Below are 288,358 nucleotides of genomic sequence, written 5' to 3'. Positions count from 1 at the left end.
GCAACCAATCAGAGTCTACTTCTCATTTGTCTAGCACCTTCTAGAAGATAATATATGGAATCTGATTGGTTGCTATGGGCAACATCTCATCTTAAATAGAACTCCCATGTTAGTAAATTTACCCCCAGGTCTCTATAAGCGACGTACAGCTGATTGGTACACTGTTTTATTTTAAACTTTATAAACATTGTAATTACTAATAGTATGTAGTTACTAATAGTATGCTCTGATACATGTTCCTATAATACTATATAGACAATTAAATACCTGAGCATGTGCTCTATACTCTGGGACAGCGTTAGTGACCCTAGTGCCCAGAGCTACAGCGCTGCCGGGCTAGAGAGGAGGAGGCCATAGACGGATGGCAATGTGCCACTCCAGAAAGGCACATTGTGTCCGACAGCATCGCATTTGATTCGCACCCCATAGAGATACAAGAGAATAATTGCAATGTTGACACAACCATAAATGGGTCATATGTGTGCAGCAGTGGTAGTACTATATATCGCACAGAATTGAATTTCCCTCATTGTTTGGCTTTTTAAGAGGTGTTTATCAATTTGATATGTGATACTTGTATATCTGTTTGTAACTGAGTATGTACACGAAGCACAACGGAACTTGGCATGATAAAAAGTTGCTTTCACTTAGGGCTGGATCTAGACTTTGTGGCGCCCGGGTCAAAAATAGGGGCATGGCTTCACGGAGAAGGGGCGTGGTCAGTTATGCCCCCTGTAGAGTTGTGCCCCCAGTAGAGTTGTGCCCACTAGTTGCGCCGCTTAAAAAATAAAATAAAAATAAATTAATACTTACAATCCCCGTTCCTGCTTCCCGACCGCTGCTGCCCTCCGTCTCCGGCCGCCGGCGCCGCTCCTCTGATCTATGGGAGAAACGTCATGACGTCTCTCCCATAGCACCACATAGACACTAGAGGTCAATTATGACCCCTAGTGTCTATGTGCCGCTCCCACAATGCAGTGCGGTGCGCGATGACTTCATCGCGCACAGCACAGCATCTACCGAGCACCGGGGGGCACCTGTAGCGGATCTTGCCATGGCGGCGGCGCTCTCCAGAAGGCGGCGCCCCGGGCAAAAATCCTGCGTGCTCGTAGCAAGATCCGCTGCATCATAGCTCTTCAAATGAATCAGTCTCATGAAGTTATTTTGTCACATCTCATTGCATTTAAAACACACATTCATGCAGAAAAGACACTCAGCGCAAGCCGAGTCACACAGGACCTTGCGCTATGAGAAGGGATGTTTAGTACAACTGCAGCAATAGAATATGAGAACACGTGTGTTTCCATGTTGGCATGATTATCAATTTGGACTCACAAAGCTGTCCAACTAGTGGCCCCCAGGCCATCAGGCAATCTCCAAGAATTATGTTTTGTTACCCCTTAATCTCGCTGTGAATGTCTACAGATCCTATTCAGGGCATACTTGCCTACTCTCCCGGAATGGCCGGGAGGCTCCCGAAAATCGGGTGACGCTCCCGGACCCCCGGAAGAGCAGGCAAGTCTCCCGGAATCAGGGGTCCCCCTGCCCGTCCGCCCACTTAGTGTGTAAAGTGGGCGGTCCGGGCAGTTGATGACGCGATTCTTGCTGAATCGCGTCATCATAGCCACGCCCCCTGCAGTGTAATGCCGGGGATCGCGGCATTACAGAGCGGGGGCGTGGCTTAAAGGATGTGCCACCGAAACCCCGCCCCCATCCCGCCCCTGCTCCACCCCCGTCCCGCCTCCGGTCCACCTCCTCCCCACCTCCCCTGCCCCCTTGCTGAGCCGACCTGGCTGCTCTCTCCCGCAGAGAGCAGCCAGAATGTCGGCAAGTATGATTCAGGGGCAAACACAGGATTTGTAAAGGGGTGGGGGTTGGGAAATGGGGCTTAATTCAGACCTAATCGCTGCTGTGCGTTTTCGCACAGCAGCCGATCAAGTCTGAACTGCGCATGCACTAACGACTGTCACAGCCCTGCGATCGCCTCTGCCTGACTGACAGGGGGCGGGTCGGCGGCGTTTGGCCGCCATTTAGGGGGTGTGGTCCGGGCAACGCAGGCATGCCCAGGCTGTTGGGGGGGCGGGCCGCAGCGTCTTTGTGACGTCACACTCAGCTGCTGCGACGCTCACAACGACGAGTAGCTCCTGCCAGCGCACAGGAGCTGCGCTGGCATGGACCTACTCCTAAAGCACAAAAGGCGGCAATGCTTTTGTACTTGTGCGACAGGGTAGGGCCAGACATGCGGGGCAGACTAGCCCTGTGCTGGGCTTTCCCCTGCATGTCAGGGAAGCTGATCGTAGATGTGCAAAATTTAGCACATCTACGATCAGGTCTGAATTAGGCCAATGGTTCTTTCAATGCGTGTGTGTATGTGAGTATATATATATATACACTGCTCACAAAAATAAAGGGAACACTTAAACAACACAATGTAACTCCAAGTCAATCACACTTCTGTGAAATCAAACTGTCCACTTTGGAAGCAACACTGATTGACAATCAATTTCACATGCTGTTGTGCAAATGGAATAGACAACAGGTGGAAATTATAGGCAATTAGCAAGACACCCCCAATAAAGGAGTTGTTCTGCAAGTGGTGACCACAGACCACTTCTCAGCTCCTATGCTTTCTGGCTGATGTCTTGGTCACTTTTGAAAGCTGGTGGTGCTTTCACTCTAGTGGTAGCATGAGAATGAGTCTACAACCCACACAAGTGGCTCAGGTAGTGCAGCTCATCCAGGATGGCACATCAATGCGAGCTGTGGCAAGAAGGTTTGCTGTGTCTGTCAGCGTAGTGTCCAGAGCATGGAGGCGCTACCAGGAGACAGGCCAGTACATCAGGAGACCTGGAGGAGGCCGTAGGAGGGCAACAACCCAGCAGCAGGACCGCTACCTCCGCCTTTGTGCAAGGAGGAACAGGGGGAGCACTGCCAGAGCCCTGCAAAATGACCTCCAGCAAGCCACAAATGTGCATGTGTCTACTCAAACGATCAGAAACAGACTCCATGAGGGTGGTATGAGGGCCCGACGTCCACAGGTGGGGGTTGTGCTTACAGCCCAACACCGTGCAGGACGTTTGGCATTTGCCAGAGAACACCAAGATTGGCAAATTCGCCACTGGCGCCCTGTGCTCTTCACAGATGAAAGCAGGTTTTCACTGAGCACTTGTGACAGACGTGACAGAGTCTAGAGACGCCAAGGAGAACGTTCTGCTGCCTGCAACATCCTCCAGCATGACCGGTTTGGCAGTAGGTCAGTAATGGTGTGGGGTGGCATTTCTTTGGGGGGCCACACAGCCCTCCATGTGCTCGCCAGAGGTAGTCTGACTGCCATTAAGTACCGAGATGAGATCCTCAGACCCCTTGTGAGACCATATGCTGGAGCGGTTGGCCCTGGGTTCCTCCTAATGCAAGACAATGCTAGACCTCATGTGGCTGGAGTATGTCAGCAGTTCCTGCAAGACGAAGGCATTGATGCTATGGACTGGCCCGCCCGTTCCCCAGACCTGAATCCAATTGAGCACATCTGGGACATCATGTCTCGCTCCATCCACCAACGCCACGTTGCACCACAGACTGTCCAGGAGTTGGCGGATGCTTTAGTCCAGGTCTGGGAGGAGATCCCTCAGGAGACCATCCGCCACCTCATCAGGAGCATGCCCAGGCATTGTAGGGAGGTCATACAGGCACGTGGAGGCCACACACATTACTGAGCCTCATTTTGACTTGTTTTAAGGACATTACATCAAAGTTGGATCAGCCTGTAGTGTGTTTTTCCACTTTTGAGTGTGACTCCAAATCCAGACCTCCATGGGTTAATAAATTTGATTTCCATTGATAATTTTTGCGTGATTTTGTTGTCAGCACATTCAACTATGTAAAGAACAAAGTATTTAATAAGAATATTTCATTCATTTAGATCTAGGATGTGTTATTTTAGTGTTCCCTTTATTTTTTTGAGATATATATATATATATATATATATAGCTGCAGATGACCGGCACTCTACCAAACACAGTAACAGTCCCTGGTGCCTTAACTGGAAATAAAGTATGCTCCAAAGCGTGTCCGGCACTCAGGTAAATAGAAAAAACGACAAAGTCAAGTGGCTATGAATCGACGTTTCGGGGAAAACCCCTTTATCAAGACCAAGGTCTTGATAAAGGGGTTTTCCCCGAAACGTCGATTCATAGCCACTTGACTTTGTTGTTTTTTCTATTTACCTGAGTGCCGGACACGCTTTGGAGCATATATATATATTATAAGGGCACGGTCGTGCCCTTATATTAAGGCTGAATCGAACAAACGGAATTCTCCCATAGGGAACTTCTGAGATGGGGGCATGGTGTTTGAGGGGCTACACCTCAAAACTGATTGGACGTACCGAGCTGAAATTTGGCATGGACGTGTAGAATCGTCACCCGCTGGTGCATGCCAAATTTCAGGGCAAAATAATAAAAAATGAGGAATTGAGAGTAAGCTAAAGTTCCAACTGTCAGTTTTTTTCTGCCACTCCCTCTGTGGCTTTTTGACATGGTTTTCCTATAGAGTGAATGAGGATTTTTTTGGGAAGGCATAACTCAGGATAGAGGACAAATTAAGACTTGGGGTTTGTTTTATTAGATAGAGTATGTCCCAGTGTAGTGCCTTTTGGGGTTGTGGTTTTTCAAAAAGTTATAGTTTTTTTTTAATTAAGTAAAATATGCCCCATTATAAAGATAGGGCTTTTCAATTTGTTGCGCCTGCGCAGTGGCCGCCAGCAGGGGGTGAACATAGATGAGCTTGTCAAGTTGTGCACGAGGAGAGCGCGGGAAGCAGTGTCTCGTGCATGACGAGGACAGCTGCAGGCGGCGGGAGGACGAGAAGGAGGGAGCCTCTACAAGACCCGGAGGAGATCGCGGGACGTGAGCGATGGAGGGAGCCTTACTGGGGGAGGAGAACGACGGAGCAGAAGCCGGGTCCCCTTCAGGAGTGTCAGCGGGAGGAGATAGCCGCAGCTCGGAGGAAGCCGGGCCCACTTAACTCAGCGGGAGCGTCGGCAGGATGTATGCCATCCTTTCTTATTTTTCTTATACTTCTCCCGCCCTGTTGTGTCCGCCCGCCCTGCTGTGTCCGCCCGCCCGGCCGCCCTGCTGTGTCCGTCCCCCGCCTGCCCGCCCGGCCGTGTCCGCCCGGCCTGCTGTGCCCGCCCTGCTGTGCCCGGCCGCCCGCCCGCCCTGCTGTGTCCGCCCGGCCTGCCGTGTCCGTCCTGCCGTGTCCGTCCTCCGCCCTCCCTGCTGTCTACGCCCATCCCCCCCTCCCTCCCTGCTGTCTACGCCCATCCCCCCCCGCCCTCCCTGCTGTCTACGCCCATCCCCCCCGCCCTCCCTGCTGTCTACGCCCATCCCCCCCGCCCTCCCTGCTGTCTACGCCCATCCCCCCCCGCCCTCCCTGCTGTCTACGCCCATCCCCCCCCGCCCTCCCTGCTGTCTACGCCCATCCCCCCCCGCCCTCCCTGCTGTCTACGCCCATCCCCCCCCGCCCTCCCTGCTGTCTACGCCCATCCCCCCCCGCCCTCCCTGCTGTCTACGCCCATCCCCCCCGCCCTCCCTGCTGTCTACGCCCATCCCCCCCGCCCTCCCTGCTGTCTACGCCCATCCCTCCCTGCTGTCTACGCCCATCCCCCCCGCCCTCCCTGCTGTCTACGCCCATCCCCCCCGCCCTCCCTGCTGTCTACGCCCATCCCCCCCCGCCCTCCCTGCTGTCTACGCCCACCCCCCCCGCCCTCCCAGCTGTCTACGCCCTCCCTGCTGTCTACGCCCTCCCTGCTGTCTACGCCCACCCCCCCTGCCCTCCCAGCTGTCTACGCCCACCCCCCCCGCCCTCCCAGCTGTCTACGCCCATCCCCCCCGCCCTCCCTGCTGTCTACGCCCATCCCCCCCGCCCTCCCTGCTGTCTACGCCCATCCCCCCTGCCCTCCCTGCTGTGTACGCCCACCCCCCCGCCCTCCCTGCTGTGTACGCCCACCCCCCCGCCCTCCCTGCTGTGTCCGCCCATCCCCCCCGCCCTCCCTGCTGTGTACGCCCATCCCCCCGCCCTCCCTGCTGTGTACTCCCACCCCCCCCGCCCTCCCTGCTGTGTACGCCCACCCCCCCGCCCACCCTGCTGTGTCCGCCCATCCCCCCCCCGCCCTCCCTGCTGTGTCCGCCCATCCCCCCCGCCCTCCCTGCTGTGTCCGCCCACCCCCCCCGCCCTCCCTGCTGTGTCCGCCCACCCCCCCGCCCTCCCTGCTGTGTCCGCCCACCCCCCCGCCCTCCCTGCTGTGTCCGCCCACCCCCCCGCCCTCCCTGCTGTGTACGCCCATCCCCCCCGCCCTCCCTGCTGTGTACGCCCATCCCCCCGCCCTCCCTGCTGTGTACGTCCACCCCCCCTGCCCTCCCTGCTGTGTACGTCCAGCCCCCCCCGCCCTCCCTGCTGTGTCCGTCCATCCCCCCCCCCGCCCTCCCTGCTGTGTCCGTCCATCCCCCCCGCCCTCCCTGCTGTGTCCGTCCATCCCCCCCCCGCCCTCCCTGCTGTGTCCGTCCATCCCCCCCCGCCCTCCCTGCTGTGTCCGTCCACCCCCCCCGCCCTCCCTGCTGTGTCCGTCCACCCCCCCCCCGCCCTCCATGCTGTGTCCGTCCATCCCCCCCGCCCTCCCTGCTGTGTCCGTCCATCCCCCCCGCCCTCCCTGCTGTGTCCGTCCATATCCCTGCTGTGTCTGTCCACCCCCCCCCCCGCCCTCCCTGCTGTGTCCGTCCATCCCCGCCCTCCCTGCTGTGTCCGTCCACCCCCCCCCCCGCCCTCCCTGCTGTGTCCGTCCATCCCCCCCGCCCTCCCTGCTGTGTCCGTCCATATCCCTGCCGTGTCCGTCCACCCCCCCGCCCTCCCTGCTGTATCTGTCCACCCCCCCCCTGCCTTCCCTGCTGTGTCCGTCCATCCCCCCCGCCCTCCCTGCTGTGTCCGTCCATCCCCCCCCCGCCCTCCCTGCTGTGTCCGTCCATCCCCCCCGCCCTCCCTGCTGTGTCCGTCCATCCCCCCCCGCCCTCCCTGCTGTTTCCGTCCACCCCCCCCGCCCTCCCTGCTGTGTCCGTCCATCCCCCCCGCCCTCCCTGCTGTGTCCGTCCATCCCCCCCGCCCTCCGTGCTGTGTCCGTCCATCCCCCCCGCCCTCCCTGCTGTGTCCGTCCATCCCCCCCCGCCCTCCCTGCTGTGTCCGTCCATCCCCCCGCCCTCCCTGCTGTGTCCGTCCATCCCCCCCCCGCTCTCCCTGCTGTGTCCGTCCATCCCCCCGCCCTCCCTGCTGTGTCCGTCCATCCTCCCCCGCCCTCCCTGCTGTGTCCGTCCATCCCCCCCGCCCTCCCTGCTGTGTCCGTCCATCCCCCCCGCCCTCCCTGCTGTGTTCGTCCACCCCCCCCGCCCTCCCTGCTGTGTCCGCCCATCCCCCCCGCCCTCCCTGCTGTGTCCGCCCATCCCCCCCGCCCTCCCTGCTGTGTCCGCCCATCCCCCCCGCCCTCCCTGCTGTGTCCGTCCATCCCCCCCCGCCCTCCCTGCTGTGTCCGTCCATCCCCCCCCTGCCCTCCCTGCTGTGTCCGTCCATCCCCCCCGCCCTCCCTGCTGTGTCAGTCCATCCCCCCCTGCCCTCCCATCCCCCCCGCCCTCCCTGCTGTGTCCGTCCATCCCCCCCCGCCCTCCCTGCTGTGTCCGTCCATCCCCCCCGCCGCCCTCCCTGCTGTGTCCGTCCATCCCCCCCGCCGCCCTCCCTGCTGTGTCCGTCCATCCCCCCCGCCCTCCCTGCTGTGTCCGTCCATCCCTCCCCGCCGTCCCCAGACGCATCACCTGACACTCACACGGACCTGACACACACGCACACATTCACACGCAGCGCCTGACACACACAGTCGCGCAGCGCCTGACACACACAGACGCGCAGCGCCTGACACACACAGACGCGCAGCGCCTGACACACACAGACGCGCAGCGCCTGACACACACAGACGCGCAGCGCCTGACACACACAGACGCGCAGCGCCTGACACACACAGACGCGCAGCGCCTGACACACACAGACGCGCAGCGCCTGACACACACAGACGCGCAGCGCCTGACACACACAGACGCGCAGCGCCTGACACACACAGACTCGCAGCGCCTGACACACACAGATGCGCAGCGCCTGACACACACAGACGCAGCACCTGACACACACACACGCAGCACCTGACACACACACGCAGCACCTGACACACACACGCAGCACCTGACACACACACGCAGCACCTGACACACACACTCACGCACCTGACACATGCACTCACACGCAGCACCTGACATACTCACACGCAGCACCTTACACACACACACACACATGCAGCACCTGACACACACACGCAGCACCTGACACGCAGACATGCAGCACCTGGCACACGCAGACACGCAGCACCTGACACACGCAGACACGCAGCACTTGACATGCAGCACCTGACACACACACACACACACACACACACACACACACACACACACACAGCACCTGACATTCAGACATGCAGCGCCTGACACATACACACACGCAGACATGCAGCGCCTGACATGCAGCACCTGACAGACACACACACACACAGACATGCAGCACCTGACACACACACACACACAAATATGCAGCACTTGACACACCCACACACATACAGACATGCAGCACCTGACACACACACACACAGGCAGCACCTGACACACACACACAGACGCAGCACATGACACTCACACGGACCTGACACACGCACACACTCACACGCAGCACCTGACACACACACACACAGACGTGCAGCGCCTGACACACACAGACGCGCAGCGCTTGACACACACAGGCACGCAGCACCTGACACACACACACAGACGCGCAGCACCTGACACACACACACAGACGCGCAGCGCCTGACACACACACACAGACGCGCAGCGCCTGACACACACACACAGACGCGCAGCGCCTGACACACACACCGACGCGCAGCGCCTGACACACACAGACGCGCAGCGCCTGACAGACACAGACACGCAGCGCCTGACACACGCAGCGCCTGACAGACACGCGCACTCACACGCAGCACCTGACAGACACGCGCACACGCACTCACACGCAGCACCTGACAGACATGCGCACACGCACTCACACGCAGCGCCTGACAGACACGCGCACTCACACGCAGCGCCTGACACACACGCGCACTCACAGGCAGCGCCTGACACGCACACACACTCACACGCAGCGCCTAACACACTCACACGCAGCGCCTGACACGCACATACTAGTGATGAGTGGGTTCGGTTCGTCGGAATCCGGACCCCCCGAACTTCACCCCTTTTACACGAGGCAGGTTCGAACCTTCCCGCCTTGCTCGGCTAACCCAAGCGCGCCCGAACGTCATCATCCCGCTGTCGGATTCTCACGAGATTCGGATGTCTGCATTCGTGGAAAGGGGTCCTATGTGTAAACATGGGACCCCTTTCAGTCCGTCTGGTCCGGGTGTTCGGTTTGTTGTTTTGCCAAGTACGTGGATTTAATCTGGAACCTGGATCAGGTGAGTATAATTTATCTTTTATTTACAGTTACCCGTGGATTCTACTTGGAGAAGAGGACCGACTGCTTCGTGTCAACATAGGTAAGTATGTGTGTGTCGGCAGGTGTGAAATAAAGTTATACTTTCACGGTGTCTGTGTCCTGTTTTTATTTGGGTATTTTTTTTCCAGTAGAACTACAGGTACCAGCGGGCCCGTTTTTCTCCCGCATGCTGGTACTTGTGGTTCTCAAAGTACCAGCTTGCGGGGGAGGCTTGCTGGGACTTGTAGTACTACTGGAAAAAACAATATTCTTTCAATTTTCTCAAGGCTATCAGCCTCCCATCCGCAGCCCTTGGATGGGGGGGACAGCCTCGGGCTTCACCCTTGGCCCTTGGGTGGCTGGGGGGGGGGGGCCTTGATTGAAGGGGTCCCCACTCCCCCAGGGTACCCCGGCCAGGGGTGACTAGTTGGATATTTAATGCCACGGCCGCAGGGCACTGTATAAGAGTGACCCCCGGCTGTGGCATTATCTGTCCAGCTAGCGGAGCCCGATGCTGGTGTAAAAAATACGGGGGTCCCCTACTCTTTTTGTCCCCCGTATTTTTTGCACCAGCACCAGGCGCAGAGCCCGGTGCTGGTTTTAAAAATACGGGGGATCCCCTGTCCGTTTTTCCCCCGGATTTTTAGAACCAGGACCGGCTCGAAGAGCCCGAGGCTGGTTATGCTTTGGAGGGGGGACCCCACGCAATTTTTTTTTCCGGGTTTTTTACATTCCATTTAAAAAAATAATAATCTTTTAAAAAATATATAAATAATACTTGTGCCTCCAAAAAAGACAAACCAAGTACCTAATCCCTTCTAATATAGATATGCTATTACCAAAAAAACAACAACTTTTATTTATTAGATTCCGCCTGCAAAGTGTGACGGATTGAAAATGACGAATTTACTGTTTAAAAGCACTGTTGTCGAATTTACAAACTTCAATTGAATATACTTTTGTCGAATTGCTGCATTTGTACCATTGCAGAAAAGTCGAATTTGTCAAATGACGAATTTTAAAAAGTCGAATTTTGAAAGCCTGTAAGAATAGGCCCCGCCCCCTTCTTCACATCAGCCGTCCCCTTCTACCCCTGTACCTTGCTCTCTCCTGTCTGTGTTCTCTCCCGTCTGTAGGACTAGGCCCCGCCACCTTCTTACCCTCCAGTGACTGCTCTCTCCTGACAAGTGGACCAGGCCTGCCCCCTACACGCTGCTGGTGTCTTCATTGTTACTTGGTCTGGAGCTCCGTTTGGGAGAGAACTCACGTGAGCTCATTAAGAATGAGGAACTGGGATGTGCACCTGACACACACGCACACACGCAGCACCTGACACACACACACGCACACACGCAGCACCTGACACACACGCAGACACGCAGCACCTGACACACACACACACACACGCAGCACCTGACACACACACACAGCACCTGACACACACACACGCAGCACCTGACACACACACACACGCAGCACCTGACACACAGACACGCAGCACCTGACACACACACACGCAGACATGCAGCGCCTGACACACACATGCAGCACCTGACAGACACGCACACACAAAGACACGCAGCACCTGACACACACGCAGCATTTGACACACACACGCAGACACGCAGCACCTGACACACAGACATGCAGCGCCTGACACACGCAGACATGCAGCACCTGGCACACACATGCAGCACCTGAAAGACACACACACACACACACACACACACACACACACACACACACACACACACACACAGACATGCAGCACCTGACACACCCACACACACAGACATGCAGCACCTGACACACCCACACACATACAGACATGCAGCACCTGACACACACACAGGCAGCACCTGACACATATATACATGTGGCATTTAACGCACGCACGCACAGCACCTGACGCACAATCATATACACACGCAGCACCTGCTACTCACACATATATACACATGCAGCACCTGCCACTCCCACATACATGAACAGCACCTAACACACACATATATACATGCAGCACCTGACACACACATACACGCGCAGCACCTGACAGTCGCACACATGCAGATGCGACACCTGACACAAACACATACACTCTCAACACCTGACACCCACGTGGCAGCTGACGCATACAAATGAAGCCCCTGAGATACACACATATACACGTGCAGCACCTGAGACACACACACACACATGTATGTACACGCGCGGCTCCAGGCACACACATACGTACGTACACGCGCGGCACCTGACACACACACACACACACAACACACGTACATACACGTGTGGCACCTGACACACACACACGTATGCACACGCGTGGCTCCTGACACACATACACACATGTACGTACACGCGCGGCTCCTGACACACACACATACACATATATGTACGTACACGCGCGGTTCCTGACACCCACACACATGGACATGCGCGGCTCCTGGCACACACACACGTACACGTGCGGCACCTGACACATACACGCGTGTACGTACACACATGCACAGCACCTGACATACACATGTAGGTACGCGCCACCTGACACACACACACGTACACGCACGACACCTGACACACGTACGTACACGCGCGGCACCTGACACACACGTACGTGCACGCACGGCACCTGACGCACACGTACATACTAGTGATGAGTGGGTTCGGTTCGTCGGAATCCGAACCCCCCGAACTTCACCCATTTTACACGGGTCCGAGGCAGGTTCGAACCTTCCCGCCTCGCTCGGCTAACCCGAGCGCGCCCGAACGTTGTCATCCCGCTGTCGGATTCTCGCGAGATTCGGATGTCTGCATTCGTGGACATGGGACCCCTTTCAGTCCGTCTGGTCCGTGTGTTCGGTTTGTTGTTTTGCCAAGTACGTGGATTTAATCTGGAACCTGGATCAGGTGAGTATAATTTATCTTTTATTTACAGTTACCCGTGGATTCTACTTGGAGAAGAGGACCGACTGCTTCGTGTCAACATAGGTAAGTATGTGTGTGTCGGCAGGTGTGAAATAAAGTTATACTTTCACGGTGTCTGTGTCCTGTTTTTATTTGGGTATTTTTTTCCCAGTAGAACTACAGGTACCAGCGGGCCCGTTTTTCTCCAGCATGCTGGTACTTGTGGTTCTCAAAGTACCCGCTTGCGGGGGAGGCTTGCTGGGACTTGTAGTACTACTGGAAAAAACAATATTCTTTCAATTTTCTCAAGGCTATCAGCCTCCCATCCGCAGCCCTTTTATGGGGGGGACAGCCTCGGGCTTCACCCCTGGCCCTTGGGTGGCTGGGGGGGGGGACCCCTTGATTGAAGGGGTCCCCACTCCCCCAGGGTACCCGGGCCAGGGGTGACTAGTTGGATATTTAATGCCACGGCCGCAGGGCACTGTATAAAAGTGACCCCCGGCTGTGGCATTATCTGTCCAGCTAGTGGAGCCCGATGCTGGTGTAAAAAATAAGGAGGACCCCTACTCTTTTTGTCCCCCGTATTTTTTGCACCAGGCGCAGAGCCTGGTGCTGGTTTTAAAAATACGTGGGATCCCCTGTCCGTTTTTCCCCCGGATTTTTAGAACCAGGACCGGCTCGAAGAGCCCGAGGCTGGTTATGCTTTAAGGGGGGACTCCACGCAATTTTTTTTACGGGTTTTTCACATTCCATTTAAAAAATAATAATAATCTTTTAAAAAATATATAAATAATACTTGTGCCTCCAAAAAAGACAAACTAAGTACCTAATCCCTTCTAATATAAATAGATATGATATTACCAAAAAAGAAAACTACAAAAAAAACATGTTTTTACATTTTTTTATTAGATTCCGCCAGCAAAGTGTGGCGGATTGAAAATGACGAATTTACTGTTTAAAAGCACTGTTGTCGAATTTACAAACTTCAATTGAATATACTTTTGTCGAATTGCCGCATTTGTGCCATTGCAGAAAAGTCGAATTTGTCAAATGTCGAATTTTTAAAAAAATCGAATTTTGAAAGCCTGTAAGAATAGGCCCCGCCCCCTTCTTCACATCAGCCGTCCCCTTGTACCCCTGTACCTTGCTCTCTCCTGTCTGTGCTCTCTCCCGTCTGTAGGACTATGCCCCGCCCCCTTCTTACCCTCCAGTGACTGCTGTCTCCTGACAAGTGGACCAGGCATGCCCCTACACGCTGCTGGTGTCTTCATTGTTACTTGGTCTGGAGCTCCGTTGGGAAGAGAACTCACGTGAGCTCATTAAGAATGAGGAACTGGGATGCTTTAATTTTATTGTGAGTAGTGTAGTGTGGTGATGTAGTATGTTGTATGGGGGGTATAGTGTAATTATGAAGTGCAGCATATGGGAGGGCTATAGCATAGTGATGTAGTGTGGCATATGGGGGGTGGTAGCGCATAGGCGTGCGTACAGGGGGTGCCTGGTGCGCACAGGCACTCCCTAATGTCCAGCATCGCTGCACGCCACGCTTGCTGTAGCACAGTGATCACTGAGTGTGTGATCGGTGGAGCCTAGCCTGCAGCTCATTTCCGTACCTCCCACCACCGATGCGCCCGCCCCCCCTCTGCCTGCTGCTAATACTATGCTGAGTGCATTAGTTGGCGGCCTCACTGGGGGGACTGGCGTCACCTTGCAATGTGACTTGGTGATGTCCGCCCATGCTCTCCTCCCACCCACCTGTGCTTTCCTCCCGCTGCGGTCTCTCAGTCCTAGTGTGCCGCGGCCGCCACACCACTGGGGACTGGGAGCCGCCGGCAGACACATTCTGCTGAGACTTACTTGTCAGTGCGGGTTCCGGACGGCAGGCGGCGGGTGGGAGGGCAGACGGGGAGCAGGTGTCACAAGGAGTGTGTGGGTAACTAATTCACAATACTTCCGCTCAACGTGGCACTGCTGGTCCTTCATCTCCCATGTCTCTTCACCAGGTGGCGGGCGGCCCGGAAATTAAGTGATGTGTTGTGCAGCAGTCAGTGTGAAGTGACTGTGAGTAACACTGGTGGTGCTGATGATGCTGCTGCAGAATCGGGAAGCAATTAATTCATAAATATAATGTACTCTATCAATGTATTATACATACATAAACATGGACATACGTGTATTTGTGTATACATGTATATACATGAGTGTGTGTGTGTGTGTGTATATATATATATATATATATATATATATGACTTGGGGTTTGTTTTATTAGATAGAGCATGTCCCAGTGAAGTGCCTTTTGGGGTTGTGGTTTTTCAGAAAGTTACAGGTTTTTTTAATTAAGAGAAATATGCCCCATTAGAGATCGGGCATTTCAATTTGTTGCGCCTGCACAGTGGCCGCCAGCAGGGGGTGTATTAGAGTGCCTTCACTTGAGAGCCGCAATATGGCCGCCTTCTCCCCGGTTATTCTGTAAATAGGAAAATAACCTCACAGGTTCACATAGGGCAGAGTTGCCACCACTAGTGCAGGGCTGTAACGTACAGTACTAAGGAAAAGCCATATACTAAAGCGGCACGGTGACCTCACCCCTCTCAGAGACACCAGGGCGCAGCACACTGTACGGGGTACACTTGGTACACACACCTGTTAGCTCAGGGCAGCACTATAGGACCCTCCTGTAATGCTGTGCTGGAGGCGTGTAGTGATCATGGCACTGGGAGACTGGCTGGCTGGTCTCCGTCTCTGCTGCCTATAGAACTTCCACCTCTGTTATATATCAGGGCTGCTCTCCTGTGTGTTCTCTTCCTCTCCTACTTCACACTGGAACTAGCCGCCCAGAGAACGAGAGGGCAGCGGCTGACATCAGAGAGGGTGCAGCAATCTGTGTGGGCAGAGCCCCTCACAGCAAGGTGTCCTTTTGCTGTGCCCCATGTAATCACTGTGATCCATACAGACTCTCACCCTGGTAAGCTCTCTATTTATTATTTATTTTTGTACACTGCAGCATGCTCGAGGGAAGGGAGCAGGCACCCCCCCACCCCACCGCCACTACTCCTCCGCCAGCATCACTGCCGAGCCGGTCAGTGTTCCGGTGGCAATGAGCAGTAGGCAGCCACCAGCAACAACAGCCAGGAAGCTGTTACTCCCGGCAGCAGTAGCGTCAAGCTGCAATTCAGCCAGCGGCACGATGATCCGGGAGACAGTGGCAGCACAGGGAAGCAGTACCCCCTCCAATCGCAGCACCAACCTGGAGACTGAGGCAGCAACCCACCCCCAGCAGCAGCACCACCCTTATGATAGGTAAGATGCATTTTGGTGTCACAAGAAGGTGGCCGGAGTAGTGGCTGGCTGTGGTCACACCCCGGGCAAAAGTGATAGTGATTTCAGTGTTCCCTTGCGCGGGGATTGGATGTGTAGATGTATGAAGGCTATGTTTGTATAGATGTGAGCGGCAGTGTGCGGATGTATGAGAGCGGCAATGTACAGCTGTATGAGTGCGATGGTGTGCGGCTGTAAGAGTGCGATGGTGTGCGGCTGTAAGAGTGCGATGGTGTGCGGCTGTAAGAGTGCAATGGTGTGCGGCTGTAAGAGTGCAATGGTGTGCGGCTGTAAGAGTGCGGCAGTGTGCGGCTGTAAGAGTGCGGCAGTGTGCGGATGTATGAGAGCGGGGTTGTACGGATGTATGAGAGCGGCAGTGTATGGATGTATGAGAGCAGCAGTGTACAGTTGTGTGAGAGCGGCAGTGTATGGATGGCAGCATCATGGGGAGGGATGTCAGAATGCTGTTATAGGGTTCCTAATACAAAATGGAATCCGTATAGTGGGCGGGGCTGCACCATGGCACCACGTTGGGCTTGATGGGCAGGTAGTGCGGCAAGCACACCCAAATTGGCGTCTGACGTCGCCCGCAGTCCACACTGTTGTGAGGAGTCAGAGTTAATTTTGACTGTGTAGTGTACTCACAGAGGACCTACCGCCCGTCCCCTCCTCGCATCTGAGCAGCAGGTCAGTCTCTTATTTTCTTTTTAATCAGGAGAGGCCGAGTGAACTCTGAGCAGGGGGGCAGAGCTACATGGGACCCAGAGGGGCTGCTGTGCTGTCAGAGAGGAAGAGAGAGATGAAGCTACTGCAGATCCCCAGCTGATTGTGAGGTGCCGGGTTGAAGGGTGATGTGATCACCCTTCTCCCTCGCTGCAGCTGGGGACCGCATCTAGGCTTCCTCCATCGAGTGCATGCGGCGCAGCAGTGGGCGGCGTGTAATGAGTTTGTCTGACTCATTATACTGCTGCCTGTTGTGGACACCTCCGTCCGTACGGACTGGTGTACATGCCCAGCACAGAGGTGACAGTGTTGGTAGAAGTGCTGCCCAGCTCTGACCCTGCAGGCCTCCCTGATCTGGCTGCGGCCGCTGCTGCTGTGGCCTGAAACCCCTGCCGGTCCCCTCCATAGACTTCCGCCTGGCCAGCGCTGAGGTACTAGGGGTAGCCCAGCTGCGGGAAGGGTATGTCTCTGGCTTTCTCTCCGGCAGGGGAAGGTGACAGCGGCGGAGGAAGTGCTGCCCACCTCAGACACTACAGGCCTCCCCGATCCAGCTGCGGCCACAGCTGATGCTGCCAGAACCCCCTGCTGGTCTCCTTTGTTGACTGCCGCATGGCCAGTGCTGAAGTACTGGGGGTAAGCCAGCTACGGGAAGATTGTCTCTGCCTCTGGCTCTCTCTCTCTGGCAGGGGAAGGAAGGGCTGATTCTCTGGCACAACAGGGAGGGCTGGGCTGCAGGAACACAGCACTGGAAGAAACAGGAGGCCGAACTCATGACCAAAAAGTGAGCAGTGCAGTGATCAGCCCCCTAGTCTTTCCCTCTCTCTGGGTGCAGAGCTGTATTCTACAGAGAGAGCTGGGATGGGAAGAAGGGGAACGGCACTTGACATACACATACACGCGCAACCTGACACACACATACACGTGCGGCACCTGACACACACACGTAGCATCAGACACAATAAAATAAACATGCAGCACCTGACCCACACATACACGCGCAACACCTGACACACACACATATACACAGGCGGCACCTGACACACACACGTAGCATCAGACACAATTAAATAAACATGCAGCACCTGACACATGCATATACACGCAGCACCTGACACATACATATACACGCACACCATCAGACACACACATACACATGCAGCACCTTACTCACACACACATAGACACGTGTAGTACCTGACGCACACACATGTACACGCGCAGCACCTGACGCACACTCATGTACACACGCAGCACCTGACGCACACTCATGTACACGCGCAGCACCTAATGCACACTCATGTACACACGCAGCACCCGACGCACACTCATGTACACGCGCAGCACCTAATGCACACTCATGTACACGCGCAGCACCTGATGCACACATGTACACGCGCAGCACCTGACACAGACATACGTATTCATGCACAGCACCAGACCTACCCATGTACACACGCGGAGCACCTGATACTCACACACATATACACCCGCAACACCTGACACACATACACGTGTGGCAGCTGACGCATACACACGCACCATCAGACACACTCGTATATACACGCAGCACCTGACACACATACACACACACACAGGAGCTGATACACAGGCAGCACCTGACACACACACACACACACATATACACGCGCAGCACCTGACACCACGCACTCACACGTACAAGCAATGCATTTCACGCCTACCTCCAGCCTCAGTCACAGGCTGCTGCCGCCTACCCCCCTCCCTGCATCAGCTGCAAAGGCAGCAAAATATTTTGACCAAAGTCTAAAGGCCCATACACATTAAACGATGTCGCTCTGTGAGCGACATCATCTAATGTTTCCCCCGGCCGGCCGGCGGCCAACTGTACACGCTGAGCGATATGACCGCTCATATCGCTCAGTGACGTCACGCCCCCGCCAGCCCTGCATGAAGGTCGTGGACGACAGTCCACATCCTTCATGCATGACCTACCGACAGCGACGATTGTTGCCGACCCGCGGGGCCGCGCATCGTTCGTCGCTGGCGGCATACACACTTAACGATAAAACGAGCGACATCGCTCAAAGAGGGGGAAAATGAGCGACGTTGCTCATTAAATCGTTAAGTGTGTATGGACCTTAAACAATTCGGTTTGGTTAATAAAATAATTTTGCACAGAACAGTGATGTTATACGAACATTTTCATTAAACATTTAAAAAATCAAATGTTTATTCTTACAGTGAAATTTTACATTTCTGAATAAAAAGAATAAATTTAAAAAAAGCGATGAAATTCCATAGACAAAAAACCTTACGGTTTCACATGTCCCATTAAGGCTTCTTAGACATGATCGAAATTTCAGAAACCTGTTGTAACTCTTCCACTCAAACTCCAAAAAGCAATGAAATTCCGATCATTAAGGCTGACGCCTTAATGGACGTGTTCCTTGCGCAATACAGATATGGTATGCCATCACAGCCTGTGGGTAAGTGCAGATTCAGCACTCTCACAGAGTGAGATTGCTGTCACTCACACAATGGTGGAGCTGCTAATTCACAGATTTGTGTGCTCATTGGAATACACACATGCAGTCTATGCAACTGAAGGTCTGAGCGGAAGACAAAGCTGCTCAGATGAGGTAAGAGTGTTGTTGATTGGAGGGAGGAGAGCGGTGTGGATGGGGGAACAGAAGTGTGTGGATAGAGTTGAACACTAAGCAGCACTGATGGGGGGGACAAAGAAACACAGGGGGTAATTCAGACCGCAGCAGCAGCAATCGCAGTCTGAATTAGTTTGTGAGGTGCGCACGTGCAATGGCCGCACTGTGCGTGCGTACCCCAGGAGCCCAGTGAGATGCTATCAGCATCTCACTGGCTGCGATCACCCTGCCTGATTGATAGGCAGAGGTGGTTGCGGGGATGGAGGGGGGCGTGCAAACAGCGTTAGCATGCCATTGGCAGGGCATGGTCTGCACAACGGAGGCGTTTCCAGACCACTGGGGGGTGGGCTGTAGCGGTTATCCCCCTGCCAAGAGCACATGATCCACGAAATTTACCTTCAGGATGTCAGCTACATGAATGGGGTAAGAGTGGTGTGGATAGGGGGTAGATTAAGCAGCAAGTATGGGAAGGGAGACAGAGCGGTGCAGATGGGTTGAAAACACTGGCATGGATGGGTAGAAAACTGGTGCAGATGGGAGAGAAAATAGTGTGCCATGTACTGAAGGAGGCAGAGTGACGTTGAAGAAGGAAACACTGAGCAGCACAGAGAAGGAAACGGTGGTACAGACAAGGCACAGGTGGGGAAAGACAGATGGTGCAGATAAGTTAGTACAGACTAGCACAGATGGGAGAACACAGCAGTAGGGATTGGGGAAGACAGGGCAGCATGGGGGTGTATAGGGGAAGTAAGTGTAGATGCATAGACCGTAGATAGGGTATTATAGTTTTAGCAATTAACCAAGATGTTTGAGGGAGCTAAATGTGTATACTATGTGAGATGGATGTATGGAGTCAGAAGGATGTTGTAACAAGGTGGGATGGTTGTGGTGACCGAATGGGATGGTTGCGGGCACTGTGTGGGATGGGAGCACCACAAAACTGCTCAGACCTTCAGTTGCATAGACTGCATGTGTGTATTCCAATGAGCACACAAATCTGTGAATTAGCAGCTCCACCATTGTGTGAGTGACAGCAATCTCACTCTGTGAGAGTGCTGAATCTGCACTTACCCACAGGCTGTGATGGCATACCATATCTGTATTGCGCAAGGAACACGTCCATTAAGGCGTCAGCCTTAATGATCGGAATTTCATTGCTTTTTGGAGTTTGAGTGGAAGAGTTACAACAGGTTTCTGAAATTTCGATCATGTCTAAGAAGCCTTAATGGGACATGTGAAACCGTAAGGTTTTTTGTCTATGGATATATATATATATATATATATATATCTTATACAGGAAAATTCTGGCAGCACTCCCACTAACAATATGACACTCCCGATGCCTTCCTAGACCCGTAGAGCCACGGTTCAAATGTACACCCCAATGCAGGCGGCACTCCAGAGAAAATGTAGACAACAGCAGGTTGCTTCAACCTGCTGTTGTCTAAATTTTTCTCCGGAGTGCCGCCTGCATTGGGGTGTATATGTATAGATAGATAGATGGATAGATAGATGGATAGATAGATAGATACACACACACACACAATTAGAACACCAGAGGCAGAACTCTGGGAGGCAACGGAATCATCTGCCGCCGGGCTCCTGCTCTGAGGGGAGGCACCTCTCCTCCCATTCTGTGACACCATTGAATTAAGTTAATTGATAGCTGCCACTGTCTTTTCAGTGGCCGTCTTCCTCACTGGTCCCTGCAACTTACAAATCACACCCTTTTTATTATACTGAACATACACATTTTACAGGTATCACACCCAGGATTAGAAACCACAACCTATTACGCTGGAAGCAGACACCTTACTGATGAAGCTAACTGCTCCTGTATAGGAAATATGAGAATTTTAACTATATGAAGATACTTCTCTGACAATTACACGTAACTTCATATAGTCAGAATTCTCATGCTTCCTGTACAGGAGCAAATAACTCCATCAGTAAAGTGTCTGCTGTCAGTGTAACAGGTCATGGATTCTAATCCTGGGTATGACTGCTAAGAAATGTGTGATTTAAAATAAAAGACAATTAAATGTATAAATACAGTATATAATTTTTTTCATAACACTCCATACACACACACACACACACACACACACACACACACACACACACACACACACACACACACACACACACACACATACATATATTTATCTTAATATAGGAAATAGGGGGGCACCAATATTTATCTTGCCTCCGGGCAACTGTGATGAACTTACGCCACTGTAGAACACATAGATAAATATATATACACGCACGCACACACACACACAATTAGAACACATACACATAAACACATTCACATATACAGAACACATACACACATATAGAACACATCAGGGCCGTAACTAGCGGTGTGCTATCAGTGCATGACACACAGCGCATATGCACTGTGGGTGCAGTACCGCCACCAGCACCCGCACGGCCGCGCTGCCGCCGCCACTGTCATACATTACACCAGGTAGAGCCCCCTTTTACAAATTGCACCAGTAAGGGCAGAACCCCTATTATATAATATGCCACGTAGTGTCCCCTATACACATTGCACCAGTTAGAGCCCCCTTTTACACATTATGCCATGTGTAAAAGGGGCTACCTGGCGCAGTGTTTATAAGAGGCTCTACCTGGTGCAGTGTATATAAGGGGCTACCTGACGTAATGTGTATAAGAGGCTTTACCTGGCACAATGTGTATAAGAGGTTCTACCTGGTGCAATGTGTATAAAGTGCTACCTGACGCAATTTGTATAAGAGGCTCTATCTGTGCGGCGTAATATGAATTGGTATTATCTTGTGACCACGCCCCTTTCCTCATGAAGCCACACCCCTATATCGCACACTGTCCCTGTTTTAATTATGGGGGCACCAATTCTATTTCTGGCACAGGGCACTTTGGTGGCCAATCTTGGGATTGGCGGGATCCCGGGATTTAGGCCAAAAATTGCCCGGAATTCAATCCCGGGATTGGAACTTCCAATCACGGGGATTTGGGGATTAGCCAGTACACTGTTTTTTTCAGTGGCGGGCAGCGTTGAACCTCTTCAGCAGGCTCAGGCGCTGCCCGACTCCACCTGCCCCTGGCTGTGCATACTGTGCAGCATGACATGATGTCAGAGGTCACGCTGTATAGCTTGATGTCAGACACTCAGACCGCACATCACCGTCTGCTCTAAATTCGACTGTTTTTAGTGGACATGGTATGAGGTTTGTCCCTTGTTGGGTATAAGGACCCTTCCATGATCCCCCTCTCTATACCCTTATTTGCCATCAGATCCCTCCTCCTGCCCTTTAGGCCATCAGTTCACTCCACGTACCCCTTTAGGCCATGTGCCCCTTTATAAGCATCTTCCCATGGATAATATCTCCTGGCTTATAACATTGCCCTAGGGCAGGGGTGGGGAACGTTTGCTCCGGCCCACCCGCTTCTCCCAGTGAGACACGCCGCCGCTCAGTCCGGCGGCAGCGTGTCTCAGCTGTCAGTGTCAGGACAGGGAGGAGAGCGCGGCGGCGGCGTGTAGAACTTGAAACCAGCCGCGGGTTCGTGAGCCAATCAGAGCTCGCGGACCGGCAGCCAATCAGGAGCCGCGGCTGCCGGTCCGCGAGCTCTGATTGGCTCTCGAACCGGTGGCTGGTTTCAAGTCCTACACGCCGCCGCCCAACATAGCCGCGCTCTCCTCCGTGTCCCACCGAAAGGAGCGGTAAGTAGCACGGAAGGGGGAGGGGGCACTGTGGGGGCATCTGTATACCTGGCACTGTGGGGGGCATTTGTATACCTGGCACTGTGGGGGGCATCTGTATACCTGGCACTGTGGGGGCATTTGTATACCTGGCACTGTGGGGGCATCTGTATACCTGGCACTGTGGGGGGCATTTGTATACCTGGCACTGTGGGGGACATCTGTATACCTGGCACTGTGGGGGCATCTGTATAACTGGCACTGTACGGGCATCTGTATACCTGGCACTGTGAGGGGCATTTGTATACCTGGCACTGTGAGGGCATCTGTATACCTGGCACTGTGGGGTCATCTGTATACATGGCACTGTGGGGGCATTTGTATACCTGGCACTGTGGGGGCATCTGTATACCTGGCACTGTGGGGACATCTGTATACCTGGCACTGTGAGGGGCATTTGTATACCTGGCACTGTGAGGAGCATCTGTATACCTGGCACTGTGGGGGCATTTGTATACCTGGCACTGTGGGGGCATCTGTATACCTGGCACTGTGGGGACATCTGTATACCTGGCACTGTGAGGGGCATTTGTATACCTGGCACTGTGAGAGGCATTTGTATACCTGGCACTGTGTGGGGCATCTGTATACCTGGCACTGTGGGGGGACATCTGTATACCTGGCACTGTGGGGGCATCTGTATACCTGGCACTGTGGGGACATCTGTATACCTGGCACTGTGAGGGGCATTTGTACACCTGGCACTGTGAGGGGCATTTGTATACTTGGCACTGTGGGGGCATCTGTATACCTGGCACTGTGAGGGGCATCTGTATACCTGGCACTGTGAGGGGCATCTGTATACCTGGCACTGTGGGGGCATCTGTATACCTGGCACTGTGGGGACATCTGTATACCTGGCACTGTGAGGACATCTGTATACCTGACACTGTGAGGGGCATTTGTATACCTGGCATTGTTAGGGGCATCTGTATACCTGGCACTGTGAGGGGCATTTGTATACCTGGCACTGTGGGGACATCTGTATACCTAGCACTGTGAGGGGCATTTGTATACCTGGCACTGTGGGGGGCATCTGTATACCTGGCACTGTGGGGGGGCATCTGTATACCTGGCACTGTGGGGGCATTTGTATACCTGGCACTGTGGGGACATCTGTATACCTGGCACTGTGAGGGGCATTTGTGCACCTGGCACTGTGAGGGGCATTTGTATACTTGGCACTGTGGGGGCATTTGTATACCTGGCACTGTGAGGGGCATCTGTATACCTGGCACTGTGGAGGCATCTGTATACCTGGCACTGTGGGGACATCTGCATACCTGGCACTGTGAGGGGCATTTGTACACCTGGCACTGTGAGGGGCATTTGTATACTTGGCACTGTGGGGGCATTTGTATACCTGGCACTGTGAGGGGCATTTGTATACCTGGCACTGTGGGGGCAATTGTGGATCTGGCACTGCACTATTGGGGGCATATGTGTATCACGTCCCATTTTAACTGGCCACACCCATTTTTTTGGCGCGCACACACAGTACCTCTATGGGGCAGACCTGCTGGGGGGCAGGGTCATTTTTTAAGTTGAGAATTTTTGTATGGCCCCCGGTAGAAAAAAGGTTCCCCACCCCTGCCCTAGGGGGTCATTCCGAGTTGATAGCTCGCTAGCTAGTTTTAGTAGCCGTGCAAACGCTGTGCCGCCGCCCACTGGGAGTGTATTTTAGCTTAGCAGAAGTGCGAACGGTTCTATTGCAGAGCGGCTACAAATTTTTTTTGGGTAGTTTCAGAGTAAATGAATGCCTACTCAGCGCTTGCGATCACTTCAGACTATTCAGTTCCGGATTTGACGTCACAAACCCGCCCAGCGTTCGCCCAGCCACCCCTGCATTTTTCCTGGCACGCCTGCGTTTTTCCACACACTCCCTGAAAACGGTCAGTTGCCACCCACGAACGCCCACTTCATGTCAATCACTCTGCGGCAAGCAGTGCGACTGAAATGCATCGCTAGACCCTGTGCAAAACTACATCGTTCGTTGTGCCCGTACGTCGCGCATGCGCATTGCGCCGCATACGTATGCTCAGAACTGCCGATTTTTAGCCTGATCGCTGCGCTGCGAACAAATTCAGCTACCGATCAACTCGGAATGATCCCCCTAGTGTGGTTGAGCATTAGCACAGATTATAAGATTTTGTTTTCTCCCCATATAGAGAGCATTTAACCTTCTATCACCCCCATATTGAAGTTTTCTTTAAATAAACACAAAACCCCATCTGTCAGCAAACAGCGGACAACCACTAGCAGTGCTCTCTTTCACAGAGGGTGCTGCCTATAATGTCTAGTTATGGCCCTGATTGCACAGCACTGCTTCACCTTGCAACTCATTCCATCGCCTGCTTCACCTTGCAACTCATTACATCGCCAGAATCAGAATACACAAAGTGGTAAGAGATAGTGAAGAAAGTGGAGGAAGAAAATAACAGCAGAAAAAAATGGAATTGAGAGAGCAGATAAGATTGAACTGAAGGAAAGAGTGGAGGAAATTGACAAGAGGAGGATTTAAGAAAATGTGAGAGAGACAGAGAGAAATAGCAAAGATAACCGAGGACGGCCAGACAGTAAGCAAAGCAGGCACAGTAGACAGAGATATACAATATCAAAGGGGAGAGGAATACGTGCAAAGGTTCTTAGGCCATAAGTGTAAATAGAGTTATTGACAGTCCATAGTTGCCTACCCTCCCTCATTCTGCAGGAGACTCCCTGAAATAGTAGTAATCTCCCTCACTCCCTGAATGGTCCCTCAATCTCCCTGAAAAAAAAAGAAATCAGAGATACATACATTTAAGTGGCATCATCAGCGCCATTTCCCTGCATTGGTTATAAGACACAATGATCCCTATGGCTACATGCATTGTAAATAAGGTTTCTTGTGGCCACTTACAGTATATGGAACCTCTTGTAAAACACAATACACAAACACATCCTGCAAAATATAAGAGTCTTCTCTTCAACGGGTTCACTACGGCTGGCCGGCGGTCGGGCTCCCGGCGACCAGCATCCCGGCGCCGGGAGCCCGACCGCCGGCTTACCGACAGCTTGGCGAGTGCAAATGAGCCCCTTGCGGGCTCGCTGCGCTCGCCACGCTACGGGCACGGTGGCGCGCTATGCGCGCCACACTATTTTATTCTCCCTCTATGGGGGTCGTGGACCCCCACGAGGGAAAATAATTGTCGGTATTCCGGCTGTCGGGCTCCCGGCGCCGGTATACTGAGCGCCGGGAGCCCGACCGCCGGCAAACAGAAGACCACCCCTCTTCAACAAGTAGATCTTAATAACTTTGGGGCTCATTTCCATTTGGATGTAAGTTATTTTCATGACACGCCTCTCCGATGTAGCAGTACGCGCCCGCGCTGATAGGTGTTACCCTCACATCTCCTTGAAATGCTTTTTCAAAAGTAGGCAAGTATGCAGTGTGCCTGGTATGCACATGGAAAAACACTTCTTACATATATCTGCCAATATTATATCTCATTTTATCACAATGCTTATATACTGTATATGTTAGGTAATTAAGGGGCAGATTTATTAAGCTCGGTGAAGTGATAAAGTGGAAGGTGATAAAGGACCAGCCAATCAGATCCTAGCTATCATGTTACAGGCTGGGTTTGAAAAATGACAGTTAGGAGCTGACTGGCTGGTCCTTTATCACCTTCCAATTTATCACTTCACCGAGCTTAATAAATCTGCCCCTAAGTGCTTTAGCGAAATACGTTGCTTTTCTCTTAGAGATTTGGACAGGTGCTACAAAGATCTAGGTGTGAAAATGTTCTGTTCATTAATTTTATGTATTTCTTCCTCATTCATTGTGTTGTCAGCTCAGGTTCATCTAGTATGTTGATTCAATTATCAAAAGCTGAATAATGACAACACAGAAGACGATCTGTTTGTTTAACATGTGTTATCTCTTTTCAGCTGTAGTGCAGCAGCTGTTACATGACAACTGCAGCACACCACGGCACTTATTATAATCCATACTGAGGGTTCTGTTGGAGACATTGCTATACTGTTACTTATACAGACATGAATGACTTAGAACAGCAAAAGTTCCATTTGCGTAGTTTTCCAGATATGACTACATATTTTATTCAGTAAATCTAAGCTATATGTGGAATTTGAACATAAAAATCTAGAATTTCTTAGCCTTATAAAAGAATATAGAATTTTAAAGTTAATCTGGTAATGAAGAATAACACAGAACAACCTATTCTGAAGAGTTGCTTCATCTCGGTATGCGTATATTTATGTATATCATTTTGTATGTCATTATCACCCTGACTCTCCACTACATTGTACAAGTCATCTCATGAAGTCTTTCCTGCCCAGTTTTGTCATGGAGCCCCTGCCTCATTTTCAGTAACATTTCTCTGAATTGTTTTCTATTTTTATTAATTCATTGCCCAAGCATCTTTTTGTGTTTATCCCTGTAGGATAAAAATAAAAAAATAGAATTTGAATTACCTACCGGTAAATCCTTTTCTCGTAGTACGTAGAGGATGCTGGGGTCCACATTAGTACCATGGGGTATAGACGGGTCCACTAGGAGCCACTGGCACTTTAAGAGTTTGAGAGTGTGTGCTGGCTCCTCCCTCTATGTCCCTCCTACCAGACTCAGTCTAGAAACTGTGCCCGAGGAGATGGACAACTTCGAGAGAAGGATTTTACACAGATAGTGGTGAGATTCACACCAGCTACACACAAGGCAAACCAAGCTAACCAGCTTGAAACATGAGCAACAGCTGAAAAATATTACTTAAACAAGTAACAAAACAGTACTTAACCAAGAACTAAGCAGTACTGAACTAAGTAACCACTGCAGGATCACGAAGCGCTGGGCGGGCGTCCAGCATCCTCTACAGACTACGAGAAAAGGATTTACCGGTAGGTAATTAAAATACTATTTTCTCTTACGTCCTAGAGGATGCTGGGGTCCACATTAGTACCATGGGGATGTACCAAAGCTCCCAGAACGAGAGGGAGAGCGCGGGGGCTCCTGCAGAACTGATTGACCAAACTTCAGGTCCTCAGCGGCCAAGGTATCGAACTTATAGAACTTTGTAAACGTGTTCGACCCCGACCAAGTAGCCGCTCGGCAAAGCTGTAAAGCCGAGACACCCAGGGCAGCCGACCAGGAAGAACCCACCTTACGAGTAAAGTGGGCCTTAACAGACGTAGGAAACGGCAGTCCTACCGTAGAATACGCATGCTGGATAGTGAACCTGATCCAGCGAGAGATCGTCTGCTTAGAAGCAGGACACCCAAGTTTCTTGGGATCATACAGGACAAACAGAGAGTCCGATTTTCTGTGACGAGCAGTCCTCTTCACATAGATTCTCAGAGACCTTACAACATCCAAGGACTTTGAGGAAATTGAGGAGTCAGTAGCAACTGGCACCACAATAGGTTGGTTGATGTGAAACGCCGACACAACCTTCGGAAGGAACTGCTGACGTGTCCGGAGCTCAGCTCTATCTTTATGGAAGATCAAGAAGGGGCTCTTACAAGACAAAGCCCCCAACTCCGACACACGTCTAGCAGAAGCTAAGGCTAACAAAGTGACATCCTTTCACGTGAGAAATTTGACCTCAACCTCCGGAAGAGGTTCGAACCAATCCAATTGGAGGAACTGTAACACCACGTTAAGATCCCAGGGCACTGTAGGCGGCAGAAAGGGAGGCTGGATGTGCAGAACCCCTTTCAGAAAAGTCTGAACTTCAGGGAAAGAAGCCAATTGTTTCTGGAAGAAAATGGAAAGGGACGAAATCTGGACTTTTACGGATCCCAGTCTCAGGCCCATATCCACACCTGCTTGCATGAAGAGGAGAAACCGCACCAGTTGAAGCTCCACCGTAGGAAACTTCTTGGACTCACATCAAGATACATATTTTTTCCAAATACGATGATAATGTTTAGACGTTACTCCTTTCCTAGCCTGTATCAGAGTAGAAATAACCTTGTTCGGAATGCCCTTCTGAGCTAATATCTGGCGTTCAACCTCCATGCCGTCAAACGTAGCCATGGTAAGTCTTGATAAGCAAACTGCCCCTGCTACAGCAGGTCCTCCCGAAGAGGAAGAGGCCTCGGCTCTTCCAGTAGTAGATCCAGAAGATCCGCGTACCAAGCCCTTCTTGGCCAGTCCGGAGCAATGAGAATTGCCTGAACTCTTGTTTTCCATGTGAGTTTTAGAACTCTTGGAATGAGTGGAAGTGGAGGAACACGTACACCGACTGGAACACCCACGGAGTCACTAGGGTGTCCACCGCCACGGCTTGTGGGTCCCTCAACCTGGAACAATACCGCTGAAGCTTCTTGTTGAGACGAGAGGCCATCCTGTCTATTTGAGGTACACCCCAACGATCTGTTACCTCCGTGAACACCTCCAGATGGAGTCCCCACTCTCCTGGATGAAGATCGTATCTGCTGAGGAAGTTCGCTTCCCAGTTCTCTACTCCCGGAATGAAGATTGCTGACAGCGCCAACGTGTGTTTTTCTGCCCAGAGGATGATTCTTTTTACCTCTGACATTGCAGCTCTGCTCTTCATTCCGCCCTGTCGTTTTATGTAACCCACTGTTGTTGCATTGTCTGACTGTACTTGAATGGCTCGATCTTGCAGAAGATGGGCCGCTTTGAGAAGACCGTTGTAACCGGCTCTTAGTTCCAGAATGTTTATTGGCAGGCCGGATTCCAGACTTGACCACCGGCCTTGGATGGTTTCCCCTTGAGAGACTGCGCCCCAGCCCCTGAGACTTGCATCCGTGGTTAGAAGGACCCAGTCCTGAATCTCGAACCTGCGGCCCTCCAGAAGGTAGGTAGTTGTAGCCACCAGAGGAGTGAAATCCTGGCTTTCGGCGACAGATGTATTCTCTGGTGCATGTGTAGATGAGATCCCGACCACTTGTCCAGGGGAGCAAGTTGGAAGGGCCAAGCATGAAACCTCCCATACTGCAGAGCCTCGTAAGAGGCCCCCATCTTCCACAGAAGGTGAATGCACTGATGAACCGAAACCCGGGCTGGCTTCAGGACATCCCGGACCATTGTTTGTATCACGAATGCTTTCTCCTCCGGAAGAAACACCCTCTGCACTTCTGTGTCGAGGATCATTCCCAGAAAGACAATCTCCTGGTTGGCTCCAAATGTGACTTTGGAAGATTCAGGATCCAACCGTGTTCTCTAAGCAGATGAGTCGTGAGAACAATGGGCTGCAACAGCTTCTCCTTAGATGATGCCTTTATTAGCAGATCGTCCAGATATGGGATTATATTCACCTCCTGTCTGCGGAGGAGAACCATCATCTCCGCCATCACCTTGGTGAACACCCTTGGTGCCGTGGAGAGGCAGCCAAATCAGAATGTGGAGGTACGCATCCTTGATATCTAGGGATACCAGGAATTACCCCTCCTCCAGACCTGATATCACCGCCTTCAGGGACTCCATTTTGAACTTGAACTCCCTTAGAAAGGGGTTTAGCAATGTTAAGTTCAGAATGGGCCTGGCCGGACCATCCGGTTTTGGTACCACAAAAAGGTTCGAATAGTAACCTTTGTTTTGCAGATGAGGTGGAACTGGTACAATGACCTGTGACTTCCAATTTTTGAATGGCTTCCTGTAGGATAGCCCTGTCTGCCAGCAAAACTGGAAAGCCTGATTTGAAGAATCGGTGAGGTGGGAGATCTTGAAACTCCAGTCTGTACCCCTGGGACACAATATCCTGCACCCAGCGGTCCAGGCCGGATGACACCCAGACATGGTTGAATCGTCTGAGCCTCGCCCCCACCGGCCCTACTTCCAGGCCGCGCAGTCCACCATCATGCTGAGGACCTTGACGTCCCTGAAGCAGGCTTCTGTTCCTGGGAACCTGCAGAAGCAGGTTTCTTGGATTTTTCCCTACCTCCTCTACAGAAGGTGTTAGACGGCTTGGTCTTTTGTGATTTGACAGCCCGAAAGGACTGTGATGTAGCTACAGAAAAAGTTTTCTTCGTAGCAGGCGCAGCTGAGGGAAGAAAAGGTGACTTACCCGCAGTTGCTGTGGAAATCCACGCATCCAACGCTTCCCCAAAGAGAGCCTGACCTATGTAGGGTAGGGTCTCCACACTTCTCCTGGATTCCGCGTCGGCAGACCACTGGCACAGCCAAAGTCCTCTGCAAGCCGAGACAGACATGGAAGATATCCCTGCAGCCATCGAAACCAGGTCCTTCATGGATTCCACCATAAATCCTGCAGAATCCTGAATGCTACGTAAAAACAATTCAACGTCACTTTTTATCCAATGTATTTGAATCTTCAAGTAACGTGCCTGACCACTTTACTATAGCTTTAGAAATTCACGCACAGGCAATAGTAGGACGTAATCTCGCCCCTGAAGCCGTGTATATGGATTTGAGCGTAGTGTAAATTTTGCGATCAGCCGGTTCTTTTAATGCGGTAGATCCTGGAATGGGTAAAACCACCTTTTTAGACAGTCTGGAGACAGATGCGTCTACTATGGGCGGGTTTTCCCATTTTATCCTATCCTACTCAGGAAAGGGAAAAGTAACCATAACCTTCCTAGGGATCTGAAATTTTTTCTCTGGGTTTTCCCAGGATTTCTCAAATATAGCGTTTAATTCCTTAGACGTGTAACAGGGGTGATCAATAAGCAGTGCCTGCTGCCGTGCAGGTGTAGTCACACTGCTTACCTGTGGCCGCCCCTGGCCCTTGCAGTGCGTGGAAGTGTCTATGAAGCAAAACCTCCGGACAAACCAGGGCACGGACACCTTCTTCCAACAACGGTCGACGGACAGTCTAAAAAAGGAAACGTACAGATTAAGACGTGTCAACCCTCTCTCTCTCCAAAGAGCGGGGCACGTCAGGGGTAGTGGCGACCTTCACCGGCTGGGTGGTAGGTCATCACTGGCCGGAGGCCTCAGCTACACCGCTTTCACACACTCGCGCGAAGCGTGATGAAGGGGTTCTCTTGTCCGTGAGCAAACCCCTAACCGGTGTACGGGGGACGGTAACAAACAGACACAGAGCAATACTCACTTCTGACTCACTGGTCACCTTGACTGACGCGGTTCTCAGTTTCTGTAAGGGCAAGAAGAGCAGCCTCCCTAACTGCAGGCTTCTCTAACGGCTAACAACTAACTACAGCCTAACTACGCCTGTCGAACAAATTAACAGTAGCAACTGGGACTGCTGGTTCTAATCCAAACTACCAGAGATCAGACTATCAAGATACAACTGCAATACAGCAAGTCAGTTAGAATAACACCCCGGCACAGTAGGTTAACCCCTAATGACCAACTCCACTAACCGGTTGCTGGGCTTTGGGTACTTCTCACCCCCCTCCCCCCCTACTGTGGCCGCGAGCATCGTTCTGTTATGGACAGCTGTCCACTCCAGATTAACGGGAAGTTGAGGCGCGTGGGACGAGACTGTTACGCCACACCCTCTCCAATCCCTTACACTGTGCACCGCGTGGAACCAGCCGGTTCCTCGCACCCGACCAGATGTGGGCTCTCCGGGAGCTGCCGCACAGCTCACTTTTAGCAGAACCCGTCCGGGCCGGTTTTGTACACTGCAACCCCTGGTCCTATAGAATACCGGGTGAGGCGCAGGCCGGGGGCCTGGGTAAGGCGCAGGTCGGGGACCTGGGTGAGGCGCAGGCCAGGGGCCTGGTGATGGGGCATAGGCCAGGTGATGGGGCACAGGCCGGATGCCTGGTGATGGGGCACAGGCCGTAGGCAGTGTGATGAGGCACAGGCCGGAGGCCTGGGGTTAGGGTACAGGCCGGAGGAGCCTGACTAATGGTGGCACAGGCCGAAAGGGCCTGGATGTCCCCGCAGGCCTAGTGACTGTCCCTGGTGCTCTAGGGAGGAATCAAATATAAGTGGAGGTGGCCCAACGCCTCCTACCCGTCACAGTGGGAGAGGCTGCAGCAGGGAGCTTCGTCAGCTCAATTGGTTCCCACACGCTGCAGCACTCTCCGCCAGACTTCCGCTGCTGGGCGCCTTCCCTCGACGCTTCTCCTTCTGTCTTCTTCCTCCTCTTCTTCTTCTTCCTCTCTGCCGTCGCCGCTTCCGCAGTCTCCGCCATTGTCGCCGCCTCCGTTTCTTCTTTCTTCTCCTGAAGGTCTTCTTTCTTCCACGTCCGGTGCCTGATTACTCTTTCCCGCTCCGCAGCATCTCTTATATGACGCTGGGAGTGTGCGGAGCGATGACGCGGCGAGCCAGGATTGGCTCGCCGCGGCCTTGTCTCATTGGCTGCCAAGGCACGAGCCACGATTGGCTCGCGCTTAGCTCGCCATTCAAAATACCGCAATGCCATTGGAGGGACTGGAATCCTAACGGATGCAAGTCCCTCCTGACCCGATATCTGTCGCCGCAACGAAGCCCGCTGCCATGCCGGAACCTGCCGCCGTGCCGAGGAGGGATGGGGACCAGCATCCACTGCCAGGTGCCCACTCTCCACAGATGCAGGGAAGGTTAGCGAGGTCTTCTTATTGTCAGTGAAGAAAGCCTCCTCAACCTGCTCAGGTGTTGTATCTGTAATATTCAACACATCTCTAATAGCCTCAATCAGTTGCAGTTTCATTTTGTGCAAGCCTAGTAGAATTCTGAGAAATCATACTTTTAATAGAGGCCAACCACTCAGACTCCCTTGCTGGGACCTGCGCTAAAACAGTACAATCCTGATTACATGGAATGGGCTCATCCTGAGAGGAATTATCCTCTGCAGTATATGACACAGAGTCCCTGGACATAGTTTATGGGAGGTCATTCCGAGTTGATCATAGCTGTGCTAAATTTAGCACAGCAACGATCATCTTCCCTGACAATCATCCGCCCGCATGTCAGTGACACCCCCCCCCCCCCCGCACAGCGGCGATGCTTTTATATTTCAGGAGTAACTCCCGGCCAGCGCTGCTTCTGCGGCTGGCCAGAAGTTGTTTGTCGCTGCCGCTGGCTGCAGCGGCTGCGTGAGACGTCACGCAGCCGCCGCGGCCCGCCCCCCCGACAGTCCGGCCACGCCTGCATTGGCTGGGCCGTGCCTCCTAAATGGCTGCTTAACGCCGCCGTCCAGCCCCCTCCCGCCCAGCAACCGCCTCTGTCTCAGAGTCGATCGCTAGGCAGCGACGACTGCCATGCGCCGGCGCACTGGGGCGCCAGCGCATGCGTGGTTCCAACCCGATCGCTGCGACAAACTGCAGCGAGCGATCAGGTTGGAATGACCCCCATGGAGACAACAAACACTCCAGAACCACACAGGTTAAGGGCACACAGAGTTTCCCCCCTAAGAATGCCAAGAGAGACACAGAGATTGGAGCCAACCCACATACAGCGCTTCACGATATAGGTAAACGCCTATCCAGTGCTTACTGTGCACCTTAATAGGATACACAGTATAGCTATACAGTCTCCCCCCCCCCCCACACCCCTTCTACAACCCCCTGGTACCGTACAAGGCAGCTGGAGTTGATCTGGAGGGACAGCTCTCCCTGTCAGCGCTGCTGCAGGCAGGAAAATGGCGCTGAACGCTGCTGGGTCCGCTCTGAGGAGAAACTCTGCCCCCTGTAATGGCGCTGGTTCCCGCTCTTCTAATGATTATACTGGCCTGAGGAATTGTGCTGGCAGCGATCCTGGGACCCTGACATGCTTTCTGGACAGTGTAGGCGCTGGCTCAGGGCGCCCCTCACAGCACCGCACTATGTACCGCTGAGACCCGGAGCGCAGTTAGTGCTGCACTCCCTACCCTGTTGCCGCCATCTTCACACCGGCTCCCCGCTTGTCAGGGGGGGCGGTGACTAACTCGCCACTGATCTTCTGGCTCTGTAAGGGGTGGCGGCATGCTGCTGGGGTGAGCGATCCCCTGTGGTGGCGAACGTTAGATCCCCTCAGGAGCTCAGTGTCCTGTCAGTGGAGTTAGTGGCTCAGACCCCTTAGTCCCTCGAAGCAGGGAGGCTGTTGCTAGCAGCCTCCCTGTACCTAAACGCTAATAAAAATAATAAAACTAAAAGAACTCCTATGGAGCTCCCCTAGCTGTGACCGGCTCCTCCAGGCACATTTTCTAAACTGAGTCTGGTAGGAGGGACATAGAGGGAGGAGCCAGCCCACACTCTAAAACTCTTAAAGTGCCAGTGGCTCCTGGTGAACCCGTCTATACCCCATGGTACAAATGTGGACCCCAGCATCCTCTAGGACGTAAGAATAATATTATTTACAAAGAAATTTTGTGATCAATGTGTACAATATAAAATATACATCACAATATTAGATGGCACTGCTGTCTTTGTAAAATCAGTTCTGCTGAGCATTATCACACATTAATGCGAGCGAAGCAGCAGGCAAATGCTAGTTCATTAATAAAGTTTTAAAATTCAATCACCTCTTACAGTGTCATTTTGGCTACTAGCTATGTTATTTATCAATTCTGTGGGGTTCAGGATGATTTCCTTGGTATCCGTTCAGATGGTCGACCATGTTATGGTCGACAGTCATTAGGTCGACCACTATTGGTCGACATTGACATGGTCGACATGGACACATGGTCGACACATGAAAATGGTCGACACGTGAAAGGTCGACACATGAAAAGGTCGACATGAGTTTTTTTAACTTTTTTTTCTTTTGGGGAACTTTTCCATACTTTACGATCCACGTGGACTACGATTGGAACGGTAATCTGTGCCGAGCGAAGCGGTAGCGGAGCGAAGGCACCATGTTCGCTCGCCATGCGAGGGGACGCGGTGCACTAATTGGGGTTCCCAGTCACTTTACGCAAAAAACAACACCAAAAAAAAGTAAAAAAATCATGTCAACCTTTTCATGTGTCGACCTTTCATGTGTCGACCATTTTCATGTGTCGACCATGTGTCCATGTCGACCATGTCAATGTCGACCAATAGTGGTCGACCTAATGACTGTCGATCATAACATGGTCGACCATTCATACCGGAACCGATTTCCTTACCTCTCATGCATTTCACACAGGGCCTGATTCAGAGATCTACAAATGCCTTTGCAGCTGCGAATATGTACGCAGCGGCAGTGAGCAAATATGCTAATATTGCAGCCACTAGGATTTGTATTGAGACACCCACTGGGAGTGATTCCTTATTGCCCTGCTTGCTTACTTTGATCTACAAATACTTCCTTAACTCATTTGGCTGTCAAGCATTTAGCATTGTGGCTCTAAGCCTATGGAACTCAGCAGTGGCGTAAGTTTGTCCCAGTTGCCCGGAGGCAAGAAAAATATTGGTGCCCCCCTCCCCTATATTTCATCCGTGAGCCAATAAGATGCCGTTATGAGATCCGAGTAAAACCGAACCCGCTCATCTCTAATTCTAACTACAGTATATGAAGGGGTGTGGTATTGAAAGTCGACAGTAACTAGGTCGACAATGTCTAGGTCGACCACTATTGGTCGACAGTAACTAGGTCGACAGGGTGTCTAGGTCGACAGGGTGTCTAGGTCAACAGGGTCTTTAGGTCGACATGTTCTAGGTCGACAGGTCAAAAGGTCGACATGAGTTTTTAATGTTATTTTAGTGTCGTTTTCTTCGTAGAGTGACCGGGAACCCCAATTAGTGCACCGCGTCCCCTTGCATGGCTCGCTTCGCTCGCCATGCTTCGGGCATGGTGCCTTCGCTCCGCTACCGCTTCGCTCGGCACAGATTACCGTTCCAATCGTAGTCCACGTGGATCATTAAGTATGTAAAGGTTAAAAAAAGAAAAAAATTGTGAAAAACTCATGTCGACCTTTTGACCTGTCGACCTAAATACCCTGTCGACCTAGACACCCTGTCGACCTAGTTACTGTCGACCAATAGTGGTCGACCTAGTTACTGTCGACTTTTAATCCGGATCCCATATGAAGCTACTACAAAACCGTTGCAACTAGGCAGATCTATGTAGGGGTCCAACCACACACTACATAGATCTGCTCAGTCACTCACAATGCTGATTATTTCTCTGACAATTAATTTGCAAGTGTCATATCCAGGATTAGAACCCACAACCTTGGGGTGACTCCGTTGCCTCCCAGAGTTCTGCCTCTGGAACTCAGCACACAGTTCGAGAGACCTCTACCCTAGAATTATTCAAAAATAGACTCCAGACTCAACTTTTCTCACGCATTTCACCAATGCCCCTTACGAGTGTATTCAATAGCTGTTGGAAGCTGCCGTCCTGTCGGAAAGACGACAGCTTCCGACAGATTTCGGTCGGAAGGGGTTCTGACCTACTCAATATGGGCTGTTTTTTTCCCCGACAACTCGGGAATTCCAGACTTGTTAGAAAACACGTGCTTCTGTCGGAAACTGTGTCAGGTTTTGGCCCCGTTTCCGACAATCTCAATTCGACTTTAAAAAATGTCGTATTGAGGTGAGGAGATGGGGGAGCGGTGCGGCAGGCTATGGGGAGCGATGCGTGGGTTATGGGGAGCAGTGCGGTGGGCTATGGGGAGCGAGGCGGTAGGTTAGGGGCAGCAGGGCATGCAGGTACCTGATGGGCGTCCCCCCTGCAGCGCTCCCCGGCCGGCACTGGGATACACGGCTGAGTGCAGTGATGTGCGGCTCCCTCCAGCAGTTCCTTGTGATCTCACACACAAGGAGCTGCTGACAGCAGCTGCACGGACATCGGCCAAATCCGACAGTCGGATTTGTCCACTCTACTGAATAGGGCCTGTCGGATCCATTCCGATAAGTGCATGTCGGAATGGATCCGACTCTTATTGAATATACCCCTTAGTGTCCAAAAAATACCCAGCCCTCTTTTCTGCTAAGATAATTTTGTATCTCTCTTTTTTTAAAAAGCAAATGTAAAGCGCTATGAGTCCTATTGGTGGAAAAGAGCTGTAGAAATAACATTATTATTATTATTATTATTATTATTATGTGGACATTACAGATATCCAATTGTGCGTAAGCGATGCTGACATTAATGAGAGAAAAACTGCCTGGGAGGCAATGGAGTCGGCTTTTGCCAGGCTCCTACCCTGGAGGGGTCACCACTCCTCAGGGATACCATTACAATCAGTGTGGAACTAGAGTCCTGGCAGGCAGCTGCAGCCATGGAGAGATAGAGCATACCTGAGCGGTGCAGGTTCTCACTCTTCTGTGTAACTCCGCCCCCTCCCACAACTAGTACTGCAGTCTCCTGATCCTTGTCGGCGGCCTCTGCTGTGCAGGGGGATAGGGGTCTCTTACGGTGGCTTCTGGGCCCTAAATCTCCTGCATGTGTTCTGCTACCACCAGTCCCTCCTCAGAGCCTGCATTCTGAAGTGCCCATCACAGACACCCAGACCCCGAGGTGCAGGCTGGGTGTTACTGTGTGTGTGTGTGTGTGTGTGCGCGCGCGCGTGTGTGTATGGGGGGGAACACAAGTTGGGTGTCGCTCTATGTGTGTATGTGTCTCTGAGGCACAGACTGAGTGTTACTGTGTGTGTGTGTCTGTCTGTCTGTCTATCTATCTATCTATATTTCTAGGGGGGCACCAACATTTATCTTGCCTCCGGGTGACTGGGACGAACTTACAGTACGCCACTGTATAGAGGCAGAGGCGTAACAAGGGTAGGGTGAGTGGGGCACGTGCCCTGGGTGCCTTGGCAGGCCCAGGAGAGGGAGGCGCCGGCGGTGGCCATGGCATCATGCCCCACTCGCCCCCATCACGCCAAAATGTGAGGGGAGGAGAGTGCAGCGTCTCTCCCTCCCCTCACTGCCGCCAGAGCACTAGTAGCGCTGCGTGTGTCCGGTCTCCGGCGTTAGCCAATCAGAGCTTGCGGACCGGCTCCTGATTGGCTGCCGGTCCGCGAGCTCTGATTGGCTGGCGAACCGGCGCCACCCAGCCGCCGGAGACCGGGAGCAGTGAGGGGAAGGAGAGGCGCTGCGCTCTCCTCCCCTCACAGACACAACAGGCGGTGAGTGACGGGGGGGGGGGGGAAAGCACAGTGGGGCATGTATCTGGCACAGTGGGGCATGTATCTGGCACAGTGGGGCATGTATCTGGCACAGTGGGGCATGTATCTGGCACAGTGGGGCATGTATCTGGCACAGTGGGGCAATGTATCTGGCACAGTGGGGCAATGTATCTGGCACTGTGGGGCAATGTATCTGGCACAGTGGGGCAATGTATCTGGCACAGTGGGGCAATGTATCTGGCACAGTGGAGCATGTATCTGGCACAGTGGGGCATGTATCTGGCACAGTGGGGCATGTATCTGGCACAGTGGGGCATGTATCTGGCACAGTGGGGCAATGTATCTGGCACAGTGGGGCAATGTATCTGGCACAGTGGGGCAATGTATCTGGCACTGTGGGGCAATGTATCTGGCACTGTGGGGCAATGTATCTGGCACTGTGGGGCAATGTATCTGGCACTGTGGGGCAATGTATCTGGCACTGTGGGGCAATGTATCTGGCACTGTGGGGCAATGTATCTGGCACAGTGGGGCATGTATCTGGCACAGTGGAGCATGTATCTGGCACAGTTGGGAATGTATCTGGCACAGTGGGGCATGTATCTGGCACAGTGGGGCATGTATCTGGCACAGTGGGGCAATGTATCTGGCACTGTGGGGCAATGTATCTGGCACTGTGGGGCATGTATACTATCTGGCACTGTGTGATGTATCTGGCACTGTGGGGCAATGTATCTGGCACTTTGGGGCAATGTATCTGACACTGTGGGCAATGTATCTGGCACTGTGGGGCAATGTAACTGGCACTGTGGGGCAATGTAACTGGCACTGTGGGGCAATGTAGCTGGCAATGTAACTGGCACTGTGGGGGCAGTGTATCTGGCACTGTGGGGCATGTATCTGGCACTGTGGGGCATGTATCTGGCACTGTGGGGCATTGTATCTGGCACTGTGGGGCATTGTATCTGGCACTGTGGGGCAATGTAACTGGCACTGTGGGCCATTTTCAGTGGCCACACCCCTTCTGGTGTGTGGTCACACCCATTTTTTGGCCCGCGCGCGCCTTCGGCGCACGCACATGGTTCTTTTGCTGTTTTTTTTTGGGGGGGGGGGGGGGGGCGCCATTTTCCATCTTGCCCTGGGCTCCAAAAACCCTAGCTGCGCCTCTGTATATAGGTGTTAGGTAGTATACAGGATTTAAAAAGTTCAAAGCAGTTTTCTCACAGCGTGACTTCTTGCAGTTTTCTGTGAGGTCTCTAATGTCAGAGGGTTTAACACTAAAAACATTGGGGAAGCAGAGTGTGACAGCTGAAGGAAAAGTTCATACAGATAAATGGAGAGGATGATAAAGGGGTCAGCACCTGCCCTTGGCTGGAGACAGGAGTGCAATGACATCTGGGTTCTACAATTACCAAGCTCCTACAGCTGTTGACTGTGACTTGTGTGAATTAAGTAAACAATGACATACATATACTTGCCTGTCACCTGCGGCAGAGAGCAATGTCCCTTATTTACTGACGCATAAGACGACTTCCAGGAGTAAGTTAATGCTAAATATTTTACACCCATATTCCAAATGGTTAAGAATATGGTTACTGTACATTTAAAATATCATTATCTCACACCCAATTTGTGTCCAAATACCTATAACCTGACCACAAACACAAAAATCCAAGTTATATTGATTAGATTATAAAAAAAATCCTATTAAGAATAAGCAATAACTTCACACGTTGTAACTTTGTTATTTTATTAGAATATTACTTATTTAATCATTTGTAATATAGCCGCCTCAAAAGAACTTCAATTATACCACTTCTGATTGCACTTCCCACATTTCCTGATCTTATTAGTAAATACTTCAGACATTTATATTAAGTTGTACTTAATCTATTGTCTCACACACATATTTGAATTATCTTACAAGTTCCATAAATGGATCTTAAATACTGGATGGCTGGCCAATGTTTATCCTGTGTAATTGACAATCATGGAAAACATTATTTACACTGTAAGTCGATAAAGAATAGATGGTTAATAAATTAGTGGCCCTCAGTATAGTGGACATGGGAACGTGCTCACGGCATTGGGGGCAGTTGGGGAGTGAGGCTACACCTTCCCTGCACTCTTGGGCCCTTTCACAGACCAGGGGGGGTCATTCCGAGTTGATCGTAGCTGTGCTAAATTTAGCACTGCTACGATCATCTTCCCTGACACGCGGGGGGATGCCCAGCACAGGGCTAGTCCACCCCGCATGTCAGTCCGGCCCGCCCCCGCACAAATACAAAAGCATCGTACTGCGGTGTGCTTTTGTATTTGTGGAGTAACTCCCGGCCAGCGCAGCTCCTGAGGCTGGACGGGAGTTGATCGTCGCTGCCACTGGCCGCGGCGGCTGAGTGAGACGTCACGCAGCCACCGCGGCCTGCCCCCCCAACGGTCCGGCCACACCTGCGTTGGCAGGACCGCGCCGCCGTCCAGCCCCCTCCCACCCACAGCCTCTGCCTCAGAGGCATTCGCTAGGCAATGATGGCTGCCATGCGCCGGCGCACTGCGGTGCATGCGCAGTTCCGACCCGATTGCTGCGCTGCGATAAACTGCAGCGAGCGATCGGGTCGGAATGACTCCCCTGGGACCAAGTAATCCATACCCATTTCCCCCTATCTCTCGGCTTCCTGTGTAGGTCACACGCAGTATTCCTGTTCTAAGATCTCATAGTAATTCAGCTTCTGGCCTTTAGTGAGGATTGGGAGGCTAGGGTAGTGTTGCTATGATTTTTTAATCCGTGACAGATTTGAACTCCACAGGTTCTCTGACTGGATAACTTTAAGTCTGCAATTTGGTTTTAATCAGCCACAGAACCTGTGTAATTCTTATGTGTCCCTGATTAAAGGTAGTATATATATATATATATATATAAAGCATCCAGGGCCGGCTCCAGGCCTACTAGCACCCTGAGCAGGAAATTTTGAAACACCCCCCCCCCTCTCAATGCGTGCGCATTCGGCACACGCACTTCTGGGAAAGTGGGTGTGGCCACGCAACTTTATATTATGTTATCAAACTATAAATATGTATATTTTCACCACACCCTTAACACAATTAGCATCCTTACACATAACGCCCACAGTAGTGCTCCTTACACATAATGTTCCCAGTATACTGTTAGATACACATAACGTTCCAGTATAGTGCCAGATACACATAATGACCCCAGTAGAGTGCCAGATAGGGATAATGACCCCAGTAGGGCAGTGCTAGAGACCCATAATGACCCCAGTAGTGCAGTGCCAGATACACATATGCCCCCAATGGTGACAGATACACATAATGACCCCATTAGTGCAATGCCAGATTCACAAAATGACCCCAGTAGTGGCAGATACACATATTTGAAAATACCAGAGCAAAAAGGAATCCACAGCACTGTTCCTAATTAATTCCCTTCAAACTCCAATATATTGCTTAATATCATATAGCAGATCCTTGCAAAAATTTTCTTATATGCAATCCCAGTTCTCGGACATACTCAGTGGGGACCGTTTTTCAAATCCGCACAGCAGACGATAACTGAAGTATGGTTCTATTGGTCTCCACACAGTAATGCCCCTTGCACCGTATCATGCCCCACACAGTAATGCTCCTTGCACATTAATATGCCCACACAGTAATGCCCTTTACACCTTAGTATGCCCCACAAAGTAATGCCCCTTATACACGTTACACCACAGTAGAGCAACTTATACTGTACATGTTACGCCACATCATAACCCTTAGACACTTTACACCAGAGCCACTTACACACATTATGCCATAGTAGAGCTCCTTATACACATTACACCACAGTAGAGGCACTATGAAAGTAGCTTTGAATTGTGGACAAGAGAGAAAGAGAGAGGACAAGAGAAAGAGAAGTGAAGCAAGAGAGAGGGGGAGTGAGGACAAAAGAGAGAGAGAGGGAGTAAGGACACAAAAAGAGAGAGGGGGAGTGAGGAGGAGAGGGGGAGTGAGGACAAAAGAGAGAGAGAGAGAGAGAGAGAGAGGAGTGAGGACAAAAGAGAGAGGGGGAGTGAGGACAAAAGAGAGAGAGGGGGAGTGAGGACAAAAGAGAGAGAGGGGGAGTGAGGACAAAAGAGAGAGAGGGGGGTGAGGTCAAAAGAGAGAGGGGGTGGTGAGGTCAAAAGAGAGAGGGGGTAAGGTCAAAAGAGAGAGGGGGATAAGGACAAAAGAGAGAGGGGGGGTGAGGACAAAAGAGAAAGGGGGGGTGAGGACAAAAGAGAGGGGGGGTGAGGACAAAAGAGAGAGGGGGGTGAGGACAAGAGAGAGGGGGAGTGAGGACAAAGAGGGGGAGTGAGGACAAAAGAGAGAGGGGGAGTGAGGACAAAAGAGAGAGGGGGGGTGAGGACAAAAGAGAGAGGGGGGGTGAGGACAAAAGAGAGAGGGGGGGTGAGGACAAAAGAGAGAGAGGGGGTGAGGACAAGAGAGAGAGGGGGGTGAGGACAAGAGAGAGAGGGGGGTGAGGACAAGAGAGAGAGGGGGGTGAGGACAAAAGAGAGAGAGGGGGGTGAGGACAAAAGAGAGAGAGGGGGGTGAGGACAAAAGAGAGAGGGAGGGTGAGGACAAAGAGGGGGAGTGAGGACAAAAGAGAGAGAGAGGGAGGGAGGGGGGTGAGTACAAAAGAGAGAGGTTAGGAAAAGAGGGAGAAGAGAAGGGGTGAGGACAATAAAAAGAGAGACGAGGACAACAGAGAGAAGGGTGAACACAAGAGAGAGGTGAGGACAAGAGGGAGAAGAGAGGGGGTGAAGACAAAAAAAAAAGAGAGGGGGGGTGAGAACAGAGGGACAGAGAGAGTGGGTGAGGACAGAGAGAATCAGCCAGGGCATGTATACATCCGCACTCACCCTGGACAGGGGGGCAGCACTCTCCCTGCAGTGCTGATGCTGGCTGTGTGCTGTGCTGCTGCTAGGATCCCGGGCTGCATGGGTGGCTGTACTCCTCCTCAGTACCAGGGGCTCAGGTAGGCAGGCAGGCTGCAGACCGGGTGCTTGTGGGCGGCCAGCCGCATACAATATCACTCGACATCGCTCAACGCCGTGCTGCTGCTCCTAGGACTCCTCCCTGCTGTGCGCTATGATGAGAGAGATAGAAAGAGAGGGGTAAGGAGAAGAGAGAGAGGGATGTAAGGGCAATATTGGGGGGGTGAATACAAGAGAGAGGAGAGGTGAGGACAAGAGAGAGAGAGAGGGTGAGGACAAAAAAGAGATAGGATGAGGACAAAAGAGAGGGAGTGAGGATGAGAGAGAGGGCGAGAGATCAAGAGAGGGGGGTAAAGACAAAAGAAGAGAGGTGAGGAAAAGAGACAGAAGAGAGGGGGGTAAAGACAAAAGAAGAGAGGTGAGGAAAAGAGACAGAAGAGAGGGGGGTGAGGACAAAAGAAGAGATGTGAGGAAAAGAGACAGAAGAGAGGGGGGTGAGGACAAAACAAGACAGAGAGGTGAGGACAAGAGAGAAAGAGAGGTGAGGACAAGAGAGAGGTACTGTAAGGACAAGAGAGAGAGGGGGGGTAAGGACAAAAGAGAGAGGGTGGGATAAGGACAAAAGAGAGAGGGTGGGATAAGGACAAAAGAGAGAGGGTGGGATAAGGACAAAAGAGAGAGGGTGGGATAAGGACAAAAGAGAGAGGGTGGGATAAGGACAAAAGAGACAGAGGGGGTGACGACAAAAGAGAGGGGTAAGGACAAAAGAGTGAGAGGGGTAACAAAGAGAGAGGGGGTAACGACAAAGAGAGGGGGCGGTAACGACAAAAGAGAGGGGCGGGTAACGTCAAAGAGAGGGGCGGGTAACGACAAAGAGAGGGGCGGTAACGACAAAGAGAGGGGTTAATACGAGAGAGAGAGAGGGTCTGAGTACAAAAGAGTGAAAGGCGAGAACAAAAGAGAGAGAGGGGGAGTGAATACAAAAGAAAGAGGTTAGGAAAAGAGAGAGAAGAGAGGGGGTGAGCACAATAAAAAGAGAGGTGAGGACAACAGAGAGAAGGGTGAAGACAAGAGAGAGAGATGAGGACAAGAGAGAAGAAGGAGGGGGGTGAGGACAAGAGTCAGAGGTGAGGACAAGAGGGAGGGGGGTGAGGACAAAAGAGAGAGAGCGGGTGAGGACAAAAAAAAGAGAGGGGGGTGAAAACAGAGGGACAGAGAGAGTGGGTGAGGACAGAGAATCAGCCAGGGCATGTATACATCCGCACTCACCCTGGCCAGGGGGGCGGCACTCTCCCTGCAGTGCTGATGCTGGCTGTGTGCTGTGCTGTGCTGCTGCTGGGATCCCGGGCTGCATGGGTGGCTGGACTCCTCCTTAGTACCAGGGGCTCAGGCAGGCAGGCTGCAGACCGGGTGCTTGTGGGCGGCCAGCCGCTTATAGTACCAAGCGACATCGCTCAACGCCGTGCTGCTGCTCCTAGGACTCCTCCCTGCTGTGCGCTATGATGAGAGATAGAGAGAGAAGGGTAAGGACAAGAGAGAGAGAGAGAGGCAAGGGCAAAATGTGGGGCGGGGGGAGTTGAGGACAAGAGAGAGATGAATACAAGAGAGAGGAGAGGTGAGGACAAAGGGGGGGGGGTGAGGACAAGAGAGAGAAAGGGTGAAGACAAAAAAAGAGATAGGATGAGGACAAAAGTGAGGGAGCGAGGATGAGAGAGAGGTAGAGAGATCAAGAGAGGGGGTAAGGACAAAAGAAGAGAGGTGAGGAAAAGAGACAGAAGAGAGGGGGTGAGGACGAGAAAGATAGAGATGAGGTGAGGACAAGACAAGAGAGAGAGGTGAGGACAAGAGAGAGAGGTGAGGACGAGAGAGAGAGAGAGAGGTGAGGACGAAGAGAGGGGTACTGTAAGGACAAAGAGAGGGGTACTGTAAGGACAAAGAGAGGGGTACTGTAAGGACAAAGAGAGAGGTACTGTAAGGACAAAAGAGAGAGGGGGTAAGGACAAAAGAGAGAGAGGGGGGTAAGGACAAAAGAGAGAGGGTGGGATAAGGACAAAAGAGAGAGGGTGGGATAAGGACAAAAGAGAGAGGGTGGGATAAGGACAAAAGAGAGAGGGTGGGATAAGGACAAAAGAGAGAGGGTGGGATAAGGACAAAAGAGAGAGGGTGGGATAAGGACAAAAGAGAGAAGGTGGGATAAGGACAAAAGAGAGAAGGTGGGATAAGGACAAAAGAGACAGAGAGGGGTAACGACAAAAGAGAGAGAGGGAGGTAAAGACAAAATAGAGAGAGGGGGTAAGGACAAAAGAGTGAGAGGGGGGTAACGACAAAGAGGAGGGTAACAACAAAGAGGGGGGTTAGTACAAGAGTGAGAGAGGGTCTGAGTACAAAAGAGAGAGATGCAAGGACAAAAGAGCGAGGGGGCATGAATACAAAAGAGAGAGAGAGAGGGGGGGACAAGAAAAGAGAGAGAGAGGGGGGGACAAGAAAAGAGAGAGAGAGGGGGGTGAGGACTGAGAGAGCTGACAAAGAGTGAGAGATGTACTCTATACATGTATACATCCGGACTCAACCTGGCTGGGGGGCAGCACTCTCCCTGAAGTGCTCATGCTGGCCATGTGCTGTGCTGCTGCCGGGATCCTGGACTGACAGGTTGCCTCCTCGGGGCCAGGGGCTCAGGCAGGCAGACTGCAGACCTGCTGGTGCTTGTTGGTGGATGGGTGGGCACATGCTGTACAGGACGCACCGTCGCTGGGGCTGCCGCTGCTCCTCGATCTTCCCGCTCCTCGGTCCTCTCTTCTCCCACCAACGCAGCGCTTCCTCTCCCAGACTGCCGAGCGCAATGACGTCGTGCGCACACCGGCTTTCTGGGGAGGAGAGGGGGATGAGGAGAGCACAGTGGCTGGAAACAGGCGGTGGGTGTGTCGAGAGGGAGGCGGGGCTGCTCGGGCTGGCCACGCGCCGCACACAAATTTACTGAGCCAGGCCTTGGCCCACCCACAACACTCCCCCATCATTGCGGGCTTGCGGCCACTGCTGAGAGCCAGGGCGGACATCTGTGATCAGGGCAGTGCCGGCTCCAGGTATGTGGACACAATATGACGGCCACAAATAGCGGCGCCCTTTGAGGGGTGGCGCCCTGCGCGGCCGCTCGAGTGGAACATGCCTGGAGCCGGCCCTGAAAGCATCCCTAAGCTAGGGGCCAGTTTATACTGTACTAAAGCCTGCCATTGTCTTGTTCTGCAACTGAATGTTATTGACTGGTTGCTAAGGGTTACAGTATGGTTAAAAAATATTTGTATAAGGTTTTTATTTTTGTTAGGCTATGCAATAGCACTTCTAAAATAATGATGAGTCACATGTAAGTTCTGTTTGAGAACAGTGTAAGCTAATCAACCTACTCTTTAGAAGAGTATATTATTACAAAACACCAAAACAAATACGCTTTTCTATGTATAAATTTCAAGTGGTATTTTAATTACTGTACAATACTTCACTTAGTAAAACACTTTGTTATATTTGATGGATTTAGAGACACTTGATGATTTGATTGTTGGTTTGAAAAAACAATAAAAAAACAATAATAACAACGTATAATCCATACCTCTACATATCTGTGACCAACTTCAGTGGCAGACAGGCTTATCTAATACCCCTTTTACACCTACGAGCACGGGTCGCAGCCGGGAGCCTGACACGGGAGCTGCCCCCTGCTGCGACCCGTGCTCGGTCCCTTTCCCATTAGCAGTCACAACCCGGCATATGCCGGGTTGGTGACGCTTCTAGCTACACGGCAGGGGCGGCGCAGGGAGATCACATGATCTCCCAGCGCCGCCCATCCATACAGTGTAAACGGGAGCCGTGTTGCATCGACACGGCTCCCGTTTACACTACACCCTACCCGGATCATTCCCGTGTCCTACCCAGGTAAATAGCCGGGTAGGATTCACGGGTCACTTGATCCGGGTTTACCCTTTTCCACTTGCCAAAAACACGGGTAAATGCGCGCCCCCGTGCACTAGACCAGCATAGGTTAGTACTGCTGGCCATCCCATGGCAAAAACACTAACCCCTAACGCCCCAGGATTGTAGGTACTCAGGTAAGGAACAGAGGGGGGTCATTCCGAGTTGATCGCTCGCTAGCTACTTTTAGCAGCCATGCATAGTTGCTGCCCACGGGGGAGTGTATTTTCGCTTTGCAAGTGTGTGAACGCGTGTGCAGCCGAGCGCAGCAAAAACATTTTGTGCAGTTTCAGAGTAGCTCTGGACTTACTCAGCCCTTGCGATCACTTCAGTCTTTTTGGTGCCGGAATTGACGTCAGACACCCGCCCTCCAGACGCCTGGACATGCCTGCGTTTTCCCAAACACTCAAAGAAAACGGTCAGTTAACACCCATAAATGCCCTCTTTCTGTCAATCACCTTGCGTTCGGCTGTGCGAATGGAATCTTCTCTAAATCCATCGCCCAGCACTGATCCTCTTTGCACCCGTACGATGCGGTGCATACGCATGCATTGTTCTGCTGTTTTTTAACTGATGGCTGCGCTGCGAAAATCGTCAGCGAGCGATCGACTCGGAATGATCCCAAAGTGTTCCACCTCTGCTGTTCAGTAAATGGTCCTGGGTCCTTAAGACTCTGGTCCTGATTATGATTTGTAAGTAAAGCAAAAAAGCAAGTACACTAACTTTGCATTTGAAAAAAAAACATGTTACAATGAAAGGGGAGCAAATACATTTATATTTTTTCTGTGCAGTGTAAATACTGTATGCTTTGGATGTAGCCCACAAATGTTAGACAGCTTTATGTTTACACTGCAATTTAGATTTCAGTTTTGGCATCCATATGTGTCCTCATTCATCTTTGCTGCCGTCACGCCAAACAGAGGCGGATTTAGAACTCAAGGGGCCCTAAGCAAGACACTGATTTGGGGCCCCCGTCCATAAACGGATTGTACCATGCACATCGACGACCTCGACGTCCATTACTCACATTACAACGCACAGCGATGTCCGTTACTCACATTACAATGCCCAGCAACATCTGTTACTCACAGTTCAGCGCACAGCAACATCCGTTACTCACATTATACTGCCCAGCAGCGTCTGTTACTCACATTATACTGCCCAGCAGCATCTGTTACTCACATTATACTGCCCAGCAGCGTCCGTTACACACATTACAGTGCACAGCGACATCCGTTACTCCAGCAGTGTTCGTTACTCACATTTAATTGCCCAGCGGTGTCTGTTACTCACATTACAGCGCCCATCTGCGTCACATTACAGCGCCCATCGGCATCACATTACAGCACCCATCGGCGTCCGTTACTCACATTACAGGCACAGCGGCATCCAGTGCTGCCTGTCAGGTTGACAGACGCAGCAGTAGAAGGGACAGGGCGGCGCAGCAGCGGGGACACAAAGCAGGGAGAGCGCCTCTCCAGCCTGGCACCTCCCTGTTTTGCATCCCTTTGCTGAGCAGGTTGCACCACGCCTGGGTCTAGGGCCAAGTTTAGAGTTAGAATTAGGGTTTAGTGTTAGTGTTTAGGATTAGGGTTTACAGTTTAAGGTTAGGGTTTGGTGGTTAATGTTTAGAGTTATGGTTTAGGGTTACAGTTGGGTATAGGATGAATGGTTAGCAGTGCCGGATCAAGGGCGGGGCCCAGGGGGTAAGTACACCAGGCCCCTCTTTCTAAGGGGGCCCGACGGCCGGAGCTGCTGTCCAGAGATGATTCTGCCTCTCTCCAGGCTCCACAGCCAGCAACAGCATTCACAGCAGCAGCGGGAGTGCTGCTGCCCGCAGTGATGCCTGGAGAGAAGTAGAATCATCCCTGACGCCTGCAATGGAATCTGCCCGCATGCTCTCCCCTCCGTCTGCTGCGCTAGTGTGAGTAGCGGTGCTGCGCAACTTACACTCGGGAATGAGACATCATTACGTCTCGTCCCCCAAGAAGGCAATGAGGAGCGGGACATTGGGAGGCTGCTGAATGGACTCTGAAGGTGCCTGTCAGCGCTGCAGACATAAGTGCGTATGTAACTGAGGAGGAGAAGGGGTGGGGGCTGTGATGTTAGTGTATTAGAATGCTTAATATTTGTACACACTTCCTTACTAATGTTTGTAAGCCTGTATCTTCAGTGATGGTCCCTGGGACCAGGGGAATGCTGGGAAGTGGGTGGTCCAGTGTGGAGTGTGCCTGGAGTTGGAGGGAATAAACAGCACAGCAGTGAACTCACATGTCTTTGTGTCCTGATGACTGGATTTACAAACGTATGAACAAAACATGGTGTCAGAAGAAGTTTAACTTCGACTGCTAGTGCTCTCAGAGTGTGACAGAATCCTGCAGCAGTCTGTAAGGCTGTGATACTCGGTGTCTGCAAAACCTGCCGTGTGCTCCTATCTTCAAACAGTGAGTAACCATGGATAAACTAGCTCCTCCAACCGGCATGCTGATGTCGGGTAACTTGTCTGAAAACTGGAAAAAATTTAAGTAAAGGTTTAATATATATCTTACTGCATGTGGAGCTGATTCAGAGGCTGACAAAATTAAGGTATCCATTTTCCTCCATGTGATAGGAGAGGATGTGCAGGAAATTTATAATAGTTTTCAGTTTGATGAGGGGCAGAATATGGTTCTATCTTCTATAATGCAAAAGTTTGAAGATTACTTTGTGCCAAGGAAAAATGTGACATATGAGAGATATAAGTTTTTCACATGTGATCAGAAGTCTGTAGATGGATTTGACCAGTATGTTACAGAGCTGCAATCACTCAGTAAAACCTGTGAGTTTGGTGATTTAAAGGATTCACTGATTAGAGATCGTATTGTCTGTGGAATACCTGATAATGGACTCAGAGAGAGATTGCTGAGAGAGCAAGACCTAACACTATAAAAGGCAGTGACTATGTGTAGATCTGCAGAAATAACTAGATTTCAAGCCAGAAAGTTACACAAGGAAGCTGATGTGCATGTAGTGCAGAAAACAGAGCCATGCAAACCTCCATTCTCAAGAATGAAGCAGTCTAAACCACAGTCTAATAAGGAAATGTGCAGTAGATGTGGAAATGCTCACAATCCTAAAATGTGCCCTGCTTATGGTAAAACCTGCATGAAATGTGGTAGACTTAATCACTTTGCCAAATGCTGTAAAATTAAAAGTAAAACAACCAAAGAGCATGCTGTTAAACAAACAGATGAATTCTTTGTGGATTGCATTGAACTTTGCAGTGCAGATAAGAAAGAATGTATTGTCCCTTTACTGTGAACTGTGAACTGTGAACGAGATTGTCATTCCCTTTAAGCTTGATACTGGTGCGCAGGTGAATTTAATATCATTTCAAGACTATAAGACTTTTACAGTAAAACCTAAAATTCACCCAGCCAAAGTGAAAGTTACAGGGTACACTGGGGAGGAAATTCCTATGAAAGGCACATGCTTAGTGACACTGAAATACAAGGGACAACAGTTTAAAACATCTCTACTGATTGTGGATAAAAATGTGCAACCGATTCTAAGATTAAGTTCCTGTGAGAAACTAAGCTTGCTAAAGAAAGTTTTTATGGTGACATCACAAGTAGAAGATGACTGCAAATCGATGTTTACAGAATACAGAGACTTGTTTGAAGGTCAAGGTTGTTTGCCTGGGGAGCATAAAATAAATATAGACACGCAAGTTTCTTCAGTGATACACCCCTGTAGAAAAGTGCCGTTTGCGCTGAGAGAAAAACTGAAACAAGAGTTAAATCGCATGGAAGCCTTGGGTGTGATACAGAAAGTTGATGCGCCTACTGAATGGGTAAGCTCCTTAGTAATTGTTGAAAAGAAAAATGGACAACTCCAAATATGTCTAGACCCCAGAGATTTAAACAAAGCTATTAAACGAGAACATTTCAAACTACAAACCAGAGATGAAATCATGTCGCAATTTGCGGGAGCAAAATGGTTCAGTAAATTGGACGCGTCTTCAGGATTCTGGCAAATGAAGCTAGATGAGGCCAGCTCAAAGCTTTGTACATTTAATACACCAGAAGGTCGATACAGATTTCTTCGACTACCATATGGAATATTGTCTGCTCCAGAAGTATATCACAAAAAGATACACATGATTTTTGAACATATTCCAGGTGTTGAAATAATGATGGATGGCATTATTGTCTGGGTATCTACAAAGGAAGAACATGATTCGAGACAGAGACAAGTAATGGAACTTGTCAAGAAAGTGAATCTAAAGTTAAACAAGGATAAATGTGAATTTGGCGTGAATACACTTACCTTTATGGGCGACGTGGTCTCGGATCAAGGTGTAAAACCAGACCTAAGGAAAATTTCAGCCATAGTGAACATGGAACGTCCTAACAACAAAGACGACGTCAGAAGATTCCTAGGAATGATTACTTACTTAGGAAAGTTTATTTCTCAACTCTCTGAACGAACAGCCTTAGATGGTTGTTGGACAAAGATAACGAGTGGATGTGGTCACATGAACAAGAAGAAAGTTGGCAAAACTTGAAACAGATCATTACAGAGCAACCAGTGCTAAAATTCTTTGATCCTGCGAAAAGAATAAGAATTTCAGCAGATGCTTCGCAATTTGGCCTAGGCTCAGTGTTGTTACTAGAACATGAGGATACATGGCAACCAGTAATCTATGCATCAAGAGCACTGACAAGTGCTGAAACAAGGTATGCTCAGATAGAAAAAGAACTTCTAGCGATCACATATGCATGTGAGCGATTTCATCAGTTTGTGTATGGTCAAACATTTACAGTGGAAACTGACCACAAGCCATTGATAGCTATCATGACTAAATCATTACATGACTGTTCCATGAGAATTCAATGAATGCTTATCAGACTACAGAAATATGATGTACACTTGCTGTACTGTCCCGGCAAATACATGTACATTGCTGATACACTTTCTCGTGCTGTGTTCCAAAAGTCTGATGGATGAAGAGATAGAAGCCTATGTTAATTTGATCGTAGCTTCTCTACCAGTGTCTATTGCAAGACAAGAACAGATTAGGAAAGAAACTGAGACAGATGACACAATGAAAGTGTTGAAAGATATCATTATGAAAGGTTGGCCAGCAGAAAAACATGCGTACCCGCTGTCTATCCATGATTATTGGATGTACCGCAGTGACCTTACAGTTGTCGATGGTATTATTTACAAAGGCAATAGGTTTGTCATACCTGCACGACTAAGAAAAACTAAGCTGAGCAAGATACATGAAGGCCACTTAGGAGAAGAAAAATGTAAGCGGAGAGCGCGTGAAGTCATGTATTGGCCAAGAATGAACCAAGACATAGCACAGACTACAGCTACATGTGAATTATGTCTTACGTATAGACCGAAACAACAAGTCGAGCCACTGAGTCCTCACGCAGTGCCAGAGAGACCGTACCAGAAAGTTGGCGCAGATTTGTTTGATTGTAATGGGAAAACGTACATTGTCGTAACTGATTATTATTCTAACTACCCTGAGGTGAAGACACTACATACAACTACTAGTAAAACCGTAATCAATTGCATGAAGTCAATCTTTGCAAGGCATGGTGTTCCTATGGAAGTGTTCACTGACAATGGTCCTCAGTTTTCCAGTGCTGAATTTAGACAATTTGCTGCTGAGTGGGAATTTGTCCATACTATGTCAAGTCCCCACTATCCACGCTCAAATGGGTTGGTGGAAAGTTCAGTAAAAACTGTAGAGAGTCTCATGAAAAAAGCTCAAGAAGGTAAAGAAGATTTCTACAAAAGTCTTTTAATCTACCGCAGTACACCTTTACAGAATGGACTTTCTCCTGCACAAATGCTGATGGGAAGGAGGATTAGAGCAAATATCCCGATACATGATGAACTGCTTAATACACATAACTCAGCGTTGGTCAGACTGAGTAAGGAACGTCAACAGGCAAAACAGAAACTGTTCCATGACAGACGAGCAAAACGCTTATCTGATCTAAAATCGGTTGACCAAGTCCGTCTCAGAGATCACGAGAAAGGTATTTGGGTGCAGAAAGGTATTGTGCAAGCACAAGTAGCACCAAGATCTTATACTATACGTACAGAGCATGGAACGGAAGTAAGAAGAAATCGGGTGGATTTATGATCTCAACCTAACCATAATGAAGACAACATGACTGAAGAATACCCTTCATCTGACATGTATGATGATCCTGATAATGGTGAACAAACCACGATTCTAGAAAGGTCCAACATGGTCGATGAAACACAGACTGTGTATGAAAGACCCAAAAGGGAAATACGCAGACCTGAGAGACTCCTTGAAACGTGTTAGATGATGTTCTTAATATGACGTTGTTAATTGTTGCATTGAAGCATACAGGGCTTATCTTTAAAGAAAAGAGGATGTGATGTTAGTGTATTAGAATGCTTAATATTTGTACACACTTCCTTACTAATGTTTGTAAGCCTGTATCTTCAGTGATGGTCCCTGGGACCAGGGGAATGCTGGGAAGTGGGTGGTCCAGTGTGGAGTGTGCCTGGAGTTGGAGGGAATAAACAGCACAGCAGTGAACTCACATGTCTCTGTGTCCTGATGACTGGATTTACAAACGTATGAACAAAACAGGGGTGGCTTTGGAGGAGAGAATCATTAAATATATTTTATAAGGTGTTAAATATATTATTAAACATGTGATGGGGGTTTATGAGCATTTTAAGGAAAGGGGGAATCATTAAATATTTATGAGGTGGGATAACATTAAATAAGGGGTGAGTCCCTCCCTTTTTTAAAATATTTAAAATATTTTTTTATTAAATATTTCATGATTCCCCCACCCCTTAAATATTTCATGAGCCCCCATCACGTTTAATAATGTATTTAACACCTTAACACCTTACTTAAAAAAAAAGTATGTATGTGTGTATATATATATATATATATAATAAGAATTTACTCACCGGTAATTCAATTTCTCGTAGTCCGTAGTGGATGCTGGGACTCCGTAAGGACCATGGGGAATAGCGGCTCCGCAGGAGACTGGGCACAACTAAAAGAAAGCTTTAGACTACTGGTGTGCACTGGCTCCTCCCACTATGACCCTCCTCCAGACTTCAGTTAGGATACTGTGCCCGGAAGAGCTGACACAATAAGGAAGGATTTTGAATCCCGGGTAAGACTCATACCAGCCACACCAATCACACCGTATAACTCGTGATACAATACCCAGTTAACAGTATGATAACAACTGAGCCTCTCAACAGATGGCTCAACAATAACCCTTTAGTTAAACAATAACTATATACAAGTATTGCAGACAATCCGCACTTGGGATGGGCGCCCAGCATCCACTACGGACTACGAGAAATAGAATTACCGGTGAGTAAATTCTTATTTTCTCTGACGTCCTAAGTGGATGCTGGGACTCCGTAAGGACCATGGGGATTATACCAAAGCTCCCAAACGGGCGGGAGAGTGCGGATGACTCTGCAGCACCGAATGGGCAAACTCTAGGTCCTCCTCAGCCAGGGTGTCAAACTTATAGAATTTAGCAAACGTGTTTGACCCCGACCAAGTAGCTGCTCGGCAAAGTTGAAGAGCCGAGACCCCTCGGGCAGCCGCCCAAGAAGAGCCCACCTTCCTCGTGGAATGAGCTTTCACTGATTTAGGATGCGGCAGTCCAGCCGCAGAATGTGCAAGCTGAATCGTACTACAGATCCAGCGAGCAATAGTCTGCTTTGAAGCAGGTGCACCCAACTTGTTGGGCGCATACAGGATAAATAGCGAGTCAGTCTTTCTGACTCCAGCTGTCCTGGAAACATAAATTTTCAGGGCCCTGACTACATCCAATGACTTGGAAGCCTCCAAGTCTTTAGTAGCCGCAGGCACCACGATAGGTTGGTTCAGATGAAAGGCTGATACCACCTTAGGGAGAAATTGGGGACGAGTCCTCAATTCTGCCCTATCCATATGGAAAATCAGATAAGGGCTTTTACATGACAAAGCCGCCAATTCTGATACACGCCTGGCTGAAGCCAAGGCCAACAACATGACCACTTTCCACGTGAGATATTTCAATTCCACGGTTTTAAGTGGCTCAAACCAATGCGACTTTAGGAAATCCAACACCACGTTGAGATCCCAAGGTGCCACTGGAGGCACAAAAGGGGGCTGAATATGCAGCACTCCCTTAACAAAAGTTTGAACTTCAGGTAGTGAAGCCAGTTCTCTCTGAAGAAAATCGATAGAGCCGAAATTTGGACCTTAATGGAACCCAATTTTAGGCCCATAGTCACCCCTGACTGTAGGAAGTGCAGGAAATGGCCCAGCTGAAATTCTTCTGTTGGGGCCTTCCTGGCCTCACACCACGCAACATATTTTCGCCATATGCGGTGATAATGGTTTGCGGCTACTTCTTTCCTAGCTTTAATCAGCGTAGGAATGACTTCCTCCGGAATGCCCTTTTCCTTCAGGATCCGGTGTTCAACCGCCATGCCGTCAAACGCAGCCGCGGTAAGTCTTGGAACAGACAGGGCCCCTGCTGCAGCAGGTCCTGTCTGAGCGGCAGAGGCCATGGGTCCTCTGAGATCATTTCCTGAAGTTCCGGGTACCAAGCTCTTCTTGGCCAATCCGGAACAATGAGTATAGTTCTTACTCCTCTTCTCCTTATTATCCTCAGTACCTTTGGTATGAGAGGAAGAGGAGGGAATACATAAACCGACCGGTACACCCACGGTGTCACTAGAGCGTCTACAGCTATCACCTGCGGGTCTCTTGACCTGGCGCAATATTTTTCTAGCTTTTTGTTTAGGCGGGACGCCATCATGTCCACCTGTGGCCTTTCCCAACGGTTTACAATCAGTTGGAAGACTTCCCCACTCTCCCGGGTGGAGGTCGTGCCTGCTGAGGAAATCTGCTTCCCAGTTGTCCACTCCTGGAATGAACACTGCTGCCAGTGCTAACACGTGATTTTCCGCCCATCGGAGAATCCTTGTGGCTTCTGCCATCGCCGTCCTGCTTCTCGTGCCGCCCTGTCGGTTTACATGGGCGACCGCCGTGATGTTGTCTGACTGGATCAGTACCGGCTGGTTTTGAAGCAGGGCTTTTGCCTGACTTAGGGCATTGTAAATGGCCCTCAGTTCCAGAATATTTATGTGCAGGGAAGTCTCCTGACCATAGTCCTTGGAAGTTTCTTCCCTGTGTGACTGCCCCCCAGCCTCGAAGGCTGGCATCCGTGGTCACCAGGACCCAGTCCTGTATGCCGAATCTGCGGCCCTCTTGAAGATGAGCACTCTGCAGCCACCACAGCAGAGACACCCTGGTTCTTGGAGACAGGGTTATCAGCCGATGCATCTGAAGATGCGATCCGGACCACTTGTCCAACAGGTCCCACTGAAAGGTTCTTGCATGGAACCTGCCGAATGGAATTGCTTCGTAGGAAGCTACCATCTTTCTCAGGATCCGCGTGCAGTGATGCACCGACACCTGTTTTGGTTTTAGGAGGCCTCTGACTAGAGATGACAGCTCCTTGGCCTTCTCCTCCGGGAGAAACACTTTTTTCTGTTCTGTGTCCAGAACCATCCCCAGGAACAGTAGACGTGTCGTAGGGACCAGCTGTGACTTTGGAATATTTAGAATCCAGCCGTGCTGTTGTAGCACCTCCCGAGATAGTGCTACCCCGACCAACAACTGCTCCCTGGACCTCGCCTTTATCAGGAGATCGTCCAAGTACGGGATAATTAAAACTCCCTTCTTTCGAAGGAGTATCATCATTTCGGCCATTACCTTGGTAAAGACCCTCGGAGCCATGGATAGACCGAACGGCAACGTCTGGAATTGGTAATAACAATCCTGTACCACAAATCTGAGGTACTCCTGGTGAGGATGGTAAATGGGGACATGCAGGTAAGCATCCTTGATGTCCAGTGATACCATGTAATCCCCCTCGTCCAGGCTTGCAATAACCGCCCTGAGCGATTCCATCTTGAACTTGAATTTTTTTATATACGTGTTCAAGGATTTCAAATTTAAAATGGGTCTCACCGAACCGTCCGGTTTCGGTACCACAAACATTGTGGAATAGTAACCCCGTCCTTGTTGAAGGAGGGGCACCTTGACTATCACCTGTTGTGAATACAGCTTGTGAATTGCCTGTAACACTGCCTCCCTGCCTGAGGGAGTTGTTGGTAAGGCAGATTTGAGGAAACGGCGGGGGGGGGAGACGTCTCGAATTCCAGCTTGACCCCTGAGATACTACTTGAAAGATCCAGGGATCCACCCGTGAGCGAGCCCACTGATCGCTGACATTTTTGAGACGGGCCCCCACCGTACCTGGCTCCGCCTGTGGAGCCCCAGCGTCATGCTGTGGACTTAGAGGAAGCGGCGGAGGACTTTTGCTCCTGGGAACTGGCTGTATGCTGCAGCTTTTTCCCTCTACCTCTGCCTCTGGGCAGAAAGGATGCGCCCTTAACCCGCTTGCCCTTATTGAGCCGAAAGGATTGTACCTGATAATACGGTGCTTTCTTTGGCTGTGAGGGAACATGGGGTAAAAATGTAGACTTCCCAGCTGTTGCTGTGGAAACGAGGTCCGAGAGACCATCCCCGAACAACTCCTCACCCTTATAAGGCAAAACTTCCATGTGCCTTTTAGAATCTGCATCTCCTGTCCACTGCCGAGTCCATAACCCTCTCCTGGCAGAAATGGACATTGCACTTATTTTAGATGCCAGCCGGCAAATATCCCTCTGTGCATCCCTCATGTATAAGAGTGCGTCTTTAATATGCTCTACGGTTAGCAATATAGTGTCCCTGTCTAGGGTATCAATATTTTCCGACAGGGAATCTGACCACGCAGCTGCAGCACTGCACATCCATGCTGAAGCAATAGCTGGTCTCAGTATAACACCTGTGTGTGTATATATAGACTTCAGGATAGCCTCCTGCTTTCTATCAGCAGATTCCTTCAGGGCGGCCGAATCCGGAGACGGTAGTGCCACCTTCTTTGACAAGCGTGTGAGCGCTTTATCCACCCTAGGGGATGTTTCCCAACGTGACCTATCCTCTGGCGGGAAAGGGTACGCCATTAGTAACCTCTTAGAAATTACCAGTTTCTTATCAGGGGAAGCCCACGCTTCTTCACACACTTCATTTAATTCCTCAGATGGAGGAAAAACAACTGGTAGTTTTTTCTCTCCAAACATAATACCCTTTTTTGTGGTACCCGGGGTAACATCAGAAATATGCAAAACATTTTTCATTGCCTCAATCATATAACGTGTGGCCCTATTGGAAGATACATTAGTCTCATCATCGTCGACACTGGAGTTAGTATCCGTGTCGACATCTGTGTCTGCCATCTGAGGTAGCGGGCGTTTTAGAGCCCCTGATGGCTTTTGAGACGCCTGGGCAGGCACAGGCTGAGAAGCCGGCTGTCCCACATTTGGTATGTCGTCAAACCTTTTATGCAAGGAGTCGACACTGTCGCGTAATTCCTTCCACAGAACCATCCACTCAGGTGTCAACCCCGCAGGGGGTGACATCACATTTATCGGCATCTGTTCCGCCTCCACATAAGCCTCCTCATCAAACATGTCGACACAGCCGTACCGACACACCGCATACACACAGGGAATGCTCTGACAGAGGACAGGACCCCACAAAGCCCTTTGGGGAGACAGAGAGAGAGTATGCCAGCACACACCAGAGCGCTATATAACACAGGGATCCCACTATAAATGAGTGTTTTTCCCTTATAGCTGCTTATATTATATATACTGCGCCTAAATTTAGTGCCCCCCCTCTCTTTTTTACCCTTATGTAGCTTGACACTGCAGGGGAGAGCCAGGGAGCGTCCTTCCAGCGGAGCTGTGAGGGAAAAATGGCGCCAGTGTGATGCGGGAGATGGCCCCTTTTCCGGCGGACTTCTCCCGCTTTTTCTGGAATTCTGGCAGGGGTATTTTTTACACCTATATAGCCTTCCTGACTATATATGGTGTAGATTTGCCAGCCAAGGTGTCTTATATTGCCCTCAGGGCGCCCCCCCCCCCCCCCAGCGCCCTGCACCCATCAGTGACCGGAGTGTGAGGTGTGCATGAGGAGCAATGGCGCACAGCTGCAGTGCTGTGCGCTACCTTGTTGAAGACAGAAGTCTTCTGCCGCCGATTTTCAGGAACACTTCTTGCTTCTGGCTCTGTAAGGGGGCCGGCGGCGCGGCCCCGGGACCGAACATCGAGGAGCTAATGGTGTCCAGTAGCCTAAGAAGCCCAAGCTACCACCAGTTAGGTAGGTTCGCTTCTTCTCCCCTTAGTCCCTCGCTGCAGTGAGTCTGTTGCCAGCAGATCTCACTGTAAAATAAAAAACCTAAAATATACTTTCTTTCTAGGAGCTCAGGAGAGCCCCTAGTGTGCATCCAGCTCAGCCGGGCACAAGATTCTAACTGAAGTCTGGAGGAGGGTCATAGTGGGAGGAGCCAGTGCACACCAGTAGTCTAAAGCTTTCTTTTAGTTGTGCCCAGTCTCCTGCGGAGCCGCTATTCCCCATGGTCCTTACGGAGTCCCAGCATCCACTTAGGACGTCAGAGAAATATATATATAATATTATATTATATTATATTTTATATATATATATATATATATATATATATATATATATATATATACTGTAGAGATCAGCAGCACTCCATTCCGTAATTTATCTCAGAAATGATGCCGGTGCCTTCCCAGTAACAACCATAGATAGGAAGCCCATAAATAAATAAAGTAGTCGGCGGCACTCACGGCTCCCGGTTCAGGGAATGAAAGAAGACACAGCGGCTGGGTTGTCAACGTTTCAATGTTATTTACATTTTCCTCAGGACATAAAACAAACAATACCATCACATACCTTTATACCTGTCTGAGGTCTTCCCTGGCGCCGTCCGTCCGTCGCGACCCCGTCCATCAAAAATTACGTCATGGAGCCGCGCCGGCGGCCGCGTCACGGAGAGCCCAGAACACCTGTGAATAGTTAACAGCGTAAGCTAAGTGTAACAAAACAACAATCACACACATCAATAGACAAGGCTGACTCTAATCACATTCAGCATATCATTACGGGAAAACCGCAATAAAATCGTAAAACAAACGAGTACAAAGCAGGGTTACGCATCATTACAATACTCATGAAAAAATGATACTATACTAATATCTATACTTTTATGAGATACTCTACTAGTCTAAATTGAACAAAGAGGATTGTTAACTCTCAGTGCTAATGTAACAAAGTGATATTACATTGTAACTGCTATCAGACTGACCTTATACCTGAAAAGATATTATATAGCACTATTTAGCACCACAACAGGGATATGTTTGTTTCATGTAATACAAGAAAACAATCATTGTGCTCAAAGAAATCTAGATATAAATAATACAGAGTGAAAGCAAGGCCTGTCATAATTCAAAGAAAGCAGTGTAACCCTGAGTGTTCATTAAGCCCTCTCGGGGAAAGGGTGTCAAGCAAGAAAATCCACCTGGCTTCAGCTTTAAGTAATAGAAGTCCCCTGTCACCTCCACGTTTCAGGGGAGGGACATGGTCTATGATCTGATGTTTAAGAACAACAAGTGAATGCTTTGCATTCAAAAAATGTTGTGCGACTAGTTGGTCACTTCTGCCAGTGGATAAAGCTGCCCTAATGGTGGTACGGTGCCCCGCCATTCGTTCCTTAAATGTGCATTCCGTTTTGCGTACATAATGTAGGCCGCACGGACAGCTTAGTAAATAGATGACAAATTTTGTGGAACATGTAAGTCTATGGCGGATTTTATAACGTTTTCCAGTGTAGGGATGACAAAAACTATTACCCACTATCATATGATTACAAGAGGTGCAGCCCAAACATTTAAAACAACCCGTTTTGTGAGGGTTTAAAAAGGTTTTTGCTGCTGACGAAGACGATGTGGGAAACTGAATATTAGTTTTAACTAAATGATCACGTAAGTTACGCCCACGCCTATAAGCTGGCATTAATTGGGTGTTAGAAAGTGCATTTAGTTGTTTATCAGATTGAATTATGGGCCAAAATTTCTTACTGGTGTGGTTGATTTCGTGACTCAAAGTATTAAATTTATTGACCCAAATAAACTTCTCCTGCCCAGTTTTTTTCTTTGCCTGTGTCAATAATTTTGAACGGGGTATTTTCATAACCTTGGTTTTTATAGCTGTTAACTCAGAGATCTGATAACCTCTGGCTACAAACTTTGATATCATGTCATCTAGTGCCGACTCAATTTTGGTGTCGTCACTCACAATTCTCCGCACCCTAAGCATCTGAGAGTACGGGAGACCCCTGCGCAAAGGTGCAGGGTGGTGACTTGAAGGGAGTAAAATATTATTGCGGTCTGTTGGCTTTACGTAAAGGTCAGTGATAATCTTGTTATTACAGACCCGGATTTGTACATCCAGGTAATTGACAGTAGACGTATCAATGCAATATGTTAATTTAACCGGAGTGAAAGATTCATTATGTGTATTAAGTAGGGAGGTTAAATCATCCCTTGTGCCTGTCCAAAGGACCAGCAGGTCATCAATGAACCTCAAATACAGTAAAACATTAGCACAGACTGCGACATTAGAAAAGAATAAATCATCCTCAATTTGGAACATGAAACTGTTCGCAAATGAAGGAGATACATTGCTGCCCATAGAGCAGCCCTGCAATTGGAGAAAATACTGGTTGTTAAACATAAAAAAATTACGTTGTAAAGTGAGTTGTAGTAATTCCATAAAGATATCGATGTGCGGACCCTTGTAGTGTATACTGTTGGTGATCAGGGTTCTTACTGCCAGCAACCCCTGATCATGGGGTATACATGTATACAGGTTACTAACATCGATAGTTGCCAGTAAGCAATTAGACGGAACAGAAGACATATTACCAAGTTGAATCAATAAATCAGTAGTGTCCTTTAAACAAGACTTTCTAGCTTGGATACATGGTTGCAAATAAAAATCCAAAAAGATAGAGACACACTGATAAAGCGAGCCCCGCGCGGAAATGATAGGGCGTGCAGGTGGATTGAGGCTATTTTTGTGGATTTTGGGTATAGAATAAAGGATGGGCACAACAAGAAACGGGGTGGTTAATGCATCGACTTGCTCTTTAGATAAATGTCCCTCATTTAATGCCCGCATTAGTACAAGATCTAATTCACGCTTAAATCTTGCAGTGGGATCTTGAGGTAATTTCCTGTAAGTCCGGTTATCTTCTAAGTGACGATTCAGTTCAGCCACATAGTCCACAGTGTTCTGGATCACCAGAGCGCCCCCCTTATCGGCTGAACGAAATACAACATCATCGTACTTGCTGAGTTTAAGTAATGCATCCCACTCGTTCTTCGTGAGATTGGAATGACATTGAGAAACTTGTTTGATACTACACTGTATCTGATGGTCAATGGTTTTGCAGTATGTGCGGATCGCTTGATTTTGAGATGTTGGATCAAATTTAGATCTTTTGCGTAATGAGGGGGGAAGGGTGGTGTTGTCAATGCTGTTAGGTTGGCTAGAGTTGAAGTATTCTTTTAACCGTAATTGACGGCCCAATTTATATTGCTCCACCTTCCATTCAAAGGGGTCGATCTTATTGGTGGGGACAAAGTTGAGTCCTTTGGCTAGCAGTTTATTTTCAGTATGGGTGAAAGTTCTGTCAGAGAGGTTATATATTACTTCCGTCGTGCATACGGGGTTCGACCTGTTCCTCTGCCTCTGCCTTTGACTCTGCCCCCCCCCCCCTCCTCATGTAGCGCCGTCGGGGTCTACCACTTGAGCTCGGGTACGTGCCCCTAAAGGGGGGCGACCTGAGAAATTAGCCTGTTGGTCATTTTTGCTCCTCCTCCTTTAATTTCTCCAGCTGCTTTTGCAAAAGCCTGATGAGGGGAATGACCTGACTCAAGCTGGCAGTGTCTGAACTGACTTCACGTGTGGCAAGTTCAAAGGGTTGCAGAACCTTGCACAACTTTGAAATCATTCTCCACTGCGCTTGAGTCAGGTGCATTCCCCCTCCTTTGCCTATATCGTGGGCAGATGTATAGGCTTGAATGGCCTTTTGCTGCTCCTCCATCCTCTGAAGCATATAGAGGGTTGAATTCCTCCTCGTTACCACCTCTTGCTTCAGATGATGGCAGGGCAGGTTCAGGACTGTTTGCTGGTGCTCCAGTCTTCGGCACGCGGTGGCTGAATGCCGAAAGTGGCCCGCAATTCTTCGGGCTACCGACAGCATCTCTTGCACGCCCCTGTCGTTTTTTAAATAATTCTGCACCACCAAATTCAATGTATGTGCAAAACATGGGACGTGCTGGAATTTGCCCAGATGTAATGCACGCACAATATTGCTGGCGTTGTCCGATGTCACAAATCCCCAGGAGAGTCCAATTGGGGTAAGCCATTCTGCGATGATGTTCCTCAGTTTCCGTAAGAGGTTGTCAGCTGTGTGCCTCTTATGGAAAGCGGTGATACAAAGCGTAGCCTGCCTAGGAACGAGTTGGCGTTTGCGAGATGCTGCTACTGGTGTCGCCGCTGCTGTTCTTGCTGCGGGAGGCAATACATCTACCCAGTGGGCTGTCACAGTCATATAGTCCTGACCCTGCCCTGCTCCACTTGTCCACATGTCCGTGGTTTTTAGGACACTGGTGACTCTTTTTCTGACTTCTGTGTACATTTTCGGTATCGCCTGCCTAGAGAAATGGAACCTAGTTGGTATTTGGTACCGGGGACACAGTACCTCAATCAAATCTCTAGTTGCCTCTGAATTAACGGTGGATACCGGAACCACGTTTCTCCCCGCCCAGGCTGCCAAGGCCTGAGTTATCCGCTTTGCAGCAGGATGACTGCTGTGATATTTCATCTTCCTCGCAAAGGACTGTTGGACAGTCAATTGCTTACTTGAAGTAGTACAAGTGGTCTTCCGACTTCCCCTCTGGGATGACGATCGACTCCCAGCAGCAACAACAGCAGCACCAGCAGCAGTAGGCGTTACACTCAAGGATGCATCGGAGGAATCCCAGGCAGGAGAGGACTCGTCAGACTTGCCAGTGACATGGCCTGCAGGACTATTGGCTTTCCTGTGTAAGGTGGAAATTGACACTGAGGGAGTTGGTGGTGTGGTTTGCAGGAGCTTGGTTACAAGAGGAAGGGATTTAGTGGTCAGTGGACTGCTTCCGCTGTCATCCAAATTTTTGAACTTGTCACTGACTTATGATGAATGCGCTGCAGGTGACGTAAAAGGGAGGATGTTCCGAGGTGGTTAACGGCCTTACCCCTACTTATTACAGCTTGACAAAGGCAACACACGGCTTGACACCTGTTGTCCGCATTTGTGTTGAAATAATTCCACACCGAAGAGCTGATTTTTTTTGTATTTTGACCAGGCATGTCAATGGCCATATTCGTCCCACGGACAACAGGTGTCTCCCCGGGTGCCTGACTTAAACAAACCACCTCACCATCAGAATCCTCCTTGTCAATTTCCTCCCCAGCGCCAGCAACACCCATATCCTCATCCTGGTGTACTTCAACAGTGACATCTTCAATTTGACTATCAGGAACTGGTCTGCGGGTGCTCCTTCCAGCACTTGCAGGGGGCGTGCAAATGGTGGAAGGCGCAAGCTCTTCCCGTCCAGTGTTGGGAAGGTCAGGCATCGCAACCGACACAATTGGACTCTCCTTGGGGATTTGTGATTTAGAAGAACGCACAGTTCTTTGCTGTGCTTTTGCCAGCTAAGTCTTTTCATTTTTCTAGCGAGAGGATGAGTGCTTCCATCCTCATGTGAATCTGAACCACTAGCCATGAACATAGGCCAGGGCCTCAGCCGTTCCTTGCCACTCCATGTCGTAAATGGCATATTGGCAAGTTTACGCTTCTCATCAGACGCTTTCAATTTTGATTTTTGGGTCATTTTACTGAACTTTTGTTTTTTGGATTTGACATGCTCTCTACTATGACATTGGGCATCGGCCTTGGCAGACGACGTTGATGGCATTTCATCGTCTCGGCCATGACTAGTGGCAGCAGCTTCAGCACGAGGTGGAAGTGGATCTTGATCTTTCCCTATTTTAACCTCCACATTTTTGTTCTCCATTTTTTAATGTGTGGAATTATATGCCAGTATCAATAGCAATGGCCTACTACTATATATACTGCGCACAACTGAAATGCACCACAGGTATGGATGGATAGTATACTTGACGAATGACGACACAGAGGTAGGTAGAGCAGTGGCCTTCCATACCGTAATGCTATATATTATATACTGGTGGTCAGCAAACTGTGCAAAACTTAAATGCACCACAGGTATGGATGGATAGTATACTTGACGACACAGAGGTAGGTACAGCAGTGGCCTACTGTACCATAATGCTATATATTATATACTGGTGGTCAGCAAACTGTGCAAAACTTAAATGCACCACAGGTATGGATGGATAGTATACTTGACGACACAGAGGTAGGTACAGCAGTGGCCTTCTGTACCGTAATGCTATATATTATATACTGGTGGTCAGCAAACTGTGCAAAACTTAAATGCACTACAGGTATGGATGGATAGTATACTTGACGACACAGAGGTAGGTACAGCAGTGGCCTACTGTACCGTAATGCTATATATTATATACTGGTGGTAAGCAAACTGTGCAAAACTTAAATGCACCACAGGTATGGATGGATAGTATACTTGACGACACAGAGGTAGGTACAGCAGTGGCCTTCTGTACCGTACTCCTATATATTATATACTGGTGGTCAGCAAAATTATGCACTGTACTCCTACTACATACTACAATGCAGCACAGATATGGAGTGTTTTTCAGGCAGACAACGTATACTGGTGGTCACTGGTCAGCAAAACTCTGCACTGTACTCCTCCTATATAATATACTGGTGGTCCCCAGTCCCCACAATAAAGCAGTGTGAGCACAGATATATGTAGCACACTGAGCACAGATATGGAGTGTTTTTCAGGCAGACAACGTATACTGGTGGTCACTGTCAGCAAAACTCTGCACTGTACTCCTCCTATATAATACAGCTGCTACCCAGTCCCCACAATTAAGCAGTGTGAGCACAGATATATGCAGCACACTGAGCACAGATATGGAGTGTTTTTTAGGCAGACAACGTATACTGGTGGTCACTGTCAGCAAAACACTGCACTGTACTCCTCCTATATAATATACTGGTGGTCCCCAGTCCCCACAATAAAGCAGTGTGAGCACAGATATATGCAGCACACTGAGCACAGATATGGAGTGTTTTTCAGGCAGACAGCGAATACTGGTGGTCACTGTCAGCAAAACTCTGCACTGTACTCCTCCTATATAATACAGCTGCTCCCCAGTCCCCACAATTAAGCAGTGTGAGCACAGATATATGCAGCACACTGAGCACAGATAAGGACTAGGAGTGTTTTTTTTTCAGGCAGAGAACGGATAAAACTGGTGGTCACTGATCAGCAAAACTCTGCACTGTACTCCTCCTATATTATTAAAATACAGCTGCTCCCCAGTCCCCACAATTAAGCAATAAGCAAGCACAAATATTTGCATCAACAATACACGTAGAGGACGCCAGCCACGTCCTCTCCCTAACATTTCCAATGCACGAGTGAAAATGGCGGCGACGCGCGGCTGCTTATATAGAATCCGAATCTCGCGAGAATCCGACAGCGGGATGATGACGTTCGGGCACGCTCGGGTTAACCGAGCCATACGGGAGAATCCGAGTATGCCTCGGACCCGTGTAAAATGGGTGAAGTTCGGAGGGGTTCGGTTTCCGAGGAACCGAACCCGCTCATCACTAGTTATAATGGTAAAGGGTCACTGTAATGTGGCATAACTTGAACTGTATAACACTATAATGTTGCTCAATATGAACTGGAAGGCACTGTAATAAGATCATTTCTCATACGTCCTAGAGGATGCTGGGGATGCTTCAAGAACCATGGGGTATAGACGGGATCCGCTGGAGACATGGGCACTTTAAGACTTAAAAAGGGGTGTGTACTGGCTCCTCCCTCTATGCCCCTCCTCTAGACCCCAGTTAGATTCTGTGCCCAGTGAGACTGGATGCACACTGAGGAGCTCTCCAGAGTTTCTCAGAAAAAAGACTTTATGTTAGGTTTATTATTTTCAGGGAGACCTGCTGGCAACAGGCTCCCTGCATCGTGGGACTGAGGGGAGAGAAGCAGACCTACTTCTGTGAGTTTCAAGGCTCTGCTTCTTAGGCTACTGGACACCCTTAACTCCAGAGGGTCTGATTGCTAGGTACGCCTAGATGCTCGTTCCCGGAGCCGCGCCGTCATCCCCATTGCAGAACCCAGAAGTCAGAAGATGGGTGAGTAGAAGAAGATCAGAAGATTTCAGTGACGGCTTTGAGGTACCGCCAGCGGCCGCGCTTCGCGCCATGCTCCCACACACACAGCGGCACTACAGGGTGCAGGGCGCAGGGGGGGTGCCCTGGGCAGCATTAAACCTCAATTAAATAGACTGGCAAAACAGGCTGACAGTGCCTGGGAACTAATAACAAACCCCCGCCAGTATAAAAATTTGAAAAACAGCGGGGCTGAAGAGAAAATTAAGGGGGCGTGGCTTAGCCCTCACAGCTCTAATCAGCGCCATTTTCTCTTCACAGAGCTGCAGAGACGCTGGTCCTGACCTCCTACACTGCTGTACAAGTAACAGGGTGCAAAACAGGATGGGGGGCACAGTAATTTGGTGCTGTTTTATTAGTATGAAAGCGCTAACAGGTCTAAAGCATTATTTTAATCGTTTTCAGACCGGGATAGGCGTTGGGTTGTGAGCTGGCAGAACTCCCTCTGTGTTTCTCTAACAGGCTTTGCTGTGGGTTTGTCCCCTACAGCCCAGTGTGGTTGTGGGTGTCGGTACGCGTGTGTTGACATGTCTGATTCTGAGTGCTCTTCCCAGGAGGAGGCTGGAGCGGGGACAGAAAAGGCTGTGAGAGTGACCGTGTCGGCACCGCCGACGGCTGATTGGGTAAATGTTTTGAGTGTTTTGAATGCTAATGTGGCTCGATTGAATAAGAGATTCGATAAATCTGAGTCTCAGAACCAGACATGGAGAAAATCCATGGAGGATACATTATCACAAGTTCAGACCCCCTCGGGGTCACAGAAGCGTTCATTTACCCAGATAGCGGATACAGATACCGACACGGTATGGTGTCGACTATAGTGATGCCCGATTGAATCCTAAACTGGCTAAGAGCATTCAGTACATGATTGTGGCGATAAAAGACGTATTACATATCACGGTAGACCCTGCTGTTCCTGATACTAGGGTCTGTATGTTTAAGGGAAAGAAACCTGAGGTGACGTTTCCTCCCTCTCATGAACTGAAAGCTCTTTTTGAAAAAGCTTGGGAAAATCCTGACAAGAAGTTACAGGTTCTCAAGAGAATTCTGGTGGCATATCCGTTCCCCTCTGGGGACAGGGAAAAGTGGGAGTCAACTCCCAAGGTGGACAAAGCTCTATCGCATCTGTCCAAAAAGGTGGCGCTTCCTTCTCCTGACACGGCAGCCCTAAAGGATCCTATGGATCGTAAGCAGGAAAATACACTAAAATCCATTTTTGTCACTACAGGTACGCTGCTCAGGCCTGCCGTTGCATCGGCATGGGTGAGTAGCGCTATTGAAAAGTGGGCAGATAACTTGTCATCTGATATAGATTCCCTGGACAGGGATAGCGTTCTATTGACACTGGGTCATATCAGGGACGCTGCAGCCTATCTAAAGGAAGCTGCGAGAGCTATTGGCCTTTTGGGATCAAGGGCCAATGCCATGGCAGTCTCAGCTAGGAGGGCATTGTGGATTCATCGATGGAGTCTCTGCCGTTTAAAGGTGGTGTCTTGTTTGGTGACGGCCTCGCTGACCTGGTATCTACGGCTACCACGGGTAAGTCATCGTTTCTACCTTATGTCCCTGCACATCAAAAGAAAACACCCCACTATCAAATGCAGTCCTTTCGGCCCAATAAATACAAAAAAGGACGAGGGTCTTCCTTCCTTCCTACGAGAGGAAGAGGAAGGGGAAAAAGGTCACAGGCTGTGGCAAGTTCCCAAGAGCAGAAGTCCTCCCTGGCTTCTACAAAATCCACCGCATGACGCTGGGGCTCCTCTGCGGGAGTCCGCACCGGTGGGGGCACGTCTCCAACTCTTCAGTCAGGCCTGGGTTCACTCGGCCCTGGATCCTTGGGTATTAGAAACAGTAGCCCAAGGGTATAAATTGGAGTTTCAAGACGTGCCCCCTCACCGATTTTTCAAATCGGCCTTGCCAGCTTCTCATACAGAAAGGGAGGTAGTATGCGCTGCAATACTAAAGCTGTGTCAAAATCAAGTCATTGTCACGGTACCCCCGTCACAACAGGGGGAAGGCTTTTATTCGAGCCTGTTCGTGGTCCCAAAGCTGGATGGCTCAGTCAGACCGATTCTGAACCTAAAATCCCTCAATTTCTATCTAAAAATTTTTTAATTCAAGATGGAATCTCTCCGAGCAGTGATCTCCAGTCTGGAGGAGGGGGATTTTATGGTGTCGGTCGACATAAAGGATGCCTACTTACATGTCCCCATATATCCTCCACATCAGGCTTATGAGGTTTGCTGTTCAGGATTGTCATTACCAATTTCAGACGTTGCTGTTTGGTCTGTCCACGGCTCCGAGGATTTTCACCAAGGTTATGGCAGAAATGATGGTTCTCCTGCGCAAGCAGGGAATCACAATTATCCCGTACTTGGACGATCTCCTGATAAAGGCGAGATCCAAGGAGCAATTACTGAAAAACGTTACGCTCTCCCTGACAATTCTGCGAGAACATGGTAAAACAGATTCTGAAACCGGCAAGAGTGTCGATTCTTCAATGCACTCGGTTGCTGGGGAAGATGGTGGTGGCCTACGAGGCCATTCAATTTGGCAGGTTCCATGCCAGAGTGTTTCAGTGGGACCTGTTGGACAAGTGGTCTGGGTCTCCCCTGTACATGCACCGGAAAATAATCCTATCTTCCAGGACCAGAATCTCTCTCCTGTGGTGGCTGCACAGTTCTCACCTCCTAGAGGGACGCAGGTTCGGGATTCAGGATTGGATCCTGGTGACCACAGATGCAAGTCTCCGAGGCTAAGGAGCAGTCACACAGGGGAAAAATTTCCAGGGAAAGTGGTCAAGCCAGGAAGCTTGTCTGCACATAAACATTCTGGAATTAAGGGCCAAGCGGAACATATTCAAGCGGAACATATGCAAGCGGAACATATTCTTCGCGGTCTGCCCGTCTTGATTCAGTCAGACAACATAACAGCAGTGGCGTACATAAACCGCCAGGGCGGAACAAAGAGCAGAGCGGCGATGGCGGAGGCCACAAAAGTTCTTTGTTGGGCGGAAAAACATGCAAGCGCTCTGTCAGCAGTCTTCATTCCAGGAGTGGACAACTGGGAAGCAGAATTCCTCAGCAGACACGATCTCCATCCAGGAGAGTGGGGTCTTCATCAAGAGGTCTTTGCAGAGGTGACAAGTCGTTGGGGAATTCCTCAAATAGACATGATGGCATCTCGCCTCAACTAGAAACTTCAGAGATATTGTTCCAGGTCGAGGGACCCTCAAGCAATAGCGGTGGACGCCCTGGTGACACCGTGGGTGTTTCAGTCGGTCTATGTGTTCCCTCCACTTCCACTCATTCCAAAGGTGATAAAGATCATAAGAAGAACAAAGGTTCAGGCGATACTCATTGTTCCAGACTGGCCAAGGAGGGCCTGGTATCCGGATCTTCAAGAATTACTCATAGAAGATCCCTTGCCTCTTCCTCTACAAGAGGACCTGTTATAGCAAGGACCGTGCATGTATCAAGACTTACCGTGGCTGCGTTTGACGGCATGGCGGTTGAATGCCAAATCCTAGCCCGAAAGGGTATTCCCAGTGAAGTCATTCCCACACTACTTCAGGCTAGAAAAGCAGTAACGGCGAAGCATTACCACCGTATTTGGAGAAAATATGTGTCTTGGTGTGAATACAAGAAGGCTCCTACGGAAGAATTTCAGCTGGGGCGTTTGCTCCATTTTTTGCAAGCAGGTGTGGATGCGGGCCTAAAGTTAGGCTCTATTAAAGTACAAATTTCGGCCTTATCAATTTTTTTTCAGAAAGAATTGGCCTGCCTTCCAGAAGTTCAGACATCCAACCTCCCTTTGTGCCCCCGGTTCCTGCAATCTCATTGGTTTGAACCTTTACATAAGGTTGAGTTAAAATTCCTTACTTGGAAAGTAGTCATGCTGTTGGCCTTGGCATCCACAAGGCGGGTGTTTGAATTGGCGGCTTTGTCTCACAAAAGCCCCTATTTAATCTTCCATGCAGATAGAGCGGAGTTGAGAACTCGTCAGCAATTTCTGCCAAAAGTGGTTTCATCGTTTCACGTAAACCAGCCTATTGTGGTGCCAGTGGCTACTGACGCCTTGGCGGAATCGAAGTCTCTCGATGTGGTCAGAGCTTTGAAAAGCTATGTCGCCAGAACGGCTCAGATTAGGAAAACAGAGGCTCTGTTTGTCCTGTGGGCTCCCAACAAGATTGGGGCTCCTGCTTCCAAACAGACTATTGCACGCTGGATCTGTAATACGATTCAGCAGGCTCATTCTATGGCGGGATTGCCGTTACCGAAATCGGTAAAGGCCCATTCTACCAGAAAGGTGGGCTCGTCCTGGGCGGCTGCCCGAGGGGTTTCAGCATTACAGCTTTGCCAAGCAGCTACTTGGTCGGGATCAAACACCTTTGCAAAGTTTTACAAGTTTGATACCCTGGCTGAGGAGGACCTCTTGTTTGGTCAATCGGTGCTGCAGAGTCATCTGCACTCTCCCGCCCGTTCTAGAGCTTTGGTATAAACGCCATGGTTATTGAAGCATCCCCAGCATCCTCTAGGACGTATGAGAAAATAGGATTTTAATACCTACCTGTAAATCCTTTTCTCTTAGTCCATAGAGGATGCTGGGCGCCCGTCCCAGTGCGGGCTGTATCTGCAGTTATTGGTTATGGTTACACACATGTTGTGTTGAGTTCAGTCAGTCTGTGGCTGATGTTAGTCATGCTGTTGCATGCGTTGTTGTTGAATGCCATGTTTTTGAGGTGTGAGCTGGTATTTCACCTTAGTTTAAAAAAATTAAATAAACCCTTTTCCTCGAAATGTCCGTCTCCCTGGGGCATAGAGGGAGGAGCCAGTTCACACCCTTTTTTAAGTCTTAAAGTGCCCATGTCTCCTGCGGATCCCGTCTATACCCCATGGTTCTTGAAGCATCCCCAGCATCCTCTACGGACTAAGAGAAAAGGATTTACCAGTAGGTATTAAAATCCTATTTTTTCAGGGTTATCATGTTATGGCTAACAGACTATTAACATAGCCAACGATAAGCCAAAAAGTAGCCCAACGTTAACAGAGTTACACAGGAACTGGCGGCTCACTCACTCCAGGCATCTCGCACCGCATGGCATATTTAGGCTGGATGTATGAGGACACATCTATACCCCACCCAAATCTAAATCTCTCTGCACATGTTACATCAGCCCCCACCTACAGTGCAACATGGTTTTGCCCAGGTACACAATTACTTGCCCTTTTTACTTTACTTTCAAATCAGAATCATGCCTCCTATCCATTAGAAAAAGTAAACACAGACTCAAGAAGACCGAAGAAAGCGATCGCTGGCGTGATCACAAGAAGATTGACAGCAGGAAGGCGTTCCGGGGTGGCAACTCCCCGTTTCCTGGGAGTGGTGAGTCTAACGCAGGTGTGTCGAGGCGTTAGGAGGGCGGATGTCTGATGTCAATTCCGGGACCTGCATCGCTGGATCGATCGCACAGGGTAAGTAAGTCTTACCCTAGTCTACTTCTGCACTAAACTTTTTTAGTATAGCAGGGCTGCACAAGCATTTGCAGCCTTCCTATGCAAAAAAGCCCTCCCCCATAGGCGTCGTCGAGTTGATTGCACGGGCAGCAAAAAGTTGTTATGTGCGATCAACTCGGAATGACCCCCAAAGTGTAGAGCTTCAAACACACAAAACTGACATATGTATTATTTAACATTGTAGAAACCACATTAACGTGCAAATTACTGTATAACCTTTGCTAATGTGTTTCATAGACAAATTGTGAAATGTAACTGATCTGACTGGTTAAGGACTCCATAAAACCTAACATATAAAAAGTAAGGGTATTTCCACGAGATATCGCAATACAGAAATAAATCAGTATAATGTCAGAAACTTGGCAGCATTAAATATACTGTATTTGAGATAATTTTTCAGGGTTATCATTTTATGGATAACAGACTATGGGGTTGATCGCACAGTAGCAGGTTTTTGCAGCCCGTGCGATCAGAAAGTCGCCGGCTATGGGGGAGTGTATTTTAGCATAGCAAGTGTGCGATCGCTTGTGCAGGAAAGCTGTGCAAAAAGTTTTTGTGCAGTTTCTGAGTAGCTCTGAACTTACTCAGCCACTGCGATCACTTCAACCTGTCAGGTCCCAGAATTGACGTCAGACACCCGCCCTGCAAACGCCTGGACACGCCTGCGTTTTCCACGGCACTCCCAGAAAACAGTCAGTTGCCACTAATAAACGCCTTCTTGCTGTCAATCACCTTGCGATCCCCGCTGCGATTCCTTTCTTCAAAAGGTCCCATGCTGCCCGGCATTTCCCGTCGCCAGGCAGCAACGCGCCTGCGCATTGCGCTCGTGGCGCATGCGCAGTTCAGACCCGATCACACCGCTGCGAAAAACTGCAGCGTGCGATTGGGTCGGAATGACCCCCTATTAACATATCCAACGAGAAGTCATCACAACTTCATTTGGAAAATTAGGCTTTGTACACGAGTCCCTGAATTTGTACACAAAGTTCTACAATGTAGCAGTCATAGACGTAACTATAGTGGGTGCAAGAGGTGCCATTGCTATGGGGTCCAGAGGCTTAAAGGGGCTTAGATCCAGGTTATAAAGTTGCCTACCAATTTCCATGATGTGCCTGCTCAGCAATTGGGTTTGATCCATTGCCCAGCCTGAATTGTACGACATTATATTTTCAGTGAGAGGAGTGTGTAGTGGATGTTATAATGGTAAGGGGGCACTGTAATGTAGCATCATTTGAACTGTATAACACTATAATGTTGCTCAATATGAACTGGAAAGCACTGTAATAAGATAATTTTTCAGGGTTATCATGTTGTGGCTAACAGACTATTAACATACCCAACGATAAGCCATCACAGCTTCATTTAGAAAATTAGGCCTTGTACACAAGAGCTGAACACTTGGAAGACACAGGGAAATACTAAGAATCAGTGGCAGATTTTACCCAGGGGCTGCAGGGCAGCAAATCCCCCCTTCATAAAATCTGCCACCCCAGTGATAGCCTAGCAGTGACTTCCCTGCCAATCACATGATTGAGATAAGAGGGGGGTGATCGAGACGGTCAACTTCTACGCAAAGAGGCCAGATGGATGTACTCCTTGGACACCATTAAACCCAAGGGCCTCAACGATAAGATTCAATGGAGTGTCTTTCAGTAATATCTTGGACTCATTATATTTGCCTGCTAGTGCTATTCCGACAATTAGCTTGCCCAGTATGGAACCTAGTGGTGTGTATTAGGGCTTATCCAACTATGATGTAGCAGCTCCAATTATATATGAAGCCATATACTTAGGCAGCTATACATGTATTTATATATCCATATATATTTTATATAGAACAACGTTTAAAGTTATGTCAATTCTATTTTGGCACCTGCCCTGGTATGTTTATTCATGTCTCATATTCCGACTTCAGCTGTGCAGTCTGCTTTGACAGTTAACATTGTTTTAACATGTGTTCTTCTCTTTAATGACGTGTTCTATCTGGGTATATATATATGTATTGTTCGTGGGCACTGTATATGTCTATTGCACTATGTTGCACTTTGTTTGCTTCCAGCAGCGCTGACGCCTATCCGAAGCCTGGTTGCCAGGAAGCGCCGGTTACTATGGTTGCCGTGTAAGCTCCGGTCTCCAGGAAGTGACAACAGATGCGGTTCAGACGCTCTGGCGTCACCACAGCCTGAGGAGTGTAGGACGGAGATAGTTCCCACCCCCCTCCTCCGGCGTGTGTCCCGTTCGCGGGTCTTCCTCTGCATATAAGGTATGTTGTTTTTCATTTATGTTTGTATCACCTTGACAAAGGGGCGCCACGCCCCGAAACTTTGGTCACCCGATTTCAGTATGGATTAAATATTTCTGCACTTTATCTACTTTGAACAAGTCTCCTGAGTGCCGCTGCTTGCCTTCTTCTGACTATATATATATATATATAATTTATTTATTTATTTGTGCCATGGGTATTTATTTGAGAGCTGAAAACCTTGCAACCATTTTTTATTGGATACCATGGGTATCAGGAGCACGTATACCTGCAGTCATTTGTAATTGGGCAGAAGGTCCGCAAGGTTTTTTTTACCTCACTATACCTCACACTCAATTTATTTCCCCCCCTTAGACTTTTCTAAATTAACAACTAAAACTTATTATAGAATTAATCCATGGTGGCTGTGCCACTACCAATTCTTAAAGAACTGGTTACCCCATCGCCAAGGGGCCACGGCCGATAGGCAAAAACCTTCCCATATTTTCCCACCTTGTAGTCTCTAAAGCAATCTCTGCATATTGTGTACGTGTAGCGGGATATGCATGCATGCAGGGGTGATGCTTCCTTACAAAAATATAATCTATGGATGGATGCCGTTATATTGAGTCAGAATATTGTGGTGTCATTTGCTGAGAGTGTCACTTTTCAGAGTTGGCCCAGTTAGCTAACAAGGCCTAGGGGCTACACTTACATGTTTGTTACATAGAGGTATACTTCCATCCACCTCCGATAACTACAGCCTGCAGATGTGCTGCCGGATGGCCTTGCATGCACTTTAGCTCTGCCGTGTGTGAATCCGTATGTAGAGTGGCCGCGTGAGATTTTCCCTGTGTCCCGGCATCTATGATATGCTGTTTTGCTGTAACGTGATGTAACTTTTTGGGGGCTTTTTAGTAAATATTAATACATTGGCCCACATATATCTTACAGCAAATCTTAAGGTTCATTGTTGGTTCTTAATGCTTTTTATTTATAAGTGCAGATCTTTTATATATATATATATATATATATATACATACACACATATATATATATATATATATATATATATATGGGCACCCCTATAACACATTAAGCACCAATGATTTTAAACTTTCCTCACTTCACAAACTTCACAGCATAATTGCCAACTGCTGCCGATCACTGTTGGGGGTGTCTTTGCATTTTTCATCATCACGCCCCTCCCCCAATGTCATAATCCCACAAATCACAGCTCCAGAAAGAAGGGACATGGCCAGATGATGCGATTCTCAGAGAATCACGTCACCCCACCCCCTTTCCCGCACACCTCCCTGTGTACTGGGAGGGGTGGGGAAGAGTGAACTACTTTTCCAGCGGGTCTGTGAGACTACCCAAAGTTTAAAAAGTAGGTATATTTAATTCACGTCATACCCCCACCTACCATGTGGCAGGTAAGTGCCCCATGGGAGAATTGCTTCCTCTCGGGAGACTGAGTTTCTCCCCTAATGTGGGATGGTCTAGGTCTAGGAGAGAATGCAAGTATACTACATAGTTAATATAATAAATCATTTCTGAGAATTCTGCAATCCAAGACAAGCAGAATGCTATTTGACTGAACTTGAAACGTGAGTGATGCCACATCTTATTTCTCTGAGTACTGTTATCTCCTACACCTTGGGCTGAATCCAAGGTATCACTCTGAAATATACTTGGAGAGAGTTGGACATGTCTAGACTTACAGTATGAAAACATTTTTTTAAATGAATTCAAGAAGTCTATTATGAATCTATGAAGTATTTTAGATAAGAGGCTGAACTAATTCTGACTTTTGTGTTGCTCTGCCAGAACATACTGTACTGTATTTAAACAAGAGGTGGTAAAAATAACAAGATAAACAGAAAAACCTATTGACTCCAGTTGTCTTATCAGTGAATGTACTTCTCGTAAAACAGTCATATTTATCAATATTATTTTTACCAAAATAATGAGAAAAAGGGTGTTTTCACACCCTTTTACATTAGATGTGCGGCTGGCACTTTTCGTGTTTTGTGTTTTGGTTTTGGTTCTAATTCCACTTTCGTGTTTTGGCTTGGTTTTACCAAAACCACCCTTTCGTGTTTTGGTTTTGGATCTGCATGATTTTTGAAAAAAACATAAAAACGGCTAAAATTACAGAATTTGGGGGTAATTTTGATCCTGCGGTATTATTAACCTCAATAATATTCATTTCCACTCATTTCCAGTCTATTCTGAACACCTCACACCTCGCAATATTGTTTTTAGGCCAAAAGGTTGCACAGACACTGCTGTATGACTAAGCTAAATGACACAAGTGTGCTGCACAAACACCTAGCCCATCTAGGAGTGGCACTGCAGTGTCAGACAGGATGGTACTTTTCAAAAACCAGGCCCCAAACAGCACCTCATGCAAAGATGTAGAAGAGGTGCAATGAGGTAGCTGTATGACTAAGCCAAGCGACACAAACAATTGGCCCATCTAGGCATGGCACTGCAGGTGCAGACAGGAGGGCAGATATCCAAAAAAAAGGCCCCAAACAGCACATGATGCAAAGAAGAAAAGGAGGTTCACCGAGGTTGCTGTATGACTAAGCTAAGCGACACGACCACCTGGCCCATCTAGTAGTGTCACGCAATGGCTGAATGTTGAAAGTGGGCCGCAATTGTTCAGTCCACTGACAGCAACTCCTGCACGCCCCTGTCATTTTGCAAAAATTCTGCAATTGGTGGACTTATACAGCAGTACCCCAGGACTAATACAGCAATACCCCGGACTCATACGGCAGTGTCAGACAGGAAGGCACTTTTCAAAAACTAGGCCCCAAACAGCACCTCATGCAAAAATTGTCGAAGAGGTGCAGTGAGGTAGCTGTATGACTAAGCCATGCGACACAAGCAATTCCCACTGGAATTATATGTCCAAATCACTGGAATTATACGTCCAAATCACTGGAATTATACTGCAAAATCACTGGAATTATACATCCAAAATCAGTGGAATTATACGTCCAAATCACGGGAATTATATGGCAAAATCACTAGAATTAAATGGCAAAATCACTGGAATTATATGTCCAAATCACTGGAATTAAATGGCAAAATCACTGGAATTATACGTCAAAATCACTGGAATTATACGGCAAAATCACTGGAATTAAATGGCAGTACCACTGGACATATAAGGAAGTGTCAGACAGGATGGAACTTTAAAAAAATAGTCCCCAAACAGCACATGATGCAAAGAAGAAAAAGAGGTGCAAGATGGAATTGTCCTTGGGCCCTCCCACCCACCCTTATGTTGTATAAACAGGACATGCACACTTTAACAAACTAATCATTTCAGTGACAGGGTCTGCCACAGGACTGTGGCTGAAACGAGTGGTTTATTTGGGCCCCCACCAAAAAAGAAGCAATCAATCTCTCCTTGCACAAACTGGCTCTACAGAGGCAAGATGTCAACCTCATCCTCATCCTCCGATTCCTCACTCCTTTCACTGTGTACATCCCCTTCCTCACAGAGTATTAATTCATCCCCACTGGAATCCACCATCACAGGTCCCTGTGTACTTTCCAGAGACAATTGTTGGTCAAGGTCTTCCTGGAGGAATTTATAATTCATTTTGGTGAACATCATCTTCTCCACATTTTGTGGAAGTAACCTCCTATGCCGATCGCTGACAAGGTGACCGGCTGCACTAAACACTCTTTTGGAGTACACACTGGAGGATGGGGGCAAAATAAAGCCAGTTTGTGCAAGGACATCCAAATTGCCTCTTTTTCTTGCCAGTATACATACGGACTGTCTGACATGCCTACTTGTATGCTGTCACTCATATAATCCTCCACCATTCTTTCAATGGTGACATAATCATATGCAGTGACAGTAGACATGTCAGTAATCGTTGGCAGGTCCTTCAGTCCGGACCAGATGTCAGCTTTCGCTCCTGACTGCCCTGCATTACCGCCAGCGGGGTTCACTACGGCTGGCCGGCGGTCGGGCTCCCGGCGACCAGCATACCGGCGCCGGGAGGCCGACCGCCGGCTTACCGACAGTGTGGCGAGCGCAAATGAGCCCCTTGCGGGCTCGCTGCGCTCGCCATGCTACGGGCACTGTGGCGCGCTACGCGCGCCACACTATTTTATTCTCCCTCTATGGGGGTCGTGGACCCCCACGAGGGAAAATAAGTGTCGGTATGCCGGCTGTCGGGCTCCCGACCGCCGGCATACAGAAGACCACCCCCGCCAGCGGGTGGGCTAGGAAATCCTATCCTTTTCCTTGCAGCCCCAGTGGTGGGAGAAATTGAAGGAGGAACTGTTGACGGGTCACATTCCGCTTGAGTTGACAATTTACTCACCAGCAGTTCTTTGCACCTCTGCACACTTGTGTCTGCCAGAAAGAGAGATACAACGTAGGCTTTAAACCTAGGATCGAGCTTGGTGGCCAAAATGTAGTGCTCTGATTTCAACAGATTGACCACCCCTTCGCAAAGCGAATGAAGGGTTCCATCCACAAGTCCCACATACTTAGCGGAATCGCTCTGTCTTAGCTCCTCCTTTAATTTCTCCAGCTGCTTTTGCAAAAGCCTGATGAGGGGAATGACCTGACTCAAGCTGGCAGTGTCTGAACTGACTTCACGTGTGGCAAGTTCAAAGGGTTGGAGAACCTTGCACAAGATGGAAATCATTCTCCACTGCATTTGAGTCAGGTGTATTCCCCCTCCTTTGCCTATATCGTAGGTGGCTGTATAGGCTTTAATGGCCTTTTGTTGCTCCTCCATCCTCTGAAACATATAGAGTGTTGAATTCTCCCTCGTTACCACCTCTTGCTTCAGTTGATGGCAGGGCATGTTCAGGAGTGTTTGCTGGTGCTCCAGTCTTCGGCACGCAGTGGCAGAATGTTGAAAGTGGCCCGCAATTGTTTTGTCTACCGACAGCATCTCCTGTACACCCTTGTCATTTTTCAAAAAATTCTGCACCACCAAATTAATTGTATATGCAAAACAAGGTACGTGCTGGAATTTGCCCAGTTGTAATGCACGCACAATATTGGTGGCATTGTCCGATATCACAAATCCCCAGGAGAGTCTAAGTGGGGTAAGCCAATGCGCAATGATGTCCCTCAGTTTCCGTATGGGGTTGTCAGCGGTGTGCCCCTTACGGTGATACACAGCGTAGACTGCCTAGAAACGAGTTTGGATTTGCGAGATGCTGCTACTGGTGCCACTAATGCTGTTGTTGCTGCGAGAGGCAATACATCTACCCAGTGGGCTGTCACAGTCATATAGTCCTTAGTCTGCCCTGTCCCACTTGTCCACATGTCCGTGGTTAAGTGGACACTGGATACAACCGCATTTTTTAGGACACTGGTGACACTTTTTCTGACATTCTCTATACATTCTCGGTATCGCCTGCCTAGTGAAGTGGGATGGGATTTGGTACCGGGGACACAATACCTCCATCAATTGTCTAAAACCAACTGCACTAATGGCGGATACCGGACACACGTCTAACACCAACATAGGTGTCAAGGCCTCGGTTATCCACTTTGCAACAGGATGACTGCTGTCATATTTCATCTTCCTCACAAAGGACTGTTGGACCGTCAATTACTTAGTTGAAGTAGTACAAGTGGTCTTCCGACTTCCCCTCTGGGATGACGATCGACTCCCAGCAGCAACAACAGCAGTGGCAGCAACAGCAGGCATACCACTCGGAGGAATCCCGGTTAGGAAAGGACTCATCAGTCTTGCCAGAGATATGGCCTGCAGGACTACTGACGTTCATGGCTGAGGAGGAAGTTGACGTTGAGGGAGTTGGTGGTGTGGCTTGCAGGAGCTTGGGTACAAGAGGAAGAAGGGATTTAGGTGTCATTGGACTGCTTACGCTATTACCCAAAGTTTCACAACTTGACACTGACTTCTGATGAATGCGCTGCAGGTGACGTATAAGGGAGGATGTTCCTAGGTGGTTAACATCTTTACCTCTACTTATTACTGATTGACAGAGGCAACACACGGCTTGACACCTGTTGTCCGGATTTGTGGAGAAATAATTCCACACCAAAGAGGTGGCTTTTTTGTTATTTTGCCCAGGCATCACAATGGGCTTCTTCATCTAACGGACAACAGTTATCTCCCCTGGTGCCTCATTTAACCAAACCACATCACCATCAGAATCCTCATCGTCAACTTCCTCCTCAGCGCCAGCAACACCCATATCCTCATCCTGGTGTACTTCAACAGTGACATCTTCAATTTGAATATCAGAAACTGGACTGTGTGTGCTCCTTCCAGCACTTGCAGGGGGCGTGCAAATGGTGGAAGGAGCCACCTCTTTCCGTCCAGTGTTGGGAAGGTCAGGCATCGCAACCGCCGACGCACTTGGACTCTCCTTGGGGATTTGTGATACCATCTCAGAACGCACAGTTCTTTTCTGTGCTTTTTCCAGCTTAACTCTTTTTATTTTTCTAGCGGGAGGATGAGGGCTTCCATCGTCATGTGAAGCTGAACCACTAGTCATGAACTTAGGCCAGGGCTTTAGCTGTTCCTTGCCACTCTGTGTCGTAAATGGCATATTGACAAGTTTACGTTTCTCCTCAGACCATTTAAATGTATTTTTTTGGGTCTTTTTACTGAACTTTGGCTTTTTGGATTTCACATGCAATCTACTATCACATTGGGCATCGGCCTTGGCAGACGACGTTGATGGCATTTCATCGTCAATGTCATGGCTAGTGGCAGCAGCTTCAGCACTAGGAGGAAGTGGTTCTTGATCTTTCCCTATTTTATCCTCCAAATTTTTGTTCTCCATTATTTTTCTGGAGTTATATAACACAATATGCAGCACAGGAACACTGGACATATGGCAGCAGAGTATACCACTGTGACTGCCTGGCCACTGGAATGACTGATGGCTGATGCACAGGACACTACCACTGGTCTGATGCAGGACTACACAGCAACACTGTAAGAGCCTTGTTATTATTATACAGCAGCACTGGACATATGACAGTAGAGTATACCACTGTGACTGCCTGGTCACTGGGATGACTGATGGCTGATGCACAGGACACTACCACTAGTCTGATGCAGGACAACACAGCAACACTGTAATGGACTTGTTATCATTATACAGCAGCACTGGACATTTGGCAGCTGAGTATACCACTGTGACTGGTCACTGGAATGGCTGATGCACAGGACACTACCACTGGACTGATGCAGCACAATACACTACCACTGAACTGATGCAGCACAACACAGCACCACTGGACTAGACTTATACAGCAGCACTAGACATATGGCAGCAAGAGGACACAACCACAGTGAGTGGACAAATGCAGCACAAAACACGGACACTGAGAGAACGGAGACACGTCCGCTCTCTACACTCTCCAATGCCTGAGTGAAAATGGCGGGGACGCGCGGCTCCTTATATGGAATCCAAGCCCCACGAGAATCCGACAGCGGGATGATGACGTTTTGCCTCGTTCTGGTTTCCGAGCCAGGCGGGAAAACCCGAGGCTGACTCGGATCCAGGCTCGGAGTGTGAAGTCCGGTAGGGTTTGGTTCTCTGAGAACCAAACCCGCTCATCTCTAATTATTATAATATCACGTAAATGAACTAAAGGGCGATTGGAGGAGAATTCATAAAAATTCTCCTACAACGGCCTTATTCAGGTTTCTTAGCAAACCAAAAAGTTAGCAATTGTGCAAAACCATGTTGCACTGCAGGTGGGGCAGATGTAACATGTGCACAGAAAGTTGGGCACCGAGGGTCACAGCGGAGCACAGGATCATATGAACAGCTACCCTCCCGATCACCTGTCCTGGCAGGTAAAGTCATGGGGGGTGTTTGCAGGGGCGAGGGGTTGCGGGGGAGATGTGTAGCCAATGGCAGCAGCCCATGCTCGGTCACACGCTCAGGGTATTTTTCATGAAAAATACAGAGAAGTGCCATAAGTGGATTCGCAGGGACAGAGTTTCTTGCAAGCTCTGTCTCTGTATGCGATGATTGGGATGCGTTTAATTTGCCGGCTGTCAGGATCCTGGCAGTCAGGATTCCAACACCGGAATCCCTACAGTCGACAATGCCGCTAGCTGGAATTCTGGTGCAACAGGACGATTCCCACTCGTGTGTGTCCACAACACCTATAGAGTGGGAATAGATCTTGTGGCGAGCGCAATGAGCCACCAAGCCCGCAGCGCAGCGAGCTCAGCGGCATACCACTGCCGGCATTCTGGCGGCGGAATGCCGCTGCCGGGATATTGAAAGCCGGCATCCCATTCGCCAGTAAAGAATACTGAATCCTGAAGATTGAAACATCCTTGCGTTGTATTCAATTATCGAAATGAGATTTTGAGACCCAAAAAAGAGAAGCTTCTAATTTTTAAGTGGTTTAGTAATATATGTACTTTTCCTTCCCTTCTTCAGTCTTAATGACCTCTCATTTTTATTATACTTAGTATTTAGAAAGTATATAATATGATTAGCTTTTAGTGTTGTCAGTAGCATGGAGCTACAGTAGTTGGTATTGTGGTTTCACAGTACAAGAGTCGTAGGTTTATTGTAATACAAGTATATCTGTGGGGAATATGTTTGGCCAGATACTCCACCTGCTGCCATTTCATGTAATAATGCTATTTGGGTGGGGGTGCCATTTTTAGACCCTTTTTTCTGCATTGTAGTTATGATAACAATGCTAGTAGAGTTTATTAGTGGCCTAAGACAGACAAGCATGACAGCAACCAGTCAGACAACTGTTACAAGTCTGGAAATATTATCCACTAATAAAATGGAGCCTACATATGCTGGGTTACCTCATCCCATCCTCACTCCCCCGCACCCCTGCCATGATCGGTGATTAGTGAGTGCAGAGTTATGTTGGGGTCACCTAAGGTCTGTAAGGTTTTTATTTACTAAACCATGGTGACAGACAGGCATGCACCATGCAGATTTGCAAGGATGTGCACGTGTGCCCCAGCATGATAATTTTAAAGGGGTATACACATGGTGTAATTTGAACTATCGATAAGGACTTTATAGTCCCTATCAGTAGTAAACATAGTACATATCGCACCGTGGGGGTAATTCCAAGTTGATCGCAGCAGGAACTTTGTTAGCAGTTGGGCAAAACCATGTGCACTGCAGGGGAGGCAGATATAACATGTGCAGAGAGAGTTAGATTTGGGTGTGGTGTGTTCAATCTGCAATCTAATTTGCAGTGTAAAAATAAAGCAGCCAGTATTTGCCCTGCACAGAAACAAAATAACCCACCCAAATCTTACTCTCTCTACACATGTTATATATGCCTCCCCTGCAGTGCACATGGTTTTGCCCAATTGCTATCAAAAATCCTGCTGCGATCAACTTGGAATTACCCCCCGTGTGTATACAGCTTGCGATGTTGACGCACGCTCCCGCAGGGTTGGTATTGGAAGAAAAAATAGACTGTGCAGGCTGGTCAGTTTCGTCTAGACAATCTAGTACATAGCACAGTCAAATTGGCCATAGCAAAAATCGGCCAGAGCCAAAATCGCGTGTATAGTCAATATTGGTGGTTTTGGTCTCTGAAGGAGATCAAGTGAAATCGCATAGTGCAAATGGGTCACATAGGCAGAATCGCACCGTGTGTATGTGCCTTTACCACTCTTAATTTTTATATAATAGATTTAAGAAATCAATAAATAGATAAATAAATAAGTATACACATTAAAACTTCAGCAGTTCAAGCCATAAAATATGTACATTTTAGGTTCTCTATGGTCTGCCATATATAGCAAAATTGGAGTCAATACTGATGCATGTACAGCGCCAAAGCAATCTGCATGACCAAGAGTTTTCTGAACATTTCGTTTATTTATTTCCAAATATATCACTGTCAATCTTCAGGATAATTCAGTGGATTATCATTCACCTAACAAGGTTAGCATTGGTGGAGCAGAGATGCAGAGTCAAAAGCTGGCCATACACTAGTGCAACTTCTTTGAGGGGAAAAGTTGCATACGTTGCCCTTGAACTACACAGCAGCTTCCCAGGCGGCAGGATCACATACGATACATCATATGCAGTCCTTTTGCATGCGATGTATCGTATGCGATCCCAGCCAAGGCTGCTGGAGGCCGCCGGATCCAACAAATCTATAGTGCAGCCTCTGCGATCCACAGGCTCTGATCCAATGAGCACGGGACCGCGCATCGGATCGGATTGACCTGAGATTTGCCACTTTTCATCCGATTTCTCGGCCCGATGCATCGAAATCGGATGAAATCTGGCAAAATAGCACTAGTGTATAGGCACCTGAAGGAACCCTAAGTATTCACCAGGGACCCCTCAAGTAGGTTTCAACTTTTACTTGGAAGGTCTACAGATCCCAGCCCTCTCTGACCTGCTCCATAACATGGCTAGTAAGTAGTGAAAGGAAGTCTGGGAAGCCATAATCAGAGACCAGAGGACACTGGAAGGTACCAAATCAGGAACCAATAGTAGACTATAGGCAAAGCTGGTTTGATTTTGGTACCCTAGTGATGTCAGTGATCAGCTCACTGCAGCTATCAGGGAAGGCAGAAGCAGCTCTGTTATTCTACAGACAGCTTGGCCACAGGAGAAGAATGCTGGTTGCCGGGTACAGTAAGTGCATGTTGAATTCCTGGACTGGTGTGTAACATACTCCAAATCCAGTTGCCAATCCATCTATATGTGGGCAGCTTAAATGGCAAACCTGCTTTATGGGTTGCAAACCCTACAAACTAATTCCCAGTTCTTATGTTGTGCTTTACTTAAACCCTCCCACCAGCAGCATAACAACAATGCTGGGTCATGTGTCCTGGTCACCAGTGCGGAGAGGGTGCTGAGGAGGAGGCTTGTGTGGCCTACACTGACTACTTTGGGAACCCTACGATATATTCCTACACATATTCCTATATACAGTGGCCATAATATTGTTGGCAGAGCGTTGCGATGTCGGATAGGGATGTTAGTCCACACAATGGCACTTAACCAACGGCCCTGCACAGTGCTCAAAGTGGCGGTATGCCATACCGTTGTATACCGCCCCATTTCGAGCACTGTGTATATCTCAAAAAGATCCTATTTGGTTGTACTCAATGAACAATCTGTTGAAGCTAATTGAATAATTCCTGTATTTAATATATATGTTTGATGCACAAAAAGGGTATAAAGCTATAAAAATCTCTACAACTAGGCGCCCCTTAAGAAACAATTCCCATTTATCTACCCAAAAGGCCCTTCCTGGCAAAGGACCATTCTGTGGGGGTATTCCTGCTGAATATACTTAAAGACATTTAGTCAAAGAAATCCTTACTAGATTGAATTTAAGGGATATTTAAGTGATAAAGTTCAACAAGCGCAGTACTAGTTACCAAACATTCTACAAGCACAATAAATTAAGCCTGGCATACACTTGACAAGATGTTGTGGCGATGCAATGTAATAATACGTTGTACTGCAAAGTATGCAATGCGTCAGACATGGAATTGTCCCATTGGACATGGGGAGTCATTCCGAGTAGATCGTAGCTGCTAAATTTAGCACAGCTACGATCACTAACACTGACATGCGGGGGGACTCCCAGCACAGGGCTAGCCCGCCCCGCATGTCAGTCCCTGCCCCGTCACTGAAGTACAAAAGCATCGCATCGCGGCGATGCTTTGGTACCTCAGGAGTAACTTCCGGCCAGTGCAGCTTTTGCGTGCTGGCCAGGAGCTACTTGTCACTGCCTGGCTCGCAGCAGCTGCGTGTGACGTCACGCAGCCGCTGCGGCCCGCCCCTCGCATGCTCCGGCCACGCCTGCGTTGGCCGGACCGCACCCACAAAATAGCGGCCAAACGCCACCATGCCGCCCCCTCTCGTCCACCGACCGCCTCTTCCTGTCAATCAAGCAGAGGCGATCGCTAGGCAATGACAGCCGTCGGCTGTCAGCCATCCGCCGGCACATGCGCAGTTCTGACCTGAATGCTGCGCTGCGAAGAACTGCAACGAACATTCAGGTCAGAATGACCCCCATGCAGTACATCCAATGGGACGATGCATCCACCCAAGGGTATATGCTATATAATGGTCGTTGCGATCTATTGGACCGCAGCATTGTCTGATATATCATGTAGTGTGTACCCAACTTTACTTATAATTGTTAACAAATGGTCACTAAGATATATATATATATATATATATATATATATATATACTACACAAGTATTGTTAATATATTTATAATTTATAAACTATGTCTGTATCTAAGTTAGAGTCTGATGTCATCACTTTGATTTTCATTAGGAGAATGTAATATTAGGAATAACACTTATTCATTACCAGTTATTTATATAGCGCACACATATTCTGTAGCACTTTACAGATAATATTTGGCCTTTCACATCAGTCCCTGCCCCAGTGGAACTCAAAATCTATACTCCCTACCACATGTAGACACACACATACACACTAGGGTTAATTTTTGTCGGGAGCTAGTTAACCTACCAGTATATTTTTGGATTGTGGGAGAAAGCCACACTACCCAGAGGAAACCCACACAAGCACATGGAGAACATATAAACTCCACACATATAGGGCTGTTGTGGGAATAATATCCATGACCTCAGAACAATGCACTTCCCTTACTGTAAACAGTAAATGTTATATTTTACGACTTACTTTGGCACTTGGCCCACAGCCTGACAAATTAGCTCTAATGTAAGAGAATGTTATTAGTTTGCTATGAATTAAGTATTGCATTAATAACAGCTTCCCCAGATGAAAGACAAGCATCCATTTATTGTATTACCACTCCATATCATTCAAATGTTTTTGTAGCTACAGCTGAGTTAACTAATAGGGAAAAAACATATGTCGCTATGGGGAAGTTTTACAATTTTCATTCAATATTAGCGCCATGTTTAGTTCATGTGACCTGTGCTTTAAGAAGAATGGAAGAAACTTTTTTGTTGTCGATCAAATATCTATGAGAGTGATTTTCACACATTACAAGATAAGTCTTCCACAGTTCATTTCATAGTGAATACAGGTAGTTTGATTTTCAGCAAAATCTTTTGTATAACTCAACAACACAATTATACAATTTTGTTTTATAGGTATAAAAGCCACACATGTACATTTTTGTTGCCATTTTTCTGCATTGACAGATAATTTTAAAAGTAATTTTTAACTGAGTCCATAACTGTCAGGATTCACAGGGATATTAGGGAATCTTTTAGTGACAGTGGTTTGGCATGACTCACCCGCAAGGGGATATGGTTTTTGATGCTGGAGACCCACAGGTCATGGTCCCCCAGACGAGTACCACTGGATTAGCTGGGATTAATTGTATAGAATCAGGTTGCAGTACAAAATTGTAATCCAGTTGGAACGTCAACCAAACCAGAGGTCATACCTGTAAGCAAAGGTTCTTAAATTAAAGGTCAAAGGCACAGATGCAAGGTCTAGGATAGCCAACTGGTACATGGGAAAAATAGGAAGGTTACAGCACACAGCAGAGTCAGATAGTCTTCATTCTATGAGAGAGACAAGGAACTGATTTAATAGGTTTGGTTGGAGAAGGGAGATCTAAAAGGACGCCCTTACAATTGATATGCTTCATGGCAGGGGTGTCTTAAGATAGGAGGAGGCCCGTGTGCAGTATCCTTCTGGGCCTCCTCTTCTGTTGCTGGCATCGCTGTTAACTCTGGGCACTAGGGTCACTGGGGGACCCTAATGCTGTCCCACAGTCTACCGCGCATGCACAGGTCTCCAGGAAAATGGTGTGGTGGCCATCTTGCCATTGGTTTTCCTGAGTGTAGTATGTTTTGCCGGTGGTCGGTATCCCAGCGCCCAGCTTACCGGCGCCGGGATCCCGACCGCCGGCATGCCGGCAGCGGGGCGAGCACAAATGAGCCCCTTGCGGGCTTGCTGCACTCGCCACACAGAGCTCATCACGCTGCGGGCACGGTGGCGCGCTACACTATTTATTCTCACTCCAGGGGGGTCGTGGACCCCCAAAAGGGAGAATAGTTGTCGGTATGCCGGGTGTCGGGATTCCGGCACTGGTATACTGAGCGCCGGGATCCCAACAGCCGGCATACTGAATAGCACCTGTTTTCCTAGTGTGCATTTTCCCAATGATTCTGCAGCTCTTCTGCAGCCGACGCAGGACTTTGGTGGGTAAAATTTGAAAAAAAATGGGTGTACGGTCTGCGATATGGACCCGCACACACTGCACCCATTATAAATAAGCCAGGACTTCATGGATCATGTGAGTGGGACTTTGATCATGTGCGACTTTGCCAAGATTGGGGTGCCCAGAGGAGACCAAATCTAAATCAGCAGGGCCATACCAAGATAGCAGTGCCCAGAGGAGGAGACCAAATCTAATTCAGCATGGGCGACACAAAGATGGTGACACTCAGAGTCAAAATGGAAGCCAGAGAGAACCAGAGTTCCAGCGAACAACATTAGTTGGTTATTTAACCGATAAGAGAAAAGCACACAGCATAGTGTGACAATAACCTATTTTTATGTAACGCCCCTTTACCTGGGTTTTCTGGGTAATGGTGTGTATTTAAACTCTTCCCGCTTTGCAATGCTTCTCACCTTGTACTTCTCTTGGTATTAGTGCCTCCACCCGAATCTTGACGTGACGTGCTCTTCTGGGAAGTGTTCAATTTTGGAAACTCCAGAGGGAGACTCGGGAAACCCCCTGCCCACCACGTGCTTAGACGGCCCCCTCCTACAGGAATATGTCACACGGATATGTTGCAAAAGCCACCCTGGCACATTTATTAAAGGGTCTGGAATAGCAATTGCTTTTATGCATTTATATACAAGGTACTATAGTAGATAAATAAAAGAGGACATATACTAAATAGGCATAGAAACATATTGGTCAGTAATGCACACACATATCTAAAGGGTGTATAATGCAGTAATAAGAAAAAATGAACATAACACATGAATCTGCTTTCTCCTGTCTGTCCCTTCCTGAACTTCCCTTTTGTATACAAATAACACCCTGGCCTTTGCAATCACTGACTGGGTAATGACAACTTAAAATAGCAGTATCACAAGGAATTGCACACATACCACACACAGCATTAGACAATACATCTCCCACTATAGTTAGACAATACATCTCCCACTATAGTGCACTGTTATTTCAGAGTTCATTATCTTCTGCATGCTATTGCTTGAAGGAGACTGCACTTTAAAAGGTTCCAATTGGCACTTTCAGCAACGCTGGTACTTGTAGTTACACAAACTGATTCTTGGTGAAATCACACACTTGGTTAGCTACTATCTATCAGTCTTTACCAAGAAACATAACACTGTAAACTGTTACTTATCTCACATTCCTCCAAAGTGTGTCCCTCTGCAAACTGTCCTCTCCCGGGGTCAAAAAGGAAGGTTTGAAATGCATTATCCTCTGTAGGCCACTTAACTTCATCAGACTGGGGTCCCCCCTTTCAGTATGGCTCTTTCTGTGCAGTCACGTTGACTTCTTCCCCAGTATTCTCCAGTCATTGTCAGCTGCATCTTAGCTATTTGTTCGTCAGGAGGATTGCCACCTAGCAACAGCAGGTGGGTTATGAAGTAAGCATCATGATTTTCCGCTGTAAGGCAGGGAAGTGACATTTTTAAATCACTAACCTGCCGACACTAGCAGTGAAGTTGCACTTGCCCAGCAGGCTAGGTTGTGCACAGGTCACATGCACACTAGCAACTGGGCGGGGCTAACACTCACTGAATCAGATTTTTCTTCAGCGCTGAAGGATGAGGACACAGTCTCAGTCTCTCTGGCTGACACCCTGTTATTTCCTCATATATTGCAAAAATGGACATAAAATCCTTGGTAAAGGTTATATCAGTGTCCACTACTCCGTCATCTGAGACACAGTATTTATCAAAGGGAATGAGAAATCCTTCAGAAATAATACCTGATGGCTAATTCACATTCCGAGGTACAACTCTGAGCTAATCATTCAGGTCTTTCTCCATATTATGGTAAGTTTGTTGCTATCAAATATAACTAAATAAATACAAATAATTTGGATTTCTCACAGGGACGCCTGTTCAGGCCAATCTATCACTCCCTGAAACTGCCCATAGCAGGCAAACCTAACCTGTCCGGAGCTGACAGAACAGTACTGCCCAGTGGCGGATCCAGGGAAGGGGGGGGGGGGTGCACCAAGGCACGTGCCCCCCCTGTCGTTTAGAAGAAGATTTTTTTTTCATTGATAGTGCACAACACTGTAGGGGAAAAAGGGACGCTCCAGTCTCCGCGGCGGCGGCCCCTGCAGTACGGGGGGAGATGGTGCAGTCCTGTTGCTAGACTGCACTGAAGTCCCCCCTGTCCGGTCCGCGTCCTGCTGCTGTGAGTGCTGCCGGCGTCCTGCTCTCTGCCTGCACCCGGATCTCCAGCTCCTCCGCCCTTCCTGAATGTGACTGCGGCCGGCATCCTGCTGCTGTGACTGTGGCCGACGTCTTGATCCACGCCTGCACCCAGGTCTCCAGCTCCTCCCGCCGTCCGGCTGCAGAGTGTGACTGCGGCCAGCATCCTGCTGCTCCCTGCCTGCAGCCAGATCTCCATATCTGACATCAGGTAAAGGTCCGCTCCCCATCCTACCCCTGGTACCTTCCGTCCACTCTTCTCAATGCCAGTACCAGGGAACAGTTTCCATAGCAGGGGGCCATCAACAGTGTTAGTGTGGGGGTACAGGGGTGGTATATCAGTGGGTAGGGGTGATTCTTTGTGTGCCCCCCACCAGCCCACTGCACCCATCGATGTCATTGCCCCCCCACATAGAACCTACCTGCCAGTTCAGTCACAGGGATCCCCCTGCCCCCTTCCCATCCTGCCTAGCGTCCCCCACCATCTCACTGGCCCCCCTCCCATCCCAAAGTCTCCCACCCTACCAGCCCTGGGTATTCCCTCCCTTATTAAGCCCAGTGTACCCCCTTCTCCAACATAGTGCCACCCCTTCCCACCATGTCAGTGCCTATTTCCCATTCAGCCCAGTGCCCCCCTATATATCATCCACTGCCTCTCCCCATCAACCTCTATCTGGTGTCATCCATTGTCTCTCCCTGTCACTCTTTTAATGTCACCCACTACCTCTCCCTGTCTCCTACTGCCTCTGCCGTCACCTTCTCCCTCTCATCATCCACTTCCTCTCCCTGTCAGCCTCTCCTTTCACACACTGCCTTTCCCCTGCATCACTATCTCGACATTTGCCTCTCTCTCCTGTTACCCTCTTCAAAGCATCACCCTCTCCCTCTCCATGTCAACTTTTCCCTGTCACCCACTGTGTCTCCGTGTCTACCATTCCTGTCACCCACTAGCTAATGGATACAGCATTCCCTTTGAAGCCACGCTTATTATTGTGGGCCACACCCACTTTCCCAGGAGCGTGCTTGCCTTTGGCGCACAAAGTACCCCCCAAGTCATGGTGCCCCCCCTGTCATTTTTTTCTGGATCCGCCCATGGTACTGCCCGTAGCTGGCAATATACCTCTGCCCGGAGCTGGCAGCAAGTGGAGACCTGAAATACGATTAAAGGGTACTCTCATGACAAACCCAATGCTGGTCCTTCCCTTACTGCTTAATCCTCCAGTCCCTCCTCTGTGGTAGATGCAGAGTCTGAGGAAGAGATTAGGACAGCTGTGTCTTCAATGTCACACTGGGTACTGAGGAGCTTTCTGTCAGAGACCAATGATAGATAATGCAGCACTGGTTTCTGTCACAGATACAGTATACTGTATACTTTACCTCTCACTGTATCAGGCATGAATATACAAAAGTAACATACACACAAAGGTACGTCACTGTGTTATCATCATCCTCACGTAGTACAATAGTTGTGAGGAAATATAATAATTCCTCAGACTCTGAGGTAGAAAATGGACTCCAATCATAATAAACCATTGTCTGAGGTAGGCACATGTTCAAGACTGGTGTTGCCACTAAAATAAATAAATAAATCCTCACAGGGATGTCAGCTGAGGCGTATACACAAAGTTCCCTGATATTGCCTGTAGTTGACAAAACATTAGAAACCCATCTCTGAATAAGAGATAATGTGACTGCTGGCCAATGTCACTAAACTTTCCCTTCATAATAAATTCAACACTTCTGAATGGGAATCCTAATGCCAGGTTGCAGGTGTGACTCTAGCTGCCAGGACACCTATGCCAAACCTATACTCCATCCTCACACTGGGCTTTGCATTCGCAATCTGAGGTGCATGAAAATTCTAAACAGGCATTCAGGTCTTCACTTATAAAATAATATTATATGGCGCTGAGGATTACATAGGCCTGCTTGATATGCCAATTCTCTTCTCACAGTTTAGGATGCAGCTCTTAATGCATTATTTTATGATAAACTGCTGATTTCTCAAACAAAACTGAGAAAAACTATTAAAATTACAGTAGCAGCAGGTCCTCTGCTATATGTCCTGGGCTAGGCAGAAAGGAAGGATAATCTGTATGCTCCCTGGAAACACTTTTCCTTGCTCCCTTCTAAAAGTTATCAGCAGGGCTACTGCATCGTGGGACAAGCGGTTAACTATTTTACAAACTTTAGAAAAGTACAGATGGATCCATGTTTATCTTGACCTTTAATAGGATTAACTGAGCCAGGGCAGTCGGACTTAATCCCCTGCTGTAATGACTTAATCCCCTACTGTATTGTTCTCTGTATTGTATTGCAGCTGAGAACAATAGATGAAGGGTTTATGTTAATAAACCATGTTGTGCCTAGGCGCAGCAAACTAGCCAAGTGATAAAGCTATATATAAAACCCTTTATGAGGTCTAAGAACACTGTACGCTATTTACGTATGGAGTACCGTAAGGGTACGCTCGTTGCGTAACGATCGCTTAGCCGTGGTCGAGACGCTCAAGCGTCACGTTCGCTCACGGCCGAGAGATCACAGGCAGGCACGCTATTGGCTGCCGGCTAACGTAATGATTCGCTATAGCGTAGCGGACGCTCGGGACCACAAGGAGATCACCAGCGGCGCTGACGCTCACAATGTTAAACCTTTAAATCTAAACCAAAAACAATGTAATATGCTGTAAAACCTTAGTGTAGAGATAGGGTGTAGATGCAACACAGTGTAACCTTATTAACTTAAAAGCTGTTTGAGCGTCACCGACGCTCTGTGAATACTTAACACTATAAGAAATACACAGATACCGTGCTTAGGGTCCAACGCCTAATATATATATTATGAATGTTATACTTGCAAAAGAATTAATACAATACAAGTCATACACTACAATATAACATAGACTACCTAACCAGATAACTACACAGGAAATACAATACAATACTATTACGTTTAAGAGAGTACGAGAGAAAGAGAAGAAGAGAGAGAGAGAGAGAGAGATATGGCCCATAACATCAAGAAAGACAATATGATTGCGGAGAAAACTTACGCACAAAGGAAACGATCGCATGCGCCTCTGGACATCCAGCTCCCGATTTTCAGCAATGATAACCGTTGAAGAGTGAGAGCTGGATGTGATCGGCTTGTCTATTTATGCCCCACACACAATACAATTCAATGGTCCCTACAATCTCATTGTTCATTGGACACAGGAATTCCTCCTCGCATTATAACAAAAGGTCATAGGTTGATTCATACAGGTGGGCTGTGACTATTTCCAACAGCTCAGGTGGGAGGGAAACTGGGTTTCCCGCCGCATGGATAAGTAAGTGCAAATACAGTAAATGTTCATAAACTTCTTATGTCCATAACTATTCGCACGAGCGATTAATCTGCTTCAAACCAACACCAGAATATTGCTAATTAAATACTCTTCCGATGGGTACTAAACACCACTGTATTACTCCTGTCTGACCCTTCGTATCAAACAAAGGGGGATTTCTCTGTTCATGAACATTCTATATTAACCAAACTTTCAGAATCTATCAAAGGGACCATGATCTACAAAATACATTATATAGTGGAAATATGTAACGAAAGAGTCGCACGCTACGAACACATGAACTCTACCGTAAATGCACATACCGCGCGCCCGCGGGTGCCCGCAACAGCGAGTATGCGCACGCACGGGAGAGCGCACGCATGCGCAGCGCAGACCTGTGTGAGGTGCAAATATGGCAGTGTGCATAGAGATATTTTTCTGACTTTGACAGTCCACCCTTTGGCAGTCAACAATAACTGCCACTTCCTAAAACATTTCAAAAAGAGAAAAATATATGTCAGGGGTTAATACATTTACATGGTTGGGTAGGGGAGGAGAGGAGAAGGTAGGAAAAGGGTATGACTTAGTGTGATAGCAGAAGCATGTGTGTATGAATCCGTGCTTGGGGGTCATGTATCATCGTGCCGTACGTGTTTTAAATCAAGCTTCGAGGTATTGCGAAGTATACATTTGAATTCCTTCTTATCCCGTGGTACGGGTCTGTGGATGGGCTGTCAAACTTTACGGAGCTCTTTTCGGATTTTGAACAAAATGGGGAGCACATTTTAGTTGATGATACATGAATGGGGGAATATGTGATTGCTGATATCTGTGCCTGTATTCCTTATACTATGTGTGTAATTACCTGAAGGTTGTAGAGATGAAGAAAAGACATAATTACGGTAAATGCAGTGGTATTCTATGTCAGGTAAATGAACATTTGTCGGTTGAAGTCTTGTTCGGTGTCTGTTGAATGCAGTCTTCTTTGTGCTTTTGCCCATAAGGTGCGAGCAAAAGCTTTGTCAATGTCCATAGATTTACAAAAGTGTTGGGCTAGCGTAATTTTAAAATTTCTAGGGAAACTGGGGATCTATGGCAAAGTTCATCAAAAATCTGTGTATCAGGTTGTCAAAACTTCTTCTTTAATCCATCTGTTGTCTGTATATCGGCTCATCAAATTCCTCGTCCAAGTGGGTCTTTTTACCTTGGAGGAAAACGGAAAAACAGGTGAAAGAAACGGACCGTAGAAATCGCATTTTCATCACATCATTGTTTCTACATTTGGGTCATAAACCAAATCCATTGGAATTACAGTTTCCTCACTCCTTAAACTCATCACCCTGGTACTTCGTTTGCACTTCGTTAAAGCCTGACCGCATCTAAATATCAAGCCAATCGTTATGATAACACCTAAGATACATAGGAGAAACTTCCCAACATCCATTATGACTCCTTGAGCCCATTCTCCTAAACCGGAGAACCAATTTCGCGGGTTCAACCATGACACCCAACCAGTCAGCTCATTACCTACAGCAGCAAGAGTGAGATTGTGTCTCCTGCGAAATTCCCACTTCAGTTGGAGAATATCGTCCATCTTTTGGTCTATGACCTCGACCGGGTCCTCGGTACTATTTGTAATATATGTGCAACATTTCACGCCGTACTGCGTTGCCAGTGTGACACAATATCCACCTGTTACTGCTGTGAGATAATTGAGAATCATTCTATGCTGAACCAGTTCTGTTTTATAAGCTTGAAGTTCTCTTCCAGTATACCTAAACGTGTCATCATACATTTCTGTGATATTGTCTAACAAATTTGCGAGCGCAGATATGTATTTATAATTCAACACTCCCCTGGCGGTGCGAGTGAAATCTAACGCGATTAGAACCTGAATCCCGGTGGATTCATGGATCATGTCAGAGGCCGGATGCTCTGTTCTTTCTATCAGGTGCCGTTTAACTACGTGCTCGTAATGGGTGTGAGTATAAGGAGCTTGGGCAACACGGTGTATATCCTTCATTTTGGCATGTGATACAGTCATTACTTCAGGCAGTACTTTTCCAATATAACACAATCCTTCAGAGTTTGGGGCAAGACACTTATACGCCTTCCTCCCGCATATGAAATATGCATCATCGGGGAGAACATATGGGACGGAGTAGGACATAACCATATTACACATCTTCCATGTGAAATCTCCTAACCCTAATTCTCCCATCTGTCTAGTACACGTATCAGCTTGTACGATATGTGCACAGTATCCTGGTGATACCTCTCCAACTCTCGTAATCCTATTTCCTAGGGTATACCTATATCGGAAAGATTTTCCTCTACTGGCTATGTGGCGTACAAGCTCTGTATCTGTCGGCATTCTATCTGCTCTATATGAAAAGGTCATGGTTTGGTTACTCCATGACACTTCCCAATTTCCCGGCTTTCGGGGATTGGAAATGTTAAAACATATGAGGGATCTATCCACATGATATTGGTGGAGCTTCAAACTAGGAGGACTGGAGATATTAAACCTCCTGTCCACCGGCCTCCCACCACTTAGCTCAAGTACCTCCCCTATCGTTAAAGGAAATGGTACTAGTCCTGATTTGCTATGACCTTGAGGTACTTGAGAGCATACCCAACAATCTGTTTGATTTAGCACACTACCCACTGAGGAGTGATAGTCACTCAAGGGATGCCGGTCCATGTGGATATTAAAACTGGATTGGCATTTCTTGATGCACCCATCCTCAACTACATTGTCACAGAGCCTACAGATACAGTTTTCTTTTCAGCTAACAAATGTTTACAAATAACATGGCTGCTAGATCGTTTCCGGTACTCGCCTTTTGCTTGGTGGTTGTGTTGCTATTGGAAATTTACACCTCCGTCTCAGTCATCGGAACCTTTCTGGATCCTTTCTCGACCTCTCTGGTACTCTCGCCGGAACAGACTGCTCTGGTCAACATCATGGTCAACAGGAAAATCCAGATCACAGTCTCTTGGGGCAAGTCCATCTTACAGGAGGAGAAAAGAAGAAATTTGTAATGGGGGTACAGGAAAACAGTTTGAGGGGGAGAGAAACTTGTTACGATAATTAAGTTCTCTAGTCTTGTTGTTCTTCTTGTTCTGCTGTCATCTCAAAGGTGCTGTCTCTCAGTCTTCCAAACGAACATTCCGGTGATGCAATATTCCTTCCAAACCAGCGAACTTTCTGTAAGGAGCAAAAAATCTTGCATTACCATTTGCCTAACTGAGGTGTGACATACCATCTTTAAAACATGAAAACATGAGAAAGAAGAGAGAAAACAAAAAAAAACAAAAGAGAGAGAGAACAATTCATATATGTGTATATCACATAAATCAACAGAGAACAACAACAGGGAAAAAAAAACATTTTTTTTCAAACATAAACGTTTTCTAAAACATTGTCAGATCATCAGGCTGTCATATCTACATGTCCAATGGTTTCCTTGCGCAGTCCCTCCCCCCAGCACTTCCATATTCCACTGTCTGTATCTGGCCAGAATACATTGATGCGGATAGGTCATGCTGGGGTTTGGTAGACTTCTGCAAAGACCAAGTATATATGCAATGTTTGAATCCTACCAATAATCGTCAGAGATGGGGAGAGAGAAAAAGAAACATTTCACAGATACATTTACAACGTTTCACCCGGTCATTCCTGTGTCTTCAGGGAATGACCTCCCAATTTATTAACTATAACCTCAGGCTTACCATCAGTCCTAATGATCACCTTTCCTGATTGCACATTATGGGTGTGGCTCAAAATTCTTCCTATATGATCCCTGTTTATAATTGTGTGTGTTTTAATTTTGCTCATTTCTTGGTCTAGGGGGTCTGACTTTATGTGGGTTATTACAGTTGCTGGCATAATGCCCTTCTCTTCTACAATGATAACAAACCCTGGGTTTCCTCCAAGTGTCAATGACCTGAGGTCTTGGTTGATTTGATGCCTCCTCAAACGCTCGGATGCTCATCGCCATCAACCGTTTTCCCTGTGCTTCCCTGATTCCTTGGATACCATGATTATGTCGTTGTCTAAGGGGCTGATGTGACTTTTGTCTACTTCCTGATCTACAATCTCTTGCAAAATGACCTTCCTTCTGGCAATTGTAACAGATTTCCACATTTAAATTTCTCGCAGGGGTTTGGGGCTTATGCTGGAGTGGTCTTGTGGTTAGGGCCTGTATACTTGCGGCCATTAATTTATCACTTTGTGACTCTCTGTATCTGGTGATATTTCGATCAATATCAATAGCGGCCTCTCTTAATGCGGCCACTGAGATATTTCTCCAGTTTGGGTTGGTGGTCTGTACCCTTGTACTCAATACCTCCTTTAAACCATTCATTAATACCTTAACCGCTATTTCTCTATGCTGTGCGCATGTTTTGATGTCTGTGATCCCGGTGTTCCTAGCCATTACTTGCAGTGCTCGATTGAAATAATTGGAGATACTTTCCCTTTCGTTTTGTCTTATGGAGAAGATTTCATTCCACTTGACAACGGCAGGGAAATATACTTCCAACCGGTGGTTTATCTGCTTAATACATTCCTGATTGTGTTCCTCCGTTTGAGGTACTTCTGTGTCTAATTGACAATCAGTAATAAATGTCGCAGAGTCAACACCGGAGGGCAAACATGCCCTCAGCACTGTCCGCCAATCTTTGTTGGTGGGTTCTGTTGAGTTTCCTAGTTCTTTAATGAACCTTTGACATGCGACTAGATTTTTCCGTGGATCAGGAAATTCGGACATAATTGATCTCAATTCGGTCCGGGACCAGGGACAGCGCATTGCACTGTCCTGGACGGGAATGGTTCCCTGATCGTCAGTCTTCCCATTGGGGACTGTGATCACCCTGACAGGACTAAACTCAATTACATCACCTTGTTTTGGTCTTACAATATGGGGTACATTTGTTTGTGCGTGATATAAAACATTGTACGTACCTGTGGACACGACCTCACCTGACCCTCCGTTAGGGGGTTTGATTATTGCCTTTACCGATTTGGTCGCGTCCACCTGGATGTCTTGTGTGATGGCTGCTGGAAGAGGTGCCGACATCGTGTTGAGTTCACTTTCTTGCTCGTATTCCTGAGGGAAGTTTGACATGAGGTGCAACTTGCACGGGTTAATAGTTGTACATTTAACAGCATTACAATTATCATTGTTATGTTTATTACACTTATTCTTATCATCTATACTACAGTTGCTAAGTGCGTTTTTATTGTTCAACATTGTGCCTTTCTCCGCAACCATAATCCTCTCCATTGCCACATCTCTCCTCCCAAGATGAGAGTCAGATATGTCAGTTAGCTCTTTTTGCATTTCACTTTCCTGTTGCCATAACTTTAAACAATCATAATGTTTGATCCGTCTCTTTGTTGGTTCAATAAGACCTATCCTTCTCCTTAGATTTAGTAACACTTCTGGGCTAAAGCTACCTATTCTTGGGAATTTCTCCCCGTCATGTACAGTCATTCTTTCCCATTCATCACATAAAACCTCTGTGTGTGAACCGTATTTTTCACACATTACATACCTGGCCGACCCGATTGGTCGGTTTACTAAATCAACCCGAACCGAGGTTGATCGCCCCCTACCTGAACAACTGGCCCCCATAACTTGCAGGTGTTGCTTTTAACCCTTACAAAAACCAAGATGTCCGGGGCAGGCTGGCGGTGAAGTTTACCGAGTACTCCACTCACTTCTCGCCCACGTTGGCCAGTAACACAATCACTGTATCCAGAGCTGTTGTACCCAACCTAGGGCCCCTGTGAACCTTTATTTACTGGGGCGCGTTCCCCAGCAAGTATCGGTTGTTGGATAGTTCCTGAGTGACCAGCGAACTTCCCTTAAAATAAAAAAATTTCACAAATCACGTTAAAATGTACAAATAGCGTTTATGACCTTCGTACACAAATAGTACCGGTCAGGTTTACTACTGCACACAATTACGTGCGGTACAATCGTTCAGCACATAAGCAACTAATCTTATGTGCGGAGCGACCAGTGGAATCGAAAATTTCGGCTGCGAATTCCTTCAGCCAGAGCTTAATGGCCTATATGGGTTCCGCACCAACCCTTCTTGGTGTTGTGCTACTTGTCTCTATAGCGGACTTCCTTGTCTGCTGTACCTGGACCTCCTGGTCTGTTATGCGACCTCCTGGTCTGTTACAGTATGACCTCCTGGTCTGCTACACGCTAATGCTCAAATTTTATGTTTAACCAGAGATGCCTCCCTAGCCACCATGCACGTCACTTACATGTATGTACCTCTGCGAGAACTCGACTTCTTGTGGTTCAACCTGTAAAATTGTATAAACTTATATATACAAAACACTCACTCACCACACGTACACTTTTGCTTCTATTTCTATTTCTGCGCAGAAATTTTCTTTAGACCAGATGTGTTGTGAATTTGGAGAAGGATCTGTTAATCTAAATTTCGGACACTAAAAATAGATTTTGTGCTATTTATCGCCTGATGCGCTACTTATCGCCTGTTGCGCTACTTATCGCCTGTTGCGCTATTTATCGCCTGTTGCGCTACTTAAAAATCAACACTGTCGTGTGACTTGAGTTACGTGGGCGTACCCAGACGCTCCGTTGCGTAATTTACGCTGCGTGCATCGGCCTTGGCGTACGCGAGTCTCAGCCCTTTGTTAGAGACACGTGTACACAAAACCAATGTCCACCGCAACACAACTAACACTTTTATCAATGTAGATGATCCTCGATCGTCTACCGCGCAACACACCAATCTCTCCTTTTACCTTAGGTAGAGTTGCATGTGGGTTTTACACTTTAACTATGAAATAGCGACAAATCTCTCTTAGCACGTTTTATCAATTATAAAATGGCAAACAGGAGAGTGATATATGAAAATACACGAATGAAAAAGAAATGCAGATATGTGCGTGTGTACGCAAGACAGAAATAAACAGTTTTTAAAAGACACTAGCGTGTTGTTCTTACCTCCGGTTCCGGATTCCTTCAGCACCCTTTACTAAGCGAAGCAGACGCTTATCCAAACAGCACTACGAGGAATATGACCTCCCGCCCTTTGCTGCTGGATAATGTCTGCTGAAATTACCTAGCAGAGATATGTGAAGGACAGGACGAGCCGCCAATTGATAAAGCTAAATATTTATCTTATATAAAACCCTTTATGATGTCTAAGAACACTGTACGCTATTTACGTATGGAGTACCGTAAGGGTACGCTCGTTGCGTAACGATCGCTTAGCCGTGGTCGAGACGCTCAAGCGTCACGTTCGCTCACGGCCGAGAGATCACAGGCAGGCACGCTATTGGCTGCCGGCTAACGTAATGATTCGCTATAGCGTAGCGGACGCTCGGGACCACAAGGAGATCACCAGCGGCGCTGACGCTCACAATGTTAAACCTTTAAATCTAAACCAAAAACAATGTAATATGCTGTAAAACCTTAGTGTAGAGATAGGGTGTAGATGCAACACAGTGTAACCTTATTAACTTAAAAGCTGTTTGAGCGTCACCGACGCTCTGTGAATACTTAACACTATAAGAAATACACAGATACCGTGCTTAGGGTCCAACGCCTAATATATATATTATGAATGTTATACTTGCAAAAGAATTAATACAATACAAGTCATACACTACAATATAACATAGACTACCTAACCAGATAACTACACAGGAAATACAATACAATACTATTACGTTTAAGAGAGTACGAGAGAAAGAGAAGAAGAGAGAGAGAGAGAGATATGGCCCATAACATCAAGAAAGACAATATGATTGCGGAGAAAACTTACGCACAAAGGAAACGATCGCATGCGCCTCTGGACATCCAGCTCCCGATTTTAAGCAATGATAACCGTTGAAGAGTGAGAGCTGGATGTGATCGGCTTGTCTATTTATGCCCCACACACAATACAATTCAATGGTCCCTACAATCTCATTGTTCATTGGACACAGGAATTCCTCCTCGCATTATAACAAAAGGTCATAGGTTGATTCATACAGGTGGGCTGTGACTATTTCCAACAGCTCAGGTGGGAGGGAAACTGGGTTTCCCGCCGCATGGATAAGTAAGTGCAAATACAGTAAATGTTCATAAACTTCTTATGTCCATAACTATTCGCACGAGCGATTAATCTGCTTCAAACCAACACCGGAATATTGCTAATTAAATACTCTTCCGATGGGTACTAAACACCACTGTATTACTCCTGTCTGACCCTTCATATCAAACAAAGGGGGATTTCTCTGTTCATGAACATTCTATATTAACCAAACTTTCAGAATCTATCAAAGGGACCATGATCTACAAAATACATTATATAGTGGAAATATGTAACGAAAGAGTCGCACGCTACGAACACATGAACTCTACCGTAAATGCACATACCGCGCGCCCGCGGGTGCCCGCAACAGCGAGTATGCGCACGCACGGGAGAGCGCACGCATGCGCAGCGCAGACCTGTGTGAGGTGCAAATATGGCAGTGTGCATAGAGATATTTTTCTGACTTTGACACAAGATAACCGTGGACCCATTTGTATCATCGCTCGCTAGAGCAGACTTATCAAAACTGGAACCAAAGTATCTGGAATATTCTAGTCTTTCACATGTAGACCTAGTTGGACCAGGGTTTCTGTCAGGAGTAATGTCTTGTTATATGGTTCACAGGATCTTTGTGGTGCTGAAGCCTAGAGCTCAAGGTGAACATATTGTATGAAGCCCTTTGTGCATTGTGCTTCCAGAGCTAGACTTTAGTAAAGAGAGCTTACCACAGACAAAATGGCTAAAGACAATACAACTTGGTGTCAACTTGCCACTAATTTAATTTCTCATCAAAGGCATATACAGTAAACCATTTGAAATACAGTCCTGTCTGAATGAAATATTACAAACTGTTCTCTGACTAGAACAAATTAGAGATGGAAACCCCATTTTTGCATAGCTGATCAGTTATAACTTCCCTGTCAAAAATAACTAAATACATAAAATAAAAATTAACATTTGTCATTCAGACCAGTATTAAATGTAAGAGTGCAAAACAGTTTTTCAAAACCCATAAGATTCAGTGTGGAGAGTTTGCATGACATTTACTTTTTACTAAACCAGAATGGATTATGCGTTAAAATAGATCTCCAGAATGCTTTCCTTCCAATTTCCATACATCTATACAACAGTAGGTTACAATTTTATTGAAAAATGCTTTTATTCCAGTGTCCTGTCATGTTATTTTGCTTCTCAAACACACCTTATATTTTACCTATTGGAACAATAGTAGTCACCACATTTCTCCAACCATATGGAGTCTAGAGAGTGGTATACATAAACAATTTGCTAAAATCATACACCACAGGGACTTAACAGTATCTTCCATAATAGAATTGGCCTTTATCATAAACTGCCATAATAGGGCAGTCAACAGAGCAGCGGCATTCATAGGCAAGATCCCTAAGATCCCTAATCATCCCTAAGATCCTAAGATCCTAAGATCCCTAAGATCCCTAATCATGATAAAGCACCCCTTCTTTCCAGTACATGCTTTGAATAATGGAACCTGCCTCCTCCAAAGAAATGGGGAGCAATAGAGAGATTGGTTCTGACTTTCTTGCCAAAGCCAACAATTTCTCTCAATGATTTAGCGGCACTAACCGGGACAAAGGTAGAGCTCTCTTACACATTTTCTCTCCTATGCAGAAACTCACTAGCTCTCCAGGAGTTTCTTAAAAACCTGTCACTGCTAGTCAAGCATACCTATCTTCCCATGTCATATGGGAGATATCCAACAGGAATTCTCTGCCAATTTCCAAATTACAGGCCCGCATTAGACCCTCTACTGATTTTAATGATAACATCAGATATGTCTCATCTGGGATAGGATAACTTCTCCCAACAAAGATCCATACAAGGAGAATTGTCATAGAAGAAAATAGCCTTTCTAAAATACCTTAGAACGTAGAGCTGGTAAATAACTGTTGAATCTCTTTAACCTCTCTAGACACACAAGGCTCTAGATCTGCTCTGGACAATATGACAGCTATGTCCTACATAACAGAATAGAGAAAATCTTTTAATGTTCCTTTGCTTGGCAGATTTGGACATTTTGCAGGAGATCAAAGAAAGGAACATAATGCTAAAAGCAATAAACCGGCCTGGAAATATTATCTAACTTGCAGATTCCCTTTCCTCTCTGACTACCTTGATTTCCTTATTATCTATTATGTCGATTTCTAAGACACTGGCTTTCCTCTTCGCTTTAGCATTTGCAAATAAGAGGAGTTGAGCTTACCTTATTAGTTTTCTCAAACCATTCTCAACCCCAAAAGAGTACCAAATTATTCTCAAGGGTCATACCAAAACATCTCTTATGTAGAATTCTTAGTAAAATTAGAAAAAGTAAAGATGATAAAGAACCAAACTATTACATTGTCTCCTGTTTATCTACTTACCTTGCTCTTACCACACTTGTTACAATATACAGCAATTATTTATAAGTTTACAAAACCTTTCTGTACAGCTAAACCCTCCACCCTACAGAATATATTGTCACATGATAGTGTCTGGTATTGATATTTCTCAATTTAAAGGCCTCTCTTTACTAGGTGACACTGCTTCCAAAGCTGCTTCAAGGTCTTGCCATGTCAAGCTATCATGCATGCTGCAAGCTGGTCACCTGCACGTGCATTGGGAAAATACTACGGAGACTGGCGATCAGGAGGTTTACCTCCTATACCCTCCAATTAGCTTGAAGGGAAATTTACCTCACACACTGATATACCCTCAACTTCAATGGATATGACACTACTCAAAGGCCACTTTTGAGAGAAGTTAGCAATATGAAGGTATCTCAGAAGGTCTTCCCTTACAAATAATTATATACAAGGCTCATTTGTCATTAATGTGGTCATGTGCATAACATTATTGGAGACATATGATGAAGAAAAGATTAGGTCTCTCAGGACAACCAACAGGTGTGTGGTAGTCTGCCCACCTGCTGTTGCTAGGTGGCAATCCTCCTGACGAACAAACAGTAGTTTGCAGGAATCTATGACCTGCAAACTTCCTTTGTTCTAGGGAATAGGATTGCCACCTAGCAACAGCGCCCATCCCACCCTCCCAAAAAATAATAATAATTATTATTATTATTATTATTACAAAGTAGCTGTTGCTCTCTGTTGGTTACTCTTCCAGACATTAGTCTATTGTCTTTTCAAGCCCTCTGAGGTAGATGAATATTACAGAGTCTGGCTACAGAGGACCCTAGAAATTGAGACACCTCAAATTTTTTTTCTGTTTGTTTATTTGCAAAACAAAGATTTCTTTATAATATTGTTTTGCCATTCATTTCTGGAAAACAAGACAAATATAGCCGAAAAAAGTAATTTCACACACAAGACGTTATTCTCTAGTTGTGTACACTTATTGTTATTCCAACTGCAATTGTCTAAAATTCTAAGAAAGTTGTTCTAGCTTCCATTTCTTGTTCTGCTTATACATATTATACAGTACAAATATAACTAGAGTTAAAAGAGTGAATATATATTTATATATACAGTATATATATATATGTTATTTCTTCTCAGGGTTTGCCTTTCACAAGCCTCACCAGCACTGTATGCCTAAATAAATGGTTCAGTCAGTTCAGATCTAAATGTGTAGGTATTACTCTCCTTTGTTCCAACACACACAATACTCACCGACAGGTGTTCTTGTTATTAGGATTGCTACCGGTAAGCTTTGAAAAATCTGATTCAGTGAATGTTAGCCCCGCCCAGTGCTAGTGTGCATGTGACCTGTGCACAACCTAGCCTGCTGGGCAAGTGCAACTTCACTGCTAGTGTCGGCAGATTAGTGATTTAAAATTTTTACTACCCTGCCTTACAGCGGAAAATCATGATGCTTACTACATAACCCACCTGCTGTTGCTAGGTGGCAATCCTATTCCCTAGAACAAAGGAAGTTTGCAGGTCATAGATTCCTGCAAACTACTGTATCCAAGGCATGGTTACTTCTCTCTCCTGGCCCATCTCCTCCTCACTCCTCTTGACAAAAGCATTCCATTGTCCACTCCCCCCTCCCCATGCCCTGTTTCCCCACCCCCCGACAGCCTCTGCGTGTCTCTCTGTATATCCTCTGAAACCCAAGGCTGTCTGGGAGATGTAGTCTCTAAACACAAAATGGCTGGTGTCCAATTTCACATTTGCTGCCTGTCATAAGCGCTGGGCGCTACATTTAGTTCAGCAGACCAATAAAGTGGCCACACAGGTAAATTTGGCTGCTGTAAAGATTCCAAAAAGCTTGAACAACTCTATAGTGTAACACATCCATGGAACAAGTGATGTTATTGTTCCTCATGTATTCTCACAAATATTACCTCAGTCCAAAACACGTCTGCCTCCACTGTATGTGTATTTACTGATCTACTTTAGATCTGTGTTTGAAAGCTAAGATTAACCGCATAATAGCCTATCACCTTCATCAACTTTTATTTATAAGGTGCCACAGATTCTGTAACACAGGACAATACGACATACATTCATTAAACATAATAACATGAACATTATACACATGGCAGAAGATATATGAATATAAGTATAATAACACACACTTAGTCATGAGCAAGCTATTGCAGCTAGCCTATTATTTTGTAGTGTAATAATTCCTGTGCACCAACACAGGAAGAGGTACTGCTAGAGACACAACTATTCTTTAAAATTCCGGTTTTGTCTTATTTAATGCATTTCCTTATGAAGGAATTTTTCATTACTCATTTTCATACAGGTGTGATTTATTGCAAGTCATATGAAAAGTGGATGTTTAATCTTGTTCACATTTTCTAAAATGGAAAACAGGATATTCAGGGCCATATGGAAGGGTAACAAAAGGATTTCGAAACACAAACTCTAAAAACTATAAAATACCTGCAAACAGTCCACTTTGGCAGATGTATTGAGCCTGGAGAAGTGATAAAGCCGTGATAAAGCAGTGATAAGTGCAAGGTGATAACGCACCAGCCAGTCAGGTCCTAACTGTCAATTTACATATTGGAGCTGATTGGATGGTGCGTTATCACCTTGCACTTATCACTGCTTTATCACTGCGTTATCACTTCTCCAGGCTTAATACATCTGCCCAAGTGACTGAACTTCAGCCCCATCTTTCAAAAGCAAGATCCCCCCAATACCTTACTACTTCCCTGTTATACCCCTTTTCCACTAGCTCAAAAAACACGGGTAAATGCATGGGGGCGCGTTCAACACGAGTTCAACCCGGTAAGCTGTGTAGTGTAAACGGAATCCGTGTCGATGCGACACGGCTCCTGTTCACAGTCTATGGAAGGGCGGCGCTGGGAGATCACATGATCGCTAGCAGCGCCACCAACCCGGAAATTGTCCGGGTTGGTGAGCGCAGTGGGAAAGGGGGCTGAGCACAGGCTGCAGCCGGGTAGCATCGGTGTCAGGTTCCCGGCTGCGACCCGTGCTTAGTGGTGGAAAAGGGGTATTACTTAGTAGCTTGTAGAGCAGTAGGAGAGTGCGGTCTGTGTAATAGCCACACACTGCCTCTATAATGCAGTGCGAGGACTGGTGCCCTCTTGGTGCCCATGCCAGTTCACCCCTACAACCGATGTATGCTTCCGTTACTGCTGGGATTTATGCCACTATCTGCATATGGTATCTGATTAATATTTCATTTAATAGATTATTATGGATTTTTGGTCTGTTTCTCTCATTCTGAGTATAATATGTATCAATGTAATATAGCAAAAAAAAAAAGTAACATTAGAATTCATTACAACAAATAAGCAATTATCTTTAATCGGGCTAATGCAAAGTACAATCACTAGTGTGCAGGGCCACACTAGGCCACAGGGATATAGGGAAAACACTCAGTGGGCCCCACTCTTGAGGGCATCACCTCCTCTCGTAGGGATCAAGTTCCAGACTGTGCACTATTATACATATGATACAGTATCCTGCTCATGACTAATGTGTATTCTCTACAGTGCATTCCTGTTACAGCAACATGTATTAACCTGGTACATTATCCTGCATGCACTAGCAGTATTTACTATATATATTTATCAAGGGGCCCAGAGCATGCACGCTCTAATGGTTAGCCAAGCCTCTGTGGTGATTTGCCACACCCCCTCTGGAGACTGTCCACACCCCTAAGCATGGGTTCCTACCACCGCATTCCCCTGGTGGGCCCTTTATACCCCAGTCTGGCACTGCAAGTTTATGAGTTATGACAGTGGTTCCCAAACTTTTTTGAATCACGGCACCCAAGAGTATCAGAATGTTTTCAATCACGGCACCCCTAGGCCAAAAGTTTCTTATTGAGAAATTTACAAAAAAAAATTACATTTTGTAAATTGTGTTTATATGTCGTCAGTTTAATTATGCTGTTTGTCCACATATTTTATGATTGGCAGCCACAAGCACTAGTTTTGCCTATTACATTGACCATAAGTAGTTTGAATTGGTCCTGGACCACCAACCTGAGGCACCCCTGCAAGTGTCCCACAGCACCCCAGGGTGCCACGGCACACAGTTTGAGAACCACTGAGTTATGGCTATGTTAGCACACATTTGCACTGTCAGTAAATAATCATCATAACGTACCAGGCAGACCACAAGTGACATTCTTGTGAACCTCCATAATAAGATCTGAGCTTTTCTCTGAATGGTATTTTTAGTGCTCAGTAAATGTGGAAACACATTTGTGTTAAATAAAAACATCAAAAGTAGAAATTGACCAATAAGCGACTGGTAGCTCTGAAAAAAAAAGATAGGGTTCCAGACAAGTGAAGCATCTCAAGGAAAGAATGGCTGAGTATCTCATTACTGTTCCTGTAAGTGGTAAATAGCAAGTACAGCTTGGTCCATTTATAGCATTCTGTACTAGGGTGGGGATGAAGGTAACGGAGGTGAAAGCCCACAAGAATACTAAATAAAGTCCTGCTTGAAACTCATGTATTGTTTTCAGAGTTCAGCAAACGATGATCACAGTACAGAATAACTTAATGACATCTTCCAAAGCGTGTATAATTGCAGACTGCTAACTTCCATATATATTGCCACGCAACGGAGATGTACAACAAAAGCTGGTCTATGTGGTTTCACAATGGTTTCACTATTATTATTGGATCTCAATCAAGAAAGGATTCACTCTGCTCTTTAAGGAAAAGGACATGAATATTTACATGGAAATCTCTGAATTATCTAGAATGTAATTATAGTAAAATGAATGCAACATATACAGTAGAGTCCTAAAGGTGAAACTCAGAAAATTAGAATATCGTGCAAAAGAAAATTTATTTCAGTAATTCAACTTAAAAGGTGAAACTAATATATAGACTCATTACATGCAAAGTGAGATATTTGAAGCCTTTATTTGTTATAATTTTGATGATTGTGGCTTATAGCTTAAGAAAACCCCAAATACAAAATCTCAGAAAATTAGAATATTACATAAAATCAATTAAAAAAGCATTTTAAATACAGAAATGTCGGTCCTCTGAAAAATATAATCATGCATATGTACTCAGTACTTGGTTTGGGCCCCTTTTGCATGAATTACTACCGCAATGCAGCGTGGCATGGATTCTATCAGCCTGTGGTACTGCTGAGGTGTTATGGAAGACCAGGATGCTTCAATAGCGGCCTTCAGCTCTTCTGTATTGTTCGGTCTCATGTCTCTCATCTTTCTGTTGGCAATGCCCCATAGATTCTCTATGGGGTTCGGGTCAGGCAAGTTTGCTGGGGTTTTCTTAAGCTATAAGCCACAATCGTCAAAATTACAACATATAAAGGCTTGAAATATCTCATTTTGCATGTAATGAGTCTATACAATATATTAGTTTCACCTGTATATGGTCCAATTTGCCAGGAAAAGTTTTACCTGTGCTCTGTAAAGCTTACAGTCTGGTTTTGTGCCTGCGTATAAATGTCACGATTTGTGGCAACTTGCAATTAAAATTGTATTACACCCCTCTCCCCCGCAGGTTTATTAATGCAGCCTTTAATATTGTCTGTATACTTTTGGATTCATAAGTGTATAATTTTCATTTCTTGTTTTGTTACAGAGTATACAGATAAAAGGATAGTAAATGGCCAACAGCCAAATGCATGCTGAGACAAATGCTAACAGTCTATTTCCTGCTGAGTCTTTCATCATTTCATTCTGAACTCGTGTTAGTATTTTATTGTCAGTTACTGTGTTCACACAAAAGTTATATAACCAAAATCTGCTGAAAGAGCCATAGCCAAAAGCCTTCTGATTATTTTTGTTTTGCATTTGTCCCTAACCTATGTTTTGTCAGGCTATTTATGTAGTTTACATTTTTGGTTACAAGTAATGTATTAGTTAGATGCCTGCAGCATTTGTATTGAAATGTATTGTTTTTTTCTTTTTTTTTCACCTGCAGCAATATTAGCACAGGGGATTGGACAGGGTTGGAGCAGAACTCACAGGTGCCCTGTGCCAGCCCCGCCCCCAACCATGTGATGTCACGTAACGGGGCAGGAGAAAGTGTACAGCTGTCCAGATGCTCTTGGTGGCTGTGCACACTACATAGCAGCACAGAAGCAGTGCTCCTGGACTCTAGCTAGAAGCACTGGTCGCAGGGCAGCGACAATTCCAGGCACCGCTTCCCACCATTTCCTGCTGCAAAGGGATTTCATTTGAACAGTATTTGAGAGCCAATGTACAGTGCACCCGGAAAGTATTCACAGCGCTTCACTTTTTCCACATTTTGTTATTTTACAGCCTTATTCCAAATGGAATAAATTAAATTTTCCCTCAAAATTCTATACACAATACCCCATAATGACAACGTGAAAAAAGTTTTTTCAGATTTTTGCAAATTTATATATATAAAAAAAAAATAACAAAAAAAACCCAGAAGAAATCACATGTACATAAGTATTAACAGCCTTTGGGGGTCATTTGACCTGATCGCTCTCTGCAGTTTATCGCAGCGTAGCGATTGGGTTGGAATTGCGCATGCGCCGGTGCACTGCATGCCAGACGGACGAAGGTCGTCATTTCCCTGTGATCGCCTCTGCCTGATTGACAGGCAGAGGCGGTCAGTGGGCGGGAGGGGGCGGCACAGTGGCGTTTGGCCGCCGTTATGGGGGTGCAGTCCGGCCAACGCAGGCGTAGCCGGACCATGTGGGGGGCGGGCCGCAGCGGCTGCGGACCGGGGAGCGACGAGTAGCTTAAGCGTGCTGGCCGGGAGCTACTCCTAAAGTGCAAAAGCATCGCCTCTGTGCGATGCTTTTGCACTTCTGCGGGGGGAGGGGGCAGCAGTGACATGCAGGGCAGGATAGCCCTGTGCTGGGCGTCCCCCCGCATGTTTATTGTAATGATCGTAGCCCTGCAAAATTTTGCAGGGCTACGATCAACTCGGAATGACCCCCTTTGTCATGAAGCTCAAAATTGAGCTCAGGTGCATCCTGTTTCCACTGATCATCCTTGAGACGTTCCTACAGCTTAACTGGAGTCCACCTGTGGTTAATTCAGTTGATTGGACATGATTTGAAAAGGAACACACCTGTCTATATAAGGTCCCACACTTGACAGTGCATGTCTGAGCACAAACCAAGCATGAAGTCAAAGGAATTGTCTGTAGACCTGCGAGACAGGATTGTCTAGAGGCACATATCTGGGGAAGGGTACAGTAAAATATCTGCTGCTTTGAAGGTCCAAATGAGCACAGTGGCCTCCATCATCCGTAAATGGAAGAAGTTCAGAAGTACCAGGACTCTTCCTGGAGCTAGCCGGCCGTCTAAACTGAGCAATCGGGGGAGAAGGGCCCTAGTCAGGGAGGTAACCAAGAACCAGATGGTCACTCTGTCAGAGCTACAGCATTCCTTTGTGGAGAGAGGAGAACCTTCCAGAAGGACAACCATCTCTGCAGCAATCCACCAATAAGGCCTGTATGGTTGAGTGGCTAGATGGAAGCCACTACTTAGTAAAAAGCACATGGAAGCCTGCCTGGGGTTTGCCAAAATGCACCTGAAGGACATGAGAATCAACATTTCCTGGTCTGATGAGACAAAGATTGAACTCTTTGGCGTGACTGCCAGGCGTCATATTTGAAGGAAACCAGGCACCGCCCATCACCAGGCCAATACCATCCCTACAGTGAAGCATGATGGTGGCAGCATCATGCTGTGGGGATGTTTTTCAGCGGCAGGAGCTGGGAGACTAGTCAGGATAGAGGGAAAGATGAATACATCAATGTACAGAGATATCCTGGATAAAAACCTGCTTCTGAGCGATCTTGAGCTTAGACTGGGGCGACGGTTCATCTTTCAGCAGGACCCTGAGCACACAGCCAATATATCAAAGGAGTGGCTTCAGGACAACTCTGTGATTGTCCTTGAGTGGCCCAGCCAGAGCCCATACTTGAATTAGAGATGAGCGCCGGAAATTTTTCGGGTTTTGTGTTTTGGTTTTGGGTTCGGTTCCGCGGCCGTGTTTTGGGTTCGACCGCGTTTTGGCAAAACCTCACCGAATTTTTTTTGTCGGATTCGGGTGTGTTTTGGATTCGGGTGTTTTTTTCAAAAAACACTAAAAAACAGCTTAAATCATAGAATTTGGGGGTCATTTTGATCCCAAAGTATTATTAACCTCAAAAACCATAATTTACACTCATTTTCAGTCTATTCTGAATACCTCACACCTCACAATATTATTTTTAGTCCTAAAATTTGCACCTAGGTCGCTGGATGACTAAGCTAAGCGACCCTAGTGGCCGACACAAACACCGGGCCCATCTAGGAGTGTCACTGCAGTGTCACGCAGGATGTCCCTTCCAAAAAACCCTCCCCAAACAGCACATGACGCAAAGAAAAAAAGAGGCGCAATGAGGTAGCTGTGTGAGTAAGATAAGCGACCCTAGTGGCCGACACAAACACCGGGCCCATCTAGGAGTGTCACTGCAGTGTCACGCAGGATGTCCCTTCCAAAAAACCCTCCCCAAACAGCACATGACGCAAAGAAAAAAAGAGGCGCAATGAGGTAGCTGTGTGAGTAAGATAAGCGACCCTAGTGGCCGACACAAACACCGGGCCCATCTAGGAGTGGCACTGCAGTGTCACGCAGGATGTCCCTTCCAAAAAACCCTCCCCAAACAGCACATGACGCAAAGAAAAAAAGAGGCGCAATGAGGTAGCTGTGTGAGTAAGATAAGCGACCCTAGTGGCCGACACAAACACCGGGCCCATCTAGGAGTGGCACTGCAGTGTCACGCAGGATGTCCCTTCCAAAAAACCCTCCCCAAACAGCACATGACGCAAAGAAAAAAAGAGGCGCAATGAGGTAGCTGTGTGAGTAAGATAAGCGACCCTAGTGGCCGACACAAACACCGGGCCCATCTAGGAGTGTCACTGCAGTGTCACGCAGGATGTCCCTTCCAAAAAACCCTCCCCAAACAGCACATGACGCAAAGAAAAAAAGAGGCGCAATGAGGTAGCTGTGTGAGTAAGATAAGCGACCCTAGTGGCCGACACAAACACCGGGCCCATCTAGGAGTGTCACTGCAGTGTCACGCAGGATGTCCCTTCCAAAAAACCCTCCCCAAACAGCACATGACGCAAAGAAAAAAAGAGGCGCAATGAGGTAGCTGTGTGAGTAAGATAAGCGACCCTAGTGGCCGACACAAACACCGGGCCCATCTAGGAGTGGCACTGCAGTGTCACGCAGGATGTCCCTTCCAAAAAACCCTCCCCAAACAGCACATGACGCAAAGAAAAATTAAAGAAAAAAGAGGTGCAAGATGGAATTGTCCTTGGGCCCTCCCACCCACCCTTATGTTGTATAAACAGGACATGCACACTTTAACCAACCCATCATTTCAGTGACAGGGTCTGCCACACGACTGTGACTGAAATGACGGGTTGGTTTGGACCCCCACCAAAAAAGAAGCAATTAATCTCTCCTTGCACAAACTGGCTCTACAGAGGCAAGATGTCCACCTCATCATCATCCTCCGATATATCACCGTGTACATCCCCCTCCTCACAGATTATCAATTCGTCCCCACTGGAATCCACCATCTCAGCTCCCTGTGTACTTTGTGGAGGCAATTGCTGCTGGTCAATGTCTCCACGGAGGAATTGATTATAATTCATTTTAATGAACATCATCTTCTCCACATTTTCTGGATGTAACCTCGTACGCCGATTGCTGACAAGGTGAGCGGCGGCACTAAACACTCTTTCGGAGTACACACTTGTGGGAGGGCAACTTAGGTAGAATAAAGCCAGTTTGTGCAAGGGCCTCCAAATTGCCTCTTTTTCCTGCCAGTATAAGTACGGACTGTGTGACGTGCCTACTTGGATGCGGTCACTCATATAATCCTCCACCATTCTTTCAATGTTGAGAGAATCATATGCAGTGACAGTAGACGACATGTCCGTAATCGTTGTCAGGTCCTTCAGTCCGGACCAGATATCAGCATCAGCAGTCGCTCCAGACTGCCCTGCATCACCGCCAGCGGGTGGGCTCGGAATTCTGAGCCTTTTCCTCGCACCCCCAGTTGCGGGAGAATGTGAAGGAGGAGATGTTGACAGGTCGCGTTCCGCTTGACTTGACAATTTTCTCACCAGCAGGTCTTTCAACCCCAGCAGACTTGTGTCTGCCGGAAAGAGAGATCCAAGGTAGGCTTTAAATCTAGGATCGAGCACGGTGGCCAAAATGTAGTGCTCTGATTTCAACAGATTGACCACCCGTGAATCCTTGTTAAGCGAATTAAGGGCTCCATCCACAAGTCCCACATGCCTAGCGGAATCGCTCCGTGTTAGCTCCTCCTTCAATGTCTCCAGCTTCTTCTGCAAAAGCCTGATGAGGGGAATGACCTGACTCAGGCTGGCAGTGTCTGAACTGACTTCACGTGTGGCAAGTTCAAAGGGCATCAGAACCTTGCACAACGTTGAAATCATTCTCCACTGCGCTTGAGACAGGTGCATTCCACCTCCTATATCGTGCTCAATTGTATAGGCTTGAATGGCCTTTTGCTGCTCCTCCAACCTCTGAAGCATATAGAGGGTTGAATTCCACCTCGTTACCACTTCTTGCTTCAGATGATGGCAGGGCAGGTTCAGTAGTTTTTGGTGGTGCTCCAGTCTTCTGTACGTGGTGCCTGTACGCCGAAAGTGTCCCGCAATTCTTCTGGCCACCGACAGCATCTCTTGCACGCCCCTGTCGTTTTTTAAATAATTCTGCACCACCAAATTCAAGGTATGTGCAAAACATGGGACGTGCTGGAATTTGCCCATATTTAATGCACACACAATATTGCTGGCGTTGTCCGATGCCACAAATCCACAGGAGAGTCCAATTGGGGTAAGCCATTCCGCGATGATCTTCCTCAGTTGCCGTAAGAGGTTTTCAGCTGTGTGCGTATTCTGGAAACCGGTGATACAAAGCGTAGCCTGCCTAGGAAAGAGTTGGCATTTGCGAGATGCTGCTACTGGTGCCGCCGCTGCTGTTCTTGCGGCGGGAGTCCATACATCTACCCAGTGGGCTGTCACAGTCATATAGTCCTGACCCTGCCCTGCTCCACTTGTCCACATGTCCGTGGTTAAGTGGACATTGGGTACAGCTGCATTTTTTAGGACACTGGTGACTCTTTTTCTGAGGTCTGTGTACATTTTCGGTATCGCCTGCCTAGAGAAATGGAACCTAGATGGTATTTGGTACCGGGGACACAGTACCTCCAACAAGTCTCTAGTTGGCTCTGCAGTAATGATGGATACCGGAACCACGTTTCTCACCACCCAGGATGCCAAGGCCTCAGTTATCCGCTTTGCAGTAGGATGACTGCTGTGATATTTAATCTTCCTCGCAAAGGACTGTTGGACAGTCAATTGCTTGGTGGAAGTAGTAAAAGTGGTCTTACGACTTCCCCTCTGGGATGACCATCGACTCCCAGCAGCAACAACAGCAGCGCCAGCAGCAGTAGGCGTTACACGCAAGGATGCATCGGAGGAATCCCAGGCAGGAGAGGAATCGCCAGAATTGCCAGTGACATGGCCTGCAGGACTATTGGCATTCCTGGGGAAGGAGGAAATTGACACTGAGGGAGTTGGTGGGGTGGTTTGCGTGAGCTTGGTTACAAGAGGAAGGGATTTACTGGTCAGTGGACTGCTTCCGCTGTCACCCAAAGTTTTTGAACTTGTCACTGACTTATTATGAATGCGCTGCAGGTGACGTATAAGGGAGGATGTTCCGAGGTGGTTAACGTCCTTACCCCTACTTATTACAGCTTGACAAAGGCAACACACGGCTTGACACCTGTTGTCCGCATTTCTGTTGAAATACTTCCACACCGAAGAGCTGATTTTTTTGGTATTTTCACCAGGCATGTCAGTGGCCATATTCCTCCCACGGACAACAGGTGTCTCCCCGGGTGCCTGACTTAAACAAACCACCTCACCATCAGAATCCTCCTGGTCAATTTCCTCCCCAGCGCCAGCAACACCCATATCCTCCTCATCCTGGTGTACTTCAACACTGACATCTTCAATCTGACTATCAGGAACTGGACTGCGGGTGCTCCTTCCAGCACTTGCAGGGGGCGTGCAAATGGTGGAAGGCGCATGCTCTTCACGTCCAGTGTTGGGAAGGTCAGGCATCGCAACCGACACAATTGGACTCTCCTTGTGGATTTGGGATTTCGAAGAACGCACAGTTCTTTGCGGTGCTTTTGCCAGCTTGAGTCTTTTCAGTTTTCTAGCGAGAGGCTGAGTGCTTCCATCCTCATGTGAAGCTGAACCACTAGCCATGAACATAGGCCAGGGCCTCAGCCGTTCCTTGCCACTCCGTGTGGTAAATGGCATGTTGGCAAGTTTACGCTTCTCCTCCGACAATTTTATTTTAGGTTTTGGAGTCCTTTTTTTACTGATATTTGGTGTTTTGGATTTGACATGCTCTGTACTATGACATTGGGCATCGGCCTTGGCAGACGACGTTGCTGGCATTTCATCGTCTTGGCCATGACTAGTGGCAGCAGCTTCAGCACGAGGTGGAAGTGGATCTTGATCTTTCCCTAATTTTGGAACCTCAACATTTTTGTTCTCCATATTTTAATAGGCACAACTAAAAGGCACCTCAGGTAAACAATGGAGATGGATGGATACTAGTATACTTATGGATGGACTGCCGAGTGCCGACACAGAGGTAGCTACAGCCGTGGACTAACGTACTGTGTCTGCTGCTAATATAGACTGGATAATTGATAATGAGATGAAATCAATATATATATGTATGTATATATAATATCACTAGTACTGCAGCCGGACAGGTAGATAATATATTTATTAGGTAATGATGACTGATGACGGACCTGCTGGACACTGTCAGCTCAGCAGCACCGCAGACTGCTACAGTAAGCTACTATACTCTATAGTAGTATGTACAAAGAAGAAAGAAAAAAAAAAAACACGGGTAGGTGGTATACAATTATGGATGGACTGCCGAGTGCCGACACAGAGGTAGCTACAGCCGTGGACTAACGTACTGTGTCTGCTGCTAATATAGACTGGATGATTGATAATGAGATGAAATCAATATATATATGTATGTATATATAATATCACTAGTACTGCAGCCGGACAGGTAGATAATATATTTATTAGGTAATGATGACTGATGACAGACCTGCTGGACACTGTCAGCTCAGCAGCACCGCAGACTGCTACAGTAAGCTACTATACTATAGTAGTATGTACAAAGAAGAAAGAAAAAAAAAAAACCACGGGTAGGTGGTATACAATTATGGATGGACTGCTGAGTGCCGACACAGAGGTAGCTACAGCCGTGGACTAACGTACTGTGTCTGCTGCTAATATAGACTGGATGATTGATAATGAGATGAAATCAATATATATATGTATGTATATATAATATCACTAGTACTGCAGCCGGACAGGTAGATAATATATTTATTAGGTAATGATGACTGATGACGGACCTGCTGGACACTGTCAGCTCAGCAGCACCGCAGACTGCTACAATAAGCTACTATACTCTATAGTAGTATGTACAAAGAAGAAAAAAAAAAAAAACCACGGGTAGGTGGTATACAATTATGGATGGACTGCCGAGTGCCGACACAGAGGTAGCTACAGCCGTGGACTAACGTACTGTGTCTGCTGCTAATATAGACTGGATGATTGATAATGAGATGAAATCAATATATATATGTATGTATATATAATATCACTAGTACTGCAGCCGGACAGGTAGATAATATATTTATTAGGTAATGATGACTGATGACGGACCTGCTGGACACTGTCAGCTCAGCAGCACCGCAGACTGCTACAGTAAGCTACTATACTATAGTAGTATGTACAAAGAAGAACGGAAAAAAAAAACCACGGGTAGGTGGTATACAATTATGGATGGACTGCTGAGTGCCGACACAGAGGTAGCTACAGCCGTGGACTAACGTACTGTGTCTGCTGCTAATATAGACTGGATGATTGATAATGAGATGAAATCAATATATATATGTATGTATATATAATATCACTAGTACTGCAGCCGGACAGGTAGATAATATATTTATTAGGTAATGATGACTGATGACGGACCTGCTGGACACTGTCAGCTCAGCAGCACTGCAGACTGCTACAGTAAGCTACTATACTCTATAGTAGTATGTACAAAGAAGAAAGAAAAAAAAAAAACCACGGGTAGGTGGTATACAATTATGGATGGACTGCCGAGTGCCGACACAGAGGTAGCTACAGCCGTGGACTAACGTACTGTGTCTGCTGCTAATATAGAGTCTAGACTGGATGATAAATTATTGATAATGAGATGAAATCAATATAATATCACTAGTACTGCAGCCGGACAGGTACTATATATAATTATTATGTAATGACTGATGACGGACCTGCTGGACACTGTCAGGTCAGCACAGCACCGCAGACTGCTACAGTAAGCTACTATAGTAGTATGTATAAAGAAGAATGAAAAAAAACCACGGGTAGGTGGTATACAATATTATATATATATATATATTATATACAATTATATATATATATATATATATATATATTAAACTGGTGGTGATTGATTATTAAACTGGTGGTCACTTCAGGACAGGTCACGTTGCAACTTGCAACTAGTACTCCGAGGCCTAAGCAGACAATCACAAAATATATTATTATACTGGTGGTCAGTGTGGTCACAACAATGGCAGTGTGGCACTGACTCTGGCAGCAAAAGTGTGCACTGTACGTTATATGTACTCCTGAGTCCTGCTCTCAGACTCTAACTGCTCCCCACTGTCAGTGTCTCCCCCACAAGTCAGATAATACACTTACAGTCACACTATCTAATCTATAAATATCACTTCAGCAAGTAGTATAGTAGTATACAGTAGTACTCCTCCTAATAATGCTCCCCGAAAATACTGTGTCTCTCTCTTCTCTAAACGGAGAGGACGCCAGCCACGTCCTCTCCCTATGACTCTCAATGCACGTGTGAAAATGGCGGCGACGCGCGGCTCCTTATATAGAATCCGAGTCTCGCGATAGAATCCGAGCCTCGCGAGAATCCGACAGCGTGATGGTGACGTTCGGGCGCGCTCGGGTTAGCCGAGCAAGGCGGGAAGATCCGAGCCTGCTCGGACCCGTGTAAAAAACCTGAAGTTCGGGCGGGTTCGGATTCAGAGGAACCGAACTCGCTCAACTCTAACTTGAATCCGATTGAACATCTCTGGAGAGATCTGAAAATGGCGGTGCGCCGACGCTTCCCATCCAACCTGATGGAGCTTGAGAGGTGCTGCAAAGAGGAATGAGTGAAAACTGCCCAAAGATAGGTGTGCCAAGCTTGTGGCATCATATTCAAAAAGACTTGAGGCTGTAATTGCTGCCAAAGGTGCATCAACAAAGTATTGAGCAAAGGCTGTGAATGCTTATGTACGTGTGATTTCTTCGTTTTTTATTTTTAAGAAATGTGCAAAAATCTAAAAAAAACAAAAACATTTTTCACGTTGTCATTATGGGGTCTTGTGTGTGGAATTTTTAGGCAAAAAATGTATTTATTCCATTTTGAAATAAGGCTGTAACATAACAAAATGTGGAAAAAGTGAAGCGCTGTGAATACTTTCTGGATGCACTGTATATACACACACATTTTATATGTATACATACAACAGATGTACCGCACATTTTTGAATTATCATTGCTTAGCCCAGGTGTGGCCACCACCCCATAGAAGTTTTCTCCCAAAAATATTTATTTATTTTTGCTGCAGGAGAACACGTCTTAATCCCACACAGGCCAGGACAATCATTCTCATAGTTGGGCAGCGGGACAGGCCTCCAAAATCAGGACTGCCCCACTAAAGCGGGATGGATTAGAGATTGTGTATTTAAGATACGTACACTATAACGTGCATGATAACAAAACAAGGGCGGGATTTACACTAACGTGCATGATAACAAAACAAGGGCGGGGTGGTGGCGGGATGCAGCACGGGGCGGCGGCAAGGATCCCATAGGCTTCTATAAGGTATCGCCATAAAAAGATGGCCATACCCTATGAGGCAAAAACGCGGCGGTCGGGAGTCAGTACATATGAAAATGCGGTAAAACGGGGGTTTTACCGCATTTTCCCTTTAGTAAATCAAGCGAGGTAATCACGCTGTAATTATTTCTAAAATAAAAAAAAATTCCAATCATATTTAGGGGTATATTACATTAGTGTCGGATCCTCTCCGACACTTCACTATTCTATTGTGGCCCGTTTCCCCGCTGATTCTGACCATTCATTTTCGTCCTCTCTTATGGGTGAAAATGGTCAAAATTGGACCCGTTTACGACCACGGGGGGGGGGGGGGGGGGGGGGTCGAAAAGACATGGATGAGCTGAGATTCCGCTCATCCATGTGTTTTTCGACATTTCTATCTCTATGACTGTTTATCACCCAGTTTGTTATACCATTGTTATTTCCAATTGTAAAGTGCAACGGAATTTGCTGCGCTATATAAGAAACTGTTAATAATAATAATTTCGGAATTTTCGACAGGGCGGAAAACCGGAACTTCAGTTGAAAAGTGAAGTTTCAAAAGTGCCGATTATCGTCGGAAAGTGCCGTCTTTCCGCCCTGTCGAAAATTTCGACACTAATTGAATATTGCCATTAGTGTTTGAAAATATTTCAAGTATATGTACTTTGATGATGACTAAGATTGTAAGGGTTTCTTTTTATTGCTGAACCAGCAAAAGTTACCGGAACAGAACGTTCACTTAATTTTAATTATCCCCTCTGGATGATGCAAGACTATTCTATTTCAAAAGATCCAAACAAGCCAGACATAATTTTTTATAAGAGATGGCATTCAGGAAGTATCATGGGCTGCCAAATGTCTATCTTTAAATGTCACCCTGCAAAATTATCCAGGAAACAGAGGGCTGGGACATTGGGGAGAAGCGAGTCTCTCTTTCTTAGCTGCCTTTGTGCTTCTTATAAACTGTGTTGATCTTACTTTGAAGTCTTTTGACTGTTTAAAGATCCGCTGCGTGGGTATTCCACAAATGTTATACTATGTCCATTTTACAATGTTGCTTTCGGACCTGACCTCACATTCCCCAGCAGTCTCACATTTACAACATGAAACAGCAAAACACTAAACTCCTTTCATTTTGTCTCTTTCTAATTTGCATATTTTATAGTGGCTCAGAGCCAGTGTGACTACTAGGAGGTCACTTAAGGCAGCAGAATTTAGGGAAGAACAACGGTCAGCCAAATATAATAATGTCACACCGCCCCCTCTGACACCGTATATCAGGGGTGGCCAGACTTTTGGAGTCGGCGATCTACTTTGAAAGCTAAAAAGCTTTTGTGATCTAGCCAGGAGGAATAATAGCGCGGGACTACGGCGTGCACAAAAAAGGGCGTGGCATAACAAAAAAGTGGGCGTGGTATAACAAAAAGTGGGCGTGGTATAACAAAAAAGGGACGTAGCCTTGCTGCACAGAGTGTAATGACTGCCTCATACGAAATAACACATTGGCCCCCACAGGTAAAAACCTCAAACACATATGCCCCCACAGTGCCATGTGCCCACAGTGCCAGATATGACCCCACAGTGCCAGATATGACCCCACAGTGCCAGATATGCCTCCACAGTGCCAGATTACAGATATGCCCCCACAGTGCCATGTGCCCACAGTGCCAGATATGCCCCCACAGTGCCAGATATGCCCCCACACAGTGCCATGTACCCACAGTGCCAGATATGACCCCACAGTGCCAGATACAGACCCCACAGTGCCATGTGCCCACAGTGCTAGATATGCCCCCACAGTGCCAGATATGACCCCACAGTACCAGATACAGATATGCCCCCACAGTGCCATGTGCCCACAGTGCCAGATATGCCCCCACAGTGCCAGATATGCCCCCACAGTGCCATGTGCCCGCAGAGCCAGATATGCCCTCACAGTGCCACATATGACCCACATTGCCAGATATGCCCCCACTGAGCCATGTGCCCACAATGCCAGATATGCCCCCATAGTAGAGCTCACCATTGCTGTGTGGTGAGCGCAGCGCGCGCTTCTCCTGCCTGCCACCCTGCTTTTCAGTCTGATCTCCTGCGGTGACGGCAGCGTGTATATCTCAAATCAGGCGCCGGTCCGCGAGCTCTCATTGGCTAACGAACCGGCACCTGATTTGAGCCATACACTCTGCCGTCACTGCCGGAGACCAGACAGAGGGGCAGGGCGGCAGGCAGGAGAGGCGCGGCTTCGGGTGGCTGGGCGGAGGATCGCGATCGACTGGTCGCATGTCCGCGATCGACCGGTCGATCGCGATCGACTGTTTGGCCACCCCTGCCGTATATCCTTATTGAGTGCATGCTGTAGCATTGGGGACTTACAAAATGGCTGTAGTTGTGGGCACCCATGGTAGCCTGATTTACCACCGTATGCTATTGCTAGTGTCCATTCAATTAATGCGGGGCCATTCGCATGCAAGTGGAAACCAGTGCCACCCCTTTATTTTACGCAAACCAGTGCCGCCCATTGATTTTATGCCGGTCACCATGTAGCTACTCACCATCATTAGTTTCTGCACTCGTACTAGTCCCTTGATGGGTGCAGGAGATGCATCAGAAACAGGCTTCTTTAGCCCATAAGCACTGAGCTTTTGATACATTTCCACAACACTTCCACAATTAAGAATTTTCCTATTGCAGAAAAGACAAATCCGGCCAAGTTCCATCCGTCAGAATAGGACGGACATACGCAAAGATACTTAAATTCATATTTGCTCTGTAAGCAAAAACTTACCATTTGTGTTCATTAACCACTTCAGTGGTGACTTTTTGGAATTTGGTCACACCTCCCAGGGCAGGTTTTTAATTTTCTTTTACCTGCCCGTTGCCAGAGGTTTCATGTGCGTTGCCAAGGGTTTCATGTGTGTTGCCAGGGGTTTCACGTGCTGTGTCATGCTTTTTGCCAGGGGTTTTATGCTCTGGGATCCATGGCCCTCATTCCGAGTTGATCGCTCGCTAGCTGCTTTTAGCAGCAGTGCACACGCTAGGCTGCCGCCCTCTGGGAGTGTATCTTAGCTTAGCAGAAGTGCAAACGAAAGGTTAGCAGAACTGCTCGAAAATCTTTTCATGCAGTTTCTGAGCAGCTCAAAACCTACTCCTAGCTTGCGATCACCTCAGTCAGTTTAGTTCCTGCTTTGACGTCACAAACACGCCCTGTGTTCGGCCAGCCACTCCCCCGTTTCCCCAGGCACGCCTGCGTTTTTACCTGTCACGCCTGCGTTTTTTAGCACACTCCCTGAAAACGGCCAGTTACCTCCCAGAAACACCCACTTCCTGTCAATCACTCACCGATCAACAGAGCGACAGAAAAGCATAGCTCGACCTTGTGTAAAACTGCATAGTTTTGTGTGAAAGTACTTCGCGCGTGCGTACTGTGGCCCGTACGCATGCGCAGAAATGCCGCTTTTTCACCTAATAACCGCGCTGCGACCGAAAGCAGCTAGCGATCAACTCGGAATGAGGGCCCATGTTCATTGCCACTGGGAATGCTTGTTGCCTTAGGTAATGCTCGTTGCCTAGGGATAGCTAGGGATGGACATCGACCATCAATGATTCAAAATCATTGATGGTCTATGGCCGATGTCGAATACTTTTACCATCGATGGGGGAGAATCAGATGGTTTCCTGCCATCGATGGTTCAGTGCTACTAAATTGTTTTTTTTCTCAAAGTGTCAGGGCATGGAGCTTAGCCCACTAAGCCACACCCCCTGGGTTTGATTGGCCTGTATTTGTACAGTAATGCAGGGATGACCATCGATGGATCAATTCCAGATGGTTTTACACCATCGAGGTTATCCATCAATGCTACCATCGATGGATAACCCAACGATGGCCATCCGTAGGGGTTGCATTTGCTGGCGCGCACTATCCCGCTAGCACTAAAATCCTCTCCCCCAATCCTCCCTTGTACTCTGCTCATCTGGCAGAGTTTTGCGTAATGACGCAATCGAGTCATGATGCCACGGCGCGAGCGCGTCATGATGTCACAATGCGATCGCTTATGATGTCATGACGCCACGACGCAATTGCGTCATGACGCGATCACAGAATTCTGCAAAAATCCACTGGCCGAGCGGAGTGCGAGGAGGAGGGAGGGGGAGCAGTGGCATGCCCCAGAAAATGTCCAGGGTGGCCAGTCTGCACAGCGCAGCTGGCCCTGGAAGTTTTCCGGGCATACCACTGAAGAGGTTAAGGGCCTAATTCAGACCTGATCGCAACAGCAACATTTTTCTCTAATGGGCAAAACCATGTGCACTACAGGAGAGGGCAGTTATAACGTGCAGAGACAGGTGGGGTGTGTTCAAATTGAAATCTAAATTGCAGTGTAAAAATAAAGCAGCCAGTATTTACCCTGCACAGAAACAAAATAACCCACCCAAATCTAACTCTCTCTGCAAATGTTATATCTGCCCCCCCTGCAGTGCACATGGTTTTGCCCATTAGGGAAACATTTTGCTTTTGCGATCAGGTCTGAATGAGGCCCCAAGAGTGAACCATGCAACTCATTATCAGCCCCTTAATGTGTTTATGCAAAACAAGACGTACATATGAGTCTTATACATAAGGCTATGTCATTGTCCTATGAAACTAAATGCCTTTATACATATTACATTTACATAAGGCCGTGCACTCCTGTTTCCTGGGTCATTTAGCCATCTAAGCACTCAATACTGTCTCAGTACTGGTACAGTGCAATCCCCACCATGACATGTTTCCAGAACTTAATTATAATGTCATTTTATTGAATTCTGAAAATCTCCTCCTCCTCCTCCTCCTCCTCAATAAATATTTAAGGAGTATTCCAACTTAGAATTATTTGAATTTAATTAGTAAAAGTTTCAGGGATAATACAGCCATACAGGGATAATCATTTTTAGGGGTCTATTTACTAGAGATGAGCGGGTTCGGTTTCTTTGAATCCGAACCCGCACGAACTTCACTTTTTTTTTCACGGGTCCGAGCGACTCGGATCTTCCCGCCTTGCTCGGTTAACCCGAGCGCGCCCGAACGTCATCATGACGCTGTCGGATTCTCGCGAGGCTCGGATTCTATCGCGAGACTCGGATTCTATATAAGGAGCCGCGCGTCGCCGCCATTTTCACACGTGCATTGAGATTGATAGGGAGAGGACGTGGCTGGCGTCCTCTCCATTTAGATTAGATTTAGAAGAGAGAGAGAGAGAGAGATTGCTGTGATACTGTAGATTAGAAGAGAGTGCAGAGTGCAGACAGAGTTTAGTGACTGACGACCACAGTGACCAGTGACCACCAGAGACAGTGCAGTTGTTTGTTTTATTTAATATATCCGTTCTCTGCCTGAAAAAAACGATACACAGTCACACAGTGACTCAGTCTGTGTGCACTGCTCAGCCCAGTGTGCTGCACATCAATGTATTGTATATAAAGCTTATAATTGTGGGGGAGACTGGGGAGCACTGCAGGTTGTTATAGCAGGAGCCAGGAGTACATGATAAATAATATTATATTAAAATTAAACAGTGCACACTTTTGCTGCAGGAGTGCCACTGCCAGTGTGACTAGTGGTGACCAGTGCCTGACCACCAGTATATTAGTAGTATTGTATACTATCTCTTTATCAACCAGTCTATATTAGCAGCAGACACAGTACAGTGCGGTAGTTCACGGCTGTGGCTACCTCTGTGTCGGCACTCGGCAGGCAGTCCGTCCATCCATAATTGTATTATATACCACCTAACCGTGGTTTTTTTTTTCTTTCTTTATACCGTCGTCATAGTCATACTAGTTGTTACGAGTATACTACTATCTCTTTATCAACCAGTGTACAGTGCGGTAGTTCACGGCTGTGGCTACCTCTGTGTCGGAACTCGGCAGGCAGTCCGTCCATCCATAATTGTATTATAATATATACCACCTAACCGTGGTTTTTTTTTCGTTCTTTATACCGTCGTCATACTAGTTGTTACGAGTATACTACTATCTCTTTATCAACCAGTGTACAGTGCGGTAGTTCACGGCTGTGGCTACCTCTGTGTCGGAACTCGGCAGGCAGTCCGTCCATCCATAATTGTATTATAATATATACCACCTAACCGTGGTTTTTTTTTCGTTCTTTATACCGTCGTCATACTAGTTGTTACGAGTATACTACTATCTCTTTATCAACCAGTGTACAGTGCGGTAGTTCACGGCTGTGGCTACCTCTGTGTCGGCACTCGGCAGGCAGTCCGTCCAACCATAATTGTATTATATACCACCTAACCGTGGTTTTTTTTTCATTCTTTATACCGTCGTCATACTAGTTGTTACGAGTATACTACTATCTCTTTATCAACCAGTGTACAGTGCGGTAGTTCACGGCTGTGGCTACCTCTGTGTCGGCACTCGGCAGGCAGTCCGTCCAACCATAATTGTATTATATACCACCTAACCGTGGTTTTTTTTTCATTCTTTATACCGTCGTCATACTAGTTGTTACGAGTATACTACTATCTCTTTATCAACCAGTGTACAGTGCGGTAGTTCACGGCTGTGGCTACCTCTGTGTCGGCACTCGGCAGCCCGTCCATAATTGTATATACCAGTGACCTAACCGTGGTTTTTTTTTCTTTCTTTATACATACATACTAGTTACGAGTATACTATCTCTTTATCAACCAGTCTATATATTAGCAGCAGACACAGTACAGTGCGGTAGTTCACGGCTGTGGCTACCTCTGTGTCGGCACTCGGCAGCCCGTCCATAATTGTATATACCACCTAACCGTGTTTTTTTTTTCTTTCTTTATACATACATACTAGTTACGAGTATACTATCTCTTTATCAACCAGTCTATATATTAGCAGCAGACACAGTACAGTGCGGTAGTTCACGGCTGTGGCTACCTCTGTGTCGGCACTCCGCAGCCCGTCCATAATTGTATATACCAGTGACCTAACCGTGGTTTTTTTTTCTTTCTTTATACATACATACTAGTTACGAGTATACTATCTCTTTATCAACCAGTCTATATATTAGCAGCAGACACAGTACAGTGCGGTAGTTCACGGCTGTGGCTACCTCTGTGTCGGCACTCGGCAGCCCGTCCATAATTGTATATACCAGTGACCTAACCGTGGTTTTTTTTTCTTTCTTTATACATACATACTAGTTACGAGTATACTATCTCTTTATCAACCAGTCTATATATTAGCAGCAGACACAGTACAGTGCGGTAGTTCACGGCTGTGGCTACCTCTGTGTCGGCACTCGGCAGCCCGTCCATAATTGTATATACCAGTGACCTAACCGTGGTTTTTTTTTCTTTCTTTATACATACATACTAGTTACGAGTATACTATCTCTTTATCAACCAGTCTATATATTAGCAGCAGACACAGTACAGTGCGGTAGTTCACGGCTGTGGCTACCTCTGTGTCGGCACTCGGCAGCCCGTCCATAATTGTATATACCAGTGACCTAACCGTGGTTTTTTTTTCTTTCTTTATACATACATACTAGTTACGAGTATACTATCTCTTTATCAACCAGTCTATATATTAGCAGCAGACACAGTACAGTGCGGTAGTTCACGGCTGTGGCTACCTCTGTGTCGGCACTCGGCAGCCCGTCCATAATTGTATACTAGTATCCAATCCATCCATCTGCATTGTTTACCTGAGGTGCCTTTTAGTTGTGCCTATTAAAATATGGAGAACACAAATGTTGAGGTTCCAAAATTAGGGAAAGATCAAGATCCACTTCCACCTCGTGCTGAAGCTGCTGCCACTAGTCATGGCCGAGACGATGAAATGCCAGCAACGTCGTCTGCCAAGGCCGATGCCCAATGGCATAGTACAGAGCATGTCAAAACCAAAACACCAAATATCAGTAAAAAAAGGACTCCAAAACCTAAAATAAAATTGTCGGAGGAGAAGCGTAAACTTGCCAATATGCCATTTACCACACGGAGTGGCAAGGAACGGCTGAGGCCCTGGCCTATGTTCATGGCTAGTGGTTCAGCTTCACATGAGGATGGAAGCACTCAGCCTCTCGCTAGAAAACTGAAAAGACTCAAGCTGGCAAAAGCACCGCAAAGAACTGTGCGTTCTTTGAAATCCCAAATCCACAAGGAGAGTCCAATTGTGTCGGTTGCGATGCCTGACCTTCCCAACACTGAACGTGAAGAGCATGCGCCTTCCACCATTTGCACGCCCCCTGCAAGTGCTGGAAGGAGCACCCGCAGTCCAGTTCCTGATAGTCAGATTGAAGATGTCAGTGTTGAAGTACACCAGGATGAGGAGGATATGGGTGTTGCTGGCGCTGGGGAGGAAATTGACCAGGAGGATTCTGATGGTGAGGTGGTTTGTTTAAGTCAGGCACCCGGGGAGACACCTGTTGTCCGTGGGAGGAATATGGCCGTTGACATGCCAGGTGAAAATACCAAAAAAATCAGCTCTTCGGTGTGGAGGTATTTCACCAGAAATGCGGACAACAGGTGTCAAGCCGTGTGTTCCCTTTGTCAAGCTGTAATAAGTAGGGGTAAGGACGTTAACCACCTCGGAACATCCTCCCTTATACGTCACCTGCAGCGCATTCATAATAAGTCAGTGACAAGTTCAAAAACTTTGGGTGACAGCGGAAGCAGTCCACTGACCAGTAAATCCCTTCCTCTTGTAACCAAGCTCACGCAAACCACCCCACCAACTCCCTCAGTGTCAATTTCCTCCTTCCCCAGGAATGCCAATAGTCCTGCAGGCCATGTCACTGGCAAGTCTGACGAGTCCTCTCCTGCCTGGGATTCCTCCGATGCATCCTTGCGTGTAACGCCTACTGCTGCTGGCGCTGCTGTTGTTGCCGCTGGGAGTCGATGGTCATCCCAGAGGGGAAGTCGTAAGCCCACTTGTACTACTTCCAGTAAGCAATTGACTGTTCAACAGTCCTTTGCGAGGAAGATGAAATATCACAGCAGTCATCCTACTGCAAAGCGGATAACTGAGTCCTTGACAACTATGTTGGTGTTAGACGTGCGTCCGGTATCCGCCGTTAGTTCACAGGGAACTAGACAATTTATTGAGGCAGTGTGCCCCCGTTACCAAATACCATCTAGGTTCCACTTCTCTAGGCAGGCGATACCGAGAATGTACACGGACGTCAGAAAAAGACTCACCAGTCTCCTAAAAAATGCAGTTGTACCCAATGTCCACTTAACCACGGACATGTGGACAAGTGGAGCAGGGCAGGGTCAGGACTATATGACTGTGACAGCCCACTGGGTAGATGTATGGACTCCCGCCGCAAGAACAGCAGCGGCGGCACCAGTAGCAGCATCTCGCAAACGCCAACTCTTTCCTAGGCAGGCTACGCTTTGTATCACCGCTTTCCAGAATACGCACACAGCTGAAAACCTCTTACGGCAACTGAGGAAGATCATCGCGGAATGGCTTACCCCAATTGGACTCTCCTGTGGATTTGTGGCATCGGACAACGCCAGCAATATTGTGTGTGCATTAAATATGGGCAAATTCCAGCACGTCCCATGTTTTGCACATACCTTGAATTTGGTGGTGCAGAATTTTTTTAAAAAACGACAGGGGCGTGCAAGAGATGCTGTCGGTGGCCAGAAAAATTGCGGGACACTTTCGGCGTACAGGCACCACGTACAGAAGACTGGAGCACCACCAAAAACTACTGAACCTGCCCTGCCATCATCTGAAGCAAGAAGTGGTAACGAGGTGGAATTCAACCCTCTATATGCTTCAGAGGTTGGAGGAGCAGCAAAAGGCCATTCAAGCCTATACAATTGAGCACGATATAGGAGATGGAATGCACCTGTCTCAAGTGCAGTGGAGAATGATTTCAACGTTGTGCAAGGTTCTGATGCCCTTTGAACTTGCCACACGTGAAGTCAGTTCAGACACTGCCAGCCTGAGTCAGGTCATTCCCCTCATCAGGCTTTTGCAGAAGAAGCTGGAGGCATTGAAGAAGGAGCTAAAAGGGAGCGATTCCGCTAGGCATGTGGGACTTGTGGATGCAGCCCTTAATTCGCTTAACAAGGATTCACGGGTGGTCAATCTGTTGAAATCAGAGCACTACATTTTGGCCACCGTGCTCGATCCTAGATTTAAAGCCTACCTTGGATCTCTCTTTCCGGCAGACACAGGTCTGCTGGGGTTGAAAGACCTGCTGGTGACAAAATTGTCAAGTCAAGCGGAACGCGACCTGTCAACATCTCCTCCTTCACATTCTCCCGCAACTGGGGGTGCGAGGAAAAGGCTCAGAATTCCGAGCCCACCCGCTGGCGGTGATGCAGGGCAGTCTGGAGCGACTGCTGATGCTGACATCTGGTCCGGACTGAAGGACCTGACAACGATTACGGACATGTCGTCTACTGTCACTGCATATGATTCTCTCAACATTGATAGAATGGTGGAGGATTATATGAGTGACCGCATCCAAGTAGGCACGTCACACAGTCCGTACTTATACTGGCAGGAAAAAGAGGCAATTTGGAGGCCCTTGCACAAACTGGCTTTATTCTACCTAAGTTGCCCTCCCACAAGTGTGTACTCCGAAAGAGTGTTTAGTGCCGCCGCTCACCTTGTCAGCAATCGGCGTACGAGGTTACATCCAGAAAATGTGGAGAAGATGATGTTCATTAAAATGAATTATAATCAATTCCTCCGCGGAGACATTGACCAGCAGCAATTGCCTCCACAAAGTACACAGGGAGCTGAGATGGTGGATTCCAGTGGGGACGAATTGATAATCTGTGAGGAGGGGGATGTACACGGTGATATATCGGAGGGTGAAGATGAGGTGGACATCTTGCCTCTGTAGAGCCAGTTTGTGCAAGGAGAGATTAATTGCTTCTTTTTTGGTGGGGGTCCAAACCAACCCGTCATATCAGTCACAGTCGTGTGGCAGACCCTGTCACTGAAATGATGGGTTGGTTAAAGTGTGCATGTCCTGTTTTGTTTATACAACATAAGGGTGGGTGGGAGGGCCCAAGGATAATTCCATCTTGCACCTCTTTTTTCTTTTCTTTTTCTTTGCATCATGTGCTGATTGGGGAGGGTTTTTTGGAAGGGACATCCTGCGTGACACTGCAGTGCCACTCCTAAATGGGCCCGGTGTTTGTGTCGGCCACTAGGGTCGCTAATCTTACTCACACAGTCAGCTACCTCATTGCGCCTCTTTTTTTCTTTGCGTCATGTGCTGTTTGGGGAGGGTTTTTTGGAAGGGACATCCTGCGTGACACTGCAGTGCCACTCCTAGATGGGCCCGGTGTTTGTGTCGGCCACTAGGGTCGCTAATCTTACTCACACAGCTACCTCATTGCGCCTCTTTTTTTCTTTGCGTCATGTGCTGTTTGGGGAGGGTTTTTTGGAAGGGACATCCTGCGTGACACTGCAGTGCCACTCCTAGATGGGCCCGGTGTTTGTGTCGGCCACTAGGGTCGCTAATCTTACTCACACAGTCAGCTACCTCATTGCGCCTCTTTTTTTCTTTGCGTCATGTGCTGTTTGGGGAGGGTTTTTTGGAAGGGCCATCCTGCGTGACACTGCAGTGCCACTCCTAGATGGGCCCGGTGTTTGTGTCGGCCACTAGGGTCGCTAATCTTACTCACACAGTCAGCTACCTCATTGCGCCTCTTTTTTTCTTTGCATCATGTGCTGTTTGGGGAGGGTTTTTTGGAAGGGCCATCCTGCGTGACACTGCAGTGCCACTCCTAGATGGGCCCGGTGTTTGTGTCGGCCACTAGGGTCGCTAATCTTACTCACACAGCTACCTCATTGCGCCTCTTTTTTTCTTTGCGTCATGTGCTGTTTGGGGAGGGTTTTTTGGAAGGGACATCCTGCGTGACACTGCAGTGCCACTCCTAGATGGGCCCGGTGTTTGTGTCGGCCACTAGGGTCGCTTATCTTACTCACACAGCGACCTCGGTGCAAATTTTTCGGACTAAAAATAATATTGTGAGGTGTGAGGTATTCAGAATAGACTGAAAATGAGTGTAAATTATGGTTTTTGAGGTTAATAATACTTTGGGATCAAAATGACCCCCAAATTCTATGATTTAAGCTGTTTTTTAGTGTTTTTGGAAAAAAACACCCGAATCCAAAACACACCCGAATCCGACAAAAATAATTCGGTGAGGTTTTGCCAAAACGCGTTCGAACCCAAAACACGGCCGCGGAACCGAACCCAAAACCAAAACACAAAACCCGAAAAATTTCAGGCGCTCATCTCTACTATTTACTAAGCCTTGGAGAGAGATAAAGTGTATGGAAATAAAGTAACCACCAGCCAGCTCCTAATTGTCATTCTTGTAATACGGCAGTTAGGAGCTGCTACATTATCTCCATCGACTTTATCTCCATCCCTTGCTTAGTAAATAGACCCCTTATTAATGTTCCTACACAGCTCCAATGTGATTTCCTTATTGATTATACATTTTTAATTGTAAAACCAAACTTGCCTATACTGCCAGCATATCCAGGTGACTAGTGAATTAGGGGGGGGGGTTCTCCTGGCTCCTCGGAGAGTGGGCAAACCTCCCCAGGTCGGAAAAGTATATATGTACAGTGTAAAGTGCAGAGTATAATGCAGTGATAAAGATGGAAGCAAAAATGATTCAAACAATTTATATACAATTACATTGTATATACTGTTGTTGAGATAGTGACAATGGAGATCTGTGGCAATGGGGGAAGCGGGTGTAGTATGGTATGCCAGCGGCGGGGATCTCAGCGGCCAGCATACCAGCGCCGGGATCTCGACCGCTGGCATACCGACAACTGGGCAAGCGCAAATGAACCCCTTGCGGATTCGCTGCGCTTCCACGCTGCGGGCACGGGGACGTGCTATGCGTGCCACGCTATTTATTCTCCCTCCAGGGGGGGGGGGGGGTCGTGGACCCCCAAGAGGGAGAATAGTTGTCGGTATGCCAGGTGTCGGGATTCCGGCGCTGGTATACTGAGCGCCGGGATCCCAACAGCCGGCATACTGAATACCACCCGGGGAAGCAGGAGACAGTACTAGAAGCCATAAAATTAATGGCAATAAAATTAATTCCGGGCCTTCATATAAAGTCAGTGAAACAATAAGAAGGGTCATGGAGACTTCCAAGTTACTCTTCCGATAGGTGCCTACACACGGGGCAATTTTCTGTGCAATATGGTCTATATAGTCCATATCACACGGAAACATAGTGCATATCGCACCGTGTGTATAAGCTTGAGATGCCGATGCGCAGTCCCCTGGGATCGGCATTGCAAGAAAATATAGTAGGTGAAGGCAGGGCCGATATTGACTATATGCCTCCGGGCACAATAGAGTCCGTATCGGCAGCGACACCCCGTCGCGCCGTGAGTACGCACCTTAATGGGCACCACCATATATATCAATGGGGCGTTGACTTAATGACCTGCCATGTAAATCCTGTCTACCTTTTACATTCTGACCTTTCGACCATGTCGACCTTTGACCTCATCGACCTAATGCATGTCTACCATTAGTGGTAAACCTATTGACTACCTTTTTAGTGTAGATCTATAGTCCGAATACCCTTTTGTTCTTCCCATATAAATAAGTAATTGTATAAATACAGCATTGATACAGCTTTATACCGCAAGAATTCCCTGCTGCAACACAGTTATTTATCAGCCTTTATAAAACGGATGTCATGTAACAGCTATATTAATATAAACAACCATTTAGTGTTCGGGATTCAAGATTTTTATAGTTTGAAACCCAGAGGATGATGCATAAATTCTGTACTTTTCCTCAGTGGTTGCAGATGTGCTGCGGAAGTTTAAACTGCTTAAACAAAATTCCAGCTTCCCTGTTAACGAGGCATCTTCTTAGAATGTATACTTGTATAGTGTCAAGCTGGCTTATCTCCAGATAAAATACCTTCCTGCTCTGATAACTATACCAGAAAACACAGCAATTGTTTAAACATGTCACACTGCACAGAGCCAAATGTGATATTCTTCTCTACATTGTTGGATTGTTTGTATTGTCTAGTGATGTGCACCGGAAATTTTTCGGGTTTTGTGTTTTGGTTTTGGGTTCGGTTCCGCGGCCGTGTTTTGGGTTCGGACGCGTTTTGGCAAAACCTCACCGGAAATTTTTTGTCGGATTCGGGTGTGTTTTGGATTCGGGTGTTTTTTTTTTAAAAACACTAGAAAACAGCTTAAATCATAGAATTTGGGGGTCATTTTGATCCCATAGTATTATTAACCTCAATAACCATAATTTCCACTCATTTCCAGTCTATTCTGAATACCTCACACCTCACAATATTATTTTTAGTCCTAAAATTTGCACCGAGGTCACTGGATGGCTAAGCTAAGCGACACAAGTGGCCAACACAAACACCTGGCCCATCTAGGAGTGGCACTGCAGTGTCAGGCAGGATGGCACTTCAAAAAAATTGTCCCCAAACAGCACATGATGCAAAGAAAAAAAGAGGCGCAATGAGGTAGCTGTGTGACTAAGCTAAGCGACCCTAGTGGCCGACACAAACACCTGGCCCATCTAGGAGTGGCACTGCAGTGTCAGACAGGATGGCACTTGAAAAAAATAGTCCCCAAACAGCACATGATGCAAAGAAAAAAAGAGGCGCAATGAGGTAGCTGTGTGACTAAGCTAAGCGACCCTAGTGGCCGACACAAACACCTGGCCCATCTAGGAGTGGCACTGCAGTGTCAGACAGGATGGCACTTGAAAAAAATAGGCCCAAACAGCACATGATGCAAAGAAAAAAAGAGGCGCAATGAGGTAGCTGTGTGACTAAGCTAAGCGACCCTAGTGGCCGACACAAACACCTGGCCCATCTAGGAGTGGCACTGCAGTGTCAGACAGGATGGCACTTGAAAAAAATAGTCCCCAAACAGCACATGATGCAAAGAAAAAAAGAGGCGCAATGAGGTAGCTGTGTGACTAAGCTAAGCGACCCTAGTGGCCGACACAAACACCTGGCCCATCTAGGAGTGGCACTGCAGTGTCAGACAGGATGGCACTTGAAAAAAATTGTCCCCAAACAGCACATGATGCAAAGAAAAAAAGAGGCGCAATGAGGTAGCTGTGTGACTAAGCTAAGCGGCCCTAGTGGCCGACACAAACACCAGGCCCATCTAGGAGTGGCACTGCAGTGTCAGACAGGATAGCACTTGAAAAAAATAGTCCCCAAACAGCACATGATGCAAAGAAAAAAAGAGGCGCAATGAGGTAGCTGTGTGACTAAGCTCAGCGACCCAAGTGGCCGACACAAACACCTGGCCCATCTAGGAGTGACACTGCAGTGTCAGGCAGGATGGCCCTTCAAAAAAATACTCCCCAAACAGCACATGATGCAAAGAAAAAAAGAGGCGCAATGAGGTAGCTGTGTGACTAAGCTAAGCGACCCTAGTGGCCGACACAAACACCTGGCCCATCTAGGAGTGGCACTGCAGTGTTAGACAGGATGGCACTTGAAAAAAATAGTCCCCAAACAGCACATGATGCAAAGAAAAAAAGAGGCGCAATGAGGTAGCTGTGTGACTAAGCTCAGCGACCCAAGTGGCCGACACAAACACCTGGCCCATCTAGGAGTGACCATGCAGTGTCAGGCAGGATGGCCCTTCAAAAAAATAGTCCCCAAACAGCACATGATGCAAAGAAAAATGAAAGAAAAAAGAGGTGCAAGATGGAATTGTCCTTGGGCCCTCCCACCCACCCTTATGTTGTATAAACAGGACATGCACACTTTAACGAACCCATCATTTCAGCGACAGGGTCTGCCACACGACTGTGACTGAAATGACTGGTTGTTTTGGGCCCCCACCAAAAAAGAAGCAATCAATCTCTCCTTGCACAAACTGGCTCTACAGAGGCAAGATGTCCACCTCATCATCATCGTCCGATTCATCACCCCTTTCACTGTGTACATCCCCCTCCTCACAGATTATTAATTCGTCCCCACTGGAATCCACCATCTCAGGTCCCCGTGTACTTTCTGGAGGCAATTGCTGCTGGTGAATGTCTCCACGGAGGAATTGATTATAATTCATTTTAATGAACATCATCTTCTCCACATTTTCTGGAAGTAACCTCGTACGCCGATTGCTGACAAGGTGAGCAGCTGCACTAAACACTCTTTCGGAGTACACACTGGAGGGAGGGCAACTTAGGTAGAATAAAGCCAGTTTCTGCAAGGGCCTCCAAATTGCCTCTTTTTCCTGCCAGTATACGTACGGACTGTCTGACGTGCCTACTTGGATGCGGTCACTCATATAATCCTCCACCATTCTTTCAATGGTGAGAGAATCATATGCAGTGACAGTAGACGACATGTCAGTAATCGTTGGCAGGTCCTTCAGTCCGGACCAGATGTCAGCACTCGCTCCAGACTGCCCTGCATCACCGCCAGCGGGTGGGCTCGGAATTCTTAGCCTTTTCCTCGCACCCCCAGTTGCGGGAGAATGTGAAGGAGGAGCTGTTGACGGGTCACGTTCCGCTTGACTTGACAATTTTCTCACCAACAGGTCTTTGAACCCCTGCAGACTTGTGTCTGCCGGAAAGAGAGATACAACGTAGGTTTTAAATCTAGGATCGAGCACGGTGACCAAAATGTAGTGCTCTGATTTCAACAGATTGACCACCCGTGAATCCTGGTTAAGCGAATGAAGGGCTCCATCCACAAGTCCCACATGCCTAGCGGAATCGCTCTGTTTTAGCTCCTCCTTCAATGTCTCCAGCTTCTTCTGCAAAAGCCTGATGAGGGGAATGACCTGACTCAGGCTGGCAGTGTCTGAACTGACTTCACGTGTGGCAAGTTCAAAGGGTTGCAGAACCTTGCACAACGTTGAAATCATTCTCCACTGCGCTTGAGACAGGTGCATTCCACCTCCTTTGCCTATATCGTGGCCAGATGTATAGGCTTGAATGGCCTTTTGCTGCTCCTCCATCCTCTGAAGCATATAGAGGGTTGAATTCCACCTCGTTACCACCTCTTGCTTCAGATGATGGCAGGGCAGGTTCAGGTATTTTTGGTGGTGCTCCAGTCTTCTGTACGCGGTGCCTGAACGCCGAAAGTGGCCCGCAATTCTTCGGGCCACCGACAGCATCTCTTGCACGCCCCTGTCGTTCTTTAAATAATTCTGCACCACCAAATTCAAGGTATGTGCAAAACATGGGACGTGCTGGAATTTGCCCAGATGTAATGCACGCACAATATTGCTGGCGTTGTCCGATGTCACAAATCCCCAGGAGAGTCCAATTGGGGTAAACCATTCTGCGATGATCTTCCTCAGTTGCCGTAAGAGGTTTTCAGCTGTGTGCGTATTCTGGAAAGCGGTGATACAAAGCGTAGCCTGCCTAGGAACGAGTTGGCGTTTGCGAGATGCTGCTACTGGTGCCGCCGCTGCTGTTCTTGCAGCGCGAGGCAATACATCTACCCAGTGGGCTGTCACAGTCATATAGTCCTGAGTCTGCCCTGCTCCACTTGTCCACATGTCCGTGGTTAAGTGGACATTGGGTACAACTGCATTTTTTAGGACACTGGTGAGTCTTTTTCTGAGGTCTGTGTACATTTTCGGTATCGCCTGCCTAGAGAAATGGAACCTAGATGGTATTTGGTACCGGGGACACAGTACCTCAATCAAGTCTATAGTTGGCTCTGAATTAACGATGGATACCGGAACCACGTTTCTCACCGCCCAGGCTGCCAAGGCCTCAGTTATCCGCTTTGCAGCAGGATGACTGCTGTGATATTTCATCTTCCTCGCAAAGGACTGTTGTACAGTCAATTGCTTACTGGAAGTAGTACAAGTGGTCTTCCGACTTCCCCTCTGGGATGCCGATCGACTCCCAGCAGCAACAACAGCAGGGCCAGGAGCAGTAGGCGTTACACTCAAGTATGCATCGGAGGAAGCCCAGGCAGGAGAGAACTCGTCAGACTTGCCAGTGACATGGCCTGCAGGACTATTGGCTTTCCTGGGTAAGGAGGAAATTGACACTGAGGGAGTTGGTGGTGTGGTTTGCAGGAGCTTGGTTACAAGAGGAAGGGATTTACTGGTCAGTGGACTGCTTCCGCTGTCGCCCAAAGTTTTTGAACTTGTCACTGACTTATGATGAATGCGCTGCAGGTGACGTATAAGGGAGTATGTTCCGAGGTGGTTAACGTCCTTACCCCTACTTATTACAGCTTGACAAAGGCAACACACGGCTTGACACCTGTTGTCCGCATTTGTGTTGAAATAATTCCACACCGAAGAGCTGATTTTTTTTGTATTTTGACCAGGCATGTCAATGGCCATATTCGTCCCACGGACAACAGGTGTCTCCCCGGGTGCCTGACTTAAACAAACCACCTCACCATCAGAATCCTCCTTGTCAATTTCCTCCCCAGCGCCAGCAACACCCATATCCTCATCCTGGTGTACTTCAACACTGACATCTTCAATTTGACTGTCAGGAACTGGACTGCGGGTGCTCCTTCCAGCACTTGCAAATGGTGGAAGGCGCAAGCTCTTCCCGTCCAGTGTTGGGAAGGTCAGGCATCGCAACCGACACAATTGGACTCTCCTTGGGGATTTGTGAATTCGAAGAACGCACAGTTCTTTGCTGTGCTTTTGCCAGCTTAAGTCTTTTCTTTTTTCTAGCGACAGGATGAGTGCTTCCATCCTCATGTGAAGCTGAACCACTAGCCATGAACATAGGCCAGGACCGCAGCCGTTCCTTGCCACTCCGTGTCGTAAATGGCATATTGGCAAGTTTACGCTTCTCCTCAGACGCTTTTAATTTTGATTTTTGGGTCATTTTACTGAACTTTTGTGTTTTGGATTTTACATGCTCTGCACTATGACATTGGGCATCGGCCTTGGCAGACGACGTTGATGACATTTCATCGTCTCGGCCATGACTAGTGGCAGCAGCTTCAGCACGAGGTGGAAGTGGATCTTGATCTTTCCCTTTTTTTTTACCTCCACATTTTTGTTCTCCATATTTTAATGTGTGGAATTATATGCCAGTATCAATAGCAATGGCCTACTACTATATATACTGCGCACAACTAAAAGGCACCACAGGTATACAATGTAGATGGATGGATAGTATACTTATTAATGGATGACGAGTGACGACACAGAGGTAGGTACAGCAGTGGCCTACCGTACTGCTATATACAGTATAATAAATGGACCTGGTGGACACTGTCAGCAAACTGCTAAACTAGTATAAAAAAAAAGCCACCACAGGTATACAATGTAGATGGATGGATAGTATACTTATTAATGGATGACGAGTGACGACACAGAGGTAGGTACAGCAGTGGCCTACCGTACTGCTATATACAGTATAATAAATGGACCTGGTGGACACTGTCAGCAAACTGCTAAACTAGTATAAAGAAAAAAAGCCACCACAGGTATACAATGTAGATGGATGGATAGTATACTTATGGATGACGAGTGACGACACAGAGGTAGGTACAGCAGTGGCCTACCGTACTGCTATATACAGTATAATAAATGGACCTGGTGGACACTGTCAGCAAACTGCTAAACTAGTATAAAGAAAAAAAGCCACCACAGGTATACAATGTAGATGGATGGATAGTATACTTATGGATGACAAGTGACGACACAGAGGTAGGTACAGCAGTGGCCTACCGTGCTGCTATATACAGTATAATAAATGGACCTGGTGGACACTGTCAGCAAACTGCTAAACTAGTATAAAGAAAAAAAGCCACCACAGGTATACAATGTAGATGGATGGATAGTATACTTATGGATGACGAGTGACGACACAGAGGTAGGTACAGCAGTGGCCTACCGTACTGCTATATACAGTATAATAAATGGACCTGGTGGACACTGTCAGCAAACTGCTAAACTAGTATAAAGAAAAAAAGCCACCACAGGTATACAATGTAGATGGATGGATAGTATACTTATTAATGGATGACGAGTGACGACACAGAGGTAGGTACAGCAGTGGCCTACCGTACTGCTATATACAGTATAATAAATGGACCTGGTGGACACTGTCAGCAAACTGCTAAACTAGTATAAAAAAAAAAGCCACCACAGGTATACAATGTAGATGGATGGATAGTATACTTATTAATGGATGACGAGTGATGACACAGAGGTAGGTACAGCAGTGGCCTACCGTACTGCTATATACAGTATAATGGACCTGGTGGACACTGTCAGCAAACTGCTAAACTACTAGTATAAAAAAAAGCCACCACAGGAGTGTTTTTCAGGCAGACAAACGTATACTGGTGGTCACTGTCAGCAAAACTGTGCACTGTACTCCTGCTATAGCTGCTCCCCAGTCCCCACAATTAAGCAGTGTGAGCACTCAGCACAGATATATCATGCAGCACACTGAGCACAGATATGGTATGGAGCGTTTTTTTCAGGCAGAGAACTGCTAAAAAACTGGTGGTCACTTATCAGCAAAACTCTGCACTGTACTCCTCCTAACAGCTGCTCCCCAATCCTCCCCACAATTATAGTAAAATAAAACAAGCAATCAGATCAACCAACTGTCTCGTATTAGTACGGAGAGGACGCCAGCCACGTCCTCTCCCTATCAAACTCAATGCACGTGTGAAAATGGCGGCGACGCGCGGCTGCTTATATAGAATCCGAATCTCGCGAGAATCCGACAGCGGGATGATGACGTTCGGGCGCGCTCGGGTTAACCGAGCCATACGGGAGAATCCGAGTATGGCTCGGACCCGTGTAAAAAGGGTGAAGTTCGGGGGGGTTCGGTTTCTCGGAAACCGAACCCGCTCATCACTATTTTTAACACAATTTTTTTTCTGAATCTATGGAGACAAGTACAGTACACACTGACAATACATGTTATACACACTGATGATACATCTTATTGTCATTGCAAATATGCTTGTTAGCTCACAGAAAGCAGCAATCCCATGAAAAAAATGTAAGTATAGTTTTTAACATAAATCTATGGGGTAAATTTACTAAGATGGGAGTTCTATTTAAGATGGGATGCTGCCCATAGCAACCAATCAGATTCTACTTCTCATTTATCTAGCACCTCCTAGAAGATAATACCTGTACTCTGGTTGCTATGGGCAACATCCCATCTTAAATAGAACTCCCATCTTAGTAAATTTACCCCTATGTGTCAGACTAAAATAGAAATGTTGATAATTAAATATATCTCCTTGTTTTTTTGTCCTTGTAATAATTTATGATTTTGAATTACCTTGGCAACCACAGTTACATGGCACATGATCTAGTGAGCTGAGAGGCTTTCAAACTCTGGGCCTGATTCATGCTTGTAAATAAAGCAAAAAAAAGCACATAACTTTGGGCCTTATTCAGAGATGGATGCAGCCGCTACATTCCCATGCAGCAGGGTGCGATCGCACAGTGATTGACAGGCGACCGGCATCTTGGTGCTGCGACGGGGAGGGGGGCCGGAGATCAGGAGGCGTGTCATGGCCATTTTCAGTGCTGGCCGACGACGTCGCCTGCGTTTCCTGCGATAGGAAGCATGGCGGTGAGACCCCTGCCTACGCAGCCAGGCTGTTTAGGCAGGGATCAACCTCTATTCAATGCGATTGCAATTGATCGCATCGGATACTGTAGATGCTGGGCTGCCCCAGCATGTGAGTATATGGTCGGAGATTTTGCTGAGAGACCAAAATCTGTGATCAACTCTGAAGAGCACCATTTTTGTCTGGAAAAAAACATGTTGCATTGCAAGGGGAGTAAATACATTTATTTTTTCTGCAGCAGGGTACACTGGTATTCCACAGGGAATAACATCGGGGTGTAAAGTAGGATCTTGATCTGAGGCACCAACAGGCTAAAAGCTTTGACTGTTCCCAAGATACTCAGCGCCTCCTCCTCTATAACCCCGCCTCAGTGCACAGGAGCTCAGTTTGTAAGTTGGTGCCTGCAGTACAGGCAGCTAAAAGGCAGGGCTGCTTCAGTAGCCCTAAGAAGAGCTATTTTAAAGAAGATAGAAGACTAGTCTTCAAGGGCTGCAGCAGAGGCACTCTAGTGCTAGATATCATTCTGATATCTCCTGCTGCAGCTCCATCACCTCCCCCAGTGGTGCTGTAGTGTATACCCCGCGTCCCTGGTTGCCAGGTACTTACAGCGGAGGCTCCGGTTCTTTACCTAGGGCACACATACTAAACAAAGTTCTCCTGGATCGCATGGCCGCACTCAGGGAGAAGGTAAGAGGTACCCCCAGGCGGGACCCGCTGGAAATCGCGATCCGCCGCAGCCTAAGAGGCGGGCCGCGCGCGCTGGCGTGGACACTGTGGCAGTACAGAGACCCCACTAGACCACCAGGGCAAGGTCACAGGTCGGATTAGGCTATAATCCATTATATTAAGGCCCGCAACACCCAGTGGTGAAGTCCAGCAAGGGGATTAGGCTCTGGCCTGTAGCCCCTCCCACTGCCCCTGGGCGCCATTTAGAGTAAATGTTCCCGCCCTGGAGCTGCATCTCTCTATCTCCCTCATTCCCTGTCAGCATTTGGGCGCCATTACACACAGCTGCGCTGATTCTGGGACTGCTAGGTGATGCCTCCTCTGTAAAGCCGCCTGCATCATCAGTGCTGTGCATTTACAGGACACTTAAGTATTCTACATGTTGTTTAGACAGTGTTAGTTAAGAACAAGTGCATACTTCAGGGTTATTTAGTACAAGTACCCTGTGATATTCATCCAGTTTTTACTGTGCATTGATATATCTGTTTATATACATAGCTTTACTCAGAAATAGTATTGCTAGTCCAGTGCAGTTTTATTGTTTGTCATAATTCCTGCATTGTACATGTGACTGTGTGTGTGTGCATATAGCTGCTGGGTGATCTCTACTCCGTGTATCTCACTCCTACTGATATCCCTATATTCTGTAACCTGAAGGGGCTCCGTGCGTCAGGGTTATTAGATAATATAGGTATTTCACAGGATATACATATTTTGTATTTTTCTCTGTGTTTTTCAGTCACATTTTACCTCAGAAATCCTCTGTTTGTGCTGTCACACTGCATGGGTGGTTTGTGTTAGGTATTATATCTGCTGATATTGTACTGTGTCGCCCGTGGTTTACTCTTTCATATCATGTCAGCTACAGGGGGCGATGGGTCTGGGGCTGATCCCACCATGAGTGGTTATGATGTCCCAGATGCATTCGAGGATAACATGGCTGCGGAAGGTTCAGGTTTTGGGGGTTCTGTACCCCCCAGTCAGTTTGTAACAACGGGGTCACATCAGGGCCCGCCTTGGTCTGCCTTTTCTAATTTACTGACTATGCTGGTAACTAGATTTGCGCCCCCTATGGACCTCCTGTGCCTTATCAGCCTTATATGGTCCCTGCGGTTAATCCGCCATGGACAGATGCTCTGTCCACTCAGTTACAGCAATTGAATAACTCTTTGGATAAATGTATTCCTGACCCTCGCCCGGCTAAGACTAAACCTAAGAAGTTCTCTAAGCGGGCTGTTACTTCCTCTCAATCCACGCATGTTCCGGATACCTCTTCCGATGAAGATGGAGTGTATACTGACCCCACAGACTCTGATCATGATGTTTCTTATGGGGAATCTGTTTCACAGGTGGATGTTTCTGATCTATTAGAGGCTATCAGGCTCATTCTTCAGATTGATGATGATCCTGAGCCTGCCACTACATCTAAGAAACTGGACAGGTTCAAACGTCAGAAGGTTACTAAATTGGATTTACCTCATTCTGACCACTTGGTTGACATACGTCAGGAATCCTGAGAGAACCCAGGAAAGAAATTCACCCCACACAAGAAGATGCTAGCCCGCTATCCCCTTGCGGCAGAATTGAGTAAAAATTGTGAAACGCCACCGCTAGTGGATTCGCAAATCGCTTGGCTGGTGGTGTCATCTGCTCTGCCTGTCACTACCGTCACTTCTCTCAAGGAGCCAACGGATAAGCGCGTGGAGGGCTGCTTAAAAGCTATCTATACCCTTGCAGGGGCTGCGCATAGGCCCACAATTGTGGCTACTTGGGCCGCAGAAGCTATTGAGGCGTGGGCTCAGGAAATAGAGGCTGAGTTTCCGTCCAATTTTCTGAACATGCCAGACAATGTCTCTCTTATATTGTCACGGCATCTCATTACATTAAAGAAGCAGCTTCAGATGCAGGTGTTCTGGCGGCCAAGGCTGCTACGACATCCATTTTGGCTGCCGTATTCTCTGGTTGCGGTCCTGGTCGGTGGACTTGGACTCTAAGAAAACCCTGGAGGTACTCCCATTTAAAGGAAACATCCTCTTTGGTGAGGACCTCAACAAGATTGTCACTGACTTGGCATCTGCTAAGACTGTATGTCTACCTAGTACTACTTCTTCGGCCCCGAAGGCTAAGAGTACTTCCTTTCGTTCCTTTCACCCTCTGGGTAAAGCAAAGGGTCAGGCATACCCGAAACAGTCTTGCACTTCCAAAACCACCAAGCCTAAACGTGCCTGGGCTGCCCATCAGCCGGCTTCCAAATCTGACAAGCCTGCGGTATGACGGGGCCGGCCTCCCCCTGGGGGATCCCAGGGTGGGAGGCCGACTTCTACAGTTCACCCAGGTATGGTTGAAGACCACTTCAGATGCTTGGGTACGGGAAGTCGTCACTCACAGATACGCTATATCCTTCAACACACGTCCCCCTGCTCGCTGTTGCCTGACGGACATCCCTTCAGATCAGTTATGTAAAAGAAAATAGAAACAGTGCGCTGTCAAAAAAGCTGCTGGTGTAGGGGGTGGTAACTCCCCAAAATGATATAGACAGAATGAGAAATTAGTGGTCACCAGCGCTAAGTTGTGTAAATTAAATATACTACAATTAAAACAGATAAAGGACGGTAGGTTATGTTGAAAAAATATACAATAAATGTATTAAGAACAATATCTTAAAAACACAGATGCCTATAGTAACAGGAATTAATCATAAAAACGGCACATCCATATAACTCCTCAATAGATGGTTCATTCATACCCAGGCTAGGACTCCCTCTGGAATTGTGTCCATAGAATTGGCTGGAGATTTGGTGAATGCAGTGGAGTACAAGGTGTCCCTTTTAAGCATACAAATGCAAGCGTTTCAGGCAGGCAGGGAACAACTCCAATTTCTCCTCAAATGGTGATATCCAAGGGAAAAGCTTGTCCAATTGATGCCGTATGGGTTTAGAAAGTGCAAGTGTCCAACAGGAGTTAAGGGATTTCTTGAGGATGTGTCCGGCAGTCTCTAACTCAACGCGTTTCGCTGGTGTTGACACCCAGCTTCCTCAGGAGTGAGGAAGCTGGGTGTCAACCATCTATTGAGGAGTTATATGGATGTGCCGTTTTTATGATTAATTCCTGTTACTATAGGCATCTGTGTTTTTAAGATATTGTTCTTAATAAATTTATTGTATATTTTTTCAACATAACCTACCGTCCTTTATCTGTTTTAATTGTAGTATATTTAATTTACACAACTTAGCGCTGGTGACCACTAATTTCTCATCCCTTCAGATCAGGTGAAGGCAACAACTCTCCGTTTAGTGGTATAATCCCTCCTGGACTCCGGAGTGGTAGTGCCGGTGCCTCTGGCTCAGAGTGGCAGGGGGTACTATTCAACGCTGTTCCTAGTCCCCAAACCAAAAGGTTCCTCCCGGCCCATTCTCAAACTCAAAATTTGTGAGGGTCTCCCAAGTGTCGTATGGATACCCTTTGCTCTATTGTCCTGGCTTTGGAACCAGGGGGCTAAATGGTATCCCTGGATATACAGGATGCTTACCTGCATATCCCTATTGCCATGTCACATCAGCAATACCTGCGGTTTGCTATTGGCAATCTCTATTACCAATTCCGGGCCTTACCGTTTGGTTTGACCACGACTCCGCAAATTTTCACCAAGGTCATGGCAGTTATGATGGCTTCACTCAGCCGTCGGGGCATTCGGCTCCTGCCGTATCTGGATGACCTGCTGATCCTGGCCAATTCCCCAGAAGTTCTCCTCCGTCATTTGCATCTGACGGTCCAGTTTCTGCAAGCCCACGGTTGGCTCATCAACTGTAAGAAATCATCCCTGGTCACTGCCCAGAGCATGGTGCATCTGGGAGTGTTGTTGGACACACACAACCAGAGGTTGTTTTGTCAAAAGAAAAAGTCCTGAAGCTTCAGGACAAGATATGTTGCTTCCTCTCTCGTCTGCGTGTGTCGATACACTCGGCGATTCAAGTACTAGGCCTAGTGTCGGCTTTCGACATGGTGGAGTATGCTCAATTTCATTCCCGCCCTCTGTAGAAACTGATTCTTGCCAAGTGGGCCGGCCTGCCTCACCGGGTCAGGTCTCAAATGATCTCCTTGTCTCCGGAGGTCCATCTGTCACAGACCTGGTGGCTGCAGGACCAACGATTGAGCAGGGGTCGTCCCTTCTGGATCTCCAACTGGGTCCTTCTGACGACGGATGCCAGTCTGAGGGGTTGGGGCACAGTGTTGGAGCAACACTCTCTTCAGGGTCGGTGGACCAGGAAGGAGTCTCCTCCCGATAAACATTCTGGAATTGCGGGCAGTGTTCAATGCTCTGAAACTGGCCCGGCATCTGGTACTGAACAGGTCTGTTCAAGTACAATCAGACAACTACACCACGGTGGCATACATAAATCATCAAGGCGGCACTTGAAGCCGCATGGAAATGATGGAATTGTCAAAGATTCTTCAATTGGCGGAACGCCATCTGCCAGCCATATCGGTAGTGTTCATTCCGGGGGCCTCAACTGGGAAGCGGACTTCCTCAGTCATCAGGACATACATGCCAGAGAGTGGAGCATTCATCCAGAAGTATTTCAACTCCTAGTGGACAAGTGGGGCCTACCAGATGTAGACCTGATGGCGTCTCGACACAATCACATGGTTCCTGTCTTCGGAGCAAGAACAAGGGATCCTCAAGCGGCGTTCGTGGACGCACTGGCAATTTCATAGAACTTTCGACTACTGTACGTGTTCCCTTCGGTGTCTCTCCTGCCCAGAGTAGTGAGGAAGTTCAAGTAAGAAGGAGGAATCCTTCTTCTAATAGCTCCAGCATGGCCCAGACGGCATTGCTTCTCAGACCTACAGGGTCTCTCGCTAGAGCGTCCGCTTCTGCTTCCACTACAGTGCGTCCCCTCCCATAAGGATCTGCTTTAGGACATCCCCAATGTTATTTCCTGTGGAATACCAGTGTACCCCGCTGCAGAAAAGGAGATTTATGGTAAGAACTTAGCCTTGTTAAATCTCTTTCTGCGAGGTACACTGGATTCCACAGGGCGCCCACCCTGACGCACTTAGCTTCTTTGGGTTGGTATGGCATTAGCCGCTGATACCTTCTCCTGTCGTGAGAATGTGGTGTCTGTGGCTACTAACTGTTGTCGTCTCGTACCTGCTACTGCTTTGGACTGGTTGACAAAACTGAGCTCCTGTGAACAGAGGCGGGGTTATAGAGGAGGCGGCGCTGAGAATCTTGGGAACAGTCAAAGCTTTTAGACTGTTGGTGCCTCGGATCAAGATCCTACTCTACACCCCAATGTTATTCCCTGTGGAATCCAGTGTACCTTGCAGAAAGAGATTTAACAAGGGTAAGTTCTTACCATAAATCTCCTTTTTTCTGTGCATGGTAAATATTGACTGCTTTTGCATGTAGCCCATAAATGTTAAACAGCTTTAATTTTACACCGCACTTTAGATTTTAGCTTGAAAACAGTCCACCCAAATCTAAATTTCTCTTCTCGTTTCATCTGCCCCACTTGCAGTGCAACATGGTTTTGCCCAGTTGCTTGCTTTACTTAAAAACATGAATCAGGCCCCCTATATGAGCTTTGTCTGTAATGTAAGATCCTCCCTTCATTTTACCCCTGTGTCCTCAAACAATATCATACCCTCCAACTGTACCTTTTTAGTTGATATAGTACCGTTTTTTAATGGTTTGTACCGGCCAAAAAGGGCTTTGTACCGGGTTTTGTCATCACCCAATCCTATTAATTTGAAGATAAGAGATGTAAAATTAAGGGAAATGTTAACCATATTAACATCAACCCCAATCCAGCTGGAAATGGTTTCACTGAGTTTCTAACACCATGTCCATGCAGCTCATAGTAGTACCAGGGGGGCATGTATCAAATCTTCTAAAGAGGAAAACTGAAGGAGTTGCCTAAAACAACCAATCAGATTCTAACTATCATTTATTTAGCACATTCTATAAAAAGATAGATAGCACATTGATCCTTTGATAGGAAATTAGATCTATCACTGCCAGGGCCAGATTATAGGAGGGGCGACTGTGATACGAGTGTGATATGAAAGGGTGAGAGTGGGGTTTTCTGACTGACTTCCATTTTGTGCCGCAGTAACTATGCCACATAATGATAAGAGAATAACAAGGATGTTTGCCTCATGAAACAAGATGTTCTAGAAGAAGGATTCTTAGAAGAATAGACAAGGACTCATGTTGTTATTCACCTAGAATAGACAAGGACTTATGTTGTTATTTTCAGTATAGACAAGGACTCATGTTGTTATTTACAGTTAGATAAAATGTTTCAGAACCCCCGGAATGTACCCATATATGGATAGATCATGTTGTTGAACACGCGTTATGTTAACCAATCACAGTACTGCTTATGCTATTATTCACCAATCAGTGTAAGACATATGTTTTTTTAGTTTTGTATAAAGGACGGGGAATTTTAGGGGAATTTCGGAATCCACCTGAGACGCTAGCAGACGTGCTGCGTGTGAATACCGAATTTCCCCTTGAGACGATCGTCTTGGGATTCCCCGATCCAGAGTGCTCAAGTGACGCTACAATATTCGGTAAGAGATTGATGTAGTTTCTTGATATTATACCTATATTTATGATTATGTATTAATACTAGTGATGAGCGGGTTCGGTTCCTCGGAATCCGAACCCGCCCGAACTTCAGGTTTTTTTTACACGGGGCCGAGCGACTCGGATCTTCCCGCCTTGCTCGGTTAACCCGAGCGCGCCGGAACGTCATGATCCCGCTGTCGGATTCTCGCGAGGCTCGGATTCTATCGCGAGACTCGGATTCTATATAAGGAGCCGCGCGTCACCGCCATTTTCACACGTGCATTGAGATTGATAGGGAGAGGACGTGGCTGGCGTCCTCTTCGTTTAGACTAGAGTACTAGAGAGAGACACAAATTTTGGGGAGCATATTATTAGGAGGAGTACTACTTGCTGCTGATAGTGTGACCAGTGACCACCAGTTTAATTAATCCGTTCTCTGCCTGAAAAAAAACGATACACAGTGTGACACAGTCACATACCATATCTGTGCTCAGCCCAGTGTGCTGCATCATATGTAATACTGTATATCACTATCTGACTGTGCTGAGTGCTCACTGCTCACACAGCTTAATTGTGGGGGAGACTGGGGAGCAGTTATAGCAGGAGTACATATTTTAAGTACAGTGCACACTTTTGCTGCCAGAGTGCCACTGCCAGTGTGACTGACCAGTGACCACTGACCACCAGTATTGTGATTGTCTGCTGACCACCAGTATATTGTGATTGTCTGCCTGAAAAAGTTAAACACTCGTCGTGTGGTGTTTTTATAAACGCATTCTGCAGACAGTGTCCAGCAGGTCCGTCATTACATAATATATACCTGTCCGGCTGCAGTACTAGTGTGATATATATATATTTTAATTTTATCTCATTATCATCCAGTCTATATTAGCAGCAGACAGTACGGTAGTCCACGGCTGTAGCTACCTCTGTGTCGGCAGTCGCTCGTCCATCCATAATTGTATACCACCTACCCGTGGTTTTTTTTTCTTTCTATCTTCTTGATACTAGTAGCTTACTTTAGGAGTCTGCAGTGCTGAGTCTGACAGACAGTGTCCAGCAGGTCCGTCATTACATAATATATACCTGTCCGGCTGCAGTACTAGTGTGATATATATATATTTTAATTTTATCTCATTATCATCCAGTCTATATTAGCAGCAGACACAGTACGGTAGTCCACGGCTGTAGCTACCTCTGTGTCGGCAGTCGCTCGTCCATCCATAATTGTATACCACCTACCCGTGGTTTTTTTTTTCTATCTTCTTGATACTAGTAGCTTACTTTAGGAGTCTGCAGTGCTGAGTCTGACAGACAGTGTCCAGCAGGTCCGTCATTACATAATATATACCTGTCCGGCTGCAGTACTAGTGTGATATATATATATATTTTAATTTTATCTCATTATCATCCAGTCTATATTAGCAGCAGACACAGTACGGTAGTCCACGGCTGTAGCTACTTCTGTGTCGGCAGTCGCTCGTCATACATAAGTATACTAGTATCCATCCATCTCCATTGTTTACCTGAGGTGCCTTTTAGTTGTGCCTATTAAAATATGGAGAACAAAAATGTTGAGGTTCCAAAAATAGGGAAAGATCAAGATCGACTTCCACCTCGTGCTGAAGCTGCTGCCACTAGTCATGGCCGAGACGATGAAATGCCAGCAACGTCGTCTGCCAAGGCCGATGCCCAATGTCATAGTACAGAGCATGTAAAATCCAAAACACCAAATATCAGTAAAAAAAGGACTCAAAAATCTAAAATAAAATTGTCGGAGGAGAAGCGTAAACTTGCCAATATGCCATTTACCACACGGAGTGGCAAGGAACGGCTGAGGCCCTGGCCTATGTTCATGGCTAGTGGTTCAGCTTCACATGAGGATGGAAGCACTCAGCCTCTCGCTAGAAAAATGAAAAGACTCAAGCTGGCAAAAGCACAGCAAAGAACTGTGCGTTCTTCGAAATCCCAAATCCACAAGGAGAGTCCAATTGTGTCGGTTGCGATGCCTGACCTTCCCAACACTGGACGTGAAGAGCATGCGCCTTCCACCATTTGCACGCCCCCTGCAAGTGCTGGAAGGAGCACCCGCAGTCCAGTTCCTGATAGTCAGATTGAAGATGTCAGTGTTGAAGTACACCAGGATGAGGAGGATATGGGTGTTGCTGGCGCTGGGGAGGAAATTGACAAGGAGGATTCTGATGGTGAGGTGGTTTGTTTAAGTCAGGTACCCGGGGAGACACCTGTTGTCCGTGGGAGGAATAGGGCCATTGACATGCCTGGTGAAAATACCAAAAAAATCAGCTCTTCGGTGTGGAAGTATTTCAACAGAAATGCGGACAACATTTGTCAAGCCGTGTGTTGCCTTTGTCAAGCTGTAATAAGTAGGGGTAAGGACGTTAACCACCTCGGAACATCCTCCCTTATACGTCACCTGCAGCGCATTCATAATAAGTCAGTGACAAGTTCAAAAACTTTGGGCGACAGCGGAAGCAGTCCACTGACCAGTAAATCCCTTCCTCTTGTAACCAAGCTCACGCAAACCACCCCACCAACTCCCTCAGTGTCAATTTCCTCCTTCCCCAGGAATGCCAATAGTCCTGCAGGCCATGTCACTGGCAATTCTGACGAGTCCTCTCCTGCCTGGGATTCCTCCGATGCATCCTTGCGTGTAACGCCTACTGCTGCTGGCGCTGCTGTTGTTGCTGCTGGGAGTCGATGGTCATCCCAGAGGGGAAGTCGTAAGACCACTTTTACTACTTCCACCAAGCAATTGACTGTCCAACAGTCCTTTGCGAGGAAGATGAAATATCACAGCAGTCATCCTGCTGCAAAGCGGATAACTGAGGCCTTGGCATCCTGGGTGGTGAGAAACGTGGTTCCGGTATCCATCATTACTGCAGAGCCAACTAGAGACTTGTTGGAGGTACTGTGTCCCCGGTACCAAATACCATCTAGGTTCCATTTCTCTAGGCAGGCGATACCGAAAATGTACACAGACCTCAGAAAAAGAGTCACCAGTGTCCTAAAAAATGCAGCTGTACCCAATGTCCACTTAACCACGGACATGTGGACAAGTGGAGCAGGGCAGGGTCAGTACTATATGACTGTGACAGCCCACTTGGTAGATGTATGGACTCCCGCCGCAAGAACAGCAGCGGCGGCACCAGTAGCAGCATCTCGCAAACGCCAACTCTTTCCTAGGCAGGCTACGCTTTGTATCACCGGTTTCCAGAATACGCACACAGCTGAAAACCTCTTACGGCAACTGAGGAAGATCATCGCGGAATGGCTTACCCCAATTGGACTCTCCTGTGGATTTGTGGCATCGGACAACGCCAGAAATATTGTGTGTGCATTAAATATGGGCAAATTCCAGCACGTCCCATGTTTTGCACATACCTTGAATTTGGTGGTGCAGAATTATTTAAAAAACGAGAGGGGCGTGCAAGAGATGCTGTCGGTGGCCAGAAGAATTGCGGGACACTTTCGGCGTACAGGCACCACGTACAGAAGACTGGAGCACCACCAAAAACGCCTGAACCTGCCCTGCCATCATCTGAAGCAAGAAGTGGTAACGAGGTGGAATTCAACCCTATATATGCTTCAGAGGTTGGAGGAGCAGCAAAAGGCCATTCAAGCCTATACAATTGAGCACGATATAGGAGGTGGAATGCACCTGTCTCAAGCGCAGTGGAGAATGATTTCAACGTTGTGCAAGGTTCTGCTGCCCTTTGAACTTGCCACACGTGAAGTCAGTTCAGACACTGCCAGCCTGAGTCAGGTCATTCCCCTCATCAGGCTTTTGCAGAAGAAGCTGGAGACATTGAAGGAGGAGCTAACACAGAGCGATTCCGCTAGGCATGTGGGACTTGTGGATGGAGCCCTTAATTCGCTTAACAAGGATTCACGGGTGGTCAATCTGTTGAAATCAGAGCACTACATTTTGGCCACCGTGCTCGATCCTAGATTTAAAACCTACCTTGGATCTCTCTTTCCGGCAGACACAAGTCTGCTGGGGTTCAAAGACCTGCTGGTGAGAAAATTGTCAAGTCAAGCGGAACGCGACCTGTCAACATCTCCTCCTTCACATTCTCCCGCAACTGGGGGTGCGAGGAAAAGGCTCAGAATTCCGAGCCCACCCGCTGGCGGTGATGCAGGGCAGTCTGGAGCGACTGCTGATGCTGACATCTGGTCCGGACTGAAGGACCTGCCAACGATTACGGACATGTCGTCTACTGGCACTGCATATGATTCTCTCCCCATTGAAAGAATGGTGGAGGATTATATGAGTGACCGCATCCAAGTAGGCACGTCAGACAGTCCGTACTTATACTGGCAGGAAAAAGAGGCAATTTGGAGGCCCTTGCACAAACTGGCTTTATTCTACCTAAGTTGCCCTCCCACAAGTGTGTACTCCGAAAGAGTGTTTAGTGCCGCCGCTCACCTTGTCAGCAATCGGCGTACGAGGTTACTTCCAGAAAATGTGGAGAAGATGATGTTCATTAAAATGAATTATAATCAATTCCTCCGTGGAGACATAGACCAGCAGCAATTGCCTCCACAAAGTACACAGGGAGCTGAGATGGTGGATTCCAGTGGGGACGAATTGATAATCTGTGAGGAGGGGGATGTACACGGTGATATATCGGAGGATGATGATGAGGTGGACATCTTGCCTCTGTAGAGCCAGTTTGTGCAAGGAGAGATTAATTGCTTCTTTTTTGGTGGGGGTCCAAACCAACCCGTCATTTCAGTCACAGTCGTGTGGCAGACCCTGTCACTGAAATGATGGGTTGGTTAAAGTGTGCATGTCCTGTTTATACAACATAAGGGTGGGTGGGAGGGCCCGTGGGAGGGCCCAAGGACAATTCCATCTTGCACCTCTTTTTTCTTTAATTTTTCTTTGCGTCATGTGCTGTTTGGGGAGTATTTTTTTGAAGGGCCATCCTGCGTGACACTGCAGTGCCACTCCTAGATGGGCCAGGTGTTTGTGTCGGCCACTAGGGTCGCTTATCTTACTCACACAGCTACCTCATTGCGCCTCTTTTTTTCTTTGCGTCATGTGCTGTTTGGGGAGTGTTTTTTGGAAGGGCCATCCTGCGTGACACTGCAGTGCCACTCCTAGATGGGCCAGGTGTTTGTGTCGGCCACTAGGGTCGCTTAGCTTACTCACACAGCTACCTCATTGCGCCTCTTTTTTTCTTTGCGTCATGTGCTGTTTGGGGAGTGTTTTTTGGAAGGGCCATCCTGCGTGACACTGCAGTGCCACTCCTAGATGGGCCAGGTGTTTGTGTCGGCCACTAGGGTCGCTTAGCTTAGTCATCCAGCGACCTCGGTGCAAATTTTAGGACTAAAAATAATATTGTGAGGTGTGAGGTGTTCAGAATAGACTGAAAATTAGTGGAAATTATGGTTTTTGAGGTTAATAATACTTTGGGATCAAAATGACCCCCACATTCTATGATTTAAGCTGTTTTTTAGGGTTTTTTGAAAAAAACACCCGAATCCAAAACACACCCGAATCCGACAAAAAAAATTCGGTGAGGTTTTGCCAAAACGCGGTCGAACCCAAAACACGGCCGCGGAACCGAACCCAAAACCAAAACACAAAACCCGAAAAATTTCAAGTGCACATCTCTAATTAATACCTGATGAAAATACTATAAGAACTAATAAATTATTTACTATTGAGACATAAAAGTGTTGTTTGTTTTGCTGCATTAAAGTGTAAGCCTGTTCTGGGCAACAGTGAGCGCAGAATGTATTGAGCAATCTCACACACCCTAGTTTTATACAGCAAGACATTTTTGGCGTAGTCGGCAGGATCTATGTTTTCTTATATCTCGGTGTAGGATACTGATAGTGTAAAATGCTTTTGTACAGTGGTGGGTCCTGGCCAGACTTACCTCTGTGCAAAGTTTTGTCAATTGGCAGGTTGCCAAGTTTTCGCCGATATATAACATAACATAGCACGGTAAGGATGTTTCGTAAGAAAAATGCTGGAGCTGAGCAAATCACCATCCCAGGGTGGACTGAAAGTCCCTACAATATTATAGCACAGGAGTTATTAACGTCAGGTTTAGCAGAATCATGGGATGGTAAACTCAAGAATGCAGAACCCCTCGATGTTGTACGTGTACTTGAGGGGGTCCCTGCCAAGGCAGGTGATGTAATGGCGCTGGGAAGACGGTGCTGGATACTAGTATCAGCATACCGTAAAATGCACCAAAGATATGAGCAGTTACAATCACGTTATTTAGATATAGAACAAACAGTAATTGAACAACAAGGAAAGATAGGATTGTTACAGTGCAGCAATCAGATGTTATCAGAAAAAGCCCAGAAATACCAGATTGTTGCTGTCAAAGTAGCCCAGAACAAATATAAAAAGAGAAAGGGAAGGGTAAACACCCGAAAAGTACGAGCAATTATTGCTTCTGCCGATCTTCAATGGGATCCCGATACATGGGATGGTGATGTATGGGATAGTAGTAGTGAGGAGGAGGAAGAGGACAAGGGGGATGGGATCCTCCCAATCCTGTCATTGACCCTCCTGGGGCAAATGCCTGTCCTGTCTCGCACAGGCAATTAACTAAGGTTGCAGAAGGTGGAGGGCAGGCAGTCCTCAAAGAAAAAATGATACTGCAAGATTTCACTCAAAATGAAGTCATGGAACTATTGACCAAATTTTCACAACGCCCCGGGTAAGGCGTCCTTACCTGGCTGGTCCGTTTGGTAGAGGATGGCGCTGGAGGGGTTGATGTAGATAGACAAGATGTTGCAAAATTTGGAACCCTATCCAAAGATAGGACAATTATGAGGGACGCACAGTTATGGTTCGCCAGAGAGGGTAATGCTCAAGTACAAACTAATCTCTTAACTGTGGTTGCATATGGGGTAAATTCCCGGTACACTGATGAGATACCTACCTCTGACAAACCATGGACAACCCTCAGAGAGTGTATTCAACGATGTAAGGAAGAGGCTATGAAAGCCGCTGTGCTTTTAGAAGAAGCCGCTGAATATTTACAAGGAAGGGTTTCAGTAGCAGCTCGGGCTAGGCTCGTGAAGACAGCTCCCCCTGCATATAAGCCAGTGGTTCTGACATTATTAATTTCTATGACAGATCAAAGATGGGAAGATGTAATCGGTAAGATGCGGGAATTACAGGACATGGGAGAATGGAATAGGGATAGAGCGGAGTCAAACACTAGAGGAGGGAGTGGAGAAAAGGGATACAGACAAACCGGCAACGCAGATAATAGAGTATCCAGACGGGAAATGTTCCAAGCTCTTTTGAAAGCGGGAATAGATAAAGAAACCATAGATGGGAAAGATATTCCCTATTTATGGAAATTGTATAAGCAAAAAATTTTGTCAGGCAAGAAAATTGCTTTTGCAGGGAATACCAGTGAGAAAAAGGTAAAAGAATTTAGGGATCAAGAAAAAGCAATTAAGGGAGGAAAATTGCCTGACTGGGAGATGTTTGAAAAATTATATCCCTGGGAGGATATTGCCGCTAAAGTAGCAACACGTTTGAAGCCTACTGCTCCTCCCAAGGAACAAGAAGATTCAGAGGGTGATGCATAGGTAAGAGAGACCTTATGTCAAATTAGGAATCCATTGGTCACGGGGCAATGTACAAGAGGTCCTCGCGTTAATTGACACAGGGGCGGAGGCTACCCTAATATATGGAAATCCCAATAGATTTAAAGGACCCCGAATTAAAATTGCAGGGTTGGGGGGTCGAGTAACTGAAGGGGTACAGGTGGAAATACCTCTAAAAATAGGAAATTTACCTATTAAGAAATGCCGAGTACTAATAGTACCCATTAGAGAATATATTATAGGCATTGATGTTTTAAAAGGACTGACCCTTTATTTAGATACAGGAAAATTTAGTTTTGGAGTCAGAAGTAATTGTATTCAGGCCAGACCTATTGTGGTGGGAAAAGTAAAAATGCCCCCAGTACATGTCCCACCTGCAACTAAATTAATTGCAATGAAACAATATCGTATACCGGGGGGCCATCAAGAAATAAGCGAAACCATTAAAGAATTAATGGATACAGGCGTGGTACGATATACCACTACTGCTTGGAATAATCCGGTATGGCCAGTGAAAAAGAGCGATGGCTCCTGGCGCATGACTGTGGATTATAGAGAACTGAATAAATATACACCCCCATTGACAGCCGCGGTACCGGACACAATAACTATTATAGAACAAATACAGGTGCATCCAGGGACCTGTTATGCCGTAATAGATCTGGGCAATGATTTTTTTACAATACCCATAGAAGAAAAGGCGCAGGATCAATTTGCCTTTTCCTGGATGGGTCGACAATACACTTTTTGTCGTCTGCCTCAGGGCTGGATACACAGCCCTACTATATGTCAGAGAGTAGTAGGGGAACATCTAGATGAGTTCAAATTACCTACAGATATGCAGATATCACATTATATCGATGATATAATGATTCAAGGAAATACTAAAGAACAGGTCAAAGAACAATTAGACTTGTTAATAGAACGCATGAAAAATAAAGGGTGGGAGATTAATCCCGCCAAGGTGCAGGGACCTGCACAAGCTGTGAAGTTTTTGGGGATACAGTGGAATAAAGGACATAGGGAAATCCTCCCTAAAGCCAGGCAGAAGATCCTAGATTTCCCCACCCCCACAAACAAACAAGAAACCCAATCCTATATTGGGCTGTTTGGCTTTTGGAGGCAGCATATTCCTCATTTAGGACAGTTACTTTCCCCCTTGCGAAAGGTAACACGCAAGAAATATGCATTTACTTGGGGGGAGGAACAGCAACAGGCATTTGAAGATGCCAAGCAAGCAATTCAACAAGCAGTAGATTTGTGGCCCATGGAAGATGGAGAGGTAGAATTACATGTATCAGCACAAGAGCAATATGCTACTTGGTCACTGTGGCAAAAGCAAAGTGGCAAGAGAGTGCCACTAGGATTTTGGAACAGAAAATTACCCGATGCAGGAGAAAAGTACACTCCTTTGGAGCAACAGTTACTAGCTTGCTATTGGGCATTAGTGGATACTGAACAGTTAACAATAGGACACTCTGTATTGATGAGACCACGCATACCAATTATGCAATGGATAATGTCTAATCCAAAGTAAAATAGGATAGGGCATGCCCAAGAACAGAGTATTATAAAATGGAAATGGTATATTTCAGAAAGGGCAAAACAGGGAGAGGGAGGTGTGGCATCCTTACATGAAAAAATTGCAGATATTCCAGTAGATGGAGTGAGTACAGCTTCTCCTCAAGAACAACTGGAGGAATCACCAGTAAAATGGGGTAAACCTTATTCTGAGTTAAGCGACAAATCTCAATGTCACACATGGTTTACAGATGGATCTGCACGTTATGTTGCGGGAAGAAGAAAGTGGAGATCAGTTGCGTTTAATCCCCGCATGTCTAAGACATTAGAAATAGAAGAGGAAGGAAAGAGTAGCCAATATGCCGAATTATTTGCAGTATATTTGGCCCTTAGACAGGAAATTGGAGGTGAATGTAATATTTATACTGATTCATGGTCAGTAGCCAATGGATTAGCCACATGGATGATGAGCTGGAAGAAACATGATTGGAAAATTCATGGGAAAGAGTTATGGGGAAAGGAAGTCTGGCAGGACATTGAAGTTATCACTAAACAAACAAAAGTAACTGTATTCCATGTTGATGCACATGTACCATTAGACTCACTTGAACGTTTGTTTAATTCACAAGCAGGTGCACAAGCCGCCATTGCTAAGTCATCTCATGAGCCAGTGGCAGGAGAGACGAAGGAATTGGAATCATGGTTGCAGGGTACAGCACTTTGGGCACACCAAAAGAGTGGACATCTGGGAGAAAAGACAACTTACAGGTGGGCGCAAGAAAGGGGTATTCCCCTCACATTGGACATTGTGAAATCTGTGATTTTACGGTGTCCCTTGTGTCAACACTCCCAAAAGAGGGAAGTGCCCCATACTGTAATGGGCCATATTGGAAGAGGTAAGTTGCCTGGACAAATCTGGCAGATGGACTTTATTGGACCCCTGCCAGAAAGTCGAGGGTGTAAATTTGCATGTACAGCAGTAGATACATACTCAGGATTAATGGTAGCTTTCCCCTGTAAGACTGCTACACAATGGAGTACTATTAGGACACTTGAGATTATAGTACAATATTATGGTATGCCCTTACAGATTCAAACAGACAATGGTAGCCATTTTACAGGACAACAAGTAAAAGACTATGCTCAGGAACATAATATTGAGTGGTTATACCACATGCCCTATTACCCGCAGGCGGCAGGGTTAATAGAAAGAATGAATGGGTTACTAAAATCCACCCTAAAAAAAGGTTAATGGGTCTGAGAAGTTTGGACAATGGAGAGATAATTTGTCAGGAGCTTTACAGATTATTAACAATCGACCATTGACAGAATCCACAACTCCTCTAATGAGGATGCTGACCCCTAATTTGTTCATAAAGGCAGCCCACAAAGTAGAAAGCTTGATCTATTGGAAAATAGATGAGAAGGCCATAGAACCATATAGAGCTACCCCTATGTCAGCAGGGTTAGATATATATGCAATAAACCCCGACATTATTGTACCTTATGGAGTCAAGGTTATCCCTACTGGAATAGGTTGTAAGATGCCTCCAAATCATTATGGTCAGTTGTCAACCCGCTCAAGTATGGCAAAGAATGGGATAATAGTGTTAGGAGGGGTAATTGATCCCGATTATCAAGGAGAAATCAAAGTGATTGTGATGAATCTAGGGCCGGATCCCTGTATAATTCGTGAAGGGGACAGGGTGGCGCAATTACTGGTGATACCCATTCTGATAGAACCGATACAGCTAGGACAGGCCCCTACTGAACTTACTGTTCGGGGTGACAAAGGTTTTGGTTCATCTGACACAGTCAATGTAGGAGCAAAAATTTGGGTACAGAAGCCTCAAGGGCCGCCTGAACCGGCTGAGGTTATAGCTGTGGGAAAAGACCGAGTACTCTTAATAATGAAACCAGGACAAGAGAAATGGGAATATGTACCTCAAGAAAAATGTTATTTGCGAGAGTAACTTACACTGATTTTGTACCTATAGATTGTCGTGAGGCTCAGTCTTGGAATCCTTGGAATTGTATTATTGGTCGTCCCCTCTAGTACATGGACACCTGGATTGAAGATAGAGAAACGAGAGTTGCATACTGTACGGTGGGGATGGAACAATGCCACCAAACCAAGAACCCAAGATAATTTCACTTGTCAGGCCAATCAGCGCTGTACTAATATAGTAAATATAACAATTCCAGGAACGATGTGGGCTGGACCGCCTGATCCACAAAGAAACAGATATCGACCTACATTTGCCTTACATCAGTCAGAAGGCAACATCACAATTAATGCTGCAGTAAATATAAGTTGCTGCTCCAAACCTTATAGGTTCCAATTTCTCCCTAAAGAAGAGAAGAATAAAGAATACAAGAATTGTTCTAAACAAGGAGCAACCACATTTCGGTTAGCCGTAAAAGACGTTTTAATTTTGGTATGTCATAATGCTACTGAAATAAAAAATCGAACGTGGTGGGCACAAGATTTAATGTTTATTGATATTAATGCATCACGAATCGATATTGGACATGTTAAAAGATTACCATCTACATGTGAAAATGTAGGTACACAAGCTCAAAAGACTGTGTTAGTCACACAAGTTGTTTTCCCTCCCAATAATAGACAATGTATATCCCGGCAACGACGTGCCTGGTATGATACATTGTTGGGAGAATATGGGACTCTAACAGGAGTATTAAATGGAATAGATATTGAAACATTAGCCAATAGAATGCATAGCGCTGGTAGTAAATTAAATGACGGACTTACATTACAAGCAAAATGGATGCCCACTATTTTTGAGCCAGCCAAAATATCGGCTGGAATAGATACTTTAATGAACCAGCTAATTAATGCTAGTAATGATTTTGCTGTTGGATTTGACACCAACATTACTAAATTTATAAATTGGACCGTCTGTACACTACAGACTATGTATGAGCAACAACAAAAAGGCGTTATGCAAACTATGCTAATGACCGGAAATGAACAAGTATGGAGAACAATTTTTAATACAAGTGTGTCCTGGGACGCTTGGATACACTTGGAAGCTGCTAAAATGATTTGTAATGACACCGTATGCCAATGTATTTTAACTATGTATAATGTAACCAAAGTTATTCAAATGTGTAAATATATTGTAATGCCTTTGTTGTTAGGACCATCTGGTGAAGAATGGTACTGGTTCCCCACTATGAAAGGAGAATATATAGATGAGAATAATAGAACTCATGATTTGAGTATTTGTACACCCACTTTACAAGGCAAGATATGTAGAGTACAATCTGCAGTTTATGAACCTTGCTTATTAGAGAATGGAGTAAATTTATGTAAATGGATAGTTTTACCTTTGTCATATACAATGATGATGGAGGTAGCCCCACAGGAAGTATGTTTGGTAACTGATACACCAGCCATACCTGGAATGGTAGTTCCATTTTCCGGATGTATTAGTAATGTTAGTTCCTTAACCTGGGAAAATTAGACATTTATATTGTATGCTGACCGTGAAGAACATGTTACAAAATATTGGAGTCCACAAAATTTAAGTATTCCCCAATGGGATTTGAAGTTAGATAAACTACATAAAATTATGAAACAATCCAAAGTTATTGAAGATCATATCAAATATCTAAACCAATCTATTGTAACTCATCAAGTGACAACAACAATAATTGCTGATCAATTACAGAAAATTGGTTCTGATGTCCAGGATGCAACTTCTCATCATTGGTGGGACTTGTTTACTGGATATTCTCCGTCTGCATCCAATATGCTAAATTTTCTGGTACATCCTGTTCTCATATTGTGTATAATAATAATAATTTTATCTATTTGGAACTGTGTGGTATTTTACCGCATATGTTGTAAACGACAAAAGGTTGTAATGGCAAGTTATGCGTTATAATTGGAATCAGTCAAGGGCCGTTTGTGATACGAGTGTGATATGAAAGGGTGAGAGTGGGGTTTTCTGACTGACTTCCATTTTGTGCCGCAGTAACTATGCCACATAATGATAAGAGAATAACAAGGATGTTTGCCTCATGAAACAAGATGTTCTAGAAGAAGGATTCTTAGAAGAATAGACAAGGACTCATGTTGTTATTCACCTAGAATAGACAAGGACTTATGTTGTTATTTTCAGTATAGACAAGGACTCATGTTGTTATTTTCAGTTAGATAAAATGTTTCAGAACCCCCGGAATGTACCCATATATGGATAGATCATGTTGTTGAACACGCGTTATGTTAACCAATCACAGTACTGCTTATGCTATTATTCACCAATCAGTGTAAGACATATGTTTTTTTTAGTTTTGTATAAAGGACGGGGAATTTTAGGGGAATTTCGGAATCCACCTGAGACGCTAGCAGACGTGCTGCGTGTGAATACCGAATTTCCCCTTGAGACGATCGTCTTGGGATTCCCCGATCCAGAGTGCTCAAGTGACGCTACAATATTCGGTAAGAGATTGATGTAGTTTCTTGATATTATACCTATATTTATGATTATGTATTAATACCTGACGAAAATACTATAAGAACTAATAAATTATTTACTATTGAGACATAAAAGTGTTGTTTGTTTTGCTGCATTAAAGTGTAAGCCTGTTCTGGGCAACAGTGAGCGCAGAATGTATTGAGCAATCTCACACACCCTAGTTTTATACAGCAAGACAGCGACCTTCCTGGGTTTCCCCCCACACACTGCCGCAGTTCCCCAGGGTCTGTCCATGTCAGGCCTTCTCAGATCTTCACGTCTGTATTCTCCTCACTGGGGTGGGAACCTCAGCGAGAGCCGGCTTCCCTGGACTCCTGCCCAGTGACCCTAGCTACTAATCAGGTAGGGGTAATTTTCCTGGGTTTCTGGTGTAAATAGTATACACCACCCACGTGAAGCCGCATCGCTGTAGCCGGGACATTACACTCAAACGGTGGCGCAGGCTGAAGACAGTAAAAAAATGCAGAGCTCACAACGTCAGTGCTCCCATCACCATAGGCAAACGCAGGGGGGGTTTCCGGTTGCACAGAAACCCCCCTTCTCTTGGCAAGTGCCTCATATTATGACAATAGCAATGGTATATAATACAGTTACAAGAGCTGCAGCCACATTATGCAGTTTAAGGGACAGAGCTAATGCACATACCGAATAGTAGCAGCTTCTCCTAGCAAGATTGCTGTGAGTGGATCCTCAATCAGTGCACTGGACCAGAGAGTCGCTACTAGGAAGTAGAGACAGGAGCCTTATCATGAGGTGGGAGAATTTTTGCTTAGAAAGTGCAGTATTGCTTCTATTATGTTTTTATATTAATTTATTATGGTATGTTTAACCTTTTCCTGACCACTTATTTATATTATTTAAATGTTTGATACAGCCTATACTAGAGACCATCTACAGTAAGAGACCACCTATACTGTTAGATATTAATACTTTATTCTATACAGTATCCAGTATATAAAAAGACCAATGTTTACATTAATGTCCAGGGTCATTACTAGGTTCTTCTGCCACTCGCCCAGACTCCCAAACTTGCTCTAATATTCCGCAGAGTGAGAGAGGAGATTGTAGACTTCATTTGGAAACCCCCTCTAGAGATCCTGCGTTTGCCACTGATCACCAAGGCAATGAATATATAGCCAGCAATACTATAAAAATACAAAAACATTACACAAAAACATTGGCCAATGATTACCTCTGATAGTAATCTTAATTTGATTTCCTCCTCTATTATTCCTTGTTATAGTAGGGGGAGGAATTTGAGAGATATATTGGTAAAAAAACGATAATATGGGCCAGGGTAAAGCGACTAAAAGTAATTTTTTTATCAAACAAAAGGAATGGTTGCTACAAATGTTCGTTTACCACTTGTAATTATATGATTCGAGGTTATAAATTTTATCACACTCACTCGGGATTTGAGTATAACATCCGACACCACTTAACGTACAATACCACGTATGTGGTGTATCAGCTAATATCTCCTTGGGGTTTGTCTTTTATAGGCAAAATACAATGTAAATTCAGAGAGCGCATGACTGCACATTGCTCTGCAATTCATGCAGCCAGTTCAAGTGGGAATAGTGAACAGTTGGTGGCACGCCATTTTTATGAATATAAACACAATCTGACTAGCCTCAAATATCGTATGATTGATCACATTCCCCCACTTCCTAGAGGGGGTGATCGGAATTTGCCGTTATTACAGTGCGAAACCAGGTGGATACATAGGCTGGATGTTATCTTTTTTGGGGCTTAATGAACATCTTCCACTATCATGTTTTGCTAAGTAATGTAGTATCTCTTTTGTACAATGTTTTTTTTTTGATGTTGCTAAATGTATCACAATGTGACTTTGGCATTGTAACAGTTTGAAATGTACATCTCCTATATAATAGCTCAGCGTGACAGTGTGTATAATGCTGGGCGTGGCTAGGAGCTCTCATTGGGTTAGTGGCAGGTCTATCACACCTAGTCCACAGCTGATTGGGCGAGAAACGGCCTCCCACACAGGTTACATCCAATGGGAGGCTCTGCCCTTTGGCTGCTGCGTGTTCCCAGAGCAGGATTAACAATGGGGCTGATGGAGCTGCAGCTCCAGGACCACATTCCAAAATAGGCCCACTGCATCTGCAGTAACATACCCTCCAACACTTTACACATCAAAATTGGTACAATTTTGAAAAGGGGGCGTGACCACGGGTAAAGTGGCATGACCACGCCCCTTTTTAATATACTTTCAATGAATGTTTGGAGATGCACTAAATAAACTACAGCTCCCAGCAGCCCTTAGCGCCGAAACATTCCGGCAGCTACGGCTGCTGGGAGCTGTAGTGTATTGAGTGCATCTTCTTCCATGTAATGCGGCGTGTTGGGACACCGGCACTAACAATAGTGACTGGCTGCTTAGCTGCTCTGCGAGTCTCTGGGAGAGCCACTGCCAAAGGGAGGACAGCAGCTTAGCTGCTTCCAGGAAGAGAAGCAGGAGAAGCACTACCTGCCGCTCCCCCACCCACTGCACCACCGCACCCGCCCCTCCCACACCCCCGGTTGTAATGTCCCGGATACGGTGTTACGGCTTCATATATATATACGCCCTAATCCCCTCTACCCACAGCTTAACCCTAGCCTCCGCCCGTCCCATTCCGCAGCCTAACCCTCCTGGTCAGCGCCTTCATGAGTGGTGTATACTATTTAAGATAAGACACTCGTATTTCATTTTTATCCTGATGACGAAACGCATTGGTACTGACTGTACCTCCTTAATGGACAGACAAGCTCATTTGACTTTTAACTTTTGTACGTGTGATACCTGCACTTGCTGCTGGAGTTTTATGTTCTATATTTTTTAATTAAAACTGTATTCTATTTTAAGAAATTTGCTTTCAATATGCCTTTGTGGGACTAACTGTGCCCCTAAATAGAAGCAAATGCCTCCATATACGGTTTTTATGGTATACACTATGGTTAATTGTCTTTGCTTTTATTTCATATACCTATACCTGTGTGTCATCTTCAATCGAAGATTCCTTGAGCAAGTCAATAGGTTTATGTACATTACTCTATCCACAAAGGGTGAATTAACCCACTACTGTTGAATTTTGACACTAGTAGGCGCTCACCTGTGCTCGAGCATACTGAACAGGGGCTGCCACTCATCATTATATGAGGAGTATCTTCTATTGATGTATCTATATGGAACTACTTGTATTTGTGTTATATTTTTCATGTCACATACACGTAAATTGTGCTATTCTCCCATCTATCTATCTATCTATCTATCTATCTATCTATCTATCTATCTATCTATCTATCTATCTAGGGCTTCCGTTTCTAATATATTGGGGCACTGCATTGGTAAGCCATCAATAAGTAGATCTTAGTAACTGTTTTGTAGCCCATTTACATTTGGATGTATGTAATTTTAATGACATGAAGGGCCAGTGCAATGCACTTAGAATGGTATGAAAAGCAGGGAGGAGTTGGGCTGGAGAGGTGCTCTCCCCACTCTGCTACCTTGCTGCTGTCTAGTCCACTGTTGCTGCCGGCCACCGCTGCGCCTGTCAAGCTGTGTGCATGAACCGTGGCTCTTCGGTCTCCAGTCTCCTCCCCACTCTCTGCTCGTCAGTGCCAGATATCCCCCCCCCCCCTTTAACTCATTATAGCAATATCTATGGTCTGTGCCTCCAGCTCTGGATAGCTTGATTCAGGGGCTTCCAGGAGCATCATCAGCACCCCCTAGTCACTGGCGTATCTATAATGGGTGCAGTGTGTGCGATGCACACAGGCCCCCTGGTCCAGAGGGGGCCCACACCGCACACACTGCACCCATTTCTTCTACACTTACTTTTCCGGCGTCCATCGGCGACTATGTGTGGGGCCCCTCCTCTCCCATAGCCGTCACCGCCTCTGCTAGCGCGCTGAGTGCTAGAGACTCTGGCACAGTGCCAGAGTCTACAGTACATGCGCAGGACTCCGGAAAAATGGCACGTGCCCATTTCTCTTACGTCCTAGAGGATGCTGGGGACTCTGTAAGGACCATGGGGTATAGACGGGCTCCGCAGGAGATAGGGCACCTAAAAAGAACTTTGACTATGGGTGTGCACTGGCTCCTCCCTTTATGCCCCACCTCCAGACCTCAGTTAGATCTTGTGCCCAGAGGAGAATGGGTGCACTGCAGAGAGCTCTCCAGAGTTTTCTGTGGAAAAAGAATTTTGTTAGGTTTTTTATTTTCAGGGAGTCCTGTTGGCAACAGGCTCCCTGCATCGCGGTACTGAGGAGAGAGAAGCAGAGCTGGCTTGTCAAGTTGGGCACTGCTTCTAAGGCTACTGGACACCATTAGCTCCAGAGGGAGTCGGAACACAGGTCTCACCTGGGGTTCGTCCCGGAGCCGCGCCGCCGTCCTCTTCACAGATGCCGAAGATAGAAGCCGGATAGAGAAGGCAGAAGACATCTTAGGCGGCAGAAGACATCAGATCTTCATGAGGTAAGGCGCGCAGCGGTAAGCTGCGTGCCATTGCTCCCAGTCACACACACACAGAGCAGCACTGAAGGGTGCAGGGCGCAGGGGGGAGGGGGGGGGGCGCCATGGGCAGCAATAAACCTCACATTTTGGCACAAATACAGTTGGATTAGACTGCGGAGGCAGTAAATCTATGATCCCCTGCCATTTATGGAAAAACCACTGGGACCGAAGCCCGCCGTCGGGTGGGCGGGGCTTGATCCTCAGCACTAACCAGCGCCATTTTCTCCACAGAAGCTGCATGAGGAAAACGCTGGCTCCCTGGTTTCTCCCCTGCTGAACTTCACAGGCTGGAAAAAAGAGGAGGGGGGCACATTAGCGACGCAGTGAGTGAGAATTGGCATATTATATATAAAAAAGTGCTATCTGGACATATTTTCTCCAGTGTTTTTAAGCGCTGGTGTGTGCTGGCATACTCTTTCTCTGTGTCTCCTTAGGACCTGGTTGGGGTTTTGTCCCCTTATAGGTTAATCCCTGTGTGTGTGGGGGGTCGGTACGTGTGTGTCGACATGTCTGAGGCGGAAGGCTTCTCCAAGGAGGAGGTGGAGCAAATGAGTGGTGTCCCCCCGTCGGTTGTGCCGACTCCAGATTGGATGGACATTTGGCATATGTTGAATGCAAGTGTGGCATCTTTACATAAAAGGCTTGATAAGGCTGATTTAGGGGGGACATCAGGGGGTCAATCCTCAGATTGGACCGACTCACAGGGCCCGTCGGGGTCTCAAAAGCGTCCCTTAACACAGGACACTACTACCGACACGGATTCTGATTCCAGTGTTTACTATGATGAAGTAAAATTGCACCCTAGGGTGACTAAAACCATTCAGTGTATGATTGTGGCAATAAGGGATGTGTTGCATATTGTGGATGAACCCTCGGTCCCCGACACAAGGGTACACATGTTTAAGGAAAAGAAACAGATTATTAACTTTCCCACATCTCATGAATTAAATTAATTATTTGGAAAAGCTTGGGAGACTCCGGATAAGAGACCGCAGATCCCCAAAAGAATTTATATGGCATATCCTTTCCCTAAGCAGGACAGGGAGATTTGGGAATCACCCCCCACTGTGGACAAGGCCCTGACGCGCTTGTCCAAGAAAGTGGTGCTACCGTCTCCTGACACAGCGGCCCTTAAGGACCCTGCAGATCGCAGGCAAAAAACTACCTTAAAGTGTATTTATTCTCATACGGGTGCTGTGCTAAGACCGACAATTGCGTCGGCATGGGTGTGTAGCGCAATTGCAGCTTGGACAGATGAGCTGACAGATCAATTTGATAATATGGATAAGGATACTATATTCCTAACTCTAGCCCATATTAAGACGCAGTCTTATTTATGAGGGATGCTCAAAGGGACATTGGATTGCTAGCTTCTAGGGCCAATGTCATGTCTATCTCGGCGAGAAGATCCTTATGGACTCGCCAATGGACGGGTGATGCGGATTCCAAGAAACATATGGAAGTACTACCCTACAAGGGTGATGTATTGTTTGGGGCTGGGCTGACGGACCTGGTTTCCACAGCTACAGCAGGTAAGCCAGAGGTAAGGGCAGAGGCAAGAGAGCACCTGCTTCGGCAGGTGCCCAGGAAACAAAGTCCTCCCCGGCTGCTCCGAAACCCACAGCATGACGCTGGGGCTCCCCTGAGGGAGTCCACACCGGTGGGGGCACGTCTTCGACTTTTCAGTCAGGCCTGGGTCAGTTCGGACCTGAATCCCTGGGTGTTGGAAATAGTTTCCCAGGGTTACAAATTGGAATTCGAGGAGGTGCCCCCGCGCCGATTTTTCAAATCGTCCCTACCAGCTTCCACATCGGAAAGGAATGTAGTGTTAGCTGCAATTCAAACGCTGTGTATACAGCAAGTGATAATCAAGGTTCCCCTGCACCAGCAGGGAAGAGGTTACTATTCAACCCTATTTGTGGTCCCGAAACCGGACGGTTCGGTCAGACCTATTTTGAATCTGAAATCCCTAAACCTGTACATAAGAAGATTCAAATTCAAAATGGAATCTCTCAGAGCGATAATAGCCAACATGGAGGAGGGGGAGTTTATGGTGTCTCTGGACATAAAGGATGCATACCTTCATGTCCCCATATATGCCCCCCATCAGGAATACCTGAGATTCGCTGTACAGGATTGTCATTACCAATTTCAGACGTTGCCGTTTGGACTCTCCATGGCCCTGAGGATTTTCACCAAGGTAATGGCGGAAATGATGGTGGTCCTGCGCAAGCATGGAGTCACAATTATCCCATACTTGGACGATCTCCTGATAAAAGCGAGATCAAGGGAGAAATTGCTGAACAGTGTGGCGCTCTCGTTAAGAGTGCTCCAGCAACACGGTTGGATTCAGAATCTACCGAAGTCACAGTTGATTCCGACAACTCGACTACCGTTCCTAGGTGTGATACTGTATACGGAACAAATGAAGGTCTTCCTCCCAATAGAGAAAGCCCAAGACATACAGAACATGGTCAGAGACCTGCTAAAACCGAAAAGGGTGTCAGTTCACCAATGCACTCGAGTTCTGGGGAAAATGGTGGCGGCCTACGAGGCCATTCCCTTCGGAAGGTTCCATGCAAGGACTTTTCAATGGGACCTTCTGGACAAGTGGTCCGGGTCCCATCTGCACTTACATCGGAAAATAACTCTGTCCCCAGGGACCAGAGTGTCGCTCCTGTGGTGGTTGCAAAGTGCTCACCTCCTGGAGGGTCGCAGGTTCGGAATTCAGGATTGGATCCTGGTTACCACGAACGCGAGCCTCCGAGGATGGGGAGCGGTCACACAGGGAAAAAAAATTCAGGGTCTTTGGTCAGACCAGGAGTCCTGTCTACACATCAATGTGTTGGAACTCAGGACCATTTACAACGGCCTTCGACAAGCGGAGAGTTTTCTTCGAAACCTACCGGTTCTGATTCAATCAGACAATGTCACAGCAGTGGCTCATGTGAACCGCCAAGGCGGGACAAAAAGCAGAGTCGCGATGGCGGAAGCCACAAGGATTCTTCACTGGGCGGAAAATCATGTAAGCGCTCTGTCAACTGTCTTCATTCCGGGAGTGGACAACTGGGAAGCAGACTTCCTCAGCAGACACGATCTCCATCCAGGAGAGTGGGGACTTCATCAAGAAGTCTTTGCAGACGTAACACGTCTTTGGGGAACTCCTCAAATAGACATGATGGTGTCACGCCTCAACAAAAAACTTCAGAGGTACTGCGCCAGGTCTCGGGACCCTCAGGCAATAGCAGTGGACGCTCTGGTAACACCGTGGGTGTTCAAATCGGTCTACGTGTTTCCTCCTCTTCCTCTCATCACAAAAGTGTTGAGGATCATAAGACGAAGAAGAGTACGAACGATACTCGTTGTACCAGACTGTCCTCGAAGGGCCTGGTACTCGGATCTACAAGAGATGCTCACAGGAGATCCCTGGCCTCTTCCTCTGAGGGAAGACCTGCTGCAGCAGGGGCCCTGTGTATTTCAATACTTACCGCGGTTACGTTTGACAGCATGGCGGTTGAACGCCGAATCCTAGCGAAAAAGGGGATTCCGGAAGAGGTCATCCCTACGTTAGTAAAGGCTAGGAAGGAGGTGACGATAAAACATTATCACCGTATCTGGTGAAAGTATGTGTCTTGGTGTGAGACCAAGAATGCACCTACGGAAGATTTTCATCTGGGTCGTCTTCTCCACTTCCTACAGACAGGAGTGGATATGGGCCTGAAATTAGGCTCTGTTAAGGTACAGATTTCGGCCCTCTCGATTTTCTTTCAGAAGGAATTGGCTTCTCTTCCAGAAGTCCAGACGTTTGTAAAGGGAGTGCTGCACATCCAGCCCCCTTTTGTGCCTCCAGTGGCACCATGGGACCTGAACGTGGTGTTGCAGTTCCTAAAATCACACTGGTTTGAACCGCTTAACAAAGTTGAGTTGAAATTTCTTACCTGGAAGGTGGTCATGTTGTTGGCCTTAGCATCAGCAAGGCGAGTGTCAGAATTGGCGGCTTTGTCATACAAGAGCCCCTACTTGATTTTTCATGTGGATCGAGCTGAATTGAGGACACGTCCGCAATTTTTGCCTAATGTGGTTTCTTCGTTCCATATGAATCAACCTATTGTGGTGCCTGTGGCTACAAGTGACCTGGAGGATTCCAGATCCCTGGACGTAGTCAGGGCCTTAAAAATTTATGTAGCCAGGACGGCTAGAATTAGGAAAACAGAGGCTCTGTTTATCCTGTATGCGGCCAATAAGATTGGCGCTCCTGCTTCGAAGCAGACTATTGCTCGCTGGATCTGTAATACGATTCAGCAGGCTCACTCTACGGCTGGATTGCCGGTACCAAATTCGGTTAAGGCCCATTCCACTAGGAAGGTGGGCTCTTCTTGGGCGGCTGCCCGAGGCGTCTCGGCATTACAACTTTGCCGAGCGGCTACTTTGTCGGGGTCAAACACTTTTGCTAAATTCTACAAGTTTGATACCCTGGCTGATGAGGACCTAGCGTTTGCTCAGTCGGTGCTGCAGAGTCATACACACTCTCCCGCCCGATTGGATGCTTTGGTATAAACCCCATGGTCCTTACGGAGTCCCCAGCATCCTCTAGGACGTAAGAGAAAATAAGATTTTAAACCTACCGGTAAATCTATTTATCCTAGTCCGTAGAGGATGCTGGGCGCCCGTCCCAGTGCGGAAACTCTGCAAGACTTGTATATAGTTGTTGCTTCCATAAGGGTTATGTTACAGTTGACATCGGTCTTGGACCGTTACTGTAGTTTGTTCATACTGTTAACTGGTTATGTATGTTCCAGGTTACATGGTATGATTGGTGTGGGCTGGTATGAATCTTGCCCTTGGATTGCTAAATCCTGCCTTGTATTGTCTCCTCTGGGCACAGTTCTCTAACTGAGGTCTGGAGGAGGGGCATAGAGGGAGGAGCCAGTGCACACCCATAGTCAAAGTTCTTTTTAGGTGCCCTATCTCCTGCGGAGCCCGTCTATACCCCATGGTCCTTACGGAGTCCCCAGCATCCTCTACGGACTAGGAGAAATAGATTTACCGGTAGGTTTAAAATCTTATTTTTCCGGAGTCCTGCGCATGCACTGTAGACTCTGGCACTGTGCCAGAGTCTCGGTGCTGAGAGCGCTGACAGCGGCAGTGACGGCTACAGGAGAGGAGGGGGCCCACACACGGAGTCTGCATACGGGTCCCCTCCTCTATAGAAATGCCACTGCTGCTAGTGTATATAGACACTCAATCTCTGTACCCCAATGCTCCACCTGCAGCATCGTTGTCCATCCCTGGCGATTTATCCGATGTACCTGTTTGGCTTGGGTGGTGGTAGACATGAATTCTGGTTGATATGGGGACCCCCACAAATTTGTTGCCCTGGAATCCCATAAACCTTAATTTGGCTATGATAACCATGAAGCCACATTTTTAGCCAATGTACTTTAGCCAATTACTCCTTGCATAGGTGTGATGGCTGCAGATTGGGTAAAGCTGTTAAAGCAGAGGTTAGGCTAGTATTCAATGGCCAGCTTGCATGTCATTGTCTCTTACAGCAGTGTCAGGTAGGTTATAGATAGTTAAGCCCGATGTACATTTCTGTACTGTTTATGAACTGAACGTATCTTGAGAAGCGCGTGACCCAACATATGCATTTAACTCCATTTTTAAGTGTGTCTTTTCCTATGTACTTTGGATGCATAAATACGTCCACCTGTAAATAAGATTGACATTACACAGCGCAATGACACCTGATAACTCATAGTATACTTTCTTATGATTCTTACCAGTGCCACAGCTTACTGTCTACTTATCACACACAAAAAATGTAATATTTACCAATATAGTCTCTATCACACAGCACAATGATACCTAATGGGGTAAAGTACACTTTTCCTGCCAGGTTACGATCCTTGCCAGAGTCGCAGCATACTGGGGGTACTGTAACTGTACTGATCATAACATTCATCAATTTGGTTCATCAGTCATCAATTTAGTTTAAAATACCTTAGTTTATGGTGCTTGTCAGCCTTCCACAAAGCAGCTAATTGAGTATGCATCTTGTACATAATGGAGGAGGCAATTTGGGAGATATTCAGTAAAGAGATGTATGTTAGTTCACTAGTTTACCCCATTGTCCCCTACCACAGCTATAGACCAGAAGTTTCATCTGTCAGCTCAGGTTCTGTATGATATGCCGGCACACGGGATGCTGGAAGTCAGAATACCAATGCCGTCATCCCGATAGTTGGAATACCGACGGAGGAAGAGTGTCCCCACCTGTCCCATACCCCCTAACCTTCCCTTCCTGCAGCCTTACTCTAACCTCCAACATTAGTGCCTGACCTTAACCTTCCCCCGGGGGTGCCTAAATCTAACCCCCCTGTGGCACAAACTTACCCCATCCCTTCCCTCTTAGTGGCTAAACCTAACCTCCCCCGGTGGTGCCTAACCCTAACCGCCTCTACCCGCAGCTTAACCCTAACCTCTGCCTGTCCTCTCCGCAGCCTAACCCTAACCACCCGGGCAGCGCCCCGTCCCCAGCCCTAACCCGCCCACTATACTTACGTTCGGCATGCTGACTGTTGGAATTCCGGCGTTGGTCTCCTGATCCTGACGGGACTCCCGACAGCCGACATCTTGACTGCATCCCCTCAGCTCATATGTCACACACCATCAAATACTCGAGCAAGGGCAGAACCCTCCCCACCCCTCAAGCTCCAGATGACGGTACCTTGTCCTAAGCAGCTACAGCACTACCTTTCTCAGTTAAACCCACACAAATTCCCCTATAGCAGTGGGTCAATAATCTGTTAGTGGGTATAGTACTGTGTATTACAGCTGTATATTATTACTGATGGATATAATGCGGGAGTATAATTACTGATGGATAGATTTGTGACATTACTACTCAACGATAATAATTTTTATTGAAAGTTTAAGCAAGTATGGGGATACAGAAAATAAAGGGGGTAAGGAAAAGGGATAAAATATGGGGAAAAAGGAATGAATACAATGAGAATATCAAAGGTACACATAAATATCAAACAAATAATGATAGAGGAGCATTTGGACCGCAATATCATTAACAAAGTTATACAAATATTACAGACACTAAAAATGAGACAATTGTATCAATTTACAAAAAAATAAATAAAAATATAGTCAAGAGGAAACATTCTCATTCAAGCTAAACTGCAATGGGAAGGGCATAGAAGGTCGTGGTATGAGACCTGCGCCTTCTCCATCAGTGACATATTCATGCCAAGACATCCATTTCATAATAGTCAAGCAGCTCGACATAGAGTATGGCATGAATTCAGTTTTCATAGTAAAATGAAAGTGAATTTTATGGAAGACCCTTATTACGGGGGTGGGGGACCTAACGTTTGTCTCCATGCTCGTGCTAATGTAGCTCTCGCAGCTATGCATATCTGACCTAATAGATATCTTTGATGAGCTGTAACTTCAGGAGGATAAATGTGTAGTAGGGCTAATATGGGGGGTCGGTTTAAGGGATAAATGTAGAACTTTATTAAATAGCTCAAACACATCGTTCCAAAAATCACGAATCATAGGGCATGTCCAAAAGACATGGAATAGATGGCCAATTTCCCCACAGTTCTGCCAACAGTATATAGAGCATGAAGGCCAAAAGGTATGCATTCTATCTGGGGTCAGGTATAGTCTATTTAACAATTTAACGTGCATTTCTGAATGATTCAAACACCAAGACATACGATATAGATATTCCCATTGTGCATCAGATAATGAAACTTCTAGGTCTTTCTCCCAACTAATCTGTGCAGTTGACTTTTGAGATGAGACTTAATGGGGGGAATTCAAATGTTTGAAAAGTCAGTTGGGTGTCTGCTTTTTCCTATCTAATAGACAGGAAAAAACAGACACCCAACCGACTTTTTAAACATTTGAATTCCCCCCTATGTATAAGTTTTGCCATACCAAAAGGAAATATCTTTAGTGGACATAACCAATAGTACACGAGATAAAACAGAGTGGGGTATAGGACATGGGGTGTGTTGTGTTCTAGGAGGACTATTAAACCAGTGTCGTATTTGAAGGTAATGAAATATTTCCTTTGATGGGAGAGAAAAACAATCTTGTAGTTAAGGAAATGTAAGTAAGGTACTCCCATCTTGGAGATCACCTAAAGTTCAAATATGGCAAGCATGCCAAAGAGAAACATTCAAATTAGGTATTAGCTTGGTAATGGCTACTAGAGAATGGGCTGCATATAAGGGGGTATATACAGGGAGCGTATCCCACACCCATAAAAATGAGGCCGTGGAGGGGAGAAGGGACAATTCAGAGGGACGATGGTTTTTAGGGGTCAACAAAAGGTCTTCTAAGGGATATCTTAAGCATCCGTCCTCTCAATAGGTGCCCATGTGGACATGGAGGGGGTCGCCCCCCAATATTTTAGTTGAGCCAAAAGACATGCTTCCTGATAAATAGCCAAATCAGGAAGGGCAAGGCCCCCATGATGTCGAAGTAAAATCATTCTAGAGTGAGCTAGTTTTGGGGGGCGGGATTTCAATAAGTATTTAGTGAGTATAAGTCTACATTTGTCTAGATAATGTCTAGGTAAAATAAATGTTATAGTTCGAAATAAGTACATGAGCTTAGGCAGTAAAGACATTTTAAAGGCTGCTAGTCGTTCCAACCAAGATATGTCATACGAGAGCCAAGATGTCGTCAAAGTCTGCAGAGAAGCAATAAGGGGGGTAGATTCACATCAAAAACAGAAGAGGTGGAGGGGAGAATGTCAGATTTCCAATTGTATGAATATTGACAACATAGAGTGGCTATAACCGGGTCTGGAAGGTGCACAGGAAGAGCATCAGTTTTAGGTGTGTTTAGTTTATAATAGGAGGCAGCACTAAATCTGTCTAATAAGGTATGCAAGCGAAGGAGAGAAAAAATGGAGTGTGTAATGAAGAGGAGTATATTGTCAGCAAAAAGACAGAGTTTATGAGAGCTTTGACCACAAATCAACCCCTGAAATTCCCTGTCTGATTTAATTTTATCTGCTAAGGATCCTATTACTAGGACAAAAATTAAGGGTGACAGGTGGCAGCCCTTGCGCGTGCCACTGGATATTAGGAACGTGTTCGACAGGAAGCCATTACTGAACACTCGAGAAGTAGGGGAGCTGTATAATGCCAAAATGGACGACAAAATCTGGTCACACAAGCCAAATTTGGTCAAAACAGTGCGCATGCATGACCACTTCAGCCTGTTAAACGCTTTCTAGAAAAAAAGCAAGAGAAATCCCTCTCCATCAGTGATAGAGTCAATTAAGTTGAAAACCCTGCGAGTGTTATCAGATGACTGTCTACTGGGCACAAACCGAACCTGATCCGGATGTATCAATGAGGGTAAATAAAATAAAGGCGAGTCGCGATCAGCTTAGCATATATCTTAATATTACCATTAAGTAGAGCAATCGGACGATAATTTTGCCAATAGGCTAGGTCTTTCCCTGGTTTGGGAATTGCAACTATCTGGGCTTCTAGCAATTCTCTAGGAAACGAGCCAACTCGGGTCACTTCATTAAACAAATATACCATCGTGGGAGAGACGCGGTCACCAAAAGTAATGTAGAAATCATTAATAAAGCCATCAGAGCCAGGAGCTTTATTTCTAAGCAGAGATTTAATTGCAGTTTTGACTTCTAGCAGAGACCAAGGAGCATTTAATAAATCCAACTGGTCAGATAAAGAAGGCAAATCAATAGAAGATAGGAAAGATTGGATAGATGCAGGAGTAGGTTATGTCGTAGAAGGGTCAGATTTTAAATTATATAATTTCGCATAATAGTTCGCAAACTGATTGGCTATATCTAAAGGATTCGCTAACTTGGATCCCAATGGGGAAATTACACATTTAACCCTATTGCAAGCTTGTTGAACACCCAGTTTATGAGCTAACAGCTTTCCAGGTCTATTACCAACCAAATAAAATTTTTGTCTTAGCCTATTTAGAGCAACCTGCAGTTTAACAACTACAAGCTTCTGTAATTGACTGCGAATCTCAGAGCATTCCTTACGTGAGGACTTAGTAATGTGACGTTTATACCTATCTTCGATGTCTTTAATTTTAATATCTAAGGTAGTTTGAAGTTGTTTAGCCTGTCTATTAAGTGTAGCCCCAGCTTGGATAGCTGAGCCTCATATTACCGCTTTGAACGTGCACCAGTAATTTGATATAAAGGTGTCAGATGGGGAGTTCGTATCCATATAAAGAGAGATATAGTCAGATCTAATTTTTTTTGCTGTCTGGTCAGTCAGGAGATGGGGGGAGAGATGCCATAGTCTAGTGGGTATGAAAGGTTTAGAGATATCCCATTTCCAAGACAAAGGGGCATGGTCAGACCCAGATATAGGCAATATACTGTATCTATAGGGCCATAGTGTTGTAAAGTCCACTTATCGCATAAGACAAGGTCAATACGTGAATAGGAATTATGGACTGAGGAAAAAAACATATGGTCTCTGCCAGATGGGTTCTGCATTCGCCAGACATTGTATAAGTCAAATTCTGCTAAAAGATTACGAAGTGCCAAAGAAGGACCTAGTCGCGATCTAGAGGCAGTGGGAGCAGGTGGGTATGATTTGGCCAATTTTGGATCAATCACTAAATTAAAGTCTTCCAATAAAATTAAAAATCCAGGCCGGACTTTTTGTACTACTAAGCAAAGTTTCCTAAGAAATGTAACTTGATTTGAATTATGGGCAAAAAGAGAAACAATGGTAACAGGCTTCTCTTCTAATATACCTGTAAGAATCAGATAACAGCCTGATTTATCAGCCAATTGTGACTTTAAATCAAAAGAAACAGTATTCCTAAAACATTACTACTGATGGGTATAGGGGCTCATTCCGACCTAATCGCATGCTGCCGTTTTTTTGCAGCGCAGCAATCAGGTCACTACTGCGCATGCGTATGCACTGCAATGCGCAGACGCATCAAACGGGTACAAAGCGAATCATTGCTGGACAATGGAGTTAACGAAGAATCCATTCGCACAGCCGTTTGCAAGGAGATTGACAGGAAGAAGGTGTTTATCGGTGTCAACTGACCGTTTCTGGGAGTGTTTGGAAAAACACGGGCGTGTCCAAGTGTTTGCAGGGCGGGTGTCTGAAGTCAATTCCGGGACCAGATAGACTGAAGTGATCACAAGGGCTGAGTAAGTTCAGACCTACTCAGAAACTGCACAAACTGTTTTTGCAGAGCTCAGCTGCAAAGGCGTTAGCACACTTGCATAGCAAAAATACACTCCCCTGTGGGCGGCAACTATGCATTTGCACGGCTGCTAAAAACAGCTAGTGAGCAATCAACTTGGAATGACCCCCATAGTACAAGGCCCCATTGTGGTCAGTATGCTATCTTAACTGATAGAGTCGTGAGTAAATCCAGCTAGCAGATACATAGATGGGTGAGGGCATGTCCAAATTTAATGCTATATCTCAGTGTAATCATGCAGCTGCTCAGTATTTGTGGCAATACAATACCAGACAGTACAATATGGGCACATACAATACCAGACAGTACAATGTGGACACATATAATACCAGACAGTACAATGTGGACACATACAATACCAGACAGTACATCATGGATACATATATAATGCCGGACAGCAAAATGTGGCTACATGGACTTCCGGTTCTGTCAGCAATGTGTGTAGCCACAGCAGTGTGAGCTCCGTAGCTGCCCCAGCCCTATTGAGCCCGCACACATGCACTCCGTTCACATTCACCCCCACCGCTCACCTCAGCTAACAGGGGACCAGTCCAGGCACTTGATGGAACATTTTCTGGCAGCTCCGGCCCCGGGAAAGCAGTAGCACCAGTGTCAGCTAAAACAAAAACACACTCCAAGATGGCCACCGCCGAGCTTTCTGTGTCACAGGAATCCCTGGTGAGTGAAAGTGTGGACTCCCTACCCTCCGCAGAGTACTCCCAGCCTGTCCCCTCACAGTAGTCATTTGCTTCTGACACAGACAGGGTGATTACATTTGCTGATTTGGTTAGAGCAATACAGGAGTCTATGGGACCTATATTGGACTGACATGCTTCTAAATTTATGCAGGCTGTACAAGATATTAAATCTCAAATTAATCAGCTGTCCAAGAAGACTTTAGTTACTAAACAGTGCTTAGGTGAAGTGTTTCATGATGTCTCAGAACTAAAGACACATGGGCCCTCATTCCGAGTTGTTCGCTCGCAAGCCGCTTTTAGCAGCTTTGCACACGCTAAGCCGCCGCCTACTGGGAGTGAATCTTAGCATAGTAAAATTGCGAACGAAAGATTCACAATATTGCGAAAAGGCTTCTCTGTGCAGTTTCTAAGTAGCTCGAGACTTACTCTTCCAGTGCGATCAGTTCAGTGCTTGTCGTTCCTGGTTTGACGTCACAAACACACCCAGCGTTCGCCCAGACACTCCTCCGTTTCTCCAGCCACTCCCGCGTTTTTCCCAGAAATGGTAGCGTTTTTTTAAACACTCCCATAAAACGGCCTGTTTCCGCCCAGAAACACCCACTTCCTGTCAATCACATTACGATCACCAGAACGAAGAAAAAAACTCGTAATGCCGTGAGTAAAATACCTAACTGCATAGCAAATTTACTTGGCGCAGTCGCAGTGCGAACATTGCGCATGCGCAGTTAGCGGAAAATCGCTGCGATGCGAAGAAAATTACCGAGCGAACAACTCGGAATGACCACCCTGACGCAGCCCTACAGAAAACCCAATATCTATTAATCAATAAAATTCATGATCTCGAAAACAGATCAAGGAGGAAACACATCAGGATAATTGGGCTTCCAGAAACCCTTAAAGGGCTGGCGCTCATAACATTTTTACAAACTACCCTACTTGAACTATTAGACTTGCAAGACTCTTGTTTGGGGCTGGTACTTGAACTTGCCTACAGACTTGGTCTGCCTCATCCTACATCTCCTAGACCACGTGCGGTTATACTCTGCTGTCTGAACTTTGTTCACAAAGATGCTATCTGGACTGCGTCCAGGCACTGTCAAAATCTGATGTGGAATGACTCTAGAATATACATCTTTCAGGACTACTCGGCTGAGGTGGCCAGAGCTAGAAAGGAATTTTCATCTGTGTGTACGCGTTTGTTTAAGCTAAACAGGAAATTTGCCCTCATTAATTCTGCCCGCCTACGCATATTTGATGGAAACTTTTTCACTGACTTCAGCACAGTGGCAGATGCTGAGGCCTTTCTCACGAAAGGTACAGCAGCGGCTGCTGCAGACATGCCTCCGGCAGATTCAGACTGACATGGTTTTCCTAAAGATTATCCTATCTCTGTTTCTGCAGCAGAATCCCAATACAATTGTCATACGGATTTAGTTATTTTTCTATAGTTTATCAGCGGACAGCATACATTGGTCCTCCTAATAGTGACTTTATTTTTATTGCTCACGATTACTTTCTATTTGATGAGGGAAGACCGTCGTACATAGTTTACCTCGCTTATATATCCAGCTCTGACGTTCGTGTATATTTATGCATACCTCAAATGCATTACTACTGCTGTGCTGTGTTCCACTGCTGACCTAAATAACTTTATAATCACCTGTGTGTTGTATAGTCTCTACTTGTTTTTTTCCCTTCAATTCCCGCATATTACTGTTTTTACAATTTATGACGTGCAATTTTAAATATGCGACGTGCTTCCTGCTGCGTATGCACAGGTCAGCTCACTAATTACTTATGTTACTTTTTCAACATTAAGGCTGGGGCAAGCCTGGAGCACTGCCACCTTCATAGAGGGATCTACATGCTTGAAAATGCTACATTACCTCCAGTGGTCTCTGTTAATTATTTTTTGTGTAGTGGCCCATATTTTGTGGCGGACTCTATGCATGGATTTTTTTTTCTTTTATTTGTCTTTTCATGAAAGTTCCATTGTGTTTATGGTTCCTGTTCTGTTTTTTCCTCCTGTCTATTGTGGAGCACAAGATGGGTCACCATATCTCCTAACTATGGGCCTAAATCAGAGTTGATCGACAAGATGGGTCACCATATCTCCTAACTATGGGCCTAAATCAGAGTTGATCGCAGCAGCAAATTTGTTAGCAGTTGGGCAAAACCATGTGCACTGCAGGGGGGGGGCAGATATAACATGTGCAGAGAGAGTTAGATTTGGGTGGGGTGTGTTCAAACTGAAATCTAAATTGCAGTGTAAAAATAAAGCAGCCAATATTTACCCTGCACAGAAACAAAATAACAAACCCAAATCTAACTCTCTCTGCACATGTTATATCTGCCACACCTGCAGTGCACATGGTTTTGCCCAACTGCTAACAAATTTGCTGCTGCGATCAACTCTGAATTACCCCCATGGTTTTGCCCAACTGCTAAAAATTTGTTGTTGCGATCAACTCTGAATTACCCCCCATGTCTCTCAGGACATACTGGTCTGATGGCTAGTTTAAAGCTGTGTATTCTTAACGCAGGTGGCTTCCACTCACCAGCCAAATGTAATAAACTTTTGCTATACTTGTCTAAACTTAATGTAGATATTGCATGTATACAAGAATCTCACCTTTTGCCTCCAGAAATACTTAAATTTAATGTGCTGGGCTGGTCAGTGTTGGCCTCTGCACCTTATAGTTCCAAATCACGAGGAGTACTTAATCTGATATAGATAGTAGATGGTAGATATTTGATTGCAGATACCACCATTCAGAACTCCAGACATATTCTTTGCAATATATACACACCAAATGCTTACTCAAATCCTTTTTTACAAACATTGTTTCTATGCTCTACCCTTTTTCTGATAGATTTATTATACTTGCAGGTGATTTTAACATTGTAGCTTCCAATCTCTTGGACAAAAGTACTAAACCGAGGTCTAGGTCTATGATAACGAAATTTGGCATTTCCTACATACTCAGACAGTTGCAATTGGTCGATGTTTGGAGGGCATGCCATCCAATAGAAAAAGACTATACCTGTCTTTCAGCAGCACACGGATCCCATTCCCGGATAGACTATATTTTGATGCCAGTTTCCTTGTTTCCCATGGTATCTACCACTGGTATCGAGCCATTTTGTATTTCAGATCATACTGTATACTGGGTTCATTTTGCCACATCTTAGGATAGGGGCCCCTATAAACAGTGGCGGTTTCCCTCACATTTGTCTACCTCTGTTAAATTTCGAAATATGCTGGAAGCAGCTTGGATGGACTTAAAACTTAATAACTTAGATGCTGAAAGGATGACCCTCTCCAAATCCGTTCTCCGCTGCTCAATCATTTCTTTTTGATCTAAGAGAAATAAAGATATTTACAAATCATATTTGGATACCCTGTCGAAATTAACTGAGGCATTCCAACAATACAAATTGGCTTCTACCTTGGGAAATAAAAATTATTATCTCCACTGTAAATTGTTGTTTGATAACATGTTAACTCAAATTGAAGCTAAGGTTTACTTTCTCTCCAAGTGTAAATTCCACAGGTTTGGAAATAGATCCAGCAGACTGATGTCTAATCTATTACGTGGACAACGTTCTTCTACAATAATCCAGTCTCTGAAACATCCTAATGGTAGCGGTGTGAAGTCTGGTAAGGAAATCTCAGAAGTTCTCCGTTCGTTTTACACCAATCTCTATACGACCCCACACATTGACACTGACAACAAAGATCACTTTTGGTGGTCTTTACAATTTCCACAACTTACAGAAGATTTAGCATCCTGTTTATTAGACCCCATTTCTGAAGAGGAAGTCCTTAAAGCAATAACAAAGCTTAAATATGGAAAGGCACCTGGCCCAGATGGTATGTCCAATGAGTATTATAAAATTCTTGCCACCAAAATTGGGAAGGTTTTACAGTCGGTGTTTAATTCTTTCCTTTCTGGTACATCCCCACCACTATATTTTAATTCAGCACTGCTTAAAATTTTGCCAAAACCAGGACGCAACCCTACTCTCCCGGAGTCACACCGTCTGATTTCTCTACTAAATACCGACTATGAAATATTCACCAAAATTCTAGCAGACAGACAAACTATTAATGCCTATGATAATTCACAAACACCAAACTGGGTTCATATGGGGCCGACACTCAACAGGTAATATTAGAAAGGTTTTGACAGTTATGCAATGGCTACAGAATTCTGATGCTCCTGATGGTCAAATGATCTTATCACTCGACGCTGAAAAGGCATTTACTCTAGTGACATGGGAACACCACTTTGAATCGTTAAGATGCTTTAGGTTTCCTTAGGGGCTTGCCACATTACTTTTGACTCTTTATTCAGCTGCCTCGTCCCAAATTGTAAGCAATAACTACTTTTCCCACCTTACGGGCCTCCAGCTCTTTCACAGATATTAGAATTCATGACCAGGAAGTGAAATTAAATTTGTTTACGAATGACATGCTTTTATATATTTCAAACCCGCAATCATCTATCCCAACTATAGTTGAATTGATTAATTTGTTTGGATCCTTTTCAGGATTTAGAGTAAATTATTCTAAATCCAAAATCTTACCATTAACTCCAACACAAAATGTCTCTTATTCATTCTCCCAATTTTCTATTTGTCGTTCCCCCTAAATATATTTAGGAATTATGATTCCATTAAAATTGGATTCTCTATATACTGTCAATTTTAAACCAGTCTTGGCTTCGATTAGTGTCCTGTTAGAAAACTGGAAAAACTTAGCTCTCTTTAACAGGAGGAATTGCAGTGGTAAAAAAGCATAATATTCCCGAAATTGTCATACCTACTACAAATATTACCACTGTCTTTGTCCAAACCTGATTTAAAATATTGTAATTCACCATTCACTAGATTTGTTTGGGCAGGCAAGAAACCCAAAATCCCTTTTAAAAGACTTCAACTGCCTAGATCAGAAGCTGGTTTTGGCCTACCAGACATAACGGCGTTTTCACAGGCAGCCCAATTTCGATATACTGTATAAATGACTGGCTGACTGGTCGATCGGTGGACACGAATGGAGAATTTGAGGAAGATTTGTTTTGCCCTTACTCACCTGCCACTCTCTTACACTCATCTAGGAACCTAATTCCTACTGATATTTATACAAATGTCTTATTTAAGGAATTGTGAGCGATCAATAAAACATTTGACAGAAACTATGCTAGCTCCCCTTTTACCACTCTCTGGGGTAACCCACTTTTTACTCCTGGGTTCGAAAATAGCACTTTTTTGGCATGGAAGCACAACGGTATTTCAGCAATTAGAAGAGTCTTTGATCCTGGGGGCACTATAACCTCATTTGTATCACTAGCCGATAAATTCCAGATACCTAATAAGCAATTTTTTATGTTTCTCAAGGCCTGTCATTTTATTGCAACACAACCTCCAGCTTTTCTGACGACCCCTGAGTCTGACCCAATTCTCTCATTGATATCGCATAATCATGAAATGGGTTATCGAGTAAAATTCCTTTATTCTAACCTCCTGTTAGCTAAGAACGATTTGTTTAGGAACTCTTTTCAGTGATCTGAAATGGGCAGATGACATTCCTGATCTTCAAACTTATCTTACTTTTCTGAAACACTGCTCTGCAACTCTGAAACATTAGCAGTAGAGATGAGCGCCTGAAATTTTTCGGGTTTTGTGTTTTGGTTTTGGGTTCGGTTCCGCGGCCGTGTTTTGGGTTCGACCGCGTTTTGGCAAAACCTCACCGAATTTTTTTTGTCGGATTCAGGTGTGTTTTGGATTCGGGTGTTTTTTTAAAAAAACACTAAAAAACAGCTTAAATCATAGAATTTGGGGGTCATTTTGATCCCATATTATTATTAACCTCAAAAACCATAATTTCCACTCATTTTCAGTCTATTCTGAATACCTCACACCTCACAATATTATTTTTAGTCCTAAAATTTGCACCAAGGTCGCTGGATGACTAAGCTAAGCGACACTAGTGGCCGACACAAACACCTGGCCCATCTAGGAGTGGCACTGCAGTGTCACGCAGGATGTCCCTTCCAAAAAACCCTCCCCAATCAGCACATGACGCAAAGAAAAAAAGAGGCGCAATGAGGTAGCTGACTGTGTGAGTAAGATAAGCGACCCTAGTGGCCGACACAAACACCGGGCCCATTTAGGAGTGGCACTGCAGTGTCACGCAGGATGTCCCTTCCAAAAAACCCTCCCCAATCAGCACATGACGCAAAGAAAAAAAGAGGCGCAATGAGGTAGCTGACTGTGTGAGTAAGATTAGCGACCCTAGTGGCCGACACAAACACCGGGCCCATTTAGGAGTGGCACTGCAGTGTCACGCAGGATGTCCCTTCCAAAAAACCCTCCCCAATCAGCACATGACGCAAAGAAAAAAAGAGGCGCAATGAGGTAGCTGACTGTGTGAGTAAGATTAGCGACCCTAGTGGCCGACACAAACACCGGGCCCATTTAGGAGTGGCACTGCAGTGTCACACAGGATGTCCCTTCCAAAAAACCCTCCCCAATCAGCACATGACGCAAAGAAAAAAAGAGGCGCAATGAGGTAGCTGACTGTGTGAGTAAGATTAGCGACCCTAGTGGCCGACACAAACACCGGGCCCATTTAGGAGTGGCACTGCAGTGTCACGCAGGATGTCCCTTCCAAAAAACCCTCCCCAAACAGCACATGACGCAAAGAAAAATAAAAGAAAAAAGAGGTGCAAGATGGAATTGTCCTTGGGCCCTCCCACCCACCCTTATGTTGTATAAACAAAACAGGACATGCACACTTTAACCAACCCATCATTTCAGTGACAGGGTCTGCCACACGACTGTGACTGATATGACGGGTTGGTTTGGACCCCCCCCAAAAAAGAAGCAATTAATCTCTCCTTGCACAAACTGGCTCTACAGAGGCAAGATGTCCACCTCATCATCACCCTCCGATATATCACCGTGTACATCCCCCTTCTCACAGATTATCAATTCGTCCCCACTGGAATCCACCATCTCAGCTCCCTGTGTACTTTGTGGAGGCAATTGCTGCTGGTCAATGTCTCCGCGGAGGAATTGATTATAATTCATTTTAATGAACATCATCTTCTCCACATTTTCTGGATGTAACCTCGTACGCCGATTGCTGACAAGGTGAGCGGCGGCACTAAACACTCTTTCGGAGTACACACTTGTGGGAGGGCAACTTAGGTAGAATAAAGCCAGTTTGTGCAATGGCCTCCAAATTGCCTCTTTTTCCTGCCAGTATAAGTATGGACTGTGTGACGTGCCTACTTGGATGCGGTCACTCATATAATCCTCCACCATTCTTTCAATGTTGAGAGAATCATATGCAGTGACAGTAGACGACATGTCCGTAATCGTTGTCAGGTCCTTCAGTCCGGACCAGATGTCAGCATCAGCAGTCGCTCCAGACTGCCCTGCATCACCGCCAGCGGGTGGGCTCGGAATTCTGAGCCTTTTCCTCGCACCCCCAGTTGCGGGAGAATGTGAAGGAGGAGATGTTGACAGGTCGCGTTCCGCTTGACTTGACAATTTTCTCACCAGCAGGTCTTTCAACCCCAGCAGACTTGTGTCTGCCGGAAAGAGAGATCCAAGGTAGGCTTTAAATCTAGGATCGAGCACGGTGGCCAAAATGTAGTGCTCTGATTTCAACAGATTGACCACCCGTGAATCCTTGTTAAGCGAATTAAGGACTCCATCCACAAGTCCCACATGCCTAGCGGAATCGCTCCGTGTTAGCTCCTCCTTCAATGTCTCCAGCTTCTTCTGCAAAAGCCTGATGAGGGGAATGACCTGACTCAGGCTGGCAGTGTCTGAACTGACTTCACGTGTGGCAAGTTCAAAGGGCATCAGAACCTTGCACAACGTTGAAATCATTCTCCACTGCGCTTGAGACAGGTGCATTCCACCTCCTATATCGTGCTCAATTGTATAGGCTTGAATGGCCTTTTGCTGCTCCTCCAACCTCTGAAGCATATAGAGGGTTGAATTCCACCTCGTTACCACTTCTTGCTTCAGATGATGGCAGGGCAGGTTCAGTAGTATTTGGTGGTGCTCCAGTCTTCTGTACGTGGTGCCTGTACGCCGAAAGTGTCCCGCAATTTTTCTGGCCACCGACAGCATCTCTTGCACGCCCCTGTCGTTTTTTAAATAATTCTGCACCACCAAATTCAAGGTATGTGCAAAACATGGGACGTGCTGGAATTTGCCCATATTTAATGCACACACAATATTGCTGGCGTTGTCCGATGCCACAAATCCACAGGAGAGTCCAATTGGGGTAAGCCATTCCGCGATGATCTTCCTCAGTTGCCGTAAGAGGTTTTCAGCTGTGTGCGTATTCTGGAAACCGGTGATACAAAGCGTAGCCTGCCTAGGAAAGAGTTGGCGTTTGCGAGATGCTGCTACTGGTGCCGCCGCTGCTGTTCTTGCGGCGGGAGTCCATACATCTACCCAGTGGGCTGTCACAGTCATATAGTCCTGACCCTGCCCTGCTCCACTTGTCCACATGTCCGTGGTTAAGTGGACATTGGGTACAACTGCATTTTTTAGGACACTGGTGAGTCTTTTTCTGACGTCCGTGTACATTCTCGGTATCGCCTGCCTAGAGAAGTAGAACCTAGATGGTATTTGGTAACGGGGGCACACTGCCTCAATAAATTGTCTAGTTCCCTGTGAACTAACGGCGGATACCGGACGCACGTCTAACACCAACATAGTTGTCAAGGCCTCAGTTATCCGCTTTGCAGCAGGATGACTGCTGTGATATTTCATCTTCCTCGCAAAGGACTGTTGAACAGTCAATTGCTTACTGGAAGTAGTACAAGTGGGCTTACGACTTCCCCTCTGGGATGACCATCGACTCCCAGCAGCAACAACAGCAGCGCCAGCAGCAGTAGGCGTTACACGCAAGGATGCATCGGAGGAATCCCAGGCAGGAGAGGACTCGTTAGAATTGCCAGTGACATTGCCTGCAGGACTATTGGCATTCCTGGGGAAGGAGGAAATTGACACTGAGGGAGTTGGTGGGGTGGTTTGCGTGAGCTTGGTTACAAGAGGAAGGGATTAGTGGTCAGTGGACTGCTTCCGCTGTCACCCAAAGTTTTTGAACTTGTCACTGACTTATTATGAATGCGCTGCAGGTGACGTATAAGGGAGGATGTTCCGAGGTGGTTAACGTCCTTACCCCTACTTATTACAGCTTGACAAAGGGAACACACGGCTTGACACCTGTTGTCCGCATTTCTGTTGAAATAGTTCCACACCGAAGAGCTGATTTTTTTGGTATTTTCACCAGGCATGTCAACGGCCATATTCCTCCCACGGACAACAGGTGTCTCCCCGGGTGCCTGACTTAAACAAACCACCTCACCATCAGAATCCTCCTGGTCAATTTCCTCCCCAGCGCCAGCAACACCCATATCCTCCTCATCCTGGTGTACTTCAACACTGACATCTTCAATCTGACTATCAGGAACTGGACTGCGGGTGCTCCTTCCAGCACTTGCAGGGGGCGTGCAAATGGTGGAAGGCGCATGCTCTTCACGTCCAGTGTTGGGAAGGTCAGGCATCGCAACCGACACAATTGGACTCTCCTTGTGGATTTGGGATTTCGAAGAACGCACAGTTCTTTGCGGTGCTACTGCTTTTGCCAGCTTGAGTCTTTTCATTTTTCTAGCGAGAGGCTGAGTGCCTCCATCCTCATGTGAAGCTGAACCACTAGCCATGAACATAGGCCAGGGCCTCAGCCGTTCCTTGCCACTCCGTGTGGTAAATGGCATATTGGCAAGTGTACGCTTCTCCTCCGACAATTTTATTTTAGGTTTTGGAGTCCTTTTTTTACTGATATTTGGTGTTTTGGATTTGACATGCTCTGTACTATGACATTGGGCATCGGCCTTGGCAGACGACGTTGCTGGCATTTCATCGTCTCGGCCATGACTAGTGGCAGCAGCTTCAGCACGAGGTGGAAGTGGATCTTGATCTTTCCCTAATTTTGGAACCTCAACATTTTTGTTCTCCATATTTTAATAGGCACAACTAAAAGGCACCTCAGGTAAACAATGGAGATGGATGGATACTAGTATACAATTATGGACGGACTGCCGAGTGCCGACACAGAGGTAGCTACAGCCGTGAACTACCGTACTGTGTCTGCTGCTAATATAGACTGGTTGATAAAGAGATGTCGTAGTATGTATGTATGAAGAAGAAAGAAAAAAAAACCACGGGTAGGTGGTATACAATTATGGACGGACTACCGAGTGCCGACACAGAGGTAGCCACAGCCGTGAACTACCGTACTGTACTGTGTCTGCTGCTAATATAGACTGGTTGATAAAGAGATGTCGTAGTATGTATGTATGAAGAAGAAAGAAAAAAAACCACGGTTAGGTGGTATACAATTATGGACGGACTGCCGAGTGCCGACACAGAGGTAGCCGCAGCCGTGAACTACCGTACTGTACTGTGTCTGCTGCTAATATAGACTGGTTGATAAAGAGATGTCGTAGTATGTATGTATGAAGAAGAAAGAAAAAAAAACCACGGTTAGGTGGTATACAATTATGGACGGACTGCCGAGTGCCGACACAGAGGTAGCCACAGCCGTGAACTACCGTACTGTACTGTGTCTGCTGCTAATATAGACTGGTTGATAAAGAGATGTCGTAGTATGTATGTATAAAGAAGAAAGAAAAAAAAACCACGGTTAGGTGGTATACAATTATGGACGGACTGCCGAGTGCCGACACAGAGGTAGCCACAGCCGTGAACTACCGTACTGTACTGTGTCTGCTGCTAATATAGACTGGTTGATAAAGAGATGTCGTAGTATGTATGTATGAAGAAGAAAGAAAAAAAAACCACGGTTAGGTGGTATACAATAATGGACGGACTGCCGAGTGCCGACACAGAGGTAGCCACAGCCGTGAACTACCGTACTGTACTGTGTCTGCTGCTAATATAGACTGGTTGATAAAGAGATGTCGTAGTATGTATGTATAAAGAAGAAAGAAAAAAAAACCACGGTTAGGTGGTATATAATTATGGACGGACTGCCGAGTGCCGACACAGAGGTAGCCACAGCCGTGAACTACCGTACTGTACTGTGTCTGCTGCTAATATAGACTGGTTGATAAAGAGATGTAGTAGTATGTATGTATAAAGAAGAAAGAAAAAAAAACCACGGGTAGGTGGTATACAATTATGGATGGACTGCCGAGTGCCGACACAGAGGTAGCTACAGCCGTGAACTACCGTACTGTGTCTGCTGCGACTGGATGATAAATAATGATATAAAAAATATATATATATCACTACTGCAGCCGGACAGGTATATATATTATATAATGACGGACCTGCTGGACACTGTCTGTCAGCAGAATGAGTTTTTTATAGAATAAAAAAAAAAACACCACACAAGTGAAGTCACACGACGAGTGTTTAACTTTTTCAGGCAATCACAATATAGTATACTACTAACTATACTGGTGGTCAGTGTGGTCAGGTCACTGGTCAGTCACACTGGCAGTGGCACTCCTGCAGCAAAAGTGTGCACTGTTTAATTTTAATATAATATGTACTCCTGGCTCCTGCTATAACCTATAACTGGCACTGCAGTGCTCCCCAGTCTCCCCCACAATTATAAGCTGTGTGAGCTGAGCACAGTCAGATATATAATATATACATAGATGATGCAGCACACTGGGCTGAGCAGTGCACACAGATATGGTATGTGACTGTCTTGTACTCCTGGCTCCTGCTATAACCTATAACTGGCACTGCAGTGCTCCCCAGTCTCCCCCACAATTATAAGCTGTGTGAGCTGAGCACAGTCAGATATATAATATATACATAGATGATGCAGGCATGCAGCACACTGGGCTGAGCAGTGCACACAGATATGGTATGTGACTGAGTCACTGTGTGTACCGTTTTTTTCAGGCAGAGAACGGATATATTAAATAAAACAACTGCACTGCTGGTGGTCACTGTGGTCAGTCACTAAACTCTGCACTCTCTTCTACAGTATCAGCCTCAGGTCAATCTCTCTCTCTCTCTCCTAATCTAAATGGAGAGGACGCCAGCCACGTCCTCTCCCTATCAATCTCAATGCACGTGTGAAAATGGCGGCGACGCGCGGCTCCTTATATAGAATCCGAGTCTCGCGAGAATCCGACAGCGTCATGATGACGTTCGGGCGCGCTCGGGTTAACCGAGCAAGGCGGGAAGATCCGAGTCGCTCGGACCCGTGAAAAAAAACATGAAGTTCGTGCGGGTTCGGATTCAGAGAAACCGAACCCGCTCATCTCTAATTAGCAGTCTGCTTATCTGCAAGAGACGCATTTAAGAATATTGCATAGAGCCTATGTATCACAAGCACAATGCAGTTATTTTGTTCCTGAGGAAACTGGACCATGCCGTAAGTGTGGCGCCCAAAAGGCGACCTTCTGTCATAACTTCTGGGAGTGTGGCAAAATCTGAAACTTTTGGGATAAATTGATGGGATATATCAACTCTCTATTTTCTCTAGTATTGGTAAAACACCCACTCCCATGCCTCTTTATCTATTTTTTCAATTGGGACCTGGGTCCTGACTAGGGAAGCCAATCCCGGGCCATTTTTTCAATCCTGGGTATCATGATTGAAAAATGGCCAATCCTGGGATTTCTGGGGACTATGTGGCCGCCCCCTCGCCCCGCCTCGCCCTACCTGCCCCGCACACATAACTCACCATATACCGGGAGCGTCCTCCGCTCTCTCTTGGTGGCTCCCAGCGGCATGTGACGGCGCAGCGTGACCTCTCACGCTGCGCTGGGAAGCCAGAAGAAGGAAGCCGGGCAGCGTCTGAGCATCCTGTGGATGCTCAACGCTTTTCCCTCAATCCCCGGGATTGGAGCTTCCAAACCCGGGATTGATTCCCGGCCATTTTTGGCCCTAAATCTCGGGATCCCGCCGAACCCGATCTCGGGATTGGCCACCTTAGCCCCGACAAAATCAAAGTTATTCCATTGTTAACGGTAATTCTTACCTTGGCCAAAAACTGATCTTGATTCACTTGATTCAAAAACAAACACCGTCTTTGACGAAATGTAAACGTATTTTATTAGAAACCCTTCCCTTTTCCAGGAAAGATAAGCCACACTCCCAGATGTGGAGAGAGGAGTCGCCAAGTTCTATAACAAATGGGACCCATTTATATCTCTCCTGGATCCAGATACTCAAGCTCAGATACATAAGATTTTTGAAACCACTACTTGGTTCCTTTATCGCAAACTAGAGAGAGGTGACTGACTATTTCTAGGAGAAAGTTATGAGGTACTTGTAATATGCCAATGTGGGTACATATACAATACCATACTTTACAATGTGGCTACATACAGTACAATACCCGACTGTACAATGTGGCTACATACAGTACAATACCAGTCAGTACAATGTAGGTACATATACAATACCAGACTGTACAATGTGGCTACATACAGTATAATACCAGACAGTACAATGTGGTTACATATACAATACCAGCCGGGCCGGTGCTAGGGTGTTTGGTGCCCTCCTGCAAACTCTAAATTTTGCGCGCTCCTACAAATACAGATGTGGCTCTCTGATCCTAGCCATGCGCAGTTGCATCACGCTTGCGACTAGCTGCGGAAATCTGGGTCCGAGACAAGGTTTATCAGGGATTTTGTTTCACCTGCCTCAGGCAGGCGAAACCAAATCCCAGGGAACAGCCCCGTAGCAACACAGCGCATCAGCAAGGTACAGCAGCAGAGTATTATGTTACCCAGGGCAAATTAAAAAAAAAGCGCCCCTTAATTTATAATTTCAAATTCTGGCTGAATTTTTATAGTCTATAAGTACTCAAATAAACATACATAGCAATACAGTGCCCTCACCTTGTTATCTCTTCAATGAACTATGAAGACTTCATAGTTCCTCCCTAGTCTGTACTCTTGTCATACTGTAGTTCCCCCTTGTCCAAATTTTCCTCATAATGTCCCCACTTGTCTGTACTCACCTCATAGTACCTCTCTTGTCTGTACTCATCTCACTATACAGGGGTTTATTATGACACTACACAGGGGTCCACTATATCAGTGCTGTAAATAGACATTTTAGCGCTGTGTGCAAGAAACTGCATTGGCGCCCCCCCCTTATGTAAAATAGGGGCAGTGCGCTACGCAGGCGCGTGCAAAAAATATAGGGGCGTGGCTTCATGGTGAAGGGGTGTAGCCACAAAATAATTCCAATTCATATTACAGTGCACAGTAGTCTTCATTATTCAAATTACGCCACACAGTAGCACCACTACACCAGGTAGAGCCCCTTTTACACATTACGGCAGTCAGTCCCCCTTTTTACACATTACGGCAGACAGCGTCCCCTTTTTACACATTACGGCAGACAGCGTCCCCCTTTTTACACATTACGGCAGACAGAGTCCCCTTTTTGCACATTACGGCAGACAGCGTCCCCTTTTTACACATTAAGGCTGACAGCGTCCCCCTTTTTACACATTACGGCAGACAAGTCCCTTTTTACACATTACGGCAGACAGCATACCCCTTATTAGACATTATGGCAGACAGCGTCCCCTTTTTACACATTACGGCAGACAGCGTCCCCTTTTTGCACATTAAGGCAGACAGCGTCCCCTTTTTACACATTACGGCAGACAGCATCCACTTTTTACACATTACGGCAGACTGTGGTGTCCCCCTTTTTACACATTACAGCATACAGCATCCCCTTATTACACATTTCGGCAGACATTGTCCCCTTTTTACACATTACGGCAGACAGTGCCCCCTTTTTACACATTACGGAAGCCAGCGTCCCCCTTTTTACACATTATGGCAGACAGCGTCACCTTTTTACACATTGCGGAAGACAGTGTCCCTCTTTTTACACATTACGGCAGACAGCGTCCCCCTTTTTACACGGTACAGCAGACAGCGTCCCCTTTTTACACGGTATGGTAGACAGCATCCCCTTTTTACATGTTATGGCAGACAGGGTCCCCCTTTTTACACATTATGGCATACAGTGTCCCCCTTTTTACACATTACGGCAGACAGCGTCCCCTTTTTACACATTACGGCAGACAGCGTCCCTTTTTACACATTACGGCAGACAGCTTCCCCTATTTACTAGAGATGAGCGGATTCGGTTTTACTCGGTTTTACTCGGTTCTCAAAACCGAATCTTATTGGCTCACGGATGTCACGTGTTTTGGATAGCCAATAAGATTCGGTTTTGAGAACCGAGTAAAACCGAGTAAAACCGAATCCGCTCATCTCTACTATTTACACGGTATGGCAGACAGCGTCCCCTTTTTGGGGGTCATTCCGAGTTGTTCGCTCGTTGCCGATTTTCGCAACAGAGCGATTAAGGCGAAACTGCGCATGCGCATGGTATGCAGCGCACATGTGCTAAGTATTTTAGCACAAAACTTAGTAGATTTACTCACGTCCGAACGAAGAATTTTCATCGTTGAAGTGATCGGAGTGTGATTGACAGGAAGTGGGTGTTTCTGGGCGGAAACTGACCATTTTGTGGGAGTGTGCGTAAAAACGCAGGCGTGCCAGGATAAAACGCGGGAGTGTCTGGAGAAACGGGGGAGTGGCTGGCCGAACGTAGGGCGTGTTTGTGACATCAAACCAGGAACGAAATGGGCTGAGCTGATCGCAGTGTAGGAGTAAGTCTCAAACTACTCAGAAACTGCTAAGAATGATTTATTCGCAATTCTGCTACTCTTTCGTTCGCTATTCTGCTATGCTAAGATACACTTCCAGAGGCGGCGGCCTAGCGTGTGCAATGCTGCTAAACGCAGCTAGCGGGCGAACAACTCGGAATGAGGGCCTTTACACGGTACGGCAGACAGCGTCCCCTTTTTACACGGTACGGCAGACAGCGTCCCCTTTTTACACGGTACGGCAGACAGCGTCCCCCTTATTGCACATTACGGTAGACAGTGTCCCCCTTTTTACACATTACGGCAGACAGCGTCCCTTTTTACACATTATGGCAGACAGGTTCCTCTTTTTACACAGTACGGCAGACAGTGTCCCCTTTTTACACATTACGGCAGATTAGATAGACAAATAGAGAGATAGATAGACAGACAGACAGATAGATACTTACCATCTCTCCGCTCAGGCAGTCAGGCTCCTCTGTGCTGGAAGCTCCGGAGGCAGAGGAGAAGGAGGAGGAGGGAGAGGGACTCGGGAGCCACAGCAAGGCAGTGTAAATGCTGGCGGAGCCGCCTGCAGCTGTTCCTCTCCTTCCGCATTGGCTGACCGCCGACGCTGTGAATGCTGGGATGAGGGAAGCACATCCCAGCATTCACAGCAGCGCCGACCAGTCAACGCAGAAGGAGAGAGACAGCTGCAGTGGCGCTGCTACCAATTACATAGCGCTGCTGTGGCTCCAGTCCCCCTCCCTCCTCCTCCTCCCCTGCCCCCGGAGCTGCTCCTCTCCTCCTCTGGCGCACACAGCACAGGCGGCTTGTAATGAGTCAATTTGACTCATTACAAGCCGCTGACTTGGAATTTGGGCAGTTGCGCCCTCAGGGCAACTGCGCTGTCTGCCAGCTAGGCACCTGGCACACACGTAGTTACGGCTCTGCTTTATATACACACTGACACTACACAGGGGTCCATTATATAAACACAGACTCTTTATAACGTTCATGCACACTCACAAATTGACAGTATATATCCTTTATATGCTCTCGCGGGTAGGGGGGAACATCTAATGTTATTAGGACTGGTGGGCTGGAGATAAAGACTCTCTTATCGCCTGTCTTTCTGATCCTCTTCCGCTCTGCCTCCATTGCTACGATCCCAGGCTGACAGGGATGCCCATTTCCGCTTCAGGCATGCTGCTACCCAGGTGTGTGTGTGTGGTTTAAGGCTGTGATTGTGCGCCGCGCGCTAGTAAAAGTACGCAGGGTTAGGAACTGGGAGTGAGACAGTGAGTGCTGACAGGGATGGTGTGGAGGAGGCGAGGAGCAGAGGCAATGACCAAATAAACCTCTCCTCACTCAAAAGAGTGGGTGTACCACGCGCTTGATAGGGCTGGTTCTCCTGAGCAGCTGTAAAACCTTGGACAGTCACTCCAAATTATACACAAAACACAATAGTACTAGAAGTACTCATACAGCGCTAAAAATAAATCTATGCAGACAGGTGGAAAGGATCAATCAACAATTTAATAAAAAATTAAAATTAAAAAATGGGTATAATAATGTCTAAATGACAATTAATAAGCACCAATGCAGAGCAGAGGCAGACATATGGGGAGGGGATGATGGCAGCAGCCTCCGGGAGATTGGTTTTGGATGCTGGGTCATGGATGACACACATGGGTCTGGTCCCGTGTAACTCCGCCCCCCCTGAGGTCCCATGTAGCTCCGCCCCCTGAGGTTCTGAGTAGCTCCGCCCCGTGAGGTCCCATGTAGCTCCGCCCCCTTTTCGGCTGACCATTGACACTGCCGTTGTCACAGGTGGGGGGGAGGCTACAACAAGCTGCTGGCCCCGCTGCTGTCAGTGTCACAGGCGCAGCATTGCAGCAGCAGGCAGCAGGGGAGACAGTCAGCGCAGCAGGCCAGGGATGCAGAGCAGGGAGAGCGCCTCTCCAACCCTGGCGCCTCCCTGCACTGCATCCCTTCGCTCAGCGGGTAGCGCCGGGCCTGAATACCAGACTGTACAATGTTGCTACATACAGTACAATACCAGACAGTACAATGTGGCTACATACAGTACAATACCAGACAGTACAATTTAGCTACATACAATACCAGAGAGTACAATGTGGTTACATATACAATACCAGACTGTACAATGTGACTACATACAGTAGAATACCAGACAGTACAATGTGGTTACATATACAATAACAGACTGTACAATGTGGCTACATACAGTACAATACCAGACAGTACAATATGGCTACATACAGTACAATACCAGACTGTACAATGTGGTTACATATACAATACCAGTCAGTACAATGTGGCTACATACAGTACAATACCAGACTGTACAATGTGACTACATACAGTACAATACCAGACAGTACAATGTGGATACATATACTGTACAATACCAGACTGTTCAATGTGGCTACATATACAATACCAGACAGTACAATATGGGTACATATACAATACCAGGCAGTACAATGTGGATACATACTGTATACTGTACAATACCAGACAGTACAATTTAGCTACATACAATACCAGACAGTACAATGTGGGTACATATACTGTACAATACCAGACAGTACAATGTGGGTACATATACAGATGTGTCCACATACACCTTTTCTATTTTGCTCAATTTGGCACACCATGCATAGCACAGCTAAGATTTTTACTATGAGTAGAGAGTGAATTAATTTTAAGATTGTAGTTTGCAATAATAGAATATGTATAAAGTAACATATAGTATTAAAAAAGCAAATTAAGAAAATCAGAAAGCATGGCTAAATCTCATAGTTTATGGCATTCCAAGTGTACATGGCAGGATAAAGGAATGGCGTATGTGGACCAGACTGTAGAATGTGGCTACATATAGTACAATACCAGACAGTACAATGTGGCTACATACAATACCAGACAGTACAATGTGGCTACATATACAATACCAGACAGTACAATGTGGTTACATGTCATATACAATACCAGACTGTACAATGTGGCTACATACAGTACAATACCAGACTGTACAATGTGGTTACATATACAATACCAGACTGTACAATGTGGCTACATACAGTACAATACCAGACTGTACAATGTGGTTACATATACAATACCAGACCGTACAATGTGGCTACATACAGTACAATACCAGACAGTACAATAGGGCTAGTGGCTACATATAGTACATAACCAGACAGTACAATGTGGCTACATACAATACCAGACAGTACAATGTGGCTACATACAGTACAATACCAGACAGTACAATAGGGCTAGTGGCTACATATAGTACAATACCAGACAGTACAATGTGGCTACATACAATACCAGACAGTACAATGTGGCTACATACAGTACAATAACAGTCAGGACAATGTGGCTACATACAATACCAGACAGTACAATGTGGTTACATAGACAATACCAGACTGTACAATGTGGCTACGTACAGTACAATACCAGACAGTACAATGTGGCTACATATACAATACCAGACCGTACAATGTGGCTACATACAGTAGAATACCAGACAGAACAATGTGGTTACATATACAATACCAGACTGTACAATGTAGCTACATGCAGTACAATACCAGACTGTACAATGTGGCTACATACAGTACAATACCAGACAGTACAATGTGTTACATATACAATACCAGACTGTACAATGTGGCTACTACATACAGTACAATACCAGACTGTACAATGCGGCTACATACAGTACAATACCAGACAATACAATGTGGATACATACAGTACAATACCAGACTGTACAATATGGCTACATACAGTACCAGACAGTACAATGTGGTTACATATACAATACCAGACTGTACAATGTGGCTACATTCAGTACAATACCAGACAGTACAATGTGTCTACATATACAATACCAGACAGTACAATGTGGTTACATATACAATACCAGACTGTACAATGTAGCTACATACAGTACAATACCAGACTGTACAATGTGGCTGCATACAGTAGAATACCAGACAGTACAATGTGGTTACATATACAATACCAGACTGTACAATGTAGCTACATACAGTACAATACCATACTGTACAATGTGGCTACATACAGTACAATACCAGACAGTACAATGTGGTTACATATACAATACCAGACTGTACAATGTGGCTATATACTAGTGATGTGCACCGGAAAATTTTCGGGTTTTGGTTTGGATTCGGTTCCGCGGCCGTGTTTTCGATTCGGACGTGTTTTGGCAAAACCTCCCTGAAATTTTTTTGTTGGATTCGGGTGTGTTTTGGATTCGGGTGTTTTTTTTACAAAAAACCCTCAAAAACAACTTAAATAATAGAATTAGGGGGTCGTTTTGATCCCATAGTATTATTAATAGAGATGAGCGGGTTCGGTTCCTCGGAATCCGAACCCGCCCGAACTTCATGTTTTTTTTCACGGGTCCGAGCGACTCGGATCTTCCCGCCTTGCTCGGTTAACCCGAGCGCGCCCGAACGTCATCATGACGCTGTCGGATTCTCGCGAGGCTCGGATTCTATCGCGAGACTCGGATTCTATATAAGGAGCCGCGCGTCGCCGCCATTTTCACACGTGCATTGAGATTGATAGGGAGAGGACGTGGCTGGCGTCCTCTCCATTTAGATTAGAAGAGAGAGAGTGAGATTGATTTGAGACAGAGACACTTGATTTACTGGAGCTTAGGAGTACTGTAGAGAGTGCAGAGTTTAGTAGTGACTGACCACAGTGACCACCAGACAGTGCAGTTTTATTTAATATAATCCGTTCTCTGCCTGAAAAAAACGATACACAGTGACTCAGTCACATACCATATCTGTGTGCACTGCTCAGCCCAGTGTGCTGCATCATCTATGTATATATCTGACTGTGCTCACACAGCTTATAATTGTGGGGGAGACTGGGGAGCAGTGCCAGTTATAGGTTATAGCAGGAGCCAGGAGTACATATTATTAAAATTAAACAGTGCACACTTTTGCTGCAGGAGTGCCACTGCCAGTGTGACTGACCAGTGACCTGACCACACTGACCACCAGTATAGTTAGTAGTATACTATATTGTGATTGCCTGAAAAAGTTAAACACTCGTCGTGTGACTTGTGTGGTGTTTTTTTTTTTATTCTATAAAAAACTCATTCTGTTGACAGACAGTGTCCAGCAGGTCCGTCATTATATAATATATACCTGTCCGGCTGCAGTAGTGATATATATATATTTTTTATATCATTATTTATCATCCAGTCGCAGCAGACACAGTACGGTAGTTCACGGCTGTAGCTACCTCTGTGTCGGCACTCGGCAGTCCATCCATAATTGTATACCACCTACCCGTGGTTTTTTTTTCTTTCTTCTTTATACATACATACTACATCTCTTTATCAACCAGTCTATATTAGCAGCAGACACAGTACAGTAGTCCACGGCTGTAGCTACCTCTGTGTCGGCACTCGGCAGTCCATCCATAATTGTATACCACCTACCCGTGGTTTTTTTTTCTTTCTTCTTTATACATACATACTACATCTCTTTATCAACCAGTCTATATTAGCAGCAGACACAGTACAGTACGGTAGTCCACGGCTGTAGCTACCTCTGTGTCGGCACTCGGCAGTCCGTCCATAATTGTATACCACCTACCCGTGGTTTTTTTTTCTTTCTTCTTTATACATACATACTACATCTCTTTATCAACCAGTCTATATTAGCAGCAGACACAGTACAGTAGTCCACGGCTGTAGCTACCTCTGTGTCGGCACTCGGCAGTCCATCCATAATTGTATACCACCTACCCGTGGTTTTTTTTCTTTCTTCTTTATACATACATACTACATCTCTTTATCAACCAGTCTATATTAGCAGCAGACACAGTACAGTACGGTAGTCCACGGCTGTAGCTACCTCTGTGTCGGCACTCGGCAGTCCGTCCATAATTGTATACCACCTACCCGTGGTTTTTTTTTCTTTCTTCTTTATACATACATACTACATCTCTTTATCAACCAGTCTATATTAGCAGCAGACACAGTACAGTAGTCCACGGCTGTAGCTACCTCTGTGTCGGCACTCGGCAGTCCATCCATAATTGTATACCACCTACCCGTGGTTTTTTTTTCTTTCTTCTTTATACATACATACTACATCTCTTTATCAACCAGTCTATATTAGCAGCAGACACAGTACAGTACGGTAGTCCACGGCTGTAGCTACCTCTGTGTCGGCACTCGGCAGTCCGTCCATAATTGTATACCACCTACCCGTGGTTTTTTTTTCTTTCTTCTTTATACATACATACTACATCTCTTTATCAACCAGTCTATATTAGCAGCAGACACAGTACAGTAGTCCACGGCTGTAGCTACCTCTGTGTCGGCACTCGGCAGTCCATCCATAATTGTATACCACCTACCCGTGGATTTTTTTTTCTTTCTTATTTATACATACTACATCTCATTATCAACCAGTCTATATTAGCAGCAGACACAGTACGGTAGTCCACGGCTGTAGCTACCTCTGTGTCGGCACTCGGCAGTCCGTCCATAATTGTATACCACCTACCCGTGGTTTTTTTTTCTTTCTTCTTTATACATACTACATCTCATTATCAACCAGTCTATATTAGCAGCAGACACAGTACGGTAGTCCACGGCTGTAGCTACCTCTGTGTCGGCACTCGGCAGTCCATCCATAATTGTATACCACCTACCCGTGGTTTTTTTTTCTTTCTTCTTTATACATACATACTACATCTCATTATCATCCAGTCTATATTAGCAGCAGACACAGTACAGTACAATAGTCCACGGCTGTAGCTACCTCTGTGTCGGCACTCGGCAGTCCATCCATAATTGTATACTAGTATCCATCCATCTCCATTGTTTACCTGAGGTGCCTTTTAGTTGTGCCTATTAAAATATGGAGAACAAAAATGTTGAGGTTCCAAAATTAGGGAAAGATCAAGATCCACTTCCACCTCGTGCTGAAGCTGCTGCCACTAGTCATGGCCGAGACGATGAAATGCCAGCAACGTCGTCTGCCAAGGCCGATGCCCAATGTCATAGTACAGAGCATGTCAAATCCAAAACACCAAATATCAGTAAAAAAAGGACTCCAAAACCTAAAATAAAATTGTCGGAGGAGAAGCGTAAACTTGCCAATATGCCATTTACCACACGGAGTGGCAAGGAACGGCTGAGGCCCTGGCCTATGTTCATGGCTAGTGGTTCAGCTTCACATGAGGATGGAAGCACTCAGCCTCTCGCTAGAAAACTGAAAAGACTCAAGCTGGCAAAAGCACCGCAAAGAACTGTGCGTTCTTCGAAATCCCAAATCCACAAGGAGAGTCCAATTGTGTCGGTTGCGATGCCTGACCTTCCCAACACTGGACGTGAAGAGCATGCGCCTTCCACCATTTGCACGCCCCCTGCAAGTGCTGGAAGGAGCACCCGCAGTCCAGTTCCTGATAGTCAGATTGAAGATGTCAGTGTTGAAGTACACCAGGATGAGGAGGATATGGGTGTTGCTGGCGCTGGGGAGGAAATTGACCAGGAGGATTCTGATGGTGAGGTGGTTTGTTTAAGTCAGGCACCCGGGGAGACACCTGTTGTCCGTGGGAGGAATATGGCCGTTGACATGCCTGGTGAAAATACCAAAAAAATCAGCTCTTCGGTGTGGAAGTATTTCACCAGAAATGCGGACAACATTTGTCAAGCCGTGTGTTCCCTTTGTCAAGCTGTAATAAGTAGGGGTAAGGACGTTAACCACCTCGGAACATCCTCCCTTATACGTCACCTGCAGCGCATTCATAATAAGTCAGTGACAAGTTCAAAAACTTTGGGCGACAGCGGAAGCAGTCCACTGACCAGTAAATCCCTTCCTCTTGTAACCAAGCTCACGCAAACCACCCCACCAACTCCCTCAGTGTCAATTTCCTCCTTCCCCAGGAATGCCAATAGTCCTGCAGGCCATGTCACTGGCAATTCTGACGAGTCCTCTCCTGCCTGGGATTCCTCCGATGCATCCTTGCGTGTAACGCCTACTGCTGCTGGCGCTGCTGTTGTTGCTGCTGGGAGTCGATGGTCATCCCAGAGGGGAAGTCGTAAGCCCACTTGTACTACTTCCAGTAAGCAATTGACTGTCCAACAGTCCTTTGCGAGGAAGATGAAATATCACAGCAGTCATCCTGCTGCAAAGCGGATAACTGAGGCCTTGACAACTATGTTGGTGTTAGACGTGCGTCCGGTATCCGCCGTTAGTTCACAGGGAACTAGACAATTTATTGAGGCAGTGTGCCCCCGTTACCAAATACCATCTAGGTTCCACTTCTGTAGGCAGGCGATACCGAGAATGTACACGGACGTCAGAAAAAGACTCACCAGTGTCCTAAAAAATGCAGTTGTACCCAATGTCCACTTAACCACGGACATGTGGACAAGTGGAGCAGGGCAGGGTCAGGACTATATGACTGTGACAGCCCACTGGGTAGATGTATGGACTCCCGCCGCAAGAACAGCAGCGGCGGCACCAGTAGCAGCATCTCGCAAACGCCAACTCTTTCCTAGGCAGGCTACGCTTTGTATCACCGCTTTCCAGAATACGCACACAGCTAAAAACCTCTTACGGCAACTGAGGAAGATCATCGCAGAATGGCTTACCCCAATTGGACTCTCCTGTGGATTTGTGGCATCGGACAACGCCAGCAATATTGTGTGTGCATTAAATATGGGCAAATTCCAGCACGTCCCATGTTTTGCACATACCTTGAATTTGGTGGTGCAGAATTTTTTAAAAAACGACAGGGGCGTGCAAGAGATGCTGTCGGTGGCCAGAAGAATTGCGGGACACTTTCGGCGTACAGGCACCACGTACAGAAGACTGGAGCACCACCAAAAACTACTGAACCTGCCCTGCCATCATCTGAAGCAAGAAGTGGTAACGAGGTGGAATTCAACCCTCTATATGCTTCAGAGGTTGGAGGAGCAGCAAAAGGCCATTCAAGCCTATACAATTGAGCACGATATAGGAGGTGGAATGCACCTGTCTCAAGTGCAGTGGAGAATGATTTCAACGTTGTGCAAGGTTCTGATGCCCTTTGAACTTGCCACACGTGAAGTCAGTTCAGACACTGCCAGCCTGAGTCAGGTCATTCCCCTCATCAGGCTTTTGCAGAAGAAGCTGGAGGCATTGAAGAAGGAGCTAAAAGGGAGCGATTCCGCTAGGCATGTGGGACTTGTGGATGGAGCCCTTAATTCGCTTAACAAGGATTCACGGGTGGTCAATCTGTTGAAATCAGAGCACTACATTTTGGCCACCGTGCTCGATCCTAGATTTAAAACCTACCTTGGATCTCTCTTTCCGGCAGACACAAGTCTGCTGGGGTGCAAAGACCTGCTGGTGACAAAATTGTCAAGTCAAGCGGAACACGACCTGTCAATATCTCCTCCTTCACATTCTCCCGCAACTGGGGGTGCGAGGAAAAGGCTCAGAATTCCGAGCCCACCCGCTGGCGGTGATGCAGGGCAGTCTGGAGCGACTGCTGATGCTGACATCTGGTCCGGACTGAAGGACCTGACAACGATTACGGACATGTCGTCTACTGTCACTGCATATGATTCTCTCAACATTGAAAGAATGGTGGAGGATTATATGAGTGACCGCATCCAAGTAGGCACGTCACACAGTCCGTACTTATACTGGCAGGAAAAAGAGGCAATTTGGAGGCCCTTGCACAAACTGGCTTTATTCTACCTAAGTTGCCCTCCCACAAGTGTGTACTCCGAAAGAGTGTTTAGTGCCGCCGCTCACCTTGTCAGCAATCGGCGTACGAGGTTACATCCAGAAAATGTGGAGAAGATGATGTTCATTAAAATGAATTATAATCAATTCCTCCGCGGAGACATTGACCAGCAGCAATTGCCTCCACAAAGTACACAGGGAGCTGAGATGGTGGATTCCAGTGGGGACGAATTGATAATCTGTGAGGAGGGGGATGTACACGGTGATATATCGGAGGATGATGATGAGGTGGACATCTTGCCTCTGTAGAGCCAGTTTGTGCAAGGAGAGATTAATTGCTTCTTTTTTGGGGGGGGTCCAAACCAACCCGTCATATCAGTCACAGTCATGTGGCAGACCCTGTCACTGAAATGATGGGTTGGTTAAAGTGTGCATGTCCTGTTTATACAACATAAGGGTGGGTGGGAGGGCCCAAGGACAATTCCATCTTGCACCTCTTTTTTCTTTTATTTTTCTTTGCGTCATGTGCTGTTTGGGGAGGGTTTTTTGGAAGGGCCATCCTGCGTGACACTGCAGTGCCACTCCTAGATGGGCCCGGTGTTTGTGTCGGCCACTAGGGTCGCTTATCTTACTCACACAGTCAGCTACCTCATTGCGCCTCTTTTTTTCTTTGCGTCATGTGCTGTTTGGGGAGGGTTTTTTGGAAGGGCCATCCTGCGTGACACTGCAGTGCCACTCCTAGATGGGCCCGGTGTTTGTGTCGGCCACTAGGGTCGCTTATCTTACTTACACAGTCAGCTACCTCATTGCGCCTCTTTTTTTCTTTGCGTCATGTGCTGTTTGGGGAGGGTTTTTTGGAAGGGCCATCCTGCGTGACACTGCAGTGCCACTCCTAGATGGGCCCGGTGTTTGTGTCGGCCACTAGGGTCGCTTATCTTACTCACACAGTCAGCTACCTCATTGCGCCTCTTTTTTTCTTTGCGTCATGTGCTGTTTGGGGAGGGTTTTTTGGAAGGGCCATCCTGCGTGACACTGCAGTGCCACTCCTAGATGGGCCCGGTGTTTGTGTCGGCCACTAGGGTCGCTTATCTTACTCACACAGTCAGCTACCTCATTGCGCCTCTTTTTTTCTTTGCGTCATGTGCTGTTTGGGGAGGGTTTTTTGGAAGGGACATCCTGCGTGACACTGCAGTGCCACTCCTAGATTGGCCCGGTGTTTGTGTCGGCCACTAGGGTCGCTTATCTTACTCACACAGCGACCTCGGTGCAAATTTTAGGACTAAAAATAATATTGTGAGGTGTGAGGTATTCAGAATAGACTGAAAATGAGTGTAAATTATGGTTTTTGAGGTTAATAATACTTTGGGATCAAAATGACCCCCAAATTCTATGATTTAAGCTGTTTTTTAGGGTTTTTTGAAAAAAACACCCGAATCCAAAACACACCCGAATCCGACAAAAAAAATTCGGTGAGGTTTTGCCAAAACGCGGTCGAACCCAAAACACGGCCGCGGAACCGAACCCAAAACCAAAACACAAAACCCGAAAAATTTCCGGCGCTCATCTCTAATTATTAACCTCAATAACCATAATTTACACTCATTTCCAGTCTATTCTGAACACCTCACACCTCACAATATTATTTTTAGTCCTAAAATTTGCACAGAGGTCGCTGGATGACTAAGCTAAGCGACCCAAGTGGCCGACACAAACACCTGGCCCATCTAGGAGTGGCACTGCAGTGTCAGACAGGATGGCACTTCAAAAAAATAGTCCCCAAACAGCACATGATGCAAAGAAAACAAGAGGTGCACCAAGGTCGCTGGATGGCTAAGCTAAGCGACCCAAGTGGCCGACACAAACACCTGGCCTATCTAGGAGTGGCACTGCAGTGTCAGACAGGATGGCACTTCAAAAAATGGTCCCCAAACAGCACATGATGCAAAGAAAAAAAGAAGTGCACCAAGGTCGCTGGATGGCTAAGCTAAGTGACCCAAGTGGCCGAAACAAACACCTGGCCCATCTAGGAGTGGCACTGCAGTGTCAGACAGGATGGCACTTCAAAAAATAGTCCCCAAACAGCACATGATGCAAAGAAAAAAAAAGGTGCACCAAGGTCGCTGGATGGCTAAGCTAAGCTACCCAAGTGGCCGACACAAACACCTGGCCCATCTAGGAGTGGCACTGCAGTGTCAGACAGGATGGCACTTCAAAAAATAGTCCCCAAACAGCACATGATGCAAAGAAAAAAAGAGGTGCACCAAGGTCGCTGGATGGCTAAGCTAAGCGACCCAAGTGGCCGACACAAACACCTGGCCCATCTAGGAGTGGCACTGCAGTGTCAGACAGGATGGCTGATTTAAAAAATAGTCCCCAAACAGCACATGATGCAAAGAAAAAAAGAGTTGCACCAAGGTCGCTGGATGGCTAAGCTAAGCGACCCAAGTGGCCGACACAAACACCTGGCCCATCTAGGACCGGCACTGCAGTTTTCTAGCGAGAGGATGAGTGCTTCCATCCTCATGTGAATCTGAACCACTAGCCATGAACATAGGCCAGGGCCTCAGCCGTTCCTTGCCACTCCGTATCGTAAATGGCATTTTGGCAAGTTTACGCTTCTCATCAGATGCTTTTAATTTAGATTTTTGGGTCAATTTACTGAACTTTTGTAGTATACTTGACGACACAGAGGTAGAGCAATGGACTACTGTACCGTACTGCTATATATATACTGGTGGTCAGTAAAATTCTGCACTGTCCTCCTACTATATACTGCGCACAACTAAAATGCAGCACAGGTATGGATGCATAGTATACTTGACGACACAGAGGTAGAGCAGTGGACTACTGTACCGTACTGCTATATATATACTGGTGGTCAGCAAAATTCTGCACTGTCCTCCTACTATATACTGCACACAACTAAAATGCAGCAAAGGTATGGATGCATAGTATACTTGACGACACAGAGGTAGAGCAGTGGACTACTGTACCGTACTGCTATATATATACTGGTGGTCAGCAAAATTCTGCACTGTCCTCCTACTATATACTGCGCACAACTAAAATGCAGCACAGGTATGGATGCATAGTATACTTGACGACACAGAGGTAGAGCAGTGGACTACTGTACCGTACTGCTATATATATACTGGTGGTCACAGCAAAATTCTGCACTGTCCTCCTACTATATGCTGCGCACAACTAAAATGCAGCACAGGTATGGATGCATAGTATTAGAAGAAAAGTGTTGGGAACCGCACAAGTCCTCAATCTGATAAATAGTAGCCTCTGAAAAACTGAATTATCCCTGAATTGCTTCTAGATATAGCAACTAGGGGTATATGGATAATCAATCCTAGTACCAATAATTGTTGCTTTCAGTGGTGCTCCCAAGAGTCAAATTTAAGCAGTCGAGAAAAAACCAAAACAAAGAAGTGTTGGAAAATAGATTCTTTTTTGGGAGCACTCTAATTCAGAGGGTGGCAATGTAATTTATTAATACTGATAAAACCATTTTTATTAGGTAACACATAGAATAAAATTTAAGGAGTATCTACGTGAAAAATTAGAAGCTTTGCGAAAATATAGAACAGATTATAAATAATACGTGATATCCATATCACAATATACCAGTTGCCGGAGATTAATGGCTGTGGTAACAGAATTCATTAATCATTGCACATTTAGACTCATGTAATGTATGACCATCATTTGTTCAGCAGATATCCATTGTGGATTACAATAAATGCAGAAAGTTAAATCATAGGTCATGTGAGAGTCGGGTACCCAGTAGTATATATGTAGGTGACACTGTATAGGGGAGTCAATTTCTTGCAGTACCAGGGTGTTCAGAGGTGGTCTGCCATCCTAGTACTAACCCGGCCTTTCACTGCTTAGCTTCCAAGGTCAGAAGAGATTGGGCATCTCCAGTGATGTATGACCGCAAATATTGTACTCACCCTCTTGGGTCACCTAAGTGTATGCAGCCACCTGGTTTAGTCACCCTGTGACATAGCAGCCACAAATAAGATATGAGCACGGGTGACGGCCTGTTTTGTGGAAAGAAGGTTACACAGCATCCACAAATAGGGCTTGCCTTTCACCGATGCAAACCAATTTTTTGGAGATCCAAATACCCAATATTTTGGGTGCGGATGACACTATAGGGGAATCAATTTGTTGCAGTACCTGGGTGTTCAAAGGTGGTCACCCATCCTCTTACTAGCCCGGCCTTTCACTGCTTAGCTTCCAAGGTCAGAAGAGATTGGGCATCTCCAGTGAGGTATGACCGCAAATATTGTACTCACCCTCCTGAGTCATCCAGGTTTATAAATTATGATTGGCAGAAATTGAGATTTATATATACATATGGTACAATGGTCAAAAAATTAAATGAGATAATGTGCAGCCACCTGGCTTAGTCACCCTGTGACATATCAACCACAGATAACAGTATACATATGAGTGAAGGCCTATTATGTGTGTAAAATTCCTGAACACCACACAATGTCCACAATTAGGACTTGCCTTTCACTCCTAGAAACGCCCAAAGGGCACCAGAACGGCCGTGCCAAATTCAGTCACTATATAAGTGCAGGATATAATTATGCTGCACAGCATGAATATGGCAATAAGTTTTCAAAATAATCAATTATAATACACCCTTATGCACTAAACCAGACAATAGCTGTGAGATGCCTGATGCCTAGAACCTCTAATGAGTACCTGCGTGATTATAGGAAAGCAGGCTAGAACTAGGTGTTTGTAGATAATTTGCACAATTTTTGATTTGCTTGAGCCTAATGAGCTCTAAGTTCAGAGCATTTGCTGAAATTTGCCATTGTTGAATATAGAAATTTCAAAGGAGAAACACAGTCAATGATACCTGTAAAATTGATATTAGCTTGCTATAGGTGTTTATAGCAAGTATAGATAATCCCAGCTATATATACCTTAATGCTAAAGGTATACAGTCCTTGTGGTATTGCTGGTTGGGACAGTTTATCCAGTATTGCTCTTTAACATAGTATAGGAGTGACAATGTGACTGGAGAATATAGTATCACTTCTAATGGCTGCTAATTGCTCAAGGAAAAAAGGAAAAAAGAAAAAAAAAGAGAAAGAGAAGAAAAAATTGTGCTGACAAGCTGATAAATTTATGTGCAGATCGCAAAAAACGGAGTGCGGGGTATACGATACCAGCTCCGATCTTGATGCTGTCGCTGTAAGACCCGCCTGTTGCCGTGCCCGTGCTCCAGGGGCTCCAGGGGCTGCAGCGGCGTGTGGTCGAGGTCTCCCCGTTCAGAAGACGGAGCTATGCGGCCGTTGCCTGGTGACCGTCCTCGGGATTCCGGCTAGTGCGGTCACGTGTGCGCATCACGTGATCGCAGTACTTCCTCCTGACGTACGTTTCGCATTGTATGCTTGATCACAGGACGTGATGTGTTAGCTGGGAGTTGCAGTTTTTAAACAGGAGTACTAATGGTTAATTGGACCTAATAATTGTTAAACACTGGGTCAACCCATATTGGGTCATTTAATTGCATGGTTGAGGATCTTCCTTATAGTTTGTTATGGGACGGGAATTAAAGATATATAGATAATGTGTATGATTTCCAGAGTGTGGTTTGCAGGAGGTGGATTAATAAAGACTGTATCCTGAGATCATGGTTAAATATATATTTCAGTTGAATTAATTAAAAGGCTAAGTTCATTAATTAACTTATGTGAAGTATCGTTAGGTGTAATGAATTAATAACTTACGGTGCAGTATATAATTAAATATATAAATTATTATAATGAATCAATAAAAAGCTTTGTCTAAACCAATGTGTGTGTATAATTTATTAAACAATAAACAGCTTTTAAATAGCACTGGATGTAAGAAGATTATAAAAGTGATAAAATTATATTTATAAAATAATGTGTTATATGTTTAGAAAATTTATTTATATAGTGAATAAAATTTCAGAGGAGGAAAAATTGATAAATATGGGATGGAGTGTATTAGAATAAGGTATAATAAATTATAATAATAATTATGAAATATAATAAAAATTATTATCAAAATAATATAATTTAAAATAAATAAAATAAAATATAAAATAAAATGAGATATGGGAGTGTAAAGATAAATGTGCAAATAGGGAAAGATTAATAAGGGATAGAATATCTAGGAATAGGAGTGGTAAGAAAAGAGGGGTTGTCTTTAATGCATAGGTGCACATGGAACGGTGAAATATTTATGGCTATAGTGTAGTGAAAAATGTGAAATGAAAGTGTGTATGTGTTAAAACTATATGAGGGCAGGATAAAAAATATTTTATAAAAACAATTGCACGAAGAGCCCATTGTAAAACTCATGTGATAAAAAGTGAGAATTGTGCATGTTACGTGAGCAGTGTGGTGCATATATTAATATGGGCTGGTAATGCAATGGGGTGTGCAAATAATGTGTTTAAAATAGTATGAATGCAGTAAACTTATATATATGATGATGGTCCATGATCAATAAGGTACTGGTTGCCGTGGATGATAATGGGCATTAGTTCAGAAATACTCCATAATTTATATTTTCATTCATCCCTGCTGGATATATGGATCCGAGCTTGAAAATCCACTCACTCTCTTTTCTAAGCAGACTTTCGGTGAGGTTGCCCCCTCGAATCCCAAGTCTTATCCTTTCCAAGCCAAAGACTTTTAGTTCTTCCCACCTACTTTCATGACACGTATAGAAATGACGGGCGACAGATGTCAGTTGTTTCATCTTGGCTTTATCTGAAGCGGCATTGCGGATAGATCCTATGTGCTCTAGAATGCGCTGTTTAAAGGGACGCGTTGTCATGCCTATATACTTTTGATTGCAGCTGCATCTAAGGCAGTAGATGACCCCTTCAGTTAAACAGTTCATGTAATCCACAATCTGTATTGTTTCCCCATATTTATCCTCTATTTCCTTTGTAGGATCAATATGTTTGCAAACTTTGCATCTTCCGCAGGGATATGTGCCTGTGACTACAGGTTGTTTAGTAGGAAATTTTGAAAATGACTCCGTACGAATCTATCCCTCAGATTTTTTGATCTGCGCCAACTCATGGCGACTTTGGGGCCCAGATTTTTAGACATGGTCGGGTCTGCGTGTAAAATATGCCAATGTTTTTGTATTGCCTCCTGGACCTTTCTCCATTCTTGACAGAAATTCCCAACAAAGCGGATAGTTTTATCGGTGCTCTTGTCTTTGGGATCTTTTTTGAAGATGATATCCTCTCTTTTTATGGATTTAACTGTTTTTATGGCTTTTTTGATTGAAGTTTTACTATATCCTCTCTCACACAGTCTCTTAGTCAAATCCATACTTTGCACTTTAAATTCTTTATCATCTGAGCAATTTCTGCGGAGACGGAGAAATTCACCTTTCGGTATATTCTCTATAGTAGGAGGGAAATGAGAACTAGTCTGGCGTAACAGTGTGTTTGTTGCTGTGCTCTTTCGGTATAGATTTGTTGCAATCATTCCTTCTCGGTTTTTATAGATCAATAGATCTAGAAAGGGTAGTTCTGACTGACTTATAGTATGCGTGAGATGGATATTGAAATTATTGTTATTGAGATGTTCAATAAATTGGTGCAGTAGCGGTAAATCGCCTTTCCAGATCATAAGGATATCGTCTATGTAACGATTCCACATGATAACGTGGGTTGTAAAAATATCATTGGTATCCTTGAAGACGACTTCCCTCTCCCACCATCCGAGAAATATGTTGGCATATGTAGGTGCACAGGCTGCCCCCATAGCCGTGCCTCTTGTTTGGAGGTAGAATTGACCGTTAAATGTAAAAAAGTTATAATGTAGCACAAAGTGAAGTAGCTTAATGAGAAAGAGATGAAAATCTTTTCTTCTTTCATTATGTAGAAAATGTTCTACAGCTCTTACCCCATCTTGGTGACTTATAGAGGTATATAATGCCTCAACATCTAGTGATACCAGATATTGGTTATCCTCTAGTTTTAGATCATGTACTTTCCTTAATATGTCAGTTGTGTCCTGGACGTATGAAGGAAGATCTAAGACAAATTGCCGGAGGTGCAGATCAAGGAAAATACTAGCTCTTTCTGTTAAGCCCCCTATACCAGACACAATGGGTCTCCCTGGTTGGTTATAGATATTTTTATGAATTTTAGGCAACATATAGAACGTGGGAATTTTGGGATTCTGGATTGATAGATAATCATACTCCTGTTTGGTAATTGTACCTTGTGCTTGTGCTTGATTAATAATGTTGTCATAAATTATTTTGTAGTTCTGAAGTGGATTACGTAGAATTCGTTTGTAACAGTTAGTGGTTTCCAGTTGTCGCCTTGCTTCCTTGATATAATCCGTTTGAGGCCAGATGACAATGTTGCCCCCTTTATCTGAGGGCTTAATGACAACGTCATGCCATGTCTGTATTTCTTTAATGGCAGTTCTTTCTTGTCGGGTAAGGTTAGAAAGTCCCAGGTATTTATTTTTGTTTATGTGAAATTCATTGAACTGTTTAACTGAAGGGGTCATCTACTGCCTTAGATGCAGCTGCAATCAAAAGTATATAGGCATGACAACGCGTCCCTTTAAACAGTGCATTCTAGAGCACATAGGATCTATCCGCAATGCCGCTTCAGATAAAGCCAAGATGAAACAACTGACATCTGTCGCCCGTCATTTCTATACGTATCATGAAAGTAGGTGGGAAGAACTAAAAGTCTTTGGCTTGGAAAGGATAAGACTGGGGATTCGAGGGGGCAACCTCACCGAAAGTCTGCTTAGAAAAGAGAGTGAGTGGATTTTCAAGCTCGGATCCATATATCCAGCAGGGATGAATGAAAATATAAATTATGGAGTATTTCTGAACTAATGCCCATTATCATCCACGGCAACCAGTACCTTATTGATCATGGACCATCATCATATATATAAGTTTACTGCATTCATACTATTTTAAACACATTATTTGCACACCCCATTGCATTACCAGCCCATATTAATATATGCACCACACTGCTCACGTAACATGCACAATTCTCACTTTTTATCACATGAGTTTTACAATGGGCTCTTCGTGCACCGTTCCATGTGCACCTATGCATTAAAGACAACCCCTCTTTTCTTACCACTCCTATTCCTAGATATTCTATCCCTTATTAATCTTTCCCTATTTGCACATTTATCTTTACACTCCCATATCTCATTTTATTTTATATTTTATTTTATTTATTTTAAATTATATTATTTTGATAATAATTTTTATTATATTTCATAATTATTATTATAATTTATTATACCTTATTCTAATACACTCCATCCCATATTTATCAATTTTTCCTCCTCTGAAATTTTATTCACTATATAAATACATTTTCTAAACATATAACACATTATTTTATAAATATAATTTTATCACTTTTATAATCTTCTTACATCCAGTGCTATTTAAAAGCTGTTTATTGTTTAATAAATTATACACACACATTGGTTTAGACAAAGCTTTTTATTGATTCATTATAATAATTTATATATTTAATTATATACTGCACCGTAAGTTATTAATTCATTACACCTAACGATACTTCACATAAGTTAATTAATGAACTTAGCCTTTTAATTAATTCAACTGAAATATATATTTAACCATGATCTCAGGATACAGTCTTTATTAATCCACCTCCTGCAAACCACACACTGGAAATCATACACATTATCTATATATCTTTAATTCCCGTCCCATAACAAACTATAAGGAAGATCCTCAACCATGCAATTAAATGACCCAATATGGGTTGACCCAGTGTTTAACAATTATTAGGTCCAATTAACCATTAGTACTCCTGTTTAAAAACTGCAACTCCCAGCTAACACATCACGTCCTGTGATCAAGCATACAATGCGAAACGTACGTCAGGAGGAAGTACTGCGATCACGTGATGCGCACACGTGACCGCACTAGCCGGAATCCCGAGGACGGTCACCAGGCAACGGCCGCATAGCTCCGTCTTCTGAACGGGGAGACCTCGACCACACGCCGCTGCAGCCCCTGGAGCCCCTGGAGCACGGGCACGGCAATAGGCGGGTCTTACAGCGACAGCATCAAGATCGGAGCTGGTATCGTATACCCCGCACTCCGTTTTTTGCGATCTGCACATAAACTTATCAGCTTGTCAGCACAATTTTTTCTTCTCTTTTTCTTTTTTTCCTTTTTTCCTTGAGCAATTAGCAGCCATTAGAAGTGATACTATATTCTCCAGTCACATTGTCACTCCTATACTATGTTAAAGAGCAATACTGGATAAACTGTCCCAACCAGCAATACCACAAGGACTGTATACCTTTCGCATTAAGGTATATATAGCTGGGATTATCTATACTTGCTATAAACACCTATAGCAAGCTAATATCAATTTTACAGGTATCATTGACTGTGTTTCTCCTTTGAAATTTCTATATTCAACAATAGCAAATTTCAGCAAATGCTCTGAACTTAGAGCTCATTAGGCTCAAGCAAATCAAAAATTGTGCAAATTATCTACAAGCACCTAGTTCTAGCCTGCTTTCCTATAATCACGCAGGTACTCATTAGAGGTTCTAGGCATCAGGCATCTCACAGCTATTGTCTGGTTTAGTGCATAAGGGTGTATTATAATTGATTATTTTGAAAACTTATTGCCATATTCATGCTGTGCAGCATAATTATATCCTGCACTTATATAGTGACTGAATTTGGCACGGCCGTTCTGGTGCCCTTTGGGCGTTTCTAGGAGTGAAAGGCAAGTCCTAATTGTGGACATTGTGTGGTGTTCAGGAATTTTACCCACATAATAGGCCTTCACTCATATGTATACTGTTATCTGTGGTTGATATGTCACAGGGTGACTAAGCCAGGTGGCTGCACATTATCTCATTTATTTTTTTGACCATTGTACCATATGTATATATAAATCTCAATTTCTGCCAATCATAATTTATAAACCTGGATGACTCAGGAGGGTGAGTACAATATTTGCGGTCATACCTCACTGGAGATGCCCAATATCTTCTGACCTTGGAAGCTAAGCAGTAAGAGGATGGGTGACCACCTTTGAACAAATTGATTCCCCTATAGTGTCATCCGCACCCAAAATATTGGGTATTTGGATCTCCAAAAAATTGGTTTGCATCGCTGAAAGGCAAGCCCTATTTGTGGATGTTGTGTAACCTTCTTTCCACAAAACAGGCCGTCACCCATGCTCATATCTTATTTGTGGCTGCTATGTCACAGGGTGACTAAACCAGGTGGCTGCATACACTTAGGTGACCCAAGAGGGTGAGTACAATATTTGCGGTCATACATCACTGGAGATGCCCAATCTCTTCTGACCTTGGAAGCTAAGCAGTGAAAGGCCGGGTTAGTACTAGGATGGGAGACCACCTCTGAACACCCTGGTACTGCAAGAAATTGACTCCCCTATACAGTGTCACCTACATATATACTACTGGGTACCCGACTCTCACATGACCTATGATTTAACTTTCTGCATTTATTGTAATCCACAATGGATATCTGCTGAACAAATGATGGTCATACATTACATGAGTCTAAATGTGCAATGATTAATGAATTCTGTTACCACAGCCCTTAATCTCCGGCAACTGGTATATTGTGATATGGATATCACGTATTATTTATAATCTATTCTATATTTTCGCAAAGCTTCTAATTTTTCACGTAGATACTCCTTAAATTTTATTCTATGTGTTACCTAATAAAAATGGTTTTATCAGTATTAATAAATTACATTGCCACCCTCTGAATTAGAGTGCTCCCAAAAAAGAGTCTATTTTCCAACACTTCTTTGTTTTGGTTTTTTCTCGACTGTCATGGATGCATAGTATACTTGACGACACAGAGGTAGAGCAGTGGACTACTGTACCGTACTGCTATATATATACTGGTGGTCACAGCAAAATTCTGCACTGTCCTCCTACTATATACTACAATGCAGCACAGATATGGAGCGTTTTTCAGGCAGTTAACGTAGATATTTTCAGCACACTGAGCACAGATATTTGCAAGCACACTGAGCACAGATATTTGCAAGCACACTGAGCACAGATATTTGCAGCACACTGAGCACAGATATTTGCAGCACACTGAACACAGAAACTGAGAGAACGCAGCCACGTCCTCTTGCTATCATCTCCAAAGCACGAGTGGAAATCGCGGCGATGCGCGGCTCCTTATATAGAATACGAATCTCACGAGAATCCGACAGCGGGATGATGACATTCGGGGGCGCCCTGGTTAATCGAGCAAGGCGGGAAGATTCGAGTCTGCCTCGGAACCGTGTAAAATGGGTGAAGTTCGGGGGGGTTCGGATCCCGCTCATCACTACTACATACAGTAGAATACCAGACAGTACAATGTGGTTACATATACAATACCAGACTGTACAATGTAGCTACATACAGTACAATACCAGACTGTACAATGTGGCTACATATTATAGTACAATACCAGACAGTACAATGTGGGTACATGTACTGTACAATACCAGACTGTTCAATGTGGCTACACACAGTACCAGACAGTACAATGCGGTTACATATACAATACCAGACTGTTCAATGTGGCTACACACAGTACAATACCAGACAGTACAATGTGGTTACATATACAATACCAAACTGTACAATGTGGCTACATACAGTACAATACCAGACTGTACAATGTGGTTATATACAATACCAGACAGTACAATGTGGCTCATACAGTACAATACCAGACTGTACAATGTGGCTACATATAGTACCAGACAGTACAATGTGGTTATATATACAATACCAGACTGTACAATGTGGCTACATACAGTACAATACCAGACAGTACAATGTGGGTACATGTACTGTACAATACCAGACTGTTCAATGTGGCAACACACAGTACCAGACAGTACAATGTGGTTACATATACAATACCAGACTGTTCAATGTGGCTACACACAGTACAATACCAGACAGTACAATGTGGTTACATATACAATACCAAACTGTACAATGTGGCTACATACAGTACAATACCAGACTGTACAATGTGGTTATATACAATACCAGACAGTACAATGTGGCTCATACAGTACAATACCAGACTGTACAATGTGGCTACATATAGTACCAGACAGTACAATGTGGATACATATACAATACCAGACTGTACAATGTGGCTACATACAGTACAATACCAGACTGTACAATGTGGCTACATATACAATACCAGACAGTACAATGTGGTTACATATACAATACCAGACTGTACAATGTGGCTACATACAGTACAATACCAGACTGTGCAATGTGGCTACATACAGTACAATACCAGACTGTATAATGTCATTACATATACAATACCAGACCGTACAATGTGGCTTTATACAGTACAATACCAGACAGTACAATGTGGCTACATATAGTACAATACCAGACAGTACAATGTGGCTACATACAATACCAGACAGTACAGTGGCGTGCGGTGAGGTCAGTGGCTGGTGAGGCACTGCAGCCATAATGTCCACCGAGTCCCGCCGATGACCCCTACCACCGCCAAGCCGATTCCTGCTACCACCCCCACTAATGGCTGCTGAACACACCAATGGCCGCCGCCCCCACCAATGTCCTACAAATTCCCACCATCAACCACCTCGGCCCCCCTGCCGCTAATTCGCATCTCAGTCCAATTAATAAAAAATATAATTGATGCACACCCCCACCCCGCTACCCAATAACATAAGACTCAGTGACAGGGGCGTGCATATGTACCGACAGCCAGAGGCAAAACAAAGATGAAAAAGGAAGGAGGAGGGATGAGGGAGGAGGGAGGAGGAACCTGTTGCGCAGATCCACCGTCGGGTCAGCTCTCCCTGAAGGTAAAGGGTCATCTGAATTCCAACCAGCGTCCACCAGGTCAGCAGCAGGGAGCTACAATTCTAAAACTGAGGTCTGGAGGAGAGGCATAGAGGGAGGAGCCAGTTCACACCCTTTGAAAGTCTTAAAGTGCCCATGTCTCCTGTGGATCCGTCTATACCCCATGGTACTAAAGTGGACCTCAGCATCCTCTAGGACGTATGAGAAATTACAATAGATGTGTGATATTAGCTGGGATTGGGTGAAAGCCGGATAGGTCTGTACCGCCTCCCTGCAGCGATCTCCGTTACTGTGGAGCTGTGTTCATGTGTCTTCCTGCAACGTTTGCTGTACGACAGCTGTCACGTACATGGGGACACACACAGAGACCTCCACAGCAGCAAAAGTTGATGCAGGGAACCGTTCCAGCATTCCGGAGTCCAATCCATTTTGGCCGTGCTGCTCCCAGTATCTCTGCAGGCAGAAGGAGGTTGTAACGTGTCTCCCTGCACCGTATGCAGTGTGACAGCTGTCACATACATGGGGACATGCACAGAGACCTCAACCTCGGCAGGGGTCTGTTCAGGGAGCCAGTCTGGTCTGACTGTTCCGGCTCTCACCCAATCCCATATTACCCAGCGTGTGCGCCACCTCAGGCTCACTAATACACCCCAGTCATGCCTGAGGGGCTAATCAAACAGATGTCATAAAACTAGTGGGTGTGAGCGCAGGATTGCCAAGTGCAAGTCACAGCTAAAACAGCAGGGAATCCCAAGTGACATGCAATGTGGGACATGTGGCCCCAATGATGCTCTATTTCCATAAAACATACACAGATAAAAGCATACTTTGAAGAAATAACTCATTTTATACTTGCTACCTTTAACTAAAACATTAAATTAATACGCAGTCAACATTACAGTAATTTATAAATAAAATGTAAAACAGCACAAAGGAATTAGAAATTACTAAAATGATTATAGTGAAAGAAAAAGTAAAATCTGCACAAGAAGTGTACCAGCAACAAACACACCTGCAGTGCGGCGTCACACCGCACACCTGCTGTACTACACCCGCTGGGGGTAATGACAGCGGAGCAGAGCGGTGACAGTGCGGGGGCCGGGGGAGCACGGTGAGGGGACCGGGGGGGCATAGGGCTACTACGTACCGAAGCGCACCGGAGTGGCGACATCTACACAGGTCTGGCTGTCTATGTCCCGCGAGGTGATTAGCACCTGCTTGGACTCCTCGTCGTATCTGACTTCAATGTTGTCCAAATCCAGCCCCGGTGCACGTTGCACGCTAATCGTGAACCCGCTAAGCAGCTTGAGGGTGAAGCTGCCGTGCAATGTGCGGGTGAGACCCCAGCACCCGCTCTCCTACCCGGACGCTGACCGGGTGTTTGTCACGGTGAGCGGGGTGGACCGCAATGTGCACCGGGGGTCATCGGCTGCTAGAGGAGGGTGGGCGCCGCGGCTCCTGTGGCCTTGGCGACGTGCACAGCTATCCGACTCACCAGACCTGTCCATGTATGTCCCCGCGGCATGGCTATTTCTTTTGGGGGACATTTAATCTGGATGGGATGCTGTCGCTGGAAACAGCCGGCGGCTCCTCCTCTTCTGGACCTGTCCCACCCACCCTCGTTACACCACTGCTGTCAGCACACGAAGCGGCACTTCTAGAGGTGCCCCTTATAGGTTTTTTTTTATGGGCTATTACTGCCCAATGCTTGGCCCCGCCCCCTCTTCCGGCCCTTCATCATTGATAGCGGGAGGCACCGAGAACGGTGCCTCTATAACACATTTAAAATAGTTTTTAGTAGGTAAAAATTTAATAAAATAATACTAAGGCAAAAGTATATACAGAATATGTGTCATAAGTATCTTCTTTGTATTATTTTATTCATTATTGACAGGTGAGGCACTGCCTCCCCTGACTGCACGTCCCTGAGACAGTACAATGTGGCTACATACAGTACAATACCAGACAGTACAGTGTGGCTACATGCAATACCAGACAGTACAATGTGGTTACATATAGAATACCAGAGTGTACAATGTGGCTACAAACAGTACAATACCAGACAGTACAATGGGACTACATATACAATACCAGACAGTACAATGTGGTTACATATACAATAACAGACTGTACAATGTGGCTACATACAGTACAATACCAGACTGTACAATGTGGTTACATATACAATACCAGACCGTCAGTGGCGGAACAAGCAAGCGGTGGGCCCAGGTGCGACAAAATGCTTTGGGCCCCCCCCCCCCCCCCATCCAAGTCCACCCCGGGGGCAGTGCGCGCCGTAGGCGCGCGCAAAAATACATAGTGGCGTGGCTTCGTGGGGAAGGGGTGTGGCCACAAAATAATACCAACACAGTAGTCTCCATTATTCAAATTACGCCGCACAGTAGCACCACTACACCAGGTAGAGACCCTTTTACACCTTACAGCGAACAGATTCCTCTTTTTACACATTACAGCAGACAGCGTGCCCTTTTTACACATAACGGCAGACAGCGTGCCCTTTTTACACATAACGGCAGACCGCGTGCCCTTGTTACACATTACGGCAGACAGCGTGCCCTTTTTACACATTACGGTAGACAGCGTGCCCTTGTTACACATTACGGCAGACAGCGTGCCCTTGTTACACATTACGGCAGACAGCGTCCCCATTTTTACACATTACGGCAGGCAGATTCCTCCTTTTTACACATAGCAGCAGGCAGATTCCCCATTTTTACACATAGCGTCAGGCAGCCCCCCTTTTTTACACATTACGGCAGGCAGATTCCCCATTTTTACACATAGCGTCGGGCAGATTACCCCTTTTTACACATAACGGCAGACCGCGTGCCCTTGTTACACATTACGGCAGACAGCGTGCCCTTTTTACACATTACGGCAGACAGCGTGCCCTTGTTACACATTACGGCAGACAGCGTCCCCATTTTTACACATTACGGCAGGCAGATTCCCCTTTTTACACATAGTGGCAGGCAGTCCCCCATTTTTACACATTGCGTCGGGCAGATTACCCCTTTTTACACATAGCGGCAGGCAGTCCCCCATTTTTACACATTGCGGCAGGTAGTCCCCCCTTTTTACACATTGCGGCAGGCAGTCCCCCCTTTTTACACATTGCGGCAGGTAGTCCCCCCTTTTTACACAGTGCGGCAGGCAGTCCCCCCTTTTTACACATTGCGGCAGGTAGTCCCCCCTTTTTACACATTGCGGCAGGCAGTCCCCCCTTTTTACACAGTGCGGCAGGCAGTCCCCCCTTTTTACACAGTGCGGCAGGCAGTCCCCCCTTTTTACACATTGCGGCAGGTAGTCCCCCCTTTTTACACATTGCGGCAGGCAGTCCCCCCTTTTTACACATTGCGGCAGGCAGTCCCCCCTTTTTACACATTGCGGCAGGTAGTCCCCCCTTTTTACACATTGCGGCAGGCAGTCCCCCCTTTTTACACAGTGCGGCAGGCAGCCCCCCCTTTTTACACATTGCGGCAGGTAGTCCCCCCTTTTTACACATTGCGGCAGGCAGGCACAAGAAAGAAAGAAGGAAAGAAAAAGAAAGAAAGAAAGAAAGAAAGAAAGAAAGAAAGAAAGAAAGAAAGAAAGAAAGAAAGAAAGAAGAATTATACTTACCCTCAGGTTCCTCGGTGCAGCTGCGTCAGACGATGATTCCCGGGCAGTAGAGGAGGTGGAGGAGGGAGCCGGAGGACGGAGCCGCAGCAGCGCTTTGTTACTGGTGGAGGCGCTGCTGCTGCTGCCCCTCTGCTTCCCTATAGGCTGTTCTCGGAAGACAGCCTATAGGGAAGCAGAGGAGCAGCAGCAGCAGCGCCTCCACCAGTAACAAAGCGCTGCTGCGGCTCCGTCCTCCGGCTCCCTCCTCCTTCCCCCGTCTGTACCGCTGCTCAGCTCCTATCTCCGGGCGGCTGTGCGCTGCGGGCAGCGGTTGCCTGCAGCGCACAGCTGCATGTAATGAGTCAGTTTGACTCATTACATGCTTGGGCCCCTGGACAGAGGCGGGCCCCAGTGCAGTGCACTGCCTGCACTGCCGGAAGTTCCGCCTCTGCAGACCGTACAATGTGGCTACATACAGTAGAATACCAGACAGTACAATGTGGTTACATATACAATACCAGACTGTAAAATGTAGCTACATACAGTTCAATACCAGACTGTACAATGTGGCTACATACAGTACAATACCAGACAGTACAATGTGGTTACATATACAATACCAGACTGTACAATGTGGCTACATACAGTACAATACCAGACTGTACAATGTGGCTACATACAGTGCAGTACCAGACTGTACAATGTGGTTACATATACAATACCAGACCGTACAATGTGGCTACATACAGTACAATACCAGACAGTACAATGTGGCTACATATAGTACAATACCAGACAGTACAATGTGGCTACATACAATACCAGACAGTACAATGTGGCTACATACAGTACAATACCAGACTGTACAATGTGGTTACATATACAATACCAGACGTACAATGTGGCTACATACAGTAGAATACCAGACAATACAATGTGGTTACATATACAATACAAGACTGTACAATGTAGCTACATACAGTACAATACCAGACTGTACAATGTTGCTACATACAGTACAATACCAGACAGTACAATGTGGTTACATATACAATACCAGACTGTACAATGTGGCTACATACAGTACAATACCAGACTGTACAATGTGGCTACATACAGTACAATACCAGACAGTACAATGTGGTTACATATACAATACCAGACCGTACAATGTGGCTACATACAGTACAACACCAGACAGTACAATGTGGTTACATATACAATACCAGACCGTACAATGTGGCTACATACAGTAGAATACCAGACAGTACAATGTGGTTACATATACAATACCAGACTGTACAATGTAGCTACATACAGTACAATACCAGACTGTACAATGTGGCTACATACAGTACAATACCAGACAGTACAATGTGGTTACATATACAATACCAGACCGTACAATGTATCTACATACAGTACAATACCAGACTGTACAATGTGGCTACATACAGTACAATACCAGACATTACAATGTGGTTACATATACAATACCAGACTGTACAATGTGGCTACATACAGTACAATACCAGACAGTACAATGTGGCTACATATAGTATAATACCAGACAGTACAATGTGGCTATATACAATACCAGACAGTACAATGTGGTTACATATACAATACCAGACCGTACAATGTGGCTACATACAGTAGAATACCAGGCAGTACAATGTGGTTACATATACAATATCAGACTGTACAATGTAGCTACATACAGTACAATACCAGACTGTACAATGTGACTACATACAGTACAATACCAGACAGTACAATGTGGTTACATATACTATACCAGACTGTACAGTGTGGCTACATACAGTACAATACCAGACTGTTCAATTTGGCTACATACAGTACAATACCAGACTGTACAATGTGGCTACATACAGTACAATACCAGACAGTACAATGTGTCTATATATACAGATGAATTTGGCACACCATGCATAGCACAGCTAAGCTTTTTTCTATGATGAGCGAGTGAATTAATTTTAAGATTGTTGTTTGCAATAATAGAATATGAATAAAGTAACATATTAAAAAAAGCAAATTAAGAAAATCAGAAAGCATGGCTAAATCTCATAGTCTATGGCATTCCAAGTCTTACCATACTGTACATGGCAGGATAAAGGAATGGTGTATGTGGACCAGACTGTACAATGTGGTTACATACAATACCAGACGTACAATGTGGCTACATACAGTAGAATACCAGACAGTACAATGTGGTTACATATACAATACCAGACTGTACAATGTAGCTACATACAGTACAATACCAGACTGTACAATGTGGCTACATACAGTACAATACCAGATAGTACAATGTGGTTACATATACAATAACAGACAGTACAATGTGGCTACATACAGTACAATACCAGACTGTACAATGTGGCTACATACAGTACAATACCAGATAGTACAATGTGGTTACATATACAATACCAGACTGTACAATGTGGCTACATGCAGTACAATACCAGACTGTACAATGTGGCTACATACAGTACAATACCAGACAGTACAATGTGGTTACATATACAATACCAGACCGTACAATGTGGCTACATACAGTACAATACCAGACAGTACAATGTGGCTACATATAGTACAATACCAGACAGTACAATGTGGCTACATACAATACCAGACTGTACAATGTGGCTACATACAGTACAATACCAGACTGTACAATGTGGTTACATATACAATACCAGACCGTACAATGTGGCTACATACAGTAGAATACCAGACAGTACAATGTGGTTACATATACAATACCAGACTGTACAATGTAGCTACATACAGTACAATACCAGACTGTACAATGTGACTACATACAGTACAATACCAGACAGTACAATGTGGTTACATATACAATACCAGACTGTACAGTGTGGCTACATACAGTACAATACCAGACTGTTCAATTTGGCTACATACAGTACAATACCAGACTGTACAATGTGGCTACATACAGTACAATACCAGACAGTACAATGTGTCTATATATACAGATGAATTTGGCACACCATGCATAGCACAGCTAAGCTTTTTTCTATGATGAGCGAGTGAATTAATTTTAAGATTGTTGTTTGCAATAATAGAATATGAATAAAGTAACATATTAAAAAAAGCAAATTAAGAAAATCAGAAAGCATGGCTAAATCTCATAGTCTATGGCATTCCAAGTCTTACCATACTGTACATGGCAGGATAAAGGAATGGTGTATGTGGACCAGACTGTACAGTGTGGTTACATACAATACCAGACGTACAATGTGGCTACATATAGTACAATACCAGACAGTACAATGTGGTTACATACAATACCAGACTGTACAATGTGGCTACATACAGTACAATACCAGACTGTACAACGTGGCTACATACAGTACAATACCAGACTGTACAATGTGGTTACATATACAATACCAGACTGTAGAATGTGGCTATATACAGTACAACACTGTACAATGTGGCTACATACACAGTACAATACCATACAGTACAATGTGGGAACATATACAATACCAGACAGTACAATGGGGGTCATTCCGAGTTGTTCGCTCGTAGCAGATTTTAGCAGCATTGCACACGCTAGGCCGCCGCCCTCTGGGAGTGTATCTTAGCTTAGCAGAATAGCGAACGAAAGATTCGCAGAATTGCGAATAGAAAATTCTTAGCAGTTTCTGAGTAGCTCCAGACCTACTCACAGATTGCGATCAGCTCAGGCCGTTTCGTTCCTGGTTTGACATCACAAACACGCCCTGCCAGCCACTCCCCCGTTTCTCCAGACACTCCTGCGTTTTTTCCTGGCACGCCTGCGTTTTTCCGCACACTCCCAGAAAACAGTCAGTTTCCGCACAGAAACACCCACTTCTTGTCAATCACACTCCGATCACTTCAACGATGAAAAATCTTCGGACAAGTTTTGTGCTAAAATACTTACCGAACCATGCGCATGCGCATTTTTGCCTTAATCGCTCCGTTGTGAAAATCGGCAACGAGCGAACAACTCGGAATGACCCCCAATGTGGCTACATACAATAAGAGACAGCATTTTACTTTAAAAAATAAATAAAATGTTCATGAACAAATTTGGACCTGTAAACAGTATGTGCTGCTCACGCAAAATGAGATCCTTTGTGTAAAACCTGACATTACAGTACCATGTTTTACAGATGTTTTATTTTATTATGACTAGTATTTTAGACCCTTCATTCACTGGGTCTCGAGTATAAAAAAATTACTGAAAAATATGATTGTGCATCCAACCGACGGCGGCCACACATATTGTACGTCATTGTAGACATACGCGACAGACATGAAGGCGCGTGCTTCAATGGCAGGAGAAAAAAAGTGTCCAAATAGCAGTTTATGGACAAATAATTGATTAAGTAAAGTGGGGGACTAGCCAGGCCATGCTAGCCCAGAGTGGTTGAATAAATATATACAGACTTTTGTTGTATGAGATATAGGGGCCCATTTACCCTGGGCGATAATATCGCACTTGTGCAGTCATTGTGACCGCCATGCACAGGGACCATTTCCAGTGGAGGGTTGCTGGAGAACTGTGTTGGAACTACATCCCCCAAAGTGTAGTCCATAGGCTCATTGAGCGTGGCTGCATCGCAGGCAGGGGCGAGTGGCGTTCCTAGGCGTGCCTGCGCCTCATCGCTGAGCGTACAGAGATGCTCCCATTCAAAGTGACACACGCACATCCCATTCATTCTCGGTGGTCCGCCTAGCCAGGCATGCCTAGTCGCAGATGGAGCCATGATTAGCGTGGCTACATCTGTATATTGGGAATGTTTCACATTTGACAATATTAGCTGCGGCCGGAAATGGAGGGATCGCATCAGGTATCTCCGATACCTGCTGCGATCCCTCCTTATTACATTCGGGGGATACTTAATATTTAAGGCTATCCCCCTAAACTGGTGTTTTAGGGGACATAGCCACAAATATTGTTCGATAAATGGGCCCCTTAATGAGAAACCAGAACCATCATTTTTGAGCCAGTTGCTCTGTAAGCCATTAGGTGACCATAATGTTTTAGAAAACATTTCTGAAAAAGGCTTCTTGGATGTTCCACTGCCTTAGTAGATTGGTGCTAATTAAAGGATAACTAATAACATCTTTGCTACATAACAGCTTCATTACAGTTACAGACAGTTGGCCGAAGCTCAGATTGCGCCCCACCCCCACCCACTGACCAAGTGGAGATGATGGCAGGGGTATGGGACTAAAGGTCGACACCAATTAGGTCAACAACCATTAGGTCAACATGAAGAAGGTTGACATGAAAAAAGGTCGACAATAGTTTTTTTAATGTTTTTTTAGTGTCGTTTTCTCTGTCAAGTGATCGGGAACCCCAATTAGTGCACAGCGTCCCCTTGCATGGCTCGCTTCGCCCAGGTTACCGTTCCCAATCGTGGTCCACGTGTATCGTAAAGTATAAAGTATGAAAAAGTCCCCCCCAAAAAACTCATGTTGACCTTTTTTCATGTCGACCTTGTTCAGGTTGACTTAATGATCATGTCAACCTATTTCTAGTGTCGACCTACCCACTGTCGACCAATGTGTGTCGAGCTAGTTGGTGTCGACCTAATTGGTGTTGACCTAGAGTCCAGATACCGATGGAAGTACCTGGGAGTCCAGCACCTACTCTACTGAGCATGTTTGAGTTGGGACTTGCTTTGCAGCATTATTATATACATTCCCATCTCTAAAGAGAAAGGGGATTACTATAGCTGCAGGTACGCAAGAAAGCATTTTATTGAACACAGAAGTTACATACAGTATATTAACATTAATGATATTTGAGAAAAAGCAGGGATGTGCAGAGGATGCCATTACCCATAGTGCAGCATCATGGCACCTGCATTTGTCTTGCAGGGTACCTGGATTGGCATCCTACAGCGTCTACAGCGCGGGCAGTGCTGTACTTCCTGGTGCCGACAGCCGTGACCCCTCAGCACGACCTCAAAATCGCCCTGCTCCAGCACTGAGATGGTCAGTCACGCTCCTGTTTTTATAAGTACGTATTTCTCTTTAACAAATTGCAAAATAATCTGAGATACAGCTCCTAATTCCCTGAACATGTTAATTTCAATCTACAGCATGCATTATGCAATAAACACATGATCACACTGCTGGATTGTTTATTCCAGAAAATGATTACACAATAGTTTTCTGGTCTGTACATACCTGGCATGTAAATGGAATCAGAGGCCATTATTTTACAGTGCAGTCTGAGTAATACAAGGAGCACAAACTGCCATTTACTGCAGGGTAATAAACATATGGAAAGCAGTTCACAAGCATGCATATAAAGCAGAGGTTGATCAGGGACAACACTAGCTATAAAAAAACAAAAAACTATTTTACAGTATGGATAGTACTTACAGCAAGTGCAATGTAACACAACATTGTATCAGAACAGCATACAGTATGTGGTTTTTGCAAGAACTGAGCGAAATGATGTCAACATTTCTGACAAAATGGAAACCATCACTTTGCAGAGGTGCGTCATTCGGTTTTGCTTTGCCATTCTGCTTCATGCAAATTATACGCTATGAATAAAGCTATAACGACAATGGTCAATTTATTCTGCTGTGTGGTGTGGTTAGGGTAGAAGTAGAAACATGCCGGATTCTGCCAGCAAAACATGCACTGTGCCATGGCTAAATACAGAATGGTCATTTATTCAGTGGTACAGCTTTGGAAATGTTACTTTTCTCATCCCCGCTTTATGCAGCTATATTCAGTTATATAAGAACCATATTTTTGAACTACCCAAAAGATGGATCCATAATTATATATATATATATATATATATATATATATTTATAGCAATTCCAAGCTGGCGGCACTCATAAGACTTGTGAAGAAAGAGTCACATACAGTGCACTGGCGTTATTGCAACGTTTTGGTCCTGTGGACCGTTATCAAGAATCCGTTCTTGATAAAGGTCCACAGGACCTAAACGTTGAAATAACGCCAGTGCACTGTATGTGACTCTTTCTTCACAAGTCCTATGAGCGCCGCCAGCTTGGAATTGCTATTTTGGTAATGTTATTACCCCGGAGGGGTGTGAGACTACCTTGCTGGAGTGCCAATCAGAGTCCTACCCAGACCGTTCTGGGAGGTACATAGTACAGTGCAGAGTATCCCTCCAAGTGGGAAAAGATAGCACTCACCAGTCTTTTAATAAACTAAAAAAAAATTGTATTTATTCAAGCAATAAAAATTACAAAAAAAGTGTCACATATCAGTCCATTAAATTGTTACCGACATTTCGGTCCCCATCCGAGACCTTTCTCAAGGTAAACAACATAGTCACGAAGACATTTGAGGCACAGCTAGAATAAAGGAACAAGCTGTGGAGGAAAGGTACATTATTGTGTCCTGCCTCTCAGGGCCCTTATTTATACTAGTGCTAATACAGGAAATGAGGGCTGAGCCGCAGTTATGCGTTCCATTTGGCGGGACCGCATGACGTCACTTCCGGTGTTTACAGGAAGTGAGACGTGGGTGGCTGGGCGGCGCTATGAAATACCGCAATATCGTGGAATGACCTCTCTACTGCTTGGTAGACATCACTGCCTGCAATTACGTTGGACATTGCGACAACGTGCTGTGGGGTAAAACAAAGAAGTCAGCTGACAGGGGAAACAGAGGAGAGCCGTAGTATATGGCGTCAGCGTGCCCCAGGTGTTGCTATAGCAACTATGACACGCCGTCAGTAACCCTGATTTAAACATGGGGACAATAATGTTAATGGTATAGTAGGAGCCTGGGTGCTGGCATACATAGAACACAAAGGCAGAGTATGATAGCCAGGAAATAGCAAAGTTGCAACTAGTGTAGGTTAATCAGAGAGGTAGAGACTGAGTCACAAATACCATGGCAAGATCAGAAACCAGAGGAGTGTGTATCTCTAATGACAAACAAGTGGCACAAAGTGGACAAAGAACAAGAGCAAAAATTATGACTGAAAAAGTATATGTAAAAAAATAATAGTAAAAATACAAAAAATCAAAAGAACAATTAAAAATAAAAATAAAATAAGAATAAATATGTATGTGAATATGAAGAAATAAAAAAATTATACATGTAGCAAAAAGTATATGTAAAAATTCTTATGAGGAGGCTGAAAAGCAGTAGGACTCGATGTACCTGTCTATGAGGAGGGGGATGTACATATATGAGTAATATAGGTCATATCATGTACAGTCCATAAATGAGGTAGTGTACTAGGCAAGTCCTCAGACAAAGTTATAAGGACAAGAGAAGTGACTGTAGTCAACCGGTAAGAGAGTGCAGACCCAAGTGTATATAAATACCAAACAGGGGTACATGTAGTTATCAAAATAAGATCCGAAATCCACGTGACAGGGTCAGATAACCGGTGAGGGTGTAGAGATGACAGATACAACTGGTTGGAGAAGACAGAAGCACATAAGTTGATTATGCCATGGATTCTAATGTCTGTGTTCAAAAATACAAATGAAGGATAGAAGAAAATAAAAAGGAGAGAGTATGGATGGGTAGGTAAAGGGGCACATAGAATGATAGTGCCACAATGTATATGTTGAAAATAGTGGAATTGAGAGATGCATATATACTATCCCCACCAAAAAGGGCAAAAATGTAGAAAATTTAAAAAGAGAAAAAAAAGCAAAATATAACAATGAATAATCATGAAAAAAGAGAAAAAAGAAGAAAAGAAAAAAAGAAAAATTTATAAAACAGACAAAAAAGTTGTCTGTGTAAGGAACAGTAAAGTCCAGTTCAATATCCTTATGGCTGTTGTCATCTGAGGAAGACAGACAAAGGGTTGTTTTCATTCATTCCCTGGGGTGCGATGGTGTCCAGTCGGTGTATCCAGTAGCTTTCTTGCTTTCTCAGCGATAGTGCCCGGTCACCACCACGATGTGTGGGAGGGATCCAGTCTATCAACTTGCAACGTAGATTGGACACTTGAAGACGTTGTTCCAAGAAGTGATGGGTTACTGGTTGTTCCGCTGTGCCACTCTCAATAACTTGGTGAATTGTGGTGCGATGATTTGCCATCCTGTCTCTAAACCTCCTGGTGGTCATCCCCACATAATATAGGCTGCAAGGGCAAGTAAGAAAGTAAATAACGTGGTCCATCGTACAGTGGAATCTGTACTGAATCCCGATTGGTCGCCCAGAATAAGGGTGGGGCAATGTTGTGTAGTACAACCGGTACACTTAAAGCACCCCGGTCTTCTTTCATGTAGCCAAGTTGAAGTTTTACCTGGAGTGGGTGTAGTAGTGGATCTGAGTAAAAGTTGTTTAAGGTTGGGCGCCTTGCGGTAAGCCATCATTGGAGAATGATAGTGTTTCATTTTGAGATGTGGATCTGTAGAGATCATAGGCCAATGTTTGCGCAAGGAGCTACACAGATGATTAGATTGCTTATCATAAGTGGTAGTAAATACCATCGGGGCTGGTCCAGTCACAGGTAATATTGTCTGTTGCTAATGCGATCTATGGAATTTGTATCGTGCTTTCTTGAGACATTGCTCTGTTGTCTTCATGTTATACCCACGGTCCTGAAATCTTATTACCATCTCCCGTAGTTGTGTCTCCATCGTCTCTTTGTTGGAATTGTTGCGCATTACCCTCAGAAATTGAGATATGGGAAGTTTGCTCTTAAGTGCTGGTGGATGTTGGCTGCTGGCTAGAAGTAAGGTGTTTCTGTCAGTAGGCTTCCTGAACAGTTTGGTACAAATGGTGTTGTCCTCAAGTGTGATCGTGATGTCAAGGAAATTAATCTGTTGATTATCAATCTGATGTGTGAATTTGATTGGCTGTTCCAGTGCGTTGAGGGCAGAGACCATCAGATTAAAGGAGTCAGTGGTGCCATTCCATAATAAGAAGACATCGTCGATAACATGCTTGTAGAACAAGATCTGTGTGCCATAGGTGGGATAGATGTACGTCTGTTCATATGCCGTCATGTATATATTGGTGTAAGAAGGTGCCATATACGACCCCATGGCCGTCCCAGATCTTTGTACATAGGATATCCTGGTATGAAAAATGATTACATTTCAAGACAAGCTCAACCAGTTCCAATATAAATCCAACAGGTGGTCCCACAGGAGGGTGCTGATGCAAGGCAGTCTCAAGTGCTTGTAGGCCCTGTTCGTGTGAGATGACAGTATAGAGAGAGCCAACATCCATAGTGGCAAGCAGAATATTACCCAAAGGGTGGTTAAGACTGGAGAGTTTTTGTAAAAAATCTTAAGTGTCCCATATATAGCTATCACTCTGATGTACTATGGATTGTAGAAAAGAGTCAACATACACTGCCAGTGGTTGCAGTAGTGAGTTTCTGGCTGAAATGATAGGTCTCCCGGGTGGGTGAGAGATGGTCTTATGGATCTTAGGCAAAGTGTATATGATGAGGCAAATTGGGTGTGTGACTGACACATATTCAAATGTGCTCTTGTCTATTTATCAAACCATTTATCATTTATCAAACCGTTGCTCAACACCAGATCGACCTGACTTTTGAAATAAGGAATGGGATTGGTGCTCTGACTTGTGTATGTTAAATCATCTGCCAGCTGTCTCAAGATTTCACTATTGTAGTCTGCCCAGTCCTGCACCACTATTGCCCCACCCTTGTCAGCGGGTTTGATGACAATAGACGTGTCCTGCTTAAGTGTATCAAGTGCCTTCCTATTGGCTTTTGACTGGTTGTCGAAGCGTTTGGTGGGTTTGAATGAGGCAATGCCATGTTCAACTAGGCGAACAAAGGTTTCAATACTTGGTTTTGAGGAGATCGGGTCAAAGCTAGATGGTTTCTTGAACGGATTTGTAGTAGAAGCAGAATCGGCGGGGAAGTGTTTCCGTAGCCTCAATTTGCGACCAAACCTATACATGTCAATGGCAGTATCCAAAGGTTTATGGGAACAGGTGGGGACAAAAGAAAGGCCTCTGGAAAGCAGTTTCATGGATGCTTCATCCAATGATTTTTTAGACAGACATGTTGCGCCCCCTCCTCGGGTGCAGACGGTGTGACTTATTGGTTGTGATGTATTTGCGGTAGGGAGTTGCCCTAAAAATTCACCCTAATGGTGAAGAGAATCAGGATATTATGTGTCAGAGGCCGAGGCTGAGGACCCAGTTTCACTCGTAAAGTATGGTCTCTGTGCCTGTCTCCACTGCCTGTAGGGACCTTGGGGTCTTGATTGACCCGAGTCACAGAGTAGCTACCTGTATATGGAGTAGTTTTGATAGTCAGAAGTCACTGTGGCTAGTTTGTTACGTTTGAACGTTATAATTTCTTTTTTATATGTTTCTACTTGGCTCCTCAGTTTCTCAATAAGATTACATGATTTATCGTTCCTGATGGTGGCTAAGTGGTTGACATTAAAGTCATCTATCTGTGTTTTGACCTTAAGCTCTGAGCTGACCTCCTCAACAAGCAAAAGCATCAGATCAAGGGAGCACTTATTTAGTACCCCACACCAACGACTGCAGAAGACGGGCTTATTCCTGCCTAAAGTGGGGATGTTGTTAACCCTGTAGCCCCTGGGGATTTGCTTTTTTCTGTGATATTCAGACAGAAACTGCCTGTGTACGGTAAGGTCCACCTCCCTGCTTCTCAGTCTAAACAGCTGGTGATAAAAGTCTGCAGGTGATTCAGCAGGTAAAGTATCAAAATCAAGGAGTGGCTTTGCAATGGCATAAAGGATGGTACTTAAAAAAACTAGGCCCCAAACAGTATATCTTGCAAAGAAGAAAAAGAGGTGCAATGAGGTAGCTGTATGACTAAGTAAGCGACACAAGTGTGCGGCACAAACACCTGGCCTATCTAGGAGTGGCACTGCAGTTGCAGACAGGATGGCACTTAAAAAGACTAGGCCCCAAACAGAACATCATGCAAAGAAGAAAAAGAGGTGCAATGAGGTAGCTGTATGACTAAGCTACGCGACACAAGTGTGCGGCACAAACAACATGGAACGTGCTGGAAATTTGCCCAGATGTAATACACGCACAATATTGGTGGCACAGGAGAGCATACCCCTAAACCACACACACACGGCAAAGCCTGTAAAATTAATTTGGATAATAATAACCCTTTTATTTGGAGCTATTATAATAATATGCAGCACAGGCGAGCGTACCCCTACACCACACAGAGCAAACCCTGTAAAAATTATTTGGATAATAATATAAGTAATGTATATAACCCTTTTATTTGGAGTAAATAATATACAGCACAGGACACCACCACTGGACTTATGGCAGCACAAGACACCACCACTCGACTGATGCAGCACAAGACAGCACCACTGTACTGGACTTATATGGCAGTACCCCTGGACTTATACGGCAATACCCCATGACTTGTATGGCAGTGTCAGACAGGAAGGCACTTTAAAAAAAGAGTCCTCAAACAGCACAGGATGCAAAGTAGAAAAAGGTGAAAGATGGAATTGTCCTTGGGCCCTCCCACCCACCGTTATGTTGTATAAACAGGACATGCACACTTTAACAAACCAATCATTTCAGCAACAGGGTCTGCCACACGACTGTGGCTGAAATGACTGGTTTGTTTGGGCACCCACCAAAAAAGAAGCAATCAATCTCTCCTTGCACAAACTGGCTCTACGGAGGCAAGATGACGACCTCATCCTCCGATTTCTCACCCCTTTCAATGTATATATCCTCCTCTTCACAGAGTATTAATTTGTCTCCACTGGAATCCACCATCACAGGTCCATGTGTACTTTCTGGAGGCAATTGCTGGTAAAGGTCTTCCCGGAGGAATTTATATTTCATTTTGATGAACATCATCTTCTCCACATTTTGTGGAAGTAACCTCCTATGCCGATCGCTGACAAGGTTACTGGCTGCACTAAACACTCTTTCGGAGTACACACTGGAGGTGGGGGCAACTTAGGTAAAATAAAGCCAGTTTGCGCAAGGTCATCCAAATTGCCTCTTTTTCCTGCCAGTATACATACGGACTGTCTGACATGCCTACTTGAATGCTGTCACTCATATAATCCTCCACCATTCTTTGAATGGAGACAGAATCATATGCAGTGACAGTAGACATGTCAGTAATCGTTGGCAGGTCCTTCAATCCAGACCAGATGTCCGCACTCACTACTGACTCCCCTGCATCACCGCCAGTGGGTGGGCTAGGATATCTTATCCTTTTCCTCGCAGCCCCAGTTGCGGGAGAAAATGAATGAGGAGCTGTTGACGGGTCACATTCCGCTTGAGTTGACAATTTTCTCATCAGCAGGTCTTTGAACCTCTGCAGACTTGTATCTACCGGAAAGAGAGATACAACGTAGGCTTTAAACCTAGGATTGAGCACGGTGGCCAAAATGTAGTGCTCTGATTTGAAACATATTGAACACCGTTGAATCCTGGCAAAGCAAATGAATGGCTCCATCCACAAGTCCCACATACTTTGCGGAATCGCTCTGTCTTAGATCCTCCTTCAATTTCTCCAGCTACTTCTGCAAAAGCCTGATGAGGGGATTGACCTGACTCAAGCTGGCAGTGTCTGAACTGACTTCACGTGTGGCAAGTTCGAAGGGCTGGAGAACCTTGCATAAGACGGAAATCATTTTCCACTGTGCTTGAGTCAGATGCATTCCCCCTCCTTTACCTATATTGTAGGTGGATGTATAGGCTTGAATGGCCTGTTGCTGCTCCTCCATCTTCTGAAGCATATAGAGTGTTGAATTCCACCTAGTTACCACCTCTTGATTCAGGTGATGGCAGGGCAGATTCAGGAGTGTTTGCTGGCGCTCCAGTCTTCGGCACACGGTGGCTGAATGCCGAAAGTGGCCCGCAATTTTTCGGGCCACCGATAGCATCTCTTGCATGCCACTGTCATTTAAAAAAAAATTCTGCACCACCAAATTCATTGTATGTGCAAAACATGGGATGTGCTGGAATTTGCCCAGATGTAATGCACGCACAATATTGGTGGCGTTGTCAGATATCACAAATCCCCAGAAGAGTCTAATTGGTTTAAGCCATTGTGCGATGATGTCCCTCAGTTTCAGTAAGAGGTTGTCAGCGGTGTGCCTCTTACAGAAAGCGGTGATACATAGCGTAGCCTGCCCAGGAATGAGTTGGCGTTTGAGAGATGCTGCTACTGGTGCCCTACCCAGTGGACTGTCACAGTCATATAGTCCTTAGTCTACCCTGTTCCACTTGTCCACATGTCCATGGTTAAGTGGACAGTGGGTACAACTGCATTTTTTAGGACACTTAGGACACTTTTTCTGATGTCTCTGTACATTCTCAGTATCGCCTGCCTAGTGAAGTGGAACCTAGATGGGATTTGGTAACGGGGTGACACTGCCTGCATCAATTCTCTAAGTCCCACTGAACTGATGGCGGACACCGGATGCACGTCTAACACCAACATAGCTGTCAAGGCCTCAGTTATCCGCTTTGCAACAGGATGACTGCTGTCATATTTCATCTTCCTCACAAAGGACTGTTGAACAGCCAATTGCTTACTGGAAGTAGTACAAGTGGTCTTCTGACTTCCACTCTGGGATGACGATCTACTCCCAGCAGCAACAACAGCAGCGGTGGCAGCAACAGCAGCAGTATGCATACCAATTCCTGGTTAGGAGAGGACTCCTCAGTCTTGCCAGAGACATGGCCTGCAGCACTACTGACGTTCCTGGCTGAGGAGGAAGTTGTTGTTGAGAGAGTTGGTGGTGTGGCTTGCAGGAGCTTGTGTACAAGAGGAAGAAGGGATTTAGGTGTCAGTGGGCTGCTTACGCTCTTATCCAACGTTTCACAGCTTGACACTGACTTCTGATGAATGCACTGCAGGTGACGTAACAGGGAGGATGTTCCTAGGTGGTTAGCATCCTTACTCCTACTTATTTGAGATTGACAAAGGCAAAACACGGCTTGACACCCATTGTCAGGATTTGTGGAGAAATAATTCCACACTGAAGAGGTGGCTTTTTTGGTATTTTGCCCAGGCATCACAATGGGCTTATTCATCCCACAGACAACAGGTGTCTCCCCGGTGCCTAATTTAAACAAATCACATCACCATCAGAATCCTCATCGTCAACTTCTTCCTCAGCACCAGCAACACCCATATCCTCATACTGGTGTACTTCAACAGTGACATCTTCAATTTGAATATCAGAAACTGGACTGTGAGTGCTGCTTCCAGCACTTGCAGAGGGCGTGCAAATGATGGAAGAAGCCACCTCTTCCCGTGTTGGGAAGGTCAGGCATCGCAAGCGCCGACACACTTGGACTCTCCTTGGGGATTTTTGATACCATCTCAGAACGCACAGTTCTTTCCTGTGCTTTTTCCAGCTTAATTCTTTTTATTTTTCTAGCGGGAGGATGAGGGCTTCCATCGTCATGTGAAGCTGAACCACTAGTCATGAACATAGGCCAGGGCCTTAGCTGTTCCTTGCGACTCTGTCGTAAATGGCATATTGGCAAGTTTACGTTTCTCCTCAGACCATTTCAATTAATTTTTTTGGGTCTCTTTACTGAACTTTGGCTTTTGGGATTTTACTTCGGAAATGTGGGATGTTTTAAAGGGGTTGCTGGATAGCAATATTCATAAATTTATTCCCATGGGCAGTAATCGCAGGAGTATTAAACTCAAACAGATGTGGCTAAACAAGAAGGTTAAGGCAGAAATGGATTTAAAAAAAAGCCGGCTTTCAAAGCATTTAAATCTAATGGAAAGAAAGAGTCTTTCAAGTATTGCAAGGAATGTAATCAGAAATGCAAAAAAGCAATAAGAGCAGCTAAAATGGAAGATGAAAAGCAACTTGCTATAGAGAGTAAAACCAATCCTAATTTTTTTTTAAATACATAAATGGTAAAAGGTTAAAAAAGGAGAATATAGGTCCATTAAAAGATCAATATGAAGAATTAATAAATGATGATGAAATAAAAGCGGAAATACTGAACACATTTTTTTCATCAGTATTCACCAGAGAAGAACTGATGGTGGGAGTAGAGCATAACAATTGTGACAGTAAAAATCCATGGTTATATACTTGTCTAAGTGAAGAAGTAATCCGATAGAGACTAAGCAAAATTAAGGTTAATAAATCACCTGGTCCTGATGGACTTAACCCGAGGGGTCTTATGGAGCTTAGTTCACAACTAGCACGACCCCTATACTTGATTTTCAATAGTTCAATTAGATCAGGCATGGTACCGAAGGATTGGCATATAGCTGAGGTAGTGCCATTATTTAAAAAGGGATCCAAAAATCTTCCGGGTAACTACAGACCAGTTAGTTTGACGTCTATAGTGGGGAAAATATTGGAAGGAATTCTAAGGGACAGCATACAGGAGTATTTACAGACCACTAGGATTATTAGCAAGAACCAGCATGGGTTTGTGAGGGACAGGTCATGTCAGACTAACTTAATTAGCTTCTATGAGGAAGTGAGCAATAATCTTGATCAGGGAAAAGCAGTGGATGTGGTCTTCCTAGATTTTGCAAAAGCCTTCGATACAGTGCCTCACAGAAGACTGATCATCAAGTTAAAGGAGCTTGGCCTAGGAAAAACTATATGCACATGGATAAGCAACTGGTTGGATAGCAGGATATAGCGAGTAGTGGTCAACGGGAAGTCCTCAACCTGGTCCCCAGTAGTCAGCGGAATACCACAAGGGTCCGTACTCGGTCCACTGCTGTTCAACATATTTTTCAATGACCTAGAAATAGGCCTGGAAAGCACAGTGTCAATCTTTGCAGATGATACTAAACTGTGTAAGGTAATTAACTCAGAATTGGATGTGGAGTCCTTGCAGAATGATCTATCTAAACTTGAACTCTGGGCGTCTAAATGGAAAATGAGGTTCAACACAGACAAATGCAAGGTTATGCATTTCGGGACTAAAAACAAACTCGCAGCCTACGATTAAATGGGGACCGACTAGGTGAAACAGATTTGGAAAATAATTTGGGGGTACTCATTGATTATAGGCTTAATAACCATACACAATGTCAAAGCGCAGTAAAGAAGGCAAGTAAGGTGCTACCGTGCATAAAATGGTTAATTGAGTCAAGGGACTCGGATGTAATCCTGCCGCTGTATAAAGCATTGGTACGTCTGCACCTGGAATATTGTGTTCAGTTTTGGGCACCACTGTATAAGAAAGATATCGGTGAACTCGAAAAGGTTCAAAGGCGAGCTGCTAAATTTATTAAAGGCCTAGAGGGACTGGATTATGAGGAAAGGCTTAATAGGTTGAATATGTATACACTAGAAAAGAGGTGTCTAAGAGGGGATATTATTAATATATTCAGATATGTAAAGGGACATTACAAAGAGTTATCCGAGGTATTATTTATTTAAAGAACACAGTTTAGGACTCAGGGGCACTCGCTGCGGCTGGAGGAGAGAAAGTTCCGAACGCGACGGAGGAAAGGGTTCTTCACTGTTAGGGCAATTAGGATGTGGTAATGGCGGACTCTGTAAATGGATTTAAAAAAGGAATGGATTCATTTCTGAATGAAAATGATATCCAAGGTAATAATATTTAAAATTTCAACATGGTTAACCCAGGGGTTATATTAGTTATAGTAGTTAACTAGTCATAAAACATTATTCAGCGGGTATGTAGATTCATCACAACTTAATACAGGTTGAACACAGTAGGCAAATTGCCTCTTTTCAACCTCAATTACTATGTTACTATATTACTATGTTACATGCCCTCTACTATCACATTGGGCATCGGCCTTGGCAGACGACGTTGATGGTATTTCATCATCTATGTCATGACTAGTGGCAGCAGCTTCAGCACTAGGAGGAAGTGGTTCTTGATCTTTCCCTAGTTTATCCTCCAAATTTTTGTTCTCCGTTATTTTTCTGGAGTTATATAACAATATGCGGTACAGGAGAGCGTACCTCTACACCACACACGGCAAACCCTGTGAAAATTATTTGGATTAAATATTAATAACCCTTTTATTTGGAGTAAATAATATACAGCACAGGGCAGAACCAATGAACTTATATGGCAGCACCACTGGACTGGATTTATACTAGAGATGAGCGGGTTCGGATTTACTCGGTTCTTTACGCCAGAATTATTTATTTTCTGGATTTTTCTTATTGGTTAACCAAAACACGTGACATCCGATAGCCAATAAGGAGATTCGGGTAAATCCGAGTAAATCCGGGTAAACCCGAACCCGCTCATCTCTAATTTATACGGCAGTACCACTGGAATTATATGGCAGTATCACTGGAATTATACGTCAGTGCCACTGGAATTATACGGCAGTATCACTGAAATTATATAGCAGTATCACTGGAATTATATGGCAGTACTACTGGATTTATACGGCAGTACCACTGGACTGGATTTACACGACAGTATCACTGGACTTATACGCCAGTACCACTGGAATTATACGGCAGTATCACTGGAATTATATGGCAGTACCACTGGACATATACGGCAGATTCACTGGACTGGATTTAAACTAGAGATGAGCGCCTGAAATTTTTCGGGTTTTGTATTTTGGTTTTGTGTTCGGTTCCGCGGCCGTGTTTTGGGTTCGAACGCGTTTTGGCAAAACCTCACCGAATTTTTTTTGTCGGATTCGGGTGTGTTTTGGATTCGGGTGTTTTTTTCAAAAAACACTAAAAAACAGCTTAAATCATAGAATTTGGGGGTCATTTTGATCCCAAAGTATTATTAACCTCAAAAACCATAATTTACACTCATTTTCAGTCTATTCTGAATACCTCACACCTCACAATATTATTTTTAGTCCTAAAATTTGCACCGAGGTCGCTGTGTGAGTAAGATAAGCGACCCTAGTGGCCGACACAAACACCGGGCCCATCTAGGAGTGGCACTGCAGTGTCACGCAGGATGTCCCTTCCAAAAAACCCTCCCCAAACAGCACATGACGCAAAGAAAAAAAGAGGCGCAATGAGGTAGCTGTGTGAGTAAGATTAGCGACCCTAGTGGCCGACACAAACACCGGGCCCATCTAGGAGTGGCACTGCAGTGTCACGCAGGATGGCCCTTCCAAAAAACCCTCCCCAAACAGCACATGACGCAAAGAAAAAAAGAGGCGCAATGAGGTAGCTGTGTGAGTAAGATTAGCGACCCTAGTGGCCGACACAAACACCGGGCCCATCTAGGAGTGGCACTGCAGTGTCACGCAGGATGTCCCTTCCAAAAAACCCTCCCCAAACAGCACATGACGCAAAGAAAAAAAGAGGCGCAATGAGGTAGCTGTGTGAGTAAGATTAGCGACCCTAGTGGCCAACACAAACACCGGGCCCATCTAGGAGTGGCACTGCAGTGTCACGCAGGATGTCCCTTCCAAAAAACCCTCCCCAAACAGCACATGACGCAAAGAAAAAAAGAGGCGCAATGAGGTAGCTGACTGTGTGAGTAAGATTAGCGACCCTAGTGGCCGACACAAACACCGGGCCCATTTAGGAGTGGCACTGCAGTGTCACGCAGGATGTCCCTTCCAAAAAACCCTCCCCAATCAGCACATGATGCAAAGAAAAAGAAAAGAAAAAAGAGGTGCAAGATGGAATTGTCCTTGGGCCCTCCCACCCACCCTTATGTTGTATAAACAAAACAGGACATGCACACTTTAACCAACCCATCATTTCAGTGACAGGGTCTGCCACACGACTGTGACTGATATGACGGGTTGGTTTGGACCCCCCCCAAAAAAGAAGCAATTAATCTCTCCTTGCACAAACTGGCTCTACAGAGGCAAGATGTCCACCTCATCATCACCCTCCGATATATCACCGTGTACATCCCCCTCCTCACAGATTATCAATTTGTCCCCACTGGAATCCACCATCTCAGCTCCCTGTGTACTTTGTGGAGGCAATTGCTGCTGGTCAATGTCTCCGCGGAGGAATTGATTATAATTCATTTTAATGAACATCATCTTCTCCACATTTTCTGGATGTAACCTCGTACGCCGATTGCTGACAAGGTGAGCGGCGGCACTAAACACTCTTTCGGAGTACACACTTGTGGGAGGGCAACTTAGGTAGAATAAAGCCAGTTTGTGCAAGGGCCTCCAAATTGCCTCTTTTTCCTGCCAGTATAAGTACGGACTGTGTGACGTGCCTACTTGGATGCGGTCACTCATATAATCCTCCACCATTCTATCAATGTTGAGAGAATCATATGCAGTGACAGTAGACGACATGTCCGTAATCGTTGTCAGGTCCTTCAGTCCGGACCAGATGTCAGCATCAGACTGCCCTGCATCACCGCCAGCGGGTGGGCTCGGAATTCTGAGCCTTTTCCTCGCACCCCCAGTTGCGGGAGAATGTGAAGGAGGAGATGTTGACAGGTCGCGTTCCGCTTGACTTGACAATTTTGTCACCAGCAGGTCTTTCAACCCCAGCAGACTTGTGTCTGCCGGAAAGAGAGATCCAAGGTAGGCTTTAAATCTAGGATCGAGCACGGTGGCCAAAATGTAGTGCTCTGATTTCAACAGATTGACCACCCGTGAATCCTTGTTAAGCGAATTAAGGGCTCCATCCACAAGTCCCACATGCCTAGCGGAATCGCTCCGTGTTAGCTCCTCCTTCAATGTCTCCAGCTTCTTCTGCAAAAGCCTGATGAGGGGAATGACCTGACTCAGGCTGGCAGTGTCTGAACTGACTTCACGTGTGGCAAGTTCAAAGGGCATCAGAACCTTGCACAACGTTGAAATCATTCTCCACTGCGCTTGAGACAGGTGCATTCCACCTACTATATCGTGCTCAATTGTATAGGCTTGAATGGCCTTTTGCTGCTCCTCCAACCTCTGAAGCATATAGAGGGTTGAATTCCACCTCGTTACCACTTCTTGCTTCAGATGATGGCAGGGCAGGTTCAGTAGTTTTTGGTGGTGCTCCAGTCTTCTGTACGTGGTGCCTGTACGCCGAAAGTGTCCCGCAATTCTTCTGGCCACCGACAGCATCTCTTGCACGCCCCTGTCGTTTTTTAAAAAATTCTGCACCACCAAATTCAAGGTATGTGCAAAACATGGGACGTGCTGGAATTTGCCCATATTTAATGCACACACAATATTGCTGGCGTTGTCCGATGCCACAAATCCACAGGAGAGTCCAATTGGGGTAAGCCATTCCGCGATGATCTTCCTCAGTTGCCGTAAGAGGTTTTCAGCTGTGTGCGTATTCTGGAAAGCGGTGATACAAAGCGTAGCCTGCCTAGGAAAGAGTTGGCGTTTGCGAGATGCTGCTACTGGTGCCGCCGCTGCTGTTCTTGCGGCGGGAGTCCATACATCTACCCAGTGGGCTGTCACAGTCATATAGTCCTGACCCTGCCCTGCTCCACTTGTCCACATGTCCGTGGTTAAGTGGACATTGGGTACAGCTGCATTTTTTAGGACACTGGTGACTCTTTTTCTGAGGTCTGTGTACATTTTCGGTATCGCCTGCCTAGAGAAATGGAACCTAGATGGTATTTGGTACCGGGGACACAGTACCTCCAACAAGTCTCTAGTTGGCTCTGCAGTAATGATGGATACCGGAACCACGTTTCTCACCACCCAGGATGCCAAGGCCTCAGTTATCCGCTTTGCAGCAGGATGACTGCTGTGATATTTCATCTTCCTCGCAAAGGACTGTTGAACAGTCAATTGCTTACTGGAAGTAGTACAAGTGGGCTTACGACTTCCCCTCTGGGATGACCATCGACTCCCAGCAGCAACAACAGCAGCGCCAGCAGCAGTAGGCGTTACACGCAAGGATGCATCGGAGGAATCCCAGGCAGGAGAGGAATCGTCAGAATTGCCAGTGACATGGCCTGCAGGACTATTGGCATTCCTGGGGAAGGAGGAAATTGACACTGAGGGAGTTGGTGGGGTGGTTTGCGTGAGCTTGGTTACAAGAGGAAGGGATTTACTGGTCAGTGGACTGCTTCCGCTGTCACCCAAAGTTTTTGAACTTGTCACTGACTTATTATGAATGCGCTGCAGGTGACGTATAAGGGAGGATGTTCCGAGGTGGTTAACGTCCTTACCCCTACTTATTACAGCTTGACAAAGGGAACACACGGCTTGACACCTGTTGTCCGCATTTCTGGTGAAATACTTCCACACCGAAGAGCTGATTTTTTTGGTATTTTCACCTGGCATGTCAACGGCCATATTCCTCCCACGGACAACAGGTGTCTCCCCGGGTGCCTGACTTAAACAAACCACCTCACCATCAGAATCCTCCTGGTCAATTTCCTCCCCAGCGCCAGCAACACCCATATCCTCCTCATCCTGGTGTACTTCAACACTGACATCTTCAATCTGACTATCAGGAACTGGACTGCGGGTGCTCCTTCCAGCACTTGCAGGGGGCGTGCAAATGGTGGAAGGCGCATGCTCTTCACGTCCAGTGTTGGGAAGGTCAGGCATCGCAACCGACACAATTGGACTCTCCTTGTGGATTTGGGATTTCGAAGAATGCACAGTTCTTTGCTGTGCTGCTTTTGCCAGCTTGAGTCTTTTCATTTTTCTAGCGAGAGGCTGAGTGCTTCCATCCTCATGTGAAGCTGAACCACTAGCCATGAACATAGGCCAGGGCCTCAGCCGTTCCTTGCCACTCCGTGTCGTAAATGGCATATTGGCAAGTTTACGCTTCTCCTCCGACAATTTTATTTTAGGTTTTGGAGTCCTTTTTTTTCTGATATTTGGTGTTTTGGATTTGACATGCTCTGTACTATGACATTGGGCATCGGCCTTGGCAGACGACGTTGCTGGCATTTCATCGTCTCGGCCATGACTAGTGGCAGCAGCTTCAGCACGAGGTGGAAGTGGATCTTGATCTTTCCCTAATTTTGGAACCTCAACATTTTTGTTCTCCATATTTTAATAGGCACAACTAAAAGGCACCTCAGGTAAACAATGGAGATGGATACTAGTATACAATTATGGACTGCCTGCCGAGTGCAGACACAGAGGTAGCCACAGCCGTGAACTACCGTACTGTACTGTGTCTGCTGCTAATATAGACTGGTTGATAAAGAGATGTCTATGTAACTATGTATGTATAAAGAAGAAAGAAAAAAAAACCACGGTTAGGTGGTATACAATTATGGACGGACTGCCTGCCGAGTGCAGACACAGAGGTAGCCACAGCCGTGAACTACCGTACTGTACTGTGTCTGCTGCTAATAATATAGACTGGTTGATAAAGAGATGTCGTAGTAGTATGTATGTATAAAGAAGAAAGAAAAAAAAACCACGGTTAGGTGGTATACAATTATGGACGGACTGCCTGCCGAGTGCAGACACAGAGGTAGCCACAGCCGTGAACTACCGTACTGTACTGTGTCTGCTGCTAATATAGACTGGTTGATAAAGAGATGTCTATGTAACTATGTATGTATAAAGAAGAAAGAAAAAAAAACCACGGTTAGGTGGTATACAATTATGGACGGACTGCCTGCCGAGTGCAGACACAGAGGTAGCCACAGCCGTGAACTACCGTACTGTACTGTGTCTGCTGCTAATATAGACTGGTTGATAAAGAGATGTCTATGTAACTATGTATGTATAAAGAAGAAAGAAAAAAAAACCACGGTTAGGTGGTATACAATTATGGACGGACTGCCTGCCGAGTGCAGACACAGAGGTAGCCACAGCCGTGAACTACCGTACTGTACTGTGTCTGCTGCTAATATAGACTGGTTGATAAAGAGATGTCTATGTAACTATGTATGTATAAAGAAGAAAGAAAAAAAAACCACGGTTAGGTGGTATACAATTATGGACGGACTGCCTGCCGAGTGCAGACACAGAGGTAGCCACAGCCGTGAACTACCGTACTGTACTGTGTCTGCTGCTAATATAGACTGGTTGATAAAGAGATGTCTATGTAACTATGTATGTATAAAGAAGAAAGAAAAAAAAACCACGGTTAGGTGGTATACAATTATGGACGGACTGCCTGCCGAGTGCAGACACAGAGGTAGCCACAGCCGTGAACTACCGTACTGTACTGTGTCTGCTGCTAATATAGACTGGTTGATAAAGAGATGTCGTAGTAGTATGTATGTATAAAGAAGAAAAAAAAACCACGGTTAGGTGGTATACAATTATGGACGGACTGCCTGCCGAGTGCAGACACAGAGGTAGCCACAGCCGTGAACTACCGTACTGTGTCTGCTGCGACTGGATGATAAATGATATAAAAAATATATATATATCACTACTGCAGCCGGACAGGTATATATTATATATTATATAATGACGGACCTGCTGGACACTGTCTGTCAGCAGAATGAGTTTTATTTTTATAGAATAAAAAAAACAACAACACACAAGTGAAGTCACACGACGAGTGTTTAACTTTTTCAGGCAATCACAATATAAGTATACTACTAACTATACTGGTGGTCAGTGTGGTCAGGTCACTGGTCAGTCACACTGGCAGTGGCACTCCTGCAGCAAAAGTGTGCACTGTTTAATTTTAATATAATATTATGTACTCCTGGCTCCTGCTATAACCTATAACTGGCACTGCAGTGCTCCCCAGTCTCCCCCACAATTATAAGCTGTGTGAGCTGAGCAGTCAGACAGATATATAATATATATAGATGATGCAGCACACTGGGCTGAGCCTGAGCAGTGCACACAGATATGGTATGTGACTGAGTCACTGTGTGTATCGCTTTTTTCAGGCAGAGAACGGATATATTAAATAAACTGCACTGTCTGGTGGTCACTCACTATATAATATTATGTACTCCTGGCTCCTGCTATAACCTATAACTGGCACTGCAGTGCTCCCCAGTCTCCCCCACAATTATAAGCTGTGTGAGCTGAGCAGTCAGACAGATATATAATATATATAGATGATGCAGCACACTGGGCTGAGCCTGAGCAGTGCACACAGATATGGTATGTGACTGAGTCACTGTGTGTATCGCTTTTTTCAGGCAGAGAACGGATATATTAAATAAACTGCACTGTCTGGTGGTCACTCACTAGTAAACTCTCTGCACTCTCTACACTTCTACAGTACTCCTCCTAGTCCTAAGCTCCAGTAAATCTCTCTCTCTTATAATCTAAATGGAGAGGACGCCAGCCACGTCCTCTCACTATCAATCTCAATGCACGTGTGAAAATGGTGGCGACGCGCGGCTCCTTATATAGAATCCGAGTCTCGCGAGAATCCGACAGCGTCATGATGACGTTCGGGCGCGCTCGGGTTAACCGAGCAAGGCGGGAGGATCCGAGTCTGCTCGGACCCGTGAAAAAAACCATGAAGTTCGGGCGGGTTCGGATTCAGAGAAACCGAACCCGCTCATCTCTAATTTAAACGCCAGTACCACTGGATTTATACGGCAGTACCAGTGGACATATACGGCAGTATCACTGGACATATATGGCAGTATCACTGGACATATACGGCAGTATCATTGGATTTACACAGCAGTACCGCTGGACGTATACAGAAGTATCACTGGGCATATACGGCAGTATCACTGGACTGGATTTTTACGGCAGTACCACTGGACATATACGGCAGTATCACTGGAATTAAATGGCAGTACCACTGGACATATACGGCAGTATCACTGGACTGGATTTATATACCAGTACCACTGAACTTATACGCCAGTACCACTGGAATTATGTGGCAGTATCACTGGAATTATACGGCAGTATCACTGCATTTATATGGCAGTACCGCTGGACATATACAGTAGTATCACTGGAATTATACAACAGTACCACTGGAATTATTGGCAGTATCACTGGACTGGATTTATACGTTAGTACCGCTGGAATTATACGCCAGTACCACTGGACATATACGGCAGTATCACTGGACTGGATTTACACGCCAGTACCACTGGACATATATGGCAGTATCACTGGATTTATACGACAGTACCACTGGAATTATACGGCAGTATCACTGGACTGGATTTATACGCCAGTACCGCAGGAATTATGCGCCAGTATCACTGGACATATATGGCAGTATCACTGGACTGGATTTATATGCTAGTACCACTGGAATTATATGGCAGTACCACTGGACATATATGGCAGTATCACTAGATTTATACGGCAGTACCGCTGGATATATATGGCAGTTTCACTGGACATATACGACAGTATCACTGGACATATTCGGCACTACCACTGGACATATACAGCAGCACAGGGACACCACCACTGGACTGATGCAGGATAGCACAGCACCACTGCAATGGACTGGACTTATACAGCAGCACTGGTCATATTGCAGCAGAGGACACCAACACTGTGACTGGACTGATGCAGCACAAGACACTACCACTGTACTGATGCAGGACAACACAGTACCACTGCAATGGACTGGACTTATACAGCAGCACTGGACATATGACAGCAGAGGACACCATCACTGTGACTGGACTGATGCAGCACAATACACCACCACTGAACCAATGCAGCACAACACAGCACCACTGGACTGGACTTATACAGCAGCACTGGACATATGGCAGCAGAGGACACCACCAATGTGACTGGACTGATGCAGCACAAGACACTACCACTGAACTGATACAGGACACTAAGGACAGAGACACGTCCTCTCTCTACACTCTCAAATGCCCGAGTGAAAATGGCGGCGACGTGCCGCTCCTTATATGGAATCCAAACCCTGCGAGAATCCGACAGCGTGATGATGACGTTTTGCCTCATTATGGTTTCCGAGTCAGGCGGGAAAACCCGAGCCTGACTCGGATCTGGGCTCGAGTAATGAAGTTCTGCGGGGGGGGGGGGGGTCGGTTCTCAGGGAACCGAACCCGCTCATCTCTAGTTATATATCAATTTTTTGCCAGCTAAAAAAAAGAATTTGCTCATATTTAACCCTGCAGCCTTTCTGTGACAGCTCTTGCGAAAACTGCTGTGCCGGTATAGTAGTCTTCTGGGGCCTGAAGAAGCTTATCAGTCCTCTGTAACTTCAGTACAGTACATGCAGAATGTAAGTGTGCACAGAATGAAGAGGGTCATTCTATGTTGATCGCTTGCTAGCTAGTTTTAGCAGCCGTGCAAACGCTATGCCGCCGCCCACTGGGGAGTGTATTTTAGCTTAGCAGAAGTACGAACGCAAGTGCAGCCGAGTTCTGCAAAAACAGTTTGTGCAGTTTCAGAGTAGCTCTGAACCTACTCAGCGCTTGCAATCACTTCAGCCTATTCGTGTCCGGATTTGACGTCATACACCCTCCCAGTGAACGCCAGCCATGCCTGCGTTTTTTCAGACACACCTGCGTTTTTGCAAACACTCCCTGAAGACGGTCAGTTGACACCCAGAAATGCCCCCTTCCTGTCAATCTTCTTGTGGCCATCAGTGCGACTGAAAACTTTGCTAGAACCCGTGCAAAACAACAACGGGCTTTGTACCCGTACGACGTGCGTGCGCATTGCGGTGCATACGCATGCACAGAAAAGCCATTTTTTTAGCCTGATCGCTGCACTGCGTACAACGGCATGAACAACTCAGAATGACCCCCGAAGTTCAGTCATGTGCACTAGGGGAGTGATTTCGACTTGATCGTAGCTGTGCTAAATTTAGCACAGCTACGATCAGGAACACAGACATGCGGGGGTCGGTTCCGGTATGAATGGTCGACCATGTTATGGTCGACAGTCCTTAGGTCGACCACTATTGGTTGACATGGACAAATGGTCGACACATGAAAATGGTCAACACATGAAAGGTCGACACATGAAAAGGTTGACATAAGTTTTTTGTAACTTTTTTTGGTGTAGTTTTCTGCGTAAAGTAACGAGGAACCCCAATTAGTGCACCGTATCCCCTCGCATGGCTCGCTTCACTCACCATGCTTCGCTACCGCTGCGCTGGTCATAGGTCCCAATCATAGTCCACGTGGATCATAAAGTATGGAAAAGTTCCAAAAAAGAAAAAAAAATGTGAAAAACTAATTTCAACCTTTTCATATGTCGACCTTTCATGTGTCGACCATGTGTCCATGTCGACCATGTCAATGTCGACCAATAGTGGTCGACCTAATGACTGTTGACCATAACATGGTTTACCATCCAAACGGATACCCGTTATATGCCCAGCATAGTGCTAGCCCACCCCGCATGTCAGTCCGGCCCCGCCCCCTGAAGACTCCTGCAGCGTCTCCTCTCCGGGCTTCTCCCGGAGAGGAGAAATACAATGTAGGCAAGTATGGTCCAAACTGAAATCTAATTTGCAGTGTAGAAATAAAGCTGTCTAACTAGGGATGGCCATTGATGGGTAAATGATCAATGGTCGCCACTGATGGTACCATCTGTGGTGAGGGCTGCCAAGAGAAATCCTGGGCCCCGGTACAACAACTTCCTGGGACCCCCACCCCCCCACTGGGGGGGGGGAGTGACCACAGCATGCTGAGACCATAGCCACGCCTCTTTGGGACATTACATAGAAGATACTTATGACACAGATTCTGTGTCCTAAGTATCTGTTATCCTTTATATTATTTAAATCATGTAAAAACAAAAAAAGTGTTAAATGTGTTTGGAGGCACCGCTCTCGGTGCCTCCTGTTGTCAATATATAAGGGCCGGAAACGGGGGGCGGGACCAAACATCGGGCAGAAGAAGCCCATTAAAAAAAACAGATAAGCGGCACCCATAGAAGTGCCTCTGTGACAGGGGCGTGCTTTCAGCTCATATGAAATCACACCCCTGTCACTAACACTGATGTGATTGGGCAGTGGGGAGGGCCGGACTGGCTGCCCGGCACCAAAACACCTCCCATTCCGCTGCCATCGCTGCACTGTCCGCTGCCAGTGCCCCAGAGTCTGCGGCAATGTGGCCACTGTAGTGTTCGGGTTCCGGCCGGGAGCGGGAGGAGGAGCCGCGTTCTCAGCTCCTCCCCCCAGAGTCAATAATGCAGCCTGTGTGGAACTGACCATTTGGAGCAAAAGAAGTTTGGTAGAATATAAGGGGCGCTCCTTGGAATATAGACTTCCTGCTGCCTCTCCCCAACACACCTGGATTAATCCCAAGGAAATCCAAAACTAAACAAGACTATAGAGAGTGAATGGGTGTGGGGAGTTGGCGCTGGATTAGGAAAAACTGTAACACCTATATACCCACAGACAGCCAACATCACCATCATTGGCTTAAAGGAGTTCCCAAAAGTCAATTCCTCAGAGTTAGACGTAATTGCAGCCAAAAAGAAACCTGTAAGGAACGAATGAAACAAATGAAACAAAATTTTGTAGACAAAGGCTATAATGAAGGAATCCTCGAGAACATCATGGAGGAAACTCAGAATAAGGACAGAGACACCTTATTAATTCCGAAAACCACTTCCATTAACAATAAAGACAATCTCCAATGGGCATTCATCACCCAGTTTGACGCACAACATTCACAGCTGGAACATATCATTCGTAAAAACTGGCATCTTTTACAACGTGATCCGGTATTGAAGGAGATTATCCCTAAAAAGCCCACTTTCATATATCGCAAATCCAAAAATGTGAAAGATCAATTAGGTAGAAGTGCTTTACCAATGCCCTCAAGGAATCTGATACGTAGCAAGGGGTTTTACCAATGCGGGTTTTGCATCGGATGTAGAAACATTCACGATACCACCAGTAAACATACAGAAATACAGATCAACAATAACAAAATCAAAATCAGAGATTTCATCACCTGCAACACATCCAATGTAGTTAATTTAGTGGAATGTTCTCGCGTCTCACCTATATAGGGTGAATTTCAGAGCATTTAAGAAATATAAAAAAGGGATTGACTACGCATCATCTTTCCAATCACTTTAAAAGTGCTCATGGTTGTTCTACCAACCACATCAAGAGATTTGTGGGTCTAAAACATATCAAGACAACGTGGAAAGATAAAAACATAGAAAAAAAACTGGCACAAACTGAAATGCGCACTATGAATTAAAGACACGGGGGTATATTTACTAAGCTCCCGATTTTGACCGAGATGACGTTTTTTCTTCAAAGTGTCATCTCGGTTAATCTCGGTCATTTACTAAACACTAATCACGGCAGTGATGAGGGCATTCGTAATTTTTTGCTAGTTCAGGTAAAAAATTACGAATGAATACACCATCGGTCAAATTACGCCTGTTTAGATATGAATCTCGGTCATTTACTAAGAAGTGCAAAGCAAAAAAACACAAAACACTGCCGTGAAAAATTACAACTCGTAAAAAAGTCCTAAAAAAAACAGACCTGCTTTTTTTTTCCGTGATTTGAGATGCATGCAGGGATCCATGAGATCCGTGCATGTATATCAGTGGGAAGGGGTGGGAAAGTGCTTATTTTTGCCAAAAAAATTGCGTGGGGTCCCCCCTCCTAAGCATAACCAGCCTCGGGCTCTTTGAGCCGATCCTGGTTGCAGAAATATGGGGAAAAAAATGACAGGGGTTCCCCCATATTTAAGCAACCAGCATCGGGCTCTGCGCCTGGTCCTGTTCCCAAAAATACGGGGGACAAAAAGAGTAGGGGTCCCCCGTATTTTTAAAACCAGCACCGGGCTCCACTAGCTGGACAGATAATGCCACAGCCGGGGGTCACTTTTATACAGCGCCCTGCGGCCGTGGCATCAAAAATCCAACTAGTCACCCCTGGCCGGGGTACCCTGGGGGAGTGGGGACCCCTTCAATCAAGGGGTCCCCCCCCCCCAGCCACCCAAGGGCCAGGGGTGAAGCCCGAGGCTGTCCCCCCCCATCCAATGGGCTGCGGATGGGGAGGCTGATAGCCATTTGTGATAATGAAAAGATATTGTTTTTAGTAGCAGTACTACAAGTCCCAGCAAGCCTCCCCCGCATGCTGGTACTTGGAGAACCACAAGTACCAGCATGCGGCGGAAAAACGGGCCCGCTGGTACCTGTAGTACTACCACTAAAAAAATACCCAAAAAAACACAAGACACACACACCGTGAAAGTATAATTTTATTACATACATACACACATACATACATACTTACCTTATGTTCTCACGCAGGTCGGTCCTCTTCTCCAGTAGAATCCAAGGGCTACCTGTTGAAGAAATTCTACTCACCAGATCCATGGGTCCAGGCTCCTCGGCAAATCCAGGGTTAATCCACGTACTTGAATAAATAAAAAAAAACGGTGTCCCGACCACGAACTGAAAGGGGACCCATGTTTGCACATGGGTCACCTTCCCACGAATGCCAGAAACCCACTTTGACTTCTGTCTAAGTGGGTTTCTTCAGCCAATCAGGGAGTGCCACGTTGTAGCACTCTCCTGATCAGCTGTGTGCTGCTGTCCTCACTGACAGGCGGCACACGGCAGTGTTACAATGTAGCACCTATGCGCTCCATTGTAACCAATGCTGGGAACTTTCTGCTCAGCGGTGACGTCACTTTAGGTCAACCGCAGGGCAGAAAGTTCCCATCATTGGTTACAATGTAGCGCATAGGCGCTACATTGTAACACTGCCGTGTGCTGCCTGTCAGTGAGGACAGGAGCACACAGCTGATCAGGAGAGTGCTACAACGTGGCACTCCCTGATTGGCTGAAGAAACCCACTTAGTCAGAAGGCAAAGTGGGTTTCTGGCATTCGTGGAAAGGTGACCCATGTGCAAACATGGGTCACCTTTCAGTTCGAGGTCGGGCAACCGTTTTTTTGTTTTATTCAAGTACGTGGATTATCCCTGGATTTGCCGAGGAGCCTGGACCACTGGATCTGGTGAGTAGAATTTCTTCAACAGGTAGCCCTTGGATTCTACTGGAGAAGAGGACCGACCTGCGTGAGAACATAAGGTAAGTATGTATGTATGTGTGTATGTATGTAATAAAATTATACTTTCACGGTGTGTGTGTCTTGTGTTTTTTTGGGTATTTTTTTAGTGGTAGTACTACAGGTACCAGCGGGCCCGTTTTTCCGCCGCATGCTGGTACTTGTGGTTCTCCAAGTACCAGCATGCGGGGGAGGCTTGCTGGGACTTGTAGTACTGCTACTAAAAACAATATCTTTTCATTATCACAAATGGCTATCAGCCTCCCCATCCGCAGCCCATTGGATGGGGGGGGACAGCCTCGGGCTTCACCCCTGGCCCTTGGGTGGCTGGGGGGGGGGGACCCCTTGATTGAAGGGGTCCCCACTCCCCCAGGGTACCCCGGCCAGGGGTGACTAGTTGGATTTTTGATGCCACGGCCGCAGGGCACTGTATAAAAGTGACCCCCGGCTGTGGCATTATCTGTCCAGCTAGTGGAGCCCGGTGCTGGTTTTAAAAATACGGGGGACCCCTACTCTTTTTGTCCCCCGTATTTTTGGAACCAGGACCAGGCGCAGAGCCCGATGCTGGTTGCTTAAATATGGGGGAACCCCTGTCATTTTTTCCCCATATTTCTGCAACCAGGATCGGCTCAAAGAGCCCGAGGCTGGTTATGCTTAGGAGGGGGGACCCCACGCATTTTTTTTGGGGATTTTACATTGTTTAATTAAAAAAAAAAAAAAAAAGAACCCCAGCACGGATCACACAGATCCGGCCGAGATTGATTGTAAAAAAAAAACGGCAGTGTTTTGCTAATCACTGCCGTAAAAATAGGTAAAAAAAAACGAATGACATCGACATCGGAAGAAAAGAAAAACCCGAATACGACAGCTTAGTAAATCCATCGTAATCAATTCAAAAAGTTGCAGTTTTACACTGTCGATGTCATTCGTGATTGAACTTTGACCTTTTTACGGAAATTACGAATCTTAGTAAATTTACCCCACTGAGTCCACATCATGACTTTGAACTGAAATGGTTCCTCTAAAGAAAACAATTTTATGGAATCTTTCTAAAATTAAAATATCATGCCTGTTTAAGAAAATTTTAATTCAATTCTGATTTATGTTTCTCTTACGTCCTAGAGGATGCTGGGTACTCCGTAAGGACCATGGGGTATAGACGGGCTCCGCAGGAGATAGGGCACCTAAAAAGAACTTTGACTATGGGTGTGCACTGGCTCCTCCCTCTATGCCCCTCCTCCAGACCTTAGTTAGGACTTGTGCCCAGAGGAGAATGGGTGCACTGCAGAGAGCTCTCCAGAGTTTTCTGTGGAAAAATAATTTTGTTAGGTTTTTTATTTTCAGGGAGTCCTGCTGGCAACAGGCTCCCTGCATCGTGGGACCGAGGAGAGAGAAGCAGAGCTGGCTTGTTAAGTTGGGCACTGCTTCTAAGGCTACTGGACACCATTAGCTCCAGAGGGAGTCGGAACACAGGTCTCACCTGGGGTTCGTCCCGGAGCCGCGTCGCCGTCCTTCTCACAGATGCCGAAGATAGAAGCCGGGTGAGTATGAGAAGGCAAAGAAGACATCAGGCGGCAGAAGACATCAGATCTTCATGAGGTAAGCGCGCAGCGGTAAGCTGCGCGCCATTGCTCCCAGTCACACACACACAAGCAGGCACTGAAGGGTGCAGGGCGCAGGGGGGGCGCCCTGGGCAGCAATATTACTCATATTTGGCATTGATAAGCATGGATTAGGCTGTGGCACAGTAAATCCGGTAACCCCCGCCATTTTTCTATAGAAAGTTGATGGGACCGAAGCCCGCCGTCGGGTGCGCGGGGCTTGATCCTCAGCACTAACCAGCGCCATTTTCTCCACAGAGAGTGCATGAGGAAACGCTGGCTCCCTGTTCTCTCCCCTGCTGAGCTTCACAGGCTGGAAAAAAGAGGAGGGGAGCACTTTGGCGACGCAGTGAGTGGAGATTACAATTATATACATATAACAGCGCTATCTGGTCATATATTCCAGTGTTTTTAAGCGCTGGGTGTGTGCTGGCATACTCTCTCTCTCTGTCTCTCCTAAGAGCCTGGTTGGGGTTTTGTCCCCTTATAGGTAACTCCCTGTGTGTGTGGGGTGTCGGCAGTGGCGGATTTAGCGGGGGGCAATTAGGGCGAACGCCCCCCCTAAACATACCGCCACCGGGATGGATGGCCGGGTCCCGCTGCGGTGTTGGTGTTACTGCCGGTGCGGCCCGGGAACCGACTGGAGAGCGGTGCAGCGCGGCGGTGGAAGGGAGAGAGAACGCTGCGGAAGAGTGACACAGTGCAGCAGCAGCGGCCAATCTGTCCGTCGGCTTACAGGGAGGAGGGGGCGTGGTCAGAACAGAGGCCGGCGGGGACAGGCTACAGCGATTGTGTACACTGCTGCCTCTGCCGTCCCTTCTCTGTCTCCTCATGCTGCAGCGTGCGGGCCAACGAACTCCAAAATACAGTATGTTTCTCAACATGTCTGCCCCCTCCTAGCTAAAGTGTATGCCATGTCTCCTCCCCCCCTCTCCTCCTAGCTAAAGTGTCTGTGTACCATGTCTCCCCCCTCCCCTCCTAGGTAATGTGTCTGTGTGCCACGTCTCCCCCTCCCCTCCTTGCTAATGTGTCTGTGTGCCATGTCTCCCCCCTCTTCTCCTAGCTAATGTGTCTGTGTGCCATGTCTCCCCCATCTTCTCCTAGCTAAAGTGTATGCCAAGTTCCCCCTCCTAGCTAATGTGTCTGTGTACAATGTCTCCCCCACTCTTCTCCTAGCTAAAGTGTGTGTCTCGTCTTGTACTGTCCCAGTGCCGCCCCCCCCAGCTAAAGTGTGTGTCTGCTCCAGTACTGTCCCAGGCCCCAGTGTGTATGTCACCATGCCCCCCCTCCCCCAGTATGTTTGTCACCAAATCCCTCTCCTGGCCCCCGTATTTGTCACTATGTCCCTTAAAGCCACAGTGTGTATGTCACCATGTCCCTCCAAGACAGGGACAGCTCGACGGCCATTTGAGTGGAGTGGCGGGACACATGACTGATCTGGCAGAGGACCTCCAGTCCAGAAGCGGACCTCGGACAGCGAAACCTGGGACAAAGAGCGCAGCCCGAGAGCCGGTCGGAGGTGACAGAAGATCCGCGGACCCGCAGCTCAGGGTGAGATACTGTTTAAGCCCTTCCGCTGCAATTCTCTGCCTAACGGAGTAAAGAAGGGGGCAGGCTCCCCTGTGTTTTTTTTCCTCGCTGCCCCAGTGTACAGTTATTAAGGGGTTAGGATTCCCCTTGTCCCAGTGCCTGCATTATTCCGGCTCACGTGTACTGTAATGTGAATTTCGGCTCATACAGTGTGCTGTAATGTGAATTTCGGCTCATACAGTGTGCTATAATGTGAATTTCGGCTCATACAGTGTGCTATAATGTGAATTTCGGCTCATATAGTGTGCTATAATGTGAATTTCGGCTTATACCGTGTGGTATAACGTGAATTTCGGCTCATTCTGTGTGCTATAATGAGAATTTTAGCTCACACCATGTGGTATAATGTGAATTTCGGCTCATTCTGTGTGCTATAATGTGAATTTTAGCACATACCGTGTGGTATAATGTGAATTTCGGCTCATACAGTGTGCTATAATGTGAATTTCGGCTCATTCAGTGTGCTATAATGTGAATTTCGGCTTATACCGTGTGGTATAATGTGAATTTCGGCTCATTCTGTGTGCTATAATGAGAATTTTAGCACATACCGTGTGGTATAATGGGAATTTCGGCTCATTCTGTGTGCTATAATGTGAATTTTGGCTCATTCTGTGTGCTATGCAGGAATGGTGATTCGCCAGTCTGTATCACCAGTGTGCAGGGTTCTCTCCACTAACTGGCAACATTTTATTAGTAATGGCAACAATAGAACATTTTAGGAGCGAACGGGAAGGGCATTTCTAAGTGGGAGGAGCTATGATTAGGGGGAGGAGTCATCATTCTTAAACCGCCCCCCCAAAAAGTTAAGTCTAGATCCGCCACTGGGTGTCGGTACGTGTGTGTCGACATGTCTGAGGCGGAAGGCTTCTCCAAGGAGGAGGTGGAGCAAATGAGTGGTGTGTCCCCGTCGGTCGTGCAAATTTTTTACCATATATTCCCCAACAGCAAAAGAAAGCAACACCCTATCAGATGCAGTCCTTTCGGTCGCACAAGTCCAAAAGAGGTCGGGGATCCTCTTTCCTCGCCAGAGGTAAGGGCAGAGGCAAGAGAGCACCTGCTTCGGAAGGTGCCCAGAAACAAAAGTCCTCCCCGGCTGCTCCAAAACCCACAGCATGACGCTGGGACTCCCCTGAGGGAGTCCACACCGGTGGGGGCACGTCTTCGACTTTTCAGTCAGGCCTGGGTCAGTTCGGACCTGAATCCCTGGGTGTTGGAAATAGTTTCCCAGGGTTACAAATTGGAATTCGAGGAGGTGCCCCCGTGCCGATTTTTCAAATCGGCCCTACCAGCTTCCACATCGGAAAGGGATGTAGTGTTAGCTGCAATTCAAATGCTGTGTATACAGCAAGTGATAATCAAGGTTCCCCTGCACCAGCAGGGAAGAGGTTACTATTCAACCCTATTTGTGGTCCCGAAACCGGACGGTACGGTCAGACCGATTTTGAATCTGAAATCCCTAAACCTGTACATAAAAAGATTCAAATTCAAAATGGAATCTCTCAGAGCAATAAAAGCCAACATGGAGGAGGGGGAGTTTATGGTGTCTCTGGACATAAAGGATGCGTACCTTCATGTCCCCATATATGCCCCCCATCAGGAATACATGAGATTCGCTGTACAGGATTGTCATTACCAATTTCAGACGTTGCCGTTTGGACTTTCCACGGCCGCGAGGATTTTCACCAAGATAATGGCGGAAATGATGGTGGTCCTGTGCAAGCATGGAGTCATAATTATCCCATACTTGGATGATCTCCTGATAAAAGCGAGATCAAGAGAGAAATTGCTGAGCAGTGTGGCGCTCTCTCTGAGAGTGCTCCAGCAACACGGTTGGATTCTAAATCTACCGAAGTCACAGTTGATTCCGACAACTCGACTACCGTTCCTAGGTATGATACTGGATACGGAAAAAATGAAGGTCTTCCTCCCAATAGAGAAAGCCCAAGACATCCAGAACATGGTCAGAGACCTGCTAAAACCGAAAAGGGTGTCAGTTCACCAATGCACTCGAGTTCTGGGGAAAATGGTGGCGGCCTACGAGGCCATTCCCTTCGGAAGGTTCCATGCAAGGACTTTTCAATGGGACCTTCTGGACAAGTGGTCCGGGTCCCATCTGCATTTACATAGGAAAATAACTCTGTCCCCAGGAACCAGAGTGTCCCTCCTGTGGTGGTTGCAAAGTGCTCACCTGCTGGAGGGTCGCCGGTTCGGGATTCAGGACTGGATCCTGGTTACCATGGACGCGAGCCTCCGAGGATGGGGAGCGGTCACACAGGGAAAGACTTTTCAGGGTCTTTGGTCAGACCAGGAGTCCTGTCTACACATCAATGTGTTGGAACTCAGGGCCATTTACAACGGCCTTCGACAAGCGGAGAGTTTTCTTCGAAACCTTCCGGTTCTGATTCAATCAGACAATGTCACAGCAGTGGCTCATGTGAACCGCCAAGGCGGGACAAGAAACAGAGTCGCGATGGCGGAAGCCACATGGATCCTTCGCTGGGCGGAAAATCATGTAAGCGCTCTGTTGGCTGTCTTCATTCCGGGAGTGGACAACTGGGTAGCAGACTTCCTCAGCATACACGATCTCCATCCAGGAGAGTGGGGACTTCATCAAGAAGTCTTTGCAGACGTAACACGTCTTTGGGGAACTCCTCAAATAGACATGATGGCGTCACGCCTCAACAAGAAACTTCGGAGGTATTGCGCCAGGTCTCGGGACCCTCAGGCAGTAGCAGTAGACGCACTGGTAACACCGTGGGTGTTCGAATCGGTCTACGTGTTCCCTCCTCTTCCTCTCATCACGAAAGTGTTGAGGATCATAAGACGAAGAAGAGTACAGACGATACTCGTTGTCCCAGACTGGCCTCGAAGGGCTTGGTACTCGGAACTACAAGAGATGCTCACAGGAGACCCCTGGCCTCTTCCTCTGAGGGAAGACCTGTTGCAGCAGGGGCCCTGTGTATTTCAAGACTTACCGCGGTTACGTTTGACGGCATGGCGGTTGAACGCCGAATCCTAGCAAAAAAGGGGATTCCGGAAGAGGTCATCCCTACTTTAATAAAGGCTAGGAAGGAGGTGACGATAAAACATTATCACCGTATCTGGCGAAAGTATGTGTCTTGGTGTGAGACCAAGAATGCACCTACGGAAAATTTTCATTTGGGTCGTCTTCTCCACTTCCTACAGACAGGAGTGGATATGGGCCTGAAATTAGGCTCGGTTAAGGTACAGATTTCAGCCCTCTCGATTTTCTTTCAGAAGGAATTGGCTTCTCTTCCAGAAGTCCAGACGTTTGTAAAGGGAGTGCTGCACATCCTGCCCCCTTTTGTGCCTCCAGTGGCACCATGGGACCTGAACGTGGTGTTTTGCCTAAAGTGGTTTCGTCGTTCCATATGAATCAACCTATAGTGGTGCCTGTGGCTACTGGTGACCTGGAGGATTCCAGATCCCTGGACGTAGTCAGGGCCTTAAAAATTTATGTAGCCAGGACGGCTAAAATGAGGAAAACAGAGGCTCTGTTTGTCCTGTATGCGGCCAATAAGATTGGCGCTCCTGCTTCAAAGCAGACTATTGCTCGCTGGATCTGTTATACGATTCAGCAGGCTCACTCTACGGCTGGATTGCTGGTACCAAATTCGGTTAAGGCCCATTCCACTAGGAAGGTGGGCTCTTCTTGGGCGGCTGCCCGAGGCGTCTCGGCTTTACAACTTTGCCGAGCGGCAACGTGGTCGGGGTCAAACACTTTTGCTAAATTCTACAAGTTTGATACCCTGGCTGATGAGGACCTAGCGTTTGCTCAGTCGGCGCTGCAGAGTCGTCCGCACTCTCCCGCCCAATTGGATGCTTTGGTATAAACCCCATGGTCCTTACGGAGTCCTCAGCATCCTCTAGGGCGTAAGAGAAAATAAGATTTTAAACCTACCGGTAAATCTATTTCTCCTAGTCCGTAGAGGATGCTGGGCGCCCGTCCCAGTGCGGAAACTCTGCAAGACTTGTATATAGTTGTTGCTTACATAAGGGTTATGTTACAGTTGACATTGGTCTTGGATCGTTACTGTTGTTTTTGTTCATACTGTTAACTGGTTATGTATGTTCCAGGTTACATGGTATGATTGGTGTGGGCTGGTATGAATCTTGCCCTTGGATTGCTAAATCCTGCCTTGTATTGTCCATCTCCTCTGGGCACAGTTCTCTAACTGAGGTCTGGAGGAGGGGCATAGAGGGAGGAGCCAGTGCACACCCATAGTCAAAGTTCTTTTTAGGTGCCCTATCTCCTGCGGAGCCCGTCTATACCCCATGGTCCTTACGGAGTCCCCAGCATCCTCTACGGACTAGGAGAAATAGATTTACCGGTAGGTATAAAATCGTATTTTTTTTTTATGTTTTTTCATTGCCTAATTTTATTTAATTTTTATGAATATTCTTAATCTTTCTATTTAAATGTCAATCACATTTTCCAGCTTCCAATATGGAAGATTCTAAGCAGAATTTTTATTTCCAACAGGAACTATGGGGGTCATTCCGAGTTGTTCGCTCTGTAAAAATCTTCGCATCGCAGCAATTTTCCGCCTAATGCGCATGCGCAATGTCCGCACTGCGACTGCGCCAAGTAAATTTGCTATGCAGTTAGGATTTTTACTCACGGCTTTTTCATCGTTCTGGCGATCGTAATGTGATTGACAGGAAATGGGTGTTACTGGGCGGAAACAGGCCGTTTTATGGGCGTGAGGGAAAAAACGCTACCGTTCCCGGAAAAAACGCAGGAGTGGCCGGAGAAACGGAGGAGTGTCTGGGCGAACGCTGGGTGTGTTTGTGACGTCAAACCAGGAACGACAAGCAGTGAAATGATCGCAGATGCCGAGTAAGTCTGGAGCTACTCAAAAACTGCTACGAGGTGTGTAATCGCAATATTGCGAATACATCGTTCGCAATTTTAAGATGCTAAGATTCACTCCCAGTAGGCGGTGGCTTAGCATGAGCAAACCTGCAAAAATCCGCTTGCGAACGAACAACTCGGAATGACCCCCAATATCAATCCAATCAGGATGCTTTGAGGTCACTTTCTATTGTGGCTTATCCTTGTAACACAGTGCTAATTACAGCTTCCTATGAGATTTCCCTTCTGGTATGGAAACTACATTTCCCATGATGCCCGAAGATCACTTCCGGTCGCGCAGGACACAGTCTTCTATGGTACTTCCATTTTTCTATGGAAACTACATCTCCCATGATACTTGGAGGCCACTTCTGGTCGCGGCTGAAACCCGCTGTTACGCACACCAGTGCTAACAGGAGTATACCGGTGTATGAACAGAGAGGGATGCGAGGCAAAACGAACTCACAGACAGTATAACACAACATACACAGGAGGTGATGGAATAACTAATAAACACAAAATGAATGGGGAAGCCCAAAGGCTCAGGAATTGGGTGTCTCCCTAGTGTCAGGAATGCTCAGATGGAATAGAGCGGACAATGAAGCGAGATGTAGTGATTTAACATGTGGAGCACCCAAAATGATGTTGCTAAGAGCAACAGGAAAAACCCCAAAGGGTTACCAACGGGTGTGGGAATAAACTCCTTGGTCAGAGATAGAAATATAGACACAAGGAGAGTATCCACAATCCTAACCCCCACTTGCAGGGCACAGGTTCAGCTTACTGCCACTAAACTGACACCTGGACGCCCTGCACAGTGAGGGAGGATTAAGCAAGCAGGTCTGAGAGTACAGCCGCAAACCTGCTGGGTTCACAGAATAGCAAAAGAACCCCAGCAGGTTAAACAACTGACTCCAGTCTTACTGCTAGGTCCGGATTGGCAGAATGAAGTACCGAATCCCAAGGCCTATTCGCAGTAAGCAACAAGTAAATACAAAGTCACACAGTACTAGCTAACTCTCTGGAACTGACTAACAAACAAAGATTCAGCAGCATTTGCCTAGCCTGAGAGGATGGTTTATATAGCAGGTGCTGTCCACGCCCCACACAGACCTCACAGACTGTGAGCACAAAACCAGCACCGGATTCCCTGCCGTGCACAGAGCCTGTAACCACTACACAGTAAAAACCCGGACCGGAGTATCAGCTGCGCTCAGGTTACTTCGCTAACACTTGCCTCCCGGTTGCCATGGCGACGTGGCAGTACAGAACAGGAGATCCTAACAGTACCCCCCCTCTGACGAGGGGTCAAAGAACCCCTACCACCGGGTTTATCGGGGAACTGCGAGAAGAAAGAGCGTATCAGTCTGGGGGCATGAAGATCACACAACTGCGCACCCACGACCGCTCCTCCGGGCCATACCCCTTCCAGTGCACCAAAAATGACAGCCGACCCCGAACCATCTTGGAGTCAAGAACCCTTTCAACCACAAACTCCCTCTGACCCCGTATCAGAAGAGGAGAAGGTCTTCCACTGGAAGAAGGATTACTTACCGCCAGTTTTAAAAGGGAACAATGAAATGTTTTATTGATACCCAATGAACGGGGCAGATCTAACTGAAATGCCACCGGATTGATAACCCTGGTGATCTTATAAGGGCCGATGAACCGGGGGCCTAATTTATGAGATGGCTGTCTCAACTTCAAATTCTTGGTGGACAACCAGACGAAGTCTCCTAATTTAAAGCTGCAGGGTCTTCTCCGCTTATCAAAAACCGTTTTGGTCACTAATGACACAGACACAAGGGCTTTCTTAACTTTCCTCCAAATACCCCTAAGGGCCGAAACCACAGAGGAACCACCAGGCATGGAATCCAGGGGGTCAAAAGAATTGGCCTTAGGATGATGCCCATACACACAAAGGAAGGGAGAGATCCCTGTAGCAGAGTGAGCCGCGTTGTTATAGGCAAACTCCGCCATGGACAGATGAGCAACCCAGTCAGTATGACACTTGGAGACATAACACCTGAGGAACTGCTCCAAGGACTGGTTCACCCTCTCAGTCTGCCCATTAGACTGTGGATGGTAGCCTGACGACAAACTCACAGAAATCTGGAGATCAGAACAAAATGCCCTCCAGAATTTGGCCACAAACTGGGATCCACGGTCAGAGACCACATCAAGTGGCAACCCGTGGAGGCGCATAACATGCTGCATAAATAACTCAGACAGGCGTCTGGCCGATGGCAACCCAACCAGTGGAACGAAATGCGCCATCTTCGAAAACCTGTCAACGACAACCCAAATGGCTGTCATCCCCGAGGATTTGGGCAAGTCCACCACAAAATCCATGGAAATGTGGGTCCATGGCTTAGATGGAATAGAGAGTGGATGTAATGGGCCGACAGTAACCCCTCTAGGAGTTTTATTTCGGGCACAAACGTCACATGCCCGAACCCACTGATCCACATCCCTAGCCACCGAGGGCCACCACACCGCCCTAGACAGCAACTCCCGAGTTCTGGCAATACCCGGATGCCCTGCCGACCTCTTGGCATGGAATTCCAGGAACACTCGCTGTCTTAACCTAGGAGGCACAAACAAGAGACCTACCGGAAGGTCTGGAGGAGCCTGCTCCTGTGCTCTAAGGACTAATGACAAGAGGTCCTGGGTAATGCCCACTTTAATACATGATGGGGACACAATGGGAAATGGCTCCTCGGTGGTCTCTTGGACTGGAGCAAAACTCCGCGAGAGCGCATCAGCCTTTATGTTTTTTGACCCAGGGCGATATGTTATCAAAAAATTAAAGCGAGCAAAAAACAAAGCCCATCGTGCTTGCCTGGCATTGAGCCGCTTCGCTGACTCTAAATATGCCAGATTCTTATGGTCAGTGAGAATTGAGACCACAAACTTAGCCCCCTCAAGCCAGTGTCTCCACTCCCCGAGTGCATCCTTTATAGCCAACAATTCCCGGTTACCCACATCATAATTCATCTCGGCAGACGAAAATTTACGGGAAAAGTAAGCACAGGTATGAAGGCGATTATCAGACACCCCCATCTGAGAGAGCACTGCCCCAATACCTATCTCAGAGGCATCCACTTCTACCACAAAAGGACGCTCTGGATCTGGGTGTCGCAGCACCTTGGCCGAGACAAATGCCCTTTTGAGACGGGCAAAGGCCGCTTTGGCCTCACAAGACCAGTGAGCAACATCCGCCCCTTTCTTAGTGAGTGCCACCAAGGGGGCCACTATAGACGAAAATCCAGCGATGAACCGTCTATAAAAATTCGCAAAGCCCAGAAAACGCTGAAGCGCCTTCAAACTAGTGGGCTGCACCCAATCCAGGACTGCCTGTACCTTAGAACCCTCCATTTGGAAACCTTCTGAGGAGATAATATACCCTAGAAATGCGATTTGCTGGACTTCAAATTCGCACTTCTCCAGCTTCGCCCCAAGCTGGTGGTCTCTGAGTTTCTGGAGGACTAAGCGTACATGCTTCCGATGTTCCTCCAGGGAATGGGAGAAGATTAGGATGTCATCTAGATAAACAACTAAAAATCTATCCAAATATTCCCTGAGCACATCGTTCATGAATTCCTGGAAGACTGCCGGGGCATTAGAGAGCCCAAAAGGCATCACCAAATATTCATAATGCCCTGAGTGGGTATTAAAGGCAGTCTTCCATTCATCCCCCTCTCTTATTCGGATTAGATTGTAAGCACCGCGTAGGTCAATCTTAGAAAAAATGGTGGCAGTACGAAGCTGGTCAAACAAAACCGAAATGAGAGGCAGTGGGTACGAGTTTTTAATCGTGATACGGTTCAATTCCCTGAAGTCGATGCAGGGTCGCAATGAACCGTCCTTTTTACCCACGAAGAAGAACCCCGACCCAACTGGGGACTGTGAGGGTCTGATAAATCCCTTAGCCAAGTTCTCCTGAATGTACTCTGCCATAGCCTGAGTCTCAGGACGTGACAGGGAGTACAACCTGCTCTTGGGAAGCTTAGCATCCGGCAACAAATCAATGGCACAGTCATAGGGGCGATGGGGAGGTAGTACCTCCGCAACTTTTTTGGAGAACACATCCGCAAAATCTGCATAACATCCTGGCAATCCTGGCAAACTTAGCTGCGAGAGCCTGACTGGAAGGCTCAAGCAACTCCTGAAACAATCACTACCCCAACTAAGAATCTCCCCAGAGACCCAGTTAAATTGAGGGTTATGGGCCCTTAACCAGGGTAACCCCAAAACCAATGGGGCAAAAGAACAGACAGTCACATAGAAAGACAATTTTTCAGAGTGTGTGGCTCCAATAAACAAAGGAATTTGGCTGGTGCAGGAGGTAATTTTACCCTGGGACAATGGTTCCCCGTTTAACCCACAGATCTCAATCTCTGATGCCAAAGGTACTGAGGGAACAGAGTGTTCCAGGGCGAATTGACGGTCCATGAAAACCCCATTGGCCCCACTGTCAACAAAGGCCTCAGTCTTGACAGTTTGACCGAGGATCTCCAAAGTCACCGGAATGAGAAAAGTCTTTTTGGGAAAATCTGACTTCTGGCCTGACAGGATATTTCCCATCACCCTCAGGCCCTGAAGTTTTCCGGCTTTTCTGGGCATGATACTACGACATGACCTTTATTCCCACAGTACAAACACAAACCCTGCTGTCTCCTCCGCGTCTTCTCACGCGAGGAGAGGCGGGTAGCCCCAATCTGCATAGGCTCCTCGGAATATTCCTCAGAGTCTGAGGTTCCCTTGGGAAAAAAGGAAACTGCGGTCTCCCTTTCAAGCCTACGCTCTCTCAGCCGTCTATCCACCCGGATGGATAACTGCATGAGCTGATCTAAGCTATCAGGCGAGGGATATTGTACCAGTTGGTCCTTTATCTGGTCAGAAAGGCCCCTTCGGTACTGGTTTCTCAGGGCTGGGTCATTCCACTGGGTATCATGAGCCAACCTCCGAAACTCCGTACTATAAACCTCAGCTGGCCGTCGCCCTTGCTTTAGGACCGTAATCTGAGCCTCGGCTGAAGCCATCTTGTCAGGGTCATCATACAAAATGCCCAGTGCCGTAAAAAAAGCATCAACACTTTTAAGCGACGGACAGTCAGGCTGCAACCCATATGCCCAGACCTGTGGGTCTCCTTGTAGCAAGGAAATCACTATGCCCACCCGCTGAATCTCTGACCCAGAAGACTGGGGCCTAAGCCTGAAATATAGCTTACAGCTCTCCTTGAAACAAAAAAACTGCGAGCGATCTCCAGAAAAACGATCCGGGAGATTTACTTTCGGCTCCTTAACCCCTAAACTTGCCGCTGCTGCTGCGCGAGCTCCGCTAGCGGCCTGCGGGGTGTTCATTTTAATGGACATCTCATTAAATTGTCGAGTCAGGACCTGCACCTGATTGACCACCTGTTGCAAAGTATTTTGAGGGGTATGCTCCATATTCCCACAAAATTTCAACAGGAGTAGGGCTGCTGAATATGTTACGCACACCAGTGCTAACAGGAGTATACCGGTGTATGAACAGAGAGGGATGCGAGGCAAAACGAACTCACAGACAGTATAACACAACATACACAGGAGGTGATGGAATAACTAATAAACACAAAATGAACGGGGAAGCCCAAAGGCTCAGGAATTGGGTGTCTCCCTAGTGTCAGGAATGCTTAGATGGAATAGAGCGGACAATGAAGCGAGATGTAGTGATTTAACATGTGGAGCACCCAAAATGATGTTGCTAAGAGCAACAGGAAAAACCCCAAAGGGTTACCAACGGGTGTGGGAATAAACTCCTTGGTCAGAGATAGAAATATAGACACAAGGAGAGTATCCACAATCCTAACCCCCACTTGCAGGGCACAGGTTTAGCTTACTGCCACTAAACTGACACCTGGACGCCCTGCACAGTGAGGGAGGATTAAGCAAGCAGGTCTGAGAGTACAGCCGCAAACCTGCTGGGTTCACAGAATAGCAAAAGAACCCCAGCAGGTTAAACAACTGACTCCAGTCTTACTGCTAGGTCCGGATTGGCAGAATGAAGTACCGAATCCCAAGGCCTATTTGCAGTAAGCAACAAGTAAATACAAAGTCACACAGTACTAGCTAACTCTCTGGAACTGACTAACAAACAAAGATTCAGCAGCATTTGCCTAGCCTGAGAGGATGGTTTATATAGCAGGTGCTGTCCACGCCCCACTCAGACCTCACAGACTGTGAGCACAAAACCAGCACCGGATTCCCTGCCGTGCACAGAGCCTGTAACCACTACACAGTAAAAACCCGGACCGGAGTATCAGCTGCGCTCAGGTTACTTCGCTAACACTTGCCTCCCGGTTGCCATGGCGACGTGGCAGTACAGAACAGGAGATCCTAACACCCGCTGAATAGCGTCTAATACAATCTCCCTGTTACCGCTATTGAAATGAGAAAGGGCACCACATAGCAGGGATGCGTAGATACTAACTTCATTACAAGATACTTTTCCATCGCGGACCCGCACTTCCGGTCCATTCTGGAACCGGAAGCGACGCAATACCCGGACATTAGCTCATTTACTATAAATATTTGCAACTTTGAATGGATTACCAGCCTTGATAAAGAGAATTGACTCGAAACGCGTTGGTTGGAAGGAGTTTTTTTACCCGCTTGGATCGTTTTCAGCACGACTGAGGAAAGGTACGACCTTCACTATTTACTTTAGTTTAGTCCCTCTGGTACCGGGCCATTTGGACTGGATGAAAGTTTGTCGTGCATGTTCCTCATTCTGGCGGCTTCCTTTCCTCGCTGCCAAACACTCCAGTATTTTGTATATTTGATCTTATCCAATAAATCCCACTTTTTATTTATGGGTGTTTTATTATGATTGCTGATTGGATAAAGATACCTTTACGCGCAGACGGAGGACGTTTCAACCAGTGAGTACCGGTTCGCTGCTCAGCCTAAAGATACCTTGATGAGTTTACATCTTTAGTTTTTATTGTAAGTTAGGTACGCCTAAGATCAGACAGTACCATTTTTCAAAAGAAACCTTTATATGTTTCAACCTCACTCACTTTATGTAAGTGAGGTACGATAACTTATGCTGAAATAACCATATTAGATCTACCATCAAAAGTGCATATCGTATATACCTTTTGAGGGACTTTAACTCAAAACATTGTTATTTTTTATGTTTTTTATATACCATTTCGGTGCACGATTCCACTTATTCTGGAGGAAAATATCTTCATAGTAATGATCAGAATTCCATCGGATTCATTATCCAGATAAGTATTCACCCATTCTTCTTACCCAAAAATAATAACACTCCCAGCTGAATCATCAGCCACCAGCCTGTTTTTCCTATTCCAGCGCCAACTCCCCACACCCATTCACTCTCTATAGTGTGGAACTGACCGGCTGCAGGAGGGGCCTCTCTCTCAACTCCTCCCCCATACTCCCTATTGCTGCCCGTGTGGGACACCCCAGCTAGAGGGGGGAGGAGGGGTCGATCTCCCAGCTTCTCCCCTATATTATAGTTTTGCATGTCCCCTGACATCCCGAGTGCCAAAACGACCATGGGAGGGAAGAAAAGGCACTGACCATTTCGATGTGCAGCAGCAGCAGCAGCAGCAGCACATGATTGTCCACGCCACAGAGGCCAGGTGGGAGAAACAAAATCCTGGAGTTGTACAAGTGGCAAGTGCTCTTCAGCATCTCTTTGTCTGTCCATTGTCCCCCCTCTTTCTCTTTCTTTCTATCTCGCCCTTAGCTCCCACTCTCTCTTGCCCCCTCTCTCTCTCTCTCTCTCCCTCTCTCTGCCCTCTCTCTCTTGTGCACGCTCTCTTCCTCAGCTCCACTATCTCTCTATCCACCCCCTCTCTCTCTATTTCTCTCTATTCTTCCATCTCCCACTACACTGTCTCTCCCTCTTGACTTATTCCCCCATTTGTAACTGCTTGTAGTCCCTTTTCCTTGCATTAACTAGTTCTGATTTTTACTTACATACTGGCTTATTGCTATATTTGGTGGTCTCCCCCTATTCCTCCTCCCTCTCTCTCATCTCTCCAGTCACCCCCTATTATTCCTCTCTGCTCACTCCCATCTCCCCCGATTTCTCCTCTCTCCTGCTTCTCCGCTACTTTTCCTCTTTACCGTATACCCCTATTCCTCCTCTCTCTCGCTCTCTCTCTCTGCAAGCTCCTCTATTCCTTCCCTCTCTCTGATCTCCCTCTACACCTTCTTTCTCTCCCATCTCCCTCTATTCCTTCCCTCTGTTCCTTCTCCCCCTATTACTTCTCTCTCTCTTCGTTTTTCCTCTATTCCTCTCTCGCTGCCTGCCGTCTCCCCCATTCCTGCCCTCTCCCTCTATGTTGTCTCCCCCTATTCCTCCTCTCTCTCCCATCTCCCTCTATTCCTTCTCTCTCTTCCTTCTCCCTCTATTCCTTCTCTCTTCCTTCTCTCCCTTCCTTCTCTCTCTTCCTTCTCCCCCTATTCCTTCTCTCTCTTCCTTCTCCCCCATTCCTTCTCTCTCTTCCTTCTCCCCCTATTCCTCTCTCTCTCTGTCTGCCCTCCCCCTCATTTCTCCTCTCTCCCTTTGCGTTGTCTTCCCCTATTCCTCCTCTTTCTCCTGTCTCCCCCTGTTCCTCACATCTCCATACTTCTTCTCTCTCTTCCATCTCTCCATATTCCTCCTCTCACTTTCCCATAAATGTATAAAAATGTACAATATATTAAGCCTCCTGCTCATCACAAGTTTGATGAGCATGCAGCCTGCGGGCATTGCCAGGGGTGGCGGCAGTAGCAGGCATTGGCTTGGCGGCTGTAGGAGTCATCGGCGGTACTCAAAGGATATTATGGCTGCAGTGCCTCACCAGCCACTGACCTCACCGTACACCACTGCTTTGGGGGTATGTCTAGCACATGAGAACCACCCACTCACAGGAGCATGGCATGCCTCCCAGCAAGGGCAGTAGAGAGCCAGGCTGGGCCATGGTACTTTTTAGGGGGCAAGGCCTAATCAAAGGAGGCATGGACCTGGGCCCTCATTGGGCCCCTCCATCAGACCTGGGCCCAGGTAATTTGTACCCTCTCCCCCCTCTCTCGGCGCAACTGTCTGTGGTTAACCTTGATGGTATAAAACCATTCACAGGTAAATCATTCATGGTTTCAACCACCAATTGTCATCCCTGTGCAATGGATTAGCAAGCTGCTGGCCAATCAGAGCCTGGGGGTGGGGTTTCATGGGTCCATCGGGAGCAGAGCTAGACTCCCTACCTGGCATTAAATGGTGGATGGGGACCATCGGGATGTTTCTACCATTGATGGTGGAGAACCTTTGGTTCTCTGCCATTGATGGTAAAACTATTTGACCTTGGGCATCAACCATCGATGAATTCTAATCATCGAAGGTCGATGGCCATCCCTACTGTATGTCTAACATTTGTGGGCTACATGCAAAAGCATCCAGTATTTACCTTGCACAGAAATAAATATAAATGCATTTGCTCCCCTTGCATGATAACATGGTTTGTTCCAGACACACGGTGGGATGTAATGAAGTCCGAGTTTGGCGGCCGTGCGGGATGCCGGCCGAACCTGGAAGTTTTTTTTAAAGGGGCAATCATGAACAAGGGATGGTTTAGCATTGTACCTGATTGCCCCTTTAAAAAAATGTCCCAGTTCGGCCGGCATCCTGCATGGCCGCCGAACTTGGACTTCATTACTTCCTGGCCACAAAGTTACTTGCTTTTTTATTGCTTTACTTACAACCGTGAATCAGGACCAATGGGGGTCATTCCGAGTTGATTGTAGCTGTGCTAAATTTAGCACAGCTACGATCATGAACTCAGACATGCTGGGGGATGCCCAGCACAGGGCTAGTCCGCCCAGCGTGTCAGTCCGGCCCCCCTCGCAGAAGTGCAAAGGCATCGCACAGCAGCGATGCCTTTGCACTTAAAGAGTAGCTCCCGGCCAGCGCAGCTTTAGCGTGCTGGCCGGGAGCTACTCTTTGCTCCCCGGCCCGCAGTGTCTGCGTGTGACATCACGCAGCCGCTACGGGCCACTCCCCGCACGGTCCAGCCACGCCTGTGTTGGCCGGACCGTGCCCATGAAAAGGGCGGCGTTTCGCCCCCTCCCGCCCATCGATCGCCTCTGTCTGTCAATCAGGCAGAGGCGATCGTAGTGTAGCGATGGGCGGCCATGCGCCGGCACACTGCGGTACCGGCGCATGCGCAGATCTGACCTGATCGCTATGCTGCTAAAAACTGCAGCGTGCAATCGGGTCAGAATGACCCCCAATGTGCGATAATATACTAATGCTGCAGCTGCCTGGAAATGTATTGATATGCCCAGAGGTGGCATCACAAATCCAGGCGTCTGTGGGCCTAATTCAGAGTTGACCGCAGCAGCAAATTTGTTAGCAGTTGGGCAAAACCATTTGCACTGCAGGGGGGGGGGGGCAGATATAACATGTGCAGAGAGTAAGATTTGGGTGGGTTGTGTTCAGACTGAAATCTAAATTGCAGTGTAAAAATAAAGCAGCCAGTATTTACCCTGCACAGAAACAAAATAACCCACCCAAATCTAACTCTCTCTGCAAATGTTATATCTGCCACACCTGCCCTGCAGTGCCCATGGTTTTGACCAACTGCTAACAAATTTGCTGCTGCGATCAACTCAGAATTACCCCCTGTGTACAAAGATGCAGCACCGGCTGCAGATCCTTTGATAATGGACTATCTGAGTATGGCTGCGCGGAATGGCCATGGGATCTGAGATGCTGCCACAATATTTGCTGCATATAGGATCTCGACTTGAGACATGCCCAAAAACGGTCATGACATGCTTACATTTTTGCCACCACTCCCCATTATCTCCACCAAATGCTCCCCAACTGTACGTCACTTTGCAAATAAATCCTGTCTACGAGCGACTTTGCTAAGGTACCTTGGTGCGTGCGCAGTGCGACTAAGATGCGCGCTCAGTTTACCTGTAATTGCTCAACACCATAAATATCGGTAATGCATACATCGCTGAGACAGACTCAAAGAACTTTAATTGATTTCACATTGTTCTGGGCAAGTCTCAGAGCAGATACAGTTTATACAGCCATTCAGCTACTAAGAATGTCCTTGTGCTCTGCAGAGTTAATCATTCTCCTTTGTGGTCACATCTTGTATTTATTAGGAATAGTGCACATACTTTCTTTTAACCTCTTTCAAACCTACAGCAGCTGAAATGTTGATGGACAGTTATGGGATAAATGCAAATACAGATTACATTTAAAATTAGAGATGAGCGGGTTCGGTTTCTTTGAATCCGAACCCGCACGAACTTCACTTTTTTTTCCACGGGTCCGAGCGACTCGGATCTTCCCGCCTTGCTCGGTTAACCCGAGCGCGCCCGAACGTCATCATGACGCTGTCGGATTCTCGCGAGGCTCGGATTCTATCGCGAGACTCGGATTCTATATAAGGAGCCGCGCGTCGCCGCCATTTTCACTCGTGCATTGAGATTGATAGGGAGAGGACGTGTCTGGCGTCCTCTCCATTAGAATAGAGATAGATAGATTAGATAGAGAGAGATTGTGCAGAGTCGCAGACAGAGTTAGTTTACCACAGTCAGTGACCAGTGCAGTTGCTAGTTAACTTTTATTTAATATAATATATCCGTTCACTTCTCTCTGCTATATCCGTTCTCTGCCTGAAAAAAAAAACGATACACAGCACAGTCAGTCACACAGTGTGACTCAGTCTGTGTGCACTCAGCTCAGCCCAGTGTGCTGCACAGTCATCAATGTATAAATTAAAAGCTTATAATTAATTGTGGGGGAGACTGGGGAGCACTGCAGGTTGTTAGCAGGAGCCAGGAGTACAATTATATTAATTAACAGTGCACACTTTTGCTGCAGGAGTGGTGACCAGTGCCTGACCACCAGTATAGTATTGTTGTATACTACTAATATCTCTTTAAATATCAACCAGTCTATATTAGCAGCAGACACAGTACAGTGCGGTAGTTCACGGCTGTGGCTACCTCTGTGTCGGCACACGGCAGGCAGTCCGTCCGACCAGAATTGTATTATTTATTATTATATACCTACCACCTAACCGTGGTTTTTTTTTCATTCTTTATACCGTCATAGTGTCATCCTAATTGTTACGAGTATACTACTATCTCTTTATCAACCAGTGTACAGTGCGGTAGTTCACGGCTGTGGCTACCTCTGTGTCGGCACACGGCAGGCAGTCCGTCCGACCAGAATTGTATTATTTATTATTATATACCTACCACCTAACCGTGGTTTTTTTTTCATTCTTTATACCGTCATAGTGTCATCCTAATTGTTACGAGTATACTACTATCTCTTTATCAACCAGTGTACAGTGCGGTAGTTCACGGCTGTGGCTACCTCTGTGTCGGCACACGGCAGGCAGTCCGTCCGACCAGAATTGTATTATTTATTATTATATACCTACCACCTAACCGTGGTTTTTTTTTCATTCTTTATACCGTCATAGTGTCATCCTAATTGTTACGAGTATACTACTATCTCTTTATCAACCAGTGTACAGTGCGGTAGTTCACGGCTGTGGCTACCTCTGTGTCGGCACACGGCAGGCAGTCCGTCCGACCAGAATTGTATTATTTATTATTATATACCTACCACCTAACCGTGGTTTTTTTTTCATTCTTTATACCGTCATAGTGTCATCCTAATTGTTACGAGTATACTACTATCTCTTTATCAACCAGTGTACAGTGCGGTAGTTCACGGCTGTGGCTACCTCTGTGTCGGCACACGGCAGGCAGTCCGTCCGACCAGAATTGTATTATTTATTATTATATACCTACCACCTAACCGTGGTTTTTTTTTCATTCTTTATACCGTCATAGTGTCATCCTAATTGTTACGAGTATACTACTATCTCTTTATCAACCAATGTACAGTGCGGTAGTTCACGGCTGTGGCTACCTCTGTGTCGGCAGTCGGCAGGCAGTCCGTCCATCCATAATTGTATTATTATTATAATATATACCACCTAACCGTGGTTTTTTTTTCATTCTTTATACCGTCATAGTGTCATACTAGTTGTTACGAGTATACTACTATCTCTTTATCAACCAGTGTACAGTGCGGTAGTTCACGGCTGTGGCTACCTCTGTGTCGGCAGTCGGCAGGCAGTCCGTCCATCCATAATTGTATTATTATTATAATATATACCACCTAACTGTGGTTTTTTTTGCATTCTTTATACCGTCGTCATAGTGTCATACTAGTTGTTACGAGTATACTACTATCTCTTTATCAACCAGTGTACAGTGCGGTAGTTCACGGCTGTGGCTACCTCTGTGTCGGCAGTCGGCAGGCAGTCCGTCCATCCATAATTGTATTATTATTATAATATATACCACCTAACCGTGGTTTTTTTTTCATTCTTTATACCGTCGTCATAGTGTCATACTAGTTGTTACGAGTATACTACTATCTCTTTATCAACCAGTGTACAGTGCGGTAGTTCACGGCTGTGGCTACCTCTGTGTCGGCAGTCGGCAGGCAGTCCGTCCATCCATAATTGTATTATTATTATAATATATACCACCTAACCGTGGTTTTTTTATACCACCTAACCGTGGCAGTCCGTCCATAATTGTATACTAGTATCCAATCCATCCATCTCCATTGTTTACCTGAGGTGCCTTTTAGTTCTGCCTATAAAATATGGAGAACAAAAAAGTTGAGGTTCCAAAATTAGGGAAAGATCAAGATCCACTTCCACCTCGTGCTGAAGCTGCTGCCACTAGTCATGGCCGAGACGATGAAATGCCAGCAACGTCGTCTGCCAAGGCCGATGCCCAATGTCATAGTACAGAGCATGTCAAATCCAAAACACCAAATATCAGAAAAAAAAGGACTCCAAAACCTAAAATAAAATTGTCGGAGGAGAAGCGTAAACTTGCCAATATGCCATTTACCACACGGAGTGGCAAGGAACGGCTGAGGCCCTGGCCTATGTTCATGGCTAGTGGTTCAGCTTCACATGAGGATGGAAGCACTCAGCCTCTCGCTAGAAAACTGAAAAGACTCAAGCTGGCAAAAGCACCGCAAAGAACTGTGCGTTCTTTGAAATCCCAAATCCACAAGGAGAGTCCAATTGTGTCGTTTGCGATGCCTGACCTTCCCAACACTGGACGTGAAGAGCATGCGCCTTCCACTATTTGCATGCCCCCTGCAAGTGCTGGAAGGAGCACCCGCAGTCCAGTTCCTGATAGTCAGATTGAAGATGTCAGTGTTGAAGTACACCAGGATGAGGAGGATATGGGTGTTGCTGGCGCTGGGGAGGAAATTGACCAGGAGGATTCTGATGGTGAGGTGGTTTGTTTAAGTCAGGCACCCGGGGAGACACCTGTTGTCCGTGGGAGGAATATGGCCGTTGACATGCCAGGTGAAAATACCAAAAAAATCAGCTCTTCGGTGTGGAGGTATTTCACCAGAAATGCGGACAACAGGTGTCAAGCCGTGTGTTCCCTTTGTCAAGCTGTAATAAGTAGGGGTAAGGACGTTAACCACCTCGGAACATCCTCCCTTATACGTCACCTGCAGCGCATTCATAATAAGTCAGTGACAAGTTCAAAAACTTTGGGTGACAGCGGAAGCAGTCCACTGACCAGTAAATCCCTTCCTCTTGTAACCAAGCTCACGCAAACCACCCCACCAACTCCCTTAGTGTCAATTTCCTCCTTCCCCAGGAATGCCAATAGTCCTGCAGGCCATGTCACTGGCAAGTCTGACGAGTCCTCTCCTGCCTGGGATTCCTCCGATGCATCCTTGCGTGTAACGCCTACTGCTGCTGGCGCTGCTGTTGTTGCCGCTGGGAGTCGATGGTCATCCCAGAGGGGAAGTCGTAAGCCCACTTGTACTACTTCCAGTAAGCAATTGACTGTTCAACAGTCCTTTGCGAGGAAGATGAAATATCACAGCAGTCATCCTACTGCAAAGCGGATAACTGAGTCCTTGACAACTATGTTGGTGTTAGACGTGCGTCCGGTATCCGCCGTTAGTTCACAGGGAACTAGACAATTTATTGAGGCAGTGTGCCCCCGTTACCAAATACCATCTAGGTTCCACTTCTCTAGGCAGGCGATACCGAGAATGTACACGGACGTCAGAAAAAGACTCACCAGTCTCCTAAAAAATGCAGTTGTACCCAATGTCCACTTAACCACGGACATGTGGACAAGTGGAGCAGGGCAGGGTCAGGACTATATGACTGTGACAGCCCACTGGGTAGATGTATGGACTCCCGCCGCAAGAACAGCAGCGGCGGCACCAGTAGCAGCATCTCGCAAACGCCAACTCTTTCCTAGGCAGGCTACGCTTTGTATCACCGCTTTCCAGAATACGCACACAGCTGAAAACCTCTTACGGCAACTGAGGAAGATCATCGCGGAATGGCTTACCCCAATTGGACTCTCCTGTGGATTTGTGGCATCGGACAACGCCAGCAATATTGTGTGTGCATTAAATATGGGCAAATTCCAGCACGTCCCATGTTTTGCACATACCTTGAATTTGGTGGTGCAGAATTTTTTTAAAAACGACAGGGGCGTGCAAGAGATGCTGTCGGTGGCCAGAAAAATTGCGGGACACTTTCGGCGTACAGGCACCACGTACAGAAGACTGGAGCACCACCAAAAACTACTGAACCTGCCCTGCCATCATCTGAAGCAAGAAGTGGTAACGAGGTGGAATTCAACCCTCTATATGCTTCAGAGGTTGGAGGAGCAGCAAAAGGCCATTCAAGCCTATACAATTGAGCACGATATAGGAGATGGAATGCACCTGTCTCAAGCGCAGTGGAGAATGATTTCAACGTTGTGCAAGGTTCTGATGCCCTTTGAACTTGCCACACGTGAAGTCAGTTCAGACACTGCCAGCCTGAGTCAGGTCATTCCCCTCATCAGGCTTTTGCAGAAGAAGCTGGAGGCATTGAAGAAGGAGCTAACACGGAGCGATTCCGCTAGGCATGTGGGACTTGTGGATGCAGCCCTTAATTCGCTTAACAAGGATTCACGGGTGGTCAATCTGTTGAAATCAGAGCACTACATTTTGGCCACCGTGCTCGATCCTAGATTTAAAGCCTACCTTGGATCTCTCTTTCCGGCAGACACAGGTCTGCTGGGGTTGAAAGACCTGCTGGTGACAAAATTGTCAAGTCAAGCGGAACGCGACCTGTCAACATCTCCTCCTTCACATTCTCCCGCAACTGGGGGTGCGAGGAAAAGGCTCAGAATTCCGAGCCCACCCGCTGGCGGTGATGCAGGGCAGTCTGGAGCGACTGCTGATGCTGACATCTGGTCCGGACTGAAGGACCTGACAACGATTACGGACATGTCGTCTACTGTCACTGCATATGATTCTCTCAACATTGATAGAATGGTGGAGGATTATATGAGTGACCGCATCCAAGTAGGCACGTCACACAGTCCGTACTTATACTGGCAGGAAAAAGAGGCAATTTGGAGGCCCTTGCACAAACTGGCTTTATTCTACCTAAGTTGCCCTCCCACAAGTGTGTACTCCGAAAGAGTGTTTAGTGCCGCCGCTCACCTTGTCAGCAATCGGCGTACGAGGTTACATCCAGAAAATGTGGAGAAGATGATGTTCATTAAAATGAATTATAATCAATTCCTCCGCGGAGACATTGACCAGCAGCAATTGCCTCCACAAAGTACACAGGGAGCTGAGATGGTGGATTCCAGTGGGGACGAATTGATAATCTGTGAGGAGGGGGATGTACACGGTGATATATCGGAGGGTGAAGATGAGGTGGACATCTTGCCTCTGTAGAGCCAGTTTGTGCAAGGAGAGATTAATTGCTTCTTTTTTGGGGGGGGTCCAAACCAACCCGTCATATCAGTCACAGTCGTGTGGCAGACCCTGTCACTGAAATGATGGGTTGGTTAAAGTGTGCATGTCCTGTTTTGTTTATACAACATAAGGGTGGGTGGGAGGGCCCAAGGATAATTCCATCTTGCACCTCTTTTTTCTTTTCTTTTTCTTTGCATCATGTGCTGATTGGGGAGGGTTTTTTGGAAGGGACATCCTGCGTGACACTGCAGTGCCACTCCTAGATGGGCCCGGTGTTTGTGTCGGCCACTAGGGTCGCTAATCTTACTCACACAGCTACCTCATTGCGCCTCTTTTTTTCTTTGCGTCATGTGCTGTTTGGGGAGGGTTTTTTGGAAGGGACATCCTGCGTGACACTGCAGTGCCACTCCTAGATGTGCCCGGTGTTTGTGTCGGCCACTAGGGTCGCTAATCTTACTCACACAGTCAGCTACCTCATTGCGCCTCTTTTTTTCTTTGCGTCATGTGCTGTTTGGGGAGGGTTTTTTGGAAGGGCCATCCTGCGTGACACTGCAGTGCCACTCCTAGATGGGCCCGGTGTTTGTGTCGGCCACTAGGGTCGCTTATCTTACTCACACAGCGACCTCGGTGCAAATTTTAGGACTAAAAATAATATTGTGAGGTGTGATGTGTTCAGAATAGGCTGAAAATGAGTGTAAATTATGTTTTTTGAGGTTAATAATACTTTGGGATCAAAATTACCCCCAAATTCTATGATTTAAGCTGTTTTTTAGGGTTTTTTTTAAAAAACACCCGAATCCAAAACACACCCGAATCCGACAAAAAAAATTCGGTGAGGTTTTGCCAAAACGCGGTCGAACCCAAAACACGGCCGCGGAACCGAACCCAAAACCAAAACACAAAACCCGAAAAATTTCCGGCGCTCATCTCTATTTAAAATGTAATCAATCTCGTCTCTGTGAAAGTGAAAACATTTATTTGGTATTATCCAAAAAACAGGATGTTGGACTAGCATTCAAGGTTTATTTTGGGAAGTGAAAGTTGTTAGTCCTGGCAGGCTCGCCTGTTACAGTTTTTAACTGTTGAAGTGGAAATGGGAGCAAAGAGAACAGTACAAGGGATGTGTGATAGGCCAATATCAAAACCAGATAATGACTTACTTACATGTTAAAATCAATCGATAAATTACAGGTAATTAGTTACTATTAATAACAAGTAAAGGGGACCCTCAGTCTGTCCCCCCTGCTCCACCCAGTCCCCTGAGCTGTCCTGCTCCTCTCCACCCTCATCTCTGCAGAATTGTATGAACCCACTCTACTCCACCCCCCACCCCCCCATCTGTATCCTACCCCCATACTTCTGGTGCTAGGTCTGTCCCATCTCTCTGGCAGTGGGAGCCGATGGAGTGCGTGCCCTGACTCCCACTGTATTCATATAGGAAACGGGAGAGACCTTTAGCAAATTATTATATAAATAATTAGGTTAATTAGATATCAGGGCATTTCACCATTAGGCTGTATCTCACCTATACCATTTTGGTTAGAAGAGCGTAGTGATTGGATAGTAAAGGAGAGGGTTAGACCTGTGAGGCAGGTAAGGGCCTTATATGATATAAGGTGGTAGTTTTAATCCAATAGTGAAAGCAAGGGGTGGGTAGTTTTAATCATTAGGGCATGTTTGGGGTGGAGTCGGCCTCTTTTGCTTTTGTCTTCCCGCCCTCCCAACCTTTTTTTTGTTGCTGTTGTGTTGCTTTGCTTTCGGTATTGCGTTAGCTGCGGTTTGGAGGGAAAGAGCGGCAGGTTACCTGTTTTAGAGCGTATATAGATTGGTTTTGATTCATTCCTAGTTGTTTGGTGTGCTCACCTTCGCTGATTGTGTATATCTGCACAGTGAGGCAGAGAACGGAGGCAGCCTCATTCTGCACGGAGAGAACGAAGGCAGCCTCATTACCCATACAGGTGCGTAGTCAAGGTAGAAGGTTGAGTGGATACCTTTGTATGTGTAGCTTGTTAGGTTTATGGTTGTGATGATGTTGTCAATTTTTTACAGGTTTGGGAAGGAGTTTAGCCATTCTTTCTTTGCCACCATTATTTCATTATTTTCTTTATAGCTATTTAAAGTTATAGCTAATTGTAATAAATAAGCTAACAGTTTCTGCCAAATATAAGTCTCCGTGTCATTATTTAATTAAGGTTAAGGTGTTATTTAATGATTCATGCACATGGCCATCATCAGCCGTTAGAAGGTTTAGTAGGTCTTTCATGTACTTTCAAACATTATATACAGAAACATTGTAGGGAAAACCCAGGAGTTTGGAGAGGTGGAGTGGTAAATAATGTATACTAGTTTAATCAATGGAAATTGTCATATGATTTATAAGTACTGTTTCACCATTTTCTCATATGTACACACATTGGTATAATCTGTACATTGTAATATAAATATAACATTTTAATGGATGGACCCAGTCAAACCTGGAAGCCATAAGGGACAGTGTAATTTGTCTTTGCTTTTTTTTTCTTCTTAATTCCTTGCATCTTTTAGACAACATCTCCTGTCACCTGTAAACCATCCATCCTCCAGACACGCAAGTGTGGACAATGTGAAACTTGAACAACCACAGCTTTTCCAGCCACATTTCTGTACAGTACTAGGATTTATGTGAACAAACACCCCAAAAAACAAAAAAAGAAGACTTAAAAACTATCAACAAAATAATCGATGGTAGACTGTCCTGTTTACATCATGTGCTACGTACAGTCCCACCACAATGGCTTCCAACACAGTGATAGGAGAAGAGGAACATTGCATCTGCAGAGGTGGCCCGACACAGGCCCGGTCTATTTACTAGAAACTACTATAATTTGATATATAAACTTATAATTAGAAAAGAGTGAAGCAATCAATTGAAAAGTACTGAATGGTTCTGCTGTAGACTGAAGATTTATTTGTTGATCAGGCATTGTTGTTTTGTGTGCGGTGAGCTGTTCCTGCTGCTTTAACTAATAAATAATGTACTGTAATGACAGTATTGCAAATAAAATAAATGGTTAAAAACTTGGATGTGCTAGTGACTTATACATGGCCCCATATAAATCAGTCTCATATGATGGCGACCGGGATGCAACTTAACATATGGTAATTGCTGCTTTACGTATGGTTGCAGGTGCACCTGTTTTAAAGAACACAAATTGCACTTGCGATTTGAGATACAATTATGCCTGGTTCTGCATCAGTTCCAGTGTGTTTATGTATTTGCTATACAATGCAAATTCAATTCTACATAAACATTTAGAAAATTTAGATTAATAATAATTGATTTACTCGACTTCTTTTCAATAAAAATATTGCATTAAAAAAATAAAAAAAAAGGCCTTTGGGGGCATACCATGACTGCACCAACAAGCGGTAACCATGCCCTCTTTATCCAGATTATTTTTTTTAGATTAGATTACATTTGACGGCAGATAAGAAAAACTTGGCCCATCTAGTCTGCCCATGTACACACACACACACACACTTACACACTAGGGTTCTTTTTTTCATCAGCAGCCAATTAGCCTACAAGTATATTTTTGGATTGTTGGAGGAAACCTGAGTATCCGGAGGAAAGCCACGCAAGCACGGAGAGAATATACAAACTCCACACAGTTAGGGCCATGGTGTGAATCAAACCTATGACCTCGGTGCTGTGAGCAGAGGCGGATTGGCCATAGGGCTTACAGGGAAGATTCCCGGTGGGCCGACGCACCTGTGGGGCCTGTTTTGTTTGAGGACGTGTTCCTATTTATAGACATAATGAATAAGATGCAAAATAATTTGCATATATGAAAATTACTTTGCCACTTAGCCAGTGATTGCAGATGATCTAGTGTATGCTCTGTCTGCCTGCTTGGCTGACATATAAGATTGAGTGAATAGTGATTGGGATACAGTTGGTGTAATAAGCAAGAAAATATATCTTTCTAAAGAATTATATAGTTTCCTAAATTCTAAAGGTGTATCATATAATGTGCTCATAATATTTAATTGTATTTCCTTTTAACTTCCCCCTTGATGCTAGACATGCCCACTATCTGGAAAGTTTTGGGGGGAGGGTGCTGCTGCCATGGCCCATGGCTAGACCTTACACCTCTTGTGCTGCCCATGTGGGGCCACTAGTACAAATTTTTCCAGGGCCACTTTTTGTTCCCAATCCACCCCTGGCTGTGAGGCAGTAGTGTTAACCATTACACCTTTATTTATGTGGTGCCACAAGTTCTACAGCACTTAACGAAGTACATAAACAGAGGAACAAAGCAAAATCACCAAAGTCACCAATGTTGGCAGGTATGAATAAACACTTGTTGTTCCTTTATTTAAATTGAGTCAATATACAGTATTCAGTAACGCTAGTGTGAGTTTAAACATAGACTAAACATTTTGGAAATTAAGTAGTATAGTTTATGAATGTTTTATTCTTTTATGACATGCATGAGAAATACTGGAACTCTAAGCCCTACAGTTAGTTCTTGGCACATACCGCTTATAACGAAATAACTGAACAGGAAAGTATTTTACACATAATGAAAGTAATGTCATGTAAATATTAAATATTGATCTAGCCAAACTATTGGCTGACGTACTGAGTAATGATTCCAAAAGCTACCTTGTAAGGCATAGAATACAAATATAAAACCTTGGGTAGTATGTTCTAGAGTTTACAGACTACTGCTGAATAGAATACAGCCTAACAGTGGAGTTCAAAGCAGAGGTTCCTAAGGTGCCTCAAAAAAGTTTGATAAAAAATATTATTGGGTACAGTTTGGTATTAGAGCTTAGTAAATAGGATTCAGGCAGTGGCGTAAGTTCGTCCCAGTTGACCGGAGGCAAGTTCATCCCAGTTGCCCGGAGGCAAGTTCATCCCAGTTGCCCCCCCCCCCCTCCTCCTATATTTAGGTAGATATATGTATGTATGTATGTATGTATGTATGTGCGCATATATACAGTACTGTATGTGTGTGTGTGTGTGTGTGTGTATGTATGGAGTGTTCTGAAAAAAAAACACATGTATATACTGTAAATATACATTTAATTGTCTTTTATTTTAAATCACACATTTCTTAGCAGTCATACCCAGGATTAGAAGCCCATGACCTCTTATACTGACAGCAGACACTTTACTGATGGAGCTATTTGCTCCTGCACAGGAAACATGAGAATTGTAACTATATAAAGTTATGTGTAATTGTCAGAGAAGTAACTTCATATAGTGAAAAGATAGCGGCAGCTATCAATTAACTCAATTGAATGGTGTCACAGAATGGGAGGAGAGGTGCCCCCCTTCAGAGCAGGAGCCCGGCGGCAGATGACTCCGTTGCCTCCCAGAGTTCTGCCTCTGGATTCAGGTATATATGTATATCACAAGTTTTTTTACAATTTGATTTCATTAATATAAACAGTCAACAAGCTAGTTACATTTCATAGACGATAGGGGGTTAGGGTGTGTACACACGGTGAGATATTTTCTTTCGATTTTGACTATATAGCCAAAATCGCAAGAAAAGTTAGTGCAGATCGCAAGGTGAAAGTCACCTTACAATCCCGATTCGATCCCGATGCGTGGTCCCGCCAGGTCGGCATCGCAAGAAAAGATAGACTGTGCAGGCAAATCAATCCTTGCTAGATCGGTGTACTATCTAGTTCATCTCACATGTCAATTAAATCTCACATAAGCCAAAATCCTAAGCACACATAGTCCATATCTCAAGAAAAGTTAGTCAAAATCGGTGGTGCTGGACTCCGGGGAGTTCAAGGGAAATCGCAAGTGAAAATCGGGCATAGCAAGGATTTCACCGTGTGTACACACCCTTACACATTTCCTTCTACATCATGTCTGTGAATATATGTTGTGCAAATGTATTATTGCTACTTTGTTAAAGTTACAGTTTATTTGGTTTCAAGCAAGGTAACGATACTGTACAAAACTATTCGGTGAAATAATCGCCTCATTTCATATTTATGTGCTGAATTTCACACATTTCTCTAACGTCCTAGTGGATGCTGGGAACTCCGAAAGGACCATGGGGAATAGCGGCTCCGCTGGAGTCTGGGCACAACTAAAAGAAAGCTTTTAGACTACCTGGTGTGCACTGGCTCCTCCCACTATGACCCTCCTCCAAGCCTCAGTTAGATTTTTGTGCCCGGCCGAGCTGGATGCACACTAGGGGCTCTCCTGAGCTCTTAGAAGAAAGTATATTTTAGGTTTTTTATTTTACAGTGAGACCTGCTGGCAACAGGCTCACTGCAACGAGGGACTAAGGGGAGAAGAAGCGAACCTACCTGCTTGCAGCTAGCTTGGGCTTCTTAGGCTACTGGACACCATTAGCTCCAGAGGGACCGACCGCATGGAACTGGCCTTGGTGTTCGGTCCCGGAGCCGCGCCGCCGTCCCCCTTACAGAGCCAGAAGCAAGAAGAAGTCCGGAAAATCGGCGGCATGAAGACTTCTGTCTTCTCCAAGGTAGCGCACAGCACTGCAGCTGTGCGCTATTGCTTCTCATACACACTTCACACTCCGGTCACTGAGGGTGCAGGGCGCTGGGGGGGGGGGCGCCCTGAGCAGCAATAAAAACACCTTGGCTGGCAAAACAATCACAATATATAGCCCCAGAGGCTATATATGTGATAATTACCCCTGCCAGAATCCTTAAAAAAGCGGGAGAATAGTCCGCGAAAAAGGGGCGGAGCTATCCCCCTCAGCACACTAGCGCCATTTTTCCCTCACAGTTCCGCTGGAAGGAAGCTCCCTGGCTCTCCCCTGCAGTCTACACTACAGAAAAAGGGTAAAAAAGAGAGGGGGGGGGGGGCACTAAATTTAGGCGCAGTAAATATTATAGCAGCTATAGGGGACATAATTCAGTTAGTCCCTGCAGTATATAGCGCTCTGGTGTGTGCTGGCATACTCTCTCTCTGTCTCCCCAAAGGGCTTCTGTGGGGTCCTGTCCTCTGTTTAGAGCATTCCCGGTGTGTGTGCGGTGTGTCGGTACGGCTGTGTCGACATGTTTGAGGAGGAAAATTAGGTGGAGGCGGAGCAGATGCCTGTAGATGTGATGTCACCCCCTGCGGGGCAGACACCTGAGTGGATGGTTTTATGGAAGGAATTACGTGCAAGTGTCGACTCCTTACACAAAAAATTTGACGACATGCCAAATGCGGGACAGCCGGCTTCTCAGCTTGTGCCTGCCCAGGTGTCTCAAAGGCCATCAGGGGCTCTAAAACGCCCGCTACCTCAGATGGCAGACCCAGATGTCGACACGGATACTGATACCAGTGTCGACGACGATGAGTCTAATCTAATGTCCACTAAGGCCATTCGCTGCATGATTGAGGCAATGAAAGAGGTGTTACACATTTCAG

At 46.4% G+C, this 288,358-nt stretch overlaps 1 protein-coding gene, 1 long non-coding RNA gene and 3 pseudogenes across 5 annotated transcripts; 2 read left to right on the top strand and 3 right to left on the bottom strand.

Annotated features, from left to right (window-relative positions):
* Nucleotides 1-43,738: 43,738 nt before the first annotated feature.
* Nucleotides 43,739-46,681, bottom strand: LOC134947803 (uncharacterized). The gene is made up of 3 exons (XR_010182788.1): nt 46,405-46,681; nt 45,104-45,331; nt 43,739-43,986 (listed from the first exon to the last, which is right to left on the bottom strand). It is a non-coding gene; the product is annotated as an uncharacterized LOC134947803 (long non-coding RNA).
* A 103,873-nt stretch (nt 46,682-150,554) lies between these two features.
* Nucleotides 150,555-283,948, top strand: LOC134949134 (uncharacterized). 4 transcript variants are annotated; one of them, XR_010183111.1, is made up of 6 exons: nt 150,555-151,082; nt 160,842-160,980; nt 162,210-164,680; nt 184,740-184,860; nt 230,141-230,257; nt 283,507-283,948. XR_010183111.1 is itself a non-coding variant. In XM_063937542.1 (3 exons), exons 2-3 carry the CDS (start codon nt 160,912-160,914, stop codon nt 163,698-163,700), a joined length of 1,560 nt encoding a protein of 519 aa, XP_063793612.1. In that variant the 5' UTR covers nt 150,555-151,082; nt 160,845-160,911; the 3' UTR covers nt 163,701-164,791. The 4 variants fall into 4 exon arrangements, 2 of the variants coding, with proteins under 2 accessions (XP_063793612.1, XP_063793611.1); XR_010183110.1 differs by having other exon boundaries at nt 230,141-230,282; XM_063937542.1 differs by lacking the exons at nt 184,740-184,860; nt 230,141-230,257; nt 283,507-283,948 and having other exon boundaries at nt 160,845-160,980; nt 162,210-164,791.
* Nucleotides 210,513-210,632, bottom strand: LOC134952617 (5S ribosomal RNA; annotated as a pseudogene).
* Nucleotides 210,861-210,980, bottom strand: LOC134953501 (5S ribosomal RNA; annotated as a pseudogene).
* Nucleotides 218,027-218,146, top strand: LOC134950724 (5S ribosomal RNA; annotated as a pseudogene).
* Nucleotides 283,949-288,358: the final 4,410 nt, after the last annotated feature.

The sequence above is a fragment of the Pseudophryne corroboree genome, chromosome 8 (genome assembly GCF_028390025.1).
Source record: "Pseudophryne corroboree isolate aPseCor3 chromosome 8, aPseCor3.hap2, whole genome shotgun sequence".
Taxonomy (NCBI): Eukaryota; Metazoa; Chordata; class Amphibia; order Anura; family Myobatrachidae; genus Pseudophryne; species Pseudophryne corroboree.
Note: the sequence above shows the minus strand (reverse complement) of the source record. Positions and strands in the feature narration are given on the sequence as shown.

Excerpts from the sequence above, each read along its gene's own strand:
- LOC134949134 (XM_063937542.1), top strand. The coding sequence starts at position 160,912 with ATGGTTGCAGGGTACAGCACTTTGGGCACACCAAAAGAGTGGACATCT. Across the intron at positions 160,981-162,209 it reads GGAGAAAAGACAACTTACAG|ATTGTCGTGAGGCTCAGTCT; the intron begins GTGGGCGCAAGA and ends TTGTACCTATAG.